The sequence below is a fragment of the Periophthalmus magnuspinnatus genome, chromosome 4 (genome assembly GCF_009829125.3).
Source record: "Periophthalmus magnuspinnatus isolate fPerMag1 chromosome 4, fPerMag1.2.pri, whole genome shotgun sequence".
NCBI lineage: Eukaryota > Metazoa > Chordata > Actinopteri > Gobiiformes > Gobiidae > Periophthalmus > Periophthalmus magnuspinnatus.
In genome coordinates this window covers 24,541,438-24,829,795 of record NC_047129.1, presented here as the reverse complement: position 1 = coordinate 24,829,795, position 288,358 = coordinate 24,541,438, and the positions used below count along the sequence as shown (strand labels likewise).

The 288,358-nt window shown below is 38.2% G+C and overlaps 1 protein-coding gene across 1 annotated transcript; it reads right to left on the bottom strand.

The window, feature by feature from the left end:
• Positions 1–75,303: 75,303 nt before the first annotated feature.
• Positions 75,304–244,419, bottom strand: brinp3a.1 (bone morphogenetic protein/retinoic acid inducible neural-specific 3a, tandem duplicate 1). Its single transcript, XM_055221544.1, has 7 exons — positions 244,127–244,419; positions 165,088–165,278; positions 158,499–158,683; positions 122,113–122,218; positions 118,742–118,978; positions 93,190–93,412; positions 75,304–76,423 (listed from the first exon to the last, which is right to left on the bottom strand). The coding sequence occupies exons 1-7, from the start codon at positions 244,417–244,419 to the stop codon at positions 75,304–75,306; spliced, it is 2,355 nt and encodes a 784-aa protein (XP_055077519.1).
• Positions 244,420–288,358: the final 43,939 nt, after the last annotated feature.

The window sequence follows — 288,358 nt, the reverse complement described above, 5'->3', positions numbered from 1 at the left end:
AAGACGATTCACAGCGCGGCGCCATGTTGTATTGTGTCTAGCAGCTTTAGTGTTATAGGCTACATGAAGAAACTGCTGGGCATAGTAGGGCTGAATAATTTAGAGAAATATAGTGTGATTTTTTTTTTTTTTTTTTTTTTCCTCCTGACAAGCCATTTTAAACACATCCAGAAGATTTAACAAAAAAAGACTAACAAACCATCACAAGACTAAAACTACTACAAGAATCATCACAATGAATCATACACCTTCATTAAATGCTATCTTTTGCTGCGTTTTGAGTCAGAGCCAATCAGATTTGTTCATTTGAATGACTCGTGTGAAACAAAGAAGCTCAATTGTCACCCATCATTTTGAATACAATAACATTACCTCACCTCAGACAGAGTTTATGCCTCATTGATTCTGCTGAAATCTAATGTTTTTCAGTCCCTTGTGGTAATAGTTTGTTTTCCTCACAAGCAGCCTTATTAGTTTTCAGTTTCACTTGTCAATCACACCTATCTGAACTTGGGAAGATTCACTGATGACCACATCCATTTTTGTAAAGATCTGGAAAAGTTTATATTCTGGATCCCGGCCAAGATGCTCACTTTTCTCGATAGGCTCCCCCAGCAGCATTGGATAGAATAAATAAGGGAGCATTAACATGAGAGAGAATATTGAAATGTGGACACTCCAGTGGCAGAGTGGCAATCAGGAGACATGGGAGATTTCCAGGTTGCCTGGCAGCCTCTGTGGGCCGGTGTCAGGCTTTCTTGATCCGAGACTGGAGAGATGCGCCTGGCATAGACCAACTCTTCTGGCTCTTTGAGGAGCTGTCAAATGCCCATTTGGTGCATTGTTTCTTTCTATCTTGTTTCATCGTGAGCCGCAAAGTGCAGTCAAGCCGTGTGTTAATTCCATGTAGCCCAAAACCTTGGGGACATTTATCCAGCGCATACTGCTATGTCAACACTTTCCTTGGCCCTTTCAAAACCTTCTGCATTGGTGAACTGTAGACTTGTGTAGACTATTTCATCTCTTTTTTTTTTAAAACAACCACACTGAAAAGATAGTTGGTGGATTGGTGATGGGCTGGTGCATTGCAAATGCTCCTGGTAGATTTCAGAGCCTCACTCCGCCCCTGCAAGAACCTCATGAATTCAGATCATTTTTTAAATTATTGCTGTTGTTTTCTTTCTCTGCAGAGGACATCGCATTACGTGAATAACTGTTGCCTTTGCTATTTTGTTTTAATGGGGGTTAATTGTTAAATTCAACAAAACACAGTGACAATAATTGGATAATTTTGTTAATTTATAAAGGTTTTGTTTTCATGTTTTGAAACAATGTTTGAAAAAAAAAAAAAAAAATCCAACCCTTGAATTGACCAAGCTGCTTTTACCAGAATTATAAAGCTCTTCAAGGAAAAAATACTGCACTTTCTGCAGAAGTACGTTTAAATATCGATTTAATAATGTATAATGACAGTTATTAGCCGGAGCATATTAGTTTTCCATAAATATCTGTACATATAGTTGCTTTAAGAAGGTCCATTATACCCACTCCTGTCTCCTCAACAGGTGGTCAGTAACAGAGGAAGTGAACTTCACTGCAGGTTTTTAGTATTTGCACTTGTATTTGTGCTTGAGTCATGTCTGAACTTGAAAACATACCGGAAGGAGCTGTGTAAGAAATACAAATGTTCAAATCACTCAACATAAAGCTTTTGTCCTCAAACACATTTCTGGTACTGTCAGCACTTTTCCATCAAAACTGGCATTACTCTAGGTGCATCCCCTCAGTCTTCACCTCATTATTTAATTCCTGATGACCTGTGTACATGCCTGTATAAAGCCCAGTTTGGGATTTTCTCTTTTACCGATTCTATCTAAGCTTGCAAGAGAATAAACCACCCAGAGACAATTGATTGACTCTAGACCTCTTATTCCATTCTCACCCAAATATTTCCACAACAAAGGACAGACACCACACACTCGCCATTTTCAGGAAAGATTTTCTGTCTACAAGCGGAGAACTGAGCAAAAGTCGTGATCAAACGAGGTGCTCTAATGAAAACAAATACACCCGGATACAAGGCGAGATGCCTGCCTTTTCATACGCTCTTATTCAAAGCAAACAAAACAACAAAAAGAAGAATCACATGTGGATTATAAAGGTCACGGGTTCAATGTATTCAATCCATAGTGTGGAGTTAAGGAGCCTGTTTTTGCAACAATGAAGATAAACTCCAGAAATAGTCGAGACTTTTTCATTTAAGTGTCGTCACTATTCCATGTTGGAAGCTTTAAATTTTGGAGCTGTGACCCAACAAACAGTGGTAGAATTGTGCTGACACCAGAGACATGAGGAGTGCCACCACAAACAATCACTTATAAGAATCGCTACTCAGGCCTTGTCTCCCAACTCATAGAAAGCCAAATCAGGCAAAAGAAAGAGAAAGCTCAAACCAACGTCTTAGTGCAGCTCAACAGGTACGATCACCAGATCCAGTGGCAGAGCAATTTCAGGTAAGTAACAGACCTCAGGACAAAAGTGTCTGGGCATCATCAACAAATGAGACAAACAGGAGACACTGGAAACTCTGGAGACACAACAGGAAACCATCTTCTAGTCCTCTTTCACTCTGCTCTGCTGTTTTGGTTGGTGATGAGACGGGCCATTCCCTCAAAGTGTTTCGCTATTGTCACACTATTATAACACTATAAAATAGTATTACTCAAGTAAAAGTACGGTGTCTGAAAGTTTATTATATGAAAAGTTACTCGAGTAAATGTAGGCTACTTGAGAAAATGTAACCTACACATCTCTGAAAGACACTGTCTTTTAGATTTAAAATTATTAATAAAAACATATATTTAACATAATCAACAAAGTAAAAGCTGCTGTGAATGGTTCACTCAATCACATTTTAATCTAATGTTATAACCTTATGTCTAATATACGCCCAGTGGACTTGTTTATAAGCAGTCATTACAGTTATAAATGACACTATGATTATTGCACACAGGGATTGACAGTGTGACTAATAAGCAGCGAACCCGAGTCTGTACGTTTAACCAACTAAGAGGTCATTATAAAGATGAATCTGTTTTCTTTTTTCACAGCTCGCAGACGCCTAATTATGAAATCTGGATCAATAATTCTAAATGTGAGTTCCATCTCAACACCCACTCCATATGTTTTCGATGACAACCACTTAAAGATTTTATTTTTTTTTCCAGCTGCATAAGATGTAGGTATTTGTTGCCAGATCAGCCATAACGCCAGTGACAAGTCTGTTAGTCATGTTTTAGAAACGTTAGGACCTCATTAGTTCAAAGACTGCGTAGTTTAAAGCGTCAGTAATTCCAAATAGGAGGATAGATTTTTTTTGGCATTTCTACAGGATGACACTAAATCAGTTGGTAGTGTTCAACCACAGATCCCAAAGCGCACTGTTCAAATCCCAGAAATATTGTTGGTAGAGCAGTCACATCCACTGGTCCATAAGTTGGCGGTTCAATTCCAGCACCCATAGATCTAAAGTGCTTGGGACTCGTTGGAGGTAGAAAGCGTTATATAAATGTTACCATTTCCAGGGAACTTAAATCACAGAACATCAATAAACCAATGAACATTCACCCTCACTATTAAATGTCTTGCTCAAGGGCACAGCAGCAGTTTCCATTGGGTCAAGAAAGGAGTGAACAATTTAGAGATTAGTGTTAATGTTATTACTTCTTTAGCTGGTAATTACTGCTCTACTGGATTGGCTGCACGAAAAAAAAAAAAAACTAGCCTGGCAAGCCAAGCCCTTCAAGTTTTTGCTTCAACGCAGGAGGGTCTGGTACAAGACCATAGAGTACAGCAGACAACCATCAAATGTTTAAACAATCCAATCCAGGCATAATTAGTCAATGGATATAGCAAATTTTAAGACAAATCAAATGATTGTTTTGTCCGTGTATTACAATGTACGAAATGTCCCACAGTGTGATATTAAACTTGTCCATCTCCATGGGGACAATCAAACGACCAGGACAAATTACATGTCAGAGGTACATGTCAAGGCATTTTTTTTATTTTTTTAATCTCTAAAAATACTTGTAATTGAATAGGTTAAATAGGTACGTTTAATACCTTTCTGTGTAACATTCCAGGCAAAACAATGTCATCTGGTAAGCAGCACCAGAAAAGATGCATAGTGTACCTTAAAGTGCGTGACAAACCGGTAGCATTTAGATAATCGGGTAAATATATTCCACTAACTCCATCATGTCCACAATGAATGTTCACAAAATCTACTATAATAAATAAATAGGCAAAAACATGTTAAATCCAAACCAGATAAGCAATGCATTTCCGGCAACATTCCGACAGCTCCAATCAATTATACTTACTCCTCTAACAAAGACATTAAACTACGCTTTGAGAATTCAATGGAGCTAGACTCACTTCTGTAAACTTTCCTCAAATCATAAATATTCAGTGTCAATTCAAGATAAACAAAATCAGTCTCTCAGGGACTATGTCTCTCTCTGGCCTGGGAACACCTTGGGGTCCCACCGGAGGAGCTGGAGGACATGGCTGGGGTGAGGGAAGTCTGGGAGTCCCTGCTTGGACAGCTGCCCCCGTGACCCGGCCCCAGAGAAGCTGAAAAAAATGGATGGATGGACAAAATCAGTCTTAGCCACCGCAACGGGACTCAAATCTTCACAGGTATCGAACCAAAACATTTTGGTAACTGGGTGAGTGTACTCTACTATCTACGCCACCATTTCTGTCTTGAACTTACACAACATCGACTATATCAAATCAAAACGCAAATACATTTCACACTTGGATCAGTGAAGTAATGCATTTTTGTTCTTTTTATTTCCAACAACGTTCCGACAGCTCCAATCAATTATTCTTACTACTGTAACAAAGACATTAAATTATGCTTTGAGAAGTCAGTGGAGCTATACTCACTTAGTTCCGTAAACTTTCCACAAATCATAAATATTCAGTGTCAATTTGAGCTAAACAAAATCACTCTTAGTCACCGCAGCGGGACGCAAATCTCGGATCCCCAAAGGATTGCTTTAAAGCTGGGTAAATTCGGAGTTCAGTGGGATGGGAAGGCTCCTCGCTGCGCCGGGGAGACGGGGGGCGCATGCTGACAGCTCGTCACAATGTGTTTCTCCGCTTAATTGTAGTTTGCCGCGGATGGAAGGATAGAAGACAACTCGGAGTTCAAGTTTGAGTTGGGAACGACACCGGAGATGCGCTTATAGAAATCAAGAGGCATTAGAGAGGAAGGAGAGTGTAGTGGTGAAGCTGGTTGTTTCATGTTGTTGACGTAAAGTAGACACGCAAAATGTAGCTTTAAACGCGCGCTATGTAACTTTTCTGGTGGAGGGTCAGTCGTCATCTCGAGGAATGTTCCGCAGTATGGCATTAAAGACATATTGTGTGTTTGTCTGCTATGTAGTTATAATCAATGACACCTATAGATCATTGTGTTATTTGGAGATTTTAAATTGCAAAATTGATGTAAAACAACTTAATTAAAGGAACAAGTCAACAGATTTCCGTGTTAGACTCTTAAACTACAGGGTCCAATGGGAGCAGACGTCACGGCAAACGTCACCGTAGCAAAGAATCGCGCAGTTGTTGGCACCTCTGATGGATAGCTGCAGATCACAGTAGCAAGTAGCAGATTTTGTTTTGTTTTTTTCCATTTGTACCAAAGTGGCTACAGACCAAATCCTACGTGTATCACCAATTAAGAAAATAAAATTGGAGAACGAAGTAAATACAGAGCAGAGTGGCGTGTGTCGGTGGTGGTGAAAACAAGGGTTGCAATGACGTCTTGAATGTAAAGATTAAACAAAAGAAACGCACTCCAAATCCAACTTCGAGAGGGTAAATGAGAAGCGAAACAACTATTATTGCAATAAAGTGTGCTTTAAACTTGCATTGATGAAATTACAGATGTTAAAATAAACATTCCTATATGAGAAGGGTCACCATTCCACAGATATGACCCTTAATATTGTCTTGTACCATCACCTGCTTGTTTGTACGGTGATAGATAAGTTTAATGTCGTACTCTGGAACATTACACTCAAAGCAATAACATTTCAGTGGGACAAGCAAGAGTAATCCTGTTTATGGAGATTCACGTTGTTTCATTTGTATTACACAAGTTTGGCAAAGCTCTCGGAGACATAAGACATAATTTCGGAAAAGCTGCCCTGAGGTGGACTGATGGAACCAAGCTGCCACACGCAACATTCATACATGGGAAAAGTGGGTTAAGTGTCTTGCTCATGTACATAACAACAGTATGCACGATTCAAACTGCCAATCTGCCCAATTATCAATGATTAAGTGCCAAAAAGCATATTAAAGAAAGCAGTCAAAAAAATACGCATCACAAAAACTTCCTACAAAAGTTACATTTTATTTCATCATGAGGATACCTGGAGTGGTGTTTTTACAGCTCTGTGTGTGAATAATCTGCCGTCTTTCTGTGAGCTGAAAACTCTTTTTATCTCCGCCTGTCTCCTCCTACTCCATAAATCACCGGCCAATCAGAAAGCCTGCGTTTATTACTTTTGAGCATTAGTGGAATGACATCATACAAAAAGTTTAAACTAGGGATTGTTTTGAAAATGCTAAATTCGCTCTGAGTCCTTGCTCCCTTTGCGCTCCCTAAAGACTGATTTCACAACACAATCAGGGTGCATCTCACTAATGAAACTACCGCACATCACATCAGGTTTGTCAAGTTGTTGTGTATTGTCTGTGGAATCGCTCAGTCGTCCAGGTCTGATCCAAAGCAAAAGACGAAGTTTAAATCTGTCAACTGGACAAATCGTTGTAGGAGTGAAGATGTTTCGCTGTTCATCCACGCCGCTTCTTCAGTTCTGGTCAGATTTCTGGTGGACACTGTCTTATATCTCTCTGAAAGAAGGAGCTAAGTACACTGAAGCAGTAAATTATGGATTATGTAGGATTGTGGGCTGAATTTTGTACAAGAAGTTTGGGCTTGTACTCCTATCCTAAGGTATATTTTTGATACATCATAGAAAGCGACAAAACAAATGATTTTGCTAAATACTTGGATGAGTTCCATTGAAGAACCAAAACTAAAATCAACATAACCACCAACAGGATTATTATTATTATCATTTTAATGTCAATAGCCCCCAAAAGTCAATTTTAGAATCTTAAATAAAGCAGAAATTGCACAGCTATATTTGACCGTTATGCTTGTTCCCGTCACAGTCGTAGCCTGTTTCTTCTCCTGCACTGATCTGAAGACTTGTTTGAAGCATGGGGAGTGCTGCTCAGTGGGGCGCCCCCGCAGGCTGATCAGAGAAAAGCACATGGCAGCACTAACCTTCCAGACATCTCCACGTTTCACCAGCTGTCATGATTCTGATGATGACTCTGCACTTTTAAAGACGCTTTGAAATAGAGAGAGGAAGAGGGAAGAGGACTACGGGAATGGACTGACAGATGCATGGGTGTGTGCATCATTTCATTTTCTTTTCTTTTTTTTTGCCTTAGGTCCTCTTGTTTATAGTTGATGATTATGCAGAATGCTGGATTCAGAGTTGGAGCTAGCACATGTAGCATTATGATTTCCCCATGAGCAGTAGTTAGTTTATTTTACAGGCGCTGTACCTGATTTTTACTGTCTTAAAAACATGAAAAAACAGAACATGTCCAATGTTATTCCTTCTAATTATTCAACATGATGACTTTATAAGCACTTTTCACAACCCTCAGAGCCCAGACTGGAGTTTTGCTTTGATGGTAATGCCAATAACAACTAGCATGCTAACACCTCCTGCTTATTGGGCAATAGCATCTGGTTTTTGGACAATAAAACGCGCTCTAATTACATGCAGACAGTACAAAGCAGACTTATTTTGACCTCAAGAGCTGTTTATACACTATATCTGTACAAGACATTTTCCTATTTACATGGAAAAAAATGTATAAATCACGTACGGGGCCTTTAATACATGATGTTTATGTAAAATGTTGGATGGAGTTAGAAGTACCGTAAATTTCGTAATATACAGTGCTCTTGAATATGAGCCACAACAGCTAAATTTGAAAAGAAATAAATTTTATACATATATAAGTCGCACCTGAATATAAGCCAGAGGTTTTTAAGTTGTAACGTGAGATATTTACACATTTATTTTATTTTTTATTTAAGACACTTTTCTTTGTCTTTTTTTTTTACCATGCTTGAAAATTGGCAGCACCGACACGGGCCATCTGCTTTTGTCGTCTTTTTACATTGTCATACCATTTTTTACATTGATTAAGTTCTTCCTTCTTTTTTCTTGCTGCTGCCTCTAACGTCGCACCATTAATTCCTTAATGCCAAGCTTATGTGCAGTGGCTCTATTTCCTTCTTTGATGCCAGATCCATTGCCTTTAACTTAAAAACTGCATCAACTGACATTTTTTTGTATGTTTTCCATGATGACGGTGTGTGCAAAATGACATATTACAATGACATAATGCATAATCTTTCCCCACGTCTATCTCACTTTTGCATTTACTGCTCGAGAGTGCCCCCAGTGGCCATTAGCCAGTAAAAATCTATAAATTAGCCGCACGGATGTATAAGCCGCAGGGTTCAAAGCGTAGGAAAAAAGTTGCGGTTTATAGTCCGAAATTTACGGTAGTCATATGTAGCGGCATAATTCCTTGTCAGCAGAAGTTAGCTTATTTAACCACAGCAATAAAACAAAGAAAAGATGTCGCCCCAAAAGTCATTGTAATAGGTTGTGTCTATGTTGTAGAATTTGATCATGTCATAATTTCAGATGATAATGTCTTTGTGTCCTTGGGCAAGACACCAACCTTGCCATATATGACTGTTATGAGTATTGGTGGTGGTCAGAGGGGCAGATAGCGCAGGTTGGCTTCAAGAGAGACTGAATAATGCAATGTAAAGCAGAGATTTAATAGCACCCAAGATACATGTAGTAAAGGAGGGTAGCTGAGGGCTTGTGGGTAATTTTATGTCAAACTTGTCAAACTTGTAGAGCAAAAATAGCAATTGAACTAAAAAAGCACCTTATATCTAACTTGTAACAGTGATGCAAGTTTGTAATATGTATGATACGGAGCCTGACATGATTTTAAAGGTCCTCTTTTCCTCACCTTCACCATTACCGATGTTTGCCTAATCTTAACCAGACAGACACTCAACCTACGGCAACACATTCACAGACAAACTACATCTAATATGCCTGTACGCCCTTGTATACGTAGGCGGAGTAGAGCGGAGACAACACAGAGCTATTCATTTCAAACTAGAAATGAAATCTGTTGAAGTGCTTCGCTCTAAACAATTTGAAATGAGCTTTATCACCTGTAATGACCTTTAATAGACAATGAACTAATGCAACAAGTAATACAAAGTTTAATTAATCCGTTCTTAAAGTAAACTAATGAAAAATGGTGAGGGGGAAGAGGGTGGAGGTGCATCCTGGTGGTTTGTGGGTAGGGTCCTCTGTGGGGAGGTCTGCAGACTCTCTTGGCCGGTGCGGAGTTTTGCCGTGACTGTAATACTAAAAATAACTATATCTGTACTGCAGAATGACATTTTAAGGCACAGTATATAACGTTTAGAAAAAAACTGACTAAAATAATAGCATCTTTCTTGGGTTTTTCTTTGTGTTTATTGCGCTGAAAGATATGTACCCTTCGTTTCTAAATGAAAAGTTGCTCCTTTGTCTATAATGCTCCACATTATGGCAAAAAATGTCCATGGAGACCTCCAGAAAGCTACATACTATACCCTTAATTCAATAAAAATACAAAATCCCCAAGGTATCAACACAATATCTGCACAAGAATCATGTATTTGTTCTGCCTTTACTGTCCCCTTCAGGTATTTGATTGTTTACCATTATAACAAAACGCACTTTGCTAGCTTCAGATGACCTACCTTCCCTTCATGCATGATCTTAAATCTGCGTAAATACAATAATTACATTTAATATATTTACATTTATCTTTACAAATGCCTTTAGGCCTCAGTGCAAGCTTCGAAAGTACAGTCTTGTAACTCCTGTCTTTAAATTTCCTTTCAAGCCATGAAGGTGAGCTAAAATATTCTTCAAACACCAGAGCTGGGTGTCAGTATTCCAGCGCATGTCAGCACAGCCGCATTCGCGCTTGGAGGGGAAAATAATTGGCTTCACCGTGCGCCGTTAACATGTCAGTTCGGCATGTGCATCTTTTTCAACTCCAACAAACTGGTAAATAACCGTGCAATGATAGCGTTTTATTTAATTGAAGGCAAATTTTGTGTCTTTCGTCAGATTGTCCAGGTATTTTGGAGTTTGTTTAAAGGGGGAACGTACTGTAAAATCGATCATTATGAGCTGTTTACAATGTGATAAGTGGTCCGTCATTGTGAGTTCAGGCAAAGTTGTATTTTAATCGGTTCATGCTTGTTTAAAGAACTTCATGCAACATTTTGATTTTAAATTCCATGAACATGACCTATCCGTGTCCCCAGATACAAGCTAAACATCTTCAAATCAATACTCACTGATAACTATTCGAATGCTGATTTATTCTTAGTTACAATAACAATGGACATGATGGCCAAGATGTTCATGTTATAACTTGGTGTTTTGGTTCTCAGGATCATTATTGAATCAGAAAGCAGAATGAGTGTTGCCCATTTGTGTTGCCAGTCTCAGTCCTGGAATCCATTTGGTTTAAACTTAAAAACACTCTGATCCAAATCCTCACTACTGAAACCCTAGCACCTGCATCATGAATCAGTGCTAGTACAGCCTCTGCAGCTCGTTGAGTGAATTCTGGAGATTCTGAGCTTTCACGTGAGGTATGGCCTGTGTATATACTGAGAATGAAAAAAAAAACTTTGTCTGCAGGTTTAGGCATTGGCAACCCAAGTTTATTTGTCACTGTAGAGCACAGGATATAGTTGCTTTAAGTATTTTTTGCAATCAAGGCTCGAGTACTTGAGATTATTCAAAATAATCAGACTCCAGTAGGGCTGGGTGCTTAAACTTCAAGTCGAAGTAGGCACCAACCGAGGTGTACATTCTCTATGTAATAATATAAAAAAAGGTATTGTCCAACCATCAGGAAGTACGTGTTTAGCATGATGGTTGTTTATAGCTTAACTGTGACAGCAAAACTCCTCTCTGGCCTCTGGCCTTTGAAAGTTGCTTAATGCTCTTATAAACTCATTGTGATGAATAATTAGAATCCTCTGAATGCATAAGGTAAATGAGGAATAACTTTGGACCAATGCAAACCGTTCACTTCAATTTTTAAGACAGTAAAAAATCAGGTACAGCGCCGTGAAGGTAATGCTGAAAAAGTTGTACTAATAATTAGTGGATTGGAGTGCCTTGGGTGCTGTTCAAAAGTACTGCGCAGGAAGAGACAGCATGCAGAAATGACAGGTTTCTCATGAGCCTCATCTGATCTTTGGTTCATAGCTCCCCCAACGATTTGCCTTTAAAGTGAGGAGAGAAAATAGTGAAATAAAAAAATAGTTTGTGTAATAATTAGTTTTACAACAGCGATCACACAAACTGGGCGAAGATTTAAGAGCACCCAAGACACACGTGTTAGAAGGGATAGTCGAGGGATTGTGGCTAATTATTTTGTCAAACTTGTCAAATTTGTTGAGTAAAGGACTGAAACTACCTGATTCAACTTTTAAATGGTGCACTATGTAACTCCATGGAGATGCTATTGCTTTGTCTGGAATGTTTCACAGTATGAAATTGTATTTTGCATTAATTCAATTACAACCATTTATTTAATGCCATACTGTGGAACATTCAAGTCAAAGCAAAAACCTTTATTTAGACCAGACATGTCAAACTCAGGCCTGCGGGCCAAATTTGACCCTCGATATAAATATATTTGGCCTGTGAGATCAAATCAAATATGTATTAGAGCTGCCCACCGGTCGCCGCGCCAGTACAGCTCATGCACCTCTAATACTATGAATCCCAGAATGCTTTGCAGACGTTTTGGCACTGGCCCCCGTGACTTCTGTTGACACTCATTAGCATCTGCTACCTGTCGCTTCACTCAAATTTAATCCACCTTTTCTGAACAACATGCAGATGTTGTTGAAATTTTTCAATAAATATTTAGTTTGACCCATGACTTAGTCCCAGTTTTTATTTTTGGCCTTCTGTGTATTTGACTTTGACACCCCTGATTTAGACAAACAGGTGGTGGACCTACCTCCAGAAAAAAAAAAAAAAACATAATGTTGTTTTATATATTTATTTATTCATTTGGATATGGTGATGCAGTGATTAAACCTTCAGAGGAACAAGCTGGTTGCTGGTTCAAATCGCGTTTTAACAGATGTTGTCTCCTCCCATGGCGACACACTTAACCTGCACTGCCCACTTAATTACAGTGGTGCTACTGGCTCTAATGGGAATGCCATCTGACTTAATGTTTTGTGACTTTCCTGAAATTAAAATTCACTTTCACCATGCAATTTATTTCCTACTAATTGCACTAAATGCCTAATTTATCACTTGCAAAAAAAAAAAAAAAAAAAGAGAGAAACTTTTACAATCCTTTACTTCAATTACATGGGATCCAGAATACACACTTCCACAATCCTTTACAAAGATGTGCGTCTGGTCAACGGTCAGTCTACCCAAGTTCAGATAGGTGTTATTTAGGGGTGAAATAGCCAATCAGGGACACACATAGTCCATCCAAATGTAGCTAATTCTTTCCCCTGCATCAATGAAATAAACAAATGTGATTGTTGGTTTTGAAACACACTGATATTCCTCTGTAAAAAAAAAAAAATTGAGAGGTTAGAGAGATGGCATTCTGGCCAGGTAATTACTTCAATGCAATTATATAACTGAAATGGTACTCTAGTCTATACTCTACTCTAAATGAGTACAATTTGACTAAAATTGACTAAAATAATCGTCAGTGCTATGTTTCTTACCCTTGTTAAAAGTTGCCCATAAACATACAGTATGAACAGCAGTCTGTCAAAATTTAATAACATGTTTGCAACTCCAGCTGAAACTCAACAGGAAGGCCCTAATAAGGCAACAAAACACAGTGATAAGCATTTCTATGAGCGAACGCTGCAGTTATTATTTCATATGGAAAAAAGGAAATTAATGCAGCTCGTCTCCTCCGATCCCGAATCATATCTGCTCTACCACAATTTCCCAATAGTTGTTCCAAAATGGTTAGATATCTTTGCAATATTCACTTTTTGTTATTGCCTCTAGCATACAAATTATTGAAGCTGTCATGGTGCTATTCTACAGTTTGGTTGTAGATTATTAGCATCACTTTTTGACATTTTGCTCCCAGACTTCTAGGTATTATCATTTAGAGAATATTATAGGGACACAACTTGTAATTTACTACAGATTTCTATTTGTATTCATAGGGACAAGGCACAAGATATGTTCTGAAAAGTTAAGTTTTGCAGCAATTCGAAATGCATTTTTTGCAGACCAATTCAATAACTTCCTTAAGGTAGCCACAGTATGTAACTTAAAAGACTAAACTTTTTCTTAACATTGTTTGTTGTTACTCCAAAAAAACTTGCAGCTTTACTCTGAGCAGGCTTACCTCTCCACAAACCTGACTCTTATATGGCCTGGAGGAAATGCTGTGCTCTTGGCTATAACCTTCCACGGTATGGTATGAAAAGCATCAATCTCTGTTATGTCTATATATGGAGAATGTTCCAAAGTATGGTTTTAACGTTGTATTTCCATAAAACCGTGCAAATGACGTGCCACTTTCAGAAAGCGAGACAATTGAAGAGTCTTAATTAAAGAAATATTATGCTTTATATTCTGGTATGAAGTAATCAACTACTTTATATGTTGTTAATTATAAACTGCAAGATTAAAATAACAGTGTATTGTGTATTGAGTAACTTTTCCTCTAAGCTACCATTGTTTTTACTGCCACCGGTACTCGCCACTGTTCTGTATTTCATTCTCCAATTTTATTTTCTTAATCGGTGGTACGTGTAGGATTCTGCACTGTCAGGTATCCATTTTGGCACAAATGTAATGTCCACAATTTTCCAACCGGACTCAGTGGACTTGTTCCTTTAATCAAGTCATTTAGATCAATATCGGGATTTAAAATGTCCAAATTATAACATAATGATCTACAGCAGTGGCAGAGTTGGTCCTTTACGTGAGGGGTGGCTGGGGGTGTCACAGTTTTATCAAGGGGTCCTTCAAAATAAACATCATTCATCAAACATTATTGTTAATTATCATTCTTTTAAGTCATGTAATCACAGAGGCAATCGCTAGTTATTCAATTGACTTTGTGTTTAATGATTGTATTTTGTAGTGACCATGGGAGGTACGGTGTGTATCACAGGGGCGTCTGGGAGATTTAGCTGTAAACAGGCATAATTTCCTGTTTGGTGGGTTTTCAAATTGAATTAGTATTTAACTTGGGTTGTTTGATATGCTGCTGTTTGCTCATTATTTGTTTCATTGTCAGTGCCCAGTACAGGTTTAAAATGTAGTTTTGTGTTTATGCAATGACCAGCAAATGCCTCCATTTCTTATCGTGCAATTTAGTTTTAATATAAGCTTCACAATCTGGTCTGTATGCCCAAAACCTGTGCCCATTTTGGACCCTCACCCACAGTCTGAGAACCACTGTGTTCAAATAGTAGCCTAGTTGAAGAGTTTTAGCGCTATAATAACAACAATAGCGCCAATAAACTGCACACAATTACTACTTGTCAAACAGAACTACACTGTGCTCGTTTAATTAGCAGACTGAATGCTGATCTCCAGGCCATACCTATACCACCAACTCTATAGCCAGTGACCACAAGACTGTCCACAAACCTCGGCTCTGATTAAGGATGACCAGCGTGTGTGTAATGGGGCAATAGAAAGATGCATGACTGGACAAACTACACACACCTAAAGGATTATTAGGAACACCTGTTCAATTTCTCCTTAATGCAAATATCTAACCAACCAATCACATGGCAGTTGCTTCAATGCATTTCGGGGTGTGGTCCTGGTCAAGACAATCTCCTGAACTCCAAACTGAATGTCAGAATGGGAAAGAAAGGTGATTTAAGCAATTTTGAGCGTGGCATTGTTGTTGGTGCCAGACGGGCCGGTCTGAGTATTTCACAATCTGCTCAGTTACTGGGATTTTCACGCCCAACCATTTCTAGGGTTTACAAAGAATGGTGTGAAAAGGGAAAAACATCCAGTATGCGGCAGTCCTGTGGGCGAAAATGCCTTGTTGATGCTGGAGGTCAGAGGAGAATGGGCCGAGTGATTCAAGCTGATAGAAGAGCAACGTTGACTGAAATAATCACTCGTTACAACCAAGGAATGCAGCAAAGCATTTGTGAAGCCACAACACGCGCAACCTTGAGGCGGATGGGCTACAACAGCAGAAGACCCCACCGGGTACCACTCATCTCCACTACAAATAGGAAAAAGAGTCTATAATTTGCATTTGAATCTCAATTTCTGTTGAGACATTCAAATGGTAGAGTCAGAATTTGGCGTAAACAGAATGAGAACATGGATCCATCATGCCTTGTTACCACTGTGCAGGCTGGTGGTGGTGGTGTAATGGTGTGGGGGATGTTTTCTTGGCACACTTTAGGTCCCTTAGTGCCAATTGGGCATTGTTTAAATGCCACGGGCAACCTGAACATTGTTTCTGACCATGTCCATCCCTTCATGACCACCATGTACCATCCTCTGATGGCTACTTCCAGCAGGATAATGCACCATGTCATAAAGCTCGAAACATTTCAAATTGGTTTCTTGAACATGACAGTGAGTTCACTGTACTACAATGGCCCCCACAGTCACCAGATCTCAACCCGATAGAGCATCTTTGGGATGTGGTGGAACGGGAGCTTCGTGCCCTGGATGTGCATCCCACAAATCTCCATCAACTGCAAGATGCTCCTATCAATATGGGCCAACATTTCTAAAGAATGAATCAGCACCTTGTTGAATCAATGCCACGTAGAATTAAGGCAGTTCTGAAGGCGAAACACTGTATTAGTATGATGTTCCTAATAATCCTTCAGGTGAGTGTAGTTCAACCCCAAACAAGCCTAATGTTTCTTTCTGTCGCTCACAGCACAGGGTAAATGCTAAAGTAACCATTGAAAACAAACATGCATTAAAGATCCAAGTTTTAAAATAAAACATAGGTTACATTAATGGCGCAAATGCAAAAGCCTGCATAGCTAAGCTGTGACATAAGGATCATATAAAGACGCTGTACATATAAATAGCGTTGTTCACTTTCTCCTGTCCTGCTGTCATCATGCTGGATTATATCTATAGATAAATGCAAGTCGCTGTCCTGTCCAAAGATTGTCACGTTGATCTATCATTATAAAACTACTCTTTTGACGTTGGTTAACTTGATCCTCAATAGACAGTCCAACTCCTTCACATTTCACTAACATTTCAAAAGGCCAAAACAAAATTTTTGTCCACCGTCTCTTACTCTAATAGACCGCCCAGGTTGTTTTGGTTCACGTAGAAAGCAGCACATGCCCTGGTTTAACCAATGAAACAGAAACAACATGACAGAAAGGACTCATCAACTGGGGCTGTGAAAGAACGTATTCAGGGACATTGGGGTTTCTGATCGCAAATGTTCTCAAAGCCCTTTTATAAAGTTTTAATGGTCAGTGTCTTTAGCGTGGTGGCACTAGGGGTGGCAAGGGCATTGATAGAGGTGTCACTGGCCACCTTCACTACCCCTTTGGCTCAGCCACTGATGTCCTGGATTATAACTATAGAGCAGGAAATTGCAAAATGTATTTTATAAAACCTTGTTTGGAAATTACACCACTCATTTCTATTGATTTTCATTTTTAATCAAGTCTTTCTGCAGTTTTCAAAATTGTATTTTTTTATTTGTATTCTATTATAAATGATCTACCCAATATTCTCAATTTTCATATCTCCAAAACAAAAATAAAAATATTCAAATATATGATCTGATTAGCTTTCACATTGGAATTAAAACATTAAAATACTGTAATACACAAAACCAATGGACTATGCCACCCATGCTTTTCTATCACTGTGCTTCCTTTTCCGTTTGTTTCGAGTCATGTGTTTGGTAAATTGAGTGCTTACATTATGAAGCTAACATCACGGCTGAAGTTATATATGGAACATTTTAATTGCTCCATCTTGATCATTGATATCAATTACAGACATCTCTGGGGACCTCATTGTTTTTGCTTGATGTGAACAAAGTGATGCGTAAGTGCTCAGATGGATAGTAGTGTCAGACAGTACTTCAAATCTATCACCGCATCGTGAATATGATAATGAACCTGGTTCCATGTTCATAAAAGAGATTTCTACAGCTAAAATTGATCTTTCTCGTAAGCCTTTCTGCATATCAGTCTGTTTGAGAACCAGTGTTAGCTATACAGGTATGTTTCAATCGACTGGTTTGTCTTCACGCTAGGTCAGGGATAACAGCCTGTGTTTCCATACCAAGCTCATGGCTCCGGGACCATGAGCAGGTTTTACACCTTGACCCATGTTTACATCTTGACCCATGTCTTGACCCACGCATCGATAAGCAAGAAACGTGCTAACTTTGTTTTGCTACCAACATACCAGCTCAACATATAAGTTCTCATCACTGGAAACAGAGCAAGTGATGCTGCCAGGCCAAGTTACAGGTCAAATCTGTGAAAAGATAAGTTCGATCAGTCAGACGGCATGTTTCTGAGAAATAAAAATGTCTGTAATTAAATGCTAGACAGAAAAATGTAATGGCCTACTATAGGACATTTCAGACAAAGCAATTGTTAGCGAACTCCCCCATCAGAAAAGTTATGCAGGGCACCTTTGACTTCAAGGTTCCAGAAATAATTAATTGCAGGATAAAATAAACAATGTTAACAGTTCTAACAATACAATAACATGTCCATAAATCCTAAACACTATAGTAATTAATCTCATTACACAAGGATTATTTACATAAAAACATGAAAAACAGAATTAGTTTTGCATTACATTTTGCGTTGGCATTGGTTCAAACTTTTTCACTATCACTATCCACAGGCACGAAGTTAACGTCAACTAGCATGCTAACAGTAAACTTTATTGTTCATAGACAATAAAATGCTGGATTATTAGATGCAGACAGAACACAACAGCCTCATAATGACCCAAAGATCTGCTTTTGTTGGCCTACCAGAGCTGCCCTGAGTGACAATGATGATGCAGCCATTCTTCACCCTCCACCTTTCACTTGCTCAAACACCACATTCATACATCATACTAGGTCTCTTGCCCAAGGACACGACAATAGTTTTGACTGACTAAGCCTTGTAGTTAAGCCACTGTTGCTCTACATAGGATTAAGGACGACTGTTGCTATTATTGCCATTATGAAAGTTACACAGTGTGAATTTCAAACCTGTTCACTAGAAACTGAACCCAACATTCAATCACTTCACCAAATTACAAATTGAATAAACTACAAACCTTGTCTATCCATTTTTTGCAGTACATGTTTTGCTAGCACTTACCTCTGAATCCAACACAAGTCGCTACGGTGCTGCTATGATTCCATCCTCAGACCCAAAGCAAACAAAAAGAATAGGAGAGAAATTAACAGTTGAATAGGGTCGTTAAGGCTGAAACTTGAGACAATAGCTTTTAACAGTTTCAGTGTAGTTAGCCCCTCCCTTCTGATAGATATAAGGCCAGTCAACAGATTTAAACTTTGTCTTTTGCTACGGTGATGCTAATGAACCATACATGCATGCTAACTCTCTTGCCCAAGGATGCAACAATAGTTTGAACTGACTAAGCGTTGCAGTTATGAGCGAACATTGTCCCTCTTAGGCTAAAGATGATTAAGCTTAGGCTAACATGAGGTAAGTTATTGCTATTATGAAAATGACTTGAACTTCACCCAGGTCCCCACCAGCATTCAATCACTCCTTCACCAAATTACAAATTAAATAAGCTACAAACCTTGTCCATCCATTTATTTATTTATTTATTTATTTTTTGCTGTACATGTATTGTCAGCACTTACCTCCAAATCCATCACAACGTTGCCATGGTGATGCTAATGAACCAGTTTCCCCTTTATATTCACGAGAGAGGCATCGTCTGCTGAAACCGCGCTCCTCGCACTCTCTAGCCCCGTTCCTGTCACTTTGATGCACAGTGTTTGCCGCGCCTCGGAGCCCACCAAACAAAACGCCAGCGTAAATGTATGATTCGGAGGCAAAAGGAGGCTATTCATAGTGGGACTTAAGGGAAAAGTTTGAGCGGCGATAGAAAACACCTGGACCATCCATTAAAGACGCCATGGTCTCACAAGGCCCATTCTGCGCCGGACCACATCATTAGTCCTGTCTGTATCACCGCATCGACTTAAGTGTTGTTTCACCGGGAACTCCCACCTGCACCGTCTACGCTCTGTCGCCGTGGACTGCATGTAGTGTTTGTTAAAGGTGCATTCTGTAACTTTTCTGATGATTTGGTTTGGCATTAACTCATGTATCTTGCATCTACTCAATTGCAGGTCTTAGAGCTAAAAAAAATACCTTGAAAAATGTATTCTTGCTGTGAGTGGGGTGTTACTGATCTGTTGAGGGCGATGTATAAACTTGCAAGGCTTTAATAAACCTAATATTTTGAAGAATCTAACCTCAGTTTCCTTAAAAGAACTGAAGAAGCGGCTTGGATGAGCAGCGAAACATCTTCACTTCTACAACGATTTGTCCAGTTGTTGTCTTGGCTTGCAACTCCTCCTACGGCCATAAATGTGTTGTTTCTGCTGCTGATCTATGTCTGTGTGCAAGCTTTGAAACAACAGACCTCTACTGCAATTGGTGTATTGCTCTCAAGCTGGCACCTGATTGGCTCCTGGGCCCCATGTGTTGATTGGTGCCACTCTTGAGCCTTCACCTGCTGCTGCCACACCTTAAAAGGACCAGCACCATGCCACTCCGTGCTGCTGGTTTCTGTCAGTGAACCACATGCTACTTTTGAATTTTGTATCTGAAACTGTTGTAATTTTAACCTTGTAAAAATCGAGACACTTGTAGTCCTTTGAATTAGTTCTGAGACTGTTTTGTTTTGGTCTTTTGTGATTTGTAACCAGTTTGAAACTCGTTGAGCCTCCTTTTGTTGTTTCGTTTGCTGTATAACTCTAAGTTTACGACAATTGTATCCCTCGCATTTACTTTATAATTAAAAGCTGTTTATTGACCCTTTTACCACCTGGGGTTATGTTACTTCCTTTCATCCCAAGGAACGGTTTGTAACACTTTGTTCACAATCTTAGGATATATATAGTACACTAAACTAAAAGCACTTTTTTTATTATTTTCTGAAATATACAGTAATGCGCAATCATGTCTTATATATATGTTTTTTACAGGCCTGATAGCATTTCATAGCACAACAAAAATGATCTTAATTTTGCTTTTTGAGTACCACCAGATCTAAACCTGGTCTACAACAGAGCTATTAAAGATCTACAATAGATTGCCACAGTAATACAAACCAAGATCTAATAAAATACACTAGAAAAAAGAAAAAAAGCTGTCTGTGTACCACCGGCAAGAGCTCACTTACCATTGTTTGAGAACTGATATAAGTTAGGCCGTACATTCATACGTAGCGTGGCCTCATGGGATATTTTTGGCCAAATTGAAATTTCTATCTCATTCTACTCTCGCCACACCCTGCTGCATCTGGAGATGTCATTGGCTTCGCTCTGAGCTAATCAGAAAGATTTTTGCAGCCAAAAAAAAATACACAACCACCCTGAATAAATTCCTTGGCTTTGACAGTTTCTTTTTTCGATTTTCCCATGAACCTTGAAAAGTGGCTTGGGCAATTGTGCCAGGAGGCTAACAATAAGCAGTGAAAATCGGACGGACAAATTGGTCATGTCATAGGTGTTTACTTTTCTCTGATTGCTACTCTTCAGCTATTCCTTTTGCATTGTTCCATCCTCAACCCTTCGCCTCATGGTTTCAACAGCCGAAAGAACACAAATGGCACAGTAACAAAGTGACATTCTTGGCTTTGGTAGTTGTTGTTTTTTTCTACTTTCCCAAAAAAACTTGTAAAATGGCTTGGGCATTTACGCTAGGAGGCTAACAATAAGCAACAAGGGATAGGCCTTCTACCAAATACTGCCACCAAAAACCTAATAATACCTTACACTTTTTTAGACTTTACAGGCTTGTCAAAATCTCTCAAAGTGCTACACTTTAGTCATTATTCATTCAGACAATACTTGGTGGTGGTAAGTTACTACAGCAACAGTATGGCATAAAACGTATGTTCCTAAGTATGATTTTAACCTTCCGTTTCCATGGAATTTTGCAGTCGACTTCCAGAAACCTCCAGAAAGTTACATACTATCACCTTTTAAATCTACAAACTCCAATTTCTACTTGAATTGCACAGACGAATTGGTCATGTCGCAGCTCATGTCATTACGTCCTCCGCTCTTTGTTTACCTTTGTCTGATTGCTACTCCTTGCTATTCCTTTTGCATTGTTCCATTTCTAGTCTGTCCATTTGTCCTCTCTCTATCATCCCGCCCAGACCCTCCCTCCCCTCCTCCCCTATCCCGTCTCCAACTCAGTCTGCCTTGTTAAACAGAGCACCAACATTACCCCCGTTCCCTCTTTCTCCAATAGGGGTGTGGGTGTTGGGGGTTGGTTCGCTGTCAGCCCCAAGCTTTGGCTAATCACTCAAGCGGGCTGGCAGCGGGCTAGCTCTCCCCGCGTGGACACCGTAATGGCCTGACAACCGCAGTACAGGACGGAGAGAGGGGCGGTCGGCGCTCATTAGGAGAACAGGTATTTAAGGAAATGGTCCGTTTCAAATCAAAGGATCGTTTGTCTTGGCTTCTTGTACAGTTATTGTAGAAAAGGTAAGGCGGGCTTGTAATTAGGTTAGGGGCGTTGAGGAGTGTCTCGGTGACATTCAGGATTATTGGGGAGTGTGACATCGGTGAGTGTTTTCATTGCGTGGTGTGTAATTGTACAAATGCATATACGGAATAAAAGGGTGAGGTAATTGGTTATTGATTTGTCCTACAGTGGGGTGATATGGTGATATAAATGAAATTGTCATCTCATCCTTGTGACAATGTACTATTTTGGTGAAATCGTCTTATCATCATTCACGTGTTTTATGTTTATACAGCTCTACGCTCAAACATAACAACCCACTTCTGCTGGTTGGCCTATATAAGGTCGGTAGTGAGTGACAGTTGCCTTTAACAACAAACCTAAAAAAAACAACCTTGCATAGCACAATTTGATGGTGGATGTCCAAAAGTTGTTGTTTTTATTATCTCCACACACACACACAAAAAAAAAGTTAAAAGTGTCATGCAAGTTTTTGTTTTTTGTTTTGTTTGTATCATTTTGAAGTTGCTGCTCCTTGCATTTGCACCTCTATAGAGACTTTGTGTGCGTTTTTGTTTCATTTGAGCTGAATTTAACCAATCACAGTCAAGTGTAATCTTTCAGAAGAAGCAGATTACTTAATTAACCTCTTAAAGGCAATCGAAAAATAAGTCTGCATGAATTGTGATCAAATCAAAATTTTGTCATCCCTTATGTGTTCTCTACACTTGACCCATCCTGAAATGCTACTGGGTTTAAAGATGTCTGCGTAATCCCTCAGTCGTCCAGGTCTGAGCCATAGTAAAAGATTTAACTTCGGCTTTTACTGGGTTTAAACCTCTCACCCCATGTCAGAGCCTGAGGACCTGTCTCCAGATCATGTGGTTGGTTTCGTGTGGACTGACTTTGAATTGGAGAATTTTTGTTTTAAATTCCCCCCCCCCCAAAAAAAATGGATCAGACCACTACATTAGTAAATGATTTGCAATTTAGTTTATACAATGCTGTTGCAGAGTTCTAAACGAAAATATGTATCTTATATACTTGGCCAACCCAAATATAAGGTCTTAAAAAAATTTACTAGTGCCCTTGAAAATGGGAAAAACAAACCTGCTGCACAGAAATAACAACAAAAGCTAAAATTATAGTTGTCAAGCCTGTTTTTTACCAATACAAAAATACGAGAGTGATCCATACTTCATTCAAATGGTTACTTCAGAATAATATCACTTTATTATAGATCAGTACTGTGCTAAGAAAAAACCCAAAAAACAAACACACAATAAGTCTAATGCTATGAAATGTTTTGGAGGCCACTGTGTAATTTCAGATATACCAGATTTAAATAAATACATTTTGCGACCACTGTTAGTCATTGGCTATGTTTACACACACACACACACACACACACCAAAAACCTGATCATAATCTGATTTCTGCAGTTATCAGATTGTTAAAATGTCATGTAAACAGTTATATCTGATGTGATTAGTGTCAACAATACTAAAATATCTAGCACGATTTTGATACTAAGGAATAGACTCAATACTTAATACTGATTCTGATACCTAACAATAATAATAATAATAATGATAATACTCTTTAAATAATAGAATGTGATTTTCAGCATTAATTCTACTTTTTTATATTACGATGTGGTTTTATATCTGTGTAAACCCTCAGTTCCGTAGTGGTCCATGGTCGTATGCTGCTCTACGTGTCTCATACTTGTTTTGATACAGCTCAAGATGTTCATTTCTGTCCTGTGATTGTGCCTTTTTTATCATCAATACCTGCTCAAATAAGTAAATAGTTTTGATACAAATTTTAGTATGGATCTGATTTGTGATACCTTTCACAACCCTTAAGGCAAAAAAATAAAACATATAAAGTATCAAATAAAAATGGTACACAACCTCATATAAAAAGTGAATTTGTTGTCTTATTTTGTACAGGGAAAAAGAGGTGAGTGGTCTGTTCTATTTACTCCATTGCGAAGTGTTGTTGCTGCCGGCTATGTCTGGACCGGTTGACATTATCACTCTGAACTGTGATGAATCGGCCTTGTATTCCGATGGCATATTTTATCCCCAAAAGAGAGCTGTGACTGCCACGCTCTCTCTCTTTTTTCTTTTCTTTTTTTGTTTTTTTCCTGCTGATTCCTTGTTGCTTGGTGCTGGCCATAGGTAAAGCTGAAATATGAGCTCTATTTTCACAAGAGGAACAGGACACAAACTCAGAAAATGTCGAAAACAATTAAGCAACGTTATTACTTACCTCTTGTAAAGTTGTAAAAAGTTAAATTGCAGCATTCTCGTCCATTTGAATTTGCCCTCCACAAATAATGACCCCTAGTTCACAAAACGCTGCCATTAATCCAGTCTGAAGTGTTCTTTAAAAGTAAAAAGGTGAGTGTAGTTTCTCATGTGTCTGTTTACATAAATCCACATCCGCATCCTGCATCTAAACTAGAAATGCAATGTTCCGATCTTTTGAACACTTTGAGCCTTAAAGTAAAGTTAAAGTTAGCTCACAACTTTTAGCTTGTTGTGTGCGGTCTCTTCTCTGCAGTCTTTGCGCTCGGAGATTTAAAATTTCATGCGATTCTCCTTGTTTATCGAGCTTAAGTTGATCAGAATTTCTTTATTTAAATTATAAGGATTTATATGGGGCAACAGTGGAAAGGAGACGTTAGAGAGTGAGCTACAGATTAGGTATTTTTGGTATGTATTTGTAAAAGGGAAGAATAAAGTCATGAGTCACAAGTTCAATCTGTCTTTACATAAATTTTGTGTTGTCATGAAACAAAAATTTCAAAGTTGATTTAGATATTAACGAACACAGTCAATACTTTATACTGATTCCAATTCCATAATGATAATAAAAACACTCTTTCTTTAGTATTCATTAGTATTTTCTTTCATATTACCATGTGGCCTTATATCTGTGTAATCCCTCAGTTGTCCAGGTATGTTTGCATAGTGATCCATGGGCGTATAGTACTGTATGTGGTCTTATACTTGTTCTGATACAGCTCAAGATCATTTTTAAGCTATTCAGGAATGGTTCATTTCTGTCCTCTCGGTGTAACTTGTTATAATACTCCAGTAAGTATCTCGTTTTGATACTAGTTTTAGTGTCAATTAGTATCTGATTTCCGATACTTTTGACAATTCCAATTTAAATACATTGTTTCTGAGTAAAACCACTACAAATATGAAGAATATATACTTTTTTGCATAAACTCTCATGCAGGTGTAGTGTTGTGAGCGTACTTTGGGTCAGATACATAGACACGTAAAAGTTTTGAGAGTTTTTGCCACACCCTCTTTTTAGTCGACTCATAGATCAGCAGTTCATGTCTTTAGTCGTATTTACAGCCCTAACTTCCACAATGCTGTAACTTCAAATACAGAAAAGTGGCTGTCATACTCCAGATGTGAGCAATGCCTTTCAAAGCGCCCTCCCCGCCCCATTTGGTGGCTCAGACGAATCGATGAGTAAATCAAATATCCATAACCAAAAAGAAAATGAGAGAAGGCTGTTTACAAATGAACTTGTATTTTGTTCTTCATTTATAACATTTTACACTATAATCTATAGAGTAATGCATTATAGGACTTGACTTCAGATTACCTCAGCAATTAGATATTATTGCTCTGTGTTGTGCCTAGAGCAGCAAAGTACTGCTACCACTACTACTTTTCTTACTACTTCTATAGTCGAAACTTACTCCCAGTGGTTATTGCCTCTTACACAGGTCTAATTGTCAACACAGTACACTACTTTTTAATTGGTAAGACACTGAAAAAAGGTGTGAGCTTTTAGAAATATTAAACATTTTCATTTAAAGCAGGTGGTGCCATTTTTTTTTTTTTTTTTTTATACCATACTGTGGAACATTCAAGCCAGGTCCATAATATCAGGCTGGTTGATGGTGTCTTAGTCTACCAAAACCAATCCAATTTATTTTTAAAAATCAAGACATTTTTTAGGTGATTGCAGCCCTAATAACATCTCCATGGAGACAAGTAGACCAGTTACGTTGTGCACCTTTTAATAATGCCAGAATGATTGTTTTTCATAAAAATCCATTAAAAACACAATAACACTAGCTTCTTTTTTTATTCTTCCCATGTGGCTTTATTTGCTTGCTTCTCTGAATAACTAAAATGTGCTCAGCAAGATACATTTTGGATTCCAGAAATAATTTGTAACAGAAAATTTTATCCTAAATTGTGAAAATGTCAATTGGGTGATGTGAGTTTACTCTAAAGTTTTGCAGAAATCCTGAAAAGTTTGAAAATGACCCCTAAACCAGCAGTGTATTATGTAAGGTGTGTGCAACTCCTCTCCATAGTGTCAGCTGGGCTCTGTTTTGACGTTTGGGCTCATGCTACAGATGGCATTGCTCCAGTGGGTCTCTCTAATTGTGTTCCCCCTGGTCACTACTGCGATGACAAGTACAACTGCAATCCTCCTGCCATGTTACTTCACTAATAGTACACACTTTGACAACCTGGGACTGTTTACCTAAAGTAACACAACGAAGTCAATAGTACAGCTTCTATAAGACCGTACTGATTGTCTGGCCAGCAAAGACCAGACCCTGTTTACAATACTTTACAAAGAGTATGTATAGTCTGGAAACATATCCCGTCTCCACCTTTTCCATAAGGTGTGATGAAAAGGGTATTAACCAATTAGAGAAGCGCATGGTCCATTCAGGTCAAATGTTACGAGGATATGGATGGCTACAGTGACCGAGAACCTCTGATTTCTGAAGTAAATTTCCCATAGACTTTCCAAAAAAAAAAAAAAAAAACATCTTACATTTTGAAAGTCTGCTTAGGGCTTATCAGTCATGTGGTAACAATGACTTATCAGTTCATTTAAAAAACTGAAACTTTATAAAATGCTAAATTATTTAAGCATTTCACAGAATCTTGTATTTTAAACATGCTTTTTGGACTTACAACAACCGCATAACATAACTATGTAACTCCACCTCCACGATGCCTTTTAACTCTTAATATTAACATTTTTCAATGTCTTTGAAAAAAAAAGAACTGTCCCAAAATTGGAATCGTCTGATGCAGTCTATGGTCTAGTCCAGGGATGGATAAACGTTTTGACACATGTGGCCCACAGTCGGTTCTAAAATTTGACAGAGGGGCTGGACCAGGATATATATGTACATATTACATTATATATGTATATATCACATTAGAGATTTTGTCTGTAACATGTAGCAAAGCATGAATATGCAAGGCTCATTGTACAAATTGTTTTCCAAATGCATTAATTAAATCAATAATTAACTTAAATCTCAGTTACATAAACACAGCAGAAAAACTTTGAACAAGGTTTACCCTTACTTATTTTAATATAATTTGGTCACGTTCGGCAGGCCTGATTAATAAGCCCAAAGGGCCAGTTGTGGCCCCTGGGCCGTATTTTTCCCATGTCTGGTCTAGTTCCTCCTTCATTCAAACTGAAAGGAGTAAAATTGTCTTGCCAGGAAGCCATACTGTATGGGGAGATGATTTGGTTTGGTTGGCACAAATCTCAATTCTGCTCAATAACATCTCCATGGAGTTATTTTCAATTATTTCATGTAAAAATAGGCAGAAGTTCTGTGTCACAGTGTAGACGATTTGACAACTATCATTCGACTTCAAACCTGAAGGTTGTACAATCAAATTTTGCTGGAGGCAGTGCTAATTTTGACACCCAATTCAGTTTTAGTTTGGGCTAAAATTATTTTTAGCTTAGTCAGGATTTACTGAAGTCAATTTAGTGACTTGTTTTAGTTGAAATCATAACACAGTCAAGCAGGTTCTGTACTCTCATCATATTTCTATTACTATACTGTAAGAATCTTTCAGAATCATGCGAAACAAGTTTGCTGTGGCAACGCATAAGGAATAAGGAAACATTGCTATTTAAAGATTGCAAAACAAGCTAACGTTTTCAATTAACAAACTTGTAGACACACAGTAAGCTAGTTCTCCGCAGCAGAGGTGGACTGTCACGCCGTTGACATCTTTGCTATTAGAGAAGCCCTCTCAGGTGCAGTGGCGGGCGTCTCTGGTGTTTACCGCGAAGCATCATTAGCCTAGCCTCTCCCCAGCCTTAAAATGTCACATATCCTCCATAATGAACCATGAGAGTGCTAGCTTATTCCCTCTACTCCCCCCTCTTCTCACTGCTACGCTACACGGATAAATCCTCCTGCCGAACTACGGCAAACCCAAGTCCCCGCTCTCATTAACACTGGCAGATATCAAGATAGGAATAAATGAGCCGGTCCCCGCAAGTTGGAACGTATATTAAAGCAAAATGCAAGAAGAGGAGGTTCCATACTAGGTCGGTGGGGCGAGTAAATCCAGTTGTTATGAATGTAGCAACACCCCAAAGGAATTGCGACAAACAGAATGCATTCATATTGTTTGGAGACTTTCTTGACAGCGACGCGTTTGAATTTGCACGGTGCCAACTGTGTAATTGTACAAATGTATAGGCTAAGCAAAACAGACAATAAAGACAGCTTTTATGAGGGAAATGTAACGCGGGGTAAGTACAGGAGGGACGCTGGGAGGTTGTGTTTTGAAGAGATGAAGAGGAACAGATGTGATGGTACATGCTAAAAAGGCATACGGTTTATAGTAATATTTATTGTTGTGCGTCGCTCCTTTATAGCCAGGCATTGTATCATTGTTTTGTTCAGCTGGGAATAAGGAAGTATAGAGAACAGTGTGAGGAGTTCAAGGAAAGAGACTTATGAATATTTTAAATTGAGAGAGGCCTATGACCCTTCCGATCATAGTTAAGAAAAGTTGAGAAAATAGTTACTATATGCTTCAGTGCAGTTCGAGCCAGCCCGAGAGGACATCCTGCTGATTTTTACTGACCTTGTGAATGTGAAAAACAGATCTAATTAATTTGAAACAGTTTGCAATGGTCTAAAGTTATCCACTACTTTCTTTAAGCATTTTAAGTGTTCACCATGATGAGTTAAAAAAAGCATTTTTACAACCTTAAAAGGCCAGAGTTTTGCTATCATTGTAACGATAACAACAACTTGTCTATTCATTAGCATGCATTGTCCCAATCAAATAAATAAATAAATACATGAATAAATATATAAACTAGCTAACAGTGCACTTCCTTTTTATAGATATAAATAGATACAAACAGCAAACATCGCTCTAAGCTTGACCCTAAGAGCTGTTTTTTTTTTTTTGTTTTTTTTTTTTTTTTTTTAGAATATATCTGCACAATTTAACTTTATTTAATTAAAAATGGATACAGCCCCTTTAATTCTTTAATTTACATTTTATTATTGTGTTGTAAAAGTGTTTAATTATAATGACAGCACATGTTATTTCTCCTACTCAAAATAGAAGTAAGATATTCAGCCCTTGAAAGTTCATATTAGACTCTCTAAGAAAATACTATTAAACGAGATGTTGTTCGTACTGTGGGATCACTCACTACTTGTTTACTGGCCTTTCAATTAATATTAATTTCTGGACTTTAATAAAATGTGTCTGATGACTACTCCACAGAGGCAGGTTATTATGAAAGAAGGACTTTGCTACGGGTAGAATAAAAAAAAAGTTTCAACTTCGTTTCAAACATATTGACCATAGTGCGGTGCTTCTCAGTTACTGTCCACGCTGTATACTGTATGTGTAAAGTCATTAATCAATCAAGAAGGCTTTTTTGTTTTCTATTTATACACAGTTTCATCCATCCAGCCTCATTTTATTTGAATTATTTATTTACTTATTTATTTATTTTAGGATATTCCGGATACTTAACGCTATCTTTGCCCTCCCACACCGACCAAAATCAAACACAAGACGTATGCCCAATTACTTTGCTTACCCCAGAATCCATGCATAATAAATCAAAGCATCCATCAACCACTGTCATGTTGACTTTTCATGTGTGTAAAAGGAGGACACTTCATATAAAAAGCTTCACGAAACCCCCATTCCATCTTATTGATTGACCTTCTTACTTTATCATCCTAATATGGCTGCTACATGCATCTATTCCATCCTCACATATAAGCTCATATTTCAATGACAAAAGCAGCACACACCTTGTCTTGCTCTCTTCTTTATACAGAGGGATATCAGGCTGGTCACCACTCCCTCTATCGCATCTCGAGCCAGAACAAAACATGTTCGTGCAGTCAGTTTTGTTTATTTCAGTGACGCATGTGAAATGAAGGAGCTCACTGGTCACTTATCATTAAAGCAAAATGTGTTCATCTTAAATCAGACATGTCAGACTCAGGCCCATGGGTCAAATTTGACCCTCAATATAAACATATTTGGTCTGTGAGATCATATCAAATATGTATTAGAGCTGCCCGCAGGTCGCTGCGTCAGTATAACACATGCACCTCTAATACTATGAATCCCAGAATGCTTTGCAAATGTCTTGGCACTGGCTCCCACCACTTCTGTTGAGACTCATTAGCATCTGCTACCTGTCGCCTCACTCAAATTTAATCCACCCCTTCTGAAAAACATGCAGATGTTGTTGAAATTTTTCAGTAAATATTTAGTTTGGCCCACGATTTAGTCACAGTTTTTGGTCCACTGTGAATTTGAATTTGACACCCCTGATCTAAATGTTACTAAAAATGTTTGTTGTGGTGGCACTGCCGGTTAAGCGGGAATACAATTGATTTGTATGGAGAATTTGCACAAAGTTTTAGGTAGGTTGAATTCATATATACCAACAAGTCACCACTGCACCGATTCTCTGCAGGTCTTTAATACGGCTTTTTAGTCCATGTAGAACTTATTTGCTCTCAACCTGAACGATGATGGCGTTACCCGCAGCAACTTCCAGAATAAGGTGAATTTTAGATCCCAAGCAAGCACCTACTTCATCTGTACTCCTCTCCACTTCTGCGTGACTGTTGACAGATACAGAAAGAACACAGGGGCTAGTAGACATCCCTGACGCGTCAAAATTAGAAACGACATCGATTCACAGACGGACTTTTGAAATGTCTAACTTTTGTTTACTGCGGGTATAATATCTGCCTTTCTCTGTCAAGGAAGTGCTACTGTATGCCAAAAGATGTGGAAAAGATAAAACGAGTTGACAGCTCCATTGGAAAAAGCAAAAGATGTTTCTATATGGCAAGGTAGCGTGTATGTGTGGAGTTAATTCGCAGACTTTGACTACGGCTGTATATAGCTGTCTACAAACGCTCGGCAGCTTTTGGCATCACTGTGAAACTATCCATCTTGCAGACAGGTGTTCAGACGTAGCAGGAATTTTTGGTCTGTGGAAAACAGGTGCATATACAGGCAATTAAAAAGTGAAAGTTGGGAGCAGCGTTCAGACAGGGAATCGAGTGTCTAGCAAAAGTTTTGGACAGCGTTGGCAGATGTTTGTAATTCATAAATGTCAATTTTCAAAACACATGACAAGTCGGCTCATTGGTTAAAAGCAACAACAACATGCAAAATATAAAATATGCAGTTACATTCAGAAAGACAGATGACAAATCAGAATGACAAATCATTATGGTGAAACTTGACACTCTAAGGAAATGGCGCTGGTCTATATTGACTGTAGCACACTATACGTATCAATATATTGTAATGATCCGATACTTTGTGTTTTGTCCAGAGATAACACCTTTTATTATTGTAATTGTTTGTGTTGTTGTTAATCAAATTGCTTTTGTATGTGACTATGCCAACGTATTCATCGTTACTGGTCTGTTTTTCGAGACTGGCTCTAGTGAGTTGAGTCTGCTGTTGTTTTGCTCTTGCTTTGGCATGAGCTACGGCCTTCAGCGTTCACAAAATAAACCATCGGAAGAAATTTGGTTTGTTTCCTTACACCAGAAAGCTACAATATGATCTGTTGATACATCGGTGAAACAAACTAGGATTCTGCCAGATTGAAAGTTGACATTTGATTTATACTTCTACTTTACACAATTGAAGAGTTATATAGTGTCCAAAAGGCTAATGTTAAAGTTCTTTTTTGTGAAGAAGATGAAACTAAGGATGCAGAGGAGAGGGCCAGATGGGGCAGAGGATGTGGACGAGAGGGTCAGATGGAGCAGAGGATGTAGAGGAGAGGGTCAGATGGAGCAGAGGATGTAGAGGAGAGGGTCAGATGGAGCAGAGGATGTAGAGGAGAGGGTCAGATGGAGCAGAGGATGCAGAGGAGAGGGTCAGATGGAGCAGAGGATGTAGAGGAGAGGGTCAGATGGAGCAGAGGATGTAGAGGAGAGGGTCAGATGGTGCAGAGGATGTAAAGAAGAAGGTGAGATGGGGCAGAGGATGTAGAGGAGAGGGCCAGATGGGGCAGAGGATCTAGAGGAGAGGGTCAGATGGGGCAGAGGATGCAGAGGAGAGGGTCAGATGGAGCAGAGAATGTAAAGAAGGTGAGATGGAGAAGAGGATGTAGAGGAGAGGGTCAGACGCAGCAAAAGAGAGTCAAATGGAACAGAGGATTAAAAAGAGGTGGTCAGATGAGTCAGGAAGCTGGCAGCTGACACTTTATATGTAATGTTGTCACAATACTAAAATTACAGTCGTTTTTGATACTACGGAATAGACTCTACTCAATCCTAATCCTGACACCATAGTAATAAAATAACTTTCTTTGGACAATAGAATGTGATTTTCAACATTAAATAATAGTACTCTTTTATATAATCCATCAGTCGTCCAGAGAGGTTCCATAGGGGTCCATGGGCGTAGACTAGTCTTTCTCCGATGCAGAGTTTCGATTCTTCCCTGCTCATATCCTTGTCTAACTTTTACAACTTCTCTGCACTTTTCAATGTACACAAATCATCACATCCATTGAACGGCATGACTAATAACATGACCACCTTAAGTCAAACACATGTAAGTCTCGTGCGATCACCGCCATCCCTGCTAGCTTAGCGCCTCTTATTAGCCCCGCACTTTAATCAGGCCAGTCCTACCACTCCGCTCCTCTGAGAACCGTTCTTATTACACATCCATCCATCTCACAGATAGCATCAATATCATATCCCCACCCCACCCACCCCGCTCTCCCTCCCGCATCACCGCTGAGCTATCGACCCAATATTGTTTTTCATTTTGGACCAAAGAGCAGCCCGCGATGCGTCTCATTAAAGCCCCCTTTACTATCGACGCGTTTTGATGATGGCACTTGTCTCCGGTAAATAAGGGAAGCAGCCACCATATGCGACGGAGTTTACCAAAAGGGTTGGAGGAGTTGAACTGTAAATGCATCAAGACTCAATTAGTCAGTGCAGGAATGAGTTAAAGTGACCCTATGTCAACTGTATGTTATTATAATGAAAGCTATAGTAGAACATGGATAAAGTATATAGTGGAAAATCAGTGTTTTCCGGTATAACAACAAACCAAGAGAGTTGGAAGGTTGTGGATTAAGTGTGTTTTTTTCAGTTGTGGCGTGCAAACAAAGGTGTGCATTCTGATTTCTTGTTTGCTCGATTTTTCTGATAGCTGTGATATCTCATTAGAAACGGGGGAAAAAAACAAAAAAAACAACAACTTTATTATTAATGACATAAAGAATCCTTGACAGCAGCATTGAGAAGTTGGTTCAAAAAGATATCTAATAAATCTAGTAAAAAATGATATAAATGTTGTCTAGTGTTAATTAGAAGCCAATTAGAAAGCATTTTATTGTCTGGTAATCAGGAATTGCACACGAGCATGCTAGTTGTTGTAAACTTTACTCTTACAACAAATGTTTAAGGTAAGTGAGGAATAACTTTGGACCACTGCAAACTGTTTAAAATGAAGAAGTTTCCTTTTTCATGTTTTAAGATGTTAACAGTTAGGTAAATTTAAAGAAGGCATATTATGTCAAATAGATTTTTATGATCTTTTAACCATGTTATAGCAGCATTCCCTCATCATTACTTTCCTCAAGAGTTATATGTACATTGATCCATGCATGCTTGAGTAATCCTGTCCAACATTTGGGGCTTGAGAGCTCAGAAAATTCCAGTATTCACCTACCCCCTTTGGTCTATTTGGAAATAAAATTTAAATGTGAGGTAGCATGTATGTCCCTCCTCCTGGTTCATGGTGTGCAATGCATATTTCCTTGCCTCCCTTTATTTGTTGCATTATTTGTCATATTAACAGAGTAGAAGCTTGTTAGGCGGCTAATTAAACATTGTCTTAGAAAAATGGCAGAACAGTTTGTCACTTGTTAAATAATGTGATATTTTATTGCAAGACTTTTTGTAAGACAACCACACAACTCTGCATGACAGCGCTTAATGAGACCTCATACCAGGACATAACTGGAAAATGTTTTTGTGACGATTTTATTTTTTTTTTTATCAATCATTTATTTCAATGTGTGACTTTATATTGTTATATTATTTTAATATAAAATTATATAAACATGACCAAACTCAAATATAGTTCTAACTAACAACTAATAAATATGAATTATTGTTCATTACAAAAACATTTATTTTTAAAATGATGGCCAAGTTGTTTTTGTTCTCACGATTATCCAATCAGAAACAGAATGAGATTCACATGAGTCTTTTATTTGGGTTACGAGTTTCAATACTGCAGTGCTGTAATCCAGTTGGTTTAACCTAAAATGTCTCTTTGGTCTGACTCGTCCACTGCAGCCATTCATGAATCAGATTATCATAGATTCTGTTGTAGCAGGTTCAACACTGGGCACAGAACCTTTTAATAACACAATCTGTAATATAAATTTTAATTTAACCCTAAATTCAATATAATTCCAATTATGGCTGCAAGATTAATCATGACAATGCCTTTAATCCAGAACACACTTCTTTATGAAGATGTGACTCTGGAGACCGGTGATTCTCCTCGTTTTCAAATGGGAGTGATCGACAGGTGGATTAGCCAATCAGGGACACGCAAGGTCTATAGGAACAAACTAAAAGAAAAAATATATCACAGGAGCCTGAAAAACAACATGGATTTCTGCAGAAAAAATGGGTGAAGTACTAAACTCTTAATCTGAGGTGAGAGAAATTTGATTTTATTTATAAATCACAGGAGACCAGTGAGCTCCTTCATTTCACATGTGTCACTGAAAGAAACAGATCTGATTGTCCGATCACATTTGACCGGCCTTGAGACACAACGGAAGACATGGGGACCAGACTGACATCAATCTGTGTAAAAATACAGAGATGTCATTCTGGATTTGCCATACAAGTACAAACATGTTCTGAAAATATAATTCTTGTTTTGTTTCAGTTCATATTTCAGGCTTTTTGTAAGAACAAATCCTATTATTAAAACATAAATCGCAGCTCTAATCTCAATCTCAATGCTCGTTAGAAAATTCACAATTAGACATGTTTCCCAAATTGTGCTGCCCTAATTGCAAGTTTGTATTCATGTTACCAAATAAATAAATACATACACAATATATAATAATGCATGAATTAATAATTGCGTTGTTTTTTTGTTTTTTTTCATTTGCATTCTTAGTTTCTGACAGAAGGCATATTTATCACTTCTGCAACACTTTTATCTCAATTCAAATCTACTTCTTTAACATGTCGCCTGTTTGTATCCCTTAGTTGTCATTGTGTGGCTCTTGCTGATTTGCATGCCATGTAGTTAACCAACAGTTTCGATCTCCTCATTGAATAATTGAGTGAGGGATATTGACCGAGTGTCTGTTGCTGATCCTTTGCCAAACGCCGGATAAAGACAAGAATAAGGTTTAGACACGAGGTCAGTTTTAATGACTTGCTCTTAAATGTACCTGATTTTCACCATGTATTTGAGCAAAATGTGCCTTGCCGCAGTATAGAAATAGAGTATAAGCAGCTCTTGAGGTCAAAATAAGTCTGCTATATGCTAAGAAGTGTTGATTGATTGATTTTGATACTTAAGAAAAGACTTGATACTGATTTTCATACCAAAATGATCATTTTAACCTTTTATTTTAAACAATATTTAAATTTTCCACATAAAATAATAGTATTTGTTTATTACACCATGTGATCTTACACTTGTTCTGGTATTTTATGATGAATTTAGAAATCCTTCATTTGATTAAATGTTCACCCAATGCTCTGATATGTTCTGGTGTAATGACATTAAGATAAAATGGTTGTTTAATTCTAATGTTTAAGTTGGCATAATTTCTCTGTAAAGCCTGGGAGAAGCGGCAAATTATTATTATTATTTTTTTTAATGAACCCATTTGTATTTGTTACACACATGTGGCAACTGGCCTGTGGTATTTTATTGTATTTTCGTTAATGGTGTCTTATAAGCTCATTAAAGGGCTTGGTATGTATGTATGCAAGACACACACAAAAAAAACCATTCATTCATTCCTTGTATCGATACTTGCTTAAATACATATCTAAGTTTGATAATAGTTTTAGTATCAATTAGTAACAGATTTTTTTTTTCTCTACGTAGGACTGAGGTTGGCAAAAGAAATTCATGTCCTACTGATCGATTAAAAAAACAAAACGATTACGTATCTCTATGTATCTGACCCAAACTGCGCTCACAGGACTACACCTGCACAGGAGTTTATGCAAAAACAACTATTTATGGAGAAAAAGTACTAGGAAATAATGTATTTATATAAAGCAAACAACAAAACTAAATCTATCAACTGGACAAAACTTAGTTTAACTTCGTTGTTTGCTATGGATCAGACCTGGACGACCGAGGGGCTGCACAGATATTTATATAAAGACATATTAAACTTACTTGTGAACTACACATGAATACCAGCTCACTCACTCTGTCACTCTGTCACTAACTTCGTCTATCTATTCAATTCAATTCATTTATTTTTGTAACACCCAAAATCACAACAACAGTTGTCTCGAAGGGCGTTCATGTTTTGGTTGATGGGGAAACCGGAGTACCCGGAGGAAACCCATCCAGACACGGGGAGAAACATGCAAAAGTCCACACAGAAAGGCCTGGGCGACCCGGGGATCGAACCAAACCCTCTTGCTGTGAAGCATGAGTGTTTGGAAAAATCAGACAAAACAAGAAAAATCGGCCAGGCGAGGAGGAGGAGAGGGTCCAGCTGTCATCGGGGCATCTGAAAGAGATACACTTCACAGGGGGAGTGGGACAGGGGGACAACATGTGAATAGCATTGCTGATGAGAAAATAGGACAAAGTAGAGGATAGTGCTCAGGTTGCCATACTTCCCCCAGCTAGTTATCTCCTACTGCAGCTTATCTTATCCCGGGTTTTAATGTCCCTAACTCCCTCACTAAGTAACCTGGTCATAAGCTATACCGAATATATCTGCTGTTGTCCCGTATAAATCCTTATAATTTATAATCATGTGCAAGCTATTATTCTCAGAACTTAAAATCACCAACACAAACTCACAACTGTACAGTGCAGGGTAAACAGCTGTTACCTTTACACAGCAGACACCGTCCAACCAGTGCATTTACCAAACGCACAGATATAAAACCAGAGGTCAGCCCACAAACAGATATTACATTAGCTGCCCTTACAATAATAGTGCGAGTAGAGGTGTCCATTATTGCCGCGCTGACGTCTTAGTGATCTGTAAACTCCAAATGGACTTGTTGTAGTTGTGCTGTAGTTGTTCTCCAATTACAAAAGAGTCACCGAAGAACAATGTGTATCCATACAATCCACAAGAATCGACATATTTCCTCAAATGTGCTAAAAACAGTGAGTATTCGCTGTCTCTAATCCCTCGTCTCAGTTGGGTAAACAGCTGTTACCTTTACACAGCAGACACTGTCCAGTGCATTTACCAAATGTACAGATATCAGAACATTACAAACAGGTGCACAGAATAAAATAATTAGTCAACTAATACAAATTTTGGTTGACAAAGACACCATCAACCGTTTAATCGTATTAAAACCGCTTAAGGACTACTACCCAACTGTGTGGTCTGCATCTAATTGTAAAGCATGCTAGTTGTTGTTAGCTTTACAGTCATGGCAAAACTATGCACTGGCATCCAAGAGTTGTGAAAACCACATATAAACTCATGGTGAATGATTAGGATGTTCAGAATGGATAAGGTAAGTGAGGAATAACTTTGGACCACAGCAAAATATTTAAAATGAACTAGTTCTGTTTTCTCTTTTTTAAGACAGTAAAAATCATGTACATCGCCTAAATGATCCAGATACTAGTCTTCAAGTTCCCCTTTTCAAGATTTATAGTTATCAAGAAAGAAATCAATTGCTCTTATTACTTTAAGGTCACTGTAGTTTGTTTTATGACATCAAACTTTAGCTGGAAAGTTGATACACTGCAGAGTTAGAATTATTGGTGGCATTTGTATCTCCGGTGGCTCAGGAATTGAACCAACAATAAAAGAAAAAGTTTATTTGTGTATGTCAAAGTTAGGGATAGTTTTGAACCCTGAAGAGAAATTGTCCCCTGCATTTGACCCATCCTTCAGTGCTGCTGGGATCAGATCTTGGTCAGGAGTCTAAGGTAGTGTTCTTCTGGACAAGTGTAGAATAGAATATCTTTATTGGCCACTGATTTAGAAATTCATCTTTAAACATAACATAAATCATAATAAACATAACATAAATCATAAGGACCATATGAACTAGCCCTAGTCATATAGATTATATACATTTTGAGGTTTTACTTGGCTTGCATCTCCACAAACCTGACTCTAACATACAGATTTAATTGCCAGTGGAACTCTATAACTCCTGAAACGCAAAAGCTCAAACTATGGATCCAGAGATTGGGAGCTGTCTAGATTAGAACATCTGCACCACTCTCTACGCACTCATCTCACAACAATAAGGTCCTGGATTCAATTCCTGCACTGGACGGGGCCTTTTATGTGTTTAATTTGCATGTTCTCCTCATGTCTGCATAAATTTCTTCTGAGTACCCTGCAAGGTTGGTCAAAAATATTAGTTATAGTTACCCATTACTTTCTCCGTGTATTTGTGTCAGTAACTGCAATACTGTGTGATGAAAGTAACTAATTACCAGATAAAGTAACTAGAACTGTTTAACTGTCCACCCTAGCTGTAAAACTGACCTATATTCAGCCTTATTTGTGCTGCAAATCATCAAATAGACCCAGAGCCATCGTGTGGAGGATAATAGACAGCTATTATCCTCACAGCTTAAAATCACCAACACAAACTCACAACTGTACAGTGCAGGGTAAACAGCTGTTACCTTTACACAGCAGACACCGTCCAACCAGTGCATTTACCAAACGCACAGATATCAGAACATTACAAACAGGTGCACACTACATGACAGCTCTTGTACACGTATAAAACCAGAGGTCAACCCGCAAACAGATATTACATTAGCTGCACTTACAATAATAGTGTGACGTCTTAGCGATCTGTAAACTCCAAATGCACTTGTTACTCGTGCTGTAGTTGTTCTCCCATCACAAAAGAGTCACCAAAGAACAATGTGTATCCATACAATCCACAAGAATCGACATTTTTCCTCAAATGTGCTAAAAAAAGTGAGTATTCGAATGTGTGCCACCGCTAAACCGCCAATGAAATACCAACAAAGTATTTACGACCGCCTAACAGTCAATCACTGTCTCTAATCCCTCGTCTCAGTTTTGTTTACTTCCCTAAACAAAGGAAAAACTTTGCAGCTCTTTTGAATGAGACGAGAGAGCTGAGTCTGATCTGTCAACTGCTGAGGCTCACAGTAAAATAACAGTAAAGTAACTATAACGCCGACGCTGTTACAGCAGAGGAAAGAGTCATTAGTTAGATTACTCGCTACTGGCAAAAGCAACACCGTTACTAATGCAGGTATACTTAAACACTGTTACTCCCAACACTGCTGCTCTGATATACAAAACTATGATTACAATTATTATTCTGATGACTATTACGATTATTATTATTGGAGCTGCAAGATTAATAGCAGAGATCTCAAGATTTTTTTTGCAAAGGCTCCTATTTTTGAAGTAGCATCATTTCCTCCTTAAACATCAAAATATCCTGTTTTTTTCTGCATAAAACTGTCTATAGTTTAGATCTAGATATTAGTTTAGTATTTCATATTTCGGTAATTTTGTCATTTCTTCTAGACGTGTTTAAAATATGAACTTTGAACAAAACCCTACTATTAAATCGTGTATTGCCAATCTAATGGCAATTGCAATTAGATATTTTTCCCAGATTGTCCAGCCCTAATTATTAGAATAGTCAACTAGTCACAATTAGTCTGATTGACCGTTGCAGTCCTAATTAAAAGACAAAGATGCCGAGTAAATTGTTTCAGTAGATTTTACGCTTCAGCAATTAAATCCCAAGTCTGTTCTGTGTGAAAAAATAATTGGGCAACGTACGCGAAATGAACTCAAAAGGCATCTGTCTTCAAATCATTATCAGATTCACGGAGCCCTAATCTACAAATGCGCCGGTCCTGATGAAAGTACATTTAGTTCCTGCTAATGACTCATAATATCCAACTTTTTCCCTGGAACTCCGAGAAGTTCATTTGGCTCTGATTGATTCGGCTTTCCACTGTTTGAATCATTAACTCCGCAGCGTGAGGAATGGCTGCCACTTGAATTAAACCCTACAAGCCTCTGGATAATAAGAGCACTAATTAGCTGACATTATTTGAATACATTCGGAGAGAAAAAATGATCAGTGGGTAAAAATCGTTTAGGATTTGGTTAATGGTGCGCTCTCGTCACCATTCATGTAGTGAGCAATGGGAATGTTAGCTGCTTTTATGTCACCTTGAAAGCGGCATTTGGTGAGACAAGCTGCCACGTACAAAGGAACGTGCGAGCAGAGATAACAGAGTGGCTAATAATTGTACTGATACATCAAAATAATATCATAATAGTAAAAAGTAGACACCGTAGGGCAGACCGATATTCATCTTAAGGCTCCAAGTGATCTGATCTGGCCCACTCCCCGTCTTCCAAATATTAAATAAAATATTCTCTTGTTTACTGGTTTGATTCTGGTTTAGTGTAACTGGTTCATATACATATATAATTACACAAAATGCTGCTATTGTTCATCACAGTTTTGTTCATACCTGGTGTTTAATTTTATGTGCAGCCTTGATCCTCCAGCCGCTTCTTCTGTGTTTTTCTTTCTTCTTCGTGTGTCCTTTGCCTTGCTCCTGGTATAAATTCAGGGTTTGACTCCCGCCTCTTCCCTTTGCGAATCAGTATTGGGAAGACTTCAGTCATCTATTGTGATCCCAATGTCAAAGTGTCCTCTTGTAATTATCTTTACTTTTGTTTACAGCTGCGGTTATATTTTATTTGTATTTAAGTTAATATTGAGTTCATGTGTTTTGTTGTTTTCGTTTGTTCCTGTGGGCAAGTGCGGGGAGATGTTGCCTTTGTCCATTGTCTTCTCTCGTGTAGTGTGGGCTGGACCGACGTGTAGCGGCACATGTTCATAAAGTTTTGTACTTTTGTGGAACAGATTAAAGGTGACGGTCTCTAAAAGTTCCCGCTGTGTCTTGTGGCTCCTTAGCACCTCGCAACACAACGCACAAGTCCACCGGTCACATTAGTCCTGATTTAGTCCTAGTTTATTCTGGTTAGTCCTGGTTGATGCTTGCTCAGTACTGAATTGGCAATTGGTGACTAATTTTGGTAAAGCCTTTTGTATTTCAATTTCCACAAAATCAAATATAACAGTTGTTCATTATGGAAACAGATCTAGTCTCGAGGATATTTTGTGCAGTTTCTGTGGTGGTGTCTTGTATCTGGTGCAGGAGCCATAGTTCCTCCAAAAAAATCTGGCCCTCGGGAAAATTTAGTTGAACATCTCTGGTCTAGGATTTTGTTTCTTTTAAGCGTGTATAGCTGGTGCGTCCATTTCCTTCTTCAGACATCAAAACACTATTCTGTAGAGGTTATGCACTGACAGCATTTATTAAAAAAAAAAAAAAATGTCCTTGAACAATCCGGCTGAGTGCCAGAACTACATCAACTGATTAAAGTGCATAACACAGGTTTTAATGGTTTTAATGTTTTTCTAATTATGACTTGGTTTGGTGGGATAGTGCCTGTGGTAAAGTCTGTGTAATCCCTCAGTCGTCCAGGTCTGATCCATAGTAAAAGCTGAAGTTAAATCTATCAACTGGATGAAACGTTGTAGGAGTGAAGACGTTTTGCTGTTCATCTTCAGTTTTGGTCAGATTGCTGTTGGACACTGCCTTATATCCATCTATTAATAAAGATAGATATAAAAGAACATATATAACGATCGTTTCATTTCCTCAACACTGAGAAACATCTAACACAAGTCTCGCCTTCCTTTGCTCCCCATGCTAAGTTACTCCACCTTCAGAGCGCTATCACAACACAATCAACGTGCATCCTGTTAATGAAACTACTGCACATCGCATCGGGATTGTCAAGTTCTGTATTGCTTCATGATTTTGTATATCTATGTAGAACTGTCATGTGGGAGCATCCGGGCCCGGGAGAGCTTGCTAAACTACTGAAATATACATGGATGACACCTTAAACCAAGTGTGTTTTTGATGAGGGAAGAAGGTTATAACATGGTAGAAAAATCAAAGAAATCAATTTTGCATAATACTCCGTCTTTAAGGAGGGAAAGATATGATTCCAAAGTACGCATCAGTCTTAAATTATAGCGCAGCAGGCAGTATCCTTTTTGTTAGCTACCTGTGAACAGTTTTTCCTCCTACGTTTACTTGATTTCTTGTTTTAGACAGATATAAACCAAGCATTTAGCAGAGTTGTAGACGTTTACTTGCTTTGTTTTAAGACTGTAGCAGCTCTTTCACACTGTAGCTCTTATAGGAGAAAATGTCATTACTCACCGCTGACACTCATACAATGTTGACACTCTGAGGAGCTACTGAATGGTGTGATGTAATTTGCATAACCTCTATTGCTGCAGGACGATTTCTGAATGGCTAACACTTTTGTATAACAGCAAGACGGTGCTGTGTTCAATCGCAGTCACATTTTAAAGTCATAAACCACGTCAAAGCTAAACAGGTTTTCCTGCGCAATTCCAATAATACAGTATGTTCAGCCACAATAATAATGGCAGTGTGACCAGAGGCACTTTCTGCAAACAAAGCAATGAATTTGGCCATTGAATGAATACAACCTCAAGGAGAAACCATCGCAGTTTGAAAATGTGGTGTTCAGTCTTAGTAAAAACTTTATCTTTTCTCTAGCAGAGTTCTTTTACTGTTTGTATCCAGGCATGAAGAGATGGAGATTTTATTTGAACTAGTTAATTGTGATGCATTTCAGAGCAGCTGTAAAAAAGTATGCTAAAGATTTGCTTTGAGCTATCCTTGCACACCTGGTTGAATGATGCCAAGTAAAACCACTGCTACCGCTCCAGGTAGGTAGTCCTGACCGAGTCCAAGATCTGGTTATTGTCCATAGCTTAGCGAGCCTGCCCCAGCTACAACTTTATTTTTCTTTTCTTTCTATTGGTTACATAATAAGATAGAAAATGTCTTGAAAATGGCCAGGCTAGCTTGAGATATCAGCTTTCTCTGTACGTCCGCAAAGTGCTCCTCTGTGTTTTCAAAGTCCTTGCATCTTCACTGGAATCGCTCAGGTCGCTCCGGTCATAGCATCCCCCACTGATCACTATCTTCAACTCTAAGCCGAACTATTACCGATTCAAATGCAGGAACCTTTTATACACATTTCTAAACGTAACATATAAAGCACAATACAGAAACGGTGAGCCTTGAAAGCCGCGCTCCACCGTCACTGTCACGTACAAAGCGGCACGTTGGGCTTGCCTCTCATGTTTCAGCGAGGATTCAAAATGGCACGAGCTACTTACAGACACGGCTTCTGCATCAGTCTACTCTCCCATCGCTTCATCTGCAATCCACCACTCTCGCTGACAACTTGTTCCTCTTATCTCCTCCACTCTCAATCTCCCTCCCGTGTACCGAGACGTACGAGGCACAGAGCGCTCATCTGAATTCAGGACAGCGCTAATCAGCTAGCTCGGCCCCGTCACTAGATTAGAGTGGTCGGGCACGAGGCAATAAGTCAGTGGAAGTGCAAGTGACTTTGACAAACGATAGACAGGGATCACGGGATTGGGGGATGAGGGGATGATTTAAATGAAATGATAACGTGACTAATATGAACTTTATATGAGGCTGATATGAGGTTGTTTGATGATAGATTTGAATGTTATTTCAAGATCATGTTGTCATGTAGTTGGAGCCTAAACTCAATTTTGACTCTTTGTTTCTTCAAATATTTCTATTTTGAAAGAAAAAAATAAATAAACTTGCAAAAATCAAAGGTACACTGCCTAAACCAAACTTGGAGAGACTTATTCATGCATTTGTCTCCAGTAGGTTAGAGTACTGTAACGACCTGCTCACTGGCCTCTCCAAACAAGCATTAAGTCAGCTGCAGTACATCCAGAACACTGCTGCTCGGGTCCTGACTAGAACCAGGAAGTACGAGCACATAAGTCCTGTGCTCAGATCTGTGCACTGGCTCCTGTGGCTTGTTGGCCTAGCACCAAAGTACATCTCCCACATGTTAGTGCCATATGAATCATCTCACACTCTGAGGACTTCAGGGATCAGCCTCCTGCTGGTGCCCAGAGTCAGGACTTGACTTGCCTTGCTTTGCTTTGCCTTTTGTTTTGATTGAATATTTGGTTAAAGTACATGATTGTCGCTATTTTGGTAAGTTTTATTGTTAACATTATTTGCTTACTAAATCATTTGATCTGTTTATGTTTACTTTCAAAGAATTATTGCCAGTGTTAATCATAAGATTTTTGGTTCCCTCAGTTGTCCAGGTCAATCCATAGCAAAGACAAAGTTTAAATCTGTCACCTGGACAAATCGTTGTAGGAGTGAAGATGTTTCGCTGCTCATCTAAGCCGCTTCTTTAGTTCTGGCCATTGCCGGTGGACACTGCCTTATATCTATCTGAAAGGACACACTGAACCTGACAATAGCAATAAAACTTTCAGTTCTGAACCTGACTCAAAACCCATGTCAGTGCATCACGGAGTGGAGCTTTTTTTGACCTTCTGTTGCCATTTGTCTGTAATTTCTCCTTTTGTATGTTTTTGTATGTCAAAAATATGTGAGAACTCAATAAAGAGCTTTTTAAACTGCACTTGGATTGCTCTCCATGGATTCATTTCATTATTTGAGCATGTTGAAAAGTGGACTATGAGGTGTGCAAAGTGTCAATCTGACTTCACAAATCTTTGGACCTTACAACATGTTTCGACTGCTTGCTGTGAGGCATCTTCACAACTGTCACAGGTCTTGGTGATGATGTGTTGTGATTGCAAAATGCATGAACATGTTCTTAAAATATTAATGTCTTAAATATCTGGCCTCAGTTTCAGTTAGTACTTTTCTATTGAAACCAGTATCCCTTTCTCAGGTGCATCCCTTTACTGTCCAGTCCTCCCTTCACTGTTTATGTCATGATGACCTGTGTACATGCTGCTATACCTGCCTGTATAAAACTCAGTGTTGACAGCCCCATGCTCTCTCTTCTACCTCATCCTCTGTTCTCTATTTTGGCTCCTTCTCCTGCAAGAGAATAAACCACACAAAGTTAATTGTTTAACTCAAAACCTCTTATTTCGTTCTCATCCCAATATTTCCCCTAGAGTGTCATATACCGTCTGTTTTTACTTCCTATAGGCATGGTCAGTTGGACAAACCTGGCAAGGCTCCTGTCGCCCAGTGGTCCTTGGAGAAGGGTGTCCCAGGTGTATCGTCACGGTTAATGGTGTCTGTGCCACATTTACTGATTTCAGTGGCCTCCTTGATCCAGCGTTTTACCTTGTTGTTTTCTGATCCAGTGATTCATGCCCAGTCCATAATATATTTGTTCCTTTTACAGTGGCTGGATATGATTGATATGACTTTAGATCTAAAATCAGCAATAGTACAAAACTACAAATTCAAGTTGTGGTCAGAAAAAGTCCCATTGTGACTGTGCAGATTTTTAAACTGAATAACCTTTCTCTCACCACCAACTGTTGTATTATAGGTATTTTAAAGGATTAGAACCATATTGGAACATTTTGTCCATTTAGGCACGTCACAGAATGAGAACCACGTGGAAGCAACTGCCTGTGACAATGCCAGACAGCTGTTTCTCTGGCAATTATGGACGCTTGCCTTGCAGGAACATGGCTGACATTAGCTTGTGGGCTGAGAATTGGATAGAATACTGCATTGGACTAATACATACTGCTAAACATTAGGAGGGTTTGAAAAAGGCCCAGAAGAGATTGCTAGATTTCTCAAACATGCATGGATGACATAAAAACTCTTCAGACATGTTTTTTGATAAGGGAACAATGTTAAAAGCATATACTGTATAAAAAGTAAGGAAGGAAGGACTAAGGGAGTATGACATCATCCATAGCTTTCAGCTCCGGCCACATGAAGTTCATCGAGGAAATAGCACTGAGATCAGGGCTTTGTGATGGCCACTCCAAAACACTGACTTTGTTACCCTTAACCCACTTTGTAACCAGTTTGGCAGAATGCTTTGGGTCATTGTCCATTTGAAAGTCCCATTTGCTCCAAAGCTTTAACTTCCTGGCTGATGTCTTGAGATGTTGCTTCAGTATTTCCTCATAATGTTCTTTCTACATGATGCCATCTATTTTGTGAAGTGAACTAGTCCCTCCTGCAGCAAAATAATCTCACAACCTGATGCTGCCACCCTTTTATTTCACACTTGGAATGGTGTTGTCAGGTTTGCAAGAGTTTTCCCCTTTTTCCTCCCAACGATGTTACACAAAGAAGCAGTGTGTTTCAGGTGTGTCTTCAGATACATGCTCAGGTGGGTCTCTAATTAACTCAGATGTTCTCAATAAAACAAATCAGAAACTTCCAAGACATGACGTCATCATTTGGATTTTTAAAATTGTTTAAAGTCATAGAGATCTTACTGTATCTATACTTCTAACTTTGTAGAAAGTAATAAAAAATTGTCAAAAATCATTTTGTCATTATTCTGGCATTTAGGAAATAGAAATAATTTTGATGATCTTAACTGATCCAAAACAGGAAAGGACATGAGCGTATGCAGCGTTCTATTTTAATGGATACTTGAACTATTTTTCCCTCTTTGTACCCATTTGTATGCTTTGTATGAAGTCAACAACGCACTTAAAGTACCCAATAGTGCATTTAAAATAGTGCTGTGCTGGTTTGTTTCTTGCTTCGTGGACACAGACGAGCGAGTACACTTCACCTGGAGCGCTGAGCAGCTTTTTGGAAAGTCACCATCGTTGTCCCCTCTGCCTCCATTCATCCTGCTCTGAGGGGAATGGGCTGTGAAATACAAGGGAGAGCCGGATGAGAGGTAAAGTGTGGTGCTTTTAGACGTCGGGAGATAGAGACGTCAGGAATGGAGGGAGACTAGGATGGATGGTTTGGTGCTGGGGTGAAGAGGAGGAGATGGAGAGGATGAGAGGACGAGGACTGTGTAGTTAATTGAATTATGACTATTATGACTAGACTATAGTTATCAATTACAACAGAAAAGTATTAAAAAAGAAAATAATGTGTAATATTAAAATAATAAGACCTTAAATCAACACTAATTAACTTTCTGGAGATGGCACATCACCTGCCCGATTCCGTGGAAACAAAAAATTAAAACAATACTTCGGAACATTCTACATGGAGATAAATTCTTTTTTTGCCACTGTGTAATATTATAACCAAAGGGACAATATTTCCATGAAAAAGGAAAAAGTAGGAGAAGGCCCTTCTCCAGGTCAAATAAGAGTCAGGTTTGTGGAGATGCAAGCCCCCTCACAGTATGGATGCATGTCATCCTTTTATTTTTGTCTAGTTTTTTTTTTTTTTTTTTTTTTTTTTTAAACATAGGATAAGTAAAGATTTAATTCATAATAAACATAGTCAAACTTAGTCACTGCTTAACACCTTAATTAGCACTTGTGCTGCTAAAGGTAAGTAATTAATCAATGCCTTAATTAGCACAAATGCTAATTAAGGCTTAATAAGTAGTGAGTGAAGTGGTCATCATATTTTTAAAACATGTTCTACAAAACAAAGTTAAAAACTTATTTGTCCACTCCAAGTTAACTTTTGACATTATGAGGCTTCTAATTGCTTTTTTTTTTTTTTTTTTTTTTTTTTTTTTGACACTCCTGGTTTGGTGATTGGAAGGACAAGAGTTGTAGCTGAAATAGAAGGAGTGCATTATGAATTGATGGAAGATGATTGGTGGAGCAGTGAACATAACAGGCTGTGATTGGCCAACTGGAAATGGAGTCTTCTTTTGTTGAAGATGTGCTTCAGCTGCATAAGTCTGTACTCCCCAGTCCATTATTTGAAAAGAAATACATGGAATTTATTATAAAAATGAACAAAAACATACCAGAAATGCTGCTGTATGAAAATGATAGACCCCCATTAAGCCACATATGAGCAGAGAGATGGAGTGTACTATTTTGTAAAGGTAATAGCTGATTGAATTCTGTGAGCAACAAAAATGATTTTTTTTTTCATCCAAATTTCATCTGAGTTTGAGCAGATGCTGCGATCTAAAAATGGGTTTTCATTATAGCCATGCTACTCCTTTGCACCGAAGGTAATAGCATAATAGCAAATAGGTTGTTTCTCAACCATCTCATAGGGCTGTGTTTTGTCAGCACATTTGTACATTTCTCTATTTATTTTATTTATTTGTTCACTATTATTAACAAGCATTACCCTTAACCTGCAGATAGAGGACATGAATAAACATAGACAGACAGACAGACAGATAGATAGTATGACAATTGTTATTAAAAATAATGGAATCAGTATAAAATAAATATAGCACCATCTTTGTACCAATCATGCATCTGGATATTTGAGCTTTTAAATGTATAATAAAATAAGTAAAAGTAAAGTGATTACATAGAATAATTACCAGCATTTTCTTTTGCTCAATACTCAAATGTTTAAATTACACTGATCTCAACTGTATAATTACAATTTAAATATCCTTTTGCTTTTATTGATATTTATTTATTTGTGTTTACGTCATATTATATAAAATGGGCTTTTCTTTTATGGGTAGTTTTAGTTAGTGTTTTGTGTGTGTGTGTTTTTTTTTATTACATTGCTGGTAATGTTGCAAAATCCAACATATTTTTATTACAGAATGTTGGTTGTGTTTGATCTTGTATATCTATTTTACAATTATAATGTCAAACCATTCTGAAAGCACATGTTATAAAAATGTACTTGGACACAGCCTCTCCACCACCTGCCCGCTGCAGTGTCCCACAGGAGAGAGCAGTAGATTGGGCATCCTTAACCTTCAAGGGTCCCTCTATGTGCATGTTTGGTTGGAGCCAGAATTAAGACCAAAATAAAAAGCAAATTTACTTGTTTTTTTCTTCCTATGAGCTGTTGTGTGTCAGAAAGCAAATAACTACATTTATTCTTACTGATTTATTATTTATCTTTATTTATACAGGGAGAGTCCAATGAGAGCACTCAGACTTTCTTTTTCATGGGCACTCAGACAGACAAATACAGACAAAAAATTGAAAAAAAAATAATGAAACTCATTTGAACCATTAGAAAACCAAAGTATTCGGTGTTGCATGTCCTTGAAAGATATTCCATTTCTGGGGAGCAAAATCACCAAAACCTTTTTTCCTATTTCAGTTCCGGTGTTGCCAGTTTTTTAGAAGTAGACAATCATGAGATCTTGTATTAAAAGTTCCCGTATCAGTGTTCAACAAGCAAGCAAGATATTCAGGCAGTCTATCACGTAGTCCCTTATAAACACCTTTCATACAGTGCTGTTCTCTTCTGACAGATAGTGAGGCCAATCTACTTTTGCAAAGAGTTCACAATGATCAGTTTTAAATTGACTGTTATGAAACAAAGGGCTGAGTGAGGGAGTCTATCCAAAGGTTTCAAAGTAGAGTCTGAAGTCTGCATGTGTATTACATCTCCAGTACAGAAAGAAAGGTTGCTTTTACTTTTTTGTTTGTTTGTTTGTTTGTTTTCTGTAATTCGATGGGATACCATTGTTTCTGCAATAAAATCATCATTTTGATTTTAAACTGTTACATAACACCAAGATGTTTTTTGAAGGATACATTTTCATCAAGATTATACCCAGGATATTTATAGCTGGTGGTTCTTTCAATCAATTTACCATTTAATTTATAAAGATTTGTAACTTGTACATCACTTAAATGTTTTTTTTTTTTTCATATAAAGTCATATACTTAGTTTAATTTGCATTCAATGAAGATTTTTGAAGGAATTTCAGGATTTCATTAAAATCTTGCTGCAGTTTTACAATCACCTGATTAGCGAAGGCGCACTTGCATACAAAACGGCATCATCTGCATATAAATGTATGAGGTTTTCTCATCAATTGCAAAATCAAATTAATAAATATAGTAAAAAGCACTGAGCCCAAAATTGAGCCTTGGGGCACACCTTTGCTTAAAGTTAAAACATTTTATTTAAATCCATCAGCTACTAATGCCTGGGTTTTGTTTGACCTATTTAAATACATAGTATCATTCAAATGTTACGTCATGATAAAGAAACAACTGTCGACTTACAGGCTGTGGCCACATAGTCACATAAAATGCCTTTTGAGGGTGCGCTCACAATCGTACAGTCACCACACCAAAATCACACAAAACTGGGACTAAACCAGGTGTCCAGTCAAGTTGATCAACACATCATGTTGATCTACCCAGGCGTTAATCCAGAAACAGGTGCCGTTTGTTAAGAGGTTGGTGCTAAATAGTCACGCTCAGAGGGACAGTCGGCTTTAAGTGGTCGTTAAAAGTAATGAAGTTTAGGAACAGAATTATAAATAAGGTTATGGTCATGGTTAACGTTAGGATTAGGAAATGGTTAAAGTTAGAATTTGGTTATGATTAGAAACAGGGTCAGCTAGTCCAATTACACTGCAATACGTGACATTATAGTGTTGTAATATGGCCTTTAATACTTTATACTGTACTTTATAGTGTACTTTTGCTACTGTTACATACAGATAAATGCAGGCGTTTCTTTACAGCAAGCTAGCTTTGAGTGTGCCTGTGAATTTAAACAGTGTCTTAACATGTTTGGGCTTGAGCTTGACAAATTTCACAAGCGCACATTTCTATTATGTTTTTTCTTCCCGCCACCTGCGCGATCGCTCCGAGTCCCAGAGGAGAGAGCACCTCACTGGGCATCCTTCACTTCCACTCCCTCTCTCTTGTTTTTGTTCGACCATCCTCCACCAAAAGACCAAAAAAAGACCAAAGCCTTGTACCGCGATGAATGTTTTAACAACACTTGAACTTTTGTGTACAGTCTCTGTTCTTCTGTCCCTGTGATTGCCTCTCTATCATGCACGGGGTTGGCGGGTAGGTTGGCGGCAGGGGGCAGGTGGTGAGGGCCTGCGTTTTTGGTAATTGGTTTGGCGAATGCAGCGCTCTTTCTCTCTCTTTCTGCACCTCGTCGTCCGTTGGGGCTTTGTACGAAGAGTAGAGCAAAAATGAGCTACCGTGTGAGAAAAAAAATTGGGGTTGGCAACCTCCGAGTGTGCCCGGGCGATTTTTCAAAGCAACATTTTTCTGTTCCCGAAGGACACCACTGGGCTGCCTGTAAGCAAATGGGACACAAAACGGACTTGGAATTTTCATTTTTCAAAGCTCCCTGGCATGCGTAAGTAGGTTGGGCGACAAGGGCAAGCTGCGGTGTTCAAAGGCTGTCCGATAAAAGAACAAAGACGGACATGTGTTGGATTTTTCTCTTTTTTTCCCCTTCTTTTTTCCCTTAATGCCACTTTTGGCTTAAACTGGTCATGTATGTGCTCTGACGCTTGTAGCCCATTGCTGCTAAATTAGACGCACTCAGCCCTCTGGCAAGACAATGCAAGATGCATTAAAATAACCGGTGTACCTAAATATTTGCCATTGCCAATTCTGTGTGAGTAGAGGTAAGAGGTAAGTAGGCCTGGCACAAACCAGATTGATATGTGTAGCATTCAGAATTGATCTCTACACACTTATGAATCTGGAGCAGCTCTCATTGAAAGCGATTGAGAAAAAGTAGAATATCATGGCAAATATTTGAATCTAATTGGTCAAAGCACCACAACACCAAAAAAAAACAAAAAATCAAACTTTTGTTAGATCCAGTTGAGAAAAAAGCACAAACATCTTCCCTCACTATAAATGCACAAAATGCTTCTCTCTGCACGTTTTTCACAACAAAATACTCCCTATTTTTGCTAAAATAGTCTGAAGTACATCTGTCCACGTTGCCATGTTTTTTTGGTTTGCTTGGATGCTTCGCCTTTGGCTTCTGCACAAACATCATTGCTGCTCTGTCTGCTGAGCCAATTTGAACCTTACAGCGGGAGTATCTCAAGATGGATTCTTGTGAGTTTGTGAACACACAAATATCACCAGAATCCATTTTGCAGCACAAGGTTAGGCCAAAGGTGGAAGACTACGCAAAATATGTTTACATGTAAGAGAGTACTGTTACTTCAACATATTATTACATACATAGAAATACAACGTAGTAGTCTAGAAGTAAGAGTAAATGTAAGCATGTTTTTAAGTAATGGTGCTAGCATATTCACAATATAGAAAACAGACTCTCCTTCCTTCAGTTCCTGTTCCTGTCCTTTGTAAAAAATGAACATCAAAGAAGCATTGTACGGCTTTTGTGCAGCAGCAGTAGCAGGAATAGCAACATTTTCTAGTTTTTTCATCTAATAAAAGTTTGATAAATACCTTTACAGACAAGACTATCTTTAATCAAACAGAGCTATAATAACACACAGGTCTGGGCTGTTTGTAGAAAACATAACATGATTTCAAATGTTTTTTCTTCATACCAGGGCTCTGAATCTGTACAGAGTATTTTTCATTTCATATCTAAGAGCTGTGTAAAACTGATTTGCAGGTAGTTAATTATCTAAGATGTTTTAAGTAAGTTTTGGATTGCAGGAATATCTAAAATGGGTATTTTGTTAAAGTCCCCCCAACCAAAAAAAAAAAAAAAAAAAAAAGCCCACTAAAACATAAAATGATTTTGCATTTGTCACTAAATTTGTTACTGTCTCCATGGGGATGTTCTTGTGGTTCATAGAATGTTCCACAGTATGACATGAAAAAAATCATCCAATTCAATTACAGGTTGTTGTTTTTTGTTTTTTTTTTTTGTTTTTTTTCAAAAACAACTTGAAAACATAGTAAAAGTTAAATCTGTCAACTGGACAAAAAGTTGTAGGAGTGAAGACGTTTCACTGCTCATCTAAGCCGCTTCTTCAGTTCTCGTCTGCTGGTGGACACTGCCTTATATTTATCTGAACGGAGGAGCTAAATATACTTGAAAAACATGCATTCTTACGGAGAGCTCCAAAGATCTGATCTGTAACCTGACATGATGACATTACCTACTTGTCTCCATTGAGATAGATAAGCGTAAAGGGCATGCATCCAACTTGTCACCATGTATCTGAGCAAAATACATTTTGCCCCAGTACAGATATATTGTATAAGCAGCTCTCGAGGTCTAAATAAATGAGCTGAGTACTGTCTGCATCTAAGTGTTTGAAAGCATGATGTTTTTGTTTTATTACTTTACTCTTAAACCTTGTGCTGAATACTGTGTGGTACAACATTGAGGTGAACTTGTTTCTCTGTAAGAATGTGACACATGCTTATTTTAAGATGTCGACACTGGAACCTGTTGCTTCGGTTACATGATACGGGTATTCATCTTTCAGTTGACAAGAGGTGTTGTAATACATCTTTTCAGTGACTGCAAGCATCTTTTAGTGACATATTCTACTTTCATGTAAACAGCTAACGGTATATCCATTTATGACCATGTACAGACAGTATATAAATAGTACCAGCCTCCTATAGATAGTACCTTTATTGGGGTATAAGTACTGGATGGCTCCTTTGTAATGTAACTCGCATGTGCCTGCATCTGATCAGACAAACTTCTTTCAACTCTCTACCTGGTCTGCAGTCTCTTCCTTCACAATTACAGTGTTTATTGTCTGATAATCTGGAAGTGTACGTTAGCATGCTAGTTGTTGTTAGCATTACCATGATGTCAAAACTCAGCTCTGGCCACTGAAAGCTGTGAAAAGAAATTATACACTCTCTTGTGGTGAATAATTAGGATGCTCTGAGTAAGTGAAGGTAAGTGAAGAATAACGTTAAAATTAACTTGTTGCTTTACACGTTTTAAAACAGTAACGTTCAGCACCTTTGAATTTTTATGCATTTTCATCGCACCTGCAACACCTAATTTGACATTCATATTATCTGTACTTGTAACAACATTGCTACACACACACACAAAACATCAGACGCTAATAGCCTGTTTTTGTACCCATTTTTCATATCCTGATATCTTTCCAAACAGCTATAGCGTTTAATTAGCCGAGTGTGAAGGCTGTCCTCACACCACATGATCCTGGTTAATTTCAGCTCAACACATTTGCATTTGTCCGAAGCCATTCTCATTTTTATCGGCTTTTTCCACAATTAGATACTCTCCCGTTAATGCTGCCTTGGCCTAAACTGGTCCTTTATGTGCTCTGATGCTTGTAGTCTATTAATTTGGTTTTATTGCTACTAAATTAGACTCACTCAACCCTCTGGCAAAGCGACGCAAGATGCATAAAAATAAGTGGTGTGGCTAAATATTTCGCAAATATAGTGTGAGTAGAGGTAAGTAGGCTAGTCTAAGTAAAAAATAATTGAAGAGCAAAGGTACTGTTACTTCAAAATTAGGTTTTCTTAAAGGCACAGTAAATATTTTTGATTTAAAGTCCCATAAACATGATTTAAATGTGTTCCCAGATACAAAGTAAAGATGATCACAAATCAAATACAACGCTTACTGGTAACAATTGTTCGTAATTATACAACTATTAGGCGTTAAAGCCAAGTTATTTATCTTATAGTTTGGTCAGGTCTGAAAAACACAGGTTAAATTGAGATTTTAATTGAAAAAAAAAAGAACAGCAAAAGCGCAGGCAACATAGAGGTCCTTTAAAGGTGCACTATGAGTTTACCATCATAGTAATGCTAACAATAACTAGCATGTTAACACACACTTGCTGATTATCGGACAATAAACACATAACTAGATGCAGACAGCCCTACCTTAAGAGTCGCTTATGCAGTATATCTGTACGGGGGCAAGACAAATTCATGCTCAAATTCATGGGGAACTTTTAATGTAATTGCAAGAGGAAAAAAAACAACTTTAAAGCGGTGTATGTTGTTGTCCCTCGCTATATCGTGGTTCATCTTTCGCAGATTTTTTTTATGCAATTTGACATGCTTTTTTACAGCGTATGAATGTGCTTTGTGTTCTGCGTCCTGATTGGCTAACGGACCATAGACCATTGACAATCGGTCTCCTCCATGCCGTGTCCCCTGTACAGTATGTCTGAGAGAAGTGTATAAAGTGTGTGGTGAGGGGTTTTACAGTGTTAAAACATACCTAATAATAAATAAAGCTTAGTACTTTGTCTATTGCAGGTTATGTTTAGAATGTAACCTCCGTGATAAATGAGTTGCTTTTTTTTTTTTTTTTTTTTTTTTTTAATATCTATGTTATAATGTTGCATCCTCATCAAAAAAAACATACCTGGAGTGGTGTTTTATTCATACAAATCCTGATTATTTAAGCTGTGTTCTTCTCTCAAACAGAAAACATTTTGACATTATTGAATGGTAATAGAAGAAAACTTCAAAGGATAGACACAAAAATGAGAAACTAAATCATATCTGAAAGAGCGGTGCAAGAAACACAAATGTTCAAATCATTTATTATTGTCAACATAAAGTTTTTGCCACTTGTAGACTTACTCCGTTCTTCGTAAAGTCACCCATTTTATTTTGGTGCAAAGCGAGGACACGGTGGCTTCTTTATGGAATGCTTTCAAAGGGAATACAATTCTCATTAGAACTGGCATTGACTTGATAAAATTGTCACCTTCACCCAGTAGTTTATGGAGAAAGACCGCACTCCAACTCCAATTTTAGTATGTGTTTTACTGCCGTCCTGAAGGGGAGTTTATACATGGAATTGAATGGGGTAGTCATGCGTATAAAAAAGAGTGGGCTTGCATCTCAACAAACCTGACTCTTGGCTTGGAGAAGGCAAGGTAAGGTGGTGAATTTATTTGTATAGCACAATTTGTACACAAAGTACTTTACAGAATAAGAAAGACGTTAAAATCACAATACAGCAACTCGTAGAGCCTCAGTGGAAATGTTCCTGTCCCGAAGTATGGTTTTAGTTTTCCATTGAATCATGCTTGCCTAAGATTCAGAATATACACTTCTCCAATACTTAATGAAGATGTGAGTCTGGTCCCCGGTTCAAATGGTCGTGATTGACAGGTGGTTTAGCCAATCAGGCACATGCATCGTCAGTCTGTATCAAAACAAATATGGCTGCTTTTGAGGAAAAAAAAAAAGAACTGGGAACTGAAAAACATTGCAAATTTCTGCAGAATCAATGACTGAAGCACTAATCTCTTTTAGTCGGAGGTGAGAGAAATTCGATTTGGTTCAAAATTATGGTTGACCAATGAGCTCCTTTGGTTCGCATGCATCACTGAACAACTAATCTGATTGGATGATCCTGTATAAATCTGGTTTGAGTCGTGCTGGAAGGCATGGGGACTTGACTGATATTCCTCCCGTACAGAGAAACGCGGCGCCTCCAAAACTTTACAGGGCGTTTCTTTAAGGTTACTTTCACATAATTTTATCTATTTTACAATGCACTAAAATTGCCAAGACGAGGACTAAAACTAGACACCAAATAATAAGTAACAATGCACCCATGTTGCAGGAAATGTAACAGCATATTGACGTTCACATAACAAAGAAATGGTTTGGGGAAAGCACTGAAAGCTGTGATTTGTACAAGCATCGAATAAACCATGTAGATCGACTGGTGAAGTTGTAACAGACGCACGGGAGGGTCCTTTATTACAGCCAAGGCTTAAATGAACCACTGTTAAAGTCTTGCAGCTCTATTTCCCTATAATGTTATGAGGTTTATTAAGCTTGTGTGAGAATAGCAGTTAGCAGTCACATAAGGACGTTATTTAAAAGTAAAGGGAATGGAGATGTCATTTTCATAGTTTGAGAAAATCAGCTTTCAACTCAAATGCACTGAGTGGCCTTATTGTACCCTTTAAAGCGCAACTCTGGAACCTTCTGAGGAAGCAACTGTATAACTGGACGTTGCTGGAAGTGTCCAGAGAAGTTCTTTTTCAGATTGTAAAGCAAATATCCGTGAAAAATATATAAAAATAGTTTAAAGGTTATGGGGTTTATTGAGCTTGTGTGACGATAGCAGTTAGCAGTCACATAAGGATGATTATGTGACCAAAAGCAGAGTGAAAGAAGACACAATTTTCTAAGTTTGAGAAAATCAACTCTCAACTGAAGTGTCCTTACTGTACCCTCTCAAGCATAACTCTGGAACTTTTTCTCACTTTGTCAAAGTTATAAAAAGGGATGGTAAAGAAAGCTTGCATCATAATGCAGTGGAGCTGTTGCAATGTCCTAAAGTATTATATATGTTTAAGTTAGGCCTTGCTAGTTAGTTAAAAAGCCGGTTCTTAGGGGGTATTACACTTCTTTGGGATGTTAACTGCTAACACATAACATATTTAGATCATCAGGTTACCTTTTATTGTTTTGAAAATGACATATTCGCCAAAAACAATGCATTAACATGTTTAATTAGTTTTGTTTTTGAGTCCTCCCTCTCTTTGCTCCAAGTCTTTAGGCAAGGCAAGTTTATTTGTATAGCACAATTTGTACACAAAGTAATTCACAGTGCTTTACAGAATAAAAAGACATTAAAATCACAATACAACAAATTAAAGTAACACATAAATAATCATAATAAAATTAACATAAAAAAAGAGTGCAGAATAAAAACCTTTCAGTCATATACACAGCTAAACAGAACCGTTTTGAGCCTGGATTTAAACATTGTCAAAGTAGAGGCCTGACTCACATCTTCAGGAAGATTGTTCCAGATTTTAGCTGCATAAAACTGAAACGCTGATTCCCCATGTTTAGTCCTGACTCAGGGCACCAGCAGGAGGCCGGTCCCTGAAGTCCTCAGAGTGTGAGATGGTTCATATGACACTAATGTCGGAGATGTACTTTGGTGCTAGGCCATGGAGAGACTTATTCAGAAGCAGAGCTGCTTTAAAGTCTATTCTCTGAGCCGCAGGAGCCAGTGCAGAGACCTGAGCACAGGACATGTGCTCGTACTTCCTGGTTCTAGTCAGGACCCAAGCAGCAGTGTTCTGGATGTACTGCAGCTGTGTTAAGGCTCATTTGGAGAGGCCAGTGAGAAGATTGTTACAGTAGCCTAACCTACTGGAGACAAATGCATGGATAAGTCTGGTTTTGACAGTATTCCTTGATTTTTGCAATGTTTTTTAGATGGTAAAAAGCTGCAGATGTTATTGATTTGATGTGGCTGTTAAAGTTCAAATCTGAGTCAATTATTACCCATAGATTTCCAGCCTGATTTGAAGGTTTTAGAGAAAGAGACTGAAGATGACTGCTGACACTTTCTCTATGTTTCTGTGGGCCAAAAACTATGACTTCAGTCTAGTCTGAGTTTAGCTGGAGAAAGTTGTTTTGCACCCACACACTGATCTGTTGGATGCAGTGGCAGAGCCCCTTCAGAGCACTATAACAACATAAGCGTGCATCCCACTAAAAAAAAACTGTACATCACACCAGGTTTGTGAAGTTGTAGTGTGCTGGTGTTCCTGCTGCATCTTGCTATTATATATATGGAACATCTTTGTGCAGGAGCATGGGTGACATAGGCTTGTGGGCTGAACGTTGGATAGGACTGTATTGCTAACTGTAAAAAGAGTTTGAATAGGACCCGAGGAAGATCACAAGATTACTCAAACATGCATGGATTACATAGAAAACCACTTCAGGCATGTTTTTGATGAGGGGACGATATTATAACATGGTAGGAACCTACAATAAGTACATTTTGCTTAATATCTCCCCTTTAACTATGTAATATCACCAGCTTGTTTGTCTAACACTGGAATGGACAATACTCATACTTACAAAAACATGTTTTTAATCTTAGGTTTTCATTAACCCAAATCAGGTGCAATGTTGAGTATTTAAAATGATCACTGATCACCCAAATCCATGAGTGTATTGCAGTGTCACACTATTTAAACCATATTTATGTTGTCTCCTTTAGACAACATAAATATCCATAGCAATTAATTCATAATTTGCTTTATTGCCATTAAAAAAGTCAATTAAGTTTGCATAATTACTCTGGCTTTGAAAAGTAATATTTCTCTTGGGTAAATGAGCTAAACGGCTCTGACTGACAAGCTAATTATGTATTTTCAGAGAAAGCTAATCTAAATCACTTCCAACGTTAAATATTAAGGTACATTGCATTGCTAAACTTTTAAAGTCTACAGGCGATGTACTCCATTAAACAAAGAAAATATAATTAAATGCACATTACAAGCATAGTTTACTATGTTGGGGCACTATGTACTTTTTATTTTTGTCTCTATGGTGATACTATTACTTTTCCTCAGATGTTACACAGTATGGCAATAAACCAAATCTATCACCATGCAAAAGTATAGACACCACGTTTCAAGATGTTTGGAGCAATGTAGACAGAAATGTAGACAGATTAATAATAAAGGCTTAGTCAAACATGTGAATGAAATAAAACACAACTCCTGGTATGTTTTTAGAGAGATAACAACATTCTAACATGGCTAAACCTTTTTGCATGATATAGGACCTTTAACATACCTTTAACGTTCCAGACAAAACAATAACATGTCCATGGAGACAAACAAGTGCTGGACCCCCCACCAGAAATGTTAGTCCATATTTAAGCATTTAAGCATTTGCCTAGTTATTTGGGTCTTAAAATGATCCTATTAATACACATTACATGATCCTGGTATTTTTATTTCAGTATTGTATCCATGCATCAAGATATGAACATTAATAACAGACAAATCAGGTGTCTTTTTAGTGTGCTCTTTATCATACATGCAGTGTTGTTTATTGCGATTATAGCATTTTCAAAACAATAAAAGATAACATGGCGGTCATCGAATATGTTATATGTTACCAGTTAATACCCCACTGAAGTAAAATAACCTGTCTTTAAATCTAATGTTACGCTGAATAATGTACAAAAAAGAATTTGACAAAAAATAAAATGTTATTTCACCGAGTTGGAAGTTAGATTTTGGCCAGTATTACTAATGTCAAAGTTCATGTTTTTATTTTGCTGTCCTACTAAAATAAATGAGATAGAATGTTAATATCAGTGCCAGGCTGTGAGCATCATGCTGGAAAGGGCTATATTGTTTTACACAACATTGAGTACTATATATAAACTGTCACAAAGGAGGAGAAGCCAATGTACTGTAGTCCGAGTTTGTGTATGAACATTTCTCTGGTGATTTTGATGTTATGTCCATTTTCTGACAGAGTGATGTTATGTCCTCTGAAGTGCTGTGAAAAACAAGATGTTGTTTTCAACAGCAAAACAATTTAATTTTACAAAGACACACAAGGACCTGATTACTGCATATACAGCAGAAGTATAAAGGCAACTGAGATAAAGACTCTAATACATTCAGGGTTTGACATTAAAGGTAGACTTTTTAACTTTTTGGTTGAGGGGTTTGACTCCAGATGCTGCTTTGAGAGTAATGTTTCGCAGTATACCATTAAACGGCCATACCCGCTTTATATCGTCAGATCTTGGAAGCTAAACAAGGTTGGGCCAGGTAAGTCCTTCAATGGGAGACCTCTGGGAATACCAGCTGCAACAGTGGGCCTCCAGCTGCTCTGATGAAAGCTGTTGTGTTCTTAAGCATGGACACCTAACTTATCTAATATAAGCTGAGTGCCCCAGAGGTCAGTCCTGGGACAACTTTTGTTCATCTTTACATGCTGCCATTTGGCCAGTTATTATACAGCAATAATGTGTCCAACCACAATTACATGTCACTCAGATCTGTGACTCACTGCAGCAGGTGAATATGGACCAGTGGATTTACTGCCACTGCATCCAACAGAACAACTTTCTCCAGCTAAACTCAGACAAGACTCAAGTCATAGTCTTTGGTCCACAGAAACATAGAGAAAGTGTCAGCAGTCACCTCCAGTCTTTCTCTCTAAAACCTTCAAATCAGGCTGGAAATCTAGGGGTAATAATGGACTTAACAACCATATCAAATCAATAATATCTGCAGCTTTTTACCATCTAAAAGATCGTAAAAATGAAAGGTATACTGTCTAAATAGAATTGGGAGACTTATCCATGCATTTGTCTCCAGTAGGTCATAATACTGTAACGGCCTGCTCACTGGCCTCTCCAAACAAGCCTTAACACAGCTGCAGTACATCCAGAATGCTACTCCTTGGGTCCTGACTAGAACCAGGAAGTACGAGCACATAAGTCCTGTGCTCAGGTCTCTGCACTGGCTCCTGTGGCTCAGGGAATAGACTTTAAAGCAGCTCTGCTTGTGAACAAGTCTCTCCATGGCCTCTGACATGTTAGTGCCATATGAACCATCTCACACTCTGAGGACTTCAGGGACCGGCCTCCTGCTGGTGCCCAGAGTCAGGACTAAACATGGGGAATCTTTTTTTTTTCTTATCCTGTAAAGCACTGAGTTGCCTTGTCTTGCCTTTGTTTCCATCAGTCTAGCCCGGGCAGCTGTGGATAGACTGGCCTCTTGAAAAAATATTTGTTCCAACTTTAATATATTATTGACAAAAATTACTTAATTTGATCTAATACGATCAGATCCTTTCAAATTAGGTCTTGATGCTCCGATTGCACACAGATACATTTGGTCTCAAAATAAATTTAAAAATATATCTTAGACAATCTACTTCAAATACTTCAAAAACACCTCTTTCATCAGCAAAGGTTGGAGTGGAGCTTACGTCTCTGTGTGGATCTTTGTGCTTTCAGACTGCGCTGCTCTTTGCGTTTAAATGAGTGTTCTGTAGACAGCGTAATGAAAAGCCCTGTTTTTAATGGCACCCCCTGCTGGCAGCTTAACGACCCATTAGCACTTGTAGGGGAAGCCATTATGCGCCGCGTTAATGGGACAAATTGGCTTTTCGGAGTGAGATTTAAAAACAGGGAACTCGTGCGCAGGTGACAGATGTGTTAAGAAAATAAATATAAATTGGTATATTTGGTGGTTGGAAACCGTAGGATGCCATTAATGTCATATATTCTAAGGAACTGTTTGTAAGATTTTAAATGTCGTGAATTTGACCTATGAGTGTTCCCACATATGAGGTAAGCAGGTTCCAGTCAAATATAGCGACGGCATGGTGGCTGAGTGGCGAGTACTCGCGCTTCAGCAAGAAGGTTCCGGGTTAAATTCAGGCTGCCTGGGCCTTTCTGTGTGGAGTTTGCATGTTTTTCTCTGCGTCTGGATGGGTTTCCGTCTAGCACTCTACTTTCCCCTCAACAAACCAAAATATGCACAGTAGGTCAAGGTAGAACTGATCAAGCTGAGCAACAGGACCACATAGATGGGTCCCAAGGCGCCGCAGCAGCATTGAAGGACGGGTCAAGTGCAGAGGACAAATTTCCCTACGGAGACAATACAATGTACCTTAAAGCTTTTACTGATAACAATTATAATGCTGATTTATTTTGAATTATTCCAGGAGGCGTCCAAGCCAAATGCCCAAGGCCTCAGCTGGCTCCTCTCGACGTGGAGAAGCAGCAGCTCTATTTCAAGCTATTCTCAAGTGACTGAGCCCCTCACCCTATGTTTAACAGAGCGCCCAGCCACAAGACCAACAAGATCAATGAATTAACCAACAGAAAATGGCAAAATCCAACATTGAAAAAGAGATTGGTCATTAACCAACAAGCAAATTAACCCACATTCACTAGAAAACAAACAGCTAAGTCCCAGAACATCCCCTGTCTTTAGACCCTTCTTCTCAGCAAGGAAAAACTCAAATAATAGAAAGCAGGAGGAAACAGGATAGCAGAGATGCTCCTAAGGTAACTTAACCAAAACTGTGGGGTTTATTTCTGCTCCTAACTGGCCTGGCCATAAGCTAATTCAAAGAGGAATGTGTTAAGCCTGGTCTTAAATGTAGAGACTGTGGGGGCCTCTTTAACATAGAAAGGGAGTTGATTCTATAACACAGTGGCTTGGTTGCTGAACACACTCCCTCGTCCTGTGCTTTTGAGATCGGAGTGCTCTGTTTGGATGATATGGTGCTATAGCTGCTTGGAGATAGGATGAGACCATGCCCTTTATGGCTTTATATGTCAGGAGGAGAATTTAACTCTAAACTCAACAGTGAAGGGACTCCAGCACTTAGGCGGTGTGTTCTCTTCCTTTATTTCCTGTTAAGAGCCTGGCTGCTGTATTTGGAACCAGTTTAAATCTTTTTAAAGAGCTTTTAAGGCATGCGGCTAGTAGGGAATTACAGTAATCTAACATTGATGTAACAAAAGCATGGACATTTTTCAGTGTCACTTTTTGGCAAGATATTTCTTATTTTGGAGATATTATGCAGGTGGAAAAAGACTGTAAAACAATCTTGGTTTATATGTGCTGTGCTGAGCTCTTGGTCAAATAAGACTCTAAGGTTTGTTACAGTCGAGCTGGAGGCTACACTGACACTGTCCAGTTTGATCTGGTCAGATGGAGAGTCTCACTGACCTTTGGGGCCTAAAACAATGACCTCTGTCTTTTCAGGGTTAAGCTTAAGGCCTGCGTGCAGGACATAAAAATCTGGATGATACTTAACTATCTTCTTCTTGTCTATTCAATCAGTCTGATATGATTTCATTGATAAGTACAGAACCCTGTGACACACTGTAGTTTACCTTACAACACGGCGAGAAGCTCTGGTTTACGTTAACAAACTGGTATCTATCTGATAAATAAGATTTACACCAGCTGAGGGCTGCTCCTGTGACACCACTGCCACATTTTAATCTCATCAGTAGAATGTGGTGATTTATGGTGTCACATGCTGCAACAGAACCAGGACTGCGACCGGTCCATTGTCAGCAGCTAATAACAAATCATTTGTGGCTTTAAGTAGTAAAGTTTCTGTGCAGTGGTGAGCTCTGAGTCCTCATGGAAAACTGTTTCTTTCTCTTATTTTTCTTTCTCTTTTGAGAGGGTTTTGAGACAAAGGGAAGATTAGAGATGGGTCTATAGTTGGGTCATTGTCAAGATTAGTTTAGATCAGGTTCAACATTTTTTTTTTTCAGAAGCGGTTTAATCATTGCATATATTTTTGACCCTGACAAGGCACAACTGAGAAGTGAAAACCATTTCAGAGAGTTATTGAACTTTTTTTTTCTTTGCTACATAATTCCATACATCTTGTATCTGACGTCTTTTTGTGTCTATAAAATGGAGAAAGTGGTAAAATTAAAGAAAAAAATACACTGAAAAAGATTTGTCTAAACCTTTGACCGGTGTGTCTGTACTGGGACAGGACAAATTTGACTTTATTACATGAAAAAAAAAAAAAAAGATACGCTTGTTTTGCTCATTCAACAAGAGCAGTTGTGTCTACAAACACACCATATATTGTCAGTAGAGTAGAAAATAAAATGCTTCTTTCATTCTTTCATTCACTTCAATGGTTTTGAATTGGCAATCTGTTGTTTCATTCTTCACCTCCGCTTGTGTGTGATGGAGGAATACTGGCCACCATTTATGTCAACTCTCCACAACCTCCAACTACTTTCATCACACAGACAAGGGCTTTTCTTCACAGAGAAACGGAGCCGCGCTTAGTGTACGAGGCGGAGGAGGGAGAGAGAGGGGGAAGGAGGGAGGGAAACGATGAGAGAGAGAGGTATGAAAGAGAAGAGAGAGAGGGGGAAGGAGGAAGAGAGTAGGTTATAAGATGTGACAGAGAGTGGAGGAGGGAGAGAAGGTGGGTAAGAGGGAGCAGGAAGGAAGGAGGAAAGGAGGGTTCAGGTGAAAGAGGGAGCAATAAGGTGGAGAGAGAGAGTGAAAGAAGGAGGAGAGAGTGCAGGGGAGTGAGAGAGAAGCAGGGAGGTGCAGAGAGAGCTGGAGAAAAGGGAGAAAAAGAAAGACATAACGTGGAGAGAGGGCAAGGGGAGAGAGGTAAAGAATGAAAAGGAAGGGAGAGACTGGGTGGAAGGGAGAGATAAGGGATGAGAAGGAGATGGAGAGTGAAAGGGAGAGAGTTGCAAAGGGAGGTGGTGAGAGAGAAGGGATAGAATGTGAAGGAGAAAGAGGGAAATGGAGGATGGATAGATGGGTAGAGAGAAAGAGCAGGAGAGATAGAGGAGAATGAGCTACAGAGAGGGAGAAATAGCAAAGGAACGAGAGAGGGGTGGAAGGCAGAGAAAGATGAAGAGGGAGGTAGTGAGAGAGAAAGAATGGATAGAATGTGAAGGAGATAGGAAAATGGACAAAAGAGAGGAAGAAACAAAGAAGGAAAGGAGTAAGAACAGAAAGAGAGAAAGAATAAAAATAAAAAGATGAGAGTGAAATTAGAGGGAAGAGAGAGTGATAGAAAAGGGATAAGGAGGACAGAGAGAGAAGAAAGGAAGGAAGGAGGACAGTTTATTGCCAGTGCTGCAAAAGGCACTGGGGAGGTTTGTGCTTTTATACCCAGGCTCACACACAGAGACATAACGTGTGCTAAATTACAGGAGACGAGCTGCGAGGGCCCAAAGGAGAGAGGAGGGTCTTTGATGGAGAGAATACAGGCTGAGTGGGCAGCAGCTGTCCATCACTCATAATCCACCGCCAGATCTAACACATACAAACTCCCAATCATGTCCAACCCGAATCTGATTCAGCCGGAGAAATGATGAAGGGTGAACGGGAGCGAGCCGGGATGCTGTAGTTCAAAAGCTGCGATGTGGTACTCAAACTGTGGTACTGTTCTCCTTTAGGTTATTTCTTTTAAAAACTAATTTAGTCCTTAGTTAGACCTGAGGCATGTACAAAGCTGGATGAATGTTTGTGAACAAGTCGGCTCTTTTGAACGGTTCAACATGAACAGCTGGAAAGGTTGGATCAAAGAGCCAAATCTTTCTAGTTTTTATGCATTTTTACACTGATTAATGCTGAACAAACACAAAGCAAAGAAGCAGATGAGACAACACGGGTGAGAGCTTTGTGAACAAAAAACATATTTGGCATTATAATAATAGTTAGCTTTTTAATTACTGTGAATTCATGCTGTGGAAAGATTTCTGTCATACTCTGTCTTAATGTGATTAGTACCTGAGACCCAGACCAGTCATAATTGTGTTTACTGAGCTTCGTATATGTTAGTCTCCACCTTCCAGGAAACCCTTGGTAGTTATACCCATCCTCAAGTGTAACACAAGATTAACACATGTCTGTGAACAGATGTGACCCTGCTTTTGTAGTGTATGATGTTTGTCATTCTGGTATAAATACTCAGGGCTCAGATGCTCTGACAGAGACTTGTTTGGGGCAGATGCTCTGACACCTCTCGTCATAAGAACAGTTTCTTCCCCTCTGCCGTTTGTCTCATGAACACTTTATAATATTTGCACAAAACTGGACACTTTATAACACCGGTCACTTTAAGTCATGTTTGCACTGTTGTTCTGATGTTGCTGTTGTATATATTTTCTACCTTTAAGTATATTATTTGATTTTTAAGCATATCTTTTTTTTAACTTCGTGCATGCCCTTATTTGTATTTGTATTTATTCAGTGTGGTTCATGTTTTATGTTGCACTTTATCACCAAAATAAGTTCCTAGTTTGTGAACTGTGTTCACAAACGATGGCAATAAAAGGATTCTGATTCTGACAGACTTGTTTGGGGCGCCACAAGGCTGCCAGTCGGTGGCCAGGGCAGGTCTAGGCCTGGTCCTATCTGTTGTAACGAAAAATAAAGCTTTTTGTATTTCATAACTCACCAGGCTTTGCAAATGCATTATTATTCATCAAAATATAATTTCCACAACTATTATTATTATTTAGTACAACATTTAATTTCAATCATGCAAAATGTCAAAGGATAAACACAGTCCCATTGTCAGTTTGAACCGTTTTAAAGAGATCTTAGCCTTTGTTTGTTGGTAAAATTAGTTCTCACATTGTTTTTTGTCATATATAAATAATAAAAGAACCAGTCTTTTGAAATGCTTTTTGAAAGGAACAGATGCAAAAAGATCTGAATCCCATAAAAGAGCCGAAAGTCTCATCACTATTTCTCTTACCCGGACAAACAAAGCCAGATATGAGTGTTTCTGGATAAATTGCACTACCAAGTACATTCACACCTCGCTCTATCAACCCTGGATTTTCTGAATGTAGCCTGGACATTTACAGAACAGGGGCGGGGTCAGTGTCAGTTGACCAATATGTTCTAAAGCCACGAATAACATCATACACCTCATGAACAGCACGTGTCTGTGTCAAGCAGGGTAGAAAAACATACAGCCTCATACAAATGTCGACTATTACATTCTGTTTCATTCTTTAAAGATTTTAACAAGTATTTATTGCAATCTATTGAAATATGATTAAATAATAAGCACATTCTCTCTATAAGTATAACCTGTTTGTTTGATTCCTTATTAGAAATCCATGAGCACTAATATAAAAAAAAAAAAGCACCCTATCTCCGTGCTCCCTCTTCTCGCTCTTCGGCCTCTCATTTGGCTTGCAGCATCTGGATTCTTGTCTCTGATTGGTCAAAGAGTTGTCTTCTTATCTGATTCAGGAATTTAACCTTGTCCGGGGCGGGTTATGAGTTCAGGGCATGTTACCATAGAGACCTGCCCCAGTAGAAAGTGTTCCAGCTTTGCAGTACGGCTAAACCAGGGTTAACCCCGAAGTTATCTCACTAATCCTCTAATAAAGCTTTGTAATACGGCCTCAGGTTTTTTTCTGGTTTAATACAGGTTTAGTTTTGAAATATTACTAGGTTTGAGATGACATAACATGTAATATAGTGAGTTTGGGTCTAGTCACTAATAGAAATTGTCAGGTTAACCAATGCAGTTACAGGTTAGCCTTTATTGTCCCAGCAGAGAAATTTGGCATGTGCATTTAACCCACCCTATAATGCCAGATAATACCAGGTAATATAAAAAACTCATTCTTCTAAACCAGGGACGTCAAACTCATTTTCACCGAGGGCCACATCAGCAAAATGGCCGCCATCAAGGGCCAGATGTGACTGTGTGGCAGTTTAAATATCACTAAATGTAACCGAATGTCATGTAAAATAAATGTAATTACTTTTTAACTTGTTAAATAACGGTTTCTGTGATAAACTGACATTTTAAAAAGTGTGTATCTGGTCAGGACACACCTGCTCACAGACCTTCAGCTCTGCTTCAAATACAGCCTTTTACAGCCTTTTAATTATTAGACAATTTGCTATTTTTCTTGCGGACTAACTTTTGCATACTTAGCTCCATGTTTGGTGTCTAAATGTCGACCTCCTTCCATGCCAACAATTTTCCTCTTCATGAACATTTTGTGATGATTATTTGCAAATATTTCTCAGTTCCACTTGCTGGGAAAATCTCATTAGTTTATTGTCAGTGCACACATTAAAGCAGTATAGACTAATTTTAAAATGACAGCCATGCCTTTTAATTTATCTTCTCGCGGGCCACATAAAATGACGTGGCGGGCCGCATTTGGCCTTGAGTTTGACACATGTGTTCTAAACGATGCTGGAATACTATTTATCTATTTTAGTTTGAATTCCAAGTCCTGTATCTGTATTTGTTTTACAGAGGGATATCAGCCTGGTCACCACTCCGTATGGCTCAAACACAACCGTCCAATCAGATTTCTTTATTTCAGTGACGCAGGTGAAACGAAGGAGCTCATTGGTCATCTATCATTTTGAACAAAATCCTAGTTCTCTCACCTCAGATTAAGAGAGTTTAGTGCTTCGCTCATTGATTCTGTAGAAATACAGTTTTTTCAGTCCTGTGTGATATTTTCTTCTTTATTTCCATGTTATCAGCCATATTTGTTTTGATACGGACAGATTGTAGTTGTCCCTAATTGGCTCATCCACCCAGTCATACCCATCTGAACTCACGTCTTTATAAAGTATTGGCAAAGTGTATTTTGGATCCCAAACAATGTCATCAGGACAATATTTTTGAACAAGACGTTTCAACTGTCATCCAAAAGTAATTTTCAATGTGAAGGTACCTGGGGCTGTGTTTAATTTCATTCACAGATATTTGAAAAAGAGCTCTTTGCCAACTCGTAAAGAGAAAAACATACCTGCCTACTATTTATACCACAAATAATACAGTGTCTATTTAACTTGATGAGAGAAACGAACGTACCCTCTCAGAAAAATATGCCAGTTCCTCACATATTTTATTTTTATTTGCACTGCTCTGCAAAAAGATATGTTAATGAAGATCCCCAAACTTGCACTGCGATCCAATTGAATTTGCACTATGAATGGACGCATTAAGCAAATCAGACAGCAATTTTTTAAGTACTATAATTTCATAATTTTCCTCCGCAAACATAAATATCCTCTTTTAAGCATCAGAACTGCACAAATGTTCTGAAATATGATGCATTTCTTGTATATTGGTTTGCCAGTTCATATTCCAGTCTTTTTTGTCAATTCTTATGGATGTTTTTTAAAATTTGTACATTGTAAATCGAATCGCAAACACCTTGCTTCTCCGAAAATTCGCTATTTGATATTTTTTCCAAATCGTGCAGCCCTATTCTAGACTAAATTGGTAGATTACAGCAAACACATCCTGAAATTACTTTACAATGCATTGGTCAATTTATTCTGAGAGGCTTCAAGTGTAAATACTCCACCTTTTTAAAGCTATTAAGTTAATTGGCAGCAGCGAAAATAGTCTGGGTTATGAAAAGTGCGTGTAAAAGTATTATTCAAATCCACCGATGAATGGCCTGGAAAGGTATTGAGCGGTGAGGTAAGAGTCGTTTTGTTCGACCAAAGGTATTCATGAAATAACCAAGACTTTTGCTCCATTATAAGAAGATAAATGAGGACTATCAAACACAAAAGTGATGTGGCCTTGTAGCATTGACCTTGTTTAAATGTGCACTGTGTTTTATTGTAGACTACGATGAAAACACTGGATTTAATTGCAAGAAGTAACCAGTCAATGTCATTTTTATTATATTGCTGTTTACCTGTGAAAGAAGCAGCTGTTGCAAAATGTTCTCATGATTTTCTTTATTTTTATGTATGCAAAGACTTAAACGGGCACTGCGTAATGTTTTCTGACGCAGGGTTAGTGTTGGGAAGTAACTGAATACTGCACATGTACCAAAAATATCTATTCTGACTACCATTTTTCACTATTTTCAGTATTCAGACTGTAATATATTCAGAATACAGTACTCTGATTGGGCCATTACAGAATAAGCCCAACTGGTAGCGGGTCTGTTTGGTGTGGCTCCCTCCAGTCGACTTGTGTTTCCATGCCCCGAGCACACAATTATACTCGTAATTATAAGGCTGATTTCAGCAATTCACAAAAAAACGTTTTGTTTGTGAGACATGACTGAAGCTAGCGTAAATATAAAATTACTTGTTTATCGTCAGATTTTTCTATATTTATTTCATTTCTCTGAGTTTCTGCACCACATTGTTGCGTCTCTTCATGTAATGCATTGGATTTGGCTCATGTTAGATGCATTACACACTGGAAATATTATATTATCAATCTTTGGACGCTGTTTATTGATACATGCGAGTGGTGTTCATCGATAAACAGGAAACAGCTACTGCATTCATGCTTTTTTGCAACGTATATTGGCTCAACATATAAAGTTGCCGTAACTGGAAATACAGCATAACGTCAGCATTTGGTAAGAGATTATTATTTTGCATATCTGCACCTTGCCTCCCTCCAGGGTCCGCTTCGGATCCCTCAAACGGGGTGGTCCAGTTCACTTTAGACAGTGGAGACTCTTGCGGCCCGAACTGATCCGCTCCAAAGTGAACCAGTGGAAACAAGGCTCTACATTTTAATGAAGGTTTTCCAGTATATATTCTTCAGTATCGGCTTGTTAATATTGCGTTGTCTGGAATGTTCCAATGTTATTGACTCTTTGCAGCTGTCATGAACATTCCCTGGAGGTGTGATGCTAACTGGAGGCACTAACCTGTCTGAAGCTCTGTTACTCAAGTAAGGCTTTAATCTGATATTTTTGATCAGATTGTGTTAAAAAAAAAAAAAAAAAAAAAAAAGAAGAAGTGACTGGACTGGAACTACATCAGGCAAGATGATTTGTGCTGTTAAACAAGTCTCCATTAAAAGCCAATAGTCCCAAGTCACAAGCTAGCTAACATTAACCAACTTATATATATATATATATTTTTTCAGTTAATCACACTCACATAATTTATTGAACATCAAACACCTAAACCACGAGTTCTTGTGTTGGTCACAGGCTCCTGAAAATGTGTTGTTTAAATTAAGTTTGTATTTTTTCTTGAGTTCTGAGATTATTTTAAAGCTTTTTTGGCTGTGTTTGATAATGTGTGGATTGTGTCACCATGGTAACTGCAGAACATTCTGCCATAGGCATACATACATGCAGAACACTCACAGTGATGTCACAGCAAAGTATCAATTGGCTCTGTGCACAATGGCAGCCGACTAGTTCCAATTAGAGGGACAGTCAGCGTGGGCATGTCTGGTGTAATATAATGTCTATGAGGGTTTTGCCAAGTCGACACACAAAGACGCACCTTTCTAAAAGCTGAAGTGCCCTCCGGTGAAGTTTTCTTCTCATTTGCAAAGTATTTAACATATTGTCAGTGACATCCACCCACAGCTCCCTGTCCACTGCCTGATCTGTCAGGCTTTATTGATTCTAGCGCGACTCGGCAAAAACCTCACAGACATTGCATTACACAGGAAATGGTCGCTGACTGTCCCTCTGATTGGAACTAGCCGGCTGCCATTGTGCACAGAGCCAATTCATTTATCCGGAGACAAGCAGGTGGCAGTTACAGGTCAGACACTCTATGTGGAGCAGTCCCACTCACAGGAAGAATTCATTTTTCAAGGTTTTTCTGAGCAATGAAACACCAAAAATTAAACAGATAAAATGCCATAATGCAAAACATTCCAGGCACAACAGGTGGCTTTTGAATATTACTTCTTTATGGGGTTTTTTCTGTTTTGTTTTCGTGTATTTACTTATTTATTTTTACCATCAAGACTGACAACTGTGTTTTTGGTGTAATCAAACACATAGAATAGTTAAGTTTTTGCTTGTTTTTTTCTTTCATCCTGTGATTTTTTTATTTATTTTTATTTTTTTTGTTGTATTATTTAATTAATTCATTTATGTATTCCTGTTCAAACTGGAATGGGGGACTGAGACATAAATCTACACAGACAAGGATCATTTTGAATGAATCAAATCTATCACCTCAGATTAGGAGAGTTCTCCAGATTCTGCAGAAATCTATGTTTTTCTGTCCCTTGCGATACTTTTTTCCTTTCTTTTTTCCTCGTGAGCAGCCATATTTGTTTTGATACAGAAGGATCACGCATGTCACTGATTGGCCAGTCCAGCTGTCAATCACGCCTGAATTATGGGGATTCACTGGTGATCAGACTCACATCTTCGCAAATTATTGAAGTGTGTATTCTAGATCCCAGGTAATAGTGTTTGCTTTCTGTTGCGGACATTTTTACACCTTGCCCAGGGACTAAGGTTGAAAATTTGCCTTACAGCTACAGAAATGTTCATTAATGTGCACTGTCCTAATAAATTTAACTTAAAACATTCCAGAAATCACATTAATCAAGACCACAGATTTTATAGACCACACATAAAAATGTATTTATTTAGTGTATTAACAAACTGTATTATACATTTTATAGACAGTGTTTTTGTAACTTTTTCTCTCACAAACGACAGGATTATAAAAATAAAAGCACATGTAACGTGTAACGTGATCATGGTCGTACTCGCGCTTCAGCCGTGGTACAATATTTCATTAGAGTATTTTTATTTATTACAAAAATGTATAATACGCATTTAAAAAGAGAGCTATTACTGTTGAAGCTAGTGTGCCTTATAATTACCCACGTTAAAGGTATAGGGGCACTGAATTAGCAATGGCGTTTCTGCATCTAGAAAGAAACTGCTATGAAAAAAAGCAACTTAAACATGCTACTGCTAATGCTAATACTAACAATGATCTGGAAATTGCGTATAGTTCTTTTGCGAAGCCGCAGTGAGCCAGAGTTGTGCAATCTACATATGGCAGCGTATGGGCGAAATAGTGACATTATTTTTTGAAGAGAAAATATCAAATAAAAAGGAAAAAAATGAGGCAAGTTTGGTGAGACCCTTCGTAATTTTACAATGTTGTACAAATCCATACGAAACTTGACATGGGAGTCTCAAATCTACTCGAGGTCCACGTCAACTGTTCAGAAAATGCCTCTAGTGCAGCGCCAAAACCAACCACTCATGTTAAGGGAAATTCAATAGATCCTTTAAAATAATGTTAAAAATTCCTTAATGGAGTCGACTGGAGGCAAAATGAAGTGAAGTGTGAAACATTTTGACTGAAAAACTGACATCTGATCTAAATGATAATGGTTTAAAGTCTTTATAACCAAAAGAACCAAGCAACGTTGTTACATTTCCTGTGTTAAAATGTATTTCTGTGTATTGTCCTATTGGAAAGTGTTATTTTCTAGACTTTAATTTGTATTTGAGATTCACAAAAAGACCATTTCTGTAGGTATTTGCCCAGTAAAACCCCAAAAACTGGATTTCGCCAAATGTCTATTGTCTGTTTCAATGCAGTATTAAATAAACACATAATACAAAATATAACTGTAAATGTCTTTAAATTAGGCTTTGATACCTTTAATGTGTATCTGAGTGGTTCTCATTTGCCAAAACCATTGCTTTTTCAAATTCCGTGACATTCTGTGGTTCATGCAAGGTTCTCCATTGAAATCGCATTATGCTCCATTTCACTTTTGCCTCCGGTTGCCTAGTTACAGAATTTCAGATGTTTTGTTTACATAATGTTAAAGGGTCTATTAATACTGTCCCATTTTGTCAACTTATGCTAAACTGGTGCATGTTAATTAACCTTAGAAATAAGATTTGTCCAGTATAAGTTAAGTTTATTTAGAGTTTTCTTAATGCAGATGGTGAGTAAAAGTGTAACGACATGTAGATCGAGCGATAGTTGTCGAATCAATGACTAAAGTTGCTGTTAAAATGTTGCTTTACGACCAAATAGCCAACTAGTTTTCATTTGTGCGTGTTTAAGTAGGCCTATTGCATTTTGGCTGTCCTTCTTGAGATCTCAAAATACTTGCCCTTACCTCTTGACATCAACTGGACTAATCCTTTAATTCTAATTCTGTGGACTCCTCTATGTTTTTAAAGTGCACAAACCTTCATATGAATTTAAATCATTTCAACCTTCATTCAGCAGCAAACGAATCTCAATACTAGCGGCCACTGCTGTTAGACTGATTTAAATACGCCTTCTCAGTAAACAGTTGGAGCTCTGTTTGCTAGTGGCCTTTAGTCGTTTTCAAATACGTACATATATCCCAAGTACAATGTTAAATACTTATGTAGGGTTAATTAATCAAAGCTATTTAAATCAAATTACAATTGTTTCAAAGTGTCAATTATAAGATAAAGGGGTTTTATTTGTTACAATGAGAAAAATTATATAATCGATTTCAAAATTACGATTGATAAATATGAGGGGGGAAAATAAATATATAAAAATCACAATATCGCTCTAGTCAAGGCTAAGGTGTGTACAAATAGTCAAATAAAAACACATAGTATGAAAGGTATAATAACAATGTTTTTTGTTTTTTTGTTTTTTCCCCTAAAAAATTGTGTTTCTAATAAAAAAACAAAACCAAAAAAAAAAAAAAAAGTAATAGCGACACATTTAAATCATACTACTAGACATGTAATAAACAGACATAAAAAGTCAATGGAAAGTTGCTTGTGGCTATGCTAAAATGTTTCAATAGGCTCATTGTTCCACTGACAAATACTAAATCTCTTGCTTTGTTTTGACAAAATGGGACAGTACTGCCTTGATATACAATTAGCACTCTATAATATTCCATCCAATTGGACCACTTTAAACGCCGCTCCCTTCTCAGGCATATGTGATCGCCACACCATCTGTTTACGGGTCCGCACGCCATCCGCTGATTAGCTACATAATTTGGTTGTTTCGTATTCAATCGAGTTGGGCTGTTTGGCACTGAAAGTCTGCAGCGCTGCCTGGATCCGCGCCACATCTGTAGTGGAAAGTTTCAGTCTGTGCCGCAAAAGACACGAAAAAAGGTCCAACGTTTGCGAACCGGGCGGCGACAGTCGATTCACCCGGTCGCGGATTTCCAAAAGTTGCAAAAGTGCGGAGTCCTGAGATCCCTGAGTGTACGGGTAGTCCAACTGCAAAATCAAATCTTGTATCGCCTCCGGATCGAAATGCATACTGTAACCGTAGACTTGGATGCTATTGATTTTCATATATCCGAGATTGCGACCTGGTTCGATGTACTCCAACGGTTCATAATATATCGTCCCGTTGCCATTGGGCGATGGTCCCTTGACGCGACTTCGTAGGTAAAAATGCACGGTTTCAAAAAACGTTTTCCATTTATTCCCTAATGTCAAAGTCCAGTTGTAACAATCGTACGGTACGTCTAATTTAGTCCTCTCCCACGTTGGATAGTCCGGCGTCTGGTCAATGGGCATGATCCAACTTTCCGAATGGCTACCTCCGAAAGGATTTATATACACGGACATGACAGGGTCCAGCGTCGTGTTCTTCGTAAGGCAAACTTGCAACGACATTCCCAAAAGCATGTGCACATGATTAGATTTGTACTTGTTGCTTTTCAGCGTCAGTAACATCCTCTTTCGCCATGACGGATCGAACCAGTTGTTTAGCCGTACGTCATTGCTGACAAAAATCCCGTGGATACTAATGCGATTGTCCCGTTTTTGAAGCAAGAAGCGCATCTCCATGTCTTGCAAGTCCGTCTCAAATCCGATGTAGTGGTCGGTGGAGTCCGGTACCTCATTTCGGCAGACCCCCTGGCTTAGCATGTAGCCCTGGTTGCAAGAGGCGCATCGGGAGCGGTTTTCGTAGGAGCAGGAGGCGCAGGCGGTCCCCTCGCCTACGGTGCAGGGGATGATGCCTTGGCAGGGCGGGTGTTCATACGGGCAGGAGCAGGACTTGGTTTCTTCCAGGTAGGAGCCGATGTGGTTGTTCTCACTGCAGTACATGATGGAGAGGATGTAGTGGAGCCAGTAGCTGAAGGGTCTGGAAGAGAGAAGAGCGAGAGGTGAGGTTAAAGAGGAAAAAGACACAAAAGTAAGTACCGCATTTTCCGGGCTCTAAGATGCACATACCAAACATGTGTTCAGTTCTGTCTATGCTTCATGTAGATGAATAAAAATAAATGTGTTACTTTAGCTTTGTTAACTTTGTTTACTTTAACAAAACAGGCTTTAAAAACAGGCTGAATATCAGTACGGCACGTACTGATATTCAGCCTGTTTTTTATTGTTATTATTATAACTTGCCTTGTCTGTTCTTGGTCTCGAATTTTATAAAATAAATTTCTCCCAAAAATGTGACTTATAGTCCAGTGCATCTTATTTATGATTTTTTCTTCATTATTATGCATTTTTTGGCTGGTGCTAAGTAACATACGGTAAGTATTTCAATAACAGTGTTTTTACTGAATTAAATAAAAATAAAAAATGGAATACTGCAGTATATTCCTACAACAAAAAATATGACTATAATATTGAAACTATGTTCAGCCCTTGTCACGATAACTCTAAATGTATAATATCGTATATAAAACATGGCATGCAAAAACTATAAAGCCAAATGAATCACTAGTAGTTAGTTAGTATCTATAATTGAGTAATAAAGTGACTTTTTAACCTTCTGCAGCTGAAATCGTATTGTATTGAAACAAAAATATTGTTCCAAGTATTATTTATTGAACAGTCAGAACAGTATTATCAGGACAGGTCTATGGTACAAACTGTATTTCATACTATTTATGTAAGGATCTTTATTTGATTCAAAGTAGGCTATATTTTAATATTTCATCTTTTAAAATAACAATTCACAAAAAGCTGCCCTGTCCAGAGCAACAGTGGGTTCAGCTGATTATTAGATGTAAATAATGCATTATATTGATGTAAATGATGTATTGTAAATAAAGAACTTTTTGTAATAAGCCCAATATTATAAATTTCATAGCTCCACTCCACCTCTGAGTAAGAACAATGTAAAGAAGTTGAACTGTGGCTTCAGAACTTTGACATTTTCTCCAAAACAGTTTTCAAACTCATAGTTATGAGCCACAGATGTCAATGTGGCATTCCAAATATATATATATAAAAAAAGAAAACACATGAAAAGTACACCCACTGCTTAGACAAGACAGAAACCACAGCAAAAATAAGAATGTGAGAGATCTGATGAATGTTACATATTTTGTGAAGAATGACACATTTGTCAAACTGTCTCACATGTTTTTATACAATGACACTAAAGAGTTCTGTTCAAAAGTTTTCAAGGATAACCATTCATGCCAAACAATTGCAATTACAATTTACACATAATACAAAGTACGTTATTTTTTTAGCTCTAATCTCTAGCATCCTACATCCTTCTCCTGCATCATAAAATATACACAAAATATTTAGTTTATTTACTCTTTGATATGTAAATAAAATGTAAAAAGTAGTAAACCTGAAAACAAAAACACTGAATGAAAGGACGCATCCAAACTTTTGACTGGTACTGTACATTCACTCTTTCTCCTCTGTATCATATATTCACTGGAATTATGTCTCAAAGAAAGAAGTTAAATAGATCTAAATATGCTTTATAGTTTAAGCACAGATTCCTCAAAGTAGCAACCCTTTGTTTTGTGACAGCACTGCAAAACCTTGGCCTTCTCTCAGTGATCTTCATGATGAAGTCTCCTGAAATGGTTTTCATTTCATCAGAGCAAAGCCAGGTTACTTTGAAGAATCTAAAATATAAAACATGTTTAGAGTTGTTTCACACTTTTTGTTTGCTACCTTCTATATTGTGTTCACTCATAATTTACATGCTTTCAGTGAGAATCTACAATGGAAATAGTCATGAAAATAAAAGAAAGATGAAAAACTGAGACAAAGCTCTTGATTTACTGTTCAATCTACGTTCCTACCCTCACCTATGTTCATGAGCTTTGGGTAATGACCGAAAGGACAAGATACAAGCGGTCAAAATGAGTTTCCTCTATAGTGTGGCTGGACGCTCCCTTAGATATAGAGTGAGGAGCTCAGTCACACAGGAGGAGCTTGGAGTAGAGACGCTGCTCCTCCACTTTGACAGGACCCAGCTGAGGTGGCCTAGGGGTCCCACCGGTGGACCTAGAGGTGTGTCCGGGGTGAGGGAAGTCTGGGAGTCCCTGCTTACACTGCTGCCCCCGTGACCCGTGCCCAAATAAGCGGAAGAAGATGAATGGATGACTGTGTCTAGACCTTTAATTGGTAAATTAAAAAAAAGAAAACAAAAACATGCTCTTGCTGTATTAGCTCATAATTTAGCTTGACATAAAACAGCATAACCAAAGGGGCATCTTGAAATGAGACACAGTATAGACCTTAAACTTTTCGAATCAAGAAACATTTTGACTCCAAATATTTAAAATTTAAAAATGTGTATTACATTTAGACACTGCTGTTTTACATCAATTCTCTTTTGCAAGTCCACTCCGTCAAACTCTACCTCCTTTACGGCCTTCTACAGTCCCACTTTACACAATATATTCTAGTCTCTCACCCACTGAATAAGCAATGCATCTGGCTGCCTCATTTATTCCGCTCTAACTATAAATCAAAATTCCAGAGACGGCGAGGATTTAGCATATGGGCATCGCGTCTAGAATTGAACTCCGCGAATCACCGCACGCTTTGTTTGTGCCCATGTCTGCCATCTTTAGAATCAGCTCACCCGTTTAGCCGCATTAGCAGTCGGAAGACATATGCAGATGCTAAATTCATTTGGAAAGAACAAGACAATCTGAAATACCCCGGCATATTTTTTAAGGCGAAAATAACATTTGTCCAAACATTTGTTGCGGTAAATAAGAGGAAGCAGGCAGCGCCGTGGGTGTGCGAGCTGTGGGAGATTTGAGCAGACGGAGAGAAAATCAGATCAAAAGAATGAATACACAAAAGTCACTGAAGAATTGTGTAAATATGTTTGCATGAGTTATTTTGTGAAGATTTATGCAGAATTTGAAAGTACAGCGCCTTCACGGATTTTTCAAAGGAAGACAGGGCGGTTGATAGAGCAAGACTAGCAATTAAAAGTAATTGCACAAAGGTCCTATATTATTCAAAATGGACTCATGTGAACTTTTAGTCACGTTAGAATGTTGTTAGCTCATCAAAAACGTATCCAAAGTTGTGTTTTGTTTCATTTACACATGTCTGAGGCTATCCACATCTCCTAAGCTCAAAATGCTCTGTTCCACCTTGTGATGTCATGAAGCAGTAGTTTAAGTTAACAGCTCATTTTACCTTTTCTTCAGTAGAAATTGGCAATTCCAGGGCTGAAATGATCCAAATGATTCTAGTGAAGGTCCAAGGAGTTTAAAAAACACTGTGGAGCACTTCCGGTGTTATCACATGACATCACAAGGTGGAACAGAGTGTTTTCTATTTGAGGACTGTCATGATCCGAGTCCGTCCAGACTTTTTGCCTTCTCAGCTCCTCTGTCTCCGACCCAGCTCTCCACGACTGGTACGAACCTCACCTTTTCTGACCCAGCTCACCTCTACCGGTACTGCTCACCTCGTCTCAGACCCCGCTGCTCAACGCTCTACTCCTGGACCACGGCAAACACCCCGCTCTCGACTCTCTACCTTCATTTGCACATTTAAAACTGTTAATAAACATTGTTAAACTTTTCCCCAAGTTCTGTCTCTTTGGCCAGTCGTTAAGACAAGAACACAGCCTTAATAATCAGTTTGTGCGTAAAATGTGTGAATGAAACAAAACACAACTCCAGGTCTGATTGTAATGAGGAAACAACATTATTTGGCGCTGAGTTCCATATATGGAATTCTGACCGCGAGTATCATAGCAACCAAAGAGCCAATCTGGAACAAAGTTGTTGCTAAGCTAGTGGGAGCGACCTCGGGGAAAGAAGGCAACTGATTTGTCTGTTATTAATGTTCATATCTTCATTTAGTGACACAATAGCAAAATAAATAAATACCAGGATCATGTAGATCGGGTTAATATGAACATTTTAAGACCAAATTGATAAGACTCACTGCAGCAATCACAGAGAGAGGGGTGGCAATTTTTTTCAATTTAAAGTGAATTGGAGCCAGAAGCGCGTCCACACTCACTTCCTATTTGGAATGTGGCAGCTAGTGCGTTAGCTATGTCCATTTATATATAAAGATAGATCAGAAAATAGTTTTAAACATCTGCCCTTTAAAATGCGTAAAGATAAAAAAAAGGTCAGTTCTGATCTCCAAGTTGTTTTAATTATAATAAGGTTCATATTTGATTTTGTGCGAATACCAGATTATGCAGATTCCAATCTCTGTCGTTTATGAGGATTTAAATATTTACTGGTTTACACTGAAATGAATAAGGACTTTAAACTTTTCCTCAAAACACAGGGAAAGTTAAAGGTGCACTATGTAACATGTCTGATGGAGGGCCCGCTGCCTGCTCGTCTCCCAGGAGATGTTATTGCTTTACTTGAAATGTTCTACAGTATGTCATTGAATTTATCTCTATGTAGACAAGCAATGACCAAGCCAACTTACAAGTCCGATCTATGGAGAGGCAAGAAGCGTAAGTAGCAGAGTCTGGTGATTACAGACTGATGATACGAGATATAAAATGTCGACTTTAAAGATGTTCTCGCCTCCTTGAGACATTTCCACCCAGATCAGGAGACGTATTGGTCTTAGTTTTGCCGCGGGTGCCTCGCCAGGTCCTAAAAGTTCCAGTGTGGCTTTAAGAACTCCTTGTTTTCTGATCAAGGAGGTTTGAAATATTCTGAGCAGGGTTTGGGAAGAGTTAATCCGCTGTTACCTGAACTGAAGTTTTGCCATCCAGACGGCATTTTGAACAAAGTTCCTCTTGTTCACGGGTAAAACGGGTAAAGTTTTTTCTATTTTTTTTTTTTTTTAACAACTTCACAGCTTTACAACTTGTTTCTCATAAATGACTACATTCTGTTTTTCTCCCCAGGGAGTGTATTGTAAAATAAGAACTTAGTGACAAAAATCACACGGATAGGTGTTGTCTTCATCTAATTATGAAACATTTTTATTTATTGCAATCTGGAGCCGTGATCAATGTGAGTAACTATATGAGGTTTTGGGATGAGAGCTGATTAGCCACTAGAACAGCTTTAAAGTGTGCTAAAGTGAAGTAAGTGATGTGCTAAAAGCTTTGTGAGAGCAAGGGACTATTTTTTATTATTATTATTATTATTATTATTATTATTATTATTATTTGCATTATTTTATTTATTTATTTATTTTAATAATTGTGCTAATTGATAGTACAATATACATACAACTAAATTTAAAATCCATGTTAATTGCTTTGACACAGCATAAACTAGACACTACAATACCCCAGTCTATACACATAAATACATTTTAAATGAATTTATTTTGTGGCTGATTTTTTTTCATCTTTTGCAGTACCAAATATAGTCAGAGTGCTGAGACTGACAGCAGTAACACGCACATCTGGGACGAGCCCTTCTCTAAAACTCCTGGTGAATTCTCGTTTTTAATTTAGCCATTCCTGACTCAGCCGTGAGGGGGCGGTCCTTAGAGGAGCACACAGGAAATGACACGCCTCCTCTGTCAGCGGGACATCAGGAGTCTGACGGAGCAGGGAGAGGAGGAGGGGGAGGGACTGCGACCGAGAAGAGGGAGAGAAGACGAGACCAAAGCTCCAAAAATAGTCCTACAATCTGTCCACGATCACTGTCAACTCACTCCACTCAACATTCATTCATCGCTCATATTTCCATGAGAGGACAAAGGTGGAGATCCAGGCTATGCAGTTATGAGGCTTAACTAAAAATAGACCCACTCTTCTGCTCTAATAATAATAAAAAAAATGCCTTATCCTGGTAATGTGCTTTATAGGGTTGTCGAGCCACTACTGTAACCACCATCACTCATGCACTTTGCCTAAGGACACAATGACAGAATTTGGTCCAAGCGAGAACTGCTTATGTTGACCCATTTTTTATTTATTTATTTTTTTAAGTAATTGTACCACTATAATCTAAATAATATCACCAGTTACAGGTCATATCTGTGGAGAGGTAACACCATATAATCATTCTAGACCAGGGCTGTTCATTATGTCGATCGCGAAGGCATTTTGGGTAGATCACGTCCCGTCATCCATCCAGTCACATGACTAATATACAGGACAACAGTCAGATTACACCTGACCCTAGGTCACATCATGGGCGCTGCACACGCATAAAAAGTTTAACCCTATAGCGTCGGATCCTATTGTCACTGATAGAGCAGGTTGCGGACTTTCCAGCAGCGTAACTCCGCGCCCAGTCGTGCTCTCATGTAAATTCAAATGGTGTCTCAAAGTGGAGACATGGGGCTTTCTAAATATTTTACCGTCATTACAATAATCTGCCTCTGTTGTCCCTCGAAGGTGACGAATGAGAGCGCGGGTGCTGCAGGGATTTTTCCAGTCATTTATTCGATGCGTAAAAGAAAAAAATACAGATGGATGTGTAAAATAGAAGTAGTTGTGTGAAAAAATGCAGTAAACTCTGATACTTCGTGTAACATGATTTTTATGGCTATAAAAAAAAGACAAAACCGTAATCAACATGATTATCTCTGTTATCGCTTTCAAATGAAAAATGCAATTTTACTCCTGGCTGTCAGAAGCTACTGCCCGAACTATGCATCTCTCACTGATTCTATTCAGTGCAGTAATCATCATTCAAGTAATTATGAACATGTAAGAAGTTCAATTGTGCTGTGCAGTATTATCTCATGAGGTTGTGCAAAGTACATCAAAATGCACTGTACAAATAAGAATTCATAATACATTTACAAATAAATATATGTTTAACATTTTTGTATTAGGTGGTAGATCTTTCAGACATAGCTCACAAACTGAAAAAGTCTGAGCACCCCTTTTAGACAAAGCAACTTCACGGAGCCAGGAAATGACATAGTACTAATGTGACAGATTAGACGTTTGTTGCTAGACCTGCCTTTTACACAAAGTAATATATTTAAGTTTAGTGATGGGACTTTCAGCTCCTTTGTGGGATCTAAATGTTTTGGATCCGTTCTCTTCAAAGACCTGTTCAAAAAACTGGCTCTTTTATTATTTATTTATATGAGATTAGCCAACTTGAGAACTTATTTTATCTACAAACTAATCACAGAAAGAAATGACCAAGGCTCAGACGTGTTTAAAAATGAAGTGAAAGTGGGTGTGTGTTTACCCTGTCAAATTATGCATGATCTAAACAAAACATTGCACTACAGTCATAAGAATTTTTAAAACTAACTATTTAATATGCTTTTTTGGTCGCAAAGCTCTCACTCATGTTGTCTGCTTGGTTTCTGTGCGGATTCTTAGGGTGGTTCAGGGTTAAACAGTGTAAAAATGCATTAAAATTTTGAAAGAAAAAGATTAGGCTCTTTTAAAAAATGAGATCCGGATCCAGTCGTTTACGTTAAGGAACCATTCAAAAGAGCCAACTTGTTCACGAACGTCACATCACTATTTAAGTTGTACTAAATAGATATGCCAGTGTAAAAGTTTGTGAATCTGAATTTCCATAACGGATTATTAACTATAATTGTCACTATATGTCATCTGCAGTTAGCCCTTGTTTTGACTGACAGCTGATCGCCGCGGGTTTCCTCTGCTTTATTCCCCAAACAGCTGCGTTGCCGACAGACACGCCGCAAAGAGTGACGAAGAACTAGCATACATTCACAGTGTTTACCATAATTACTTTATATGTAAGCTATATTACAGTTTACATTAGCGCTTAGGGCTGTTTTCGCTCCACTGGCGCAGATCGAGTGGAGTGAGTACACTGCGCTGCCTAAAGATATCTGTACTGTAAAATGATTAATATTTATGCAAACAAATCATGCGCTATTGCTGCAAGCTAAAATGCATATGCAAAATGAAAATACCTCGATGTGAAGTCAAATAAGGAATCTATTAGTGAGGATAGCAGCGTGAACGGTCAAGTGATGAATAAAATCTACAGACAATTCAGAAAACTGTCTTTTACTTTCTATGTTCTTCCTAATTCTTTTGGCACAAATTACATTTTGAAAAGTAATGCTATTTATAGTGTAAAATGCCATATGTATTACCTTGGGCTAATTATGTAACTGTAAACAAAGTCAAAAGCATAACAAAAATTATCACAACTTGTTTTTAGCAAACTGTTCAAAGAATCAAGGTTAGGGTTAATTTGTATCAAGTTTTAGTAACTTTTGCAGAGTTTGTCATCTACTTGTCTCCATGGTGATGTTAGTGATTTGCCTGGAAAGTTCTAAAGTACGGCACCAAACTCATCTATCTCCATGGGAACGGGTAATTTAACAAAACCAGGTCAATCCAAAGTCAGATACTTGGAGATGTGACACCTCACGCAGTAATAAATAATGTGCTTATAATAAATGACTTGTCCCAGCACCGGAGTATAAGTCGCACCAGCCATATGCATAATAATCAATAAAAATCATGTATTTCACATATAAATTCCATCTGAGTGTAAGTCACACCCTCGGCCAAACTATGAAAAAAAAGTGCGACTTATAGTCCGAAAAATATGGTAATTATAAAGCGTTTTTACTGTCCTGCCGTTAGCGTGCTCGTTGTTGTTAGCGTTACCATAAAGGGCAAAACTCCACCATGGCCAAGTTGTGAAAATAAACTCATCAGAAAGTGAGGAATAACTTTGGACCACTGCAAACTATTTAAAATGGAGTTCTGTTTTCACAATTTAAGTGAAAAACAGGTACAGCGAGATTTGGACTCCATTTTTGAATTATTTTGAATGAAGGGAACACTGACTGATTTTACCTGAATATTTTTAATAATAATAATAATAATGATAATGATAATAATAAAATATATTATTATCATTATTATTGTTGTTGTTATTATGTTTTTATTATTAATTTATTTTTTATTTATTCAATTTTTATATTCTGTATGAGTACTATTATTTATATTATTATTGTTCATTTAATTTAGTTATGCACTTATTTTCAGTATTGCATATTTCATCCTTGCTTCGTTGCTTATTTGCAATACCATTATTTCTATAATCGAATAATGATACAACTGTAAATCTCTTGTTAACTCCTGGAAATTGTTGAAATGTTGTATTGAATGTATGATGTGGGGGTATCTCTTTCTGGTCAGATGTACTAATACATTGTACTGGAACATTGTTTTGCAGGTACAGCGCCTTATATGAGCTACGGAGGAATGTTTCAGACAAAGAAGTAACATCTCCATGGAGAAAAGAAAACTTACATTCGTCTTTAGCCAAATGTTCTTAATTTTACACTTTTTACTTACTCAACAAGTTCATAGTGTCCACAAACTCCACCAAGAGTCTTTTCTTCATCTACAAAGTCCAAAACATCACTACTCTCTCTACTGCTCACAATAGCAAAATACATGCTGGGTCTCTGTTCGGCTTCAGTCATCTGTCAAAATCCATAAACACTCCGAGTACATGAGGCCTGCCAAGTCTGAAAAATATCTGAAAAATATGAACTGGGTTGCAAGAAAAGACGTATTACCAGGAGAGGACGGAGTTATGACTAATAGAATAAAGCCACGTTTGGAGTTGAACAAATAAGGACACGTTTGAATCATACATGCAGTGAGTTGTAAGAAATGATGTGTTTTCAGGCCATAAAGTTCTAAAACAAACAAACTTTTCTTTGTTTTGTTTATTTAATAATGTTGTTTTTGCTGTTATCAATTATTTTGTTTGGGAAAAGCAAGAAGTTTTTGTTAGGCAGAGTACTTTACAATGGCAACTTGCGTAAAAAGTTTTGGGAGATTATGTCGGATTTCAAAATGTGTTAGAGGATAAATTATAAGGAATCAGACTTAAAGAAACAATATCTGAAGCCACAGCTGCCCTAAGGGTAACTGCCAAAGAAGTGGCTGCCAGTGTTTAGTGATGCCAATTGTACGAACATCACAAAGGTACTTAGGCAATATGAGTAAAGTTCATGATGATTTCAGTTTTGAATAATCCTGTGCTAACTTGCCTTGGAGGCTTGATTGCTCAGAAATGTTAGTTTTCTTTATTAAAAAAAAAAAATAAAATAAATAAATAAATATATCTCCAGGTACCTCCATATCTGTGTTCACAATTGTCTGATAGATATTTTTTCAGCAATAAAAACATGCTACTAAAAATCTGCTACATGGTTCAATGAGGTTCATCTGGTTGTCTGATAATACAGTTGAAAAAAAAAATCATAACTCTTCTGTTTCTAAATATTATAATTTGTTTTGTTTTTTTCAGAGCATTTAGAACTACCCTTGACACATTAATATGAGCAAATACAGCACCGAGGAACCAACCCTCATTGTACAGTGGTACTTTCAGTCACATGGGTCAAATTCACAAACACAGCGGTTACAGTCGACATTTTAATACCAGAGATGCCCCAAGTGTAAATGCCATTAAAGGAATAATAAGTGGTTTTCAAAGACAGGGGGCAGTATGTGATCTCCCGAGACATGACTAGCCCAGATTTCTTCCTGTGGGGAGATCTTAAAGAAAAGGTGTTTGTGAATAAACCTCAGACAATAAACAACTTAAAACGTAATATCGAGGATCAAATAAGAGCCATAAGCCCCAAAATGCTTTCAAATGTTATGCAAAGTGTGTTGGATCGGACTATTCAGTGCGAAACTAAAAATGGTGGACACTTAAAAAAACATCATTATAAAAAAATGTGGTCATTTTTACTTCCCCTAATTTAAGTAGTGATAAGTTCAAGTGTAAGTGAACAATTATAACCGTATATATTGCCAAAAATCTCGGAAGGTTCAGTTTAACCTACTGCTAAAATTTGGTGAGTATAACTTAAGAATTATAGGAGCTATTGAAGATTTAAAAGTGTCAGTGACTTTTGGGCCACCCAGTATATATGTTTTTTAATAGACACTTTTTTGTCGGACCAAGTATTAGTTTGTTTTTTGACCATTGTAAAAGAGAGAACCACATTATGAGCTGACACGGAGCAAACATCACCTGGACAGAGGACCACAAACATCGTCGCTGGATTAATGTGGCAATCGAAATATAGAAACATGCCCATATGGCTTTAAACCGGGATGAAGGGGCTTTTTTACTCTCACACACGGGATACTGTGCTGAAGAAGTCGGACTCGAGATGTCGCTGTTGTTTTGCCTCCAGCGGTAGAAAAACATCACCAAAACTTGTTTAAATGAGCTGACCGGTCACGTCACGGCAATATCAATATCCACTCTTACAATGAAAACCATAATGAAGGGGCGGAGCTTATCACTTCTGTAGCTTGGAACAGGAAGTTAATGGACTTACTCCGTCTTTCTTTGATCAATATACAATTAAAATGTAAATAATGGACTCTGTATTATCTAGTTTAAATCAAAATACCCAAAATATGTAAATAAATAAAAACTAAACAAACATAATACGGTCAAATGTGTTGCCCAAGGACACAACTGCTGTAAGAAGAAGCACAACTATCACACCAATATCCCCCAGGCCACTCTCACAAGATGGTAAATATATGCGCAGACAAGTGCTAAGGTTAGACCTGTCACACAGAAGGCCAAGAGGAAGATTTATGGATGCGGTGATACGGGATACAAAGTTTGATGGTTTGTGAGCAGAGGATTCAGAGGATACGGAGGACAGGGTTATGCCAGGGCAAATGGCACCAGCCAACTGAAAAAAAAAAAAAAAATGGATGATTGAAATGCTAATGAATTGTTTGCTAAAGCTGCGAGCTATATGGAAAAGCTGTCATGAAATTGCTTTTTTTGCACATTGCTAGGTCAAGTAAAGAACATCTAATTTGGGAATTCATTGACTTAGAAGTAACATAATCTAGTGTGTCCCGTCTGCAAATCAAATCTTTTTAAAGAAGACTTATTGCTCTTTTGTCTGCTAATTGTAGGAAATATTTTGGTATTGCCCAATTTAGGTATTAGGACCATTATCGTAGACGTAATCGTGACTCAGTGCCATTGTCAGCCCCAGATATAATTGATTAAGATATAATTTTAAACAAGCAAAACCGGAGAACGAAGTACAAAGCGGTGGGCGTTTATCGTTGGCGGTGAAAATGGGGGTTGATCGGAGCAACGGCGTCTTGAATACAGGAGTATATATAACCTCAAACATGTCTGAATCACTCTAAATACAACGTTGAGTGGGTAAATGAGAAAATGAAACAATTATAACATGATATATTTGCATAATATGTCTTCTTTAATTTTAGTCGTTAATCTCGTCTGCGTTGGATCATCTGTTTCCCGAATAATATTACTGATCTCCAAGCTGAAAATCTCCAGGAATACAATTTGGGGCAGCAATTTCCTAATACAAGACTCAAAAGGAAATGAAACGGATGTATTCAATTTGATGTGAGTCTAGTTAAACTCCCGGACTCTCAAAGAAAACCGATGCATTTCTTTAAAACACAAAAAAAAGTTTAATTTCACACTAGGCTAGTTCTGATTCGTCGGGTGTACTTGGAGGGCTGCGTTGGAGATTGCAGTCTTCAGGTGTGTCTGGGCTCACCTCTTTGAGACCTTCAGTAGAATATAAAGCACCAGTGTGTAACATTAGCATAATGGTTGGAAGACTGTATTTTTCATGTGCTCCGTGTCAGGTACAGAATAGTAAGTGATTTCTTTTCTTTTCATGCACGTGCGGTAAACAGTAAGGGCTTGTGTAGAATGTTGAATCCATAAAATGACTGAAATTCTTTGATGCAGGTTTTAGCCTATAGGATTTGGTGTAGCTTGCAGTGGATTGAAGAAAATGTTGTAAAGATAGACGTTTCAACTGCAACTGTAATTTTCATTCTGAAGGAACTGGCAAGGGTTTCCAGATTTTCACAGAGCAACACGTGACCAGGCCATTGAAAAAAAAAAAAAGCCCAAAACAAGTGACCCATAAGTAATGTTTTAAACTTTGTGTGTTGCTTAACGGTTGCTAATGAGCTGCGCATAGTATTGTCATGATCCCTGTCTGTCCTGCCTTGTTTGTTGTCCTTTCTCCTCCCTCACGTGTCTGAGCCTGGAGCTGGGCGGAGATCTTGGCTCCTCCCGTGCGCACCTGGAAGCAATCACAATCAGCTGCACCTGCGGTGGATAAGAGGAGCCAGGACCCGACACTCGGCGCCGGATCGTCCGCGTGTTCACATCCCGCTCCTTGGACCAGCTCAGCTCCCCCGTCTTCGACCCTGTTTCCCTGTACCGGTAATGTTCTCCCCGTCTCTGACTCAGCTACTCACGCTTTCCCCTCGGACCACGGCTAACTCCTCGCTCCCGACACACCGTCTGATTTGCCTTTTTGCATCTTTGTAAATAAACACTGTTAAAACTTCCCTGAGTTCTGTCTTTTTGGTCCCGTTAAGACAAGTATATATATTTAACATAAAAAAAATGTTGGTCAACTGTTAGCAGCTTGTATTTCTATGTGTATTTCAGTCTTTTGTGGCTCTATTATTGTGAAACCGTCCTGAAAGAAGGTCTAAAGATCACCCCTGTGACATAAAAGTGCCGAACAGGAAGAAGCCCCCATAAAAAAAAAATAAAAATAAAAAAAAAACATTTGCAAGCCCAAAGTCGGTATAAAGAAGAGGACTGGGCAACTCTGGAACTGGCCTGAGAAGCTAGATTTGATACTGCCCTGAGCTGGATTAGTCCTGCCCTAAGTGAGGAGAACATGAAATTGCTCTGCCTTTGTTTTCCTGTGAGCCTCATTGTGGCTTGTCCTACCCTGTTGGTCTCTACTGGCCTCTACCTCGCGACTCTTTACTGGTTTTCTTATTAGGCCCACTGAGATTAAGAATCCAGCGGGGAAGGAGCCTATTGCACCTGTTTTGTGACAGAGGAAAACGAAGCACCCGGAGCAAAGCGAAACGACGCAAGGACGCGAGGAGAAAATGCATCAAGTCGAACCCAGGACCTTCTTCTTCTCTTCTTCTTTTTATGTTGCTTAAATGCAGTTGGCACCAGCTTGATGAGGTGCATTTACCAACCTCTACTGCTCCAAAGTGTGGACCAGAGACTAAATCCTATCTCCCAAATGTGTTTGTGATGAACGCAAGAAATGCTTTAGAATTGTGTATTTCTGTTGTATTCCTTTTCTTCTCAGTTCTTCCTTCAGGTGAGCTCTCTTTGTCATATTTACAGCAAACAAACAAATGCTAAATTGTCTCCTCCCCTTGGCATCCAGGACATTCTTGCTATGAGCTGAACGCTTTACCGACCGCACCGTCCCGCAGTCCCAGTATTGTCGTGAGCTCTGTCAGCGTCTCCCTCACAGCTGCTGAGTACCTGATTTCCACTTGACTAAGGCTTGAAAAGACAGAAGTTGTAAACAGAAGGTAGCTTAAACCGTAACACGCAATTTCTGCTCAAAGAAGAGTTTTCTTTTTTAACCAAAATTACCTCCTTCACACCTCTTTCAAACTGTCTCTTCTTCCTGCTCAAAATGTGCACCTCACGGTCTTCAAAGGCTTTAAAATGAAGGTGGACAGCGACTGTAGCAACACAGAATACAGTCGTACTCAGATTTTTCCCATGTATTCGAGGAAAATGTGTCTTCCTCAGTTCCTCAGTACAGATATATTGCATAAGCAGCTCTTGGGGTCAAAATATATCTCTTGCGATGTGTCTGCATCTAATTATGAAACGTTTTATTGTCCGAGAATCGGGATGTGCTGCTAGAATACTAATCGTTGCCAACCTAAATGTCACGGTAAATTCCTCTCTGGTCCTTGAAAGATGTGAAACGCTTATAATCTCATCACAGGGAATAATTAGGATGTTTGGAATGGATAAGGAAAGTAAGGAATAACTTTGGACCACTGCAAATAGTTGAAATAGTTCTGTTTTTCACGTTTGAAGACTGCAAAAATCAGTCCGCTTCGAATATCCGGGATGAGACAAGGTGCCAAACTGAGAGTATGGTAAATGGACAGTGCTTTTCACACCACGCTTCAACAGGTTCATGAGAAGCTAGTGGCTGTTAGCGTGGTCCCGTTAGCGTGGTCTGGCCTAGCATACGTCCACACCTCTTGCGCCGTGTGAGAGTGAGGCCGGGGTGGTTTAGCAGCTTCTCACCCTCTGCTGCTGATGGAGGTGTGCGCGGATGAACTTTATCATACACTTCGTTAATTCTGAAAGGACACTGGACTATCTGTCAAAGTGGGTGCAAACTTTGAGGCGTCCAGATGGGCCTGTCGTGGCAACAAATGAAATAACACACAGGATTAAAAGTACGTTAGTGATTTGACTTTGTCATTTGTATCCGTGCGTCACAGAAATCAACAATTGACTGGCAAATGGTCGTTTTTATATAGCGCTTTTTCACCTTCAAAGCACTCAAACTGCTTTATATCAAGAAACCACTCACTCCGTCACAAGCACGCAGACACTGGGGACAAGGTGCGTTAAATGTCTTGTCCAAGGACTCAACAACGGTATTCATCTATGGGAGCCGGAATCTCACCGCCAACCTGTAGATCTGACCGCTCAACCAATGATATTCATGTTGAGAACGGGATTCGAACCTCCAACTTTCAGATCGGTGGGCAAAGGCTCTACCAACTGTGCTACTGTCGATTAATACTGAAATTATTCCATCAGCTGTCATGTATTGAACAATAAATCGATAAAATAGTTATTGTGACAGGTCCAGATTAAACTGTGACCAAAAAAAAAAAAGCAAAATTGCAAACGTTTTGGGTCATGAGTGAAATCATTATAATTTAAATACATTTTTTATGTTTTATCAAAAATTAACCAGACAGTAGAGCAGACATTTATAATTTATTCGTGAAATTTTATGATTCATTTTTCAAAGCAACTATAGATTTGACATCAGTGGGTTTGAGCATAGACTCAAGAGCATAGTCAAATGGGTTTAGTCAAATGGTTACGCATCGAGGCTAATGGGAGTGACTTCAGGGAAAGGAGGCTCCTGATTTGTCTGTTATTAATGTTTATGTCTTGATTTACAGACATAATAGCAAAATAAAAGCTTCTGGATCACATAGAATGGGTTAATTGACAGCAGCAGTAAGGAAGAGAGGGGCGACAGTTTTCCAAAGTAAAGTGAATTGGATCCAGAAGGAGTTGATGGAGCCGGAAGTGCGCCCACGTTCACTTCCTATTTGGAGCGTGGCGGCTAGCAGGTTAGCTATGTCCATTTATATACGTATACAGTCTATAGTTTTGAGGGGCAAATGGGGGAGCCATAGCACAAGTCATTTCTGTGTTAAGTAACGTTTTTTGTAATAGTTTGGGCTGATAATAAATTCAAATGTCATTCATTTCACAGCCCTACGTTTTTGCTTTGACACATAGACCTGTTAAGCAGTACAATTTAAAATAAGGTGTTTTTTTTTTGTTTTTTTTTTATTTCCTCCATACCATATTTGCCATGAAAAGTGAGTTATACAATACACCAGAAGAGAGCGCAAAGCTTGCATCAGCTACCTAACTGAAGAGTAATTATTAGATTAGAAACCAATAGCAAAGATGGTAAACTATGTAGCAGTGGAAATTTGAGCACAGAATTGGTCAAAACAACTCTGAGGAGATGTATTATGGACTTGCTGATATAGATTAATGTTTTGATGTTTTGATGATAATAAAAAGATTATTAATAGCTACAAAAAAAAAAAACAAAAAAAAAAAAAAACCTCAATACAGTTAGAATAGGACCAGGTTAGCCTCTCACCTCTCCCTCAGCATGACGATCTTGGGCTGGCTGCGGCACCTCTTGCTCAGTGTGAAGAGCTTGTGAACGATGCGACGTGCCTTGATCAAGAGCTGCTGGGTGTTGACCTCCAGCTGCCGGTAGCGCTGGTGCACGGCTGCGTCTGACTTCCAGAAGAACTGAATGGCCGACGTGTTGAGGGCGTAGAACGTGGGCAGCTTACGCACGAAGTTTTGGAACTCCTCTGGAAGACACATGGAAGAGACAAGGAAGAAAGGTGAGAATGTTTTTTGCATTAATAGTGCAGTATTTCTCATAGTAAGAATACATGATTTTATTTTATTTTTTGTGGAAAAAAAAATCCTTTTTATATTTAAATATATACAAGATGTAAGTGTGGTTGTCACATCTGTCGCAAAATGTTTATCCACAGCTTTCAGTATGATGAAGAATTAGGACTGCTGCCGTAGCAATGAACAAAAAAACAATCCTTTTTGAATGGTGAAATGTCCTCAAAATGTGACATTTAACAGGAAAGCAAAGAACAGATTGATGTTAACACTTTGCTACTAATCCAACAACAAAAAAGGGAAGTTTTTAATCATGAATCACATATAATGTTAAAGGTCAGATCTGTGAATACATGTCATAAAACACATACAAAATAGGTAAGGTAATACTGTGGAACATTTCAGCCAAAGCAATAACATCTCTATAGAAACAACCAAGTGATAGACCCCCCCATCAGAAAAATGACATAATGCTCCTTGCACTGTCATTTTATGTTGGCTTTGTGACTAGCGTGTCTTGCTAGTATAGAGCAGTGCCACTCAAACTGTGGTCCATGGTTTGCCAGCGCCCCCTAGTGGGATGTTTTATTTCAGTGTTCTTCAAATTTCCACTTGTAGATTTTCTGTTAAACCTACACTTACAGAATGGAAATAAATCGTAAGTTTAGCTCTATCTATTTCATTTGTCCAACACTAACGAGCAGGGCGCTTAGCTGCCCGGCATTCGTAAATTCACTGCACATCGATAGCGGAGGCCCGGCTTTGTGCCTCATCTAGCTTCTGATTTGCATTTGACTGAAACACTTAACGTCCTGTTTAATACACACGGGAGTCCGAGTATAACATGAAAACAAACTGTGAATCTATGCAAACAGAGAACTTTCCCTTAAAAGACACGTGCGTGCAACGAGAAAACTACCACTTTTTTGCAGCAGCGCTCGTCTGTGTCTGGACACACAGGAGGGCTCTATGGCAGGGCTGGGGTATGTGCACCGCAGAGACCTCACACTTGCAGCGCCACAGCACGTGCACACACACACACAGACATACGACAGAACAGGGAGACAGTCACGGACATGCAAATCAAGGAGAGAGGAGCAGGACGAGACAGATGAGGAGGAGGAGTGTCATGGCGTCTCCTACTGCTCTTGGTTCTGTTTTTATCCTTAAATTAGAAGCCTTTCTTGCTGTTGTTGGCCAAGTTGGGCAGACTTTGTCGATGTCAAACCTCTCCCAAGTGCGTTACCATGGAGCTTCTCTCACTCACACAGGGAAGATGCTAAACTGATAGGCTTAAGTCAGGTTTTGTAAAGTACTTTGAATATTTGTAATAATAATCATAAAACAAATCTATTATAGTGCTGCATAGTCATTTTTATTTTGGTCTCAGTAATTAAACATGAATAGATGTAATATTAATTAAATTTTTTGTTGGAGGTGTGGGGGGCGTTTGCACGATTGATGGACCTCACCTCAGTGCTCAGAAAAAGTTTGAGCAACACTGGTCTAGAGAATTTATTTTTTATTACCTTTTTTCAACACTTCAAATTACTGCTGAATATTATAACTAAAATTTTGCAGAGTGCTAAGACCAATCCTCACTTGATGTTTGCTATGTGTCGAAGCGTGTTCAATTCTTTCTTTTTTTAAATTTTTCCTTTTTTTTTTTTTTTTTTTTTTTTTTGTGAAGCGTGAAGCTCTTCCCAATAAAGCTGTTAGATTTGTCTAATGCAAAATGAAAGCCCAGTTTATTAGTTTGAGCTCAGATAACTCCCCTCGGGCTTTGTGTATTATGAGTTATAAAAAGTCAATCCTCCTCTTCTCCTCCGGCTCTTTTCTCTGTAATCTTTTTATTATCAGCACCGATTGGTATTAAATCAGATTCTGCACACAAGTTTACACAGCAACAAATCCAAGTCAGATAGATAGTGTGGGGTAAAGTTTGTGAATGTTTATCATAGGAAGACAGGAAAGCAATAGTGAGATATTTTATTTGTATAGGGCACTAGCAGCTCAGTTAGCCAAGTTTGCAGTTACGAGATCCAGAATACACACTTCTCCAATACTTTACAAAGATGTGAGTGATTGACAGGTGGGTGAGCCAATCAGGGACACACTGGTCTGTCTGTATCATAACAAATATGGCTGCTTATGAGGGAAAATGGAAGGAAATGATATCACATGGGACGGAAAAAACATTGAGGTTTTCTGCAGAATCAGTGACGTACTGAACTCTTACTCTGAGGTGAGAGAAGAGTGATTTTGTGCATAAATGATGGGTGACCAATGAGCTTGTTCATTTCACATAGGACACTTAAGTAAATAAATCTGACTGCATGATCACGGTTTGTTCTGGTTTGAGACGTGGCAGAGGGCGTGGGGACGAGACTGATATCAATCTGTGTAAAAAATACTGAGATATTAGTCTGGACTTGCCAGGAAATAAAGGTTCACATATTGTTAGGGAAACAAATTTATCAAGAATAAAAGCAAATGACTGAAAAGAACCCGTTTGTTGTAAGAATGTTTTACTTTTCCAGATGGAGGGTCTGCCACTTACTTGTCTCCATGGAGATCTTATTGGAATGTCCCAGAGTATGACATTTAACTTGGATCTACTTATATTACATTCATCCAAATGCATGTGTTTAATTGTCACAAATCTGAATGCACTGTGATGTAATCTGCTTGACTACATGGAGATAGATAATTTTAATGCTATACAGTGGAGAATTTTGGGCAAAGGACATGTCAAAGGAAAGAAGCAGGTGAAAAGTTACATAGTGTAGCTTTATATTGTTATTGTGTTGTTGGCTAAGATTAAGATGACCAGACATGCTTATTTACCCAGAACAGTCCCCCTTTTGAGCCTGTGGTCTCTGTCCCCCGCAGACTTATCCAGAACCATTGATTTGTCCCAGTTTTATACAAGAAATGTCCCAGGTGTCCCTGTTTTTGACCAATTTGATACTCGCCCATGGTAAAGAGAGGAATATATGGACGTTTGTTTAACCAAAATACAGAAAAACATGCTTGAAAATGACCAGAACACAAAGAAAATGTTCTCAGTTTTTTCTCAGAGATTATAAACTAAGTCATGAATAGGCTGAGTGTATCATAATATTCTTAATCACAAGCTGTAGTTTCAAAAAGCAGTGCTAAAATAACAATAAAACTGTAAAATAATATCAAAAATCGTGGTTCTAAAAATGTGAACTGGACCATGCAATTCTTTTCTAAATCATGTAAAAATTCTCATCTCGTCTTGTCTGTAGAAACTGTGTCTCGTCCCACCCCTAATAAATATGCACTGACACTGGTTTTAGAGCAAAGTAAAGTTCTCAAAGGGCAGAAGCAGCACTAGTTTTTGTCTACATTTTAATACAGTAATTAGGCTTAACGTTTTCTGACACTTTTGGCATTAGCACAAAGGTCACTGTGGAGAACTTCACATCTAATTAAAACTGTTCACCCTCCTCTTCGATTGGTGTTAGAACGGCTGTAGTTTGTTTTGGATGATGATTTGAACAAAGTAATTCAACATAAAAAATAATAATAATAAAAAATAAGTTACTAAAGCAGTACGCGTCATCCTCACCATCCCTTGCGATCGTGAAATACATGCCGCTGTGAAAATCCTGCCTCAATCATTATTTTTCTTCTATAAGGGAAAAAGTCATGTGACTTTGTCCATCACAAATAAGCCCCCTGTGATTTTGTTCACAAGTCCACGACTTATATAAATTTCTAAAAAAAAAAAACTTCAGGGAGAATTAGAGAGCTATTTTGTTTGATGGAGCCTTGATTTGCATATCACGACATTGAGCTCAGAAATTTGCAAACTCCTTCTATTGGCTCTTTCCAATAAAAAATGTGTCTAAGAGAATTAAAAAAATATATATATTCTCTGTAAAAAAAATAAAAATGCAATTTTGTTGAAAAATCACCATGGCTACACCCAAAGTCATATTCAATGTGCAATTGATAATCTTGAATTGCACATGGGTTTAGTGTTTTTAGGGCAAATTTGAAGTGTTTGTGATGAAAACTGTGCGAGGAGATGTCGTAAGTACAACAGTGTGCAGTGTTGTCATTCCTGGGTTTGATTCAATATGGCCGACTTTCTGTACAGTTTAGGGCAGGGCCATAATATAATCTTTTAATTTTTTTGTAATTTAAAATTTTACATGGATTCTATTCCGGGTCAGGCTCCCATGGCCCCATGAAAATCAGAGTTTGAGGTGGCGCTACTGAGTCGTCTTTTATTATTTTTTCTTGAGGTCTTCACTCAAAATGAAAGCTCGCTGAGTTCTAATTTACTTTACCAGTCTCTAGCCTGTCTGCGCTTGTTTATTACTTGATTTTTGCCATTTTCCAGGCTCCGGATGCAGTTTTAATTAGTCCCTCGCCGGGACGTTGTCCTCAGTTCGGGCCTAATTAATTACTAAAGGTGAAAAAATAAAGATTTGCCAAAATGTGTCAAATATGGATAGAGGTGCTCGGATAAGGAAAAATACATTATGCAGACATTATGATGCAGAGCTTTCTATAACATTCCCTCATCAAAAACATGTCTGTAGAGGTTGTTTATGTCATCCATGCATGTTTCAGTAATTTTGTGATCTCTCTTGGGTAATTGGGCACCCTGCTTGTGGTCAGCTGTACGAGGCTGTACAAGGCTCAGCCCACAAGCCTACATCACCTATGTCTGCACAGCAATTTTCCATGAATATATTAAATCATGACATAAAACAATACACTACAACTTCACAAACCAGATGCAATGTGCAGAAGTTTAGTGAAATGCGTTCTGCTTATGTTGTGATAGCGCTCTGAAGGAGGAGTGATGGAGAGCGAAGGGAGTGGAGAATCAGAACATCAAAAACAAAAATAAAACTAAAATTAATATATGAATACACCATAGAAGTGTAATGTCCCTCTAGAAAAAAAAAAGGGTAATTTATGGAGACAAGTACAGATTTATGCAAGTAAAACAGAATATAAATGATTATTGAATAAATCCAAATCCATAAAATAACACATTAATATGAACAAAAACAAGTAAAAGAAAAAACAAACAAACACAAGGCCAAAAAACAAAAAAAACAAAAAAAACAACAACAAAAGAAATAATTAAAAACCCAAATTTGCTGTGATATAAATTCACATGAGCAGTTGACAGACAGTTTATTTTGGGGCGCGTGGATGTTGGCAGAGCTTGTGTGGCTTCAGAACAGGAAGTGTCCGCACTGATCTGGTTATAGCCACTCAAGCTAACTCCGTGAGCGGCATTTGGCTAATGCGCTAGGACCAAATTGGGCAGTCACTTTGCATTTGGTTTTTTCTCTAAGCTCCAAAGCACAAGTGATACTACTCCACACGGACGCTAATCGGAAAGGGCACCGCTAAACACAGAGCTACACTGTTTTTATACAGTGTTAATGGAAAACACACACACAAGAGCTAGTTCTGGCGCGTTGTTGTCTTAATTTAATTCGATTATCCACCAAAAATAAACCTTCTGTTTTGTTGCCATGGAAATGTAGTTCCTTTGGCTATAATATTCCGTAATATGGTATCTGCATAGAGACTGTTCTGAGGTATGGTTTTAACTTTCTATTTCCACAGAATCGTGCCCCCTCCAACAAGTTAGAAAAGTACATATTTTACTTTAATGCTAATTGTGACTGATTAGGTAATAAATAAATTAATACAAAACAAACATATATATTAACGCAGGTTTTCGATTGTGCTACTTAAGTAAAAGTACAGATAATGGAGCAACAAAATACTCAAGTAAAAGTAAAAGATCACATGAAAAAAATCTACCGTTTAAAAAATGAACTTAAAGTGTAAAAAATTAAACTATTTTACACAGAGTTACCAGTTGTCATCGGCCCAGAAAGTCTTATTATGTTTGAGTTTTTTTATTTATACACATTTTTTCTGCAGTTACTTGAGAGATAAGTATGTGAAATAAGCTACTGGATCTGTTTTGTCTTATTTTATTTTAACGGAAATAAATGCCATTTTCTGTCTCTGCACTGGTATCGGTTGATTTCGTGTAACGGCAGACACTTAAAGCCATTGTATCGGCATCAGAACTAAAACGGACTTGACCTGACGACATCCGCTTCCCGTTTCCATGGAGATAGATACATTTAACGCCATACTGCGGAATATTCTGAGCAAAGCAATAGCATCTCCATACAGACAAGCAGGCGACGGACCCACTAGAAAAGTTACGGCTTTAATAAATGGCTTACATTTACTTACTAGCTAGCAGTTTTCCAATTTTAGCGTGCAACTTTCCGCGCAAAAAAACTAAAAAAATACTAATAATTTTGTTTATGACACTTTGGAAATCCTCAAAGCAACGCTTACTCATCATCGCTCCAACACCGTTCAATAACAATATGAACATAACGATGATTAGCATGGGAAATCGCTATCAGGGTATCAGCGATGAGCACACGTACGCTAACTGCTAATTAGCGTTCCTCATCTCGCTAACGTAGCATCAGATTGGAAATGCAATGGGAGTCAATGTCCTCCCTGGCGATTATTTGAGGTGTGCTACACGCTAGGCGCAAATTAAAGCAGGTTATTAAACGGGTTGTAATAGTTTTAGGAGAGGGGAGGGGCGGGTTTGTTTACACGACTGAATGAGACATTTCTCCCAGGTTAATTAATTAAAAGGTGTCGCCGTTCCGAGGTGACGAGGGCGGCTCTGATCGCAATCGGTTGGTAATTAAAAGTGAAACCGCAGATGGTTTTTGAATGAAACTGAATTTGCGTTTGTAAAAAGGGAGATTCATCGGGGAATAGAAAGAGGATGTTATGAATGGTACATAAATTAAAATGTAATGATAGCAGTTTTTTATTTTATTTTAGATGTGATAATAATGCATAACGTGTAAACACTCCACTACATTTTTGAACAGATCTGAAAAGTAAATGTACCGTTTTATTATTGTCCGAGTTTTTTTTTTTTTGTTTTTTTTTTGTCAACTTCGTAATTTGAGCAAACAAAAATCTATAAATAAAACCAGCTAGAAAAAAAAAAAAAAAAAAAAAAAAAAAAACTAAACTAAACAAAAAAACAAAAATAAAAAAAAATAAAAAAAAAAGATAAAAAATTCAGGACAAATCTGCATCAAAATCGCAACATTTGAAGCGTTACATCTCAAAATCAGCGCAAAAAACTTTTCTTCTTACTCTTAAAGTGCATTATTAAACAAGCACTTTAATACTTTCACTTGAGTAGATTTTCTCATGTGATACTTTTACTTTTACTTGCCTCTTTTTTTTACTCCAGTATCAGTCCTTTTATAAGCAAAAGTGAATACTTCTTCCACCACTGGTCACCTTTCCCCTTTGCATTTTTATTTTATTTAGCCATTTTTTAAATCAGGAACACTCCCTATTTTTTAAAGGAGTCCTGGTCAAGACAGACGTGAAATTGGGGCAAAAATCTTTGAGGGAGCTACTGGGTGAATTGGCCGTTCTAGGGGAGGCTAGTGCCCCTTCAAACCCCCCCTTTGGCGCCGCACCTGCATCCAAATTAGAAGAATCTGGTAAAAACAGATACAAGTCATAGACCTCAATCCCAAACTAGCATTAATTTAAACAGTGAGTACTCTGCAAGAATCGATTGTTGAGTTTTCTCCCATGTTATAACGCTGTTCCCTCCATCAAAAACATGTCTGAACAGGTTTAGATGTCACCAGGGTCTTACACCACAGACGACACATACTGGTATCCAACTGCACTCTGGAAAGACGTGGTTGCCTAGAAACAAGGACATCATGGTTCCGAAGAATTTTGATGATAAAAAAAGAAATTTCAATATTGGGCTGTCAAAAATAATAAATCTCGGATGAATGTGACAATCTTGTTGCCGGGAAGTTTGGAGACCTGCAGCTAAAACAGTAGAAGCATTCAAAGTGGCACAATTCTGAAAGGAGGTGGTTTTGTGTCATTGGGCAAGACTGGAAATAGTATTGGTGCGAATTGACTTTTCTCTAACCCCAAAGCATCTGTGGCTTCTGGCTTTATCATATTACTAATTGTGGAATCTGCAAAATATCATAAGACCACTGAAATATGATTAGGAAAAACTAAAATTGCTAATCTATAATGTGTAATAATACAGAAGTACAGTCAGAAGTGCGTAGTACTTAGTTACTTTTGAGTACGTTTACTTGTCTAATTGAAAAAAAAAAAAAGTACTGTATTTTCCGGACTATAAGTTGCTCCTGAATATAAGTCGCACCAGCCAAAAAATGCATAATAATGTAGAAAAAAACATGTATAAGTCACATTTTTGGGGAAATTTATTTTACAAAATCCTGGACCAAGAACAGCCATTTTATCTTTAGAACAACAGGCTGAATAGCAGTACAGCAAACTAACATAACATATTTATATTTATTCAGCTACACGAAGTATACGCAGCAAACTGAATACTGGTATGTTAATGCAAGATATTAACAGTTAATCAGATAACTAAAACATAAAAAAACAAGCTAACAAGTTTACTCCGGATCTCACTCCAAATGACTATATCCATTGAATTCTTCATCCTCGGTGGAGGAAGTTCCGCTTTCTAATTCTGCGTGGTTGTCATCACACTCAGCAGAATACCATTTTCTTTTAGGGGCATTTTTGTTCAGTCTTTCTCAGATGTCTTTTAAATTATCATAATGTTGAAGTTTTAAATTTTCCATAGTCCAGGAGTAGTAGATACTGGTACACAAGCCTATAGTGGCCTCATGCAGTTGTCAGTGTGACAGTAACAACCATGTGAAATGATATACTCTGATGCGACTTATAGGAAAATGCAGTACTTCTTAGAGTAGTTTTCAGATGCTATATTTTTACTCCTACTTCAGTAATATATGTGACACTGCAACAATAATCTTACTTCAGTAAATTTGGGTTACTCTTCCTACTGTGAGTAAGTCTACAAGTGACAAAAGTGTTATGTTGATACTATGAATGATTTGAATATTTTTCCTGCACCGCTCCTTCAGATATGATTTAGTTTGTCTCATTTTAGTGTTTATCCTTTGGAAATACCAGCTTTTTTGCATTACTTGATGTTTTGTCCTTCCATTTAAATTGACTTATTATAATTAGATGTTACGTCCATGTTTTTTTTAGAATCTTTCGTATTATTAAGTAAAAGTACATTTGCTATTTTTGCCTGTGGTATACGCTTCTCTTCACATTCCCACACTTTACAGATGCTATAGTAAGAAACATCTCTGTGACCGAACAAGGGATTTGTCATCTCCACGACAACCAACTGTCCCGGTCCCTGGAAACCCAGCATCACCTGAGCTTTATTATTATCTTGTCATCGGCTACGTCCAAAGAGGCATCCGTTTTAAAAATAGAAACGCAACAGAGGTCTCAAATGTGCATGTACCAGGACTAAACCAGGACTGAACCAGGACTAAACCAGGACTGAACCAGGACTGAACCAGGACTGAACCAGGACTAAACCAGGGCTAAACCAGGACTGAACCAGGACTAAACCAGGACTGAACCAGGACTAAACCAGGGCTAAACCAGGACTGAACCAGGACTGAACCAGGACTGAACCAGGACTAAACCAGGACTAAACCAGGACTGAACCACAACTAAACTATGACTAAACCAGGACTGAACCAGGACTGAACCACAACTAAACCAGGGCTAAACCAGGACTAAACCAGGGCAAATTTTAGTATTTATGGGGAAAAAAAGTCAGGTTTGGAGTTTGGTTTAGGGGATTAATTAAGCAGCTGCTAAGCCTGAATCATTCTATTTAATCATTATGAATTAAGGCTTTGTTCATGCTTTATTAAGAGTATTAAAAGTGTATTTATTACGAAATGTTACCAAGTTTTCTTCGCAGTCCTCCGCCTGATCCGTATCAAGACTCTAACAGCTGAGATCTGCTGTTTTAAATTACCACATGGGCAGGCGAGTTAATGGCGTGAAGCTCGCCTTTATCTGACTCATTCGCCTTCTAACTCTCTAATTATTCCTTTATAAGAAATTAATGCAGCTTCTTTGTCCAACAGATGATTAAAGTTTTAAATGTGGCATTCAAAACCTATGTGGCATGTCTTACTATATGCTGACCACATTATAGCGTAGTGGCCAGCGGATTATGCAATTTTAATTTGACAGGATATTAAAATTGATATACAGTGGCCAATGGGTCCAAGTGGTATCTGATTTGAATATGCTTTTTTTTTTTTTTACCATGGAAATAGAAGATGCTAATAATACGTCAAAGAAAAACTGGATGAAGCATTATGAATTAAGAATTTTAAAACCTGATTCCAATTCAAAATGTCATGGATTACACGTATTTTTCTCTACACTTAAACGAACGGACATGTGTTTGTCCACTGAGCCGAGGGTTGTTGGTTCAAATCCCGCACTCGACATAAACATCACTGGTGGAGCGGGTAGATCCACCGACCCACAGGTTGGCGGCGCGATTCCAGCTCCCACAGATGAACGCTGTCGTTGTGTCCTTGTGCAAGACACTTAACTCACCTCGCCCCCAGTGTTTGTGTAGACTGGTGTGTGAGTGTGTGTGTGAATGGGTGAGTGGTTTCGTCAATGTTAAAAGAATTGAGTGCCTTAAATGCTAGATGACCATTTACCAAAAAAATAAATACATTTGCAAGTAAATAGAGTGATGTGGGCGGGGATAGAGGGTAGGTGAAAACTGATTTTTTTCTGAGCCTTCAAGTCACAAACACAAAACAATACAGTATTACTCAGGGATAAAGCTAAAGATGAATGGAAAATTTTAATGTGTTTGATTAACTGATGCAAATTTTGAGATATCCAGAAATAAAATATATCAAAAAGTTGAAGAAGATCGAGTTGAAGTTGAAGATCTGTTCTGCAAAATCAACTTTTCAGCGCTCTTAACCATGTTAGAGTTGTTTTTCCTTCTCATTTAGCCACCATATGCCACCAGCGTACGCCCACTTCTCTGTCCTTGCTTTGTTCTCCAATTTTATTTTCTTAATCAGTGATAAGCGTAGGATTCAGCAGCGTTGCAAAGTAATTCTGGTACAACTGGAAAAAAAGAAAACCCACTACTTGCTCGTGTGTTATTGTTTACATTGATGTCAGCTCCCATTGTGCACTGCAGTTTTCTAACGTGGAAGTCAGTGAACTTTTTTCTTTTAAGTCATTTTAGATGAATATTGTTATTTGAAATGTGCAAATTAAAACATAATGATCCATGGGTGTCATAGTTTATAGATATATAACAGACACAATCACTATATGCCCTGGGTCTTTTTAGGTGGCGTCACAAAAACATCACGACCCACCACTACGTCTAGAGCGAGTCACAGTCACGAGGCTTTTTTCACGTATAATAAAAAAAATGGATCTTGCTCCACTACAGATATATTGTATAAGCGGTTCTTGAGGTCAAAATAGGTCTGCTGCTATCTGCATTTAATTATACATTTTATTGTTCGCAAACTAAGAAGAATCCTTTTAGATGCTGCTTGTTGTTAGCTTTATTGTGTCCACTCTGGTCTCTGAGAGTTGTGAAAAGTGCTTATAAACTCATTGTGGTGAATAATTAGGATGCGCAGAACAACTCTCCACTGCAAAGCGTTTCAAATGAACAAGTTTTACATTTTTAAGACAGTAAAAATCTGATACAGCACCTTTAATATGTTTTATATTGCATACTAAATTTGCTTTTATTGTATTTCTGTAGATTTGAGAAAGCAATACAAGACCACAAAGTACCTGCTCATTTTTAATCACAATTATCTGACTGGCAAAAGATTGTTTCAAGTATGTATTGTTAGTACTAGCTATTCCAGTATGACACAGTGGCAGAGTAGTTAGCACTTTTGTCCCCGAGCGATCACGCAGATTTTAGGCTGAAAGGTAGTCTGACAACTTATTCACGCTGTAGTATTTTTAAATATTCTCTCAATGGCATCATATTGAGTAGGTTTGCGCTTCATTTGCATATAATTTACATATCGGTAAAACATGCAAATGCTCAACAAAGCCACTTGCAAATGACTAATAAGAGAGGCCAGGCTAATTTGCATAGAAGTGAATGTTTTACTATTATTCCATTTGAAATAAATATATCAAGGGAAACAAAAGAGCATAAGCATTCGCCTTACTATTAAATCACACTGGAGGTTTATACTGTGTTGGTGTTGTACCCTTGGGCAAGACAGTTACGCTTAATATATTTTTGTAATATGGATGATTGCAACAGGACGAAACACTAGGGATGAAAATAGAATCACTAAACTACTATTACCACTAAAATTACTACTACTTTTACTCCTACTACTGCCACCACCACAACTACAACTACTCTTTCTCGATGTACTATTACTACTACCACCACTATTATTTTTAGCACTACTGCCACTACTATCACTATGGATACTTCTAGTTTAAATGAGGGTATAGTTTTTTTGTTACACATGTCTGGCAATTGGCCTATTGTATTTTGTTAATGGTGTCTCATAAACTCTTTGACATTTTAATTTTTTTGTATGCAAGACTCAATCAAAGTACTACTATTACTACTACTACTATTACTGCTATTCTATTCTACTCTTCTGCTACTATTGCTACTACTAATTGTCCTACTGTCCTGACAAAAAAAATCTATACAGTTGTCCCTCACTATATCGCGGTGCACCTTTCGTGGTCTCGCTGTTTCATGGATTTTTTTTGGTGCAATTTTACTTGTTTTTATTTTTTTATTTTTACAGGAAATGAAGGTGCATTGTGTGCTGCATTCTGATTGGGTAAGGGACTTTAGATCACTGTCAATCTTGAAGGTTTGAACTTTGAGAGTGTTTAAACAAGAAAGAAATGTGAGAAAACGTTAACGTCTGTGTGAGAAAAGTGTGTAAAGTGTGTGGTGAGGGGTTTTACAGCTGCAAAACATATATAATAATTGTAAAAAATAAAGCTGACAACTTTACGGATTTTGCCTATTGCGGGTTATTTTTTAGAACGTAACCCCCGCGATAAACGAGGGACCACTGTATATCTATTCCACTGAACAAAGCACACTACACCACTTGATGAGTCATGCTAAAATATATAATAAAAACATGTTAAAGAAGACGTACTGTACTTGTGTCTGCTATATAGTTATAATCTATGACACTCGTGGATCATTATGTTATAATCTGCACATTTTAAATCGCCACATTCATCTAAAATGACCTAATAAAGAAACAAGTCCGCTGATTCCACATTAGAAAACTGCAGTGTCCAACGCGAGCTGACGTCACTGTAAACGTCATCACAACAAAGAGCCGTGCACCTGGATATCTGCAGATCACATAAGCGATTTTTTTACATTTGTACCAAAATGACTATGAATCCTACGCGTATTACCAATTAAGAAAATAAATCACTCCAAATACAACTTCAAGAGGGTAAATGAGAAGTGGAAACAACTCTAACGTGGTTAACAGCTCTGAAAGGTCGATTTTGCATAATAGGTCTGCTTTAAATAGTTCTTGTCACCAAAGGAAGGAATCCAAATGCACAGTCTCATAAATATGTATTGTATTTAGTGCTGCTGTGTAGATCTGTGTACTCCCTGTGCTTTGGGCTGGTTCCTTTGTAATTAAACGCAACATTATACCTCAGGGCACCTCGGTGTTTCTAGTACTACTGCTACTACTAATACTACTACTACAACAAATACTACTACTGCCACTACTAATACTACTACTACTACAACTACTACAACTGCCACTACTAATACTACTGCTACACCTACTAATACTACTCCTACTACTAAAACTACTACTACAAATATTACTACTACAATTACAACTACTAGTCCTACTGCTACTAATACTACTACTACTCCTACTACCGCCACTACTACTACTACAAATACTACTACTACTACAACTACTACTCCCACTACTACTAATACTGCTCCTCATACTACTTCTACTACTACAATTACAACTACTACTCATACTAATACCACTACTACTATTACCACCACTGCTACTAATACTACTACTACTCCTACTACCGCCACTACTACTACTACAAATACTACTACTACTACAACTACTACTCCCACTACTACTAATACTGCTCCTCATACTACTTCTACTACTACAATTACAACTACTACTCATACTAATACCACTACTACTATTACCACCACTGCTACGAATACTACTACTACTCCTACTACCGCCACTACTAATACTACTACTACAAATACTACTACAACTACTACTACTACTACTTCTCGTCCTACTACCACTACTATCACTACTACTACTATTACAGCTACTAAGACCACTACTACTAATACTAATACTACTCCTACTGCCGCCACTACTAATACTACTACAAATACTACTACTACTCCTACTCGAACTACTACTACCACTACTACAGCTACTAAGACTACTCCTACTACTATTACCACTACTACTGTTATTAATACTACTCCTACAACCTCTACTTCCATCCCTATTACTACTGCAGCAGCTACTATACTACTATAAAACATAAATCTAACTACCCCCTTCAAACAAGAACAAACCACACATATGACAAATCAATTAAGGAAATTATGAATTCCAATATACAAAAAAGTATTTTAAAATCTGAAACAGTACTTGGCATCCCAGTGGAGTCTATGTGACCCGGGGTCGCATAGAACCTAATTGAAAATCTCATGAATATGTAGTGTCTTCAGTGCATTGTGTCTATCCATGTACTGTGTGTAGTACTGCACTCCAGGCTTGTGATTTGTAATTAAACACTGTGCTGCAGCTCAGGGCGTGTCAGTGTTTAACTCACCACCAGCGGAGAGTCAATGGAGTCAGGCTCATGTGACAAAGTTATAGTAGTAGTTGATACATTGATTTTTTGTAGTAGTTGATGGATTGATTTGTATTATAGTGTCGTACACATTAGTGCGAGGGCCACATGGGCTCACAAGACGCTGTAAACTATTTCACAAATCACAGATGACTGCAGGCAGGAAATATTCACCTTAGATATATGGTGAGATACAAATCATGCAGGATATAAAACTTTTATCTCCTGCCCCAGGCTTTAGCAATGTAATGGACTAAAGGGAAAAATATATATATATATATATATCTTCATTATAAAGCCAACTCACAATTTTATAATCAGGCAACCAAAATACAACAGGGTTAGAAGACTGTACAACGGTGAATAAACTAAAGTAGTAGTGGAAGTCGTAGAAGTAATAGCAGTGGTTAATGGTTAGTACTCAATATGATGCCATTGATAGAATATTAAAAGGAGGTCTAATGTGATTATGTGGACACCATGCAGTTGAAACCAGAAGTTTAGATACACTAGGGAGGGACTGGTGCACTTCACAAAATAGATGGCATCATGAGGAAAGAACATTATTTGGAAATACTGAAGCAACATCTCAAGACACCAGCCAGGAAGTTAAAGCTTTGGCGCAGCAGGGTCTTCCAAATGAGAATCAGAATCCTTTTATTGCCATCGTTGGACAATGGACAATGAGCTGAAGCATACTGCCAAACTGGTTACAAAGTGGCATAAGGGTAACAAAGTCAATGTTTTTGCAATGGCCATCATAAAGCCCTGATCTCAATCCTATTGAAAATGTATGTGCAGACCTGAAAAGACATGTGCAACTTTGGCTAAGTTACATCAATTCTGTCAGGAGGAATGGGCCAACATTCTTGGTGACTATTATGAGACGTTTGTGAAAGGATATCCAAAACATTTGACCCATGTAATACAGTTTAAAGGCAATGATACCAAATATTAATGAAACGTATGCAAACTTCTGACTTTGAATAGAGTAATGAAAATTTGTCTTAAAAAAAAGACATTTAGCAAATAGAAATAATTTTGGTAATTCTAATTGACCTAAAACAGGAAAAGTTGAGTCTGAGTTCTTGTCAGATAGCAAGAAAAAAAAAAAAAGCAGGGGGGTCTGGGTATATTGGGAACAGTGTGATTGGCCCTAACAGTCAGAGGAATCAAGGCAGTGCTGTGTGATGTCACCAACTACTGGAAACTGCAAAGGCCACTGAAGGCAGCGCACACTTAGATTTAGGCAATTTTAGCCAGAAAGCTGCAAATTTACCTAGTTTGCACTAAAGTAGCCAAAAAAATGACCAGGAACAGTAGATAATGCTATTAAAATGCCACATACACAGTTGAGTAGTGAAAAAAAGCTGATTTACTTCGACTTAGGGTGTCAATTAAAGTCATTATTAATTCTTCTATGCATTTGAACATAATTCATAAAAGATACATATTTTTTTCTATTAACTATTTTCAAAAGTCACAAAGTACAGAAATAACAAGGACAGCACAGATCCAGAGACAGGGACTATGCTGGGGTTATACAGTAAGACTTTCTATAAATAGTACAGCAAAACAAGTGCCCTGAAAATACAGTGAGCAGTGGAGTGAGAAGGAGCTGGGAGCAATTACTGGAGCTGCTGGACAATGAAATCAATGCAATCAGGTGCAGGAGTGTTGCGCAAGAGATGGTCACATGGTTAGACCTGTGCTATGTGGACTAGTGTGGAAGTTCATACTAACAACAGAGCCATACAAACTACATTCTACCAAAAACATGCTATTAAAATGGTAAATAAATAGGTCTATATAGAGCTGTTCTACCTTCAAAGCACAGGTTAAAGATGACCTACTGTGCTTATGTCTGCTATACAGTAACAATCTATGACACCCAAGGATCATTATGTTATAATTTGGACATTTTAAAATTGCAATATTAATCTAAAACGACTTAATAAAAGATATAACTCCGCTGACTTCCGATACAGAAAGCTGCAGTGCCCAATGAGAGCTGATGTCGGCGTAAATGTCACAACAAAGACCCGTGTAGCTGTCGGCACCTCCGACGAATAGCTGCAGATCAAGCTAGCGAGCAACGGATTTTATACCAAAATGATTACATGACGCTGCCTTAATCGCTGATTGTGGCCGTATGCCAGTGGCGGTGAAAACGGTTGTTGATCAGCAATACGGCACCTTGAAATTAAATGATTAAAGATTGCTTAAACATGCACAAATCACTCCAAATACAACATTGAGTGAGTAAATGGTGAGGGGAAGCAACTATAACGTGGTTAAAAGGTCTGAAAAGTCCATTTTGCATTATAGATCTGCTTTAAGAGTCTTGCCCAAAGACAGAACAACAGGTTGTACAAATTTATCTCGGTGGAAAGAATCCAAGAGAGGTTCAAGACAATTGCATGCCGAGCCCCCCACTTATGGCAAGTCAAAAACAAGAAACAATTACCTCTTAAAAGTGTATGTTTAACCACAAATTGTATCAAATATATACATAATGTAATGGTGTACCCTAATAATTTTATCCAGCATAACATAGGATCACCAGTATAAGTATAGTTAACAGCATAGTCTACCTTCTTACCGCAACTATGTACACTTTCAAACACACCTTGTTAGTATTACACAGCTACAATCCCTTTTTTAACATGTGAAACAAAAAGGAAATTCTAAACATTTTCATTATTTTCAATCAGCTGAAGTACCTTTGATCCAAAAGGCACATCTCTCTTAACGCTCCCATAGGCCTACAATTTATGCATATGACGTCACAACATTCAGAAGCTTAGCAGTGAATAATTAAATACTGTCCTGTGAAAGATATTCTCTCAAACCAAATCTAAAATGCTGCTCATCTCCATGGACATGTTATTGCTTTGCCTAGAATGTTCCACGGTATGACGTCAACGCAAAGGTATGCAGTCTTTTTATTATGCATACTGAAATACAGTGAGTCATTCAAGTGGGTGCTTATGATATAACCTTGACAGAGCCACTTTACCCTTAAAAAAGATTTAGAATGTTACTGTTGAAGAAAAAATTCTGTTAGGGCGAGAGTTGAAGAGAAGAGGCAAGAAGCAGCAAAAGTTTGTTTAAAATCATTGTGTGAGACCCCGCACCTCGAGACATTGTGATAGTGTTGTCCATCCCTATTTAGTACAGTCCAGTCTGGCTATGCTTGAGTTGTAGGGAGTATTATACCTCTAATGATGCAGACTAACAAAGACATAGCTGGCAGTGAGAGCCCTCAGTACAGCACATTGGTTTTAGGTCTATATCATAGAGAAAACTGATATGAACAAAAATTTATCTGAGGGTCGCATTTGCCAACCAACATGTGCCATTGGGCAAGACACTTCGCACACTTTTACTTGTATCATTGTGGTGTGTGAGCGATTAGTGGCACAATCGGTGGTGCAGATTGGCAGCGTGGGTTTGAAAATATCATTAATTAATCATTTTCAGTAAACAATGCCCCTCAACTTTCCTACTGAGTGGCACTGAGAGGTAGAACTATGGGCAGCATCACAAACAAAATGTGTTTTTTTTCTTTTTTGGCCTGATTTTTGTTGCTGGAGCTATTTCTTTTTAGCTCAAATTAGCTTTAGACAGCAAAATGGAAACTGAAAGTAGTTTCTGTGTTGTTGCTGTGACTCTGCAGAGCTTAGCTAGTTTGGTAGCTAATGATAGGGGGAGATAAAAGACACTTCAACTCACCCTAAAACAATTTATATCTTCAACACGCAGACTCAGAAACCTCTTATTTAAGGAGCGAAAGGTTTAGTTCAGCTGTGTCTGATCCTAAAGTCTTTGTCAGTGATAAATGTGCGCGTCGTCTGCAGTGTCTCTTTTATTCAGCTAAGTGTTAACTGGTTTTCTACTACTGTTTCTACTATTTTTCTTGTTTTAGATGCCAGGTACAAACTACATATTTAGCAGAGTTGTAGACTTTTACATTTGTTATTAAACTGTAGCTGCTCTTTCACAGTTTTTACAAAATAAAATGTCATTACTGCCATTGACCCTTATATAATGTCACCATTCATTGTAAAAAAAAAAAAAAGGAAAATTGTGATGTCATCTGCATAACCTCTATTGATATTTTGCAGTGACATAGCTAACCTGCTAGCTGCCGCGTTCAAAACAGGAAGTGACCATGGGCTTGCTTCTGAAACCATTGACTCTGGCTCCAATTCCCTTTCTATTAAAAAACCGTCACCCTTTTCTCCGTAACTGCTGCTGTTATGTCTTAAAATGTTTGTATTAACCCGCTCAACATGATCCTGGTATTTTTAATTCGCTATTGTGTCTGTAAATCAAGATATGAACATTAATAACAGACAAATCAGACGGCTGCTTTCCCTGAGGTTGTTCCCACTAGCGTTAGCAACAGGTTTGATTGACACCGCTCCCTGCTAAACGAGCAGTGTTGGTAGGAACGGGTGTGACCTTCAACAGCCTTGCTCCAGATTGGCTCTTTGGATGCTATGATACTTACTGTAGGAAGTCCAAATATGGAACTCGGCTCAAAATTTGCCCCGTAACTGCTAGCCTCCAAGAGATTCATTTGGCTGCAGCCGAGTGACTAACTGAAAAACTGTTTGTTAAATGCCAACTTATGACTGTAATGTTATTTGAGAAGGACTTGTTTAACAGCACAAATCAACTAAGTGAGTTCTTTAACCCTATAGCGTCGAAGGCTATCGTCGGCGATAGCGCGCGGATGCGGACTTTCCAGCAGCGTAACTCCGCAACCAGTCGTGCTCTCATGTATAAAATAGAAGTAGATGTGTGGAAAAAATGCAGTAAATTCTGATACTTCCTTTAATATGATTTTTATGGCTAACAAAAATATAAAAGTCTAGGTGAGCTATACTGGCCCATAGTGTGCTCAGTCCTTAAAGGGTTAAGGTCAGACTGTGTTAAAACCAAACTCAGATTAAAGTCTAACTTGAATAACAGAGGTTCAGACAGTGCTGTGCCTCTAGTTTGCACCACATCCCCAGGGAATGTTGATGACATCAGCTGCTGGGTATCAATATTGAAAGGTCATATCTTGCTGAACTCTTCTTACTGGATACTGCAGTGTTTTAAGTGTGACTCCTCCATTTTGGCTCCAGCTGAACTCGGTGGTGCTGAAGCTGGGGGACTTGCAGGACGTTTGGCCTCTTCTAAATGAGCCAGAACGGTCATTTAAATGTGGGTCAGGACGCTATTATCAGGAGCTCAGCAGCCTCCTCATAAAACACTGAGGTTAACAAATAAAGACTCGCTGTTATGAGTGTACTGTACTGTAGTAGTTTAGTGTAATCTAGTCTCCAAGTCGCTCTGATAGACAAGCAGCAGCGGGTGGGAGTTAGTTTCACTTATGCAGTTATATCAAGTGGATTGAATTTGTAGTATTCTTAATCTCACACTTGAGTATCCTTGCACATGTAATTATTATTATTTTGATTCCAGTAATACAATGGAGACAAACAAGTGTGTTTTTATGTAGCCTACCTTACCTTCCATACTTCTATTTTTACCTGGTATAGGTGTAGTTGGTCAAACATTTACATATGAATGGAACGGTTGTTGGTTCAATTTTCCCAGCACATACCACAGTGTTTATTGCAATTACTGTGTGACTGTGTCAGGTAGGGCATCTGGCATATAAACTGGCAAATGACTAAAAAAGTTTATACAGTAGCCATTAAGAATAATGTGTGCATGGATGACAAAATTAAAATAAAAAATGATATCCATGTTGTTATTATTATTATTATTATTATTATTATTATTATTACTATGTAACTTTTCAGGTAGAGGACCCGCCACCTGCTCATGTCCATGGATAAGTTAATACTTTGCTTGGAATATTCAAGAATATAATATTAAACGTATCAATCTCCAAGGAGACAAGTTGGTGACGCCACCAGGCCAAGTGACAGGTCAGATCTATGGAGAGATGACAATGCTCACAGTAATAATGCATGTTTCCAAGTTAATTCAGAGCAACAAAAACACTATCACAGAACAAATGTAAGATGGATTTGCTATTTGCTATTTGCTATTATTGTTATTAATGCTATACTGTGGAACATTCCAGGCAGGTTACTAGCAGGTGACAGACCCTCCACCAGAAAAGTTACAGAGTGCACCTTTAAGTCTTTCTCCATGCTTTATTTACAGCTAATTAAGGAGTAGTTATTGTACGGCGATACCTATGCATACTTTTGTTGTTGTGAAATTAATTAATATACAAATTTCTCTTTTTGTCTAATATTAAAACTTTTTTCCCCTATTAAGATTCACCAGGTCTTTTGACTTTTTCAGATAATGTTTGGTTGTGGTTGAGGTCAGACGTTTTGACACAGTAAATACCAGGTTTCACAGAAAAGCACTGCATTCACCAGGCTGCAGCGGGTCAATAAGAGAACGGCTAAATTGCACTATTGGCTTCCCAGGATTTGTGCATCGATGTGTGGAGTAGCCGCATGCTGATCATAAAATGGAGCATATATTGGAGGAAACATCATTTTAGAGCTTGTCTGGAAAAATCCAATAGGTCGTAAGAATGTACTGTGAGGGACTATGAGCATTTCTGTTGCACGTTTTATGTATAAAGCTGTACTATAAGATGATAGAAAGTGCATATGACTTTTTTTTTTAGTTTTTAAATTTTGGCGATGTTTATGTTTTACTCTCTGGTTGGACATGGGCAGCAAATATCACATACATAGGGGTAATTCTAGGGATTCAGAAATGTCACTGTTTGGTTTGATCCATGACACACGATGTACGATTTGAGGCGCAAAAAAAAACAAAAAAAACACACCATGTCATTAATTCAACTTTCATGCCAAAAACTGACAGGTACGGGTGGGCAATTGGGAAAAAAAGAATCATGACTTTGTTCTCCCATCTTTTTCCAGATGGACAGGTGGACTTCAAGCATAAAGAGCAGGGTGTCAGAATCACTACAGGTTTTACGCCGTGCTGATAGAACCAATAAATCCGGAGAAATCCATTATCCATTTATAGTTTGGAATGAGTGTGTACAATATATATAAAGCCTAAAAGTATATGTGCATTACCGCTATTGGCAGAGACCTGTACGTTGTCCCTATATTAAATTAGTTCTCAAGTTTCACTCATAAATGGTGAGAAAATACGCTTTCCATAACTTTAATTACAATGATAAGAACCACAGAAGAAGAGAAAAGAGCAGGAAGAAGAAGGGGGGATTGGGCTTTGGCAATAAACCTGCTTATTCTAGTAGTTATTTCTTTGGCTCGATTACTTGATGACAAAACTTGGTGATGAAAAGTAAAGGTCAAGCAAAAGAGTGGGACATTTTTGACAGTGCTGCTTATCGTTACAGAAATAACATAGTTTTATACCCCCACAAACTGTTACCTAGCAACTATAACCAAACCTTGCACAATAGCTATGATTATACTAATAAAAATAAACACAGCATATTTATTAGATTAAACTGGTAGGAAAACGCCTTCCTCATGCATAAACTGTATTTTTCTAGCCTGGGATCCAGAATACACACTTCAATACTTCATGAAGATGTCAGTCTGGTCACTGGTCAATCTCCCCGTTTTCAAATGGGTGTGATTGACAGGTGGATTAGCAATTACCCAATCAGGGTCACACATGGGAAAGAATAAGGATATATATATATATATATATATATATATATATATATATATATATATATATATATATATATATATATATATATATATATATATATCAAAGGGGGCTGAAAAACATTGTGGATTTCTGTTTCGTGATCAGGTTTGACCAGGCTCAAAAGCCAACAGAGTTCATGGGAATCATTCTGGATTTGCCAGGCAAGTATTTTTGTACTTTTCTTCAACTTTTCTGACAATTAACTGATGTAAAACTATGATAAATATGAAAATGCTATATTCCCTGAAAACAATGTATTAACATGTTTAATTAGTTTCAGTTTAGTTTTTAATGCTCTGAGTCCCGCCTTCCCGTGCTTTCCGCTCTAAGTTATTCCTCTTCCAGAGTGTTACTGAAGCTTTTTACCATCTAAAAAACATTGCAAAAATCAAAGGTATACTATGCATGCATTTGTCTCTAGTAGGTTAGACTAATGTAAGGAGCATTAAAACAGCTGCAGTACATCCAGAACGCTGCTGCTCGGGTCCTGACTAGTACCAGGAAGTATGAGCACTCTCTCCATGGACCAGCACCAAAGTACATCTCCGACATCTTAGTGCCATATGAACCATCTCACACTCTGAGGACTTCAGGGACCGGCCTCCTGCTGGTGCCCAGAGTGAGGACTAAACATGGGGAATCAGCATTTCAGCTTTATGCAGCTAAAATCTGGAAGTTTGCCTGAAGATGTGAGACAGTCCTCTACTTTGACAATGGTTAAATCCAGGCTCAAAATGGTTCTGTTTAGCTGTGCATGTGACTGAAAGGTTTTAAGGTTCATTTTATCATGATTATTTGTGATTATTTATGTTTTGATTTGTGTGACTTTAATGTCTTTCTTATTCTGTAAAGCACTTTGAATCACCATGTGTACGAATTGTGCTCTACAAATAAACTTGCCTTGCCAATTAGGAGTGTTCAAATAGTGCCAGGAGAGGTCACATGATTAGTCAAACATGCATGGATGACATAAAAAACCTCTTCAGTCATGTTTTTGATGAGGGAACAAGTTACAACATCGTAGAAAGCTCCAAAGAGTTGCTTTTGCATAATACGCCCCTCTTTAAAATATCTACAACACTTTAGCAATGTTGAGAAATAAATGTTAAATTAATACTGCCTCTCACAGACTTGGAGAATACGTGGACAAAGCAGGTGAGGTGTCTTGGCCAAGGACACAATAAAAGTATGGATTGCCTCAAGGATTCTAACTCGTAAGCCTCCAGTTTGGCTCTGACTCTACCATCCAAACGACTGCTGCCACGAGATTCAACATAATCGTCACATTACTCATTTAAATTATATATTACTGTAGTTGGATCTTATTTGACAGATTGTCTGAGATGATTTTCTGATTTGAAACCCATGATAATGATACATGAATCAAAATCACCTTCATATAAATGGTTTCAGAAAACGTCTGGAATGAGTTTCAGTTATAAAAAATGTGTCTCGGCACAGACTGTTCCTCATGATTAGATTTTAAGATGGCATAGCTCTTTGCACTGCCAGCCATCAATCCAATCGCTTTCAAATTATGCATAAAGTCAACCAGGAAGACTGTATTTCCTTGTTCCTGTCTCTCAGCCAATCAAAGACGTTTCCAGTGTTAAAAAAACTCCTGAATTCAATGTACCAGATGGAATATTGACTCTAATTTTCAATGCGAGAGTTAGCGTTAGCCGGCAAACATCACAAATCTATGAAAAAACTGCAATTTTGGCATCTGACAACCGTTCTGGATTCTTTGCGTTGGGGCTCTATTTTTGCAGAATGCCGGAGCCGACTGCAAGAGTTTTCCCTTGATAAAAAGGTTAATTATCGCATGAACACGTGGTTACATGTGTGCAGGTTAAAAGGCGATAACTACAGCAGCACAGTAGAGAACAGAACAAAGCCGCTCCAACACTGCAGTTGTAGCTGGACCAGGTGCAGTTTGAGTAAGGCGTAAGTTCTTCTTTGGTTGTGACTGTAATGTTTTAGCCTGGTTAAGTCCTACAGCCTTGGTTTAGTTTGTCAGTCATGGTTCATTGCTGTTTCATAACTTTAACTTTAACAGAGCTTTACCGTCACACCAATGGAAGTATAATAAAATCTGGAAAGTGAACCCAAGATGGCGTCATATTGTTTTCACCGGCCTGTGCTCACTGCTACATGGGCCCATAAATAATTTTCTCTTCCGCATTACTTTCTCAATATGAGCAAGCACTTCCCACCATGTGACATCAGAATCAGAGCGATGGCAACATGGTAAAAAGCACGGGCTCAGAGTGAGGCTAGCCTAAATCTTATAACGCTAAGTTTTAGGTGCTTCAAGGATTTAGGATTTTCATTTTGCAGAAATAGAGAAGAAGCCCTACGAACACCGACCTCTGTGGATGCCCTGTCAGCCAAACACAGGCAGTTTGAGTTCCTAAAAAATGCATTGCGCTTTATGGGGAAATTCTTTCTAGGCCCAAGCTCCCGGGAGCTGCAGTACCTATATAGTACCTAAAGTCTTATACAGTGTTTATTATTGATACACTGGTTCACCAGCCTGATGCCGTCTGATAAAAAAACATTTTATAACACAGACGCACATAACAGAAAAAAACAAAAAAACTACAAATTTGACTTTATTGCATGAAAAACGATGGGTACTGCGCCTATCACAACATGCAACTTGTACTTTTTGTCATGTTTACATTCTTTACCTGACTCCTCAAAGTCGTGGTTGGCTAGTGTCCAAGCCTCCCGGATCTGCAGCAGGCTGGCCTCCATGGCTTTGAGCTCCACCGCGGGGCAGTTGCAGTGGGGGTAGTCCGGTTCACACGCACACCAGCAGTCATTGTTCCGGCACACCAGAGAACCCTCCTCATTACAGCCGATGTAACTCAGAGCCGCCTCCACGAACCGGGCTCGGAGGTACTCTGGCAGGACCGACTGCAGCCCTGGGGAGGAGAGAGGTTCGGTGAGAGGAGGAGTCGGGGAAAGGAGGGAGGATGCATGGAAGTGTTGTGTCTTATGGTGTAAACGTGCCATGTTGTGATTGAAGAGATATTACTGTATGTGATATTTAAAAAGTAAGTTATTGAGCTGGTTTTGTATTGTCGCCTTTCTGACAAAACATCGTCCAGTTTTAAGTAGTGTTTTCACGATACTAAATTTCAAACTCAACTGCAATATTAAGGAATAGACTTGATACACAGTACTGATTCCGATACCACAATGATAATTAAACAGTTAATTTAGTAGAATATAATTTTCAGCATTCAATCATAGTACTATTTTATATTCCCATGTGGTCTTACATCTGTGTAATCGTTCAGTCATCCAGGTATGTTCCATAGTGGTCCATGGGCGTATACTAGTCTATTTGTCTTATACTTGTTACGATACAGCTCAAAATCATTCTAAAAATATTCAAGAAAGGTTCAGTTCTGTCCTGTGAATGTGACTTTTTCAGTATCGATACCTGTGCAAATGAGTATGTAGTTTCGATACTAGTTTTAGTAAAATTAGTTTCAATTCTTCAACCCATCGACGTAAAATTAGCACTCACCTTTTTTACCAAAGTCAAAATGTACTACTTCAACTTCTGACTCTGGCACTTTGTAAATGTCACTGTGCAGAGTTACTGTATCTTGTTAAATCATTTATATAGTTGGTTAAGTCATTTTAGGAGTGATTTGACCCTGGCCGCCTTGAACAGCTTTTGTAATGGCGCTTAATCATGAAATGCTATTGCTACCTGCGGTTTTTTGCGCGGTGATCAAAAATAAATTCCATCGATAATCATTCCAATAAATTCTCCAGCATCCGAGCTAAACTGTCAGTGCATCCTTATCCCTGTCGCCTGCTCATTTCCATGGAGATGTTATTCCTCTTCATGGAATATTCCGTACTATTGCTCAAAATTACCTTAAAAAACATGCATTCTCACTGTGAGCAGGGTCACCTCTCCACAGATCTGACCTGTTACCTGCTTGCCTCAGTTGAATAAATATATTTAATGCCAAGTAACAGCTCCTACACTGCATCATTAAATAACTATTTGGTTTGTTGCCTGAAATAATATTAATTAACTGCATGTGTTGTTGATCTACATTTTGGCATTATATTTTAGCATCTTGAAATGTGTTAAAAGCAAATCGGTGTCAAGCTCTTTAAATCTCTATTCTAAAATTAGACTAAATTGACTCAAAACAAAATAAATTTCAATAAGATTAATTTTAACATTGTATACTGGCATATCAAGCTCTATGAAAACAGAAACACTTCTCCTTATATGGCAGGGAAAGACGGATTTTCTTTGGATGCTGAAATAAACACAGCGTAAACCAAAAGACCTCTCACTTTTTCAAACCTCAATAATATAAAGCCACTTGACTCTGGGTGATATTTTCAAGTGGCTCTATTTACAAGAGGCAGAGGAGGTTATTCGAAGAGCAAGTGGACAGTTGTGCGATGTTTTAAGTGTATCGCACATGAACTTCGCAAAATTAGCCTTATATGTTGTCAAAAGGCATGGATTTAATGAATGAAAGGAGCTAAAAAAAAACACAATAGAGGTACATTAGTGAAAAAGTCTAATGTAAGATAGATAAGTTTAGTGTCTTACTGTGGAACAAGAAAATAAATATCATATCTACGAAGGTTCAATATTAACTCCACTGCTAAAACGTATTTTAAATGACCACTATATAACCTTTCTAGTGAAGTCTGCTACCTCCTTGCCCCTCGTCCTAAAGATTCCGACACCACAATGACAATGAAAAACACACTAAATACGCCTTCAGCTTTAGGTAATAGACAACGTCCTTTAAGGGACAGATCACGACAGCGACTGAATCGATTTTCAGCTTTCTGTAAACCAGTAAACCTAAATAAGTGACCTTATCCTTACAGCAATGTTACATACAGAAGGTTGATCACAGCTTTTAAGAGGAAACAGCTCACACTCACTAAATTTAGGAACGGACCTGACACTTTGGAAAATATTTCAATTATTTGAAGGGCATTGGCAACCTGCGCAGAGTCTTTTAGGAACATTGCCGTATCGTCTGCCAGTTGACTAATAAGGATATTTTTGCCCGCAGTGGAGATGCCATCAGTGGTGCTGGACTTCATATATTCACAAAAAAATGTGTGTAATCATGAGGAAAAAATACACGGATACAGGACATCTTGGCAATAGTGCAGCCTTTGCAGTTCAGTGAGTGAATTCTGGAGGTTCTGAGGTTTCACATGAGGCCTAACTAGACCCAAACGATAATATTGAAACAAATTTAAGCCACTGACACAAAAACCCTAAAGAATTATCCCCCAAAAACTATTCTAAATGTGGATTATGGTTTAGAAGACAAACTGCAACAAATAAACAGCAGAATGAGACACTTTGGTAGTTAGTTTTATATCGATAATGAGCCATAGAAGTTATTTATTCAACTCTCCACTGCTCAAATCTAATTGGAAAACAGCAAAAATAACCAAAAGTTCCCGACTACTACTCACCAAAAGTGATTATTCCAACTAATACATATTGAACAAGAAGTAGATATAGTATTTATTGTGACAGACCAAGGCTTGTCCATATACTGATAATAAAAAAAAACATGTGTATGTGTCCTTAAGGCGCTGACAACCCAGGTTCAGTTGTCACCGTAATACATTTTTAAAACTGTAAGAGCACAAGCTGCATACAGTTCCTGAAAGCAAAACACTGACAGAAAAACATATCCAGATTTTGTTGCTTACCATGTTATTATTTCAAGTCCAGGGGGCATAACAGGGAGTGTGAAAAAAGCTCTACTCATCTTTCAATATGCTCAAATTCATTTTAAATTTTCATGTACTACTTTTTCTCCCCCCCCCCCCCCCAATGCCATTATACTTACTGGGTCTCACTCACTTTGGCGCTATACAAGCATGAACGCGGATAAAAAAAATAAATAAATAAAACTAGAGTGATTGTAGCTTAATTCATCGCGACACTTTCACGCTGCGTATGAGAGCTTTTGCCAGAGAAATGTAGCAGTGACAATTCCATCAGAAATTGGTGCAGCTTCAATTATGGGGAGCCAACCTTGCAAATGAATCTTGTTTTCGGGGCTCTGGACCAAAACGGAGCTGACAGAATCCAGGTTGTCATAGTTACTGCATCCGAGGGGGCCCGTCCTGGTCTCCGTCACCTAAAGGAAAGCAGAGAGAAAGAGGAAAAATGTATCAGAATGTGTTCAGAGGTCGGTAGTACGCAGTTAGATTTACTTTAGAAACATTTTGAAGAAATTGTACTTCTCAGAGTAGTTTTCAAACAGCATACTCCTACTTTAGTAATATATTTGACGGTGTAACAGTACTTTTCTTTACGTATCCATTGTGGTACAACTCTGCTTAGCTCAGTTTCATGTTTTTGCTCTTTGTGACTCGTTTTAAGTTGGATGTTTTCGCTCCTCATCAGATCCCACTCCCTGGACTCGCTCAGCTCCTCTGTCTCCGACCCAGCGCTCCACGACCGGTACAAACTTCACACCCTCCGACCCAGCTCACCTCTACCGGCACTGCTCAGCTCGTCTCTGACCCCGCTGCTCATGCTCTACTCCTGGACCACAGCAAACGCCCCGCTCTCAACTCCCTGATCGATCTACCTTCATTTGCACATTTAAAAGCGTTAATAAACATTGTTAAACTTTTCCCCGAGTTCTGTCTCTTTGGTCTCCCCATCAGTCTTTACGCCAAAGTGACAAAAACTTTGGTGACAATATCACATGATTTGGATTTCTTACACTGCTCCTTAAGGCATGATTTTGTAATTTTTGTGTTACATCTTTTGAAAATACCACATTCCGTCCATAATGTGATGTTTTGTTTTCCAGTACATTCACTTTAAAATATAAATCGGACGTTACGCTTTGACAGTTGCTCTCATAATTACTCTTACTTGAGTAGGCCTTGTGCAAGACGCTTGCATTGCCTATGTATGAATGTAGCATGCGAGTAAGCGATCGGTAATAGTTTGAGAGTCCGACGGCACAGATTGGCAGCCTCACTTCTGTCAGGGCAGCTGCGACTACAGAAGTGGCTATGTAAATATACAGATACAAAATAGTGAACGTAAAGTAACCTACAGCGGAAGGATATAGGAAGAATGGATAACGTAACATAAAACAATCTTTATGCTATCTGTCTCGCAGTGGGAAATTTCAATGTTGCAACAGAAAAGTACCAGCACACTTGAATAAGGAGTATAAAACATATGAAATACAAAACACAAAGGTATAAGAAGCAGAGAATCATTTACTGCCAACAATATACCAAACTATTAATGGTATTATATAGGCTACACAGAGGCCATAGAGGCCATTGGAAAAGATTAAATAACAGCCTGGCTAAATTTAGCACATCACTTTAGCATAAATCTATCTAAACCTGATCTGAATGTGTGAGAATTGAGTTGGGAAAGGCTCCTGGGATACGAGAGCTAATGACTGAATCCTGGTGTCGTCGCTGCCCTGCGTTTACATATGAGGATAAACAACGACAAGGCTAACATGCTAATTGCTAATATAATGCCAACGTTAGCATGTTCTTTTCAATTAAACCGGCTCTGGAGGATACATGCTAGTGTTGGATTAGCCGGGAGTATTATCTACAGAGTATTTACTGCAACGACTGTGGAAAAATTAGTAGTAAAATGTTTTAAAATGGTGAAATATATTTTTTTCAGTAGTTTAGAGTAGTAAAAGTTATTTATTGCTTGTTTAATACTAGGTGTCTGGCAAAATTTCTTTATAAGCCAATACTTTATTTGTGTTATTGTATCAGAAAATTGCATAAATGATAATATTGGTATTGTTTTGTTTGTTAGTTTTTTCTTTTTGAGATGCACCTAGTGGTTTTACAAAGAAAAACAAAGAGAAAAAAAAACCTTTTTCTTTATATTACATATATATATATATATATATATATATATATATATGTATGTATGTATGTATGTATGTATGTATGTGTGTGTGGCATGTTTTTTGTATTTTATTTATTCATTTGTATTTATTATTATTATTTTTTTATGTTGCATGTTAAGCTATATTGCCAGCCAAAACCACATGGCTTTACAATAGACTTTACGAAGATAAGTGGATCTGGAATCATATCCTGTCTTCCCGATTTCAGGTAGGTGTGACTGACAAGTGGATTAACTAATCAGAGGAAGGCATGGCCCATTCACATCACAACAAACACGGCTAAGGACTGAAAAACAGCAGGAAAAAAAAGCCTCTGGCCAGTCACGTTGCATGATGTTAGGAGGCTTTGAAGTGATCCAAAGAACGCCATTAACTTGGTATGTTCGTGGGGACAAGTAGACGACACCATTGGATACGTTACATAGTGAAGTTTTACAATTTCACTACAGTCACTATAAACCACAAATTTCCCTTTGAGTCTTGTCATACTAAATTTCAAACTTGATTTTGGATAGTAAAGAATAGACTCGATTCTCAATACCAATTCTGATAATAATAATAATAATAATAATGATAATAATAATAATAAACACTATTTATTTAGGCAGTAAATATTAGTACTTTCTTGTTTCTCTGTGAAATCCCTCAGTTGTCTGGGTATGTTCCACAGTGGCCATTGGGTGTATACTAGTCTATGTGGTTTATACTTGTTCCAATACAGCTCAAGATCATTCTAAAGCTATTCAAGAAAGTTTAATTGAAATGAGTATCTAGCTTTGATACTAGTTTTCAGTACTTTTGACAACACATTTCATTCCAGGACACAAATCTAATCCCACAAAAGCCTTAGATTGTCTTATACCTCTTCACATTTCACCTCAACTGCTCTCCCATGCATCATTAGTGATTTTAACATTTCGTTCTCAATTCTGCAGTGGCCTTTTGAGCGTTGCCACAGAACTCAAAAGGAGAGTCATGACGTAAATGTGCCTGTGAGTCAATGTGTGTAATTTAAAGGCTTGCATGGAGGAGCGGAGTACAGAGCAATACAACTGCAAAAGAATGTTAAAGGAAGCAAAACCAGACATAACCAGACAGATTAAGAGTTTGGTCTATTCAAAATTACAATGGAGTGTTTTTTAAAAAGGATGCTGACGTGAAATGTTGATTTGTGGATAAAAATAATGCTTGGTTTAAACATGAGAATTTCACAAGTAAGCTTTTGTTGACAATGTGAAATGATTTGAACATTTGTGTTTCTTGCACCGCTGGGATATGATTTAGTTTTTTGTTGTTGTTTTTTTTCTTATTTTTGTCCATTATTTCATGTTTTGTCCTTCAAATTACACAAACTTCAAATTATAAATCAGATGTTGTGCCTCGGCAGTTATTCTCACTTCAGTCGTAGTAGTAGTTCCCAAATACTTTTTAATCTTACTTGAGTAATGTCTTGGATCACTACTTTGTTCTTCTACTTGAGTAATATTATTTTGAAGTAACGTCACCCTTTTACATTGGCAGGACTAAACGAAGCTCCAAAGAACGGCCGGCAAAGTGTAAATATGCCATTTGTAGAACACAGAACACAGAACACTGACGATCCCATGGTCAGACTTTACAGGTTGGTCGTAGTAACCAGGATTCCTTAAAAGCCACGGTGATTGAGCATATACTGCATAATCAAAGGAGAGGAGATCGACTTAAGGACCTCTTACAACGCGAGACTTACTGGATCCATGAACCAGGAGCCATAAACGATCCAGGAGCTAAACGAGGAAATGGACCTCCTGTGTTTCCTGTAATATCTAAGTTTCGCAATTGGTCATTTATTGTTATGATTAATTACAATCAGTATATGTAATTGTGAAGGAAGAGATTCCACACCAGGTAGAGAGTTGAAAGAAGTTTCTTATGAGATGATTGAAGTACCTGTGAATTGTACATGTCCTGATGAAGTTGAAACGCACTGGCTTCAAAATAAGAAATAAAAAAATAAAAATAAATTGCTAAAATATCTAAGATGAGGTTTGCAAAGTACTTTAACCCTATAGCATCGGACTTTCCATTACCGTAACTTCGCAACCAGTTGTGCTATCATGGAAATTCAAACGGTGTCTCAAAGCAGATACCGTTGCGGAGTTACGGTAATGGAAAGTTCGCAACCACGAGTCTATCGGCGGCGATAGCATCCGACGATATAGTGTGATTTGTGTGTGATTTATTCTTATTTTTACTTGTCCACATAGAAAACTCTCATGTGTGTTTCTGGTAGGAGCGACCACCTGTTTGTCTCTGTATGTGTTCATGATAAAATGACTCTTTGCTTGTAAATGTTCCGCAGTACGCCATTAAACCGATCTACCTTAGTGCATTAATTCAGTTACTGGTGTTTTTATTCACAAAAAAAACAAAAAAAAAAAACACATGCATTCTCACTGAGAGCGTTCGCCTCTTCACAGATACCTCCAGTTAATTTACTTGGTGTCGTTTTCTCCATGGTTAAGTTTAATGCCATATTGCGGAACATTTTAGGCAAAACAATAACATCTAAGCAGGTGGTGGACCCTTCTCTAGAAAAGTTGCATAGTATATCGTTAACTAGACCTTCAAGGCAACTTATCGGGAGCATAGGGTGTCAAAAGATAAAAAAAATCAGACACTAATCTATATTAAACCGTATCAAAACTAGACAAGGAGCAGCAGCAGGTAGTATCGATATTAAAACGTTACTTCAACAGAACAGATATGAACCTTTCCTGAAATGCTTTAGAATGATCTTGCTTTAGAATGATCTTGAGCTGTATCAGAACAAGTATAAGACACATAGACCACTATGGAACCTACTGGACGACTGAGGGATTACACAGATTATTATCATTGTAGTATCGAGTCTATTCCTTAGTACTGAAAGAGTTTCTAATGCTGTATCGTGACAACACTAAAGGGGAGTGATATTACTGAAACTAAACGGTGTTACTGCAGTACAACCCTGAATACTATGAAGCATGTAATTTAGTACAAGAAAAACAATATTTATTCGTCATTACGCCTTATCTACACTTAGGTTAATTAAGCAATCAGTAATACAAGTGTGAACTCAAATGAACTGGAACACTTTCAAACCTAACTTTCCTCTGTTTGAACACTATCTGAGCATGATCTGACAATTTATTTATTGGCACGAAAAGTTATCTTAGCTTAATCCCTGAGTACTGCCTGTGAGGCTCTTGTAAACCCAAATATTTGTCTGAATAAACAGTAAACAGAAGTGTTCTTGATAGTTTGCGTGCTTTGTAACTATTTGAGCCCCCACAAGGTCGCAAAAAAGGACAATATATCTAAAAAATTTAAATATCTAAAATATTAAGTACAAATTTGAGATTCAGGAAGAGCGATTTGGTAAGTTAATGTTTGTTAGCATCAATGTGATAGCACAACTCCGCTCAGGTCTCTAAAACTTGTGAAACTTGTGACACTGTGGTGGACTCGAGGAATACAATGCTTTTGGACCACTGTAAACTGTTTAAAATGAACTATGACCATCACTAAGCAAGGTCAGCAATTACTCATTTTCTCAATTTTGTGGAAAAATTTGCAAAAGGGGGAAAAAAAATGGAAGCCAGAAATGCACAAAGGGCCCATACAGAATCGATTGTCATTAGTTTTTACCTTTTATTATATTTAAATACTATATTCACTGAAAACAATGGCTTAAAATGTTTAATTGGTTTCACTTTCGCCCCCACTCTCCATGCTAAGTTGCTCCCCCTTCAGAATGCTATTACAACACAATCGCCGTGCATCCTGCTAATGAAACTACTGCACATCACGTCAGGTTTGTGAAGTTGTAGTGTATTGTTTTGTGTCATACTTTTGAATATTTATGAAACATTGCAGTCTGGGAGCATGGGTGGCGTAGGTCTTGGACAGAATCATACAGTAAGAACTGTAAGAAGGGTTCTAATAAGGCCAGAGTGAGATTGCAAGTCACTTCAGACAAAGTTATAACATGGTAAAAACTAGACTAAAATATCATTATGTCAGTAACATAAAAAAAAAAAAAAAAAAAAAAAAATCATCCATAATAAAGTTTTTAAAATTGCTTTGAAAGTGATAGATCATAGGGATGGGGTTTCACGCAGGGATTTTAAGCATCACTCAATGCCTTTAATGCAAATTCAGTTCCATCCAGCTTCAATACCAAAGCAAATGTGGACTTGTACTCTTCCTCTGGTTGAAATATTGATACTGTGTGAAGAAAAGAACTTTATCAACAAGGCAACCTCAGGACAAAACATTGTAGCGCATCGTGTATTAGGCTCAGTGAACTTTCTCTGCTTAGCTGCTTATTTCACCTCAAATGCACTGAGTTTGTGAGTAAGTTAAATGAGTTTTTGGGGAAACATAAAGTATCTTCCTCCACCTGCCAGACTTGCACCAGTGACCATCACTGTACCACTTAATTGTATGCAAGATAGAAGCAAATTGTGGTTAGCAATATCTATGTTGTGATATGCAAAGAGTGCAACTGAACAGAAGCTAGAAATGCATACGAAATACTTAACACCTCTTGTAAATTTCTCAACACAATATAGCAGCTATAAACAAGTAGTATCGCTTAGGTAACATGGTTGAATAGACTCTTTGGTAAAGGTTCATTCTGTCTTCAGTTTTGAACAGATTAACATAAGACAGGAGTTGTTACATGTTTCAGCTACTTTGTGTAACCTTTGTCAGAAGTGTCATGTGATGCTTACGCGGTTTTGTCAGACAGTAGGGGAAGCTTATGCACCCTACTCTCTGGAGCCTTCTTCAGGTCTGCATCGTGTGATAAGGTGTAGGCTCCCTCAATCACCATTCATGCTCCATGACCTAATCTTGTGCAGCAAGATGGATTCTAGAGATATTTGTATTTATAAGAATCCATCTTGGCAGGCTCCTGCTGTTGTGATTGGGCCTGGCCCGTGGTGGGCTGGAGACTGGGCCAATCATAGAGCAGCATTATGATTATGGCAGAGGCTGAAGATGGTGATGCTAGTAGATGTACATTGGCCTATTAAAAAGGTTGTTTTTGAAGAACATGCAGAGGGAAGTGCTTTGTGCTTTTGCTTTTATTGAAAAAGTTTGATTTTGTCAGCTTTTGTGAGGATTCCACTAATTAGTTTGGAGTATTCATTTGAACATCTCGTTAGATCCAAATCACTTTCAGAAAGAGCCATCCCAGATAATATCAATGTGCCTTGAGCCAGGTCATGGAGGACCCTAGCGTTAATCAATCAAGATCCACAAACAACGTCCAAGGAGCATAAATGGAGACATGGGATGCAGTCCTGGAGAGCGTGATTCAAAAACCCTCTATTAAATATAAATATATATAAGATCCATGGATCCCTGACACACTCAGTGTTGGAATGTGTGAAATGGCAAATAATAGGATAAGCATCTGGTGTGAGTTGGTAGAAATTAGGCTCATGTGTCAACATAAACCAGACAAAATACACATTTGCAGTAATGACTATCAACCAAAATCGAAAACTACTCCAAGACATGTTCATTTGAAGTGCCCCTCATAACCCCTACGCTTCACCCTCCATCCCCTGAACTAATAAGGCTGAATCACCTCTGTGCTCCCTTAATTCCCATCAGGCCCGGCGGCTCTCCCTCCAGAGAACCTGCACCCAAACTAATAAAGCCACTCATCAGTGTAAAATCTGCTCTCGCTCTCTGCTCTTGTTTGCCTTGTCGGGGCCCTGTGCTTCAATCACGCCTGACAATATCTTGATTTAGAGCCCTGTACCAAACTCCACGGGCAGCCCAGAAAAACTGCCAAGCCCAAAGCAAATCCATCTCCAGAACTGCCATCCAGGAGTTATGACCACACCGAATGGGAATGTTGGATGCTAATATTATTCCATAGGTCTCATATGAGTAACATGCACCGCAGGCTCCGTACTGACAGATACATGAGATGCAGATAACAGGAAAATGTACACAATCCAAAGGACAAAAGTTGTTTTCCCTCAGATCAATCTAGGACAGTTGGAATACACGATTATAAATGTCACCGCAAGCAAAGTGCATCCATTTGAAAACAATGTGTACAGAATGCAATGTTTGCTTTGGTTGAGCGGGTATGTGCGATCTCTGAGAAAATACAAGTGAATGGAAATAGACATAGAGGTCTGGTTTCAATTCACTTTGTCGCCCCCTTAACTACTGCTATCAGGCTCGTAATTCTGACCTTAAAGCAGACCTATTAAACAACGTGACTTTTCACAGCTTTCAACCATGTTATAGTTGTATTTAGAGTGTTTTGTGCATTTTTGAGCAATCTTTAATCACAGTACAGCGTTTTGCCGATCAACTCCTCTCCTTACTGCCACCGGTACAGGCCAACTGCTCTGCACTTACTTTGTTCTCTAATTTTATTTTTTGAATCGGTGATACACGTAGGATTTGGCAGCGTCGAGTAGCCATTTTGGTACAAATGAAAAAAAAAAAAGACTCAAGACTCTTTATTTTATTTTTTTAATTCTGCACTTTTCTGCACTCTTCGTTTTTAATGTTAATTCTATAATGATTCTGTATGTACGTATTTGTCTGTATTGTAATTTGAATATCTTTGGTATTCTGTTAAGCACTTACGTTACGTTATGTGCAAATTGCATTATACAATTAAACTCGCTTTACCTTTGTTGTGATGACATTTGCAGTAACGTCTCCTTCAGTTATTAACCTGACTGGCTCTCTGGTTGTTGCTGTTGTTTTGCCTGGAAGGTTTCACACGATATGAAACTTCATCGACATCTCCATGGAGACAAACAAGTGACTCCACTAAACTATTTGCTGTGGCATCTATCATGTATTACTGCAATTTTATTTATTTATTTTATTTGATTGTATTTTATTTTATTTTTTAATTAATTTATGTATTCATTTATTTATCTGTGTATGTATGTATGTATTTATTTATAAGCAATCTTAGTTCACTTCTTAATAAAGAAAGAAAAGAAAGGTTAAATCGCCGATCCCATGGGTACCAAAAGCCCAGAGCACTTACGTAAATCTCCCATGGTGCATTTCATCCAGTCTAATATTGACTCCGTTTTACTACATTTTAGAGTCTCACTGAAGGCATCAAAACTATGAATGGACACATATGGAAACTAGCAATCTAAAACGAACTCAAAATAACTCAAAAGTTATTCTAGATTTTTAAAATATAGCCATAATTTGCTTTGATCATTTCTTTGCACTTTTGGCATTTCTTGACTCTGACAAGGCACAGCTGTAAAGTTAAACCCACTTTAATTAAAATGAAGAAGCTCACTGAGAAATAATGATGGTTTGCAGAGCTGTTAACAAAGCAAAAACATAAAAAAACAATAAATTGGTGAGTTATTTTACTTTTTTTCTATATATCTTGTATCATATATTTAATGCCTTCTGTGTGCATATAAAATGTAGAAAGTGGTAAACAGGAAGAAAAACTTAATTGTTAAAGTTTGTGTGACTGGCAGTATAAATCAGGTATGAGTACACAGACCCTTTAACAGTTGATTTTTGTCACAGAATTTTAGTATCATGATTCACACACAGTTAAGAGTCATACACATGTGCTTGACCAACTGTCTAGAGTCATAAAATCAGTCCATAAAAGCAGGAGATGTGAGTCTGCAGCTGTAACACATAATACAGCTGCAGAGATGGTATCGATCGGGCCATTTTGACCTTGAGTCATGATCCTACAGCTCTCAGCCAATAGACGGACACAGTTGCCCCACACACGAATACAATAAGGCTTTTATATGATTACTGACATGATGATTTCAGAATCTCAGAGTACTGTCCTGGTATTAACCTCACAATGCAATATATTAGATACGATCAATATTTGTTTGAGAGTAAATGACACAATGACGTTGAATGAAAGATAATCATGTTTTACTAACACTACTGTAATACTGATTGTTTTAGTGCAGTTTTCTGTTACTAAGGAAGGCTAAGTGTAAAGCTACAGTATGCAACTTGCTTGTTTAGCTTGTGTCCATGGAGATGAAATTGCCTAAAATATTCCACAGTATGACATTAAACTTAGCTTGCATTTATTCAGTTCCAGGTGCTTATATTGCACATAAATACATTGAAAAACATGTATTTTTGCTGGGAGTAGGGTCGCCTCTCCACAGATCTGACTTGTAAATTGCTCTTGTGGCGTCACCTGCATGTGTCCATGAAGATACTGTATATCAAATCAAATCAAATCAAACTTTATTTATATAGCACTTTTCATACAAAAAAAAAAGTAACACAAAGTGCTTTACAAAGCATTAAAATCAGTCCCACCCACCAAACCCACCCAGCCACCCGACAGCCCAACAAGCCAACCCCAACACATCAATAATCATAACCAAACAACCCCCCACCCCAACACACACTCCCACCCCCCACCTCAACACATGTTAAAATACCTCAGTTTCATTTAAAATATGTTTAAGTGGAACAGGCTGGATAAAGATGAACCAGATGAGAGAGCACCACCAGAGGAACCATCTGCACCAGGAGCAGGGTCACCCACAGCCACAGGACACCAGCCCAGGGCCCCGAGAAGAGATGAGGTCAAGACCAAACCTCCAGGGCCCACGAGCCAGGGCCCAGCAGCCACAGCCAACCACAGCTCCCGGTGCAGAGGGCTCCTCAGAGGAAACACTGGCAAATCTAAAATGATTAAAAATAATAAAATAAGTCAAAACTAATAAATAAGTCAATAAATAATAAAATAAATAACCAATAAATAATAAAATAATCAATAAATAATAAAATAAGTCAAAACTAAACAAGTAAATAAAACATAAGTAAAACATAAACACACTAGCCAGCCTAAATAAGACTAAATAAATAGAGAAGTAAACTTAAAATGATAAATACTAATCAAAAGCTATGCTAAAAAGATGGGTCTTGAGCCTGCTTTTAAAAACCTGAATGTTCTCTGCGGCCCTGAGGTCCTCCGGCAGGCTGTTCCATAGACGGGGGCCATAAAACTATATAAGTTTAATGCCATATTGTATTTCCGGGATCCAGGATATACACTTTTTCAATTTTATAAAGATGTGAGTCTGGTCACTTGTGAATCTTGAGTTCAGATGGACATGATTGACAGGTGCAATAGCCAATCAGGGACATGCATGGCCCGTCTGTATCAAAACAAATATGCTGCTTACAAGGCGAAAAGAAAGAAAAAAAATCCTAGGGGGCTGAAAAAACATTGCAGATTTCTGTAGAATCAATGAGTGAAGCACTTAAGTGTTAACCTGAGGTGAGAGAAATTTGATTGACAGGTGACCGATGAGCTGTTTGGTTTCACATGCAGCACTGAAAAAAAAAACCAAATCTTTTTGCCCAATCACATTTGGTTGGACTCGAGGCGCAACAGAGGGTGTGTGGACCAGGCTGATATCACTGTGTAAAAACTACAAAGAGATATCATTCTGGTTTTGCAGGGCAAGCATATCATGGAACATTTCAAGCAAAGCAATTACATCTCTGTGGAGACAAGCAGACAAGTTACATAGTGCAGCTTAAAAAGTTATTTTATGTGAAAAGTTTGACAATCACTGTTAAATCCAGTACATGCAAAACTGTTGTATTTTATTACATTGTGCAGAGGCTGTAAATGTCCACACTCACAGTAGAACACAAGTACTACTGCTGATATATCACATATCCATTTTTCAACAATAAAAACAATATAAATAGAAAATCTGCTAGTTGTTACTGTGAAATGCCACTAAGAAGAGGTATTAACTGCACATAACACATTACATTTTTAGATCACCATGTTACCTTTTATTTTTTTGCTATATTCACCGAAAACAATGTCTAATAAGTTTCAAATGCGTTTGCTCCCTTTGCTCCCCATGTAAAGTCACTCTCCCTCCATGCATCCCTCTAATGAAACTACTGCACATCACATCAGGTTTGTTGTTGCTGTGTACAGTTTTGGATCATGTGTTATACCGGTATGTGTTTGTCCTGTGAGAGCATCGACAGTGTAGGCTTGTGGGCGGCTGAGAATTGCGCAGAATCTTACAGCTTGCAGTAAAGAGGGTTCGAATAGGACCTGAGAGAGATTGCTAACATACTGAAACATGCATGGATGACATAAAATCTGCATAATACCTCCACTTCAACCTATTTTAGATGCATTTTGCAGTTTACAATGATCAATATGTGAACTTATCATTTATGCAAGTTATATTTTAATACTAAATACTAAAATACGCAGAATATGTCTTTACAAAGCTCACATGAAACACCAGGTTCAATTATTTAATCAGTCTTTTCTCTGAGCTTGCATATACCCTGCTTGTTTTTTAATAACTTTCCTCTACAGAAGAGGGCTTACATTTGTGTAGAATTCAGACGTGCGGAGAGCAGTGGTTTTCAGACAGGAACATCACAAGTGAAGCTGGATCAAAGCTCTCACAGCCCCATGTCTGCTCACCTAAGGCTCAGAGCGGCGACATGACAGACTGCAAACCCACCACGCCAGCGCAAACCAGGAATACTATATCACTGGCCTTGGATGTACAATACTGGGTTAGACACGTACTTTTTACTACAATTGCATTTTTTTTTACCTTCTTCTGCTATTCCTCACTTACCGTATGCATTCCAAGTGACCTAATTATGCACCGGGATTAGTTTATGAGTGTTTTTCACAACTTTCAGAGACAAGAGCAGAGTTTTGCACCATCACGTTAATACTATAAACAACTAACATGCTAACTACGCACTTCCAGATTCTTGGACGATGAAACGCTTTATAATTAGATACAGACAGCGCGACACAGTGGACATACTTTCACCTCATGAGCTGCTTATGCAATATGTACTAAGGCAAAATGAATTTTACTCAAATACATGTATAACTTTTGGGTACAGGGTCTACAGTGTGGGGAAGTAACTGAATACATGTATCAATAACATATATTCACTGTTCTAATTCTGAGTAACTGTATGCTTTTTATTTGGTGGTACAGTTACTTTCCTAAAAGCAAAGGAATACATAGCAGTATTTGATCATGCAAGGTTTGAACTGCACGGAATTAGTGAAGGGAAAACAAAACACTTTGGTGTGAATCAATGATAAATAAAAGTGTAAAAATGGTGCAACAAACACAGATATTTTAATCCTATGTCACATTTTTATAATATATATAATGCCTCTCAATGTAAAAAGCTACAAAATACATTTAAATGAAGGTATTCCATTCTGTATACATTTTCAAAGTATTCCCCTCACCACTGATTTTGGGTTATATACATTAAGTACTTTTTACACAAGGCTGCAGCTGTATTTGCAAAGTAGGTTTACCTCACTATAACTGTTTGTGTTCACAATTTGGGGATGTTTCGGGGTGTTTCTTTACCATAACAGAACTTGCGATAGGCACAAAGGCTCTATATTTATGTCAGATATATATGAACAAAGAGTGTAAAGAGAATAAATTAAAATCAAGTACAGAGTCGTATACTGAAAAACTGAATAAATAATTGTAAAAAACATCATTCAAACAAACATCCACAAGCAATTTAAGCTTTGCAAATGCCACTGAATCCACCAAACGCCCACACACTCTCCATCTGCCCTCACTACTGAAGGACACAGAGAGGGACATATGGACCAAGCAAAACTAATATCGTCTGTATGCCCAAATGTCTCATCTGCCAAAACCGGCGCTCATTTACCATCTACAAACAAGACCCGAGCAATTGTGAGCTCACCAGGCACCCGTCCAAAGAGATGAAACCCCAAAACAATTCTCTCTCATTATAGCATCCGTATTACTGTCATGGTACAACGCATTAAAGCGCATATGACAGGTTTTCATGTTTTTCTAATTACAGCTTGGTTTGATGCGCAAATATTTATCATAGATTTACATCAGTTAGGTGGCACTTCGGGGGAAAAACGTTGAGCGGAAAAGTGCAAAAATACAGGAAGTAGCAGTGGGTTCTAAAACGATATATACCTGTATCTATGTCATCAGATTCATCAACACTGAAAATTCCATTCAAATGCAAGGACAATTTATGAGTAAGGAAAAAAAAAAAGTTGGGCAGTTTAAACTTTCAGCGAAAAAATTAGGAGCCAATTTCAGCGTGTCCCTTTGCGTAAACATCATCACGGCAAACTGACACATGCTTCCGGCTTCTCCTGTGAATAGCTGCAGATTAATCTTATGTGTATCGCCGATTAAAGTGGGACTAAACAACTGCCACATATCGAAAACAACTGTTAAACTGAGCAGTATCTGGAGGAGTAAAGAAAAGAGTGAGGGGGTGGGAGGTGGGGTCTAGGCATTTCAAGAACAGTGTGATTGGTCTAACAGGTAACCACACTTCAAACTCCACCCCTGCAACCAGTTATTTGTAAAGAAAACAACTGGCTGTAATCAGGACAGTCCTGTGTGATGTCACGTAGTACTTGAATTTGCAGTGGCCACGCTTTTTTTTAGAGTGAGGGGGGAGGAGAAGCCAGGTCTGGGGGTATAAGAACATTGTGACTGGTCTAACAGGTATCTACACTTCAAGCTCCTGTGTTTGTAATTGGAAACACCAGGCTGTGATCAGGACGGTCCTGTGTGAGGTCACATAGTACTTGAAATTGCTGTGGTCACACGTTTTTTTAGAGTGAGGGGTGAGAGGGAACATTTAACAGGTCTAACAGGTATTCACACTTCAAACTCAGCCCCTGCAGATCTTACATTTGTATTCGGAAACACCTGGCTGTAATCAGGAGAGTCCTGTGTGATGTCACGTAGTACTTGAAATTGCAGTGGTCACGCTATTTTAGAGTGAGGGGTTGGGGGGACACTGAGATTGGTCTAACAGGTATTCGTACTTCAAACTCAGCCTCTTGTATTCAGAAACACCTGGCTGTAATCAGAACAGTCCTGTGTGATGTCACATATTACTTGAAACTGCAGGATGTTTTTGACTGTTTTTGACCAAAAAGCAGAAAAATTACCTAATTTGCACAAAAAATTACAACAAAAAAAAGACTAGGGACAGTAGCCAATGCTTATATACACAGTTTAGTACCAAAAAAAAATAAAAGTTTTTTTCATTTTTAGTTCCACTTTAAGAAAATAAAATTGGAGAACAACATAAGTAAAGCGAAGTGACGTCTTGAACAGAGGAGAAAGATGACTCAAACATGCATGAATCACTCTAAATACAACTTTGAGAGGGTAGATGAGAAGAGAAAACAATTATAATGGTTAAAAGCTCTAGAAACACAGTAATAAACTATCTCTGTGACTATCTACAAACAACACCCAAGCAATTCTGAGCTCACTGGGCACCCGTCCAAAAAGATGAAACCCCAAAACCATTCTCCCCCATTATGGCTTTTTTATTATTGACTCGGTACAACACAATTAATTAAAATCCCAACTTGTTCCACGGGGAGACGGAGATTAATTTCCAACACGGACAGATGTCCAAGTTTAAAAGGGAAAATTGAGCAAATGCAAATCTTTTTTCATGCATAGCAATGAGCCCATCTGCAGAGGGTCCAGCGGTGCCGAAAATGTGCGCCAGGCAGCCGGTTTCATCAAAAACTGACCCTGGAAAAAAAAAAAAAGAAGAAAAAATCTGTTCGGAATGTACAACTCTTCACTGGGATTTGTTTGGAGTGGTGGAATTTAAAAAGTAAATTTCTATGTTAATGTTTGTGTCTAAATCCATAATTTTTTTGCTGCTAAACTGTGTATATACTGTATGTTTGAATCATACATTATCTACTGTTCCTACTCATTTCTGACCACTCTTGCAGCGTTCTGGTCAAAACGCTTAAATCTAAACATGTGCTGCCTTCAGTGGCCTCTGCGATTTCAAGTAGTTGGTGACATCACACAAAACTGCCCTGATTATAGCCAGGTTTTTTTTTTTAGTTTTTTTTTTTTTTTTATTGATTACAAACACCTGGCTGTAAGGGTGGAGTTTGAAGTGCGGATACCTGTTAGACCAGGGGTGTCAAACTCATTTTGGTCTGGGGGCCACATACACACTTAATTTGATCTCAAGGGGGCCGGACCAGAAAACTCACAGCATAAATACTAGCAATACGTAGAAACATTTGTGCAGCGAAACATGTAAAATATTTTTATTGAAGAGAACTGTTCCTTTATAAAATATTAAGAACAACCTGAAACTCTCATTTTTGTGCAGTACAACTCAATACAGTAATTTTGAAAAAAAACAATTAGATTTTAATAGAGCATGTGCAGATTAATACAGAAATTATTTGACTATATATAACTCAACATTCTGCACAAAAAAAAAAAAAAAAAAAAAAGATCCAGACCTAAAATCATCAGCATTTTACCTTTTTTTATTTTACAGGATTTAGTCGTGCTTTGTTTTTGATCCACAAACCTGCACAAGTGCATCAATATCAGGCGTCATATCCTAAGTAGCAGCCAATTTCAAAATGTCATTTAAGTGCTTGTGTGTTAGCTTTGAGCGCAGCTTTGTTTTATTAAGGTTCATTATTACAGTTTTGAAGATGATGCTATTTTGCTAGCAATCAGAAAAAATAATACAATTTTTGCTGAGTGTATTTTTATTACAAATCAGCTGAGGGCCGGATCAAGTCTGTAGGCGGGCTGGATCTGGCCCCCGGGCCGCATGATTGACACCCCTGTGTTAGACGAATCAGACTGTTCCCTATACCCTCTGACCCTGCTCCTCTTCTTTAGTCCTCCAGGTACTGCCCAATTTAGCAGCTCGGTTTGAAATGTGGTTGTAGTAATTTTCTATCAGAAATTGTGCATGTGTAACCTTTTAAAAGTTTTCAATAAAATACAAATGAGTACAGTTTATTTGCCATTTCACATGCAACAGTCTGAAACAAACTCAGAGTTTTCTTTGTTCAGGAGCAATAGTTATTTTAATGAATAAGCAAACATGGCCACATTACGGACTATCAGACTATATGGCTTGTTGTGAAAGGTAGGGCATCTGGTATAAATAAGGATAATCCAAGACTGGAGGAGGGCGATGTTAAGTGACAAAAAATATAAAGCATTGTAGAGTTCATCATTGTAATAAGCACATGCAGAGTGTTCGGTGAATAACCAAACTGCATTTTTTTTTTTTTTTTTTTTTTTTAGCTTTTCTAGTCAAGGCTGGGCGGGAAAAAAAATGAAATAAAATAAAATAAGAATAATAATAATTAACACGTATTGCATAATTTAGATCTAAAATTTCTGACATTCCTACAACAAATAAATAATTAAACAGGGCAGACTTTCATTACCATTAGTCTAACACTGAAATGCCTTCCTCCAAATTCTGAATTCCAGACCACATACTTTTACTGGAAGAGGATTAGGTCCAGACCTCTCCATTAAAAAGATTTGAGCTGATCATTGACCATTAGAAAGGACCGAATCCCTAAAAAAAATTAAGTGCCCAGACTTACTTCTTCTCGTATTAAAATGTCTTGCTCAAGGACACTGCACGCACTGGTCAGTCATACAGTGTGAAATTCCAAGGTAAATTCCCAAATACTTTAAAATTATTGATACAGCACCTTTACCTACAGTATTCAGTGACATGATTAAGATGTCTTGCCCAAGGACACATCTGAATGCAATAAAATTATTATAAGTTTTTTTTTATTTTTTATTATTATGTTTTTTTTTTATTATGTACAATTAGAACATGAATAATGCCATTTAATTACTGCATTGTATCAGTTAGTTAGTGGTTTGTTAGTGATTTGTTAGAACAACCCACTAACATTTGACAAAACACAGACAAGTGACAACGCTCTGAGCTGGGATTGAACCACCGAGCTAATGTTTCCCAATCAAATTACACAACATGAAATTCCAAGTTGTACAAAAATGAACAATACTTTGATTGCAGAAACATCATACTGGGGGTAATGTTCATCTATTGGTAGGTTTCAGACGACATCACAACATTATATAGCTCAATATTATTCAATACAAAAATTAATATTGTTGAAATGCTGATTTGTGTTATAATAAAGTGAGCTCTTGGGTCTAGTCACTAATAGAAATGATCAGGTTCAACATTTATGAATTTATTTTTAGGATTTTTCATGACAAAGTACAATGTCATCAACAGTAGAAACTGGCCCTTGCCCCCGTCTGATGGTATGACATCATCACATTACAGAAAAACACCAATGGGGCAATGTTCAGCTGTTACCATAACGACCCAATTGACATGCAGCAAATACACAACAATGCGATCAACACATTTGGGTGACGATTTTCAACAAAAAAGCTGTGAGTGACCAAGTTACTAGAGTTGACTTATGCTAATTAGCTTGTGATTGTAATGCACATGTGTCAAACTCAAGGCCTGGGGGCCAAATGTGGCCCGCCACGTCATTTTATGTGGCCCGTGAGAAGGTAAATTAAGGCCTGACTGTCATTTTAAAATAAGTCTATACTGCTTTAATGTGTGCATTGACAATAAACTAATGAGATTTTCCCAACAAGTGACATTGACAAATATTTGCAAATAATTATCCCAAATTGTTCAGGAAGAGGAAAATTGTCGGTGTGGAAGGCAGTTTCAAGAAAGGTGCTAAACGTGAATACAAGTTTGTGCTTTAAGGAGAAAGTCTGTATGTTTTTTGTGTTACGAGGCAGAGTCGGTACAATTTACGTCGACATTTTGACACCAAACACGGAGCTAAGTATGAAAAAGTTAGCCTTCAAGAAAAACAACAAACTGTCCAATAATTAAAAGGCTGTTTCTGAAGCAGTGCTGAAGGTGTGCTCTGACCAGATACACACTTTTAAAAATGTCAGTTTATCAGGAAATACACAGTTACACGGAATTACACAGACACATAATATTTGCAACTTGAATAACTAATAAACACAGAAACGGTTATTTAACAAGTTTAAAAGTAGTTACATTTATTTTACATGACATTTGTTTACATTTAGTGACATTTATCCTGCCCCACAGTTGTATCTGGCCCTTGATGTCGAACATTTTGCTGATGTGGCCCTCGGTGAAAATGAGTTTGACACCTCTGTTATAATGTTATGTGAGACTTGTTCAACTGCACAAATCAGCTCTCCTGTTGTAGTTCGTTATGATCAGATTATGTTAAAACAAAGCGCAGATTAAAGCCTTACAAAGCTTCAGACAGAGCAGTGCCTCTAATTAGCTTCCCCCCCGGGAATGATGATGACGTCAGCTTCAAAGTATCAGTAATATTTCCAATGGAAAACTTTATGTGACGTAACCACGGAAACACTTATGTGAGTAAAGCGATATGTAAATGAGGTGTACATGATGATTGTGCTGACCGTGCTGGAGATGCTAGCAGCTGCGTTTAATGGAACATTTAATTGCGCTTAAAGTCTTTCCCAGAATAAGCAGTGTGCACGGGGTACACATGCGGTGGACGTGATCTGTTTGTCTTATCCTAATGAATCCTCCCTAAAGACATGGCCCTTTTGTTCCTGCCTGATTTGCATTTCCCCCATTTCTCCATGTGTATCAGCACTCTGAAATTAATCACCTTTAGCTAGTAATTGTGGAACAGTAGCAATGGTGAGGTATGGGCTGTGCTATAGGCCCTGCAGACACTAATACTTTCATTTATATATTCTCATAATTTATAATGTAGAAATAACGCACTTAAACAAATTCAATTAAGCTGAAGAATAATTGTGTTTCATAAACAGCGACAGAGGTTCCACACTGCATCATTAATGAGGAGGTTTTTACTTCTATGTGGTATTAACTGCTAACACATAACACATTTAAACCATCACCATGTTACCTTTTGTTGTTTTGAAAATGCTATATTCACTGAAAACAACGTAGCAAGTTTCACTTCCGTTTTTGACACTTTGAGTCTCCCCTCCCTTTGCTCTCAGTGCTAAGTCACCCCCCTTCATCAGTGTGTATCCCGCTAATGAAGCTGTGACGAAGGCTTGTGAGCTGAGCATTGCACAGCTAACCATGAAGAGGGCTCCAGAGAGATGGCTAGATTACTCAAACACACATAGATGACTGGCAATGTGGGTGAAGAGTCTTGCATAAGGACACAACAACAGTTAAGACTTGAGCCACTGTGGCACCTGATTTTCTCCCATCTAAGTACTAACCAGGTCCCTGCTTAGCTTCCATGACCTGACAAGATCAGGCTTTGACAAAGTGGTTTGGCCTTAGACTTTTCCCCACATTAGTTTAAGCTGCCCAATATAGTAAAAATAAATGCTTTATACCTTTCTGTTCCAATATTTGATTTTATTCAGTCTATGACATAATACTGCATTATATGGTCACAGAGTTAGTCACCCAAGTGTCTCATTCAAACCCACTTTCAAAATAATTGCACTTTACACATTCTGCAAAGTAATATGGGATACCTCCACTGTATAATGACTACTAACTGAACAACAAGGTCTGAGTCACCATCGTACTATGAAAGTCACAGCACAGTGCCTCATATAATCACAAATGGTTGTTATAATGAATAGGAACTGGACTACAGTCACTTCATTGTCAGAAGTGCTTACAGTGTTAAAAATCCAATACTGAAAAGCACACTCAATATAGTGTTGAATTGGTTATGTCCACATCAGAAGTGAAAATCTTCAGGAGTATTGGAACAAACTGAGACTAGAGCACTTGAAGTATACTGGCACGCAACTAAAATCCACCTGGGCATGCTATTAATGAGTTCACACACAGGCGCTCGCTGGACCGAGTGCCACTATTTGAACCCGTGTTGATGTGCTGACGCTGCAATGGTAAAATCAAGCTCCTTGTACTTGTGCAAGGAACAGCCTGACAGGTTGAAGGTCGACAGGCAGAACAAGCGCTGTAAACTTTTGAAGAGAGAGCGAAGGCAGAGAGAAAACCGTTTCAGTGTGAGGAAAACTGACGCCTGCCTCTCGCTCTGTCCTCTCTCCTCACACAGTCTCACACTCTCTCTCTCTCTCTCGCTTATTTTGTCGGTGGCCAAGAGCTAAAACAATTTTGAAATCACTCCTTGGGTTGTGTGAAAGCCAAAGGCAGAGTCGTGAGTGACAGGAGACAGTTGGAAAGTTTAAGCAGCTAAAGGAGCGAAGGTACCACGCTTACAGAATAACTCATATATTGACCAAAGGAAAGGGGAATTTTAATTTTTAAGAAATAAACTATGAATATTTTATTAATCACTTTCAGGCAAGTGTGAGTCGCCTATAGTTCATGTGCTAGAATTGGATGACTTATTTCAGATGGAGGGCAGGGGCCTATATAACTGCATGGGAGATTATATGGGAGAATATAAAGGAGATTCACTGTTTTCTGGAAGAAATATCCAAACTTACAAATGTTGGAACGTTATTTATTAATCATTTGTGAGGGATTTGCTCCACCAACTTCCAAAACTCAATGTTATGGTTAAACTTTTAAGTATTTTCAACTGTCAATAAAATAAAATATAAAATGGAGGGTGAATTATGGCATCACTTTCTGAGTGTTAGTTCATTTCATTGGTGCTGAAAGTGAAGGCATTGTATTTTGTGTCAGTTTTTTTTTTTTTTTACGTGCATGGATAGGCCCAGTAATAACAAATCGGCAAAGCTGACGTTTAAAAATTAAAGTGAAACTGTTAAAGAGAGATTTGATTTAAAGTGTATTGTACTCAGTCTTCCAAATGCAGCAATTTTGATGAAAGGAACTGTATGTAACCTGTGTTCTTACTGATTTAAAAAGATACTATGATCACAACTTAACCTGGGTTGCCAAAGCCCTAACCTGAGTTTATCTCATTCTCAGTATATGGACAGGCCAAGTCTCATGTGATGAACCTCCAGAATTCACTCACTGAGCGGCAGAGGCTGCACTAGCACTGATTTAGGATTGGCTGCCCGTGCTGGGGTTTAGGTAGTGACAGTTCAGATCAGGTCCTTTCAGGTTTAAACCACAGACTGTTTAAAGAAGTGGACTAAGTGTGACGTCACTCAAAGCGTTCAGCTCCAGTCAAATGAACTTCAATGAGGCTAGCAGTTACAGGGGCAAATAGGAGTTCCAGATTTGGGATTCTGACTGCAAGTATCATTGAAGCCAAAGAGTCAATTTGGCGCAAGACTGTTGAAGGTAACACCCCTTCCTGCTCTCACAGCTGGGAGCTCTCCCTGCAGTGCTCTCACTGCAGGGAGTGGGAGCTTAGCAACGCTGTCAATCAAATCTGTTGCTAACACCAGTGGGAGCGACCTCGGGGAAAGGCAGCACCTGATTTGTCTGTTATTAATGTTCATATGTTAGTGCCATATGAACCATGTTAGCACCATATGAACCATCTCATACTCTGAGGACTTCAAGCACCGGCCTCCTGCTGGTGCCCCGAGTCAGGACTAAACATGGGGAATCAGCAATTCAGTTTTATGCAGCTAAAACCTGGAACAGTCTTCCTGAAGGTGTGAGACAGGCCTCTACTTTGACAATGTTTAAATCTAGGCTCAAAATGGTTCTGTTCAGCTGTGAATATGACTGAAAAGTTTTTATTCGGCACACTTAGTGACTTTTTCTGATGATTATTTGTGATTATTTATGTTTTGATTTGTGTGATTTTAATGTCTTTCTCATTCTGTAAAGCACTTTGAATTACTTTGTGTACGAATTGTGCTATACAAATAAACTTGCCTTTCCTTGCCATATCTTCAATCGTGGACAAAATAGCAAAGCCCAAAACACCAGAATAATAGAGCAGTAGAGCAGGTTAATATTTAAAGACCAAAATGCTCACTGCAGCAGTTACAGAGAGAGGGGTGACAATTTTTCAATGTAAAGTGAATTGGAGCCAGAGTTGATATACATAGTTTAAATCAAGTGAGGCTCATTCTCCTTTCTGATGGGATAATTGTCTTGAGATTATATTATGTACATGTCCAAATTTATTGTAATTTAGAATAAATCAGCATTCAAATCTGATCTAATTACTGCGTTATCTTATTATTATCTGGTTTTCACTACGCACGCCTGTTTATATTGACGCTTTCACTTCTCTTAACAAAAGACTACAAAACTTCTCACACTTCTGCTTATACAATATAGGTATGGATTGCTTTTTCAGACTGGTAAAAAGAAGAATACCTCTGCAGCTCTGCATTGTCAATAAGCCTCCAACAATACAGAGATTATAATATAAAGGAAAACGGCTCGAAAATCTAGTGATATTTTAAGCGTCTACCAATTTTATTTTGCTCTGGCCTGTTATCGCGGCATTTTACCGTCTGTCACTGAGCTTTTGTTGCTTCAGAAATTATAACCTTGAGAATAAACAAGCCCGGCAGATATCACCGCACTGAATGAATGCGCTCTAATAAAAGCATCAACATATACTCGAATGTGTTATTGTACGGGTAGGACAAGAAGCTCACGTAACTGTTGTATTGGTCTATCGAGATGAAACTATGAAACTGTAAAATCTTAAAATGGCATATAAGATTATAAAATAGATGCATTCGACAGTATGGAAGAAGAAAATATAATAATAACACTACAGAAACAGCCGTTGGATACAAAATGACATGTAAGTTGTTACTTTTCCGGCTGGTCTACAAGCGCTTTTTGCCTTATTTACTCATGCCTTTACCTTTTTTTGTTCGTTTATTTTGCGTTGGTTAGGTTTATTTTACCTTTTGTCCACTGATCTGAAAGTTAGCGGTTCGAATCCGACTCTCGACATAAACATCATTGGTTGAGCAGACAGAGCAACTAAGCAAGAGGATTGCAGAATAATGTTGTTGTTGTGTCCTCGGGCAAGACGCTTACGCCACCTCACACTGTTGTACGAATATGTGTGTGAATGGATGAGTGGTTCCTTGGTGTAAAACGCTTTGAGTGCCTCGAAAGTGGAAAAGCGCTGCGTAAAAATATGAGCATTTACCATCAAAACAACACTGTCACTAATGGACATTATTGCTCCCTAATGTGCTATGAACATGTATTGATGGGAACAATCTAATAAACAAAAAAAAAAGGGTGTTTTATTGCCAAGAAATATATTGTGTGGTGGACTCATAACTTGTCTCCATGGAGATTGCTAGGTTGTAATGCAATCCAGGCCAGGTTTTGCACACACATATGAAACAGTTTGGCAGTGAAAGAAAGAAAGAATAAATGCAAGTAGCTGGGTGACATAGCTGCGACTCTGGGCCATAAATGCGAAGTTAAAAAATGTTGGTTTACCATTTTTCAACTATGAAAAACAGAAAAAGGAAAATATTCTTGCTCTTTGCTGCGCCCATCTGCAGATCTTGAACTAGTCTTGGTCAGGACTGCCTTAGCTGGAGGATTTTAGCTACAGTATGGTGTATGCTTTACGCTGATGGAGGAATCCCACCCAGACACAGGGAGAACACGCAAACTCTGCACAGAAAAGCCCGGACGTCCCTGGAATCAAACCTGGAACCTTCTTGCTGTGAGGTGTGAGTGCTAGCCGTTCAGCCACCCTGCTGCAAACAGATCTTCAGGTTTAAGCCAATAGGTCCTAAGTTTGCATATTCTGCCTGTGTCTACATGACTTTCCTCTGGGTGCTCTGGTTTCCCTCACTATTAATAATAAAGTCTCCTATGAGGCCAGGGCTGAGACTGAATCCTAATGGGAATCTCCGGGTTAAATAAAGGTAAAAAGACAATTGTTAATAGCCCTGTACCTCACTTTTATTTCTTATACAGTTGTCCCTCGCTATATCGGTTCACCTTTTGCGGTCTCGCTATTTCGCAGGACCATTCTTAATCAATCTCCTCCGTGCTGTGTTTCCTGTACAGTACGGAATGTGTTCAGCCAAATTTACGTAAATGTTCGATCGACACTACAGCGGAGCGGCGCCAGGACGAAGAGGCGCGGTCAGAGGAACTGTGAAACATGTGTCAGTCACTGTTAATTAATTAAACAAGAGAGAAATGTGAGAAAATGTTAACGCCTGTGTGAGAAAAGTGTATAAAGTGTGTGGTGAGGGGTTTTACAGCTGCAAAACATATATAATAATTGTAAAAAATAAAGCTGACTACTTCACGGATTTTGCCTATTGCAGGTTATTTTTACAACGTAACAACCACTGTATTTCAAAAAGACAAATAATTTTCACGTACATGGTATAGAAATAAAACAGACATAGATGATTCATTTACAATTTATTCATTGTAAACCACAAAACTGCAGAAGAAAGAGAGATATTTTAAAACCCTGCATGTAAATTTTTCAAATAACCACAACTTCATGATGTGGTGGATGTGGGTGGGGATAGGGGGTAGGTGAAAACAAAAGAAATCTGAGAGCACACACAACGTCATAACAAGCTCCTAAAAAGTCAATTTTGCAGAATTTGTCTCAAATACTTTTTGAGCTCAGTCGAGTATTTATCCACTGATCAGAAGGTTATTGGTTTGAATCCTGCTCTTGACATAAACATCACTAGTAGAGCTGTCAGACCAGTTGAATTCACTCCCACAGATGAATGTTTTTGTTGTGTCCTTGGGTAAGACACTGGTCGCACCTTGCCCGAAGTGTCTGCGTAGTCTGGTGTATGTATGGGTGAGTGGTTCCTTGATGTAAATTCGCTAAAGTGCTAAATAAAAATGTGATAGTTCACTATTTAAGTAAAAAACATGCAGGGGGACAATGGAGAAAGTGGTTCATAGGGTCTTTATTGTCCATACCTCTAATTTTTAAGCTATTCGATAATACACTGCTTACAATACTCTTATAATGTTGTCATATAGTGCTATACCTAGTTGCTAATATAAGCTTTACGAACCAAGGGAAGCTACGTGCTAAAGGCGTTCGCTAGTTGTATTTTTAAGCCGTTTTATTTTCAACATGATCTGGCTCAGAGGCAAACTGCATTATTTAAAAACCTACCATTTTCACTGTATTAAAACCGCATTTAGACACAAGCTTTTCCCTGATAAAGATTCATTGTTCCTGCTAGTGCCATATAAATAATTCCAGCCCTACGTCACTTAGCGAGTTAGCGTTGTCAGGCAGTTGAGCAACAATGGGCTTCAAATGGCTGCACTTTTCCACTGCTTTGGGAAAAAAAAAAGCAAATTCATGAATGTTTTATTTAAAAAAAAGAGTCTTAGAAATTGGCACACCTTTTTTGAATTGTTGTTCCAATAGCGGTGCAATATAGTCATTTGCATAGGAGGCTCTGAGGATTTCATAGCATCTTTTAAGATCATTTTGTTTGTGCTAATGTCAGCCGTCGAGGGATTAGCACGCTAAGTGTAAGGAAGAAAGAACGCGAGGTTGTGTTGAGCTCTTGAACGCAACAAAACCAGAGGCAAGGAAGCTAACAAGCATGCGCAAGCTTTGATAGAGAAGTGGAGTCTAAACTACAGGGAGTTACAGCACAGTATGATATTGTATGCAGCTGGAAAAGTTTAGATGTATCGAGTATTATGGCACATTGACAAGACAAGACAAGGTAAACAGTTGTAGCAGTTGCCGTAAAAAGGAATATTTAGATTACCTAAAATAATGTGATTTCAGGATCATAATTTAGTACTTGATTTTTATTTATTCTTGTCTAGAAAATGGTCTTTATATCATGCATTGTACGGCAGTGGTAGAAGAGGTATTCAACTGTGTTACTTTAAATAAATGTACAGATACCGGAGCAAAAAATATTTAAGTACTGTATTTTCTGGACTGTCTATTCTTGGTGTCTTGTAAAATAAATTTCCCCCAAAAATGCGACTTATATGTTTTTTTCTTCATTATTATGCGTTTTTTGGCTGGTGCGACTTATACTCCAGAGCGATTTATAGTCCAGAAAATACGGTACTTTTTTCAGTTAGACAAGTAAATATAAGAAGAACGTATAAAGTATCACATGAAAAAAGTTTAAGTATTTCACACAGGTTTTGAGATATAATAAAGCTTCAAATGTCTGGATTTTGATAAAGGTTTGTGTCGAATTTAATTCAACAGAACCAATGGAATGAGTCGTTTTGTTTTTTCTTTTGTTTATTTTTGTATGCTCAAATTAGGAATGTGCTCAAAAATAAACCCCTCAGTCTTTTCAGCAGGTCTGAAACAATAACCAAAACTGCTTTTACTTCTCAGTTCAGTTAAAAAATATAATGGAGCAGAAAGTACAGATACTCTTACTCAAATGTAGTGACGTAAAAGTAAAAATTGTCCAGTTTAAAATGTGCATTAAGTAAAGGGCAGATACCTAATATGTTTATTTAAGTACAGCGTTTTACTACTTTTACTTACTTTGTTACATTTCACCGCTGTTGTAAGGGAAAGCAGATAAATAATAAAATAATACATTGAGATTGTAAAATATAACCTATTCATTGTACATTGCATCCTACTGTGTAATTTGGAGCCAAGTTGCATATTAGAAATTCCGATCGCAAGTATCATGGCAACCAAAGAGCCAATCCAGAGCGAGGCTGTTGGTAACGCCCCATCACGGTAACTTATTTTAATACATTATTTCTTCAGACCTAGGTTTAGTCTGTTTTCAGTGGTCTTCCTCAGAATAATCTATTAAAATAACTAAACAGAAGACCAGACGAACCTCACTAACTCACTGACTAATCCATTAAACTTATCTATGTCCATGGAAACAAGCAGATGATGCCAGTGAGCCAAGTAACAGGTCAGATCTGTGGAGAGATGACTTCATTTCCAGTAAGAATGGAGCGTTATCTTGGCTTATTTGAGCAATAAAATCATCCATAGTGAAATAAATCCATGCATATGTTTAATGCCATGTTGGGGAATATCCAACACTACTTATTTATTGTTCTAATACTTATCTCTTAATATCTGTTATCAATAATTTCCATCTTCCCACCTTTACACTTGACCCACCTTTTAATGAACACATTAACACAATTTCAATTTCACACAGTTCCGGCATCCAGCTAAGTACACACAGCTGCTTAAATGCTACAATATGCATACATTGCTTTTAACCTATCCACGCGGTAATGAACGTGTCACTTAGCCGCGGTTTCCCTATTCAAATGCACACATTAGCATTAGCCACGCAGCGTGCAGAAATGCCAAGCTGAGAAGGTCAAAGAGGTGAAACACGCAAGACGCCTGTTCCTCCTCAGCGTCCAATAACGAGATACAAAAAAACACATCCATTATTCACGATCCACGCGCACAAAATGACAAGGCAGTGTGCTTTGGCAAGGTGTTTATGCTAATAATCGCGTTAGCATACATTAGCAATAGGAGGTTTTGCACTGTTGTCTTTTGTTACGTCTGACGATAGTTGTTCAAGGTCTTTGAAATCAAGTATTGGTCAATAGTAAAACTAGTATTGGAACTTGAAGTTGAAGTATTTACGCTGAGAAAAATGTACATTATCAAAAATAGCATAGGATCACGTGGTAACATAAAGAAAGTACTTGTATTTGGGTTGAAAATTACATTCTATTGTTTAAAAAAGATCATTTTTATTATCATTATGGTATAGAAATGGCTATTGAGTATTAAATCTATTTCTTTTTACAATATTAGTATTGTGACAACTGTACATCGAACATGTTTTTAAGGTTTAACTGATGACACTGCACTGCACTTTGGTTCAGGTTTTGCTGTTGTAAAGTGCTATACAACTAAAGTTTGATTGATTGACAAGATTTTAAGCTTGGTCAGGACATAGCTAACCTGCTAGCCACCACATTCTTTATAGGAAGTGAGCATGGGTGCAATTTGTCTCTATCGACACTGGCTCCAATTAACTTTCGACTGAAAAATGGCGGCCTCTCTCTCTGTAACTATTGCTGTCAGGCTCGTCATTTTGTCATTATCATTGTGTCTTAAAACATCCGTATTAACCCCCTCATGATCATCTTGGTGTTTTTATTTTTGCAATATTGTCTGTAAATCAAGATATGAACTTTAACAACAGACCAATGTGTTAGCGACAGGTTTGACTGACAGCTGTCGTGCTCCATGCCATCCTGCCAAACCAACTTTCCAAACAGGTAGGGTGTATATATCTTCAACAACTTCACTCTTGATTGGCTGATTTTGAACTCAGAACTCCAAATATAGGACTTGGCTCCAAATGAACCTCAACTGGCTTCATTTGGCTGGAGCTAAACGCTATGGGTGGCCTCACACTCTGTCACTTCTATCCACAGTCTATGGTCAGGACTAAAATGGAGGAAAAGGGCTCCTTCTTATTAGGTTGCTGAAAAAAAAAGTACTATATGTCAAATAAGCACAGAGTCTACATAGTGCCTACAGTCTACAGTGCAGAATTCCTACTTTTGCATATTATTTTTAACCTTGTTCCAAAGCAAAACATTATATTTACTTTATTTATTTAGTTATTAGAGCTTCCTTCCTGTCTCTCTCTCTCTATCTCCTTCTCTCCTCTCAGTCATTATGTGATTGTAAGGGCTTTTTCCAGCTTCGACAAATTAACTGCTGCGTGACTGACTGTCCAAATTAGGTCAAAGCTTCTTCCCCTCCTCCTCTTCCTCGAATCCTTTCCCTCCTCTTCCCCCTATCAGCGGTGCTCTCCTCTGACTAACTTAAATGAATCTTGGATAGCAGAGCGCTGGCTACAAATCAGAGCAAACTGATCGATGCGTCAGCCATTTTCTGCTACTACTGCTGCAACTACTACAACTACTACCACTACTACTCCTCCTATCTCAGGCAAAATACAGGCAGGGCGATATATTGGCTTTAAATTGGTGGTGGATGAATTGTTAAGGGATGCAGTTCATCACAAATATAAATGGATATAATACATAGGAGGGATGTTTTTGTGCTAACTAGGACTGCAAAGCTAACAGCTATTGAATCTGCATCATTATCAGCACATTTATATGCAGAAGTGCCCCAAATGTATTTATTTTATTTGGTATCACATGGTAGTACTGCATAATTTCATGAGCAATACTTTTCTCTACATATATCTAAGTTCTTTATATTGTGTTTGTGTTTTTATGAATGAATGTCCACTGCTCTACAAATCTTTTAATGACCCACTGTACTAATAAACTAATAAAGTTATCTGAATTGAATAAGTATTAGAAGTTTGCGTAGTGTGTTTCTGTAAATAAAAAGAAAACCTTGTCCTGTACCGTGTAAACCTGCTAACCCTGTGTTGCAGATTATTTATTTATAGATTATTATCTGTTTTTATTTTTATAACTTTTAAGTCTCATTTTCTGAAGGTCGACGGACAGTCTCTAGCCGACAGATCATTTGAAAACAATCAGATGTACTGAGATGGTTTGGTGACATATGTGTGATTCATGACATAGCGAGAACAATAGCAAGGTCAAGGCGCACCCCTGGGGAACTCCCTCACAACCCCAACTCAGGAAAATCAATACATCTCATCAGGGGTTAGCAGGGCGTTTCAAAAGCTTCTGGACAATGGTGGTATTTTCAAATGTTTGGCAGTAAATCTTTCTTGTCAGCAAAGTTCTATAGTATAGAAAATTGTAAGAATAATAAGAGTACAGATCCAAAATTCACAACCATTCTAAACCATGGCTAAACCCAAAATGAAACCTGGACTACATCAGGACAAAACAAGGACTAGAACAGAAGTGTGGAGAAGTGTGAATGCACCCATAAATATATATACTGAAACAACAACAACAACACTACTACTACTACTACTACTACTACTACTGTTGTTGTTATTATATTTTTTGTTATAACTTGAAGCTAGGAGAACTGACTTGTAAATGTAACGGAATAAAATTTCTTGAGCGGTATGAATTTTTGTTATGGTGTAATTTTTAGTCTAGTTCTATTAGATTATGAAAAAAAAAAAAAAAAAAAGCTTAGGCCTACTTAAAATGTGTTTATCCATGGGTTTCAGAGTGACACAAAATTAAAGATGAAAAGTCCTCAAAATGGCCGCGATGACAGAGTTTCTTCATGCTAATCACGCTAATGCTTTTTCATGCTAATCTGATTCTTGGACAATAAAACACTTTATAAGACAAGTACAAGTACACAGCTGACTTATTTTGCCCTCAAGAGCTGCTTTTACAATATATCTGTACTGGGGCAAATTTTGCTAAAAAAAAAAATCAGCCATACTGATCCAAAATAGCAACTTAATAATTTGCTTTGTTGCCAAACGACATCTTCTCTTAATAAAAATGACTAAAATACATTAACTCAAACGATAGCATACTTAAAGGTGCATTAGCTGCTTGTCTACATGTTATTGCTTTGCCTGAAATGTTCCACAGTTTGCCATTAAACTTGTAAATCTCCATGGAGACAAAAATGTGACACCACCACACAAGTTACAGTTCAGATCTGTGGAGATGCGACCATACTCATGACAAGAATTTATGTTTTTTCAAGGTGAACAATAAGAAAACCTGTAACTGAATAAATGCAAGATACACGTTTAATGTCATACTACGGAGCATTCCACACACACCAATAACATCTACATGAAGAAAAAGTTACATAATGCACAAAATACAAACTCCCACCTATTTATTTGATACATTTCCAGTGCTTAAAGCTAAAACGCTCTGAGGCAAGTGGTGGCACCATTCAAATTCTTTATCTTCACCAACCAGTGCACCTCCTCCAAGCCAACCTAATTTGGCATCCATCTTTATCCAGGTAAGTTGTACAGAAAATCCACCCTGATCATTTGGAAATATTATAGCATCAGTGGACTTGAAATGCCCCCAAAACAAGTGTTCTCTGGGGGTTTTCAACAAGACTTATCTCTATCTGCAGATTTTTACAGCACGACTGCCAACCCCATGTCCGATTGCCAATTCACTTCACCAGAGAATGAACAGCTATATCTCAGTACAGAGTCAATGAAAAACGACTAAAGCTAAAAGAGGCGGGTGGTTCAATGTAATGGAGATGTATAGAGAGAGTGGAGGTTTTCAAGCCAAGGTAGTCATGTAGGTAGAAGCTAAATGAGTATGACAAATGACAAATCAAACACGTGTTTTTGTATATGCATGATTCATGATGTCATTTTGGTGAACATTTTGTCAGAATTTAGGTGTCAGTTGGCGTTTTGGACAGGCTCTAGTGCCCAGACCAGTTCTCCCTGGAGCTCTTTGGCACAGTGACTCTATAATCCAGAAGCAGAGGTCCATTATGTAAGCAACTGACATCACCAAACATATTATATACGAATCTTGTGAAAATTCCTTCTCTGCACTTGACACAGGGCTTGGCCTTAACTATCTACTAGGATGCATTTTTTAGGTTTATGATTATAATCCAAGGGCCTGCAAGAAACCCACCAAAACATCAGAAAAAAAACAAAAAAACATGCAAACTGCACAAGAGGCTACCAAAACCACACCATTCTGTTATGCATGTTAGCCACTCTGCCACCGTACAGCTAAAACAAAACTCTAAAGATGTTTTGTAATTCCAAGTTTGTAACGCTGTGAGACGTGGCTAGAGCTATGCTTGTATTTGTTGACATTTTTGTTTATTGTTGCCATTTTTGTACATTGCATTTTAAAAACTCGTAAAAAACTTGTAATCTTGTATGTAATGACTGGTGTTAGAAGCACTGGAAATATAATATTTTTAATTCTGATGTGAATACTGTACATTGATAAACAGTCTATAATGCAACATATTTTATATACCAGATAAATACATTTTGTTATCATGTATTTATTTATTTATTGAAAGTTAATTACTAACCATAAATGTGTGAACATTGCTATGGATTTTAAAATCAGTATTGACAAATATCGGCAACAGCAGCAAGACAAATATCAGATACTGGTCACACAAAAAAAAAAAAAATACAATAAAATAATAATAAATAAATAATAAATAAAATAAATACATGTTTTTTGTTTTTTTTTATCCTATACTACATCCCTATGCTAAAAAATGGTTGCAATGGTTTGGATAGTATCCATTTTGCATCCCTGTTATCCTTATTTTATTTTGTCTGTGGGTATTGTTGATGCCTCTTGTCCAGGATGCCCTTGGAAAAGATCTTTGAATCTCAATGGCACTTTCCTGGTTAAAATAAATAAATCCACAAACCCAGCCACTGAACATATAACTGTGTTGCAGATTACAACTGCCAATTTAATCGTGTAAGAAAAATAAAATATCCACTTAAAAATCCAGTATGCTGAACATTTTGCTTCTGTCACAGGTGTCTTTGTGTCCCACTTGAAGCTAGCTCACTCAACTCACCTCCTTATACCTAGGTTGCTCATATGACCTCCAGTCTGTAATCGCCTGTTTACCGAGAGCCATGGAAAACACATTAATACCACGTGAAGACTTTGAATCGCACAAAGAAAGAACAGATAAAACTGAGAAAGAAAAAGAGGGAGAAAAAGAAAGCGAGAGAGAGGAGCGAAGGGCGAACTCAGCCAAGTCAATTCATTCCACCTGATAAGAACAAAGCCGCCCGCAAGCTGCAACGCGCGTATTTACATCATAAGCATATCTCCACACGCTAAGAGCCAGGGTACACAAGGAGCACCAGGCACACCGACAATGGCTGCAGACGGGGCTAGAAAGGAAAAACAAATATGTCAGGGATTGCTATAGATATGAAATATGTAAAATAACAAAATGTTAACATGCTAAAAGAGACAATTTCCCCCACTCACTCCTAGGGCACGCTCCAAGTGAGTGATCGTGAAGTGTGAAGTCTCAGAAGACACTCTTAGAAGGCATTAGTTACATTTTTTGGCATACATAACTAAACTATAACTACTTAAATTATGATAAATAGTAATGGTGATCTAGGGTTTTTGGAATATCGTCCAACTCTACCTTAGCATGGATGTATAATAAGATCTGGAAGATGAACCGAAGATTGCTTCATATTAGTTTTGGCGAAAACCGATGGTCATTGTGTTACAAAGCTAACTTTTAGGCACTTTAAGGATTTGCAAATTCTAAAAACTTGATAAATATCTCTTAAGGACCTCCTAAAAAGCTAAACTTTGTGAAAGGTGAAAGTCCTTGTCAGCCAAACAAAGGGATGTTGATTCCCCTAAAAATTTCATTGTGTTCTATGGAAGAGTTCTTTCTGGGCCCAGAAGCTGAAGTACCTATCGAGTGGCTACTAAGTGAGCTCGCATCAGGACAGAGGGGAGTGCCTTATCTAGGGCGATACTACAGATTTTGACATCATAAGATACCAAGTACTTTTGTAATCTTACTTTTTCTACTTTTAAGGGTAAAAATATGTACAAAACGGTTTCAAATATATGTACAAAAGGACATAGAGGACACATGACACAGATGGGTCAGACCAAAAAGCTGCTGGGGGAGTTTTAACACAAAACAATGAAGAAATGCACATGTCTAAAATTGATGCTTGAGGCTTCAAATGTGCATATGTTAATTAGAATTGATATTTGCACAGCATCAATACCCACATTTATCATATCGACATATATCAATAGGCTACTTCGATATCAATAACCCCATCCCCAGCTTTATCCAACTCTGATCCATGTACGTTAGTTGGTAGTAGTCAAGCTCTACTTTCCACGTTCGTTGCAGTCAGACCAAACCCACAATTTTCATAATGGATTTTATTTTAACAATAGACTAATAGCCGCTTAGCTAAATGTTTTATTTCCACCCAGCTAAAAGCACCATGGACCGCGGTCAGTGTATTGCCGTCTTAAATGTGTCATCCTTTCGTAGTCGTTATTAATCTTAACATTCATTTAGCTAATACTATTGTGGACCTAAATGATGTGATTGTGACAAAGCCCAGTGCAGTGTTTTGTCCTTATGTTGCCTTTAATAGTGTTTGAAAACGCCTGAATGAAAAGCTAATCTTGGGAGAGAGCAGTGATTGTGCGGGTTAATCCGGCTGATTGTAGGATCCACTTAAAACAGCTTCTATCCGTCCACTGCCGCCTTCATGTGTGTGCGACGAGCTAATCAAGAGCACTGCGGGGCTCGCATAAAGCCAAGGCTAATGCTAATGCTAATGCAACAACAACCGCAATCATTACAATGCAGAGACAATGCGGGTGATTGGAGCGAGGGATGAGTGTTTATGAATGAAGTGCTGGAAATGAAAAATATACTTCTATTTCTTTTTTAAGAGCACTGAGACATTACAAAGTATAATATAATAAAATATACTTGTTGTGTTATTATTATTGATGTGAAAGAATGCATTCAAACTTCTTTTAATTTAAAGCCATAGTATGTAACTTTTTGCCATGAAGTAGACCACGTTTTTCATTATGGATATTTTTTGAATGGAAAAACATATCAAAACATGTGTTCTTATTCTGAGCGGGCTTGCATCTCCACAAACCTTATTTCGCCTGGAGGAGGGCATGCTTCAACTCGTTTCCATGGAAATGTTGTTTGTCTTTGACTGTAATCTTCCACAGTATGTCATTAAATGTGTATATCTCATGTAGAATGATCGATGAATGTTGTTGTTTTAAGTTTCTATTTCCACGGAATCATACAGTTGACTTTCCACCTCAAGAAAAGTTACATACTATCACTTTAAGTATAGGCGCTATCAAGTCAAAAACGTGTAAGAGATAGTTCTTACAAAAGTACATTGATGTAACAATTAAAATGAACCAAGAAACATAAAAGTATTACTGCTCAATACTGAAAATGCCCCGACAAAATCTGACATTCTCTTACAAGACAGATGCTTTTCAATATTTAACCAGAATGAAAATATATTTTATTATCAATAAGGCCATCACTTTTATTATAAATTTCATCCAGAGTTTAAAAGTGCACAATGTAGCATTTCTGGTTGAGGGTCTGACATCCGCTCGTCTCCATGGAGATGTTATTGCTTTGCCTGTAATGTTCTTCAATATTAAACATATCCATCTCCATAGAGAGAAGCTGATGATACCAAGTCAGGTCCCATATCAAATCTTGGAGAGACAAGTCGGTTCACAGTAGGAAAACATATTTTTGTGGAACATTTCAACCCAATGACAGACAATCAGGCGGGGAAAAGTGACATAGTGCACCTTTATTACTAACACTTAAGTAGTAACTAGGGCTGAATGATTTTGTGGGGAAAATATATATATCTAATTGCGATTAGATTTGTTTTAATAATAGATTTCTGTTCAAAGTTCACATTTTAAACACCTCCAGAAGAATTGACAAAAGTACTGAAATATGACAAACTGACAAACTAATACAAGATTCACATTTCAGAACTTGTTTGTACAGGGTTGTGCAACCTTTGCGATTTGCTAATAGCGTCTATTCAAACTGCAATTTCGAGCACAAGTAGATATAGTGTATGAACCTAACTCCAACTTCAAAACGCAACCTACACAACAATTTAACTGCTAAAAATACTGTTGAAAAAGTGCAGTGACATCTCCTAAACATGCCCAAAGTATCAACTCAAAACTTGAACGTAATTGCACTAAATCACCCTGCCACATACGTCAAAAGTATAATCAAACAAAGAGAAATGGGACTCGGCCTTACCTTGATGGCAGTGGATGCGATCTGGATGTGGTGCAGCTTGTGCAGTGTGCTCTCGCGGTCGATGAAATAGGACGCGGCCAGCTGGTGCAGGGTCTCCAGAGTGACCGCTGTGTTATTGGACTCACTGCCCTCAGGCGCACGGCTTAGCTTCCTCTTGTCCACGAAGATCATCAAAGACTCCTCTCCTGTAAATCAACACATGATGTAGGCTTAAAGGACACGTATTATGCATTATGCCTGTTAGTATACGTTTTTCATGGACACGTAATGCGAAATTGATTTTTTTGAGCTTTAAAACTTATTAGAATATTGTTCCTCATCGAAAACACACTTGTAGTTGTATTTAGCTTCATAAATATCCTTTGCAGCAGATCCAATCCCTCTGAGCCCAACAAAACACTCCATCCATCCATTTTCTTCCGCTTATCCGGGGCCGTGTTGCGGGGGCTGCAGTCTAAGCAGGGACTCCCAGACTTCCCTCACACCAGACATAAAACACTTTGTTTCAATATGCCCAGATTTGTTCATAATTAGAAACCCCTGTACAGTTTTAAATCCGTAAATCATCGTCAGACTCGTTCTAAGCATTTGTGCTGTCAAATCACATTCATTACATCAACATGCTTACATTACACTACTTCTTTAGCCACAGCTGCTCTGGGACAAACTGGTGGAGGTGAAGCCGCCGATATGTGCTGACCACCACAAATCACATTCAAGGATCAGATGGTAATTAACAGCTGAGTTATGATCAGGTAAAGAACATCTTTCTTCATAGACTAAACTAACCATGCCACAATAATATGCTGGAAATGTGAGAGAAGTGTCTTGTGGGCCACAACAGTTTGACAATGAAAATTTAGTTTTGTTTAATCAAGCACCACAAATCCTGCTTAAAAGAGCATAAAAGAACATTTAGCAAATGGAGCAGCAAGTTATTACTCGGTGGCAAATATAACAACAATAATTAGTTTTTGCTGTCTACGAACATCAATATTCATGTATTTATTTGTCCTTTATTTAGCCAAGAAGCTCCAATTCAGATTTAATGTCTCTTCCTCCAAGAATCCTGCTCAAGGGAAGCTGCAGGCTGAATATAAAACCAACAACATTACAGGGATAGACACATTAACCCAAACTTTTAATGACAAACATACAAAACACCATTTATGTAAAGACCATGATTAAAAAACAATGGTCCTGTTCAACTAGGTGTCTTTGAGAAGGCGTTTAAAAGTGACAGCTGCAGTTAGTCAAAAGCAGACTGCAGAATGTCAGTTCAACAGAGGTTGTTTATATAAATAAATAAAAAGATAAGTCCCAAAACTGAACTTTGGGGAACACCTGTACATACAACGTGCTAAAAATGTTTATGTATTTATTATAACCAAGAACAGTGCACAGATTACATTCATCTCAAAGAGAAAATATGTTCTGTGCCTGATTTAGCTACAAGCTACTTTCCATCTGCAGATTGACAGTTCTCTATTGACACATTGAATTCTTCCTGAAAACCAGTACTTTTGTTTTTTTAAGACGAGACACTATGATCCAGGGTATCAAATGTTTTGGACAGATCTACAAACAGAGCAGCATGTGATTTTTTTGTTGTTTAAAGCAGTAATTATGTCATTTGTGACAGTTGTGACAGCAGATGCAGTACTATTTCCCTGTCAGTTTATTTTGCTACCATAAAAAGTGAATGGGATAGAACATTTATATCAGTACCAGGCTGTTTTCATAACTATTCTAAACGTCACCCCTGGAATTTTATAAGATTGACACTAAAACACAGGGAATATATGCAAACTCCACATAGAAAGAATTCAGAAGAGTAAGAGTGCTAACTACTTTACCACAATGAAGCAAGAATTCAATTAAACATACTGCGGTTCACTCCTAAATGTGTATCTGCGTCTTTATCAATCGTTCAGTCTATAGCTTCCTTGCTCACATTTGCAGTCTTCTGTGATTGCAAGTGTTAAGCCATTGTGGATTCAGCACCAAATTATTTATGGGTTTGAAATATTTTATTAAGCTCTCTTCTCCTACAGTAAATGTAATTAGCTGGAATGCACTGTAAGATAATCTTTGGGGGAATCTGTGAAGCCTTAAGCTAATCGCTGCTGTGCAAATAGGATAGGAGTGTGTGGCCTACTTTAGAAAGCAGATAACGTAACACCCATTATGTTACCTTAAAGTGGCTTACACAGTTTTATTTCCATGTATTTGAGCAAAATTTGTGGAAGAGATATATTGTATAAGCAGTCAAAATAAGTCAGCTGAGTACTACCTGCATCTAATTATAAAACGTTTTATTGTCGGAAGGATCAGAAAGTGTGCATGCTTGTTGTTTTTAGCTTTAGCATGACGGCAAACGTTCATGTGTAAAACTGATTAGCTGTTTTTTTTTAGAACCAGTCATTAGCGCCAGAATTAGCATAAAGCTATCAGATGCGTAATTAGTATTTTTTTTTTGACACAGGTGCATGACTGTTATTTTTTAATGGGAAAGAATAAAGCTCTATTTTGTAGTTGTTTTTTTTTTTTTTTTTTTTTTTTTGCATGTGTAGCATCAGTAGGCTTTGTCTTAACTCATACATTTTATTTTTTTGTATTTATTATTATTATTATTATTATTATTATTATTATTTTTATTTTTTTTTTATTTTTTTTTTATTAATTTTTTTCAATATTGAACAGACAGGTCTATCGCCACCCTATGGTGTTTTTTATAGTGATATTTAATTGACTAAGACTTTAGGTATTATCTCACATAAACCTAATAACCTTATTTACCAGGAAATAGTAGTAGTTTAATATTGAGAAGTAGGATCTGAGGACAGGAGGGTGAATGTTTGGTAATCTGCGTGTCTGTTATTGATTATTTCTGGTTAAATCAACAATTTTGTTAAACTGAGCCCAGATGTGAGGTAGACGTAGCTTTTACTGATAACACTTGTGATGTTGCTACAAAAACAGTGGACAAGATAACCAAGATGTTTGTTATAATTATTACAATTATCCAATCAGAAAGTAGAATGAGCCTCATATGAGTCTCTCATTTGGGTTGTCAGTTTTGATGCTGGAATCCAGTTGGTTTAAACCTAAAAGGACTCTCTCTGATCTGAATCATCACCACCTGAACCCCAGTACCTTGCAGCCAATCATTAATCAGTGCTAGTGCAGCCTCTACAGCTCAGTGAGTGAATTCCGGAGATTCTGAGCTTTCATATGAGGCCTGTCAATATACTTAGAATAAAAAAAAACTTGTATGTATGTCTTCTATCTGCAGGTTTAGGCATCGGCAACCCAGCTTCAGTTGTGATTGCAGTAAATTATTCTAAAACAATATGATCATAGTTTACATATAGTTCCTTTTAAATAATAAGCTGCATACAATAAGCCTTATAGCATTTGCCATTTGAATCTGCATATTTGACACTAGCTGCTCTTCCAAATGAATGAACCCAACCTCTTAACAGCTGCAGATGTAATTACTTTAAATAGATCCAAAGCATTTTACTTTATATAAAACATTGTTTGTACCAGCCAATATGAGACACTTAAACAAGCAAGTCTTTGATTACAAAGAGTGGAGACGGCCCTTTTAGAGAACACAATATCGACAAATTGAAAGAGTGAAAAATCCATACCAAGTCCGCTACTGCGACATTACTTTTTATCGAGTTGCTTTAATTTGCAGGCAAAATGCATCGACCATGAGAAATGCGCTGAAAATAGTAGCCTAATAAGTTTTCTTTTCTTCCCCAAATACTACAATCAATTATAACTTCATTGCATTGCTAATATTTGGGTCCACATGTACAAATTGGGTTAGCAAAACATCACAAGCTAATTTGATTCGCCAAACTCATATCGGCGTTTGATGTTGGAATTTGCACAGCTAGCTAAAACTTCTACAAAAAATGGTGTATGCTACCATTGTTTTCCGGAAAAACAAGAATAAAAAAAACAAAAAAAACCCCAAAAACATATCATTGTTACTGCGTCTTCGCTAATGATTAAATTATGAAAATAGCTGCAGTTCTTTGATTCTGTTTATAGCCGCAAAGCTAGCCTCGGCGCTAATGGAGGTGGTAGGAGATATCGCGCCTAGCCTTTCTCGGTAGTAGCATTGTTTTGTTTTTTGTATTTCCTTTCATGTTTTTGTAGTTAATTCGCAGGAGAAATTGAGATAAAAGACGCGGTTGTAGCCGGAAGGAGCCTTGGGAATAGACAACAAGCTCAGATCTAATATTATCCAAAAGCGGAGGTTGTATTCGGCGCGTTGGTGGTACAAAAATCGAAACAAATATGTTGGAAATGCAGCCCAGACTGCAGCGCGACTAGGGACAAAAATATGATTGTTTTTAATTTGATGTTGAATATTAGATTTTGGCAGCTGATAGTCTCGGTGGTGTCTGGTTGAATGATAGAAGTTATTTGAGGGTATAAAGACGTGATGATTGGCCTTCCTTTAAAGATTACTTACTAAAAAAGATAATAAAGTGATGCTGAAAAGTTGAAAATTTAGTTTTTTCTTTCTGAGTAAAAAAAAAGCAAACTAAAACTGGAAAATATGAACACTCTGCTCTATTAAAGGCTATATAAATTATGTATTTTTAAGTCACATTAGGAGCATTAAAATCCCTTAGCGATCCCATGTAACCAGTGTTTAACCTTTTGCATTTAGGTCATATCTTGTATTGCTCTATTGCAGCGGTGCCCAAACCCTTTTTTCTGAGGGCCATGTCTTGAAAAATATTTAACACGGAGGGCCACAGATCGGTGGTCAATACTGTGGATAATTCAGATGGTGCATTTAACATACTTTAAATAGGCTTGAAATATTAATATTACGTCTGTATGACAATGCAATGTGATGTTATTTAGGTTATATTGGTAGGATTATTCAAATTTGCATTAAAAATTACTAATTATGATCAATTGGGCCAAAAATTGGTCTGAGGGCCACATTTGGTACCCGGGCCATAGTTTGGACACCCCTGCTCTATTGTTTTTTTTGTTGCTTTCTACCATGTTAAACCATGTCTGAAGATGTTTTATATGTCTTCCATGCATGTTTTGAATATTTCAGCGATCTCTCCCAGGTCCTACTCGAACCCTCCTTACGCTTAGCTGTGCGATTCTGAATCCACGCTCCCACATGACGATTCTCCATAAATATACAAAAGCATGATGCAAAATTGTACACCGCAACTTCACAAACCTGATACAACGTGCAGTAGTTTCATTGGCGGGATGCAGCGGATTGTGTTGTGATAGCGCTCTGAAGGTGGAGTGACTTAACGCGGAGAGCAAAAGGTATAAAAGGGAGCATGGTGATTAGTCAAGTTAATACCCCATAGAAGTAAAATGCCTCCCTCCCAAATACACTGCCTGGCCAAAAAACACACTACGATACTCCATTAGATTGTCTCCTTCTGCTGCACAATAAAACTCAGAATAAGAAGTCTTTATTTTCACTTCTCGCCGTGATCGCAGACATTTTCATGACACAGACTAGATCAAATGAATATGCATGAAATTACAGCGAGAACTAAACTAAAAACTATTATTTGACTAAATCAAACTAAACTAAGTGTTTTATTCTAATGACTAATAAAGACGATTGTTAAAATGAACAGATTCACTCAACATTTGCAAACTAGTTTTATGATAATTTGGTTCCAGAAATATTGTGCTTTTTTAAAAATAATCTAATAAAAAAAGATACACTTAAAGGGCCCATATTACACTCTTTTCTGATCTATGTTATAATGTTGTTTCCCCATCAAAAAACATACCTGGAGTTGTGCTTTATTTTATTCACACACTTGACACACAAACCCTGCATATTTAGTTCTTCTCTCATACAGAAAACACTATGTTCCACCTTGTGATGTCATCATGTGGTAATACAGGAAGTGCTCCACTGTGTTTTTAAACTCCATACACCTCCACTAGAATCATTTGGGGAATTTCAGCCCTGGAATTGTGAATCTCTGCTGAACAAAAAGTACCTGCTAACTTGAAAACTACCTCTTCATGACATCACAAGGTGGAACAGAGCATTTTGAGCTTTGGAGATGTAGACAGACTAATAATACATGTTACTCAAACATATGTGAATGAAGCAAAACACAACTCTAAGTATGTTTTTGATGAGGTAACAACATTATAACATGGCTTAAAACTCACATTTTGTCCATTTTGTGTAATATAGGACCTTTAAAGCGCACTGTGTAACTTTTCTGATAGGGGGTTCTTCACTTGTTTCCATAGAGATGTTATAGCTTCGCAGTGTAGCATTTAACATCTTTGACATGTAAATCTTGCTTTTATTCAATTACAGATGTACATTGGAATATTTTAGGCAAAGCAATGACATTTCCGTGGAGACAAGCAGGTAACCAATAGGTGCTCCAACAGAAAGTTACAGAGTGCACCTTTAAAGAAAACTCATTATTTACTGTAAAACCATGTTAACCTGTAGTAATCACATAGGTTGCAATCACTTCCACTTTACGGACAAACTACCGATCAGAGGTGGGTAGTACTCAGTTATCCCCGTCTCTTCCCTTACCTCCGAGTGTAGCGGAGAGGAGGAAGTGCGTGCCGTACTTCCGGATGATGCTGTCGGTGATGGCGGCCACGCTCGGCCTCCTGCCCAGCTGCCTGATGGTCTGCACAAAGTCTGGGTCCAGAGGCAGAGAGTAACCACTGTTCTCCTGCCTCTCCAGGGCCAGGCTGTTTACCTTCCAGCGACCAAACTCCCTGTCAAGACACAAAGAAATAAATAAACGTGTTTAGAGGAGGCAAAGCGGGACGGAGCGAGCGCTTAGAAGAGGAATGATTACACGGTTTGAATTATGTTATCTTAAAGGAACAGTATGCAGCTTGTGCTCTTGCAGTTTTAAAAATGGTGCGACAATCAAAACTGAACCTGGGTTGCAGAGAGAGACAATGTAATGATTGGCTCCAAGTGCTGGGGTTTAAGTAGTGATTATTATTATTAAAAAGTTGGATATCATGTCTAATGTTTTTGTAATTCATAAATCAGCATTATAACTGTTACGAGTAAGAGCGATGTTTGATTAGAGCATGTTTATCTTGTATCTGGAGACATAAATAGGTTTTGTTTATGGAATTTTAAATCTAAAACTTGCATACAGCTCCTTTTAATTGTTCAAGTTTAATCTCTCAAGAGTGGTTCAAGGTAGAAAAGGTAGTCACTGTTTTTGATATCGGGATGTTTTGGTGTCGATGTAAGCAAATGGGAGGGCAGTTTCACTTTAAACTCCTTCTTTATTTAGCTCAGAACATTATAAATTCTCTCTGTCTCAAACCAGAATAATCAAATTAAAAATGACTTCTGGCTGGGAGTCATAATGTCTTTATTAAAAAAAAAAAAAAAAAAAAGTGTCCAGATGACCTCTGAAACCTTTTACACCATGTTTTAGTAGTGGTAATAATAATAAAAAAAATAAATAAAACAATACAAAAATACAAAAAATAAATAAATAAAATAAAATAATAATATTTTTAACCTAGAGACAAAATGTTAGCAGAGAAAGAAAAAAAATCAGAGAACGTGAGTAGGATTATATTATTTATTTATGTGCTGTATTTGGTCTTTCTGACATATCCAATTTGCATATTTATCGTTGCTTTTATAACCAGTTTAATATACATTTTGGTGAAACATGAACTGTCAACCGCCCGTTTAACAGTAATAATTCATTTTATTTTTAAGGGCCTTTCTAGACACTCAAGGACACTTCACAAAGGTTAAACGAGAGAGAGTTTTTGCTAATAAGCTGGTTATAAATACTGTGATAGCCTGCGTCTGACTACTTCAAATACTTCAAATGATGATGAAGCATTACAATTAATTCAAGTTGTTCGTAGTCGCTTTACAATTTAATGCGACTAATGTTCATTTAGTCACCACACATTGTTTTTATGACACAATGGCCATTTATAGACTGGTTGGAAGTGGGATCGAACTTCCAAATACAAGATTTTTTAGGTAAACACTCCCAACTGAGCCACTACCATCACTCATTTTAGTCGTTTTGACAGGACTGGACATATTAAATATATATTACTAGACATATCGACCTTATTCACGGTGACAGTAGCTCAGTTGGAGTGACATAAACATCATTGGTTGAGCGGTCAGATCCACAGACCCACAGGTTGGCGGTACGATTTCAGATCCCACATATGTACGATGTTTTTGTGTCCTTGAGCGAGACACTTAACCCACCTCGCCCCCCCCCAGTGTCTGCGTACAGTGGAATATGAATGTGTGTGTGAATGGGTGAGTGCTTCCTTGATGTAAAGTGCTTTGAGTGTCTTGAACGTGGAAAAAAGCGCTACAGTTGTCCCTCACTATATCGCGGTTCACCTTTCGTGATCTCGCTGTTTTGTGGATTTTTTTAAGTGCAATTTTAGGAACTGTAGACCATTGTCAATCAACTTCAGTACAGAATGTGTTCAGCCAAAATTACATAAATGTTGGATCGCAGTGTGACTCCGAAGTGCTGTATGTTTGGAAGTTTTCTCCCCGACTAAACCCACAATGTTGATGAAACGTTCTGCACCAATACTGCGCAAATACTGTACTTATTTTTTTTAAATCTACGAAGATTTGAAATTTGAGAGTGTTTAAACAAGAGAGAAATGTGAGAAAATGTCAATGCCTGACTGAGAAAAGTGTATAAAGTGTGTGGTGAGGGGTTTTACAGCTGCAAAACATATAATAATTGTAAAAAATAAACTAAACTCCACTATTTTGTGGATTTCGCCTATTGCGGGTTATTTTTAGAACGTAACCCCCGCGATAAACGAGGGATCACTGTAAATAAAAATGTGACCAAATGTGACCACTTATTCTGCCCCGCCCACTTTTACCTCTATATTTGTTATGGTGGGACTTTCGATTAAGCGGGATCAGATTCATTTCAATGGAAAATTTGAGAAAAGCTTCGTCAGTCAACTGCAACTTCTGGGATATGGTGGAAAAACCTAAAAAAACTGACCAAACATACAGTATGAATAACTTACAATGTACATATTTCCATTCAACAATATGAATGTGAGGAAATAGTCACATACGGGTCATAAATAAACTAAAACTACAACTCAACTCAATACCCAAACAGAATTCAAGCCATTTTAACATTTCATATTGTGTACTTGAAAACAATAGAAAAACATGGCGGGCATAACGTGGGAGTCTTTGGGGGGCTTGTGTCCACAGGCTGTGAGGATGTAACAGTGTGAGTCTGCTGTGTACAGAAATCCACCTCCAGCTAAACAATGGAACAGACCAGCAGGACATGTGCAACATTTTGTAATATCAGGTTTATGGTTTATATAGTGTTTTTATCATGGGTTTACAGGGGATGTGAAGACTGAAGCAGGACTACACCAGGACTAAACCTGGACAAAACCAGGAAGTAAAGCAAGACTAAACCAGGAAGTAAAGAGGACTAAACAAGGATGTGAAACAGAAATAAATCAATTTTCCCCCCAACTCCCAAGTTATACCACAAAAACGCCACTTTGCATTGGTGGTTACACTAGCAAATGTAAAAATTTGACAATATATTTTTTTTCACAGTCAGGTTAAGGTTATGGTTATGATTAGGGTTAGGTTTAAGAACAATTAATTTGGTTAAGATTAGAGCGTAGGGACAGGTTAGTTTACGGGGTCTTGGGAAAACTGCTTTGGAGGAAAAAATGACACGAACTAAACCATGACGGGAAATATAACTAAACTAGGACTGAACCAGGACTAGACCAGGACTAAACCAGGACTGAAACCAGGAATGAACAAGGACTAAACCAGGACTGAAACCAGGACTAGACCAGGACTAAACCAGGACTAGAGCAGGACTGAAACCAGGACTGAAACCAGGACTAGACCAGGACTGAACCAGGACTAAACCAGGACTATACCAGGAGTGAAACTAGGACTAAACCGGGACTATACCAGGAGTGAAACCAGGACTAGACCAGGAGTAAACCAAGACTGAAACCAGGACTAGACTAGGACTAAACCAGCACTGAAACCAGGACTCAACCAGGACTGAAAACAGGACTAAACCACGACTAAACCAGGACTTAACCAGGACTAAACCAGGACTGAACCAGGACTAAACCTGGAAGTGAAACAGGACTACACCAGGACTATACACAGACTAGAACTCGTGTGCGAGAGACTAAAATAGGTCTAAATCAAAGACTACATAGATACATGTGGACTACGGGGCGCCATAATCCTTGGCTCCTGGCAATTGGAGTCTGGATTTGAAATTCCGCAATCAAATAGCTAATCAGGAGCGAGGTTGTTCCAGGTACTCGCCCCTTTCCACCCGCACCGCTGGTCTGGCAGGGGGTGAGCACTTAGCAACGAGGCGTGTTATCTGTCAGTCAAATCTGCAGTGCTTGGTGAAAAAAGGCACCTGAGTGGTCTGTTATTAATGTTCATACCTTGATTTATGAACCAAAAAGTGAAATAAAAACATCAGGATCTTGCAGAGGGTTTTAAAGCAGATATTTTGTCATCCTCAATAGCACTCTCTCCTTCACCCCTCATATCAACATCACTCGCTCCGCCTACTTACACCTCCGTAACATCCACCACGTCCGCCCTTTCCTTACTCCACCGTCGTCCTTGTTCACAGCTTTGTCACCTCCCATCTGATTTGCAATTCTCTTCTATTTGGTCTCAAACAAAAAACTTGCAATAAACTTCAATTAGTTCAAAACTCATCTTTTCCACTGACTCCCGATCACACAATACAAAATCCTGCTTCTCACATTCAAAGCCTTCCACAACCTTGCACCTCCATATTTCTCTGAGCTCCTCCACATTGCCACACCCGCCCACTCCCTCTGCTCCTCTTCCTCTTCCTCCTCCTCTCTCTAGCTTTCTGTTCCCTCCGCCCGCCTCGTCACCATGGGGAGCAGAGCCTTCAGCCGCTCTGCTCCTCAGCTCTGGAACATTCTCCCTCCTGACCTCCGCAATACTGACTCACTCCCACACTTCAAATCCAAACTCAAAACAAATCTGTTTTGGCTGGCCTGTTCACTCCACCGAACCGTCAGATGATAACTGCACTGTCCCGCTTTTAACTGTATGTGTTTACTAATTTATATTAACACTTCTGTATTTGTTTATTGCTGTCGACCTTGAGAAAGACGCCTAATTAATTAAATTTATTACTATTATTATTATTTTAAAAGAAAATGACAAGCCTGACAGCAGCCGTTACCGAGACAAGGGCAACCATTTTTCAATCGAAAGTGAATCGGAGCCAAAACCAGAGCAGATGGAGCCAATTTGCAGCAACTTCCTATTTAGAAAGTGGTAGCTATATCCGTAGGACCATAGCCCTTATATCCAGGCTATGGTCGAAAACCAATATGAGAAGCAAGACTACATCAGGTCTAAACCAGGACTAAAACTAGTATGTGTATAGTTCTGACAAAATCAGAACTATACAAGGACTAAATAGTATGTGAAATAGAACTAAACCAGGTCTAAATCAGGACTAAACTAAGATGTGAAACAGGGCTAGACCAGAACTGAACTATAAGGACTAAATCACGATAATTCAAGGACTATTCAAGAGCTATTCAGGATGTGAAATGGGACTAAAAAAGGCTATATACAAGAACAAAAGCAAGTAGGACTAAACCAGACTGATATAAAACTAGATCAATGGATAGACAGATCAACCAACAATACTTATAAATGAAAAAGGAAATATGTATAAGGTCTAAAGAACTACGACTAAACCAGTTATAAGGACTAAAACCAGACACCAAGTCAGAACGATTTTATTTACCAGGGCTAAACTAAGACCAACATGTAGCGTTTACCCCTTAATATGTTAATTAGACTCCGGAAGACTTTGGCGATAAAGGGGTAAATAGTGTGTAATTATAGTAATAAAGTTGTAATAATGTAGTAATTAAATTAAATCTTGCGCAATAGACATGTGTCAGAAGTAAAGTTCGGTCTAGGAGGTTGAGGCCCAGTAAAAAGAAGCAATGTACCTTGAATTTTTTTAGTAATGAAGCGCAAAAGTGAGAATTTATATATGTACGGTTTAGGTTTTGACAATAACAGCAACAATCGCATTTCATTATCACCAGCTTTTTCATTTATTTAATTATTTCATGCACAGGTACACCTAAAGCACATCTCACACTGTTCATATACAAGCGCGAAAAAGATGTGGGAAGAAGAAAACGTGCCAAGTCCCACCCCTACCTTCCATCACAACACAATAGTTCATGTATTCATTGTATATTCATTGTCCATATATTCAAATCCCTCCCCAAAGTGTGACGGGTTCCGCTTGTCAGGGGTCATGCGCAATTGAGGTGGCACATCCCGTAGGTGATAGTCAAGCGTCATTATTCAAAGTTCATTACGTAGAGTTCAGTCAATGGGGGTCAATGGGATGGTTGATTTGACTGATGCTTGGTTCAGTATCCTGGTCGGGTGAGCTCGCCATCGAACAGTTGAAAACAAGAAAAGAAGAAGAAGAAGCCCCGATCAGCTCGCGATGACTATTTTTAGCACGTCACTAACTTCAAACGGGTTAGTTTGGTCCCACACAACATTTCCCTTCATGACTGCCTGCACAACTGACTGCCGCGCCATGATTAAAACTATTACTATGAGGGGTACAGTGAGAGGGCCCAAAATACCTCGAGAGCTTGAGAGCTGCTCAGACAGCAGTGCAGAGTATAATACAGAAGAATAATAATACATAAAGTTTTTTGCAAGGGTTACAAAAACTTATATCAACTTGATGTTTTTTTAATCATTATAGGAGATATAAAAAAAAGACTACACACAATTCAATCTCAGCTTCACAACATCAACATTGCAAGAATTACATGTCTTGCAAAATAGTTTATCGAATTGAAAAACAGCCATACATCTTTCTTTTTCCAATTACTGTAATGCGAGTGTGGAAAATTCTGCAGACTGACACAAAGAAAAAGTGATTGACTGGGATATTAAGCATTATTGCGATTTAAGCAGTTGCCACATGGCTCCTTCTCATATAAAACAAGAGTAAGCTTTGTTTTGTTCATCCCTGGAATAATGATGAGACTAAGAGCAGGCGGCGCCGCTCACCAGGGAATAGTATCCTGGATTTCACACACACAGATACACACACATGCACAAACACACACATAGGAGGGAATGAGATGAAAGTGTAAACATATGAACGCATGGAGCCCAGGGAGCAGACTACATGCTGGAACATGTTTATTATTATTATTACTTTTATGAAAGGAGAGGGTAGAGGGGGGTGTTGGTTGTACAAGCTGTAAACAAATTTAGTATAGGATTTGAGAGACATATAACTACTGCAATTAAAGACATCAAAAACAAAAAGCTAGAGAGGTATAGGTAACTTTCCCTGCTTGTCTCCATTGAGATATTACTGCTTTGACAGAAATTTTCCACAATATGGCTATAAATATATACATTTTTTATGAGCTGATGTTACCACAAGCCCAAATTACACATCAGGTTTATGGAGAGGCGACCCCATTCACAGCAAAACCTCATTTACATCAACTGCGTCTCCAATCTGATGCAAAAATATGCAAGGAGTCTATTCACTTATGTTTATTTATATTCATATACATATTTAGAGCCACAAGGGAGATTAAAATGGGAAAACAGTGTGTTTTAATGCCACATTATTGTATGACGAGTTTCTGGTTGACCAAAAACAGATGGACCAAGACAAAGCCAGACAAAACTTTATTTGTAGGGGGATTTTAGTTTTGCTCGCATCCGTCTTGGACATGTTCATGATTTATTGCATGAATTAAAGCTGTGGGATGTTTACAAAAAGCCAGAGCAAATTGGCTCTACCGGCACGCTTTACTTTTACTTCAGAATGCGCGGACTGTGGACTTGTTGAATGCGAGTGGAGAAAAACATGTTGGCTTTGTGGATTTACAAAGAAGAATGGAGAATAGAGGAGCAGAGGATGAGGGGAGAAAAGGGTAGAAGAAAGAAGGATGAGCAGAAGAGAAAAGGGAGAGAATTGCCGGAGAGCTCACACCCAGTTTCTGTACTTCTGTGAGTCTGCAAACTGTGAACACAACCAGGTTTCATTCACCACAAGCATTCTGGCCACACTACATAACAACATGCGTCGCTCGGGCCTTAATGTGCGGATTTTGCATGTTCTCCCAGTATCTGGATTTCCTCTGGGTACTTTGGTACATGTTTTGGGTTGATGAGAGAAACCATAGCTGTCCTTCATCCTAAACTAAGGTCAGGATCTGGAGATGGGTCATTGAACGATGGGGACATATTTCTATACGGAGGAAATAGTTTATCTTAACCTTATATCTGAATACGCTACCTCGCTACCGTGAAATGGCTTCCAATGTTAGCATAAAGTTAAGACGTGGGCCTATTTCTATTGTTCTAAAACTAGTATCTAAACTTGATAATGAGTTGAGCAGGTACCAGTATTAAAAAGCCACATTCACAAGACAGAAATGAATCTTTCCTGAATAGCTGTAGAATGATCTTGAGCTGTATCAGAACAAGTATAAGACACACAAACAAGTACACACCCATGGACCACTATGGAACCTACCTGTACCACTGAGGGATTACACGGATATAAGGCCACAGGGTAATATAAAATAATGATTTAATTACATTCTATTGTCTACAGAGTGTTTTTTATTATAATAGTGGTCTCAGATTCCGTACTGAGTATCAAGTCTATTCCTTAGTATTGAAATTGACTTTGAAATTTCAGTATTGTTACGTCATATTAAATAAATAATCACTAAATACTCACGCACCATATTCATATTTAGTGCTCCAGGAAATAAGAAAACAACTGGAGTACCTCTGCCGCTGTCGCCCACTTTAGCCTCTCAGGGATCAATCAAAAAACTGAGCAAATCGTGATTGCGCAGCCAGCTGACACTATACGCAGTGACCCGATGACATCAGCCATTGCACTGCATATAGGTCTGATCTTTTTCTTTTATAGTGGTATTTTTCTCCATAGTATTCATCACAGAAGTGCTAAATGTGTACCTGAAACACAGAAGTAGGCTGCGTATACAATAGGTCTCTGGAGGGCCACAGCTCCCTTGGAAATCTGTCTGCAAACTCAATGTGACTCACAGGCGTACAAAAGGGCAACATCTAGCATCTAGCATAAGTAACACCACACAATTAACAATATGGTAAGTGGAAGAACTAAGTAAGTACGAGATATAACATGTGCAAGTATAAAAATACAGTAGTAGAAGCCTTGCACTAGAAGTATATGGGTCAAATTAATATATTGTAAAGCACAATGTAACTTTTCTGATGGTCGGTTCAACATTTGATTGTCTTTATGGAGGTTACTGCTTTTTCTAGGATGTCCCACAGTATGGCATTAAACTAATCTGTCTCCAGGGAAGCCTGCAAGGGATGCCATTAGGCCAAGTTACAGTTCAGATCTGTGAAGAGGCGACCCCGCTCACAGTTAGAATGTAGGTTTTACGAAGAAATAAATGCAATCTTAATAAGTTTAATGTTATACGGTCAAAGCAGTATCTCCATGGAGACAAGCATGTATGTGGTGGATCATTCACCACAGAAGAAGAAGAAGAAGTTACGTAAAGCAACTTTAATATATAATTTATTATGAGTGATGCAGGAAGGAAAAAGAAGAAGTAGTAGTAATAGTGGTGGTGGTTGTAGTATTATGACCCCACACAACTGAAATTATGACAATGTTTATTAATATTAATGCACTGAATTTTTTATCTCCTCACAAATTTTGAATCCTGATATATTGCTACAGAAAATATAGTCATAAGTGAAAAAATCAAACTACTTAATGCAACTGACAAAAAAATAAATAAATAACTATATAAATAAGTAAACACTGGTGAATTCTTTTCTAAACTAACCATGTTGTGAATAAAACATTATTAAATAAATTGCAAAATGAAACAATTTAGTTAAAAAATCTTATTCATGAATCATAGATAATAAGCTAATTATTTAACTCAAAGGCTACATACAGGCTGATGGAGTACAGAAAATAACAAAAGAAAAAAACAATTCCCCACTCGTGCAAATTCAAGAACATCTGGTATCTGATTCATAATTTCTAAAAAGGAAAAATAATAACAAATTGATACAGTTTAGTGACGTTTGTTTCAATCCAAAACTAAGTAATACTTTGGCATGTATCACTATATTGATTTGATCCCGATACCAACGAGATTTGCATTAAAATACACTGCACTCCTTCTCTACTAGAAATAATTTTACCTTGACGTTTAGAGGCATTACTTTTGTTCCACCCCAGTTTGAACTGAGCTAAAAACTAATTATGTAGCACAGTTCATTTGAAATGTCCAAATTCTTGCATGAGAATTTATACTTTTCAATAACTCAGTCAGTATTGATGTGTTTTCATCACTAATACAATTGCAGTATTGTTGGTTTAAGGCTCCAGAAGGCAAGGGTAGAAAGTAAAAAAAATACTTTCTGGTTCAAATTTCACAGTCCAACCTTGAACCTCAACGAAGACATTTACATACATTTCTCATAAACTAACATAATATTGTTAGTGTGTGATCCTTGGTATAATACATTTAAAAATCCAGACATTCACTTTTGTCTATAAACCTCCCTACCTATTTGCCCTATCACTCCTCCGTCCCTCTCCAAACTCCATCTGACAGCCCTGTACATCGTATCCCACTGCAAAATAGCCTCCCAGCTGTGTAGCATAGCATTTCTATTCCCCGCAGCATTCCAGCCGATAAGCTGCGTTGTTTTCTGTCACCTCAAAAGCGGCGAAAGGACATGATCCGCGCTCCTCGTATTCAGATCTGCTCCTCGCTGCGCCGAAAATACAAAGGCGCCGTGACCCTCGGCGAATCGGGCTGCGGCGGTCTTTAGAAGATGAATTGTGGCTTGCTGGGTACACCTCGGGCTCACAGAATTGCTTTGCACCATACTGGAAAATATTGTGTTTCTGGGGCCGTTTTGAATAATAGTACAAGTCTTTCCATTTGGAGTTGTTAGGCGCCGCTCCGTGATCGGACTACGGGCTTTGATGTGGAGGGTATGGTGTTGTTCCGAAGCAGGACGAGAGGTCATTTGAACAGGGGAGGGTTTTGATTTGAGATTCAGTACGGAATACATTCTTTACCATAACAGTGCGGCTATTACTGTGGTGCAATATAAAGAAAATAGATAGTTATGACAAGCCTGAACTGACAACGAACAGAATGTGTTTTTCGGAAGAATAAAATTTTGCAAGAACTACAATAAATAGCAACTTGCGTTATTTAAAAGTATGCTATGTAACGTTTCTGGTTGAATGTTTCACAGTATAAAGTTAAATGTACATGGAGATAAGCAAGTGACACCATTAAAGTAAGAAGTAAGACAGATCATGCTAAGAATATCATTTTTCTTAGCAATAAAAACACATATAAGTGAATAAACACTATTTAAACGTGGTTAATATCATAGACCTTCATAGACGTGAAATTCCCTATGTCTGCCCATTGCTACACTTCAATCTCATGACTAGCTAACGCATGTTCCTGCTGATCAGATAAGCTTCTTTCAACTCTCTACCTGGTCTGCAATCTCTTCCTTCACAATTACACCGATGCTACATAGAGTTACATCAAACTGAACGTTCCATTACATGCAAAAAATTGTGATAATTCTCTATTTTTACGGGCTAATGCTAACAACTATAGGAAAAAAATTGTTCTAAAATCTTCCCGGACTAGCTACTAACCAGACTAGGTGGATGATAGTGGTTAATTCCAGACTGCGTAACATTCCAGACAATGCTATATCCATGGAGACCAGCAGATGACATACTCTTAACCAGAAAAGTTGCATAATGCACCTTTAACTGAACAAAATCAAAGTTCAAAACTCAAGAATGTGTTCACACTTGCACAAACACCACAGTAAAAATTATGACTTAACTGGGACTAAACTTCGACTGGACCAGCACAGAACCAGGATTCGAATCGTCGTTTTTGGATAAAAGCAAAATTTGACTATTTAGTAAACTGTTGATGAAAACATTATGTAATGAAAATGCATTTTAGCACATTTCTGATGGATTACCAGAACAGTGTTTCCATTTTTGTCGTCCATTCCTAACTGAAAATGTATCATATTCCACAAAGTACCTTAAATCCAACTTTTCAGAATAGGTTTTACTGTTCTGAAGCGCTGCCCAGTCTCCGTTGCGTGAACATCTGTTGGCCTTTATTATTCAAAGTGTTCTTAGAATAGTAACTCCCTAATCAAGTTTTTAGGACACTAAGGACTGCAGCCTCCTCCGGAAATAAACCCACCGACCAACTCAGCAAAAGTACAAATATTGCATTGCACAGAACCACAGATCCATTACGCAAGAAGCCAATGTATAAAGTTGTAGGAAGTTTACTCAAAAGGTGTATTGTGTAAACTTTTCTGTTGGGGGAGCCGTGACCTGCTGGAGATGTGATGTTAGTGCTTTGTCTGGATTGTTCCGCACTAAGGCATTAAACTTTTCTGCAAGGAGGTTACAGTTCCAGGGTCAAGTCTCTGGAAAGTTGACTTCGCTCATAGCAAGAATCCACGGTTTTTAAGGTACTTTTCACCCATAAAACACAAAGTAAATAATTGCAAATAGGACGGTGTAATCCCTCAGTCGTCCAGGAGAGGTTAATTGTAGAGAAGGTTTCAACAGTGGTCATCTGGAGTCTGTTCTTGGCAAATCAAAAAGTTTCGGCTCCCATCCAGATGCCATTTTCAATTTGAGGATACTGGGATTTATACTATTCTGAGTGATTAAATCCAACCCCAAAGGGAGAAGTTTTAGAGTGAAACTGCCCTGCTTATAGTTTAAAAACTAACATCATTATGGGTCGTTCTGTCTCTATTGTGTATTGTCTGTTTTACCTTCATCATAGTTCAGTACCTGATTAGCATTTGATTGTCTTATTGTGGTTTCATTCCAGGGGATGCTTCCGTAAACAGCTGCTAGATTAAATGTCAGTCCACTGTTTCTGTTCAGAGAGAGTCTCTTTCTTCACAAAAAATACCTTTGTTTACTTCGATTGCAAACCCATTTTTCTCTCTGCGTAAAATCTGCACCTGACTGTCTTCAAATGAATGACAGTGGTTTAAATTTAGTTAACTTAGAGTAGCATAAATCCTAGTGCCTTAAACCAGTACCATCAAATTGAAAATAGCTTTGGGGTGGGAGTAATGTCTTGCTTGGAGATGACCACCTTAGAAACCTTCTCTACATTGAACCCCTGCTGGACAAATGAGAGATTACACCATCCTATTTCCAACCTGTTCTAAATGCGGCAAAAACTATTTAACAGTTGTTGTTTTGACACATTTCTATCCGCTCCTTTCTGCTGCTCGCTTAATGGGTTCCTAGTGAAGCCCCAGCGCCAGCCCCATGCTCTCCACTGGGGGCACCACAGAGCCCTGGGGTGATCCCATTAGGAACAGTGTGAGTCCTTTGTATCCTGAGAACAAGCCTTTCATAACACTCTGAGCCACAGGAAAACCAATGTATCAGCTCCATGGGTCTAATTCACAAGGATTAGATGGATTCACTGTTATTTCATATATAGATCTCATACGTAATGGAAGGGTGGAAGGCTATATTTCTGAAGCATCATTGTTGACAACATATTTTTGTTTCATCATTTTAAATAGGCATTTTTCTTTCTCACAGGACATGTTTTCTTTTTTTCTTTTTTTAATCTTCCCAAACAAATGATCATTATCTTCCCAAACAAGTGACCAGAAAGCATCTTTTATTTTATTTTTTTTATCAATAAATATCGCTAACTTTTCTAGTTAGATAAAATGCATGATAGGTATGTTTAATGCCACACTGTGAAACATTTTTGCAAAGCAATAGCATTGACATGGAGATGAGCCGAAAAGTTTCACAGTGTACGTTAAACCTTTAGCAGCAGTTCCAATTTATTCTTTAAAGGTGCACTGTATAACCTTTTTGGTGCATGGAGAATCTGCCACGTGTTTGTTTCCAAAATAATTTTAAATAAATACATTATATTTTAGGATATTTTTTTTTTCCTCTGGACAAGCAGATAGCAGACTCCCCTTCAGAAAAGCTACATAGCGTAACAGTAAATTTTAATACAACGTAACAACTAAGGCTTTCACTCTCTGTGACTAGAACTCATGCCTCAAAGAAGAAGAAGGTTTCAAGTTTGATTCCCAGGGTTTTCTGTGTGTAGTTTATGTTTCTCCCTGCATCTGGGTCGGTTTTCTCCTGGCACTACGGTTTTCCCCATCAACCTAAAACATGCACCATCGGTCAAATCCTCAAGCTAAGGTAGTCCTGACCAAGACCAGCTCAAAATCTGGAGATGGGTCCACTGCTTCTGACATCTTGATCCCAGCAGCATTGAAGGATGGGTCAAATGCAGAGGACAAATTTCCCTACAGAGACAATACAGTGTACCTTAACCTTAAATTGGTGCTGCTTTCATTTTTTTTTTCTTTATGGAATTGTTACAGCACTTGGCCTCCAGCTCCTCCTACAGGCATGTATGTTGTCCCTGCTGCTGATCCCTCTGTATATGCAAACTTTGAGGCCACAGACCTCTGCTGCCATTGCTGTGCTCCTTAAACTGGCATCTGATTGACTCCTGGGCCCTGCAGGTGATTGGAGCGACGACCCGGAGCCTTTCCAATCCTGGCTTTCCACCTGTGGCAGCCACACCTTAAAAGGACCCGCCCCCTGCCACTACTGACCGCTGGATTTCAGACTGAACCGTGTGCCACTTGTACTTGTGATAGTGTTGAACTTTAAATCTTGTAAAATCCTGCAACCTATCATACTTTGAGTTAGCTTTGAGACTGTTTTGTTTTGCTCTTTTGTGTTTTACTTTGCACCAGTTTTGAACTCATTTAGCCTTCTTTTCTTAATTTTATTTGCTGTGTAATTCTAAGTTTACAGCTATCGTGACACCCTCATTTACCTCATTATTAATGTTACTTTCTTTTATACCCTAGGAACGGATTGTCACATATTGGGGGCTTGTCCGGGGATATGAACCCGGGACCTCTTATCAACCTAAAAGCGCGCACCGTGTAAGCTAATCCTAAATACTCCTGACTATGAAGCAGGTTTGATATCAGGAGATGCATCCCCCAGGCAGGTCCCGACAGATTTAACCCCGAGATGCTGAAGAATGGGTCAAAAACAGAGGACAAATTGCAGGGAGAGTTCGCAAACACAAACTACACAAATAAACCATCTTGCTCCATACTGGAAGTCCTTTTTTACCAAGCCATTTTTCAGGCTAATTCAAAGGCCTCCGGTGCCATAGCAAAACACTATCATTCAGTTTACACCTCTGCCACATAAACTGTACCTGAGGTTTCACACTAACACAATCTGTTTCTCAGATCACCTACGGCTCCCACATCACATTTCTGTACCGTGAAGTATCTTATTTTCCATTCAGAGTAAGATATTGAGTTCAGTCTACACAAAACGGCGAGTCCATTTTCTGTCTGGCGTGGTTGTAAAGAAAAATTGCTTACATTATGTCTTCAGCACAAATGGAATAATACAATTTTAAACAGGTCTGGGTTTCTACAGTTGCATGTTTCACTCCAGCAATTTGAGATCTCATTTCAATAGCAGGTAGACAGCACATTCAAATGAGAGAAATTTGATTCACAACTGGAAGGCAAAAGGCAAAGACAAAATAAGTGTTATTTTCAAAGTCAACATTTGTATTTTGACTTCCAAATACCTCTGGCTGTGGTTAAAGGCTAACCAAAACCTGACTAATATCTGATTTTGAGACCTTTAACATTACTGGCAAGCTGCGCAATTTGACGGAAGGGACCATAATCTGAAAGAAATCGGATGATTTTGCTGTTTTTATTTCCAGAGTAAAAGAAAAATCTATCAGTTGGACAAAAAGGTGCAGTAGTGAAGACGTTTCGCTGCTCATCTTCAGTTCTGGTCAGATTGTTGGTGGACACTGCCTTATATCTATCTGAAGAGAGGAGCTACACTGAAACCAACACACTTATTTTGTCCAGATGACAGATAATTTTTTTTTTTTTTTTTGACTATGGATCATACCTGGATAACTGAAGGATTGCACACACGTTTTCATTTCTTTTCTTTTTTTTAGCTCCAAAACTAAAGTTGCGTGCCATTTTATCCTCCACAAATCAGGAAACAGTTCTGGTGCATTGTTACCATGGCAGTTGTTAGCTTTACCATGACGGAAAAACTCACAAACTCATCGCTGTGAATAATTAGGAACCTTGGAATGCATAAGGTAAGTGAGGAATAACTTTGGACCACTGCAAACCATTCATGAAATAGTTATATTTTTATATGTTTATATGTTGTATGTGTGGCAAGGCAAGTTTATTTGTATAGCACAATTCATACACAAGGTAATTCAAAGTGCTTTACCGAATAAGAAAGAAAAATGAATTAAAATCACAATACAACAAATCAAAACATAAATAATCACAAATAATCATCATAAAATTGTGCAGAATAAAACCCTTTCAGCCATATGCACAGCTCAACAGAACTGTTTTGAGCCTGGTGTGTTTAAAGACTGTCAAATTGAGGTACAAAAAAAACAAAAAAAAAAAAAACTTTATTATAAAAAAATAAAGAAAAAAAGACTATCCACCCCATAGCCTTAGCCTTTTCAAATCTCTCCCCAGGGTCCATAAATCTATAGCGGCCCATTGTTCTTCTATGTGTCTAATAGTTTTTTAATAGCCACAACACCACGCTATAGACGCCATTTACTGTCAGCCCAAATTAAAACGCAATGTCTTGTTATGATCCATCACTATTAAGCCAACGCGCGGGCCAAGAGAGTGCGTTTAGGAGCCAATCGAAAGTTTAATTGCATTTTTATACGAGGTTTTATGGTCAACTAAAATGTCAGAACAACCTCCTCCGTCACAGCTGCCAGGAGCGGGGTAACGGGCTGACGGATGGCGTGGACGTAACACGATTGTGCACTTAAAAAAAAAAAAAAAAAAAGTATGAAAAATAGATAATTTATTTAATTTTAAAAGCGCTGTCGAGATTTTTTTTTTTTTTTTTTTCACATCTTATAAGTGATTTTCACAATTTTAAGAGGCCAGAGTGGAGTTTGCTAAAAACATCATGCTAACGCACACTCCCTGAATATTGGACTTAAAATACTTAATCATTAGATGCAGGCAGATTTTGCTGAAATACATGGAAGAAATTGGGAATAGAGCCTTTACTTTTTTTTTATTTATTCATTTTTTTTTTTTTATCAAATGAGACCATATTTTTTTGTGATTTGTGTATTTCTTTTGGGAATTTAGTTGAAGTAAAATAAATAAATAAATAAACATGAATAAATACATGCATAAATAAATAAAATAAATACATACGTAAATAAATAAATAATAAAATGTATATATAAAACAATATATCAAAGTCTAGATAAATATAAAAATTGTCCATGCAAAAATCTATATATGAAATGTACATGGTAGAAATATTTATGGCAGAATATAAAGTATGTGTGTAAGTAGTGCTACAACTAGCAGTACTTCGGCTACTGCTGTATTCTGAAGTGAATACCCTAGTGAATATTTCCCCAGGCAGGCTGTGGGCAATTTTAAAACTCCTCACTCACTAAACTATGATTCCACTCAACCCAGCTTAAAAGTACAGTGTGGAACTTTTGCTGGTGGTGGTCTCTATGGACATATCACTACTTTGTCTGGGATATTCCACAGTATGGCATTAAACTAATCTTGTATGTCACTGTTTTATGGAATATTCAGGTAGAGCAGTGTCAGCTCTCCATAGATGTGACCTGTAACTTGGCTATCACGGGAAGCAAGGGCTGGAGTCTCAAAAACGAAAGTGTTAATACGTTATTTTTGGCGAACATAACATTTTCAAAACAATAAAAGCTAACGCAGTGATCTAAATATGTTATGTGTTAACAATGAATATTCCCACTCCTTAAGAACAGTAAATGTATGAACTATTACTTCTCACATTGTCCCTGAACACCATATTTCATATCATATCTATCTCCTCTCCCTCCTTCTCCGTTCCCTGTGGACACCGGGCAGAGCTAATGGCCGCTTCTTATCGAACAGCACTGACATGAAACAGGCGTAATGAGCTCTCCCCAGTTTAGCACTTGTCTCCAGAGACGAGTTTTATTGGTGAGAAATTGATTGGCAGACGGCTACGGAGAGTCTGTCTGGACTCTGTGGCGGAAGTATTCAGGGTGACTCTAGGTTTACGTGCACGTCCGGAAAACGGGATAATTCCTGGCAAGTCTGAAAGTCACATGCTCAACGTTAATGAGATGTCACCATAGGCTGCGTATGTAAATGGACATAGCTAACCTGCTCGCTGTCGTGTTCTAAATAGGAAGTGAGCATGGGCGCGCTTTTGGCTCCATCGACGAATTCACTTTCTATTGAAAAACTGCCGCCCCTCTCTCTGTAACTGCTGGTGTCAGACTCGTCATTTTGCTCTTAAAATGTTTGTATTAATCAGCTCTATGTGATCCTGGTGTTTTTTATTTGACTATTTTGTCTGTAAATCAAGAACATTAGTAACAGACCAATGAGGTGCCTTCTTTTCCCGAGTTCACTTGGCTCCAAATTCACCCCTTTAGCTGCTAGCCAGAATGAAAACCTAATTAGAAACAATACATTAAAAATCAAGAGTACAAATATGCCTAATGTACAAAGGCGGCATATAAATAAGTTTAATATAATAAAATCACTTGTTCAGGGCAATTATGGCTGCTGGAACAGAGGTGCTTTTGTGAGCTTAGTTTTGCCGGATGGTATTTTAAAGGTCCTTCCTGATAGGAGCAGTTGAAACTCATTATTAACAAGATGGAAGTGGTTTTAAAATGACCTCTGCCAGTCTCTGTACCTGGAGTGAAGAGACACAAGATAAAGCTGAGACTCCCAATCAACTTGTTTGTCCATTTTGCCGCCTGATTCAGACGGTTTCTGTTTTAAGAGACAAGTTACCAAACCATGAAACAAGGCAAAAGGATAAAAGAGATTGAATCAAACAACGATTAAACATGGTTAACAAGGTTTTGTCAGTGTGGAAGGACGACATTTTCCTTAAACAAAACAACCTCTTCACAATTGAGCCAAGTGTGAGTTTGTCGTCTATGGCAGTTCCAAGGTCCTCACAGACTCAACAGTTTGACCTTTTAAAGTGGTTGAATCATGATTATGAGCACCTTTTCGAAAGTCATCCAGAGGAAAGACTTTTCACACCAGTCCAAGAAGTCATCAGCAACAGGGCCATGACCTGTCTCACTGTCCTGTAGCAGACTGACAATGACAGAGTCATCTGTGTACTTTAGGATAGTTCTGCCGTCTCCTACTGCTCCAGCATAGGTCAGTGTACAATATATACAAAAGTGGCAAGAGGGCACTTTGTTGTAGGGAACAAGTGGAGGACTGAGCCTCATCAGACAGGGATCCACTCACCCTCACTTGTGTCCTGTTAGCTCAAGACTGATCTCAAGGCTAAAATGTGGGGTTATACTGTATTAAAAACGGGTGAAAAAATTATTTGTCCGCATCAAAACAAATATGGCTGCTTACGGGGAAAAAATAAGAAAAAAAAATATAAAAAATTCAGATTTCTGCTAAATCAAAACGTGAGACACTGAACAGTGTTAATCTGAGGTGAGAGAAATTAAATTTTGTCAAAAATTATAAGCGATCAATGAGCTCCTTCATTTTACATGCGTCACTGAAATAAACAAATCTGATCAAACGAACATGTTTGGTTCTGGCTCAAGATGCAACGGAGGGCACCAGACTGATATCCATCGGTATAAAAATACATGTTATAATGATGTTTCCTCATTGAAAACATGCCTAGAGTTGTGTTTTGTTTCATTCACACATGTTTAACACTGCACAGTCCTTCTCTCAAACAGAAAATACTTTATTCCACCTTGTGATGTCATGTGGTAATATAAAAAGTGTTCCACTGTCTTTAACACCATACACCTTCAGCAGAATCATTTGGATTATTTCAGACCTGGAATTGCAGGACTAAAGATAAAATGTCACTGTTAACTAGCCCTTCATGACATCACAAGGTGGAACAGAGCATTTTGGGTTTTGGAGATGCAGACAGACAAATGATAAAGGATTATTAAAACGTGTGAATGAAACAAAACCAACTCCAGGCTTGTTTTTGAGGAGGTAACATCATTCTAACATGGTTTAAAGCTCAGAATAGTAAACTTTGCATAATATAGGACCTTTAACAGACACTGGGAGATGTCTGTCCGTGTAAATGTAGCGACAGAGATGTTGTGGAGGCTTTTGTTTAGCGAGTTTGACGTTTTGGAGGGGGCGGGCCAGACAGAGGATTTGAAATGCACTCAAGGGGGGCAGACGTCGCCGCAGTAGTACAAAAGTGTGGCGTAATGTGTTTTTGCAAAGAGCACACAAAAACATGTAATCTCAATGTCATTTGTCACCCAAGGACACTCAGTGGCAACAGGCAAGAGAACAGAGAAGAGAAAGCAGCTTCTGACAGCTTCTATTTTTATCTTTATGTTTTATTTTTTGGGGGGGTCATGTTTTGACTTCTTCTGATATTATTTTGAATATCAATATTTTCTCTTTTACAATTACAATGTTTTCGAGGAGGTGGCGGATGAATTAAAGTTGAATAAAAATAATCTGTTCAGTGCTTAATAAATAGTGATGTGACTTGATGTGTATTTCTCATGGTTAATACTAATACTTCCAATACTTTCAAACTACTACAACAATTTTAATATTAGTATTACTATTACTAGCCTATTTACTACCACTATCCCAACCAATGCTACTGCTAGAACCTTTCCCACCAATATTACTATTACAACATTCCTGACTGGCCTAACTATGAAATACACAATTACTAGTATTGCAACAACAATAACAACAAGTACTACAACAAATAGCACTACTACAACATAACTACTAATAAATAATACATTTTTGGCTCCACTTGTTTGAGACATTTTATTCAGTGTCTTCTGACAATCAGCAGTAACTACTACTGCGACAACCGTAACTACTACTACTACTGTGACAACACTATCTACTACTAGTACTGCTACACAAATTACTACTACTACTACTGCGACAACACTATCTACTTCTAGTACTGCTACACAAATTACTACTTGTACTACTACTATTGCGGCAATACTACTTCTACTACTACTGCGATAATACTAACTACTACTACTGCAACACAACTATCTACTATTAGTACTGCTACACAATTTACTGCTACTACTACGACAATACAACTACTACTACGACAACACTATCTACTACTAGAACTGCTACACAAATTGCTACTTGTACTACTACTACTACAACAATACTACTTCTACTACTACTGCGATAATACTAACTACTACTACTGCGACAAGACTATCTACTATTAGTACTGCTACACAATTTACTACTACTACTACGACAATACAACTACTACTACGACAACACTATCTACTACTAGAACTGCAACACAGAATACCGTACTACTACTACAACTGCAACAATAATACTACTACTACTGCAACAACACCATCTACTACTAGAACTGCTACACAAATTACTACTACTACTATTTCTATTACTAATACCACTACTACTATCACTGTGATAAAACAAAGTAGTACTATAATCACCACTACTACAACATAATTGGAATAATATCTTTCTGGTTTTATAACGACATGTTTCAGTTTGAGGCTTTTTTCCTCTGCCTTTAAAGCGTCTCATGTGGCGTCCGTTAAACCCTGGAGAAGAATTGACCCTCCAATTATAAAAGTCTGACTGAGCGAAAGCACAAACAGCCCACTGAGCTCCATGGACCACTGAGGGGCCGAGAGGAGAGACGAGCGGCCCCGATCTGATACCCACCGCTGGGCACGCTTCACTCAGCGCTGCCCCCTGCTGTACGGAGCCCGTCAGCCCCCTCCCGGAGCAGCCGCCGGGGGGTCGGGTTGTGCGCACCTGTCCATTTTCACCCGATGTTTGGGATGGCGGTTGTAGCCTGGGGGTACTGCGAGCTGTTCAACTAAAGCTAATGAGAGAAGTAGTAAATAAAGACGAACAATAAAGAGGTTTAGTTGGGATTTTCAGGAAAATTAAGAGAAGTGTATGTAGGTTTTTAGCCACAAAAGAGACTAAATTAACAGCTTTTTTTGTCATTATGATTGTTTTTTATTGCATTGGAAACTGTCCTTACATTGAGAGGGTTTGCATCTCCACAAACTTGTCTCTTATTTGTCCTGGAGGAGTAACTTTGCACAGCAGCATGGATTTTCGTGATATTTCTGAGTTCACAAACTCACAAGAATCCATCTAGGCGTACTCCTGATGTAAGGTTTAAATCCACCCAACAGCTGAAGGACCAATCACAGAGAAGCATTGAAGTTTGTGTAGAAGCCAAAGGTGAAGCTCACCCAAAACAAACAAGGGGACGCCGACAGATGTACTTCAGCCTATTTTTTTGGCGAAAGTACGGACTATTTTGTTTGTGAAAAGTGTGCAGAAGGTAAGTTTTGTGGATTTGTGGACAAAGAAGAATTTTGTGCTTTTCTCTCAACCAGATGTAACAAAAGTTTGATTTCTCGGCTTGTTTTGATACTGTGACACTTTGACCAATCAGATTCAAATATTCTCATTTTCCTCATTTACTTTACACTCTACTACTGCGACAATAATACTACTACTGCGACAACACAAACTACTGCTACTGCAACACTAACTACTATTACTGCAACAACACTATCTACTACTAGTACTGCTACACAAATGACTACTACTACTACTACTACTACTGCGACAATACTACTTCTCCTACTACTGCGACAATACTAACTACTACTACTGCAACACTAACTACTACTACTGTGACAACACTACCTACTACTAGTACTGCTACTATTTCTATTATTACTACTACAAGCCACTCCAGATTGAACATATCAACATATCAATCCAGAAACGTTCCTTTGTCCATAATTTTCATTTGTATGACTTAAAACATATCAATCTCCATGGAGAATGTTCCAAACTATGGTTTTAACTTTCTATTTCTGTGGAAACCATGCAGGTGACGTGCCCTGTTTAGGTTAGTTTTTTGGAGAGCATGAGGCTGCAGACTCAGTCAACTTATAATAAAAACTACTTGTTAGACATGAGTTTATTGTGGATTGATTTTTGTGTTGGTTTTACTTTGAGCGTGTTTGGTGTCACCTCATTTTCACGTGACGTTATCTGTTTTGGGTTTTTGAAAGAGACCTAACTTGATTCATTGGGAATTGCATTACCATCAGCTGTTAAATATGATGTAATTGTGAGTTTTACAGTTTACCACAGACGGTCCACCTTCTGCCGTTAACGTTTAATGTGATTTCCTTGGAAGGTGTGTCACAGTGATGTTGATTTTTTATTTATTTTTTTCCTTTAACGCACGGATTGACCTCAGAAGTCCATATCTTCGCTGTAGTCTTAATAGCCAATAGCTTAGAGGTCATTTTGCACCTGCTTGTTGTGCGTTGATTGAATCCCTGAGTCGCGCAGAGCAGCCATCACTATATCCTTTAATACTGTACATCTCCATTAGACTGGCAGGCCTCCCGTGCTGTTTAGTCACCTCATTATCATTACTGTTTGTAGAGACGGCCCCGGGGACAGCTTAGATAAAGTCAACGTATTCCTCCATTCAAACGCTGCCCACTGGAAAAGGGTATAGGCAATCTAGTACCACGTATACAGTACATACGCCAGGCCAATAGGATACAGCATGGTGGCTTGTTCACACTAAATTAGGCTACTATATCCTTCCTCCAGGGGTCATCGCGCACATTTTAAGCCATTTCACGGGCATTAAGCACATTATATAAGTGTATAAGTTGTGGTTTGAAGGTAATAGCGGTGTCATGTGTGCGTTGGGTTTAAAAACAGCATTACAACTGTCATCATTATCATATACTGAAAACACATTACATAGAAAGTGCTTTTGGGTTTATTACGAAATGGGTTTAGTCGAAGGATCTGGCAACCCGACGTGAGAAGCTAATTATGCTTTTTGATTGGATAATTAGCACAGAGAATCAAAAGACAAAATGTAAAGTCTTATATTTTCTGATTGGTTGGTCAGTGAGGAACTTAGGAGTAAACGCAGCTGTTAAAATATATTACATGAAAAGATTTTAACACTAAAATCTAATAGTACCTGTCTGTTTGAGGTGCGTGTCTTGGCACATAGGTGTTGTACAATGTTATTCGTGACACTTTTGGGGTTTACTCTGCTTTAACTGTGATAAGGGTTGTCAAAAGTATCAAAAATCAAGATACTAATTGATTTCGATAAAGCCAGTAACAAAAATCGGGTACTCATTTTAACGATACTGAAAAAAATTCCAGTTGTAATGGTGAAGGAAACGATTCCAGACCAGGAAGAGAGTTGAAAGAAGTTTATCTGATATCAGAGGAGTGCAGGTACAAACTGTAGGCACATTACAAAGGAGCCATCCAGTACTTATACCCACAGAAAGGTACTATCTATAGGAGGCTGGTCCTATTTACCTGCCAGTCGTACAAGGTTTAAGAGCAGAGTAATAAAACAAAAATGCACTGCAATCTTGAACTTTATCAACCCCAGTACAGAACCACATTGTAATTTAAAGAAAGCACTATTATTTTGTGCTTATTTTTTGCATTATATCGTGTGTGTGTTCCATCACTGTGGGGTCAAATTGGTATCGAGTATCAAGCTTTTTCCTTAGCATTAAAATCGAGTTTGAAATTTCAGTATTGTGGAAACAATGTCCATGATATTCAAATGCACTTGCACAGAGAGGTGTAACTTGCATCAGTGCGAGTGGTGCCGACTCTACAAAAATGCAGTATCGCCAGTGTTTCTTGTGTCTTATACAGTTGTCCCTCCCTATATCGCAGTTCACCTTTTGTGGTCTCGCTGTTTTGCGGATTTTTTGTGAATTTTGCATGTTTTTTTTTACAGTATATGAACGTGCGTGGTGTTCTGCGTCCTGATTGGACCATTGTTAATCATTCTCCTCCGTGTCTCCTGTACAGTACAGAATGTGTTCAGCCAAATTTACATAAATGTTTGATCGACACTACAGCAGAGCGCCGCCAGGACGGAGAGGAATGGTCAGAGGATCTATGAAATACGTGTGAGTCACTATTAATCAATTAAACAAGAGAGAAATGTGAGAAAATGTTAACGCCTGTCTGAGAAAAGTGTATAAACTGTGTGGTGAGGGGTTTTACAGCTGCAAAACATATATAATAACTGTAAAAAATAAAGCTGACTACTTCACGGATTTCGCCTATTGCGGGTTATTTTTAGAACGTAACCCCCGCGATAAACAAAGGACCACTGTATTTGATCTTAATTCACTGCATGTTTCACAAATATTACAGGCAAACTTCACTGCTCTTACCTTCTCTATTTTTATTGGTCGGCTGATGCTGACCCCGTCCCGTGTTCTAAACCCACTTTGTAGTACTTATTATCCAGAGACACACAATCCGGGTAAGAGAAACGTATCCTGGATAAGTTCGGCCAACTTTGTAGTACAGACATTTGGAAACATCTTTTTTTTTTTCTTTCTTCTGGTAGTTAGAATTCAACAATAAAATAAGTACATGTACTCACTGTCAACTGCAATAATGATCTAAAACAGCAGTTCCATGACTTCCTATTCAAAACCACAGATACTTTTTGAATAATGTACTGTATGTAGGCCTACCGTCTGTGTGCGCCCTAACGATACTCAAATTTTGACTCGACAACAACTAAACCAGGACTAAACCGGGACAAGTGTGAACACAACCATACTTTTGCTGTATAAAGTTGTAAACCGTGAAATGGCATTACTAAGGTGCCCTCAAGCCAAAAGAAAGCACGCTATGTCTCCTTTAAAGTAAGTATTGAGAATGTAGTATTTGTGAAGGGCAAATGGACTGCTCCCCCGAGACAGATTGTTAAATGAACTTGGAATGGTGATGTATCAGGCGCACAAGGGCAAACAAACAACACTGCAGATACAAGCCTTTTCAAGCACTGGAAGAAATATCTAAACGTACATCTCAGCAACATTTCAGATGCCCTACCTCTGATACATAATGACATTGACAAAAATATGAAAGTTCCAGTAGGTCACTTTTCTGTTGGCTGACAAGGAAATGTTATTGCTTAGCCTGGAATATTCCACAGTAAAGCATATATCTTATTTATTCAGGTGTTCACAGGCGTTTTTATAACTTCAGCAACATGCAATCTTGTTAATGTGCGTGGGCTCACTTCTCCGCTGATCTGATAGAGTTAATGCTGTACTATGCTCCTTATACTTGGAACTGGTGTTGTGATTTTTTATTATCTACAAAAAAATGGTGAATGGTCACATTTATATAGCGCTTTCTAGCTTTCAAGGCACTCAAAGCTCTTTACGTCAAGGAACCATTCGCCCATTCAAATTCATACAACAGTGTACGCAGAGACTGGAGGCGGGTTAAGTGTCTTGCCCAAGGACACGACAACATTGATCTGTGTGAGCTGTATTCGTATTGCCAAACTGGAGGTAATCTAACCGCTGTCCCACTGACTGGCAGACAAAAAAAAAAACAACTAGGGTTAGCAACTTTTTCCAACATATTAACATAAGCGTGCAGTTATAAATATGATTGAATGGCAGTAATGTTTAGTCTGGGGATTATTCATGGGTTTAAAAATAGCACAGGACACTTTCAGACTTTTACCTATGACGTAACAATGCTTGAAAATTTGAAACCGAATGTTCTGCGAGGCTCAGAAGGAGAAGACAGGATTCTAAACAGGATTCCTCAAACATGCAGGTATGTTTATGATGAAGGAAAAACAATATAACACTCAAAAAAAGTCAACGTTGCATACTGTATGTGTCCTGTAATACGGTAAAATCAGGTAGAGCACTTTCGTGATATTTTTGAGATTTAAATTACAGTATTTTCCGGAGTATAAGTCGCACCAGCCAAAAAAAATAATAATAATAATAATGAAGAAAAAACATATTTCACATACAAATCGCATCTGAGTAAAAGTGCGACTTATAATCCAGAAAATACAGTATATAGAAATTGTTTTTGCGAAAATGTCAGTCACTTAAGGGATTCGTGAATATCATCAAATCCTTTCTTTATCATTACTCAGCATACAGTTCTGTTTTCACCACAACTCCTTTAGATTTCATCATATATATTAATATTACATCGACTCTATAGGCTCCATATATATGTGAGGTAATTAGCCTGGAATAATACGTTTCCATGGAGCCGGTTCAATGATTGATGGCAATATACATGTTTAATGGATTTCATCTGCACCGCGACCGAAACAATATGTCGAGCTATAGTTTCCCTGATGGTGGGAGTATTTGCATTTATTGTGCCATTCCCTCACAGTGACACGATTACCACTGAAGGCATCGTATGGACGGGAAATACAAAATTGCTGCTTTATTATTGCATAATTTCTTTTCATTCATTCGTAGGTCTAAATTCATGAATCAGACAGGATATACGTAAGACTTGAAAATACTAACTAGCACAGTTAAAGGTGCTGCGCTGGATTTTTAGTTAAAACATGAAAAAAATAAACAGAACTAGTTCATTTTTAAATAAATGTAGTAATCCTAAGTTATTCCTCACTTACCTTACATATTATGAGCGTTCTGTTTATTCACCGGGATGAGTTTATAATCGCTTTCAACAACAACTAGCATGCTAATCGTGCACGCCGTAATTACCGGACAGTAAAAGGCTTTTTATTTAGATGCGGACACAACACAGCAGACTTATTAGAATAGGTCTGTACTGGGGAAAGCGTAATTTTGCTCAAATACAATACCAAAGACATCAAATATATGAAGCAAGATGTTTGGAATGTATGTAGTAAAGAAAGAAAAAGTTATATCACCGTTTTAAATTTGATTCTTCAAGGTAGCCAGCCTTAGCTTGTTTACAGCGCTGCAAACCCTTGGCCTTGTCTCAGTGAGCTTCATGATTAAGTCGGCTGAAATGGTTTTCACTTTGCAGGTGTGTCTTGTCAGGGTCTATTAAAGAAAAGTGCCAAAAGTGCAAAGCAGTGATCAATGCAAAGGGTAAATGCTGTTTTGAAGAATCTAAGATATAAGACATGCTTTGAGTTATTTTACACTTGTTTACTAAAGTCTATTTGTGTGCGTTTATAATTATAATGCCTTAAGTTAGAATCTACAATGTGAATAATAATGGGAATAAGGAAAACACATAAAATTCCAAAGTATTGTACAGATGTCCGTGTACTCCCTCAGGCGTCCAAGTAGGGTACATAGCTCCACAGACAGTTTCACCACTCATTTAAGTGACTTCTACTGGTCAAGTAAATTGTTACTGACAACAAATATGTGTGTTAGTTTAGTGTAGCTAGCTCTTCTCTTAAGACAGATATAATGTAATGTCCCATGTGTAACCTGATCAGAACAGAAGAAGCCACTTGGATGAGCAATGAAACATCTTCATCTTAAAACTTATGCTCGTGCTACGCCATTGTACATATCAAGTGTTGTTATTGCTTTCTTATTTTTGATGTAATATTTAATTTCAGTGAGAAACTCTGCAATTCTTTGATCTTTTCTGACTATTTGGATTTGTGAATCTAATACGAACCTAGTATAACTGCTTAGGTTTTTCTCTGCCTACGTCATCAATATTGAAAATTGCATCCAAAATGAAGGAGCAATTTAGATGTAAGGAATTTCTACCAATTTTGTCAAAAATGTCTGTCTGATCATAACTGTTATGTATGTCATATCTGCTGCCCGTGTCCAACTGAGAAGTGAAATTAGAAAAAAACTGATAAAAAAAAGCTAGATTTTTATTTATGTTAGTGAAATGAGTAGTCTAATCTGGACTCTTTTCACAATTATTTCAGCCATCGAACATGCTCATTCAAGAAACATATCACAAAAGATCTATGTACACGACACACTTGAAAGCCAAAATGAACCATTTTCCCTGAATCCACGTAGTCAAATAAGTGGTTTCTATACCCGTGTTTGATAGACCAAGAAAGGTAGTCTATAATTTTCTTCATATTGAGCCACAGGCACAATAATAGACATACTGAACCATTTCAATAGCGTTACATGGACATGAAAAGTACACTTTAAAACAATGAGGACTGCAGTAATGGCGGAGTTCTATATTTCAAGAGCTTTTAACGGATAAGCATGATCTTGTTGAGAGAAATGTATATAGTTTATGTGTACATTTGACTATTTTTACAAGCTGTAAAGAGGAAAAAAGAAAGCCTTCAGCCTATGTGTGTTTTTATATGCATTTAAACCAGAGCTACTTCGCAAAATCAACGTTTTAAAGTTGTTAAACATGTTTCTTTTCTCATTTACCCTGTCAAAGTTGGATTTAGAGTGGTTCATGCATCTTTATACTGCAGTATTCAAGATGTCATTGCTCCGATTAACCCCATGTTCACCGCCACCTGTACATGACCACTGCTCTGTACTTACTTTGTTCTCCAATTTTATTTTCTTAATCAGTGAAACACATAGATTTAACATGTGAGAATAAAACAAAACACAATTACAGGTATGTTTTTGATGACATGACAAAAAGTACACAATTTTGCCTAATACGGGACTTTTAAGGAAGGACGTTCAGAAAAAAAAACTTTGTCTACTATTGTTTTGTGTGTTTACTTCACATTTACAGACAAAATGACTGCTCACGAGGAGGTAACTTGTTTGTGGGAAGCACCTGCCGAGTTTCGGTGTAAGCTGTGAAAAACTGTGAAAGCAATGACATCCCAGTTGGCTCGGAGACAGCAGGTTTGCGTGAACAGAAGGCGTATTCTTTTGTATTGGGTTTCACTCTGCAAGGTCGGTACACGAAATGAACTGACTTATAATGCGCAGATGTTGGCGTTTTTATGAGATGTGATCAGCCTTAATGAGCAAATCGTTTATTATACTTTAGTTTGTTATGCTTTAATATTTATTACGCCTCAAATTGATTTTATTTGTGTAGTTTTTAACATGTTGTCAGTGACATTCACCCGCGGTTCCCTGTCCACTGCCTTATCTTTAATTATTTATTCATTTTAGTGTAACTCTGCAAAAACCTAGGAAGTAGTGACGCTAACAGTGAGGCTACTGTGCACAGAGCTAATTTTTGACCAGTTGCTTTACAAATGCACATGGAGGGCCAGTAAAAGCAAGCAAAAAAAATTTATTTGGCACACTGGATACACTGGAGAACCATATGGAAGCAAATGCATGGTACTATCCCGGGTAGTTTCTTTATCATGGTGGAAACATCATAAAAGTTTCATGGTGCACGTTGAGATTCTTGCACGTTTCTCTTCTTTTTCCAACTACAAATGGCAAATAAACGAACCTAACCTAGGAGAACTAAGTGGGTGAAGCTACCAGTGTGGGTAAAGCGGCTTTAACATTTCTAGACCCAAACGGTCTGGTGCGCTTCTGTCTACTGTTATTTTCTTACCCATTATTGTTTCGCTGTAACTATTTCACTTTGCATACACAACCGTTTCTAATACATTTCACAGAGCAAACACAAAACCTCTACAGACCTGTCACTATAACAAATTTTGAAGCATGATATCTTGCTACCATAGACTGTATAACGTCTAAGTGAGTGTGACGTCACCCGTAGCGTTCGGCTCCGGTCAAATGAAGCTCATCGAGGCTAGCGGTTACAGGAGTATCATAGCAACCGAAGCCAAACTGGAGCGAGGCTGTGGAAGGTAATGCGCCTCGACCTCGGGGAAAGAAGGCGTCTGATTTGTCTGTTAGTGATGACGAGCCTGACAGCAGTAGTTACGAAGAGAGGGGGCCACAATTTTTCTGCGTAAAGTGAATCGGAGTCAATGGAGCTGGAAGCGTGGCCTTGCTCACTTTGTATTTGGAACACGGCAGCTAGCGGGTTAGCCAGGTATTATATTGAACGATAAAGTGATATAGTAATTATAATGACAAGCCTAAATCTGTAGTCCTTGTTTATGATATAAAGTGACAATCAGTGTTGGGAAATAACTAAATAAATGGCCCAAAAATACATTCAGAATACTAATTTTGAGCAACTGTATACCGCTATAGTATTAAACCGGTGTTTGTAAGAAGAACCATCAGGAAAGGTACAGCTCCTCAGGAAGAAATTCTACTATTTTTCATAATCCCTCAGCTCAACAGTTTGCATGTGACCTTATTACGACCAGATTATTATTACACACCCAAAATATTTCCATCCCAGTAGTCTATCACACAATTATTAATGTATTATTATGGGGAACAAGCGAAAAATATAAGTCTTACAGAGGTAGATAATGACACAATTTAGGCTTCAACCTTCAACTTACACCCCATATGTCACAGTTCTCCTTGTTTTCTTGTTTATCCCCCGTCCAGCTTCATTTCCCATCCTGTTCCAGGCCTTTGTTTGCTGCGTCCTTGTTTTCCTCACTCCTGATGTTCATTACTAATCAGGGGTGTAGCCTATATGTTCCCCCTCTGTTCAGTTTGTGTTGCTGGATTGCTCATTTGTTCATTACATTTGTTTATCTAGAAGACACGCAGGCTCTGTATTTCCAATAAACCTGTTGTATTCACAGAGACAAGGAGTGTGGCTGTGTTCTTTGTGTTGCACGTGAGTTCAGTTTACTACCTGCGTGACACCATTTTGCAGTTTTTACGTTTGCAATGTGAAAGTATTAAGACTACAGTACGCTGATTGGACCATGTATCTGTATAAACTACAAAATACATTTTAATGCAGGTATTCTTTAAAGGGCACACATATTACACTATTTTATTTTATGTTATAATATTGTTTCCTCATTCACACATGTTTAACACACAAACCGTCCATATTTAGACTGAGTTCTTCTCTCAAACAGAAAACACGCTGTTCCACCTTGTGATGTCATATGATAATACAGGAAGTGCTCAACTGTGTTTTCAAAGTCCATACACCTTCACTAGAATCATTTGGATGATTTCAACCCTGGAATTGCCAATCTCTACTGAACAAAAGGTAAAATGACGCTGTTAACTTGAAAACTACCACTACATGACATCACAAGGTGGAACCAAGCATTTTGCGGTTTGGGGATGTACACAGAGTAATAACAATGGATTATAAACATGTGTGAATGAAACAAAACACAAATCTGGGTATGTTTTTTAGGAGGTAACAAAATTATAACACGGCTTCAAATATTTCTATACAGACTTCACTTTAAATTCAGATGTGTTGTCGTCGTCATAAATATCTTTATAAATCAGCAAAACAAGTTGGCCAATATAACGTCACCTCCCTCCGTATTAACTCCATCTCTTACTCTTATACTGACACACAGCGGAGTATGGAGCCCTGATCTATGCATTGACCGCTGATTGTAAACATCTGCCACGTCGAATAGCTCGAGGCGGCGCGTTGGAAGCGACACAGATTGTGCTGAGTGAGCCGATCGCAGGTCATAAACGCGCACATGAATATGAAGAGGTAAATAAATCAATGCCGTAAGCGTCCTGTAGGTGGAAATATGGCAGCAAGGGGCCGAGACGATATCGACACGGCGGTAATCAAAAAATGAAGAGCATCTATGGAGATGGGATTGGATATTTTAACGTTACATCTGGAAGTGGAATCGTAACTCCACAGCAAAAGTGATGAGTGAGGGAAATATGAAACGTAATATAAGGTTAGGTTATGAGGAGTAGCAAATGAGGTAGGTGTGCTATGCTTCAATGTCATTTTAACATGGAAATCAAAATGTGACGTAATGTAACTTTAAAGGTCCTAAATTGCACAAAATGGATTTAACCATGTATAATTTTCTCCACAAAATCATAATTGGAGTTGTGCTTTGTTTCATTCACACATGTTTGAGTAACACTTTATTATTAGTCTGTCTACATCTCCAAAGCTCAAAATGCTCTGTTCCACCTCGTGATGTCATGCAGTGGTAGTTTTCAAGTTAACAGCTATGTTTTACCTTTAGTTCAGACATTGCCAATTCCAGGGCTCATCCAAATGATTCTAATGAAGGTGTTTGGAGTTTAAAAACAGAGTTAAGCACTTCCTGTATTTCCATGTAACATCACAAGGTGGAACAGAGTGTTTTTTTTGTTTGAGAGAAGAACCTAAATATGCAGGGTTTGTATATTAAACATGTGTGAATGAAACAAAATACAACTCCAGGTATGTTTTTTGATGAGGAAACGACACTATAACAACATTATAACCCATTTTTCTAGTTTTGGCAGTAAAAGCCTTTCTAATTGGCTGAGGACAGAGCCAAAGGAGATGTTATTCCTTGGCCTCACATGTTCCACAGTATGGCATTAGCTTCAATCTGGAGAGTAGAGAGTACTACAGACAAATAAGTCAATTTTCACCAAAAGATGACTTAGGGAGTTAAGCTGTGAGTTCAGCAAATTGTAATGACAGTCGTGGCTACATCACTGATGATAATAAGGCAGGAGAAGAATAATAGCAAAAATGGACAAATGAACAAATGAACTATGGAAATGTGATTAGATTTGGATTTTATGTTTTATGAGTGTGTTCAAAGTTCACATTTTTATTACATTCAGGAGCATTATCATTTGAGAGGAGACATGTCTGAAATATGAACTGACAATCCAATACAAGACTCCCACGCATTTTATGTTTGTAGAAGTCTAAACTACAGGGTTAACAGCTTTTATACAGATTAATACGTCATATCTTTTAGTTTGAGGAGAAAACGCTAGTTGTGTCCAGTCAAATTTCAGACATAAATTCCCTTAAACAAATGCACGAAAGGGTCCACAGAGCTGACCTGTAATACCTTCTTGTTTCCATGGACATATTAAAGTTGGGAACATTTCAGGAAGAGCAATAACATGTCCATGAACACAAAAAGATAGAATAGGTCAAATCCTCCACCTAAGGCTGCCAAGTCCAAGCCGAGCTCAAGATCTGGAGATGGGTCAAATGCGAAGGACAAATTTCAATAGTTTTGATCAGAAAAGTTACAGATACACCATCTATTTTGTGAAGTGCATCAGAACATGATACTGCCACCCCCGTATTTCACAGTTGGGTGTTGTTCTCAGGTTTGCAAACTTCCCCCTTTTTTTCCTCCAAACATAACGATACTCATTATGGCCAAACATTAAAATTTTACTTTCATCAGACCACAGGACATGTCTCCAAAAATGATGGCCTTTGTCCCTGTTTGCACTTGCACCTTTCACCTTGCCAAGTTTATTTTATGCATTGTTGAATTTGTAACATTTACGAGAATACTCACAAAGGATTAGGCCAGAGGTGCCCAAACTTTGTCTCATCGAGGGCCACATATCAAAACAGACAAAGCAGACGGCCAATTGAGGGTCATAGACTGGTGGTCGGTACAGTGAATAACCTGTTATAAATGTACAAATTTGAATTAGACTGAGCCATTAAACCTTTATTCAGGCTTCGATTCTCAATAGAACACAGTAAATATTTGATATTGGCAAAAATGTGTAGTAAAAAGTACTGTTAAGGTAATACAGGCCTAAAAACATTGATTCAAGGGCCTCTTTTGGATCCCGGGCCACAGTTTGGACACGCCTGGATTAGGACAATTACAATTATTCCAATCTGAATGAATGAATCACATTTTAGAAACTTCCAATCTCCACAGTCACTCCACATCTAGAGCACAGTGGTTACATAGTGCTATTGTCTGTTACATAATCTCTCTCCGTGACCAAAGAACTCTTCATACACAGTTGACCCGCAGTAGAAAAAGCCAATCTAAGATGGAGTCAAAGGTCAGGGCTTTAAACCCTCATCCGATCCATTTACAGTTGGGTGAAGGGAGGTCAGTCCAGGAATCACAATACAAAGTCCAGAGGTTTAACCCGCCTGGACCAAAACGGTTTCACAGATAAGAAGAGACAAGAACGCCGATGATGATGATGATGATGTCTTCAGCCAAATTTGGTGTCAAGACAATCAAATAGAGTTTGGTTTTGGGGGGAAAAATACAGTACTTATACTTTTTAAAGCTGAAATACCCAGTGTTTTTGTCGTAAATTAGTCAAACCTGTTTTTGTGCAGCTTTTGTTGAATATGAACTCAAATCGATGTGTTCAGTCAAAACACTTTTTACACAGACAACTAGAGAACTTGATTGTTAATGGTGCATTGTGGAACTTTTCTGGCAAAAATAATAAAAGTCCTATGTTACACGAGATTGTTTAGTACAGATTGGAAATTCTAGGGCGGAAATTATCCAAATGATTCTAGTGGAGGTTTATAGAGTTTAAAAACACAGTGAAGCACTTCCTGTATTACCACATGATGACATCACAAGGTGGAACAGTGTGTTTTCTGTTTGACACAAGAACTCAGCCTAAATATGCAGGTTTTGTGTGTTAAACATGTGTGAATGAAGCAAAACACAACTCCAGGTAGGTTTTTTGATGAGGAAACAACATTATAACAGATTAGAAAATAGCGTAATACTGTGTGCAGTTTTTCAATTTTACTGGGACAACGGCTGAAATACTCCTCAGTATGGCATTAATCTAATCTATCTCTTTACTGAGACATTGCAAGTGACACTGAAACACCAGATTACAGGTAAGATCTATGGAGAGGCGACCCTGCGGCAAGTAAGAACGCATGTTTTTGAAGGTATTTTTGAGCAACATGCAAAAATAAGAAAGTTTAATGCAACACTGTGAAACATTTCAGATGGCCCCAGAGAAGTTACGCAGTGCACCTCTAAAGTTTCATGGTCCAGTAGTTAAAATTATAACCTATACGTACTAGTACTACTACATACTTTGATTTTCAACTATAAAAAATCCTAATAAAATAAATAAATATGATGTTCTGTCCCACAACGAACAAACCCACTTTCAATCTAAGCTGTTCTCAATATCAACATAACCTCGAGCTTAAAAAAAGTGTAGCTTGACAAACTCTAAATGACTCCAAATAAGTCAAAGTTATTTCAAGGACCTCCCTAAAGAGCCCAGCACTGCGACATGGGAGAGGAGTCCTTCATGCTTCATTCGCTAAGATAAACCAAATTACATATATTCACGGGGTCTTGCATGCAAATAGAGTACCAGAGTGTGTTCAGAATGTGATGCGTTTTACCCCCTCAGTGCTAAGCGAAGAACTGGAAAAATAACATTAAAATTATAGCGTTGGTAATGATGGGGTAGATCAATTTATATCATTGCAATAGGGGTGAATGATTTTGGGACAAGTATTGCATTTGTGTTCATTTAAAGGAACAGTACGTCTGGCTTGGTCACGTCATGTTTTATAAAAGGTACTACAATCACAATCACACCTGGGTTGCCAGTGTCTTAACCTCCACCTAGAGGACACATACATAACTTTTAAGCTGTATATACTGCAGCAATGATTCATGATTGGCTGCAGGTGCTGGGGTTTAGGTAGTGACAATTCAGATCAGAGAGAGGCGTTTTAGGTTTAAACCAACTGGATTTCAACATTAAAACTGGCAACGCAAATGAGAGACTAATGTGAACTAATTTTGCTTTCTGATTGGATAATAGTCTGGAGAACCAAAACATAGCGGAAAGGAATGGGAGATCATATCCAGTGTTTTGTAATTAAGAATAAATCAGCATTACAGTTGTTATAAGTAAAAGCTACACTCCCTGGCCAAAAAAAAAAAAAAAAAAGTCGCCACCAAAAAAAAAAAGAAAAGTCACTCACTCTAATATTTTGTTCTGCCTTTAGCTTTGATTACGTCACACATTCACTGTGGCATTGTTTCGATTTCGCTTCTGCAGTGTCACAAGATTAATTTCCATCCAGTGTTGCATTAATTTTTCACCAAGATCTTGCATTGATGATGGTCGAGTCTGACCGCTGCACAAAGCTTCTCCAGCACATCCCAAAGATTCTCAATGGGGTTAAGGTCTGGACTCTGTGGTGGACAATCCATGTGTGAAAATGATGTCTCATGCTCCTGAACCACTCTTTCACAATTTGAGCCCGATGAATCCTGGCATTGTCATCTTGGAATGTGCCTGTGCCATCAGGGAAGAAAAAATCCATTGATGGAATAACCTGGTCATTCAGTATATTCAGGTGTCAGCTGACCTCATTCTTTGAGCACAGACTGTTGCTGAACCTAGACCTGACCAACTGCAGCAACCCCAACCTATTTGTTTAGTTAAATCCAGGTGGCGACTTCGTTTTCTTTTCTTTTTTTGGCCCAGCAGTTTGAACATGTCTAATTCGTATCTGGGGACATAGATTCCAGGGTTAAATTTATAAACTTTAAAGTGATAATATGTAATATAATAATATGTAACTTTCTGGAGGTGGCACATCACCTGCATGATTCCGTGTAAATAGAATATAATAGCACCCTACTTTGGAGATAAACAAGATGTATGTCATACTGTGGAAAATTATAGCCAAAGGAACAGCATTTCCGTGGAAACAAGCAGGAGGAGGCCCTTTTCCAGGTCAAATGAGAGTCAGGTTTGTGAAGATGCAAGCGTATATTTTTATTTTAGTCAATTTGTGGCAAAAAAGTTACATACTACGGCTCGTTATGGTGGAGGGTCCATAGAGAGTCTTCCACGTCTTTAAGATAAACCAAATTAGAAATATTCACGGGACCTTTCATGCAAATGTAGTACCACAGAGTCTTTGGAATGTGACGCTGAGCTATTTGATTTTTTTTTTTTTCATCTCATTTTTTTGCTTCTCTTTGCCTAATCTGATGCGACACTCATCCTTCTCAATATGCACGCGGCATTAGCCAAAAAGAAATGTTTTTTGAAATAAAGTACTACGCACAAAAAGCCGCTTTCCATTCATTGCCAGATCAAAAGTGAACGCTTCCGAGTGTTAGCTTATTTCGCTCTTGCTAATAGGCACCTTCATAGTTTGCACACAGCTAATCGCTCATTGCTAAGTCTTTTCAGGAAGCGAGAGGAGGGAAACACATACGCGATACGGCAAAGCGGGTGTCATTTGGTAATTCAACCTCGAGTTAGCGGTTAGCGTAGCACGGGGAGAAAAAAGCAAGGATTTAATGATGTGCTTAGCGGCTGGTTGCGCTAGCTCTTCATGAAATTGCCACCAACCGTTTTTCTGGCGACATCAAACAAACATGGGAGCATTAATTTGTGGAAATCCCATTTAAGCCTGCGGTGAGGGCTCATAAACAAGACCACACGCGCTACGGGAGTTATCTATCGGAGCGGCGTGGAGTTAGGAAAGTCTGGGTGTGCGATGGGAAGTGGTTTACGGTAATGCAGTGGGCCCAGGAGGGAGAGAGGACGGGTGAATTACTGTGAAAAAGTGAGTATTTTTGAAATGTGCTTTAAATTATTCTTGAGTTGATCAGAATGAAACGGAAAAAGTAAAAGTACTATTCTTATGTAGAATTTTTTGGTATCTGTACTTTACTTAATGGGAGTTGTTTTGTTTCATTCACATATGTTTAACGCTCAAACCCTGCATATTTAGGTTCTTTTCTCAAATGGAAAACACTCTGTTCCACCTTGTGATGTCATGTGGTAATACAGGAAGTGCTCCACTGTGTTTTTAAGCTTCACACACCTTCACTAGAATCATTTGGATGGTTTCAGCCCTGGAATTAGCCATTTCTACTCAACTAAAAGGTAAAAGGAGCTGTTAACTTGAAAACTACTGCTTCATGACATCACAAGGTGGAACAGAGCATTTTCAGTTTTGGAGAGAATTACGCAAACAAGTGTGAATGAAACAAAACAACTCCGGGTATATTTTTAATGAGGTAGTAGTATTAAAACACGGTTTAAACCTCACAAGAGTCGGTTTTGTGTAATATAGGACCTTTACTATGTAACTTCTGAAGGTGGCACATCACCTGCATGATTCCAAATAGAAATAATTTGAAATAGAAAGTCAAATCCATACTTAAGAACATTTTAGATAAGATGCGTTTTATGTCATAGTGCGGTAGATTATAGCAAAAGGAACAACTCTTCCATGGAAACAAGCAGGAGGAGGCCCTCTTCCAGGCCAAATGAGAATCAGGTTTGTGGAGATGCAAGCCTGTTCACGGTAATGACGCATATTTATTTTTGTCTATTTTTGGACTGAAAACTACAAATTACTTTCCTTTATGGTTTCAAGCTACCTGGTTATTGATCATGGTGACATTATGACTTTTGAATTGGACTTTAAGCAAACAAAAAATAAGAAATAGATAGAAAACCATTTTTATATATTTCAATATATTAGAACATGTATTAATGTTTTGTGTTTTACACTTTCACTTCAGTATTTTTGTCAATGCATCAGTACTTAAGTAACAAAAGTGATGCTTCTTCCACCAGTTGCTCCCAGCTCTGTTTCTCAAACCAATTAGAGGAAAAACAATAGCAGGGCTTGTGCTTTGTCTTCAGGTATTTGCATTTCATAAAACACTTGATTAAAAAGTGAATCCACAAAGGATGTTTTTGCTTTGCTCGTGCCCTACTCACCCAATAGTGTTTCAAAAGGATCATCGCCCAACCTTTTTCTTTCTCCTAAACTGGTCCCCCATTATAATGCACCTGACTTACCTCATATCTGTTCATTTACAAAAGTGTAGTCCTGGAAAAGGCTGCCAAATTTGTCTATAACAGTGTTTTCAATAGCCAAATTTGAAAAAGAAAACCCAAAACGTTGAATAGTAAATCCTCTTATTAAGTTCACGCATTATAAGTCTACCTGCAAAATACATCGTTCACACCATAGACTGTTATAGAAGTGGACTGAGGGACGCCATATTATTCAGCACCAGCCAATAGAGGCCACTTGAGGTCAGCAGTTATAGCAGCTAATTTGGAGCCAAGTTTCATATTTGGAATTCTGAGTGTGTGTGTGTTTTATTCAATCTAATTAAACTCGAAGAACTTTATTTGACAATCCCATGGGACACTGCAGTTTTGTAATGCAGAAGAAAGTGGACTTGTTTCTTTTGTTTGGTCATTTTAGATGAATATTATGATTTACAATGACCAAATTATAACATAATGATCCAAGGTTGTCATAGATTATAACTATATAGCAGACAAAAGTACAATATGTCTTCTTTAAACTTCAACTAAAGCATTTAAAGACATGTTTTAGCTCGTTATATTAACACCGATATCACGAAACTCACTTTTGCCAATGTCATCCACTCCTACAATGCAATATCCGCTTCTCCCTCTTACCACTGCCTTTAAAAATTACAAAAAAACTTCGTAACACAAATCAGACATTCTACCCAGAATCAAATCTCTTTTAGGGGTCAGACCGGAACAACCTTTTCGAACCCCTCCATCATTTCCGTCGCCTAATCTCTTTGTCAGCCTTAATCCTGACCAAACATTTGATTTCATTCCATTTATCTTCCCATCCCGGTCGACAGAGGACATCGGAATTACAGGCACCGTCTCGGGCTAATCTTGGCTAATTCCGGTGATGGATGAGAGGCTAGATTGAACCGCGATTCAGACAGATGTGCTAGTCAGAACGCAAGGGTACTATTGCGTTTTCGTCTATCCTGGTACGTGGTGAGTAGTTTCGTTTAAGCCCGTAAAGATGTGGTTTAGGAGAAGGAGACAGTGAGGAGAGGGGAGGAGAGGGGGATTAAGGGACAAATAGGACAAGAATAGGATTTTGGGTTTCGAAGGTAGCGTATGTCTTTCCCAGTTAGCGTCAAGAAAGGCTTAAAGAATCGTGTAGTATGTAACATGTAATGGAAGAATACACTTTGAAATTGTATTGGCTGTTCAGTTTGTGAGGTCACCCGTGCACTTACCTCCACTGAACCCAAAATCTACATGTTTAACTAACATATATCTCCACTTAAAGTAAATGAGAGGTTTTCGACTTGCGAATGTGTTGAGGAATAACTTTGAACCACTGCAATCTGGCGCATCATCTGTAAAGCTGCAGTGTGTAACTTTCTGGAGGTGGCACGTTAAATGCTTAAATCCATGGAAGCAAAAACAAAAAGGAAGTCAAATATATGCTCAGAGGCAACAACATTTCCATGGAAACAAGTTGAAGGAGGACGTCCAAGGCTTGATCAGGAGTCAGGTTTATTTTAGTCTTCTTGCAGATTAAGAGTTGCACATTGTGACTTTAAGTAACTTCTTGTGATAGTTTAGTTTCTGGCCAGGTGGGAAATCTATTATCGTACTTGTCTTTCAGCTGTCAAATTGCATATGGGTTTTTTCTGGTTTATGATTAATCTCTATAATTACAAGCTATACACGTCTTTCTTCGCTAGAGTCAAGATGGTCTTAATCAACAGTGTCATATGTAACAGGCGATGAAAGAATAGAGTGTTTAATCATATAAAATGGTCTGTTTTAACCCTAAAACTACAGGTTTATCTCCACTTAAAATAAAATGCATAGATGTTACTGTGTTTATTGTACAGAAATAATCACATTGGTCAATTACTGTATGGATATTGGGTGACAGTGACCCAGTGGGTGAACTACTTACCCACAAACTGGAGGGGAGATGGAGTGCACTGTTCTTTAAGGGTGGTGCACAGTAGGGGTTCTTAACTTTTTTGACCTTAGGGCCCGATTCGCTATGTAAAAGGTAACTGTTGACCCAATTTCATGTTAAATGTATTATACTCAGGGGTGGGGCTACACGTTTCTGGTTGGAGGAGCTATGGGGGTGCTAAGTTTGTCACTTAACATGTTAATTTAGAGTCTTTTATGTCTTTTTTTACCACGTTTAAATGCAGTTAGCCCCTGTAGTGATTTACCAAATATGGGATTTTTTTTTTTTTTTTTTGTGTAGTCTCATTTCGAACACTCGTGAATGTCCTATGAAAATGGAGCAAAAATCTTTGGGGGAGCTATGACGGTGCACTGGCCATTCTAAGAGAGGCTAGGGCCCGTTCTAACTGCGCCTTCCCCCCCCCCCCCATGGCGCCGCCCCTGATTATACTCTTCTAGTTTTATGGCCCTCAGGAGGGTGCTCGCGGCCTCAGGTGGGTGCTTGTGGCCAATCACTGATCCAGACGGCTTTTTGGAGAGTTATCGGTCTAGTTCATGTTGCTACTCGAGTTCTGTCAAATGAACTGAACGGACTGAGGGTGCAGTACCACATTTCAGCAGGAGAGGGCAGTGTGTGTCGTTGGATAGAAACGACAAGAAATGACGGTATATTAAAAAAAAAAAGAATGAAATCAAAGGTTTGGAGCAGCAACTTTGATGGAGTGGAAGATCGGTAGTCCGTAAGTCGTATGTGCATTTCTACGTTACTTCCAATGCCAGTCTTTAATTTTGTGAAAATCTGGTTTGGTTTGGTGTTCACATCTCCTCAAATAAAGCACACTTAGCAGGAAACACACCAGGGGTCGCTTTAATCGGAGCAGGCGTGAACAGATTATGAATGAGTGCTACTTTTTAATTAGAGAATCAGACCTGGAATGTGTTTAACCAAATTAGCTTCAGTCACTCATTTAATCCTCTTCCAGTGCATCTTACGTGCCTTTTCCAGGTGAGGCAACGAGAAACTTTTTTTTGTGAATTTTAAGCCATGCGAGAGACATTCTGGAAGCCATATGCAACGGCGGAAGGATTTTTCACAAACTCCCAGAATCCATCTTGTCCCCAGGAGAGCCCACACAGCCGATGGAGAGGCAAAGGTGGTATCCGTGCATGTCGAGGATTGGCAGGTGATTTCTCCAGTAACACCCGGGGTTCAGCCAGAGTACAGGCAGTGTGCGGACCGCCTGGGATGACCTCTCTTGCTTATGGAAGGGCTTTCACATTCACGCATTGCAACAGTCTATTTTTGCCAAATGTTAAACGGAGATGGGGGCAAATGGCGAAAATGTCATACTCTCGATCTGCAGTTTTGGATGAATGGATAAAGTTGTTGGACAAATTCTTTGGGATAATTATTTATTTGTTGACCTTTATTTAACCAGGGGAAGGAAGGCGCCCTATTGTACATGGTTTTTGAGTTTTTTAACAAACACTGCACTGAAATAAATACATGTCCGCATCTGAGTTTTGGTTATGTATTTGAGTAAAATTTGTTTCGCGCCAATACCATAGACAGTATATATAAATGGACATAGCTAACACATTAGCCACCACGGTCCAAACAGGAAGTACTCGTATTGGGCGTGCTTCCGGCTCCATCGACTCAATGGTTGAAAATTTTGTTGCTAGTCAAATGGAAATTCTATGGTAGTCCTTGTCTTTTAACTGTTTGATTACATATGGACTTTTTTTTAATAGATTATCGTTCATATCTTTGTAATTATAAGAGATGTTTTGATGATTTAAATTGGCTTATGTACTTATGTATATGTATGTTTTTTTTAGCTTTAAACGGTAGTTGTTAACATGAAAAGCACCACATCATGACATCACAAGGTGGAACAGAGCATTTTGAGTTTTGGAAATGTAGACACATAATAATAAAGGATTACTCAAACATAAAATAAAGAACTTGGGAAAACATACACTCTTGCCGGCTTGCTTACCTACAGATCTGGCCTGTAACTTGGCCAGGTGGCATCCTAGGCTAAAACACTATGTGTCTTATTTGATTTTTGTTTGTATTTTTCTGTATTTGAACAGGGCGCCCGTGAAAACTAGAGTCTGAGTGCTCTCATCGGGTGCTCCCTGTATAAACAAACAGAAATAAAACAGAAACAAAAACTAGCTTTAAAAAGTTGTGGCATTAGTCAATCACAAAGTTACGATTGTTGTCAGTTAAAATGGATTTGACAAGCTAACCCCTAATAATAATAATAATAATAGCTTGATGATTAGCTTCACTATTTCTGGATTTATCGTTTTCGTTTTTATTTCAAAATACAGCGAGTCTCCCATCGAGTTCAAAAAGACCCTGCATCTGAATTTACCTCATCAAAAAGTAGAATGCCAAGGATGCAACAGTGATATTCTACAAAGAGACCATACTTCTTCATAAATATTTAGTAACATGAACAAGGAACATGAAAACAGTTTCGAGCACTGGTAACCTCGCATTCAAAAGAGCAGCACAAAGAATTTCCATGGAAAAGACATTTTAATAGAGCTATTTTAATAATCATTCAAACAAAGCACTCCTTCAGTTGCATAAAGCAGTTTGTAACCTCCAGTGGAGTTTGTCTCTTGTGTTCAGAAATAGAAGAAACCTTCGTCGTATTTGTTCTGAGTGTAAGGCTCGGTCTTTGGAGGTCTTTCTCTGTACTGGCCGTTCAAACTGCTTCAATTCTTTTAGTAAGATAAAATGGCCAAGTTAACTAATGAGTACATTTGCTAACACGATGGCACTTTTGATTTACAATGTCTGCATTTATACTCATTTGAAATTATTTAATTATTTAAGGGAATTATAATTATTGCGCGAATCCTGACAACATAAATTGGTTCATACAGATCGTTTTTTTTAAATCTAAAGATATTGAGAAAGTGTTGTGCTGCAGTTGTGTTGTGATCATAGATTGTAAAGAAGTCGACTAAGTGAGTCTGACGTCACCCATAGCGTTCGATTCCAGTCAAATGAAGCTCGTTGAGGCTAGCGGTTACAAGGGCGAATTTGGAGCAGAGTTAGCTATTTATATAGGAATTATGAACCCGAGTATCATAGCAACCAAAGAGCCAATCCAGAGTGAGGCTGTTGAATGTAATGCCCTCCCACCTGCACCACTTTTATAACCCTTTAAGGACTGAGCACACAGTATAGCTCACCTAGACTTTTATTCTTTCTTAGCCATAAAAATCACATTTTTCCTTTGACACATCGAAAAACTGACTGGGAAAATCACCTCGGCACCTGCGCTCTGATTGGTCATCTTCGAAGGACAATGTAAACAATTACCGTAATGACAGTAAAATATTTAAATAGTCCCATGCCTCTGCTTTGAGACGCTGTTTGAATTTACACGATAGCACAATTGATTGCAGAGTTACGGTAATGGAAAGTCCTCAACCGCGAGTCTATCCGTGACGAAAGCGTCCGCCACTATAGGGTTAACAGGAAGCGACCACTTAGCAACGCTGTCGATCAGACCTCAGGTAGTGTTCATAATTTGATTTACGGACACAATAGCGAAATAAATAAGATCATGTAGAGCGGGTTAATACAAACATTTAACACCAAAACAACAAGCCTGACTGAAAGCATGTTTTCTATTGAATCTCTTTGCTCTTAAACCTTGTGTTAAAAACTATGTATTACAGACACTGAGATGAACTTGTAAGAACTTGTTCAGTGCGAATGCTACACATACTTATTTTAAGATGTCTTTACTGCAACCAGCTACTTCAGTTACAATCTGCAGTATCCATATACCAGTGACAAGAGACCTTTGTAACCCATCTTTTCAGAGACTGCAAGCAATCTTTCTGGAACATATCCTGTAAAATGTTAAAGGTATATCCATTTATGACCTTGTACGGACTTTGTGTAAAATTTGTTTAAGTCCATGTAGGTCCAGCCTTCTATTGATAGTACCTTTCTCAATGTATAAGTACTGGGAAGGCTCTTTTGTAATGTAAAGCATGTGTCTGCCGTTTGTATCTTTGCTCATCTTTGCTCAATCTTCTTTCCACTCTCTACCTGATCTGCAATCATATCCTTCACAATTACACCGACAGCAGCAGTTACAGAGAGACGGACCACAGTTTTTCAATGTAAAATGAATTGGAGCCATAGTCGTTGCAGCCAGAAGCGTGCATATTCTCACTTCCTATTTGTAACATGGCAGCTAGCAGGTTAGCTATGTCCATTTATATATACAGTCTATGGTTGTGATTAAACAAAAATGCGTTGTGGTAAACTCTAGCATATTTATTTAACTAACCATTTGTGTAAAAGGATCAAATAGAATGAACTGTCCAGTTTTTTTGGTGGCAGATAAGCAAGTTTCTGGTTATTAATTTGCCTTGAATGTTCCACAATATGTCATTTAACTTATCTGTTTAAGTTTTAGGCTATTACAGCTGTTTTTATTCCTCAAAACTACCTTGAAAAACATGTATTCTTACTGTGAGCGAGGTCCCCTTTCCTCTTATCTGACCTGTAACTTGGCCTTGTGGTGTTGTCTGCTTGTTTCCATGGAGATACTGTAGATAAATACTGAGAAACGACGCAAGCAAAGCAACAATATTGCCAAGAAGACAAGCAGGTGGCAGACCCTCCACTACAAAATGTTACTTAGTTCACTTTGAAATGTGCATTAGAATAAACACTTACATGACTTCAAATGTCTACTTGGATTTTAAAGTGAAGATTTTCTATTACCTTTGATGGTGCGGTACAGTATTATGCAAATGTCCGTGCCGGTGCTCGTGTTTGGGTTTAATCTGCTGTTTCAGGGTGAGTGGAAAGGACAGCCACAAACCGTCCACGGGGCACATTTGTTAAAAAAAAGTGATTACGATATTGATTCTCCTCATCCATGAATATCACTGCACCTGATCAGAGGAGCAAGGGCGGGCGGGGCAGGGTGGGGGGGGGACAAACCACAGTCCAGGCTAGACATGACTTGAAGGACTATTTTTCCCGTTTTTTGATGTAATGTTGTGATGCATTTGAGGTAGTGTTAGACTTAAAGAAGAACGTATTTAGATCTTGTTGCCTTTTATTGTTTTCGCCAAAAACAATGCATAAAAATATTTAAGTTGTTTGAATTTTGTTCGTAAAACATGAGTTCCCCCCTTCCTATGCTCTCCGCGTTAAGTCACTCCCCCTTCAGAGAGCCATCGCAACAAAATCAGGTTGCATCAGGCGAAGGAAACCACTGCAAATCGCATCTGATTTGTGAAATTGTATTGTACAGTTTTGTCTGTGTAATCCAGAGGTGCCCAAACTTTTTTTTTTTATACAGGACCAATTCTAAAAACATATTCAAAGCGGAGGACGACAGACCGGTGATCAATGCACTGCTTTATACACAGCTTTGACAGAGCCGCTGTATATTAATAAGGCTTGAAACACATTCATTTTAGGTCTGTATCACACTGCAATGTGATGTTTGAGGACATAGTTTTAAAAATGGTAGTGGTAATTTGCTGTTAAAAGTACTGCTTATGATCAATTGGGCCGTTTCAGCAGGAGGCCTGATGTCCAATAAAAACTGGTCTGAGGGCCGCATTTGGCCCCGGGCCATAGTTTGGACACCCCTGATCACACTGTAATCCTTCAGTCGTCCAGTTCTGATCCATAGTAAAAGCCAGAACTGAAGAAGCGGCTTAGATGAGCAGCGAAACGTCTTCACTCCTGCAATGTTTTACTTTGGCTTTTACTACAGTTTACAGTTTTGTTTCATGCTTTTGTTGAATAAGGCCCGGGAGAGCTCGCTAGATTACTGAAACACGCTTGAATGACATATAAAACCTCTTCAGGCATGTTTTTGATGAAGGAACAACAATATTTAAAATGGTAGAGAGCTCCAGCTGTTTTAATTATCTGACTCATACTTTTAACTAACTGAGGATAAACCTAATATTATCCATTTCACAGATTAGCTTTTTTGTTGGACATTTTAGCCACAGCCAAGAGACTATTCTTTTCTAGTGCTCTAAAAACATGTGTAGTCTGGGATGAGGTCTTCTCTCCTGGTGTTTGATGAGCACGAATGATTCACTGATGTCAAAAGCAGCGTGGTACTAAGGAGTAAAAATGAAAGTCAAAAATAACAGAGAAACAGCGCGGACATCTGCCAAGTCCAACAAAGTGCGAAGAGAAGTTAAAGATTTAGTTCTGAATGATACAATGATATTTTCTGCATTTGAGAGATGTGCTATTAATAAGTAGATGTAGATATATATTTGGGTGATGATTTGCGGTGAGCCTGGTTTCAAACGCTGACAAACCTCAGTATTTTAGATTTTAAATACTTAAAAACACACTCTGTTTATCTGTGCATATGACTGAAAGGTTTTATCCTGCACTTTTCTGTTTTAATGTTAATTTTATGATGATTACTTATGTTTTGATTTGTTGCATTGTGATTTTAATGTCTTTCTTATTCTGCAAAGCACTTTGACTTACTTTGTGTACGAATTGTGCAATACAAATAAACTTGCCTTACCACAAAATAATATATGTTTGCCAATGACCACAGAATCCACTGTAGCATTTAATTTTAATTTTAATTCATTTTTACCTCCAAAAAATATAAACAGCAGAAGGTAAACGGACTAAAGCTGCTGCAGCATGAATATTGGCTTTGGTGCAACAAGCCACAACACCTGGTAGTGTTTTTTTTTTTTTTTTTTTTTTCTTTTCAATAGGTGGGTCTAAAATTGTCAATTTTCATCAGTGATTATGCCATGGTATATGTATGTATGTATGTATGTATGTATGTATGTATATATATATATATATAATATATATATATATATATAATATATATATATATATATAATATATATATATATATAATATATATATATATATATAATATATATATATATGACATAAATGAATATATTTTTCATATATTCAGTTACAGGTGTTTTTAATTGCCCAATCAGTACTTGATTTAGCGGAGTCATGCGATTGTCTCTATGGAGATTACTAACTTTTGTGCCATTCTGAGGAACATTTCTGGTAAACAACATCCCCATGGAGAGGACAGTTCTTTTTAATCACAATTTGAACATTAGAGCTGGGGTACCTGGGGACAAAGGTATTTAAAGTGTTTAAGGTATTTAAGTCTGTCTAACACATTTGCAGCTCTCACAAACCCTTTGGCACTTCCATTAATTTCTGTGCACAGCTTTAGAACAGCTTTTTTTCAGACAGTAAAGTGAAACTGGGATGGACCACTCGAGGGCAGCCAATCAGAGTGCTGCTTTCGGCGTGTACCTCCGGGTTGAAGAGAAATAAAAATACAATACAAGTACTACTTTTAGGATATACTCTCTGGTGGAAACACTAAATTTACTCACACAAAAAAAGTTATTCTGATTCACTTCTCTGTTGTATTAGCTGAAAATGCGCTGCTATTAGCACTAGGGCTGCACAATATCGCAAAAATACCACGATATAATTGGCTAACACAATAATACGATGATACTACATTAATCTCGTTATCGCAATACAAATCATAGTTATCTTTTTCTCATATCCTGCAGTCATAGTAAGCAAGCCTGATATCAACTTAAACTTAAACCAATCACAATTAAATCCACTGATCAATTTTTGTGTACCCCAATATGTCAGATGCAACACTCGACAACAGTCTCCTCTTCAGTCAAACGGAGAAAGCTGTGGCTGGAGTTACATTGTGCATAATGAGGAGCTCCGATGGTGTTAATCTACTGTCTGTTTACGCACCAGCTCATCCGCCAGCGCTGACAAACAAATCCAAATGTGTCAACAGGAAGACCGCAGGACAGAGGAGGAAGAGGAGGAGGTAATGTATGGCTCATTTAAGAGGTGTGCAAGAGACCAATGCACTCAGCGCAGCCATCTGGATACACAGACTGAAAAGTGACAAAGGCATACATAGTTTTTCATGGAATTCTGCCTGATTGAACATATCAGGCACATTTTAACCGTGTTATAATGTTTTCCCCTGGTCAGAAACATTCATTTTGCTTCATTCACACTTGTTTCATTAATTCAATAACTCTTCTCAAGCATTAAAAAAGATCACTTCACATTTTGCCTGTTTTGTTGTGTCATAGGTAAAAATCCAGACTCTCCTGTGCAAACTTTAAGCCCATAAAGTATCACCAGACTCGTTCTGGGGTCAAAATGCATGGCTCTATTAGCAAAGCATTCACAGGCCTTTCACATTATTTCACTTTTTCAGTTTTATCATGTGTATATAGATGAAGCAAGGTAAAAATGAACAGATGTTTGTTTTTGAGAGAATAAGAATGAAGGAAACTAAATAAAATAAGGTCATGTTGCAATGACAATGTTAGGTCTTATTGCATTTTAAATGAAATCCTAAGTCTGTAGAATAAAGTCACAAACAGTCTGGCTGCAGCTGGTCTGTCTGCCACAGATCTCTTCATAATACACACTGCCATTTTGAACGCTGGGGAAACGTGTTACTGTCAATAAATGTAATATAGTGCAATATAAGCAATAAGCAATATAATAAAGATCTTAAAGGGCATACAGTAACAAACATTGATCGTAAACAACGCTTTTCCAGAAGTCAATTACAATTTTGTGCATTATTCCTTCAGTCCATACTCAGTTCTGTTAAGCAACTATTGTAGCCACAGCTGCCCTGGGGTAGACTGACAGAAGTGAGGCTGCCAATCTGCTACCCTCAACTAGCTTTTTCCGCTCCAACACTGATATCAAAACTTATAAGGACTGAGAACGGCCTGTTTCCCAGCTAACTTATTACAAAATGGATGAAATGGTGGTTCGTAATTGCGATTTACCTTGCAAGTAACTACAAAACAGCTTTGTATAAATAGAAGTTTAAACATCCTAGGCCATCCTACATCAGCACATTACATCAAATTAAAGGTCAAACTACGTTATCCTGGATTAGCGCCAATGTCCGATGCCTGTATCAGTGCATCTCTACCTCCAACCACCACCAACACACACACTATATTCATGTGGGTCTGAATCGCTAACCTTCACATAGCTGTTTGGTGATGTAATAGACATTTTATGACAATAGGCATATGGCAATTTGATCTTCACACAGCACTGGATGATGTTGTGTCCTTGGGCATGACACTTCACCCACATATTTCACTCCAGCAATAGAAATGTGTCTGGGTGATATGAGGATAAAAATGTCATCTTTTTTGGTCAAATCATCACATCATGATTCACACATTTTCTCTTGAATGCAGCTATATCGCACAGACAAGGACATTTTTCCGCACCCACTTCTCCTGTTGGTCAGCCTCAGCAATGCCCTGAGCGAGTAACATTTGGATTTAACCAATTGTACTGATTGGTTAAATTTTCAGAAGAAGCAAGTATCTTTAGTTTCCTCTACAAGCAATATAAAAACACTCAGTTCAGATGAATTGTGATGAAATCTAAATCATGATTGGACTCTAATACAATCATCTTAATTTTTTGGCTTATCCACCACCTGCCCACTATTTGTGTCAAATGCAGATGACAAATCTCCCTATGCGGACAATTAAGTGTGCCTTCCCTTAACCTTAATTGTAGAGTCCAAATTAAAACACTAGAAAATTTAGGGTTCGTTCCAGTGGTGGAGTGGCAATCGGGAGACACAGGAGATTTCCCAGTCGGCCAGCAGCCTGTGTGGACCTGTGTCGGGGCTTGTTTGATGCGAAACGAGAGAGATGCAAAAGGTCGTGCCAGAGAGTGCAGTGTCTTTTTGCTTCATTTCATCGTGGGCCGCAAAGTGCTGCCAAGTCATGTGTTAATTCCCTTGTAGCCCAAAACCTTGTGAAAGTTCCTCCAGCGCACACTGTTATGTCAAGGCACTGCTAACATCAACTAAACACTTGCTGTGAGCCTTTCAAAATAAAATAACCTGCATTGGCAACCACAGAATGATTTTTTTTTTTTTTTAATGACAAAGCACTAACCATGCAAAACACAAAAAAACTGCCCTGTCCAGAGCAGCGTTTTTAGGCGTAAATTATGCATTGAATGCAACATTTTACTTGAAATGAATTATTTAACAATAAAAAGAATAGCAGAGGCCAAGTTTGATGCATAAGTTTAAGCATAGGCCAATATGAGATCTCACCAACTTAATGTATAGGCCCATTATTATTGGTAAAAGATAATAGATAAAATGCAGCAGAATACAGGATTTTATTTAGGCTGAAAAAGACGACTGCTGGATTGGTGATGGGCAAACTCTCCTGGTAGATTTCAAAGCCCCACTCAGCCCCTGGTGCATTCACACTTGAGACTAAAATCGGACTAAACTCAAAACTAAACCTGGACTTGATCAGGACCAAGCCAAGTCTTCCTCAGGACTATAGCAGAACCAAATAACAAGTGTGAGTGTACCCTAAGAATGTGAAAGAAAAAAGAAAAAAAAGACCTATGACAGTTATTTCCATCAAATGATATGTCTTAATACATTTCCCACACCAGTGTTGGTCAGATTACTTTGCAAAACTAAGTAAAAAATGACTACTGATCGCTTCTTCTAAATATCACTACTTATTTCAGAGGTTATGATTACTGATTGTGATGTGGAATGTGATGACAGTAATCCCTTACTTTTTAACTAGTTACTGCCCAACACTGTTCCACACTACTCCTTTGGCAGTAAAACACTTGACTTATAAACTCTTAACAGAATACAACTCTTTTTTTGTCCTCTCTAATAAATATGCGATTGAAAACATTTGATCCTGTTCTCCCTTGCACCCCGCGCCTCCAGCTATGCTCCCACCACATTTATGAGTCTGCGAAACCAAATCAAAAAACATTCTTTTTCTTTTCACTTCCTTCCTTTCAATTATGAGCATTCACAAAAATACGTCTGATGTTGGGGTTAGATGGCCAGGGGTTAAAAAGCTGAAAAAAAAAAATATAGGTTCACACTCCAGCAACTCAGAATTACAGTTTTTTAAGAGCAGGAAATTGAAGAATTCTCAGTTTTGCAGATGCCTTTGAAGAGGTTTAAGTCAAGGAATAGCTTTTATGCATCAGCTGTGTTCAAACGGCCTCGTGTGTCCAGTGGTTTTAATAAAAGTGAAATCTACTTCAGCCACCAAAGATGTCAGTCATTTTTACATTTGGATTTGAATTTAAAACCAGAGCAACTCGAGTGTCCATCAACCTGCTGAACGAGTCATTCCAAAAGTGTTAGGTAAAAAAAGAATATGTGTGTGAGCTGAGAAGAGCGACTATGTGTGTATTTGTATTACCTGTGGACGTGCCTATGACAGGTTGGACTACGCATTTTACTAAAACACACAAGATCATTATTTTTCAAGATTAAAACTATTTAAAAAATACATCTCGTTTTATGAGATTGACCTTTTTTTAGGTTTCAAATTTCACTTCCTGGTTGGAAATCCGGACATTATTCTAGGGAACTTCATAAGTGTACCAACTATGTGGTACTCTAGGGCAAAACTCTAATGTACACAAAAATTATTATTTGACAAATACAAACATAAGAAAACAGATTTATTTTGTTGAAATAATGTTCAAGGTATCAGAAAAACATGTTTAAGTGTAAATTTTGACACATTTTTTGGATAGAATTCTCCCTTGTGTGATGTCCGTATGGAACTATCTAAAATAGCTCTTTACTTCCTCTTATTTTCAACATGTTTTTTTTTACTTTTCTTCTTGACTGGTGGAAAATTATCATTTAGCAGCAGGTATGATCCAATCAAATATTTAGAAAAACATATATATAATTGTGCCATTACTCCGAAAGCACGTTACACCACTGTACACATTGGGGAGCTCTGTCTAATATTGGCTTTACTTCTTCCTCTAATCTGACCTCTGACCTCAGGCAATGATGGCTCCTGTCACAAACCATAAGCCCTTCTTCTTCTTCTACTGCTGAAGCGCTCGTCACTGCCATCGCCACGGGGGTCTCTGCTGCACCGCCATTTTTCCTCCAGCCACTCGCAACCTCTGACAAACTGAAGGACGGACGTCTTTCCAACGTGCCACTGGGCAAAGCGTCGGAGAATTCACAGTGAACAGAATGTATCCAGATAGGTATTATTGGGATATATGTTTGAATGATCTGGAATACATTTTAAAGTGGTTAAGTTGAGCTTCCTGGTCTGTTCTGGTTCAAAGTTGGTCAAGTCATTTCATGTCCATTTTATAGGCGCATAATGCAACTTTTCTGGGCGTCTACCACCTGCTTTTCTGCATGGAGATGTCATTACCTGCAATGTTCCACAGTATGGCATTAAACATAACTATTTTCATGCAGACAAGCTGACAAACTTTGTATTGGTTTAACGTTACCTCATCAAAAACATGTCTGAAGTGGTTTTATATGTCATTTATGCATGTGAATAAAGGGAAGGGTAGACTCAGAACATGAATATAGCCTTTTCAAAGCAATAAAAGGTAACGTGGTGGTCTAAATAAGTTATGTGTTAACGATTAATACCCCATAGAAGTGTAATACCCCCTCTTTAAGGCACTTTTACACTTACCTGCATGTGAAACCTATTATGGTCCTCATTTGAAGGTTACTTGAAAAAAGAACCACGCAACACTGTGAAAAGTACCAGCAAAATACCAGTTTATGGGACAATCTTTTTTTTTTTTTTTTTAAGCATGTGAATCGTAACATCTATCTCCATCTTTTTTTCTATTTTCACAACTACACATTTTCTCCACAGCAACTTCGTCAAATTTGTCGACTTCAAACACGCTCACAGCTCAACATTGCGAGTCGAATCCGCTGGTACTGATCCCAAATTGGCGCCACGGCACCATCGCACCAAATCATTTTCTCACTTCAAAGTCCTCCGCCAGTGTAATCAAATATAGTATGTAGGGCATGGACCAATCAGATATGGCACAGAGGAAGGCGGCCAGGGTTATACCAGAGGAGAGAGAGAATAGTGGAATGCATTTGGGCTGATTTATTGAGTCGATGTGGTAATAAATTATTCTCAGGCTCAGCGTCAATATTCATCAATCATGTCTGTGTATTGAAATTAAATGACATTTTGAAGGTTAGAGCAACTTGCCATGCATAATTTGTGTATGAGTTAGCATAACAGTTGGTAATTCATTTGGGGGCGTGATTAAAAAAGTAAAAAAGAAAATATGTAATATGCTCTGGTGGATGAAGCACTGTTTTGTTACTTAAGTAAAAGTACAGGTGCAGAGATAAAAAGTTACTCAAGTAAAAGTATCATGTGAAAAAATCAACTTAAGTAAACGTACCCATTTAATGTACTTTTAGAGAAAAAAGTTAAAGTGTTTCACAAGTATTGATTTGTTAAAATGTTAAATGTAGTGATATTGATATACAACAAAATGTATACATATTTTGGTCATTAGTTACAATACAAATTAATTTCTTTTTCTTTCTAATTAATTTTGTGTATTTATTTTTGTTTCCTCAAAGCTGAAGCTTGAACTTGAAAACTTTAGTGAGGATGTTACCACAAACATGGTGAACATAACCCCTCAAATCATATGAAAGTACTTTTTACTTTTCAGTCCAGTTAAAAAAATGTAGTGGACTAGTAAGTACAGATACCTGCTCGTAAATGTAGTAAAGTAAAAGTAAAAAGTATCCATGTTAAAATCTACTTAAGTAAAAATTTTCAGTTTATGTACTTTACTTAAGTATAGTACTTTACTACTTTTACTTTGTTATGTTCCACCACTGGTAATAAGCAAGAAGTTTTTAAAAAATTAGGCTACATTTATATTTACATTGAAGTTGCAATATGAAAAAAAAAAAAAAATAATACAAAAAAATACAAAAACAAATAATAAAAAAATGATTAATAATATATATATATATAATATTAATAATAATAATAAAAAACTAGAACATTTGACATTTTTCTGTTACCGTACTTTAAAGTATTTACGATGATGATTACCCAAATTAACAAGGGGCTGTAACCAGTAAAGATATATTATAAAAGCAGGTTTTAGGAATGTGCGCTGTTAGCATGCTAGTAGTTATTGGCATTACCATGAGAACTACACCTACAGAAGAACCAAACCAAGTCTAGATCAGGACTAAACTGAGCTCAAAGTGTGAAAAAAGAGCTAAAAAGAGTTGTTACAATGTAATAAAGGAAAAGTTTAGGTTTTGCTGGGGTAGAGGAGATGGTTCTGCTGCTGTGGCCGAGATGGAGTTGGAAGAGGGTTGCGATGCTGACACTATACAGATGTTTTTGCAAAACTGTCATGTTGCACCTTGAGAATCAGTCTGAAATATTTGTTCGATCGCTTTCAGCAAGAGTCATCCTTGATTGATAATGTGTAGAGTCCCACCCATATCAAGTTGGCGTTAGCGAGGTCAATATGTCTTCAAAAGTCTAAGAAATGTCCCAGTATATATTTCATTCGGATCACGTCACATAGGAAACTGTCCATAGTGGTGCCATTATTCAGCCCCAAAGATTTAGTTGTCAGTTGAAAGCTTTGAGATTAATATGGCGAGCTGGGGAACCTAATCCATAACAGGTTCAATTTCCTTCGAACACTGTGAATCTCTCGTGGAGTTACATAGACCCCTGCCCTCCGTCTGACATTAAACTTTTGTTACATTACATTCGAGAACGTGCCCACTATCTATTTCAACTTTACCTTAAGTTATGCGGTCTACTCTCCAAGCGCTTGTCGTGAACTCGAGAATGTCTCTCTGGTCGATTCCTCTTGCTCTCCTCCGTCTGCGCCGAGCCTATTAGTCAAAATGTCAGCTCCCCCAGTCTCCATCTTCACGGGCCATAACTCCACCATCACGCCTCATCTCACCAGTTTTATCTTTTCTTTTTGTGCCTTCACCCTTCTAACACTCAAGCCACTTTAATCGGGAACAAAACTATCCACAACGCGCAATTATTTCACGATTCGTTCCCGTAGTAATCCTCATGTTTGCGATAAAGACACTATTAATACACCTGGACTGCTTTAGGTAATAGCGTTCATTTTGATTTTGTTGCACCGGCTCGGGCCATTTTGCCTCAGATGGAGAAGCACATTTAAAAGACATTACCAAATGGGGTGGAATAAGCGATGTGAATGATATATCCATAAAGACATGGAGAGCAAAAATACAATTCCGTAATGTACCTGACTGGCATTAGACTGCGCAAGAATAATAGCATTTGGGAATTAAACAGAAAGAACCTTGAAGCTATCGTTCACACATTACGTTTTTAAATACCTATTTGTCAAATCTGTGGCAGCTGCTTTGCAAAGTTCATTTGGAGAATAATAGTTCTAAACTAATAATGTGACATTGTAAACAAGTAGGGTTCACATCGTAAAAACTGCAACTATGAAATTGTTGTGTTATGTACGGTAGAAAAGATACTGGATTATTACAAGGTGTGGAAATGACATAGTGAAGTGTAGTGTAAAAGTCAACAAAGTTTAATTAAAGGGTGAGAATTGGAATAAGAAAATTCAATTAGTCCTTAATATTTCTAACAACACATGAATCAGAACAGTTCGTGCATTAGGCTATTTTAGGGTATAAAATGAGTTTTGTAAAAGAACAGAAGCTGTTAGATATTGTCTTTGCATTTGCATGTGCCCTATATAACTGGGAGAGTGTACATCATGTCCATATCTTGAGCTAGACTTTGTCAGGAATACCTTAGCAGGAGAATTTTACCTATTGGACATAATTTTTTTTTTTTTTTTTTTTTAGCAACCTAATCTTTCTGGGGTCCTGCTTAAATGTGTAGCATATAACACATCTTAATACAGTATCATCAATTACGTATAAACAGTAATGTCGTTTTTAATGAAAACAATACAACACAACAATACAATTATGCTTCATATGCAGCCTTGTCATTTAAAATCTCTTTCTGAAACTTTATAAACTGGTAGGTTATGTGTGAACTGTGATGTATCTGTGAAAAATCATAGTGGGCTCAAAATGATTTGTCGAGTAAAATCTAAAAATCATATTTTTTCTTAGTGTCTCTCAGAATCTTCTGTTAAATAAACAAATAATGTAGTAATGTAACACACGTGTAAATGTCTTTAAACCAGGCCCTGGTATTGTTCACATGTATCTGAGTGGTTATCATTTGCCAATCCCTCTGGATTATTCATATTCTGTGATTTAATGTGGTTATTGTCAGTTTCTCTGTTGAAGTTACATTCTGCTCCATTTCACTTTTGCTTCCAGCTGCCTCCATACTGGAACTTAGAATTGAACAGCAATGTTTGAATGTGTTTATTGCTATGGCGACGGTCCATCGATCGTCTCCATGGATCGTCTCCTTGACGATGGCATTCCATCCTTTATGATGTCATGCCTCAAACTTGGTGACATCACACCCTTTTATTGTAAGGGAGAGCACGTTCAGAAGACTGTTCATTTATCCAGATCTTCTGAAGAGACAAGACACATTTCTGAAGCAGAGAGACAGGTTTACAAACCTTAACCTTAAAACACAAAAACAAACACTAAAGGCACAAAAATGGCCAGCCAGAGAGAATACACGATGCCCTTACAAGAAAAGATAGACATCAACTACAAACATGAAGTCAATCATGTTTATGAACTGGCACAAAAGCACTACCTGCCAGTAGATTTTAAAGAGGTGAAGAAAGAAGGTCCCCTCCACGATGCTATCTTCACCTTTCGTTTGACAGTTGGAGAATTCACTGCTGAAGCGGAAGCATCATCCAAAATGTTTGCCAAAAAGCTGGCAGCACAACGGATTCTGCCGGACCTGCTGCGCCTACCTCCACCCGAGGAGAGGGAGGAAAGTTATTCAAGGCAAAGGAAAAAAAAGAATTACACTCTCTGGCGAGAGCCGCCCATGTTTAAGGCAAAAGAAAACCCAGTACAGTGCCTGGATATGCTGGTGACAAAGTGGCGAGGAAAGCCCCCAAACTACAGTGTAGTGGAAATAGACAGGGAGATTGAGCCTTGGATCTATCACATCCAACTGACTTTAGCAGATCAAACAGTGGAGGCAAGAGGCGAGTCGAGGAAAGAGGCAAAAAAAGCAGCAGCGATCAAAATGCTCAATTGCCTTGGCTACAACTACATCGATGAGGAGCCACAACTACCTCCCCGTAAAGTGCCGCTGGATGGTACCGAGGAAAACACTGCTCCAGATTTGCTTAGTGAAGAGGTTACAGAGAATAATGGGCATCTGGAAGGTACAGTAGAAGCTTGTCCAGTTCCTCAAGTTAACCAACCTGAGCAGGAGATCCAGTCATCACCACTGGACCTGCAACAGTCTGAAGAAGTAAGAGAAGACGTCACATCTGGTGTTCTGCAAGAACCATCTGAAGCACTGCAGGAGGACACATGCACAGAACTTACAGACCACAGGCTCCAGCTCCTGAATCCAGATGTCCTTCCAATGTTGATAACAATGGGTGTCATTCAAAACAACCATGGAACAATCCAGTGGTGTGAACCACAAACACCTGCAGCTGGTGGAGAGATGGTATCTGAAGATGTCCCAATCCACTTACCTGAGTTTAGTGAGACTGCCACACCTGAAGTTCAGGTAGATGCAACATCAGAGACCCAAGACATGCCACCTGACTCACTCCAAGAAATGGCCCCTGATGCACTCCAGGAAGTCTCACCAGAAACAATTCCAATTATTTCTCAGGATGTTGCTATTGAAGTCTCTTCGTCGGTTCAGTCAACATCACAATCTGACACAATCCAGGAGGATGTAACAGAAACTATCCAGAATGATCTACAGGAGATTATAGAAGGAAACGGCTCAGAAGTTTCCCACACCAACTTGCTTAAACTAGAGGAGGTCAACTCGACATTGGAAAATGTCAAAACATCCCCAGAACTTCAGGAAATTGCATCTGAATTTCCACAAGAAATTAACATGGAAAATGTTCTGGGACACTCAGCTGCAGGAATCAAACATCAGTCCAGTGCAAGTGCTGAGCCCCAGGAGGAGGTCCAACCTGCATCAATGAACCTACAGGTGCTGTCCAAGTTGGCCTTCCTTGGGGTTATAAAAGAAATCAATGGCAACATAGAGTGGTGTGAGTCAAATCCAACCACCAGTCCCCAACAAGAGTCCGAAGTCTGGAATCAGATTCAGCCCAGCACTACATCAGCACTGTGTGAAACTACACATGAGCCAGAGGACAACAGGGAAGTCAGTTCAGCACAAGACACCTCTCATCAAGAAACAAATCAACTGACAACTGACAACCCACCTGCTCCACCCTGTGAACATGTGGTGTCATTCTCGATTACAGTTGCTTGTGTTAAGAAAATCTTTAAAATGGCAAATTGTGACAAAAAATGTTTCAAACTGGCTGTCAGGCTGCATACAAAGATCAAGGAGAACCTCATAATCGATGGAGATGGTGTTGTCACCTTGGAAGACTTGAAAAAAATTGGCACAAAAGCAGCCAAAAATCTCAAAGCGCAGTATGGATCTGCTCGCGCCCTTCTGAGGGCTGCTCGAGCACCAGACAATGCAGCTTTCGAAGCAGCCGTTGAGACCCATCTCAATAACGCACTGACGGCCTTTTTCAACCCCCCCACATCTGCCCTGTCACGCTTCTTCTCCAGAGTGAGGAGGGCGTTCAGCTTTCATTAGGCCCAATTAGACGACTATGTGCATTTACAACCATTTCGATGGAAAAAACGTTTCCATTGAAATTGTCTGCATAATGTGCATAACATAATGTGTTGAGAGACATCCACAACCACCTCAAGTCCGCTCTAACAATTCTCTGGACTGAGGAGGATGTTAACTTCACATTGGACCCATAATTTGATAAGATTGTGCATTTAGAACCATTTTGATTGAAAGAACGTTTCCTTTAAAATGTGTTAAAATGCATTAATTTACTCCAAAAATAAAAACTGCATAACCAATGGATTGCTTACTGTTGTGCTTCTTTGTATGCTTTAAATGCTCTCAATATTTATGTAGTTAAGTGCTTTTCAAAAACAGAAAAAGAATGAACAAGAGAAAAATAAAATTACTGTGTCTGGAGTAGAACACTTTATATCACTGGTCACTGTCACGTCAAACAACTGTAATTAATGTTCTTGCACTATAATAATATATAATATATATTATATATTTATGTTTACTATTATTATTAATTGTTTTATGTTGCACCATGATACCGAAGCAAGTTCCTAGTCTGAATTTTGTTCTCTGACAACTGATTCTGGGTCGATGCTATAAAGCTGTGTTTTTTTATAGAGCCATTAAAAGTGCATTTGGCATTATCCATCTCAAGCTGGGTTGTTAGTCTAACACTCAAATATCTAAAAGACTAAAAGGTGGAGCAAAGTAAAATTTAAGATAATTTATTACTATATAAACGCTATAAAATAACCAAATTTATTAAAATATCGTAATTCATAATTAGTAAAACCTTGCAGCCCCTGCAAGGGACACACACACACACAAGGAGTAGCCCCACTCAAAACAAAACTGAAAGTGCTGCCACACAGTGACAGCAATGAAGCTCAACAGTGAGTGCCCACCCCTCAGTACTGGAAGTACATTTTTCATTCATTTTTCCCATAGACTTTCCATAAAATTAAAAAGTTTGAAAGCTCGTGCAAAAGTAATCAGCTTTGTGGAAACTAATGACCACACGACCTACAATTGAATTTAAAATCTCTTTCTGAAACTTTATAACCTGCTAGGTTATTAAAACATTTCGCCGCAGCTTGCACATGCACATGCTTTTGGGACTCAGTTTTTAGCCTTATTGTATTTGAGCTTCACAAAAAGTAAAATTTTTGGGGAAATGTGTGATGTATCTGTAGATTAAGTGAGCACACAATGATGATTTGTCCAGTAAAACATAAAAATCATAAATTTTTTTCTCAGTGTCTCTCAAAATCTACTGTTGAATAAACAAATGTTGTAATGTAATGCTAAAACACAATTGTAAATGTCTTTAAAAGGTACAGGCACTTTTAAATCTTCAATAACTCCTATAATTCTTAAGTGATACCCACCAAATTTTAGCAGTTGGTAAATTGAACCTTTTGAGATTTTTGGCAATATATACAGTTATAACTGTTCACTTACACTTGAACCTATCACTACTTAAACTAGGGGAAGTAAAAATGACCTAATTTTCAATAATAATGTTTTTTAAGTGTCCACCATTTTCGGTTTCACACTAAATCGCCGCGTCCAACACACTCTGCATAACATTTGAAAGCATTTCCGGGCTTATGGCTCTTATTTGATCCTCGATATTATTATTAAGTCGTTTATTGTCTGTGGTTTATTCAAAAACACCTTTTCTTTAAGATCGCCCCACAGGAAGAAATCGGGACTAGTCAGGTCTGTGGAGATCACATACTGCCCCCTGTCTTTGCTGGGTTTGTGAATTTGACCCATGTGACTGAAAGTACCACTGTACAATGAGGGTTGGTTCCTCGGTGCTGTATTTGCTCAGGTTAATGTGGGAAGGGTAGTTCTAAATGCTCTGAAAAAATAAAATAAAAATATTAAGAAACAAAAGAGTTATGTACGCTGTATATTTTCTGGCAAGTCCCTAAACTCTCTTAGCAACTCATTCTCGAGTTCCAGAGCTCTGTATCAAAACAGACACAACACATGCGATCAAAATGACTCTGGTTTATGCATTTTATCTTTTTGAAGAAATAATATTGTTTATATTTCATATACTTGTGTAATATTATCATATAGTTTTTTTTTTTTTTTTATATTACAAAGAAGCCAATGTCCAAAGGCTGCAGGTGGCTTATCATGAAGCTTTACGGGTGCTCTTGAGGAGGCCGCGATGGACTAGTGCGACTGAGATGTTTGTCACTGCAAGAATGAACACCTGAACAAGCTGCACTAAGAACTTTAAGTACAGTTTTATTTGTAGACTAAATAAGTCAGAAAATGAAATAATAATCCATCCATCCATCCATTTTCTTCCGCTTATCCGGGGCCGGGTCGCGGGGGCAGCAGTCTAAGCAGGGACTCCCAGACTTCCCTCACCCCGGACACGTCCTCCAGCTCCTCCGGTGGGACCCCAAGGCGTTCCCAGGCCAGCCGAGAGACATAGTCCCTCCAGCGTGTCCTGGGTCTTCCCCGGGGCCTCCTCCCGGTGGGACATGAAATAATAATGTCACTCACAAATATAAGATTCAGTTCAACCTCACCAATCAGTCAAAGATGTGAAGACACTGGTATGACTGTCTTTTTAAAACATAAATGTTTACTGTTTGTATTTTCACTGTACTTGTCTGTTTTAATAATGAGCCATGAGTCCGGAGTAAAGATAAATTGAATTAATATTAATAGATTGTACTCTAATATATTTTGAGGCAGAGACCAAGATAAAATTTGGTGCATTTCAGAAACTCTCAGTATGGACATATTAACACAAGGCAGGCAGTCTGATTTTGGACCATCTTGATAAGTCAGTTTAGTTTGTGGGGGATCATATGATATGATCATATTCTAAATGTGATAACACCAAGGACTGTATCACCTTTCACTGCAATGCCCCTGCCACTTTCAGTGATCAGAGGGAACGCAGCCAGACAAGTGGCAGTTTGTGGAGAAAAAAAAGCTGAAGAAAATAACACAAAAAAAAAAACCCAAACAAGAAGCAGTAGAGAAATTTTTTTTTTTTTAAATCCAAAATGTTTGCCGTAGTCAGTATCCACTATACCCCATCCCTCTAAGTATAAGATAGTTTACATATAGTACTACACTAACATTTACAGAACACACAATTAACCTTTGTGTTTTCTTCACAGCCTGGCTAACCAAGTCCCTGAAGGTATAACTATGCATGAACGACACGTATGCACATTTTGTCCCTCAACACTACAAAGCCTGGTGGATTTGAATACATACCATAATAATGACACATACAGTACATTATATTGTTTAAATGTGTTTGTTAAACGTCAATCCAAGCCAACCTTCAGTCTGACCTTGGTCTGTTCACAATAAATACACCAGGAACAAGAAAAGCTACCACATGCAGGCTAATCTTTTCAAATGGATGCAGATGGAGTACTTGAAATTGTTTGAGGAAAAAAAAAAAATGCTGTTAAAAGGGCACTATGCAACTTTTCTAGTGCAGCATTAGCCCGGTAAATGTGACAACAATTTAACAGGAAAAAAAGAAAAAAAAAAAATCTGCAAAAGCATTATGTGAAATTACTTGGAGAGCCATAAAAAAATACTACTCTATAAAAGACTAAACTAATGGATGCGTCCTGACTAGTGTGTGCTAAAAAATAAAATGAAGCCACAATATGTATCTTTTTAGCCCATTTTGGTTGTTTTTATTGTACAAAAATCCTTACTTCCTTAGCCTTACTGTGAGCGGGCTTGCATCTCCACAAACCTGCCTTTTATTTGACCTGGAGGAGGACCACTTGCACTTGTTTCCATGGAAATAGTGTTCCTTTGACTATAATCCTCCGCAGTATGGCATAAAACATATCTATGTCTATGGAACCATGCAGGTGACATACTGTACTTTTTTGGCCTTTGCCCCAGTACACATATATTGTATAATCAGTTCTTGAGGTCAAAATAAGTCTGCTGTGTACTGTCTGCATCTAATTAGAACGTGTAATACTGTCCGAGAATCAGGAAGTGCTCAGGTAGCATGCTAGTTTTTATCTAATTCTGCTCTGGCCTCTGAAAGTTGTGAATAATTAAAATAAAACAGGGAATAATTAACATGCTCGGAATGTATAAGCTAAGTGAAGAAAAAACTTTGGACTACTGCAAACCGTTTCACATTTTTAAGACGGTAAAAAAAAAAAAAAAAATCACACACAGATTTGCATTCAGGCAATTTATACTTTTCTTCTCGTTCAATAAAACTACATTTAAGTGCACAGCTCCAATCACTAATGAGCCCGAAGTTAGCACTCCATCATTTCTGGCTCATTTGATGTTTTTATTAGCGTCACCATCTCTCAGGCGAGTAATGGTGAATGTATGTGGGATCTTCTCACATTTGAAAATAAAGAGCAGTCAACGAGGAAGTGCTAATTGCCCAGAGTGTGATTTCTCAAACAGCTACTTCATTAACAGTTAGTCTCCAGGAAATACGTCAAAAATACGTAACGCTGGCTGCACTTTGCTATGAAAGAAGAGATGTAAAAATTACCCATTCTGTATGATATATATATTTGTTCCAAGTTAGCGTTGTAATGGTAAAAAGTGCTAATATCGGTTAAATGATATCATAGGATTTAGGTGTGTATCTAGGGCTGTGGTGGACTAAAGTAAATCATGGTTGACTAAAGGCAGCGTCCTGTCAATCAATTAGTCGTCTATGCTCTCAAAAGCTCTCAAAACTATTATGTATCTCCATATTAGGAAACAATGTATTTATGTACAGACAGATGAAACTTGGGAATCATGAGTTTAATCTGACCAACGATATAAAATAAAATAATTTGCTGATTAATACAAATTCCGGTTGACTAAGACATCGACCATAGACTGTAAAAGTGGATGGAGGGACAAAGGGGTGTGTTGGCCCAGAATTGGACTCTCTTCCTATAAATTTGTATGAGATGGGGGCCCATGTGAGACTTTTTTGCCCCGGGCCCCCAAATTTCAGTTGATGGCCCTGCTCATCCAGAATATTCTCTGCTAGATCGTAGTCGTTTTCACTGATGAGTTGGAACAACATGGAAACATCCAAGTGTCAGCAACTTTAATAATTATCGTGACATAATCGTTAAGCGCAATTATTTTGGCTGATGATGATAATCGTGACACAAAATTTCAATATCTGAAACCTAGAAATTGAATGAATGTAAGATGGATACTCTCAGTGACAGACTGTGGAACGATACTGTGTTATTGTATTGTCAAATTCACAATAATATGGTAGGCTGTCACAGTATATCAAAGTACAAGTTTATTTGCTTTAATTGTTACGGTGCAGCTATAGCTAAAAAAAGAGGGAAGTACATTTCAGTGCTACATGAAGAAATACCTGTCATTAAGCCCTTTTATAGCTTCATTCTCTGGTTTATGTCAGAACCAAAGGCTTGTCAAAAAAGTAGCATATTCACGATTTTTCTTAGACTCCACAAAATATCATACCGTGAGATTTGGATATCGTTACATCCCTATGGAACATTCCAATCTCCATAGAAACAATCGGATGAGAAGTTGAGTAGTATTTCATCTTTAATGTTACCTTCGAACACAATGTCTGCACTTCTGTAATGAGAAGTGTCTCTGTCCCTGTCCCCGCAGCAGTAATATTGTTAAGTGTCTGTTTTCACTGGCGATTTCATTCATTTTCAGCCATTAGAAAATGTGCCGAACATGACTTTTGGAGGCACATTTAGTGGAGATTGTACAGCTCAGCATCTTGTAGTGTCATTTTCAAACAGCCAAAATCACTTTACTGGCTTTGTGTGCAGGGTCCGTACAGCACAATGAATGGGAATGCAGTAAGAGGAGTGCACTGCAGTGGGTGCAGATGCTGACTGAATATATCAGTGGTTTTCAAATCCTGGAAAGTGATGATGTCATAGTCCGAGATGGGGGGCAACAGCCTTTTTTTCTATTGATTACACTGAACTTTGCCATGAAATATCCAAAATGTCAATTCACAAATGCCAGATGAACCAGATAATTTCTACTAGACCCATTACCTTCTTGAATTAAAACAATAATTTGCATTTAATTATATTCATTTTTGTTCGTGGCCATTGGTATTAAATATTATTGGCCCATTAGACTGTTGTGATGTCATCTGAAACCCTGCAAGAGGGAGAAAAGCAAGCTCTCGTGATTAGATAGAAACAACATCACACAAAAATTACAGTAGTCTTAGTTCCATGTAGTTTAGAAGGGAACGTAAAGGCACTTTGTCCAAATTGTCCAATCAGCACCTGAAGATGTCATATTTTTTTCATTTAATCACTTTGTATAGAGTTATATGGGGCATTGTAACTTCAAGGGTAGTTTTCTTGAAATGCATTGTTCTCCCATAGGGACATAAGGGTCACCTCCATAGCATCTACATACACCAAACTTTACAATTTCGTACTTGCATTACAATTTTGACAGATCATGTAAAAGGATTTGTTAATATTTCTAAGCCTGATTTATGATTGAATTCAAAACTCTGCAAATATGTCAAGAAATGTTATGAAATCTATGTCCCAAATATGTGCAATTTTAGCCATTTTTCACATAAAATTCTGCATTTATAAGTAGTAAAATACAAAAGTTGTTTTTGTCCAGTTGACAGATTTTACTTTACTGAGGGATTAGAAAGACATCTCACTTATAACTGACACCACACAATATGTTGAAAAACTTTAACTTACTAAACTACACACAAACCTTAAAGATTTTTTTCCTATTCAGCTGTAGAGTCTCGCCCCAGTAGAGTTGTTATTGCTTTGCCTGCAGTGTTCCATAGGAGATATTCTTATTGCTTATTACCACCTCGATAAACATTCATTCTTACTGTGAGCCGACTTGCCTCTCCACTGATCTGACCTCTAACTTGGTTTCATGGTGTCACCGGTCTGTCTCCATTTAGATAGATACGCTTAATGCTATACCCTATGAAATACTTGACAACAGTTGCTAAAAATAGACCGTGATGTCACATTGCAAAGGATTGTGGGATAACTCCTTAGACAAACGCCAAAGCAAAGCCAGTACGTCGTTCTTCGTCAAAACACCCTAATTTCACCCTAATTTCGAAGTTTTTCTACACAATTTCTGATTTTGCAGAGCGTTTAAATGTAGAATCAGTTGTAAAGTTGGCTATTCTATCTTCATGGACACTCTCAGTTATAAAAAAAAGTTACATACTGCACCTTTAAATGCCCGCGTACTCAAATATGACAAACAGTACCAGTCCAAACTCATTCCTCACCTCCCTAACATATTTCTAACATTCTGATTCTTCAAGAGGATGAGTTTGTAAGCATGTTTATGTGCGGGGCATGCTAACAACAAAATCATTTGCTATTGAAAGTTTTGCAAATTTTCCGCTCTTCAGAAGATTGTAGGAGCCGAGAGTGTTTTTCTGTGCAGCTGCGAGCTCAGGTGGTGACATCAAGGCTGACATGAAAAGGAATCTGGGGAAAAGAAAAAAATTGGAAAAAATTTTGATTCTAAGCAATTCCACCCACAGTATCAGCCATTGTAGCTAATAAATAGAAAAAATCAGAACACGAGGCAAAAGCAAATCTTTCTCGTAACATTGATGACTTTCAATCCAAAAAATTATTTAAGAGTATATGGTTTAACAAATTGAAGAAATGGTTGCAAGAAGTTGTCAATTTCACCTCACGACAAGAAGATACAGAGCCGAAATGTTGATGTTAAACGGTTAATAGATCATTGTAACAACAAATAAGAATTGTGGCAAATTTACAAACAAAATTAAATAATTCCAATTCATTTTTTAAGTTTGATTTCATAAAGATGTTGTTACCTCATCAAAAACAATCACTGAGTTGCATTTAGCTTCATTCACGCTTGTTTCATTAATCCTGTTTACAAGACTGTCAAGGGTACAAACCTCACAAATCACTTTCTGTTTCAAATTTCCCAGATTTGTGACATTATAGGTAGAAATCCAGAGGACTGACAATGTTTTTAAGTAAATAAATCAATGCCAGACTTGCTCATTTCTGCTGTCTTTGTTTTTTCACCCCATGGTAATTCCCTCTGCTGCCAGAAGATGGAGTGGTAATATCTATCCTCATAGCAAGTAAAATCGAGATGTTTCTTCTGACACTAATCACATAACACTGTTCTCGGATTGATTGTCATTGGATATCAACTTTCACCCATTAGCAAGTCAAAACTAGATATCCACAGTAATCTAATCCTCCAGTTATGTACACTCTGAGTCCAGAAGTACATTCATGGGTCCAAACATTAGCCTTAAAGGGCCGGTAACCAATTATTTGTCCATTTATTTGAACAAAAATCTTTTTACCCCAGTGCACATATATTGTAAATGTAGCCGTTGAGGTCAAAATAAGTTTGATGTGTAATATAAGCATCGAATTATAAATAATCATCCAATTATTAGGAAGTGTGTGATTAGCATGCTTGTTGTTATCTTCACAGTGATGGCAAAACTCCGGTCTGACCTTTGAAAGTTGTGAAAAGTGCTTATAAACTCATCACTGTGAATAATTAGGATGCTCAGAATGCATAAGGTAAGTGAGGAATAATTTAAAACCACTGCAAAAATGAATTAATTCTGTTTTGCATGTTTTAAGGCAGTAAAAATCAGGAACAGCGCCTTTAAAAAGAGGCTAAACTAAGCTTATCTTCCAGCTAGATACTCCCTGACTCAAGAACTGCATTCAGGATTGCTACTCCACATGTTAGCTCCCTTATTCGACTCATGATAATTGAAAATGGACTTTGGCGGCCGACCTCAGTGCAGTGAAAAGCATATCTGTTAGCTGTCATGTATTCGTATGTGTGTTAGCTAAAGGCAGTTTATCTCTGTGCTAATGCGACTAGCGGTGAATGCGCAATGGGCCAGAGGAGTGAGGGGATAAAGAAGTGCTGTGTCCTCCACCGCTCTATTTCTCCACTCGCTCTTTTTTCCATCTCTCCTCTCTTTCTCTCTGTGCATTGGCGATATGGTGCAGCATAAAACAATATATAGCAAAATATAAAATATGGTCGAATAAAAGGCATTCATAAAATAAAAATAAAACAAACTTTGACGAAACACAAAATACAAAAACATCTCTTCCCGATACTACTCCCCTTTCTCTCTCTACCTCCCTTTACCCTTTCTTTCTCATTCTCTCAGTCTCTCTCATTCACTTACCTCCCTCTTTCTTGTCTCCCTCCCCCTTTCTTCTTTTTTTTTCTCTTAAAACATATCCTTGAATACTTTTGGTTTGGTATTTCATGTTGTAGAACTTACAATACCAAGGCCATGTCCCCATTCAACAAATGCACAATTCATCTAGTGCACTAAAGGACACTTGCGTAACTTCCGGCCTATCCCATTTCATGCACCCGATGAATGCAGTTGACAAATCTGCCCTACGTTTCCGTGGAGATCGGGCGTGAACAAAGCGTGCATCCGAGCAAACTTCACACACTGCTATAAACAAAATGATCTCAAACGTTATATTTGCCTATTCATATTCAAAGGGAAAGATTAATCCTTACTTCATTCAATCTAAACAGAAATGAACGGTTGCAATGTCGACACCTTGACTCTTCTTCTATGAAATAATAAAGAATATTAATTAAGAAACTAATAATTTCAGTCTCTATTTTACACCTTTAGGGCATGAGTCAACAGCGATATAGCTCAGCAGCCATCACGGTTGCTAGGCGACATAACGTAAGCTAATGTAAGCCCGATGAAGGCTACAAGGAGGACTTGTCGGCCGGGTACTTCAAGCGGTACTTCGAAGATTGCAACCGTCGAATTGGGACACAGTGCTAGAAAACACAAGTTCCATCCATCCACCATTGATGTTTGGTGTTTGATTGCCAAAAAAGTATTGCTAATGCTAATATAAGCCTGCAACTTTAATGTAATTTGATGGCATAAATGTCCGGCGATGATTTATGAACTTAAAAACTTTACAGGAAATCTGCCTATGACGTAACTATTCAGGGAAATTTCAAAACGTAGCAGTTTCTGAGTCTCGGTACAAGACAACTTCATAAACAGAATGAAACAAGAGATCATTTCTATTGTGCACTGAGACATAGAGAAAAGCAAACTAAAGGGTTCTAGATGAAGAATATTTATAGATGAAATGTATAATCAATAAAATCTGTAATTTGTATTTAATAATTCCAGTCAGTTATAAAAAGGTCTTTTCGTATGTGTTTAGAGTCTGGATAGAGTTACTCACACACACGCCTCTCATATACTAGACAAGATGGGTGAAGTGTCTTGCCCAAGGACACGTCAAAACGACAGAACTTGGTCAAAGCGGAAATCGACATTTGGGTTGAGGGACCACAGCTCTAACCGCTGCACAACTGTTGCCCCGATAGCTGGTTAATCGTTTCCGCCCTAAACTTCAAGTATGTTTTGATGAACGAACATTAATACATGGTTAAACGCTCCAAAAAGTCAATCTCCTTTAAAGACTCTTGAATAGCTTGTCGACGTCTCTACGCTGGGAGACATTTTGACTTGTTTTCTAGTTTTAAGTTCTCTCCCTCCTCAACACAAATCATACACTGCAGCCTGACAACTCCAAAGTCTTTCTTCCCCAGGTGTCTCGCTAAGTGACAGCTCTACCCATGCACCGTATTCAAAAAAAAAACTCAAAGGAACGCAAAAAAACAAACCTAATAAAGTAGTGATAGCGTGTACATCCGTGTGTCGCGTTTCAGCCTCGAGTGAAAATTGGATTTCTGCTGTAATTAGATAAATGGCCGTTGTAGAAGCTGGAAAGGCCACTTGTGCTCGGGGGAGAGGAGGTGATGGAGTTGTCAGGTTTGTGTTTTGTGAATGAACATGTGTGAGATCAATACCAGACACTGCAGGGGACGCGGGCTGGCTCTGTTAGTATTACCAACGCTGGAAATGGAAATGCCACAACTGCCATGTTAATGATGAGACAATAGAGTTGGATACTCCCTTTCTTGGCGCTTAGTGTTGTCACAGTTGATTTTGAGACTAAGGAACAGTATTTCAGTATCTACAGATTACAATAATACAAAAACAACACTTTTTTTAGACAATAGAATGCAATTTTCAACATTAAATCGTACTTTCTTTTATATTACCCTGTGGAATTGCATCTGTATAATCCCTCAGTCGTCCAGGTAGTTTCCATAGTGGTCCATGGGCGTATACTAGTCTATGTGTCTTATTCTCGTTCTAATACAGCTAATGATCATTCTAAAGCTATTCAAGAAAGGTCCATTAGTATTAATACATGTTCAAGTGAGTATCGGGTTTCATTACAAGTTTTAGTATCAATTAGTGTTGAATCTTCCATATTTCCGATACTATTAATCAAAATCAAATAAAACATATCCATTGATTTCAATTGTAAATGTCTCCCCCTACTGGATACCTTAATCCGCACTTCTGAGACATATATAAGTAACATGATGGAGCCAAAGTGAGTTCTATATAAATATGTAACTATAGCTATTTTTAACCTAAAACCATAATAATAACCAAATCTTTCACTATAATCAACACTTACTATTCAAAACCATTCATCTTTCACTGTTTAACCTTTTAACTATCGCTACTTTAACAGATTTGCCGACAGCTGACACCGATTTAACAAATTGTACGAGCAGATGTTTCCAAACACCAAAAGTCAGTAGGTAATCACCTGCTTTGTTTCTACGTCAAAGGTTTTTTCTCGTGCTAATGCTGCAGCTCGTAAGACACTAGACTCGACTCTGAGGACCAGGTTTAGAATCTTGCTCAGCACATCCACTTGAAAAGCAAGTCGTAACCCAGCGTGCCGTGTTCTTCGCAGCAGGCTACAGTTAAACTTGATTGTGTGAGTAGAGAAACCTGCTCCAAAAAAAAAAAAACAAAAGGGAGTTGGTTATGTCCTGCGTAAGTACAGTAGTGGTTATATCACGCTTGTGGGGAAAACTTAAGTCGCTGGTTCGAGACGAGATGCTGACACTTCGACTTTGCCCGCAGTCACTCGCAACAGCGTCAGCCATTGCAGTGTGTCTGGTTGTTGTTAGCTGACTTAAGTAAGGCCTGGTTAGTAGTTCGGTGGGAGATTGCGGAGAATTCCAGGTGCCACAGTGGGGCAGAAGGCTCTAGTCTAGTACATACTGTTGTTGTGCACTTACGCAAGACACTTCACCCACATTGTCTTGTATGAATGGGGTGTGAGTGAGTGAAAGTGGTGGTTGGAATAGTGCGGATTGGCAGCCTCGTGTAAAGCCAAGTGTAGACTGTATGAATAATGCATTTTTTATTATAGAGGTTACATGTTTCACCTTTAACAAAAACAATAATAAAATAAATCTGGTCTTTCTCTCTCTATAAGTCTTCCCTTCACTATTCCTCCCTCTCTTCCCCCTCTCCCCTTCTCCGCCTCCTGGTGCGTGGGTGCATTAGTGCCAGTCCGCTGCCTCCAAAGCCTGTTATTCCGATGCAGTTTAGTGTCCTCCGTCCGAGCGGGTGCCAATCCAAAAAGGCTCTGAGTGACACTGGCATTTAGCTGCAGACGGAGGGGGACACAACCAGGGACAGGAGCTCGAGAATCCATCACCTCCTCCCAGAATCGGACTGTCCCTCAAAATGTCCTTTCTTTCAGCTGTACCGCTGTTCAGGGTTCAGTGCATTCAGGGTCTCTCTTTGTGCGATGGTGAGAGACCTAACATGCAAGTGTGAGCAGCCATAGACAGATTGTACTTCAAAACGTGTAATTGATTTCCATTGAAGAATACAAATAAACGAGACATACCATTGTGTATACTGTATATATATTTGTTTTCTTTTCAGCACTGTTCTCTATCCCTATATATTGTAATTGCTTAAATAAGACATCTTGCACTTTTGTCTGCTACATAATTATAATCCATGACACCCGTAAATCATGATTTTGCACATTTTAATTTGATTTGTGTCAAAAAGGATAAGCAATGCTGCTGAATGCCATGTGTTTCGCCAATTAAGAAAATAACATTGGAGAAGGAAATAAGTACAGAAATAAGTACAGTGGGTGTGTATAGTGATTCTGCACAATATGCCTCCTTTAAAAAGTGTTTCAGTGGTCCCTCGCTATATCCCGGTTCACCTTTTGCTGTTTTGCGGATTTTTTTGTGAAATTGTACAAGTTTTTTACAGCATAGGAATGTGCATTGTGTTCTGCGTCCTGATTGGCTAAGCAACTATAGACCATTGTTAATCAGCCAAAATGCGTTCAGCCAAATGTACATAAATGTTGAACTGTGAAATACACGTCACTATTAATTAATTAAGAGAAATGTGAGAAAATGTTAATGCCTGTTTGACAAAAGTGTATAAAGTGTGTGGTGAGGGGTTTTACAGCCTTAAAGCATAACAAATAAAGTTGACTACTTCGCGGATTTCGCCTATTGCGGTTATTTTTAGAACGTAACCCCTGCGATAAACGAAGGACCAATGTAATTAAAACATAAAAAGCTGCTACTTTCTTAATTTAGCCTTCTTTTAGTTTTGGTTTAGTCTCTGTATAGTTTTGACTATTACATTAAGGCATGTAGGCCACCTGGTTGTCTCCATAAAGATGTTATTACTTTGTTTGGGATGTTCCACATGTGACATTAAACTTATCTATTGTGTATTTATTCCATTTGAACACATGCAGGTCAGATCCACAGATTGACCTGATTGTGTCACCTGCTCGTCTCCATGGATAAAGACATGTTTCATTTAAAGACGCCACACTATGGAATATATTTGGAAAAACAAAAAGATGTACCCTTTAGAAAACTTACATGGTGAATCTTTAAGAGAATTTATAAGATCATTATTGTAATACTATAATACTAACCATAGTTGTTGAATATATTTTTTTCTCATTGTAAAATCATTGTAATGACTCTGATAATGCAGTTTGCAGCAATGTGTTCTTGTATTCAAATCAATATCACATTTGAATCTGCTGACAGAGCTCTTCTGTCAATCGGACGACATATTGATGGACCTCGTAAAAAAGGCTACATGTATGAAATACATCTGATGCACATGTGTGTGAATGGGCTTTGTCATCACTTTCTATGGATTTCTCAGACTCCATTTTCCATTACTAGATTTCACCCATTTTCAAAGTGTGACAGATGGGCAAAATTGAATTTGAACTGTTAGCTGCAATATACTCAAGAGTTTTTTTGTTGTTGTTGTTTTTCTTTTTTGCAAACGTTTAGTCATAGAATCTGGCAACCCAAAATGAGAAGCTCATTCTGCTTTGTAGTTGGAGAATTTGCTTCAGATCCAAAACACGAAATGTAAAAGTAAGTAACTGTTGCATCATGTAAAATTGCGAGTTAATCTATTTGACCATTGTTACCACTGTGATGTGAACATGTTTACTACACTACCACATCTGAAATACACAAATTCAATATAATGTTCAGAAATTCCACAGAAAGCCTCATACTTTGCAGCTCAACATTCTCTGGAATTATGATGCTAACTGCGGGCACTGCTCTGTCTAAAGCTCTGTTACTCAGATTTGACTTTAATGTGAGCTTTGTTTTAACACAATCTGACCATAAAAACAGACTTACCGTAAATTTCGGACTATAAGCTGCTACTTTTTTCCCACGTTTTGAACCCTGCGGATTATACAACAGTGCGGCTAATTTATAGATTTTTACTGCCTAACGGCCACTGGGGGGCACTCTAACAGTAAATGCAAAAGTGAGACATGGGGAAAGATTATGAACTGATGCTTTTCAGACAGTTTAAAAAAAGAAAAAAAGCATTTACTAAATTAAAACAAAAAAAACCCTTCTGTGTACCATCTTTCTGTGTAAATATCACATGTTACAACACAAAAACCTGCGGCTTATATTCAGGTGCGGCTTATATATGTACAAAATTGATTTTCTTTCCAAATTTGGCTGGTGCGGCTTATATTCAGGTGTACTCTATAGTCCGAAATTTACGGTAAATGAAACTACAACAGGTGAGATGGTTTCTGCGGTCCCTCTCACATCACATTACAGTCACAGGCTAGCTAGCATTAGCCATCAACCACCACAACGTGACGATGAATACTGATCACAGGTTCCTGAAAATGTGTTGTTTAAATCCACTTTATCTTAAAACTTTTTGGCAGAGTACATTGTGTCACCATGGTAACTGCTGTTTTAGTTTTGCATAATATAGTCCCATTTATCTTAAAAGTAGAACTCAGATTATCATATTTTAGATTATAAGGATTTATATGGCACAACAACAGAGAGGAGAAGTTAGTGAGTTAGCTGAAGATTTTTGGTATTTAAATGTAAAAGCCTTTATATAGATACATTGGTTCATAGTACTCTGTGTGTACTAGGACTCCTGCAATCGTAGTCTTGTGAGTAGGGATGCACCGATTCAGCTTTTTCTGTTCCGATAGCGATACCTATACTTCTGCAGATGCCCGATATCAACTGATACCGGTGTAGGGACAGAAAATGGCACTTATTTCCTTAAAACACAGTGACGTTATTACACAAGCGATCCAACTGTGTTACGCAACTGTTATTTATTCTTCAAATAGCCACTGAAGAGCTTTGTATGGAGATAAGTTCAAACATCACGAGACGCTCCATCAGCCTGTAAATAGTCTTATTATGTCCAATTAAAGGCCTGGCTTAACCGAAATAATGGAGCCAATACCTCATCCGGCAAATTTTTCAGTATTCGATGCCAGTATCAGTATCGGTGCATCCCTACTTGTGAGTGTAGTTTGGGTCAGATACACAGAGATGCGTAATAGTTTTGAGAGTTTTTGACATGCCCCCTTTTTAGTTGACAATCGACCGCCCTATTTTCCACATGCAGTAACCCTACAGTATAATTCCATACAGCTCCACACATAGCGCGTGCTGAGAGCTGTTTTTTTCGTTCCTTTATCACGGCTTTGGGAACAGTGGGGGAGCAGTCAATGTGTCAGGCATTGTCAAACTACATCCTGCTGCTTTCCAACACACACACTCCTGTATTCTACACAACTACTAGCAGCACAGCACCACAGGACTGCTCAAGTCTGCCTCTTATACTGGAAGATATGGCAAAAAAAAAAAAAAAAAAGATATGCTAAAAATAATGCTAAAAAAAAGATATGCTATATATTTTTATTTTGTTAATTTTTTTATTTTTTTTTTTATTTTGTATTGTATGAATGGGGGGAAAACTAAGTTTTTTATTATTTTAACTTTTTACTGTATTTTTCAATTTATTGAGAGTGATTTCTTTTTTTTAAATATGTTTTTTAATATTTTTTCATGTACATAAACAGTCAGAAATAATTATGATTTATTTATTATTATTTATTTATATATTTTTTCAAACAAATTATTATTATTTTTTTCCTCTAAATTTTAGATTAGATTCATTTTTTTTCTTATCAACCTGCACAAGTGAACAATTAGAAAGAAATCCAGAAATCAGATAATGATCCCATTTTTTGTAACATTGCTACTGACAATTGGATCTCGATTTAATTCAAACCTGTTATATTCCACAGCCCTACTTCTCCTTTGTCACACCCCAGCCAACTCACTCTGACTTCAGCCTCTCCTCGCTGCTTACCCCCTCCCCTCCACGAAATCTTTACTTTCACTTTCCAACCAGCATGCGGTCTACTCATGTAACCACATCATTGTCATATCCACAAAAAAGAAAGAATCCATACTAGACGCGCCACGCTTTTGAACAAGCTAAGCAGTTTACAATCCGCGTCCTACGGCTCACTCCTACTGTGAAGGAGACAGGGAATGGAGGAGTTCTGAGTACGGAAATGCACGGCTGGATATTGGGAATTCAATCGCAATTTGGTAAAGTGGGAAAGTGTAGGAATGGTGTTTGTTTCAAAGTGGGTCAGTGTAAAATAGTGTAACATGGAAAGCACTGCAAGTAGTGCAGAGGGATTGTGATTTAGTACTGGTTTAGGCCTGGTCTCCTAGTCTAATCCTGTTTTAGTTCTGGTTCAGTCCTTGTGTAGTCCTGGTGTCGATTTAGGCTTTTGTCCTGATTAGTCCTGCTCAGTCCCAGAATAGTCCTGGTTTTGTCTCAGCCTATACTGATTTAGTCCTGGTTTAATCTTAGCTTAGTAATAGTTTAATCCTGGTTTAGTCCTGGTTTAGTCCTGGTTTAGTCCTGGTTTAGTCCTGGTTTAGTCCTGGTTTAGTCCTGGTTTAGTCCTGGTTCAGTCCTGGTTCAGTCCTGGTTTAGTCCTGGTTTAGTCCTGGTTTAGTCCTGGTTCAGTCCTGGTTTAGTCCTGGTTCAGTCCTGGTTTAGTCCTGGTTTAGTCCTGGTTTAGTCTTGCTTTAGTCATAATTTGGCTTGTCCTGTTTAATCCTGGTTCAGTCCCTTTGTAGTCCCAGTTTAGCCATCGGTTAGTCCTGATTTAGCCCTGGTTTAAGCTTTTCATCTGCTAAATCTTGGTTTAGTCCCTCTGTAGTCTTGGTTTAGTCCTATCTTAGTCCTGATTAAGTCCTGTTTTACTCTTGATTTAGTCTTAATCTAGGTTTTGGCTTGTTTAGTCCTTATCCACCCCATGTGTAGTCCTGTTTTAGTCAGAATTTAGTTCTGGTTTAATCCTAGTTTAGTGGTTGGTTAGTCCTTATTTACTCCTTGTCTCCTAGTCTAGTTTCGCTCTAGTCCTTGTATAGTCCTAGTTTAGTCCTCAGTAAGTCCTGTTTTAGTCCTGATTTGGTCATAATTTGGCTTTTGTACTGTTTAGTTCTGGTTTACTCCTGTTGTCCATATTTGGTCCTAGTTCAGTCCTGGTGTAGTCCTGGTTCAGTCCTTGTGTAGTCCTGATTTAGTCCCGATTTAGTCATAATTTGGCTTTTGTCCTGTTTTGTGGTTCAATCATTCAGACTATGCAATGTAAAAGTGCCTACTCATTTAAAAACATTCTCTTGCCATTACCAAGCAACAAAATAAGTACCTAATTTGTGATTTTGAAAAGCATCTGGTAACTGAGTCAATGTGGTGTAACTGCGTAATGGTTTTGAACATTTTGAATGGGTCTGAATAGCAGGCGGCACTGACTATTTCCTGGAGATGTTAATGTTAATGGACCTTAAAGCAGTAATACTAAAAAGCATTAGCATTTAAATTTATTAGACATTAGCGGTTAGCATTCTCATATTGGCTGTGTCATCTCAGTGTTGTTCCGGTTTTGTTCGTATTTAGTCCTGGTTTAGTTTTAGTTTGGTTCTGGCTGAGTCTAGTCTACACATTGTCCAGTTTAATCTTGGTATAGACTTGGTTCTTCTTCACTGTGTTCTGATTCATATGGTTTAACGTTGCTTCTGTAGTTCTGGTTTAGTCCTAGTCTCAAGCAGCTTTAGTCAGGATTTTACGCTTGTTTAATTCAAAAGTAGGTATTTTCAAGAGTTACAAAGTTCTTTCTATGTTCAAAACAAACAAAAAAGTCTAATTCCTGAGGGAAGTGTACAACTTGAATATATAAGGTGAACATAATAGTTGTTCTCCATTTCATTTATGCAACAGGATTATAGATAGTTAACGTTTGATGCAATTCACACACCTGACAAAAAAGTAAGTAGTAAGTAACTAAAGCCATCTGCAGGATTGTGGATCAAATTTCCCACATCCCAATATCACATCTGGAGACGTCCGTGTGTATCATAGACTGTATAAAAAGCCAATAGCTATGTCCATTTATACATACAGTCTATACTTGGACACCCGCTGCACGTAACAGCGCAATCTGATCAATAGCAGGAGAGGCTTTCAACTGCACGAGGTAAGAACGGCCTTTCCGGCAAGCGCCACTGAGCACGTGCTGTTTAATTGTTTTAGTGCGCTATGGTAATGTGAAAACTGCCATACGATAGCCATTTTTATTAGTAAGTATATCTGCAAAGTTTTAGTGCTAATGATAAATTACTAGATGCACCTGAACGTCTCTTAGTCGCATTTGCAACTTAGTTTTTTGCAAGCCGTCCAGACTCTCTCCAGTCTTTTCATCGATGTTCTAAGGACTACTTGTAAAACTTCTCCAACTATCACACACAAACAGGGTATTGCCACAAATCAAGATTCGATGTCTAACTTCATTCATACCCCTCAGCTCAAATGACCCTCTCCTTACCTGTAGATCTTGTACTTGGTGGTGAATCCTTGCTGGTACCTCTCTGTGAAGTCTGTAAACTCCTGCGAGTGGTGGAAGGGACCCTTATCGGACAGGAGCCAGCCCAGGGGCCCATTGGCTCCGCTGAAGCCTGTCCCCGTGGAGGAGGAGGAGGAGGAGGAGGTTGCGCCCCCTGGTGGATCCCCCGGTGCCCCCCTCACCACCACAGCGCAGCAGCCCAGCAGACACACGCAGTACCCCCATAGAGACATGAGCGCCCTGGGTCTAGAGGCGGAGATGAACCGGCCACTCATGCTGCTGCCCCCTGCCCCGCCGACTCCTCATTCTCCCTGCACTCCCACGCGGCTCTGAGGGGAAAGAAGAAAAGGATGGTCAGCCAGAGGTCATTAAAAAAACGTTAAGAAGACATATTGTGAATATTGATGAGGGTATTTTACTTTTATCGGGTATTAACTGCTAACACATATAACAACATATTTAGACTAGCGAGTTACCTTGTATTGTTTTGAAAATGCTAGATTGGCTCAAAATATTAAGTTTCACATTTGTTTTTGATGCTCTGAGTCTCCCCTCGGTTTGCTCCCAGCGCTAAGTCACCGCCCCTTCAGAGCACTATTACAACACAATCAACGTGCATCTCGCTATGTAACCTACTAGTACCATCACATTACATTTGTCAAGGTGTTGTGTAATTTTTGTATCATGTATTTTATTTTTTTATGGATAATTGTACTGTGGGAACATGGATGGCGTGGGCTTGTGGGCTAAGACTGGGGACATAATCTTACAGTTAACTGTTAGGAGAGTTCAAATAGGGCCCGGGAGAGATTGCTAGATTACTCAGACGTGCATGGATGACACATAAAACAACTTCAGGCATGTTTTTGATGAGGAAACACTGTTAAAACACATAAAAAAGTCCATTTTGCACGATACCCCCTCTCTAAACAATTGATTTTTAACCAGTGTGCCAGGAAACATGAGTGTGCCTTGAGGTATCGCCAGAAGCGCCTTGGTTAGGGGTGGGCAACTGGGAGCCAAAAACTGATATCACAATTTTGAGAAAGCAAAATAATCATCTTTGCCAAAAAGAAAAAAAAAAAAAGACAAGGCCAATGACACTATCTGCACCATTTTGCTTCTAAAATGGGTGGTGTGCCGTGGAATCTTTTAACCAAAAAAGTGTCAGTGACTGAGAACATGTTGAAAAATACTGTATTGAAGAATATATTGTGCTTGTGTCTGTTATAATGTGTAATATTGTTGTAATGTATGACACACGTGGTTCATTATGTTATAATTTGGAGACTTTAAATCACAATATTAATCTAAAGCGATTTAATGAAAAAAAAAGTCTGACTTCTGCGTTAGAAAACACCAATTCCCAATGGGAGCTAACATCACCGTAAACGTCTTCAGAACAAAGAGCTACCGGCACCTGCGACAGATCAAGCTGCATTTTGTTTCATTTCTGCCAAAATAACTATACAATGTTGCAGAATCCTACACATATCACCAATTAAGAAAATACAATTGAAGGACACAGTACAGATCAGTGGTTGTACAACGGTGGCGGTGAAAACAAGGGTTGATCGCAAAATGCCATCTTGAAAATAAGTGTTAAAGATTGCTCAGACATGCACGAATCACTCCAAATACAACTCTGAGAGATTAAATGAGAAAGGGAAACAACTATAACATGGTCAAAAGCTCTGAAAAGTAAATTTTGCACATTACATTTTGCTTTAAAATAGAACATACATAGAACATTATGTTACATTTTGTTAATTGTAAACCACAATATTGATCTAAATCGGCTGAATATTTTAAAAAAAAAAACTGGTCCATTGACTTCCTGTTCAAATCTGCAGAACTGAGATGCCCCGTCTCTTCATGTTGGCATTTCACCATAACAAGAGGTAGATTATCATGTATGAATTTTTTTAAATTGAAATAATTTTTGTATAAAAAATACAGATATCATTCTGGATTCTCCAGGCAACAGGCAAATACTTTATTCAATTATATGTTTTGGATTACTCAAAAATACCTTGAAATATATGCATTCTTACTCTGAGTGAGTTCACCTCTCCACAGATATGACCTGTAACTTGACTCTGCGGAGACCCTCCATCAGAAGTGTGGTTTATCATCCATCCTTCAGTACTTTGTCAGTTTGTTTAGTTTGAGGCCGGCCCCATTGCCCTCCTGTCCTGTGTGTTGGTGTGACTGCAGGCCTCTACAGAGGAGCGGGTGGAGAGTGAATAAATGAATGCTAATCAAGTGCTAATTAATTAACCATGGTATTGATCTGAGGTCGTCTAATCCAGCCCTCTGGTACAATGAACCACGAGTCACTGAGGCTTAGTCACCGCTTGTACACACAATGTATCAACACACCATTCATGTTACTGTACACTCTAGGACTCGTACGATCTCTACCACACTGTGAGCTAAAACTGAATAATGAACAGTTGTTTAATACTATACCATCATAACACTACAAAAAATATTAAATATCTAACATAAATATAATAAATAAAATAACATTAAAAACATCTTTATCGACTTAAAATAAGATTCAACTTTTTGCATTTTAAATAATAAAGAAAACACATTTTATGTCGCTTAGATTAAAAGGAAGCGGATTTTAAAATAAATCTACTCAAACTTGCAAGTTTAAAGGAACTGTACCTGTTTTTTACTGTATTAAAAAAAAAATTAAAACCTGAAAGTGACCTATCCCTATTCACGGTTGAAACTAGAGCAGAGTTAGCTGGCACGATAAAGCTAACAACAACTAACATGCTAACTACCCACTTTCTGATTATCATGAAGACACATTTTGCTTAAATACATAAGAACATCTAGCACAGGCGGACAGAGTGTGGTTGAATACTTTCCATTATCGTAACTCCGCAACCAATTGTGCTTCATGTAAATTCAAACGGAATAAGGAATAACTGAATGGGATTTTCGCAGTCAGTTATTCGATGCGTCAAAAGAAAAATACGGATGGATATGTAAAATAGAGGTAGTTGTGTGAAAAAAAAAAGCAGTACATTCTGATAGTTCCTTTAACATGATTTTTATGGCTAAAAAAAGAATAAAAGTCTCGGCGAGTTATACTGGTCTATAATGTGCTCAGTCCTTAAAGAGCTAATGCCATACTGTGGAGGATTACTGGTAAGACAAAAACAACTCCATGGAGACAAGCAGATGAGGGACTCTCTGCCAGAAAAAATACATAGAGTACCTTTTTGAATATTATCGGTCAGTATTCTTTGCATTATCTTTTCATCAACTGCAGCCGTGCCCTTGTTTCCATGACAAATTCTTCCCGTGAGAGACAAATTAAGATGTAACCTTTATTTCCTAAGGCCCAAAGCTAACATTTAGCAAAAGCCTACACAACTGAGCTGCTGCCTCCCCAGACAATCTGAAATATAACCATATTATCTGCGTTTTATAAAAATTGGGATGTTGGGAGTTTTCAATTCTAGGTTACTTTTAAAAGCCCCGTTTCCCCGTGTATTTGAGCTAAATCTGTCTTATCCCAGTACAGATATATTCTATAAACAGCGCTAGAGGTCAAAATAAGTCCTCTGTGAACTGTTTGCATCTTGCTAGAAAGAGTTTTATTGTCAGAAAATCAGGAAGTGCTTATTGGCATGCTAGTTTACCATTGCAAAACTCAGCTCTACCCCCTGAAAGTTGTGAAAAAAAAGATGAAAAAAACATCACAGTGAATAGTTAGGATGCTTGGAATGCATAAGGTAAGTGAGGAATAACTTTGAACCACTGCAAACTGTTTAAAATGGACTACTTCTGTTTATCACCTTTTTAAGACAATAAAAATGAAGTACAGCGCCTTTAATGTACTATCTGATAAAGCTCTATAATGTTATTTCTTTGCTTCATAACTTGCACTATGGATTTTTTTGGTGTAATTCCCACTATCTGTCTCCAAAACGCTATTGTTTTGCCTAAAATGTTCCACAGTATTGCCTTTACTTCATTTGGGATTATTGCTCAAAAATACCTTACAAAAACATGCACTGTTACTGTGAGTGGTGTCGCCTCTGTGCAGATCTGACCCGTACCTTAGCTTCGTAAGTGGAACGTGACGAGATAGTGGAGACAGTGGAGATACAAGAAGTTAAACGCCACACTGCGGAACATTCTAGACAAAGAAATAACGTGTCCATGGAGACAAGCAGGTGGCGAACGCTTCACCAGAGACCTTACGTCTTAGCTGCGTGCTGCCTTATATATGAAAGATATGGATGACCTTTGACCCAGAAGGCGTTAAACATTAAACAAATGGACATATTGATCCAAGGTCATATCATCTGACCCCCGTGTCGCTACGAGACTTCAGTGTTCGACTATATGCATTTAGCACAACTGTAATGTGTGAGATTGTCTTTCTGTCGACCATGATGCTAGATTTGCACGGCAACAACTAGCATGCCCTCACGCACTTCCTGTTCTTTGGATGATAAAACACTTTACAATTAGATGGAAGTCACATTTTGACCTGAAGAGCTGCTTTTACAATACTGTACTGATGCAAGACAAATCAGTGTGCATGCCATTAATGAAACTACTGCACATCGTATCATTTTTGTGAAGTTGTAGCGTACTGTTTTGTGTCCTGCTTTTGTATATGTATGGAAAATTATTGTGAAGAAGCATGAGCGATATAGGTGAGATGCGGGATGACCTTTGGACCCAATCGTACTGCAAACGGTCCTGGAGAGATCACTAGATTACTTAAACATGCATAGATGACATATAAAACCACTTCGTTTTTGATAAAGGAACAAAGTTATAACGTGGTACAAAATGGTACAATGGTGGTACAAAGCGCCAAAAAAGTTGACTTTACATAACATCCCCTCTTTTATTGTAAATCATAAATCAGCGGGAATTTTACAGAGTTTTCGCCGAAGACTTTTTTATCACTACCTTTTACTTGCGTGATTCATTTCTTTTTAACCTTCTCTTATCTAGTACAATTTGTGGCTCCATCCCTGGCCCTGATAAATGAATGCACAGATAAATCAGAATTGTCCAAAATGATTGATTGCCTGAGTGAAAGGTCAGCGAGGGTCTCCGCACAAATCATCTGTCTGCACACGGCTCGGACGCACATATTGATCAGTGTGGAGTTTGGATGGATGCATTTGTCCTCACAAAAAAGAGATATTCAACCTAGATTTTACGTTGGACTATGTAACTTTCTAGTAGAGGATCTGCCACCCGCTTCAAAGGTTATTACTCTGCCTGGAATGTTTCACAGTATGGTATTAAATTGATCCTGCTACATAAAGGCAAACAGGTGATGCTACCAGGTCAGATAGAAAGTACAAACTCACATATGGTGAAGTTAAGTATCCACTTTAAAATGTACAGTATGTAACTTCCTGTCACCTGCATGATTCCATGGAAATAGAATGTTAAAACCATACTTTGGAACATTCTCCATAAAGATAGATATGTTGTATGCCATGCCACAGAATATTATACCAAAGGCAACATTTCCATAGAAACAAGTAGGAGGAGGTCTTAATCCTAGTCAAGTTTGTGGAGATGCAAGCCCGCGGATGTGTGTTTGATAGAGACAGACTGATATATCGGTTGGATGATATATCAGGTTGATATTTGCACTTCTTAGTGTATGTGTATCGGCTATCGGCCTTGAATCTCCAACATCGGTCGACATGTTATTTTGGTTGACCACTTGACTAAAGGAGGGACCTTAGCTTCACTTGAGCACGGCAATGCAAACAGGACACTGCTCAAAATGTGTCTACACCGCTCTCTGATGGTGTGCAGTGAAAAACGGTGGATAACTTACCATTTCAAATCACATAATTTTGGTAAAAATGATCAATATCGGCCCAAAAATATCGACAGAGATTATCGGTCATAGGCTTCTCTGGTTTCAAAACAGAAAAGCAATAAAATAAAAATCTGTAGTGGCCATGAAAAAATCCCACATTGGTTGATCTCTAGTATTTAAGTCCAATAAACACAACTAAAATGAAACATGCATTTATTTTAGTCTATTTTTTGGGCTAAAATGTTTCATACTGTGCCTTTAATATACTTTTACTGTTACACGTTTTTACCTTCCAACATTGCCATAGTGACAAATGGATGTCAAACGCTCTTAGCTACATCTTCCAGCTCTCATTAAGTATTCTGTATTCAGCTTTTTCATTCTGCAGTCATAATTGTTGGAGAATTCATTTGCCCTTCACTTATATTATAAAGTCAGTCAAGCTACAGGCTTTATCTTTAGCACTCACTTAGCCTATATGACGCACAAATTAGGTGACACAAAGCTGCACTAAGTAACTTCTCTGGTTTCATTCCCTAGTCTCCATGGAGATGCTATTGCCTTTTTAAAAATGTTCCACAGTAAGGCATTAAACTGATCTATCTTGCATTTATTCAATCGTAAGTTCTTTTATTGATCAAAAATACCTTGAAAAACATCCGTGTTTTTTGGTGATTGGCCTAGTTACGCCACCTGTGTTCTTGTGTCTACAATGTTGTTTAATGCCATACTGTGGAACATTCTAGGCAAAGCGATAATATCTTCCCGGAGACAAGCCAATGACAGACCGTTCACCTCTTCTGAGCCTAAATTCTGGATATATTATGTTATTAGGATCCACAGTTGTCATAGATTATAACTATATAGCAGTTTTGGCTCTTGTTAATGATACATTTGCTTAGTAACATCTGCTGCCCGTGTCCAACCAGGAAGTAAAATGACAAACTTCATCAAATCAAACTAAACACTAGACAAAATTTCATACATCTTTTAGTAAATGTAAAATCGATGTTAACTATGTTTCAGTGAAATAAGTGCTCTAACCTGTGCACTTTAAGGTTGAACGCGCTTGAGTCCTTCCCGTTGATTAATGACCGCACATTTCAGTGTTTATTTCAAGCTAAATTATCTGTTAATGGAGTGAGGAATGTTCCCTTAATAAGTCAACTTGAGTGGATGAAAAATCTTAGTTCATTAGGACTGGTTTGGAAATAAATGTCACAACCAGTCAAATCAATCTTGATATTGCATTTACACGATATCCGATTAAAGGCGCTGTACATGATCGCGTTGAGTTTGTAAGGTCTCAGAGACAAAGCGGCGATGGTAACGCTAACGACAACTAGCATGCTAACACACACTTCCTGGATATCGGATACTGGAACGCTTTATTATTGGATGCAGACTGTACAAACTGGACTTATTTTGACCTTGAGAGTTGCTTGTGCAATACATCGGCTGTTCAAACACATGGATAGAAAATCGGATGCGGGGAAAACTGAAATCAGATTTTTGATGGTTGCAAAAGAAAAAAAAAAAGCATTTATTTAAAGATTTGTTAAGTTATGTTTCTCGTGGAGGGTATTAAGATTTCAAATCTTCTTAGCTTACTGTTTCCCTGGAGTAAAATGTATCTATCTCCATGGAGACAAGCACGTGACATCACCGAACCAAATGTTTTTTTAAGTATTAAAGACTGAATAAAAGCAAGATGTACATGTTTAAACCCATACGGTGGAACATTCCAGGCAAATCAAAGACATCTCCATGAGTTGGCCAATAATTACTTTATCGATTTATCGTTCAACAAAGGAAAGATGGAACAATGATTTTTGGGGCTCAGTATTTATCGTGCAAGATTCACTGCAATCGATTCGAAATCACAAAGGCTGTCATTTTTCAAATACCATCATTTCCTCCACAAACAAAACAAAATCTCCAGTCTCATTCGGCATAAAAAGTGCTAACCCTGTAGTGTGGTTTGAAAAGTGATTCTGTTGTTAGTTTGTCGTTTGTTCATATTTCAGTTTTGTTGTCAATACTCCTGGACGCGTTTAAAATGTGAACGTATTATTAAAGCATAAATCGCAAATCTAATCGCAATACTTGTTAGGAAACCCGCAATTAGATTTTTTATTTTTTTTCTAAATTGTGCAGCCCTTGCAACACATACAAACTAAATCCATGTCAAGTAGTCACAAATACTGAAAGCGAACTATTATATCCGATTAATCGCAATAGATTTGACATTACAGTTTGATCGGTCTTGATTCACAAATCGCAAAAACTGCATTCATTTAAAGATTCACAAGGTCACTTTTCTGGTGGAGGGAGTGAAACCTTCTATTGTTATTGTTATGCCTGTGATGTCTCAAAGTAACACATAAAATATATACATATATCTCCATGGGAACAAGTATGAATGATTATTTTTAGCAAGAAAAACACTGGTAATTGAATGAATGTTTAAAACCATACTGTGGAATACTGTGCATGTGCTGTAAACTCCAATGGAAAAATCACATAATGCATCTTCAATTAGCAACTTCTACGCAAACAACAAAAATCGTATTCGGTACAAAATGAGTCAATCTTGCAGTTTTGACCTCGACAAACATATTCTGAAATGCATGGGATTCTTGGATTAGTTTATCAGTTCATATTTCAACCTCCTGTCGAACATCAACTGTCAAATTTGCACTGTGAGCTGAATTCTTATTTGAAACTAGGGCTGAACGATTTGTGAAAAATATGTAACTAGAGATTTTTCTGGCAAGCCTCACGATTAGATTTGTGATTGATGTTTCAATAATAGAATTCTGCGCAAAGTTCGCATTTTTAACACGTCCAGAAGAATCGTAGACAAACTATTGCACGAGTATCAGAACGTGTGTGCACAGATCTACAGTGTGAGCAGTTTTATGTAGATTCAAACAGGATATTAGGGAAATTATGGTTCTTCAAAAGCTACAGCCTTTGAGGATAATTGCCTCCATTCAAACTGCGATTACTATTACAAAACCTATTAATTGCGCATACCTATTTGAACTCATAATCACTATCACAACTGTTTTTTCCAAAGTTTTTCAGCCCTAATATTTGATTTTTGCATTGTCTATTATAGGGTTGTCAAAAAACTAAACTAGTATCGAAGCTAGATACTCATTTGAGCAGGTATTGATACTAAAAAGTCACATTCACAGGACAGAAATGAACCTTTCCTGAGTATCTTTCGTTGTTTTTTTGCATCGGAACAAGTATAAAACCACATAGACTAGAAATAAGCCCATGGACCACTATGGAACCTACCCGGACGACTGAGGGATTACACAGATGTAAAAGCCACATGGGAATATAAAAGTATGTGCGATAAAAATCACATTCTATTGTCTAAATAAAGAGCGTTTTTTGTCATTATCGCGGTACTGGAATCGGTATCGAGCATCAAAACACTTCCTCAGCATCAAAATCGAGCCAGAAACCATATTATCGTGACAACACTAGTATAATAATTACAACTTTTGATGGATTTTATTTCTCGCCAGTACTAGCAAGCGTGTCGGGAGGGGTAGAGGAGGGGGAGCAGTCTTGGCATGGCATTAAAATGGATGAAAAGAAAGTAGCCGTGCAGACCATCAAAGTGTCATTTGGCTTTGGGCATGGCTCGAATTCAAAGCGAGCGAACAAAACCTCTCTCTATGCAAGCGTGAAGGGGAACACTGCGCCGCTATTTGTACAAGAAGGACGGTGGAACCAAAATACCTGAGCAGTTTTCAAAGTCATTATCGGATTGGGTATGAAACAACTCTCTCTCTGTGGGATTAGATTTGCGGTTTATGATTTAATAGTAGATTTGTGTTCAAAAACTGCGTCGGAACATGTCTAGGAGCAAGATTGAAATATGAAGTGCTAAACGAATGCGATCTCATGCATTTCAGAGGATGTTTGTGGAGGTAAAACTACAGGGATAGCAGCTTTTGGACTGTGCAGTGAAGTTTGATGTTTTTATATGGAAATGATACTTTAATAGCAGTGTTTGCAGTTTGCTATATGCTAATCTGGATTGGATTGCAATAATTCTTGTTCTGATAAGGTTCTCATCTTGAAAAACCAACCAAATTATGCAGTGTAAGTTTGCAGTCTTGATTCGCTCATTCAGTTGCATAAGGGAATATTCTCGTGAATTTATATTTAAATGGGTTTTGTCAGTGAATGTTTGGGGCCATTATAGTGCAATTTTACATTCTTCTCATTACAAATACAAAGATTAGTAAGGCTTTTTGACTTTTAATCTACAAAAAAGTGGTCCCATTGTGTCTACCTGCAACTAGTTCATTATAGTTGATGTATTTTTGTTATGTTTATAATAAGAATGTGCCACAGTGACATTTGAAACCACTATCGGACTATTTTAGTAAAATGAAATACAAATACATAAGATAACATTTTGTCCAAGCTGTTTGACTTTCTACTGATATAATGGCAATAAAGATAATCATTTCTTTCTAAATCAGTTCAAAAATGGAGTTGGGTATATTGCATTTGCGTAAAAACATGCAAAAATCCCCAATATTTCCACAGTAAGTCTAGTCAAAATGACCCTAATGGCGTGGACCCTATAGACACTTGCCCATAAACAATAATAATCTTAACAATTACCGCAATTTATGGGCAAATTGCGTAAAAGGGGGTGAAAATCGAGCTCTAAAAATGCAATCTTCCACTCAGCGAGAGGAGACCGTCCGAAGAAAGCCATAACGATGCTATTACAGGTCCTGCGTACGGAGGGGTGAGTGGAGTAACGCGGATGACATAACGCCAGCCAAGCCAGTGTCGTAGGTTAATTTCAAGTTACAAAAAAAACGCTTTCTACGATATTTTAATCTGTCTTTTTAGCTGGGAAACCTATGACAAGCCTTGTTTTTTTGTGTTCTTACCGTATTCTCGAAGTGCCGTGGTCCGTTACGCGTCCGATTAAGTGTGCGTAAAATCCAGCGAAAGGACGTTGAAGTTAAAGCAATTTGGACACGTCGAACTGGCGTCATTGAAGACCAACTACTTCTCGTTTACAGATTTGCTTTCCCATTCATGCAATTCAAAACATTGGTGTGCGCAAGTTGAGCGGAACAGACGGCGTGGCATCCAACCCAGTCCAGACGCGTGCCATTAACTCCTACTCTCCATCGCGAGTCAAATTATATCCAATCCGAACATAAAAGGAGTCCTAGGGAAACGTTTCTGGAGACTTGGAAGTGTTGGGGGAGCTGAGGGATGAGCGGGGAGAAAGGATAACCCCGGGACTGTCGCTCCGGAATGAAGGGGGAGAGAGATACCGCGCGAGAAGGAGAGATGTTGTCGGTTCGCGGACTCCCGGCGAACTGAACGTGTGAATGGCTGCGCGCTGGCTCCCCTCCCCGGCTGTACCACCACCACCACCGCCACCACCGCGGACTGAGAGTTAATTTATTCCAGAGGCAGAGAGAGGAGAGAGCAAAGGAGTGGAGGAGAGCGCGAGGAAGCAAGGGAGAGAGGAGAGGGAGGAGGGGTTTGAATTTGAACTGATGCGAGAGCCAGAGCGCACAGATTGATACATTAAAAAACAAAAAAGTAGTAGTAGTAGTAGGCAGTAGTAGAACAATTATGTTTATTAATTTTGCAGTGAGTGACTTTAGCGGGACTTAACTATTAAAATACGAAATTAAAGTCACCGTATGAAACTTTATAGACTAAAAAGAGCCATGTTTGCGTTTGTTTGTTTGTTTGTTGCACTGAAAAACATGTGTATTTACTCTGAGCGGGCTTGCATCTCCACAAACCTGACTCTTACATGGCTTGTTTCCAGGGAAATGTTGTTCCTTTGGCAATAATATTCCACAGTATGGCATAAAACGTCACTATCTCCATGTTTTGAAATATGTTTTTTAACTTTCTACTTCTATAGAATCATGCAGGAAAGTTACACACTGTAGCTTTAAGATAAGAGGTGTTATTGCTTGCCTGGAATGTGAAAGGAATGCCCCACATTATGGCATTAAAGTTCCATGCAGACAAGCAGGTGACACCACAGGCCAGGTTACAGGTCAGATCTGTGATGGGGCGAGAGATTTGCAGACAAGCAGGTGACACCACAGGCCAGGTTACAGGTCAGATCTGTGATGGGGCGAGAGATAAGCCCTCAGTTAGAATACATGTTTTTAAAGCCATTTTGAGCAATTAAACACTTACAATTGAATAAATACAAATGTTAAATGCGTACAAAGTATACAAAGCAATATCACCACAGAAACAAACAAGATGCAGAAACAAAAGTTGCAGAGTGCACCTTTAAAGTGCACAGTTATTTGTGATCAAAACAAAATAGCAATTTGAATTGTTGCAATTATTAAATCACAAAGGCTGCAATTATTTACACAATAGACTGTCCTCAGGAAAGAACAACATACGTTTTTTTATGGACAAAAATATATCTGCAGTTTGGACCTCTACAAACATGTTCTGAAATGCATGAGATTCTTGAAGCCTATTACTTTGTCAGGCCACATTTCAAAAACAGTGCAGCCCTAGTTTAAAAGAGCGTATTGATTGTTAGAATGTTGTTGTAGTTGTGTTTTGTTTCATTCACACATGTTGGAGTAACTCTTTATTAATCTGTCTACATCTCCAAAGCTCAAAACGCTCTGTTCCACCTTGTGATGTCATGAAGCGACAGTTAAGTTAACAGCTACATTTTACCTTTTATTTAGTAGATTGGCAACTCCAAATGATTCTTGTTAAAGTGTAGACTAAAACAAAAGAATGTTTTGGTTTGTTTTGTTAATTGCACTGAAAAGCATGTGTATGTACTGTTAGTGGGCTTGCATCTCCACAAACTCGACTCTTACGTGGCTAGTTTTTCATGAAAATGTTGTTCCTTTGGTTGTAATATTCCACCGTGGAGCAAAAATGAAGCGAAAACACAACTCATGGGTATGTTTTGGATGAACATTATAACATAGATGAAAAAAACAGCATAGTATTGCCCCTTTAAACAGTGTCCAGGTATTTATAGATTTAAACAAAATGTCTTCACAAAATATATGATTAAATTATGATTTAAAACAACAAAAAAAACAAAAAAAAATAGCGTAACAATAGAGTCAGCATGTAGTTTCTGCTTGTGAATAATATTTATTCATCTTTTAAAAAAAATAAAATAGCGACACATAAGAATATGATTGAGGGATAAGATAAGAAAAAAAAGATAAGTAATAAAATATATGAATCTTGTGAACCGACAAGGAATCAGTGGTTCAGTATTAACTATAAGTCGCACTTTTTGTCATAGTTTGGCTGGGGATGCAACTTATACTCAGATGCGATTTACATGTGAAATGTGTTATATGTTTTTTTCTTCATTATTATGCATTTGTTGGCTGGTGCGACTTATATTCCGGAAAATACAGTAATTGTTATTGGTGTAATCTATGCATTCTCAGTCCCTTCACAAGAAAGTAATTTGCGCTTCAGCCTGCAATAGATTCCAGCATTGACTTTGGCAGCACTGCTTGAGCTGAGATGTTTCTTCCTGATTACCTTGGTTCAAACATTTTTCCTGTGTTTGACCTGAGAAGCCTTGAAATGCCAAATGTGTGTAAACCGAATGTGACAAGGTGCTAAGGTGTCTATAATATATTCAGTGCTCAAGATCCGAGTTAGCGATCGGTAACCGGGTAATCAATACTCCGGAGTGGTATGAGAGGTCAGAGGAGCAGGTCTCCAATCGGATGCAAAATCATCAATATTCCACTGGATAAATCTATGACGTTCTGCACTATTGGGCGTAAGTGACAGCAGACTATTATTCACAGTCGCGTGATGAAGATGTCTACCTTAAAGAAACTGCATGTAGCCTGCGCTCTTACTGTTTTAAAAAAAAAGGTACTGCAATCACAACTGAACCTCGGTTGCCAGTGCTTTAACCTGCAGCTAGAAAACACATGCTATTTTTCTCAGTATGTGGAAAAGCCATGCCTCATGTGAAAGCTCAGAACCTCCAGAATTCACTCACTGAGCTGTACAGGCCGCACTAGCACTGATTAATGATTGGCTGCAAGTGCTGGGGTTCAGGTAGTGATGATTCAGAACAGAGAGAGGCATTTTAGGTTTAAATCAACTGGATTTCAGCACTGAAACTGGCAACCAGAATGAGAGACTCATGTGAGGTTTTTTTGTTTTCTGGGTGGATAGTTGTTTTGAGAACCAGCACAACAAATTATAACCCCTACATAAGTACTATTGAAACAAGAAGGTTACGTACACTATTAAAAGACTCATGTTTTCTTCTGTTTTTTGTTTTTTTTCCCGTGAAATCAGACTAAACTGTTTTAAGGTCATTAGGAATACCAAATGATTTCTATTTGCTAAATGCCAGAATAATGAGAGAAGGATTTTTTTTTTTGGACAATTTTCCATTGCTTTCCTCAAAGTCAGATTTGAATTGTGGACTTGTACATGTCTGGTTCATCCAGATGTCTGAAGGTGCCACGTCAATCTGTTCAAACAATCAAGCACAAGTATAAACACCATGGGAAGGAGATGGGTTCTGTGTCCCGGACATGAATGTGCTTTGTTCTGAAATGTGCATATCAGCCCAAGAACAAAAGCAAAGATGCTGCTGAAGCTGGTAAAAGTGTGTCATTATTCACAGTGAAACAAGTACTGTACTGACATTGGCTGAAAGGCCACTCTGCCAGAAAGAAGCCATTACTCCAAAAGAACCATAAAAAGCCAGATTACAGTTCGCAAATGCACACAGGGACCAAGACCGTAATTTTTGGAGATGTCCTGTGGTCTGACAAAACTAAATTTGAACTGTTTGGCCAAAATGAGCATTGTTATGTTTGGAGGAAAAAGGGGGAAGCTTGCAAACCTGACAACACAGGGTGGCAGTATCATGTTTTGGGGTCGTTTTGCTGCAGGAGCGACTGGTGAACTTCACAAAATAGATCATGAGGAAATAACATAAGCCACATCTTAAGACATCATATCAAGTTATATACTGCCGAACTGGTTACAAAGTGGCTTAAGTGTAACAAAGTTAATGTTTTTGAGTGGCCATCACAAAATGTATGGGCAGACCTGAAAAGGCGGGCTACAAACTTGACTCAGTTACACCAGTTCTGTCAGGAGGAATGGGCCAAAATTCCTGCCAACTATTTCTCTCAAACTCATACAGTTTAAAGTCAATGATACCAAATACTAATGAAATGCATGTAAACTTCTAACTTTGAAGAAAGTAATGAAAAATTGTCTTACAAATCTCTCATTATCTCATTATTCTGGCATTTAGCAAATAATTTAGGTAAAGTTTAGTCTGATTTCATGTCAGACAGTGAGAAAAATGCATGTCTCTTTTTATATAGTGTATGTAAACTTCTGGTTTCAACTGTAAATGAATTGAGTAAAAGTTTGGTCGACTCTTCCTGCTGTGAGTCTACAAAACATCACTGCTCCTTCGGATATGGGTTCATTTTTCTCATTTTTGTGTTTATCTTTTGAAAATACCAGATTTTGTTGATCTAATTACATTAACTTTAAATTACAAATCAGTTCTTACATCCCAACAGTTACTCTAAGTTATTCATACTTGAGTAATAGTTACTTACATACTTGAATAATATTATTGCTCATATGGAACATTTGTGAACCCAGTGTCTCTGAAATAAGAGCTACAAAAGCCACTGCCCTCCTTTTGAAATCATGACATCAAATTCTATAAGAACATCAACACAACCTAATCTTTTACTGTGAAACACTTACTGTCGAATACGCACCTAATCCATATGCACACAGCTGGAGGTAGATGACTTGCTCCGTCTATCCATCCGGGAAAACTCCAAAGGAAAGATTAGGGATAACGAAAAGATATAATTTTCTATAAGCGACACACTAAGTCGTACATTTTTAATCTTGCACGTGTGAAACCAATACATCTCCCCAGCCATGAAGATATCAGTTTGCAAATAGGCTGCGTTTGAAATGAAAGAGTGATGTAGAGGAGGAGAAGAGGAAGGGCTGCGTTCAACCTCCTGCTGTTATGGTCCCTATCGCCCCATCCTCCTTTATATATTTATATACTGCAGAAAAATCCATACTATAGGCTGAGATGCCTACAAGATCATTTGGTTTATAATAGATAGTTTGCATTTTTCACATTTTAAAACAAAATTAAGTCTATGTAATTTTTCTGGTAGAATGTGTAAAGATGTCGTTGCTTTGCTTTGAATGCTCCACAGTATGCCATAACCATATATCTTGCATTTATTCAGTTCAGTTATTGCTCAAAAATAAATGGCTCCCCTGGCTTTTTTCATTTGTGTCAATCTAAACGAAGACTAAAAAATCTGTGTTTTTGGTAGTTAATCAGATATGTGGTGACTAATGATGATTAGGCCTATTATTGTATTTTAAATCAGCTTTTTGAAACTTTATAAACTAAGTTATTAAAACATTTCCTCAAATACACTGCCTGGCCAAAAAAAAAAAAAGTCGCCACCTTGATTTAACTCAGCAAACAGGTTGGGGTTGCTGCAGTTGGTCCGGTCTAGGTTCAGCAACAGTCTGTGCTCAAAGAATGAGGTCAGCTGACACATGAATATACTGAATGACCAGTTTATTCCATCAATGGATTTTTTCTTCTCTGATGGCACGGGCATATTCCAAGATGACAATGCCGGGATTCATCGGGCTCAAATTGTGAAAGAGAGGATCAGGACCATGAGACATCATTTTCACACATGGATTGTCCACCACAGAGTCCAGACCTTAACCCCATTGAGAATCTTTGGGATGTGCTGGAGAAGGCTTTGTGCAGCGGTCAGACTCGACCATCATCAATGCAAGATCTTGGTGAAAAATGAATGCAACACTGGATGGAAATAAATCTTGTGACATTGCAGAAGCGAAATCAAAACAATTCCACAGTGAATGTGTGACGTAATCAAAGCTAAAGGTGGTCCAACAAAATATTAGAGTGTGCGACCTTTTTTTGTGATGGCGACTTTTTCTTTGGCCAGGCAGTGTATTTCACTTTAAAGAGAAGAACAACAATTTTTGGAAAAGTCTATGGAAAAAATGAATGGAACATGTACTTCTGGAACCAGAGTGCACTTCGAAGTGGGCGGGACTGTTGAGCTCCATGGAAAATTCTCTATAAGAAACAAAACTGGCACAAAGTAACATCAAATAAACTACAACGTAACTTAGTTTTTCATTATATAGCTTCATAATATGTTGGGTTGCAGTTACTGGTATATGAGGTGGGCCCACAAGAAAGCACATTCAATGTATGTTTTAGCAATAAATATGAAATAAATACTAGCTGGGTATGTTTAATGCCATATTGTGGGGCATTGCAGGCAAAGCAATTGTAACAAACAGCCCATTTGTTATCAAAATAACAGCACCTTTCACAACATGCACTTTAAACTGCACATACACTTTAATAGCACACAGCACTTTGAACATTGTTTGCACATTAAAAAGACAGTTGCACAAAAGTATTTTAAAATGTTTATTGAACTCTGCTTTTACCCAATTTTAGATCTGGGTAATTTGAAGCTGCATGTCCTGGAGGGGAAAGAAAGAAACAAAGCTGACTACTAATTAAATTGGATATGTGCAATAATAATGCAATGCTTGTTTGGAAATGGTTTTTTGAAGTGTTTGTGTAATTTATAGTGTTTTTAGGGAATAGTGTTTTAAGAATGTTTTGTTTTGTCCTTGTGTCCAGGTATCAATGAGGTCCCTGGGGAAACGAGCTTCCTTAAAAAGGTTCTGGGGCAGGACCAAGGTGGGGAATGTGTAGGGGAGGCATGTTGGGCATTTTAAAGAGTTTATGGGTTTTAAGTATATTTGGTGTTTGTTTTTAGGGTTTATGTGTAATATATGTATAAAGTTAATTTGATTTATGGCTTATTTTGGTTTTATGGAGGTTTGAGTTTTAAAGAGCTAATATTATTTAAACACCCCTATTAAACAATAGTTTTATCCAGTTAGTGGGACGGTATAAAAGACGCCTAAAACCAATAGTTCTGCTGCTGGAGGAGATGCTGCTCCTCACACCTCCTTTTTCACAATGCACTCTGCACTTTGGTAATTGAAAAAAAGAAGTAAAAATTGTGGACCACACTTGTGCTGCTGTCTTCTGTCCTACCGATAAAGGCCAGCCTACGTTACAGCAATAAAATATCTATGAAGAAAACCACCAGAAACGCATCGCTGTACTCCTTTAAACTGAACCACTGTAGATTTTCAGTTTGGAATTTTCAAAAACACATCAATCTATCTTAAAAAAAGTTATAAAACCCTTGTCTATATCTGAAATTATGACGTAAAGTTCAAGAATTTCGTAAACCCTACCCTACCCCCTGTTGGCAACGTCTTATTGGAGTCAAATCCTGCACAAAACCACCACAAGCCCCGTGCATAAACCAAACCTAATCTCTGAGCTTTCTTCTGGCATGTTCAAAGAGGTCTTCTACAGGGCTAGGATCAGTAGACGCTAGCTAGCACCATTGACTTGTGCGATTTTCTGGATCCCGCACTCAAAGAGGAGCGTCTAAACCTCGTAGCGCGCCAGAGAAATTGGCGATTGGTCACAGTTTCATCATGGCAAAGAGGGGGGTGGGTGGAGGGAGGGAAGGTTTTTTTTCGTGTGACCATAATTACACACGGAGAATTGTATAATAGGAGTAGAAGAGATTTGGTGTATGTGGCATAGGAAGAGTTTTAGTTAGTAAAAATTTTGGCTTGGACAAAGAGAGTCTAAGATCAGTAAAGCAAATTGGGCTATCCAGAAGATGTCGATAAGTGTAAGGCTGATTAGGTACATTTAGCTAAACAAGAGGTATTGTTCAAAGCAGAGCTGGACTGGGAGAAGAAATTGGCCCAGGACTCTTTGGTCTAAGCCCGGCCCTGATCACAGCAAAGCAGAAAAAAACAAATGAAACCATGACATTTTTGATTGCCAGTTGATACTACAAGCTAAGCTTAAACGCTAATGTAATCTGTGTGTATAATTTGATTATAACTGGGGCGATTTGATCCAAAACTGATTTTTAGATTGTTTTTATATTATGCTATTGTTGCTGGTCTGTTTTTATTGACTTGTATTTGTTATACAGACCCTAATGCTTTTAGCTATTTTTAAAAGGCAGTGTTATTCATTGTAATTAAATGTTGTTGCTTATATATATATATATATGATTGGTAGAAATTAAATCAATTACTATATAAAATAAATATGTTTAACTGGTCCTGCTGTAGGACCCTGAGCGTCCTTGTCGTGCCCCTGGTGCTCAGAGCACAAAGCCACAGTCTGAGTACTGCAGTGAACAGCAGTGGTCTGAACTCCACAGGCTTCACAAACGTCTTAACTCATATTTTATGTCACTTTTAAAGATAATAACATTTGCTCCTCTGCAGTAATCGTGTAAGAAATATGTTGTGTGCGTCTGTGTCAAACACCAAAACAACACAAATATGTGGTCTTTCGATGTAAAAACTGGCGTGAAAACTGAGTAGTGTAGAATGCCTTAATGCGCTTGGAAACATTCTGTTCACAAAATGTCTTGATTTCAATGTGATTTCAACAGACTCACTTCCAGCAGTAACTCTGAGCATGCGGCTGCTTGGGACAGGAGCTGACACTCCCGCATCAGCCTCGCCCTGTTGACTTTTGGCCGGCTCGGATGATAAAAGACTGGGTCAGGACCACATCTGTGTGGGGCCACATGTGTGTGAGGCCATGGTGAACTCATAATAAACTGTATACAGCCAGAGAAAGCTCAGTAAGAGAGAGCCACTTAGGCATTACATCAGAACTATGTGTGGTGTTGCGCACAGGTCTGAAAGTGCCTCGGCCCACCGGGAAAACTCCCAGTGCTCCAGATGGCCAGTCCAGCCTTGGTTCAAATTTAAAACAGAGGACTGGGGTGGACTCTTTGAAATATTGCAAAGTCTAAAAAAACAACTTGCAACAACAAAACAGACAATTCCAATGAGAGAAAAATCCAGACGGTGCCATCTGCAGTCTGACTTCTTCAGGACAGTATCCCAGGTGTGCGAGTGTAAAAGAGCTTCCTCATTCCACTTTACAGCCCATGTAACGCTGTCATCCTGCCTCTACTGATAGGAAGACAGCGGCAAAACCAAAGGAAATCAGCTGACCAGATTCAAGATCCAAGATTTTATTGCCATTGAAAACAACAAAATTACATTTAGAGCACCAAACACTGCAGAGTTTTGATGTAAAGTGCAATACAAAAGATGCAAGACCCCATCTAATACCCTCATAAATAACCCCAGTGTAAACATTAGCAGTGCAGCACATGTGTAATAACTCTGAACAGCAGCATAATGAGTCTCAACAGTAAAGTGCATCACAAGGACATCGCAAGGTCAGATATGTGGAGTTTTAATGTCATTATGCGACAATGCAAAGTCCATAGTCCAATGAGGTTCATCTGTTTTTTTGTGAATTTATTTTAAAAGATTATTTTTTTCAAGACAGCGCCAGAACCTTTTTAAATTAGTTGACCAGACACTCCACAGCAACATCACATGACCACTCTGAGGATGACCACTAGTAAGCAGTCGAAACTATTAACAAACAAAACGTTGGTCTGGAAAAAAAGTCTATTGAAATAATGCAAAGTCCAGTTCAATGTTATTGTATTGGTGGATGTGGTTATTGTCCCATGAGAGGAAGGTAGAGAAGGGAACGGGCCACTGTTCAGCAGCCTCACCACCCGAGGATACAGGCTGTTGCTCCGTCTGGTTCTTCTGGACTATATGGACGTGTACCTTCTACTTGAGGGCAGCAGGTGGAAAATGTGATGAGCAGGTTGGTGTCCTTCACGCAGGATGCTGTACACTCTCCTCCGACAGCGAGCGGTGTAGATGGCTCTGATCTTTTGGAGCTTCACTGATTTTCCCCGCTGTTTTCACCACTCGCTGGAGAGCCTTCTGGTCGGCCTTAGTGCAGCTGGAGAACCACACACTGATGTCGCAGCTGTAGAAGTTCACCATTAGCGGTTTCGGGAAGTTGGACCGGACACGTCACATTAACATCACATGATACTTCTGAGGAAAACTGTCAGGTAGGAAAACAAACTAAACTTAAAAATCTGAATCTGTTAGAATAAACAATTAACTTCAATGCCAAAGAAAACCTATTATAATTGTTATTTTCAATTTGTTCTGCCTCTTTGCTTTTTCCTACATGCATTCAGGATAAATCTGTGTAAAGCTGCGTGAAATATTGCATTTATTTGTTAGATTATTTTTCTTTTTTAACAGGAGTGTCCAAAAGACACAATTTATAACATTTTTTATTCCATAAAAAAAAAAAAAAAAAAAATCCATAATAGATGTTTCATAAGAAAGTACAAAAGTATAATATTTTGTTGTTAGTGAAGTGTTCAAGGATTTCAACAAAGTGTCCTTTTGAGGAGGCAGACTGAAGGCAATGATTTATCTCTGAAAATAAAAACATGCTAATATCTTCACTTTGAAAATGGCATACAAACGCACCTCAGCAAAAGTCAGTGGAGGCATTGGCCAAAAATTCATGGCCAAAAAAATGAATAGACAAAAAATGTGGAAAATATCATTTTTTAGATTTTCACCATCTTCCAGTCATTTTGTTAATATTTAATTTTTTCCATGCTTCAAAAAGATAAAACTTATATATATAAGCATATATACTCAACGCGTGGGGACGGGATGCCCCCCTCCCCTTTGCTGGAGCTATATATATATATATATATATATATATATATATATATATATATATATATATATATATATATATATATATATATATATTTATGTTTATATATGTTTATTCAATGGGCAAACATATTTGAAGGCTAATCAAAATGTACTCAAGAGTCAAGTCTACATAAATACTACTTGGATTCAGGCCACTTAAAATTTTTAACAATTTGCAGTGGTCCAAAGTTATTCCTGACTTATCACATGCATTCAGAACACTCTTATTATTCACCACGATGAGTTTATAAGTGCTTTTTATAACTCTCAGAGTTACAATATATGTGTACTGGGGCAAAACGCATTTAGCTGAAATACATGGAATAAATTGGATACGGGCCATAGACTGTATATATAAATGGACATAGCAAACCTGCTAGCCATGTTCCAAATAGGAAATGAGCATGAACTCTCCCCTCTCTTTGTAACTGCAGCTGTCAGACTCATCATTTTGATCTTAGAATGTTCCTATTAAGCCGCTTGACATGACCCTGGTATTTTTATTCTGCTATTGTGTCCGTAAATCAAGATATGAACATTAATAACAGACAAATCATGTGCCTTTTTTCCCCAAGGTCCCTCCATTCATTGAAGGTGTTACCTTCAACAGCCTCATTCTGGTTTGGCTCTTTTGTTGCTCTAATACTCGTGGACGGAATACCAAATATTGAACTTATCTCCAAATTTGCTCCTGTAATCACTACCTTTGAGGAGCTTCATTTGACTGGAGCCGAACACTATGAGTGACGTCACACTCCCTTACACTTACACTCCACGTCTTTATACAGTCTATGGTATAAACCGTTTAATAAGGACAGTTTTACAGTTGCATTACTGCTCCTATATATGGATTTTTTATTACGATGAATTGTTGGCACCTCATTATTGAACGAGCGCATGGTTGCACAGCAAGACATAGTTATACCTTTCTTATCAAAAACTATTTCTTTTTACCCTTTGTTTACGCCATCATACATTTTCTATAGATTATATACAGTGACACCACTTATTTATCTCTTTTTACAACTGCACAGAGTGGTTTTGATTGTGGCTTGATTTCGACTTCGCGTCTCACACACAGGCGTCTAAATCAAAGCCAATGTCACAGGGACCAGCTCATTATCTGGAGGCACAGGACATGTGGAGGTCAGGTTCTGTACCCTGACCCGGGGATAAGCAGGGAGGCTGCCTTTGGTCGTGTGAGGCCGCGCTAACGGAGGATTACACCAGGGAGGTGGTCGGACACAATGACCCCAGGCTGGTTATGCTATTGTTAGCCGGGGTATATAAGATCCTTATTGGACAGAGACATCAGATGGACAGCCCTCATATGGATTCAGTGAGGTTTGAACTGGTGATCTAAGGGTTTCACTGTAAAAACATAATATATAGGCAAGTTAAATGTCTTGAATTACAGAAAAAAGAAAATACATGTTAACCCTATTTAAATATGTTACCTTTTTAAAATTAAAATATTTTATGTTACAATGCACATCATTTGCTTTGAATCAAATACTTAAAGGTCTTATATTATATTAAATGGACCCTGTTGAGCTTTAAGTCATGTTATAATGCTATTACCTCCTCAAAAACCTACCCACAGTTGTGTTTGTTTCATTTACACGTCTTTCTACATTTCCACAGCTCAAAATGCTCTGTTTTACCTTTTTATGTCAGAAAGTGGTAGTTTTCAAGTTTTAGCCTTTAACTTTTAGTTCAGTAAAGATTGACTATTCCAGGGCTGAAATTGTCCAAATGATTCTAGTGAAGGTGTGTGGAGTTTGAAAACATAGGGAAACACTTCTTGTATTACCACATGACATCACAGGGTGGAACAGAGTGGTTTTTTTTGTTTTTTTGTTTGAGAGACAAAATCAGCCTAAATAACTGCCTAAATATACAGAGTTTGTGTGTTAAACATGTGTGTATGAAACAAAACAACTCCAGGTATGTTTGTGATGAGGACATAACATTCAGATCAGAAAATAATGTAATATAAGCCCTTTAAATGTGGTCAAACCTCCTTGTCAAAGCCTGCTCTCGTCAGATCTTAGAAGCTAGGCATGACTGGGCTTGGTTAGTATTTGGATGGGAGACTGCTGGGAATACCAGGTGCCAGAGTGGGGAGCCAGTGGCAAAAACAGCTGTTGGGTCCTTTAGCAAGACACTCTACTCACCTTGTGTAGTTTGGATGTGGTGCATGAGTGTGAGCGTTAATAGTGATCAGAGGTGCAGATTGGCAGCAGTGGTGTATATGTACAGAATTGTAAATGAAAAAAAAGATAACTACATGTTTGAACTTGTAAAATTGTCATTGTTTTTCAAGGTACAGAAAACATCAGAAAAAAAAATATATATATATATATATATAGAATTGAAATGCTTAAATTTTGTGTATAGCAATGTCACAATTATTACTCGTACTTATAAACCAACTACTAAACCATAGGCTCAAGCTGTAGGAGGCCTATAGAATTATATAAAAACATATGTCATGTGTCCCTGCAGGGCCACCGTAACGTTCTGAAAATAGAAGCGTGACATCTGAAGTCCAGGTCAACACTCCTCTAACCACAACAGTGTTACAGGAGAAAAACAGTATATACTATTTTACACCTCCACATACAGCACACTGACAGTGACTCAGTGTTCACTCTTGTCCTGGTTTGGTCCTTATGTAGACTTGGTTTGGTCCTGATCTCTTCCTGGTTTAGTCCTGGTCTAATCCAGATTTAGTTCCAGGTTTAGTCACAATTTTAATGTGGTAAAACTGGACTGAATAAATTCATACATATTCATTTCAATATTTGTCTATGGAATGGAAAATAAATAAATAAATCTGTTAAAATTGCAATTAGTAGATTTTGACTATATACCAGTTGTTGTTTTATTCTTTAGTAATATTGTTTGTTTTAAAGGAACGGTTTCATAATTTCATAAACTTGACCGTTCTTGTCCCCAGATACAAGATAAACATGTAACTTTTACTGATAATTATAATACTGATTTATTCTTAATTACAAAAACATTGGACATGACGGCCCATTTATGTTTTGTTTCTCAAGACAATTATCAAATCAGAAAACAGTTCCAGTTCTGAAATCCAGCTAATTTAAATCTAAAAAGACTCTCAGATCTGAATCGTCACTGTCTAAACCCCAGCACCTGCAGCTCAGTGAGTGAATTCTGGAGGTTCTGAGCTTTCACATGAGACATGGACTGTCCATCATCTGAGAATGTGAAAAAAACTTATACATGTCCTGTGTTTTTAACTGTAAGAGAGCAGAAATTGAGTTTAAACTATTCGTTTTGCTTGTAAATCCATTTGATCCTTTTATTATCTATATTAGGATTAGCACAAAAGACTCATTGGTTCTTATAAAATCATAGAAGCAGCAGAACTTATTTCACAATATGAAATCCCATCTGTAGGCTGGAGATGCCTCTTCAAAAGGTCACAGTGTTTGCTCATATCATAAACTTGTTTGAAAAATTGAAAACTACAAATAAAAATAGGCCTGCTTTGCTTTGCTTTGCATGCATTTGCGGTGATTATTATATTGTATTGCAAATGCTTTGTGGAGGTGGTGCTTGAACTGTATAATTACATAGAAACAGAGCATTGAAGCCCTATAACTGATTAAGATACAGAAATACAAAAAATGGAAATACAATTATGTAAGTGAAAACAGGGAGCAATGAAGATGTATTATTGTATGAACAGGATGTCAGATAATAACTCAAGAATGTGAATCTACTAACCAGTCATCTGTTATCTTACCTATTGACTACAGTCGCACCAAGACATTCCATATTTTTCCCCAAATATGGAAATAATTACTTGACTACATGGGGAAAAAATACAACAACAAAAAAAACAACAACAACTCAGGAGTAGTACTAAACTGGAAATGGAAGAATGACTTTATCCTGAGACACTTTCATACCCAATAACAGTTTACAGTCTTGTTTTACTTCTATGGGGTATTAACTGCAAACACATAACACATTTGGATCACCAGGTTACTTTTATACCATTTAATTTGATATTTTTTTAAAAATTCTGTATTTTCCTCCATTTGCTCCCTGCGCTAAGTCACTCCCTCTTCAGAACGCTATCAAAACACAAACAGCGTGCATCCCGCTAATGAAACTGCTGCATATCGCATCAGGTTTGTGAATTGGCAGTGTAAGGAGGGTTCGAAAGCTCCGGGAGTGATCACTAAAACATCTATGGATGACATCTCTTCAAGCATGTTTTTGATGAGAGAATATCATTATTACTCAAAAAAAATCTTTTGCATAATACCCCCTCTTTAAATTAAATTGAACTTTGGTCTAATCCTAAACTACATTAAAGAAATGAGTAAGTATGGAAGAGAGGGAGAAGGACAAGGATATCCCACATGATCATATTCCCATCATTTTCCCAAATGAATTCACATGCACAGTTGAAAGTCGAAGTTTATGTACACTATATAAAAAGACACTTAGATTTATTTATTTATTTTTTCTTCTTCTTACTGTCTCACTAAACTTTTCCCGTTTTAGGTTAATTGGGATTAAAATGATTTCTATTTGCTGAATCCCAGAAAAATGAGAGATGGATTTTTTTAGACAATTTTTCATTTCTTTGTTCAAAGTCAGACGTTTACATACAGTATGATTATTGTGACTTTAAACAGTTTGGGAAAAAACAGATGATGATGTCATGTCTTCAGGGCGAGATTAGCTCAGTTGGTAGAGTGTTCACTGATCTGAAGGTTGGTGGTTCAAATCCCGCTCAGATCCACTGATCCACAGGTTGGCGGTGCGATTCTAGCTCACATAGATCAATGCTGTCGTTGTGTCCTTGGGCAAGACACTTAACCCACCTCGCCCTCAGTGTCTGCGTACACTGGTGTGGTGTGTGAATGGGTGAGTGGTTCCTTGTTGTAAAGCGCTTTGAGTGCCTTGAAGGTGGAAAAGGACTATATGAAAATGTGACTATTAGACAACATTGGAGTTAATTAGAGACACCTCAAACACACTGCTTCTTTGTGTAACATAATGGGAAAGTCAAAATAAATCATCCAAGATATCAGGAAAATAATTGTGGCCTTGCACAAGTCTCGTTCATCCTTAGGTGCAATTTCCAGATGTCTGAAGGTGCCATGTTCATCTGTTCAAACAATAATACACAAGTATAAACACTATGGAAATGTTCACCCATCATACCGCTCAGGAAGGAGACGAGTTCTCTGTCCCAAAGATAAACGTGCTTTGGTCCAAAATGTGCAGATCAACCCAAGAACAAAAGCAAAAGACCTTGTGAAGATGCTGATTGAAGCTGGTGAGCGCGTGTCATTATCCACAGTGAAAAAAGTACAGCACCAACATGGGCTGAAAGGCCACTCTGCCAGGAAGGAGCAATTACTTCAAAAGAAACATTTAAAAAAAAGCCAGATTATAGTTTGCAAATGCACACAGGACAAAAACTTGTCCCATGTGACATGTCCTTTGGTTTATGGTCTGAAAAGACATGTGCATGTAAGGCGGCCGACAAACTGGGCTCAGCTGGACCAGTTTTGTCAGCAGGAATGGGCCAAAATTCCTACAATCTATTGTGAGCTGCTTGTGGAAGGATATCCAAAACATTTGACCCAAGGCATACAGTTTAAAGGCAATGGTACCAAATACTAATGAAATATATGTAAACTTCTGACTTTGAAGAAAGTAATGAAAAATTATCTAAAAAATACTCTAATTATTTCTATTTGCTAAATGTCACAATAATTTTGGTAATCCTAATCAACCTAAAACAGGAAAAGTTTAGTCTGATTTCATGGCAGACTTTGAGGAAAAAAATCATATGTGTCTTTTTATATAGTTTATGTAAACGTCTGGCTTCATATGGATGCACATTTGTGTACATGTATGTGAACACTGTATGTATACGTACATGCATGTGTCCATGTGCACTCATGTACGCTTGTGGGAGGGGGATAAAGTAATATTGTCTGTTATAACAATGTTTGTCATCCGCTTTATGTGCACACAAATAAAATTAATATTAAAAATGCATTTAAAACCCATTCTGATTTCTCAAACATGCATGAATCACTCTGAATACAACTCTGAGTGGTTAAATGAGAATAGAGAAACCATCACAACATGGTTAAAAGCACTAAAAAGTCAATTTTGCATAATAGCTCTCTCTTAATAAACAACTCAATTACTGTCACTGCAAAGTCTGGACTTTCTAATAGAAGAATTAGCAGGATCGATGCTTGGAAAAAACATAACTTTGAGAACAATCTGGAGCTCAACAACTTGACAAATACAAGCAGACAACGCCAGTGTAACAAACTCCAGACACACAAAATGGGGGCTCGTCATGAAAGCGAGCTGTGCGGGATTATGGGTAAATCCTTGTCAGTAAAAACAAGGCATTTCACAAGCAATCTGCTACTAAAGCTGGAGAGACGAATTTACATGGGAAGAATAAGGCAGGGTGAAATTGTGTGAAATATAATTCAAAAATGGTAATTGACAACACATGTAATTGAAATGAAGAAGGATCAACTTTGTTATAGTAGTGTAGCCGGTAAGCATTCACCCTCTAACCAGTAGATCGCCAGTTCAAATGTTCTTGTGTGGTCATGTATTTAAACCAGAACCAAACTAGCACCAAACCAGAATATAACCAAGTCTCAAAAAGTCACCCAACCAGGTCTACATCACAACTTCACATATTGCACACTTCTACAACAGAAGATCATCTGGGAAATACAATTCCAAAACCATGTGACCAAGGATTTTGCACCAAATTCTGCACTCTCGGTACAAATCATCTTGGTGGACACTCATTATATATTATCTAAAGAAAATACTTTGTAAGGGGCCCCTCCCTGCACCGGGCTCTGGGTAAACAGTACCTTTTACCCCCCCAGTCTCTGCATGTGACTGGTTCACTATGGCAACCCCTGACAAATAAAAAAAAAAAAATGTTTAAGTTCACGTTTTATAATTTGATTACACGATTCCAGATGGAGGGATTATACTGTATAACCCAATGGGAGATTCACTGTTTTTGAATGAAATACCCAAATGTATGCTCCACATATGTTGAACCTTATCATTATTTGCCATATTAATCTTATGACAATCACATCTGAAGTTATTTTGAAAACATAATCTCACTCTCCAATTCCAGTTTTTGTTTCATATGAACAGGCCCAGTGATTACAGAGATACTAACTAGGAGGGGAGGGTCCTGGACTGTCCCGGAGGCGGAGGACAAGAGGGTTCTGACTAAACTCCCATCTATGCTGCACCATGCCCTGTCTGCTCTGGAGAGCTGCTTCGGTGACAGATTGATCCACCCTTGCTGTGTGAAGGAGAGGTTCCGTAGGTCTTTCCTTCCTGCTGCTGTCAGATTATACGATGAACAATGGTAACCCTGTACATGCTCCACCTGTAGTAAACATGTGCAGTACTGTACCAGAATATGAATCATCTCCTGTATAGTACACTGAAGTCACTTTACCTGCTGTTTAATCCATTCATAAGCTGCACTTTACCTAATAACTCCAGCCGTTTATTTTATGTTTTATCATATTATACTCGCACCGTGTTGTTTTAACTTTAAGTCAATTTTCTAACATTTATTTATCTTGATTTTTTTCGTGCTTATTTCTATTCTCTTGATGTTGTTAATCTGTGCGTTGCAACACTGGAATCTCCCCATTGTCGGACACGTCAAGGTTCTCTTATTTTATCTTATCGTAATGATCCATGGGTGTCATAAATTATAACTACATAGCAGACAAGAAGCACCATATTTCTTCTTTAAGAAAATTGTGCATGCATTTAACCAGACCAGCGTCCTTGCCTGACTTTATAATGGGAAATGTTGCTTTTGGGAGCACTGAGCCAGAGTAGCTGCAGACGTCCCGAGCTCTTCATTAAGGACTGACCTTGGTTAAAGAAAGCTCACCCTGTGTTTACATGAGTGTGTGATGACACAAAACAACCCTAATCACTCAACATCCAGGGCTCTATTCAGTGTCTATGTTTACTGCTCATTTCCATGGAAACAATTCTAAACAAAGTTGATTGGCCGTGTTTTGCAAATTGTGCATTAAGTAACTTTTCTGGGGGATATACCGCCATCTGCTTGACTCCAGGGAGATGTTAATACTTTGCTTGAAGTGTACCACAGCATGGAATTAAACTTAAGTAACGTAAAATCTGTGGAAATGCAAGCCTGCTAGTTCATTTTAAACAGTTTTAAGTTATTCCTCACTTGTCTTATGCATTCTGAGCATCCTAATTATTCACCGCAATGAGCTTTTCAGAAAAAAAAAGGGGAAAAAAAAGGATTATTATTTTGACCTCAAGAGCTGCTTATGCAATCTATCTGCACTGGGGCAAGACACATTTTGCTCAGATCCATGGGGGAAAAAATCAGGTACCGGCCCTTTAAATGTTCACACTATGATAATTCCCATCATATTCATCACATTTTTTATAGATCACTAAAGCGCATTTCACAGGTAATATATTGTAAAAGCAACATTTTACTACTTCACAAAGTATCCAGCCGTGATCTTACAAGGCGGAGAGCATAAATAAAGTTTTGAACGCGGCCAGTGAGCAGCTATCATAAAGTGACCTCAGAGCTTTATGTGCTGGCGCCCATTCAAGGATCTGCTTTGCATCCCGGACACCGCCAGTAGGTCACCGCCATCATAAAAACACACATTCACTTTCACACAAGCTGAGATGGCTCCTCTGCTCCTGACTAAACCGAAGAGGAGCAGACGGAGCACGCCCGGAGTCGCCAAACACGGCTGCAAATCAGCGCACTTAAGAGGGGAGAGGAAGAACAGCAACAGGGTCAAAGTGATACAGATAATGAACTGAAAACTGGAGATTTATAGAACTGGATTAATAAGTCCACTTGATAATTGTAATCATGAGGTGAATGGGAAAATACAGTCAAGCAAGGAATACAAAAGGGATCGTTAGAAAAGGTAAACATCACTTTGAGCTGGAGCTGTGTCGGAGTTCAGGGACCAGCAGGGGTTTTAGAAAGACAGGACCTGGCAGAAGTGTCTTGCTCAACGGCATTGCATAGAAGAGGGCGCTGATTCAGCAACCTCACAGTAAGTTTTCTGTGTAATCCCTCAGTCGTCCAGGTCTGATCCATGGTAAAAGCCAAAGTTAAATCTGTCAACTGGACAAAATGTTGTAGGAGTGGAGACGTTTCGCTGCTCATCCAAGTCACTTCTTCAGTTCTGGTCAGATTGCTGGTGGACACTGCCTTTTATCTATCTGAAGTAATGCAGCGACCCTGAACCTTTGTCGCTTAGAAAGGAAATTGGGTCTAGTACCTTTGTCTGACGTCCTGTTTGTAAGAAGTAGACTGAGTCACATAATGCATTTTTGGTGTTTTGATGAACAGTGGCTTAAGCAGACTACACATACAGAGATGGTAAGAATGTAGGCCAACAAAAAAATAGTATGGTAATAAGCAAACAAAACGGTCAACGTAAAATACAGCTACAGGAAACCGTTTGAATCTCCTGGCACATCACCTTTGTCCACGTGAACCCTGCCCCTCACGCATAGCAACCCAATCACCCATATGGCTCCTACAAATAAGTTGCAAGCAAGTAGCTCGGCTCCAAAACCATTACCTTTTTCACAATAGACATACAGATGCTGCTCACTCAAAACTATGTGCTCTACTGTTGACATCTAGAACATTCACTTTCAACCAGTGTGTTCTTGTGCCTTGAGGGATTGCCAGATTTGCCTTGGAAAAATGTTGAATTTGAGCTAACAAATTCACAGGGTTATTCAGTGTAATGATGGGCCATTTTGGATTATCCTGAGAAAACTTCTGAACTAGAAAAGACACAAAAATTACCATCATGGTGCAGGTGGTGAGTTAGATTGACTTTATTCTGCCCACATCGTTTTACCACTAAATGCAACAAAACCATGCTTTCTTTTGTGGTGGAACTTCTGGTTAAGTGAGAATCTTATTTAAGTCAATAGAGAATTTGGGGAAAGTTTTGCCCGTAAAATATGATATAAAGTAGGTTGATTTGTGTAAAATGTTCACTGTTCATGTGCACCGACAAGTCAACACTGCACTGATTCTCTGGGAGGCTTTAAAATGCTTTGTAGTCCCTGTAGAACTTATTTGATTGGTAGCCCCATGCAAAATAATACAACCCGAATGACGATGGAGATGCCAATGGCAACTCCCAGAATAAGGTGGATAGACTAGGTAAAAGTTATATCAAGGAATAAAGTAAATAGAAGTAAAAAGTAGAGATAGACTGACATATAGGTGCGCTGATATATTGGGCCAGTATTTGCACTTTTTAATGTATCCACCATCAGGCTTAAATTCACATATATTTTCACATATAGTACGAAGAAATAACAGAACAACACAACTCAGATTTACAGATACAGATTTATGCTAAAAAAAGACTGTGGGTGAGATCATTTTGGGGAAAATGATCAAAATCAGCCCAAAAATATCAGCAATGTTTATCAGCCATGAAAAAAAAAAACAAAAAACAAATCGGTCAATCTCTACTAAAAAGTACTGGTCCAAGAAATTGCTGAAGTAAGAGTGAAAAAATATTTGGGAAAACTACTATTCAAGTAAGATTAATTGTAAAAGTCTGGATATAACATGTGTTAATGTAATTGGAAGGATAAAACATTGAATAGTGCACACATTTGGGGATTTTCAAAGGATAGAGGAGACAAAATGAGAAAAACTGAATCATATCTAAAGGGGCGGTTCGAAAAACACAAATACTCAAATGTCACAACATCACTTTCACACAACCCAGGACGGCTCCTCGGCACCTGATCGAAGTGTGGAGGAGCAGACGGAGCTCGCCCAGAGTCGCCAAACACGGCCGCAAATCAGAGCACTTAAGAGGGGAGGAGGAACAGCAACAGGGTCATGGTGATAATGAACTGAAAACTGGAGATTTATAGAAACAAATTAATAAAACAGTACACTTAGTAGGACACTTTAAAACATATCAGGAGTCAAACTGCAAAAAAAACACTTATGCAATAAATTGAAGTGAATGCTAGTATTAAAGCTCAAATTTAAATCTTTCCAAAATTCTTCAGCACTACTTTGTAACTTTTTTTTTGGTCCCCGTAGAGATGTTTTTTGCTCTGCTTGGAATGTTCCGCAAGTAATATAAAAAAATAATCTGTTAGATATGTTTCATGCTACGAAGGAACAAGATCACACATGAGAAAAAAGCACTGGTAAGTTACACCTTGCCGAGTTCCAAAAAGCAGTGGTACAATGAAAAAAAAAAAAAATTATAAATAAATAAATCACATCAAACTTCTGAGGTCAAAATCATGAATTGTACATTTAAAAATTATAAATAGTTGAAATCTCATTCTCGTGGACCCAGTCTCATCTTGTCTTGTGGAAACTGAATGCCATACAGTGGAACATTCCAGGAAACGCAATAAAATCATGACAGAACCAGGCAGACCCTTCACTAGAAAAGTTACAAAGTGCCCCTTTAAATATTAAAACTTCAAATGGTATGAGATATTGCATTATTTTCCATTAAAGGTCCTATATTAAGCAAAAACTTGTGAGGTTTAAGTCAGTGTATAATGTTATCTCATGAAAAACATGCCTGGAGTTATGTTTTGTTTCATTCACACGTTTAAATAACACTGAATTATTAGTCTGTTTACATCTCCGAAGCTCAAAATGCTCCATTTTGTGATGTTATACAGTAGTAGTTTAAGTTAACAGCTCCTTTTAACTTTTGTTCTGTAGAGATCGGCAATTCCAGGGCTGAAATTGTATGGACTTTAAAGACACAGTGGCAATTCACGTATTACCACTTGACATCACAAGGTGGAAGGAGTGTTTTTTGTTTGAGAGAAGAACTGTGTGTTAAACATATGCAAATGAAACAAAACAACTATGTGTTTGATGAGGAAATAACATAAATAAAAGTAATCAAGAAATAGCGTAATATGGGCCCTTTAAGAACCAAAGATATTAGCAGGAATGCAGGTTACTGGAGTCCAGGTCTGGACTATGAAGCCATGTGAAACAGTACTTGCAGATTAAAGGTCTGGGCTCTGCATTAAAGCTACAGTATATCTGAGATAAATCCATTTTTACTGTACCCGTTTCATTATGCCAGTCTCACACATGGACATGGCAAACACACTGTGTACGTGTAAGTGTGCACTGGCAATCTGAAGAAACTATGGAGTTTATTAAAGCAGAAAATCTGGTATTTTTAAAAGAACAGACCACTAAATCATATCTGAAGGAGCGGTACAGGAAACACAAATGTTCAAATCACTTAATATTGTCTCACTTGTAGACACAGTGGGATGAGTACAAGTAAAAGAAGTAGAAGCATGGGGCCTGAAAACTACTCAAGTACAATTCGTTTCAAAAATATTTACCGAAGTAAATGTAACTGAGTAATACCAGGTGTACACAGCAATTGTGGTACAGTTCAAGTACCTCTAACGTACAAAAAATCTAAGCAACCTACGAGTGGGGTTCCAAGTGGGTCTGCAGAAAGAATCCACTAGAAGTTGACTTTTCCTGGACACCGCAGGGGTCTGGTGCGTTTTTTTTAGGTCATTAGACATGTGATATTCTGTGAACCGACGTACCAACATACTTTCTTCAAATACACATCGCTATTGTCACAGTTGGTGTAACAGGGCAATATGTGTCAAACCCAACCGGCAGTTAGCGTAAACCATAGACTGTATATAGAAATGTATTCAGTGAGTTTGATGTCACCCATGGCGTTCAGCTCCAGCCAAATGAAGCTCATCGAGGCTCGCAGTTATAGGGGTGAATTTAGAGCCAAGTTCTTTATTTTGAACTTCGACTGCGAGTATCGTAGCAACTAAAGAGCCAATCTGGAGCGAGGCTGTTGGCGGTAACACCTCTTCCCGCCTGCGCTACTGATTTAGAAGGCGCCTTGTCTGTTATTAATGTTCATTGCTCGATTTACGGACACAATAGCGAAATAAATATACCAGGATCATTTAGAGCGGGTTAATACAAACATGACAAACCTGACAGCAGCAGTTACAGAGAGAGGGGTGACAGTTTTTCAATGTAAAATGAATTGGAGCCAGTGGAGTCAGAAGTATGTCCATGCTCACTTCCTATCTAGAACGCAGCGGCTAGCAGGTTAGCGATGTCCATTTATATATACACAGTCTATACTGGAAAAACAGGATTCATTTCCAGGTATGTATAGCTTCTCAAACCACCAGCAATAACATTTTAAAGTTGAGGTGTCTTGCTCAAAGGTACAGCATCATTGCATGGAAGGATGACTTTTTCCAGGAACCTTCTAGGTAGTGTCTCACTCCCAGTCTCATTGTTTTCAACAGCAAACACAGACATTCAAGGAGCCATTGACTTTGTTTTGTTCCTTTCTCTACAAACTTTACACAGCGCACGGCCATAAGCTCACAAATCTTTACAAATGCCGCAACAAAAACTTAACAGCTGAATTTGTCCGCCGGGCTGCGAGACAAACCCGGGTCTTATGTCTGTGAGTGTTCTAGACTTGGACAAATGGAAGACATTTACGCAGACAGAGGGATCATTAAAAAAGGTTAACATCACTTTGAGCTGGCGCTGCTTTGGGGACCAGCGTGGGTTTGAAATAGACAGGACCTGACAGAAGTGTCTTGCTCAGTGACATTGCAGGGAAATGGGTATCGATCCAGCAAAATCACAGTAAGTTGCAGGTAATGGACCCAACCCAATTTTGCCTGATCTCAGAAGTTAAGCAGTGCTGGGTCTGATTAGTATTTGGATGGGAGACCGCTGTGAATACCAGGCACCACAGTGGGGCAGCAGTGGTTAATGTAAGCTGCTGTTGTATCTTTAAGCAAGACACGTCACCCACCTGGTCTAGTATGAACGTTGTGTGCAAGTATAGTAGTGGTTGGAGGGGTGATAGCGCAGATTGGCAGCCTTGCTTCTTGTCAGTCTACTCCAGGGCAATTGTGGCTAAGATTGTGTAATGCATGAACGTGTAATCCATGATAAATTGTCCGTGTAATCCCTCAGTCATCCAGATTTGATCCATAGTAAAAGCTGAAGTAAAATCTGTGAGCAGTGAAACGTCTTCACTCTTACAATGTTTTTGTCCAGTTTACAGATTTAACTTTGGCTTTTACTACTTTTACAAAAAAAAAAAAAAAAAAAAACACAAAATTACAGAAGGAACTTTGAGCACCTGGTAATGCACTATATAAGACTAACACATATTTTGTTGTTTTATTGACATCCAGAGAACCTGATTTGTCATAATAACTGCTAAATTCACTCTTGTGTAGATTGAAGTGTCTTGTTCAAAGAAACAATGATGAGAAGGAAATGATTCTGTGGAGTTTTAAGCTTCTCAAACTGCCAGCAATAAAAATCACGCAGTCATGAATGGCTTGGTACTGCAGTGTCTTTCTCACAGATACAACAGCTCTCCTTACCGAACTCATTCTTGCTTATTGAACAGAGACTGACTTTCTTCTGTTCCTCTGCCTACAGACTTTACACAGCATGCACCCATAAGCTCACAAATCTTTGCACACGTTGCAACAATAACTTATAAACAGCTGAATTTGACTGTCGGGCCATGAGACAAACCCGGGTCTTATGTCTGTGAGTGTTTCAGACTTGGACAAATGGAAGCGCAACACATTTACTCAGAGCGGAGACGGAGGGATCATTAGAAAAGGGAAACATCTTTTGACCTAGAACTGCTTCGGGGTCCAGCGACCAGAGGGGATTTTAAATAGTGGCAAGATGCGACTGAAGCGTCTTGCTCAATGGCATAGCGTGGAAAGAGGCACTGATTCAGCAACCTCACACTAAGTCGCAGGCAAGTGGCTCACTCCAAAACCACTGCGTTATATTTGAGATACCTGCTCGTCAATGCTTGATCTTTTCCGATCTCTTGGTGCTGCTATGTTCAGCAATGGCTTTGGTGCAGGTTGTTGTTGTGTCCTTGGGCAAGACACTTCACCCACATTGCGCAGATTGGCAGCCTTGCTTCTCTCAGTCTACCCCAGGGCAGCTATGGCTATTATCTTACCATTACCAAGTGTAGAGTGAATGAAAAGTGCAAAAATTTAAACTGTAGAAGCAACTTTGAGCACCTGGAAAAGTGCTATATCATACTAACTACTAAAATTACCCTTGGGTACTATTGATAGGTGTCTTGCTCAAAGAAATATTGAGAAAAGGGATTGATTCCAGTGATTTTAGCTTCCCAAACCGCCAGCAATTGATACACACAGAGTCATCAATGGCTAGGTACAGCTAGGTCTTGCTCAAAGATCCAATTGCTTCAATCTAGCAACAATCTAGCTAGTCGGCAATAGTCCCTCCCTACCAAACTCGTTCTCACTTATTGAACAGAGACTTTTCTTTGTTCCTCCATCTACAAACTTTACACAGCACACACCCATAAGCTCACAAATCTTCGCTTACGCCGCAACAATAACTTACAAACAGCTGAATTTGTCCACGGGGCCGTGAGACAAACCCGGGTCTTATGTCTGTGAGTGTTTCAGAGTTGGACAAATGGAAGCGCGCAACAAGATATTTACTCAGCACAGAGACAGAGGGATCATTAGAAAAGGTAAACATCACTTTGAGCTGGAGCTGCTCTGGAGTCCAGGGACCAGTGGTCGTTCTTAATAGACCTGACAGAAATATCTCGCTCAATGGCATTGCATGGGGGAAAGCATTGATCTACCGACCTCTGTAACTTGCAGAAATTGCAGAAGCTAAGTGTGGCTGGACCTGGTTAGTACGTGATGGGAGACCACTGGGGCCACAGTAGGATAGCAATGGGTTTAAGGCAAACTATTGTTGTATTCTTAGGCTTCACCCACCTCGCCTAGTATGAATAAGGCGTGCACATGAGCGTTGGTGTTGGTCGGACGGGCTGATTCCGCAGATTGGCAACCTCACTTCACTTCTATCAGTCTACCCCACGACAGCTGTGGCTAATCTGACCACCACGGAGTATGTAATGAATGAATTGTCATACTAAATTCTACTAAATTCACTCTTGGATAGGTTTGATACGTATTTTGCTCAGATACACAGTGACAGAAGAGTTGATTCCAGGGATTTTTTAGCTTCTCGGACCATCAGCAATTAAAATACACATCAATCAGTCATTAATGGATACAGCTAGGTCTTGCTCAGCGATACAATAGCTTTGATATAGCAAACATCCAGCTATTTGGCAAGTGTTTCTAGCTACCAAACTCATTCTTGCTTATTGAACAGAGACTTTTCTTTGTTCCTCTGTCTACAAACTTTACACAGCGTGCACCCATAAGCTCACAAATCTTTGCACAGGCCGCAACAATAACTTACAAACAGCTGAATTTGTCCATCGGGCCGTGAGACAAACCCGGGTCTTATGTCTGTGAGTGTTTCAGACTTGGACAAATGGAAGCGCGCAACGAGATATTTACTCTGCGCAGAGTCTGAGGGATCATTAGAAAAGGTAAACATCACTTTGAGCTGGTGCTGCTCTGGAGTCCAGGGACCAGTGGGGGTTTTAATTAGACGGGACCTGACAGGAGCAGTGCTGGGATTTGTCACGGCAACAGTGTTTTGTATCTCTGCTCTTTCTATGTGAAGATATTTTAGTGTGCAGGGAAGAGACCAATAATGTTCAAAGCGCTGTACCAAGTTTTTACTGTCTCAACTTATGCATTTCTTGTAAAACGCTTTAAAAGACTGATGAGAAATGCTGGATTTAAAAAAAAATAATTCATGATTCACTCTCACTGTTCAATACAAAAAAAAATAAATAATAAATGTTGGTAGAGTATTTGCTCACTGAGGTTTCAATCTTTCTCTTGACATAAACATCACTGGTTGAGGGGTCAGATCCGCAGACCCACAGGTTGGCGGTACGATTCCAGCTCTCAAAAGTGAATACTGTTGTTGTGTTGTGCAAGACACTTAACCCTCCTTCACCTCCAGTGTCTGCGTTTTTTACTTGAATGGACTGGAATGTTCCAAAGTATGACCCGAACCTCATCCCTCTACATGAGCAAATCTTAAAAAGTAAATGGGTAAGATTTGTGATGTGTATAACACGTTCAGAGCCTCATATTCCTCAAAGAGAGAGATGAATGAATGAATATGCAATAACAATACTGGATAGATAACTGAGGCCCTTGGTATGTAACACTGGTAAATGGAGTAATTAACTTGTGGGCGTATAACTTATTTTGGTATATGTAAAGTCAAGTGATCAATATACATATCAAAAGCCATACATTTTTCTTCTTCCCACTCTTTTTCGAAAAATGTGCTTTTCTGTTGTGTTAAATATATAGTATGTAAAAGGTGCTTTTTTTTCTTGGCACAAACTCGAATTAAAATGGATGGGATGAATCAATCAAAACTCTTATCTTGCACTTTTACTATAGCAAAGAAACTTGATAATCTTCTTGTCTTATTGTTGAGAGATTCATTTAATGTCATTCTGTGTGGGAAAAAATTGACTCACTGTATAATTGTGCAGTGTTTGATCTTCTGTTCTATGAGGCTATGTACAGTATGAATGGGACTGTTGACGATGACACGGTTTAATGTGGAAGGGCATCTGACTCAAAGCACATTTAAAAACACTGAGTATTCATATTTTTGGGATAATTCTTTATAGTCTCCACAGAGTAGCAGCGAGGCATATATAATGTGGTGACAGCCCAATAACCCCACAAATGTTGGTTTGGGTCAGTGATCTGCTCCTCTGCCCTGGGGCTCAGGCTGTGCCAGACTGCCTACACTGCACTGCAAAAAACAATTATATTCAGAATATTAATATTGTGTTTTTAAGTAGTTTTGACATTGCCTAGGATCCAGAATACACACTCATTCCACACTTTACATAAGTCTACTCACTGGTGAATCTCTGAGGTCAGATGGCTGCTGACGAGGAAAAATGAAAGGAAACAAAATATCACAGATGACAGAAAAACTTCACGGATTCTGCAAAATCCATGAGCAATGCACCAAACCCTAAACCCTCTTTTGTTCAAAAATGATGGATAACCAATCAATTCCTTTGTTTCACATGTGTCTCTGAAATAAACAAATTGGATTGGACGGCAGTGTTTGAGCCTGGTCATTGTGGACGTGCCAGGCAAGTTTGAACTAGTTTCAATCAATTTAATTTGTAGGTAATTTTTATGTATTTATTTATTTTTATTTGCTTCAATGTTAGTCTTCAATATATTAATGTTTATTTTCTCTTAGGACGACAGTAGCTCAGTTAGTAGAGTTTTTGTCCACTGGTCTGAAGGTTGTAGGTTCGACTCTCGCTCTCGACATAAACATCATGGGTTGGTGGTGCGCTTCCAGCTTTCAAAGATAAATGCCGTCATTGTGTCCTCGGGCAAGGCACTTAAACCCCTCTTCACCCCCCCGTGTCTGCGTTTTTACTTTGCCTGGAATGTTCCACAGTATGACCTGAACCTTATCTGTCTCCATGGAGAACAGCGGGTGATGCTACCACACCTTGTTACAGATCAAATGTTTTTCAAGGTATTTCTGAGCAATAAAACCATCTGTAAGGAAATACATGCTGGATAGATGAGTAATCAAAGCATTAATATCTCCATGGAAATAAGCAGGTACCAGACCCCCCTCTAGAAAACATACAGATTTAACATATTTTGTATTCCTAGTTAAAAGACCTGTACCCAGTGGAGATATATTGTATTATCAGGATGTGCGTGTTAGCATGGTAGTCATTGTCAGCATCACTGTCACGGTAAAAACTCCTCTCTGGCCTCTTGAAAGTTGTGAAAAGACTTTAATGTGAATAATTAGAATGTTTGGAATGCATAAGGTAAGTGAGCAATAACGTTGGACCAGTGCAAACCGTTTAAAAAGAACTACTTCTGCTTTTAAGAGAGTAAAAATCAGCCTTTTAAGAGTAAAAATCTGGTACAGCACCTTTAATGTCTGCTGCTTCTTTGGAGCACTGAAGGCTTTTGAAGGTGTTTTCGTAAAAGCATTTTCAGCATTCCTTTGATAAGTGCTCTGAAAAGTCAGGTTACCAAAGGATCATGTGAATAGCAATAACCACAAAAATGTGTAATATATAGAAAAATGTCTATACTTACTAGATTTCAAATGATATCTGCAAATTCTACAAGCTGGTGTGATTTGGGTACCGTCTCTTTGTATCCATGGAGATAAGCTTAATGTGATACCGTGGAACATTTCTCGCAAAGCAATAACATCTCATAACATAAAAGTATGCACTAGAAAAGTTACACAGTGCATCTTTAATACAGTGTACCATTGTTATTACTGCTTATTTTATGTAACTTTTTTCCATGGAGATGTTTTTGTTTTTTTATTTTTTTTGCGGGGGTTTTCAGTTTCATGCAACATTGTGATAACTGTTTCCACCATTCAAACAATATAATTCAGTATTTTGTTTTTATTCATGCAGTTATTTTTTATTGCTCACCCTGGGGAAAAAAAAAAAAAAAAAAAAATGCTTTCATACTGTGTGCTACCTGTCTCCATGGAAGTAGATAACACTCTAAGCAAATCATTAATATCTCCATGGAGACCACACGTAGGTGCTGGACCAGGTTACAGGTACTAATGTCATAAATTAATTAGCAAATAGAAGACATGTATATATTTTTACATTCTCAGTATATGGACTCGCCATACCTCATGTGAAAGCTCAGAACCTCCAGAATTCACTCACTGAGCTGTAGAGGCTGCACTAGCACTGATTCATGTAGTAGATCAGAGAGAGTCCTTTTAGGTTTATAACAACTGGATTTCAGCTTTGAAACTGACAACCCAAATGAGAGACAGATGTGTGAGGCTTATTCTGCTTTCTGATTGGATAATCGTCCAGGGAACCAAAACACCAAATTATAACATTTTGGTGATCACGTCCAATGTTTTTGTTACCAAGAATAAATCAGAATTGCAATTGTTAAAACTAGTTAGAAGTATATTTGATTTGAACATGTTTAACTTGTATCTGGGGACACAAATAGTCGTGTTTATGAAATTTACAATCACAATCTTAGGGGTTTTTTTTTTTTAAAAGAAGTATGTTTTAAATTTAGTTCTTTATACATGTGGTATGTGGCCAAAAAAAACAAAAAAAAAAAAAACCCCAACAAAAAACAACAAATAAAAGCATGTTTGTTCTTCATTTTTGGATGTTTTTATTGCACCAAAAAACACGTATCCTTACAGTGAGCAGGCTTGCATCTCCACAAACCTGACTCTTATTTGGCCTGCTTGTCTCCATGGATATTTTGTTTCTTTGGCTATAATACTCCACAGTATGGCATGAAACGTATCTACCTCCACTGGGAATGATCCAAAGTAGAGTTTTGACACTGTATTTCCATGGAATCGTGCAGGTGACGATTCAACTCCACAAAAAAATGTTAAATACTGTATTAGGTTTTAAAATGTCACCCTTTTGACTTCAGTGTTCGTATAATTTCTACTGCAAACTGGACTGTGGCAACTTCGCTTTCAATCAGCAGCTCCTTTGTCGATGTCTCACCCCAGCCGTGTCGTTCAGGGATGTTTTTTTTTTTCACAGATCCACATGCAGAGCTGTGCATAAAAACACCAAAACAACATCTGCCTGATTCATTCTCACCTTTTCTAACAACACGGCTCCTATAGATCATAAACAAATGCCTATATGAATACAGACGTGTGAACAAGTCTGCCGGAGTGCTGTGTGGTTCATTTATTAGACCGATGCTCTTTTGAAATCCATGCCATGTTTAATGCATGTATATTCTATGCGCAATGTTCTTTTGAATTGTATAGAAGTCTGTTTTATTATTCACGTATTAGATGACCTTTATATCACTGTGTGCTAAAAGTAAGGTAAGTGCATGGTTTATTCAGAACGATGCATCAAGAAGACTTTGTATATAAAGGGCCCGTATTACGCTTTTTTCTGATCTATGTTATAAAGTTGCTTCCTCATCAAAAACATACCTGGACTTGTGTTGTTTCATTCACGCATATTTATCACAGAAACCATGTTGTAATTTGATGTCATGTGGTAGTTCTCGAAGTGCTCTGCTGTGTTTTTAATCTTCATACACCTTCACTAGAACAATTTGGATTATTACAGCCCTGGACTTGCCAATCTCCACTGAACAAAAAGGTAAAAAGTAACTGTTAACATAAAAAAACTACCCCTTCATGACATCATAAAATGGAACAAAGCATTCTGATGTTTGGATATATAGATAGACTAATATTAAAGGGTTACTCAAACGTGTGAATGAAACAAAACACAAGTTCAGCTGTTTTTGAGGATGCATTATGACATGGCTAAAAGCTCCTGAGTCAATTTTGCATAATATAGGACTTTTAATGTCTATTTGTTGCATTGCATTGATTTCTTAACCAAATAATATGCTGCGACCATCGAGAGACTTGAACTGGTTACTGTCTGCTTTGGAGGAGAACACAAAATGTAATAATTTGCCTGACGACCAATGTTCTGCGACAGAATGAATCAAATCAACCTGAAAGTAAACACCAAAAGCAGCACTCTGACTGGCTGCACATGGGTCCACCAAATTTCACTTTGTTGTTTAATAAAAGCTGTTCTAAAGCCGTGCGCGTGCCGGAAAATGAATGCATGTGGATATTTGTGATGTGCCAAAGGGTTTCGAATGAATTAGACCTAAATACCTACTTCTGTGAATGTCAGGTTTACCAGCTTTTAAATATGTGTGCTTTTATCTGCTGAGTAGTTATGATTTATGACACCCGAGAATCATCATTTTATCACAATATTGATGTAAAACAGTGTATTAAAAGAACAAGTTTGCTGACTTAAATTCTGTGGCGCTCACTTCCTGCCTTTGTCACTGTAAACGTCACAACACAACATTCAGGAACTACATATGGAATCTAACTTTTTAGCTATAATCAGGTGTGGAACATTTGTTTTTATGAGCTTATGAGCTGTACATTAGTCTTTATTTTAAAAAAGACTAACTAAAAAGTGCCACTCTGCCTGACTATGTGACTACAAATAACTTACCTGGTGCAGTACGTCCAGGATGATATTGCTGTGTTTTTTTTTTATACAAACACAGTGACACAGTAACAACAAAGGAGCTCATTGGTCGCCCGTCATTTTGAACAAAATGACATTTCTCTCATTGCTTTAGCAGAAATCTATAATGTTTTTCAGTCTCCTGTGATATATTTTTTTCCTTTTTTTCCCCCTTGTAAGTTGCCATATTTGTTTTGAAAAGTCTGGGAGATTCACCGATGAACAGATTCACATAAATTATTGAAAAAGTGCGTCTTCGGGATCACAGGCAAATATATAAGTACAGTTAATGGAAGAAAGCAGCAGATTTATTTCTTTTTTAATGGCTATGCAACACTGCTGAATCCACCATTTAAGAAAAACAAAAAAGAAAAATCTGAGAACAAAGTACAGAGGGTGGGG

Bases quoted from the DNA above. Each gene is read 5' to 3' on its own strand.
- brinp3a.1 (XM_055221544.1), bottom strand. From the start codon at position 244,419: ATGAGTGGCCGGTTCATCTCCGCCTCTAGACCCAGGGCGCTCATGTCT. The intron at 165,279-244,126 runs GTAAGGAGAGGG...GTGTCTTGACAG, and splicing joins ACCAAGTACAAGATCTACAG to GGAGTTTGGTCGCTGGAAGG. The intron at 158,684-165,087 runs GTAAGGGAAGAG...GTTGATTTACAG, and splicing joins CCTCTCCGCTACACTCGGAG to GAGAGGAGTCTTTGATGATC.